The sequence below is a fragment of the Urocampus carinirostris genome, chromosome 7 (genome assembly GCF_059441175.1).
Source record: "Urocampus carinirostris isolate Australia breed hairy pipefish chromosome 7, RoL_Ucar_1.0, whole genome shotgun sequence".
NCBI classification, from domain to species: domain Eukaryota; kingdom Metazoa; phylum Chordata; class Actinopteri; order Syngnathiformes; family Syngnathidae; genus Urocampus; species Urocampus carinirostris.
Window position 1 is genome coordinate 11798327 of NC_142355.1, and position 276835 is coordinate 12075161.

Below are 276835 nucleotides of genomic sequence, written 5' to 3' on the forward strand. Positions count from 1 at the left end.
TGGGATCGTTCTGGACAAAACGGATGTTGTGAGTCACAGTCTTAATGGCACTTAGAAAACTCCGACGAAAGAATGGTTCCTAAGCGTGTCCTCGGAAACGCGAATGGCTTGGTTGACAGCAATGACGTCACATGTAAAACTGACACATTCTTGGTTGATTTGCATTGTTATGAAGCGTCATCTCGCCAGTGGTGGACCGTCAGGGCCCACAAGGCCTTTTTCTGCTGGCCTAAAAAATATATGAATCATGCAATGTTATATTTTGTACATGCGCTACATTCATATGTGTGCATTCATATTGAAGCTTTTCGCTCATCACATTTTAGCCATAACTTGTTTCAAGGGTCAGAAATCTACCCAAAGGCCTTCAAAATCAGTTCTGCGGTCCCAGTTAAGATCAGGGTTGGGTAGGGTTACTTTAACTGGATAACTTTCAATTACTTTTGGATTACTCCAATACCAAATATGCTAATAAAAGACGAAAGAAACTAAATATGAATAAAATTATGACTCACAACATGTGGTAAGCTTTCTCTCCTGGCTTTGATCTCTTTGATCTCCGGCAAAACTAACATAAAATGCGACAGAAACAAAATGAAAATAAATCCAAACAGCTTGCCAACATCAATTTTGCCGTTCCATGAATTCCGTCACTCCCCAAGCCTGCACAAAATTTAGTAATTTTATTCATATTTAGTTTATTTTGTCTTTTATTAGCATATTTGGCATTAGAGTAATCCAAAAGTAATTGAAAGTAATCCAGTTAAAGTAACCCTACCCAACCCTGGTTAAGATGTTGGTTCAGTCCTGCATCTCCCACACAGTTTGCTAATAAGTTGAAAATTCGTATCAACTGGGTTGGAGAAGAGAAACCTCCAAAACATGCAGGACATGCAGCTTTCGTGGACTGGGTAAGCCACCTCTGGTTTAGCCACGCAGATTCCAATTTGGTTGTCCAAGGCCTGCTAGCGGGTCTTCAGAAATGTCAACGGTTTCACAAACTATGACTGGCTATGGGTGGTAACGAAAGTATCACAAGAAAACATGAAGAAAGAAATCCCAATGTCCATTGCTTCTGCCTAACGGAAATTTTCAGCCTTAAATCAAATTAAGACTTGTGCTAAAAATACGACTGGATGAGCTGGACTTTCAGCATTAGCATCGATGGCTATAGAAAACAACTTCCTGATGGAACTGAAATGCACGGATAATCTATAAAACAGAATAATTTAAATCTTCTTGAGGAAAGAAAAGAAGCTTTTTGTGCACAAATAAAAAGGATTATTGGTGAGTAATGGCTATATTATGAAACAATACTGCAATTGTTAGAGGTTATTATTGATGTGTTTTATATGTGTCGCGGCTGTAGCTGCAGCAGGTGTTTCATAGGCATAAGATCATTATTAAGGGTTGGATTGCTTCAGACTAGGGCTGCAATTAACAATTAATTTCATAATCTGTGAATCGGTCGATTATCTTTTTGATTAATCGATGAATCAGATTTTTACTTTCCCTCCTAATTATTCAACTATTGACAAAGAAGTAGTTCTCAGCTTTAAAACAATATATTCTATGATATTAAACAATGGCAAAAAATTATAAGTGCATAGAAATGCATGCTATACACCTGCAAATATGTAAGATACTCTTTTCCTACCACCTTATCCACTGATCATATTAAATTTGGACTTATACAAATCAAAAAAGAAAAAAACAATGCATTTCAATTTGTGTGGCTTTTTATTATCGACAAAAAATTAATAAATACGGTAATCAAAAATGTAAACAAACCCACTTTTCAAAATGATGTCAACAAATTTGTTTTGGGGTTTTATTTTGGAATATGATAAACACTGCCAATATAAAAATGATGCATGCTCAAGAATTCTCCCATTGGGTAGAGTTAAACATGTCGTTATTTTTATTTTTATCTTTACTTTATTTATTTTATACTTATTTTTTGAATGTTTTTCTCTGTATGTCTGTTCCCTTGAAAAGTGTTAACTTTGTTTCAGGATGAAACTGTCAAACACTACAAAGTACATGTCAATTTCGTTTGTAGATGACGCAATGTTCACAATTTTGTATATAAAAAATGTTGCATAACTTTTTTATAAAAACTGTCTTGGCGCCCACTGCCGGACCAAAGCTGTACTACAATTTCCAGCGTCACAACAAGATGATGTGCACTCTAATTTGCTATGAAATTCCTTGGTAGCTCATAAATCACGTGACACAACGCATCGATGAGCTAATTAGTTACTAACGCTTTTAATCATCGATTTTAATCGTTGTTCTCGATTCATTGTTGCAGCACTAATTCAGACGTAGCAGTACTGAAGGCCTATGTGCGAAATTCACGGCCTGCCACTGCATCTTGTCAATAAGTTTTACTCGTGTACTGTACTGAAATTTTTACCTATTTTACAATACAGATACATTTTTTAATGAATAAAATATTGTAAAGACATGATATGATAAATATAATATTTATCTATTTGCTAAAAACGACACATTAAACTTACATTTATGTTTTTCGAGGATCTTTTAGATCCCCTGACAAAATACTCAAAGGGAGGCGTTTTGGTTATAGACATAAGCAGTCACTAATTGCCTGTCATCACTTTAAATGGTAAATGGTCTGCATTTATATAGATGAAGACCTCCCAAAGCGCTTTACAATGTGCTTCACACACACACTCACACACTTTACTTGACGCCTTCATGCAAAACCAGGTTCGCATTAAAATGTAGATGGATTTAAGTTGCCAGTCAAGTCATGTTTATTTAGGTGTGTCGATTATTCATTTGTTGATTGTTTATAACAATTTTATGATTTACTTGGGGCAAGGATGTCAAACTCATATTAGCTCAGGGGTCATATGGTGGGAAAAAAAAAATCAGCCTTACAGGGGCCGGTCTAGCAGATCAAAGAGAAAAAAGAGAGAGAGGGAAAAACAGAAAGAGAGAGAGAGAGAGAGAGAGAGAGAGAGAGAGAGAGAGGGAGGGAGAGAGAAAGATAGAAAGAAAAATAAGGAAAGAGAAAGAAAAATAAATAAAATGAGAAATGAAGACAGCAAAAGAGTGACAGAAAAAAGGAGAGATGAAGGCAGAGAAAGAAAAAAAATAAGAGAGAAAGATAGTAAGAAAAAGAGAAAGAAAGAGATAGCAAAGAATCCAGAGAATAAAGAGTGAAATAAATAGCAATAGAAAAAGAGGGAGAAACAGCATCGATTAAAGCATGGGCACCGAAACAAAATTATTTGTTCTACAGTGTTTTGTTTTTATTAAGCTGTTGTTGTCAGTGAGAGAAGTTTGGAAGTTACTGCTTGTCACGGGACCGGACCAGAACAGAGGCAGGAGGCAGGAAGGGAGAACTCATTCGCGTTAACGATCAGTCACTTTTATCAAGGAAATAAAAGTCGTCCAACACTCAGGGACAAAACAAAACAAAAACAGGCTTACAGGCAAACAGGAACTCAGACTAGGAATACTCACAAAACAGGCTTTTACTCAGAACGGGCAAACACGGGATTCCTCAAGTCAAACAGAACAGATTAATGCAGAACAGAAAACGCAATGAACCAGCAACCGGCAATCCCCAAAACCCACCTTTAAGAAGCACACACGCAGATTAGACGATCTGCTACAGCCGGTGCCCAAGGGGCGGGGCCAGCAGGTCACCACGGCGACCATGCTGGACATGACACTGCTGATCCTTTACTTGCACTTTCTTTGAGTATATCACTACACCCTCATTAGCATACCTTATTAGCATATGACCAAAACAAATACAGGCAAAGGTGACGTTTCGTAATTAAAGTAACACTTGTAAATTTTTGTATGGATAGGAAGTGCAGTTCGTGATCCGGTTTATCGTGTTTGTGAGGCTCGTAATGTAGCTTCCATATGTTCCTCAGAACGGGTGGAGATGGCAACACTCGTTTCGTGAATTTGATGTGCTGGGTCACTCATTTGTACAGTATATCTTCTATGTACCATTATCTCTCACAAATCTGAATCTATGTGTAGTTGGTACGGAGCTCCTGACTTCCTCATAGATCGCCAATATTTTGCATCCATCCTTAAATGGTTATTAGCGTCTTTAGACACCTTGATGTCATGAATATAACTGTATATAATGATTGAGACCCTTTTCTACTATCTTTTGAGATGTAGTTTATAATAAGGAAGAATTGGTCCGGCTATGTTATCAGGAATAGTGACTCAAGGGTCGCTTGCTGCTGTTTTGGCCGCTCCATTTGCTCCGTGTGTGATACATGGATACCGTAACTATGATGGACGCGGCTTAGTGCTCTCTGTCGGATCTCTTAATTAGGCCGCTATTCTCCGTGGAGTATATCAGCCAACTTCTTGCCATTGTTTCAACACTAACTAATGTTTTTTTTCTAATATTGGTGACGGCAATGTCTCCCATCACTCTAATTTCGACGGAAAACAATGACAGCTGGCAAGTCAGTGCATACCTGTCAACCTCCAGGGCTCCATGCCCTTACAAACTGTCATATTTTCTCTTACAAAATAAAAATAATCTTACACCATATTTTTTTTCAAACGTGTTTATTTATGTAGTTTAACATGTTATATTGTAGATGTGTTTCCTTATATCATATATATAGTTAATTAACATTTTGTTGTGAGACACTGAGTTGCTCGAGATGAATGAGGTTCATCATAAAAAAAGTTCAAAAATTAAGTAGGTTGGACGTTCACTGTAGAAGGAAAAAAATACATGCAAATATAATTAAGTAAAATAATAAATTTTCTTATTCAAATTATGAATTCATTTTCTGCATTAAATTATTGCTGGTAATATACTGATTAAAGGGATAACCACATACCTGTCTTTTTTAATTTTCTCCTTTTATACTTCCTTTTTTTATCTTTATACAACATAATAATTCGTAATATAATGCATTAAAGCGAGTGAGCCGTTTCAGAGCCGGCTCTCTTTAATGAGTTGAGCCGAAAAAGCCAGTTCTCTAAAAAGAGACGGACTTCCTTTCACTACATCAAACCGCTCGCTTCGTTTGCAACGAAAAAAACGATAACGAGATAGAGGCTACCGCGGCGAACTCGTTTGACTTGATTGATTTGCCGTTTCGTGATAGTCGCTGTATACCGCATGTTAACCCATAATTGACAAATTTGCGTTTTTCCATAAAGATTTTCTTGTACGTCGTACACGTCTTAAAATGCATAACAAACATTCTTTGTACGACAAAAATGTACAGGTTGACAGGTATGTTAGTGTGCCTAGCTCATTTCAAATCCTGTCAGTCAAAGGTGAGGGCCACCTAGCAGGGTCTGTAGACAGGGATCCTTAAGCAGTAGGAAGGGGTGGGCATTCAGCTCCATGTATTCTTATCAGTCGGTATAAGCAGCACATTAGATAGATAGATAGATAGATAGATAGATAGATAGATAGATAGATAGATAGATAGATAGATAGATAGATAGATAGATAGATAGATAGATAGATAGATAGATAGATAGATAGATAGATACTTTAGATAGATACTTTATTCATCCCCGTAGGGAAATTCACACTTCCAGCGGTATCCTTGTGTTGAAAATAAAACAATAATAAAGTAAAATGAATATGATACATAAATACCCAACGTAACGTGTTGATATAGAGTATTTAAACAGTGCTACATAAAATACACACTGTAATAAAAATAGGGTAATATGCAAATGTGGGTGTGTGGTTTAACGTGGGCTTTTACTCCCCCGGGTGGAGTTAAAGAGCCTCATAGCATGAGGAAGAAATGATCTCCTCAGTCTGCCCGTGGAACAAGACTGTGTCAGAGCACCAAACAGTGGAGCATAGGTAACTCATAGGCCTACGATGAAATGATCAAAAATTGTGAATTAAATTGCCACTTCTTTAAAAAATAGCCTGAACTCCCATTACAGTAAAAACTGATCCAGTAGAAAGCTTACATTTAAATTCTTCTCTAGGGTGGGGTTTTCATTCAAAATTGACCAATCAGTGTTGACTCGCTTGACTTGCAGGAAGTCACTGGCACCAGTGTATCTATATAAACTAACAGGCGAAGCAAGATTTTTGAAAAACTAGTCATTGAACCCAAAATATCGAATATTTACACATTTGGAAAATAAAAAGAGGATTTTAAAAAAAACTATGACTCTCTATCTCTTTTTCCCCGCCCTGTGCGACGTTACAAAGGTTTCAAACAAGTTAGACCCCGCCAACGGTATCAACCCGGAAGCTTTAGTAAATAAAACCATATCATTATTTTTTTTTTAAAAAAAAGCTTCACAACTTGATACAATTCAAAAATATATATTATTATAACTAAATATACGCAGTAAAATATTGCTTATGCCCGTATTTTACCGCAAGACCTTTCATTATGTGCGCTATTGTTTTATTTTTCTACCGGATGTTGCTTTTTTTGAATTACGTATATGAGAGTTAAAAGCTTGCTGAAGGTGGTTGCTTTATTACCTCCGTCTCACTCCTGGACGTTTTGCATCGTCCTGTCTACAAGACCTCTTAACAGGTAAATGTGCCTTTTAAACATCTTCGGATTTTTTATTGTTTATAAAGTATTTTGGGGTGGTAAATAGTGTGATAGAATACTGCGTTAAGAGGACGATGTACACTGCGTTGCCAGGCCTGTTTGTATTGGCGCCGATGGTTAGCTCGCAGGGCAGCTAAAGGCGAGCTACCGTCCCCTATGATGATAACGCCTTTCCCCCGAATGGCGGTTACTCGGTTGGCAAACCCCTAAACGCTTGAATATCATTTTTTACATATTTTGTTTACTAAATGTGGGGATGTTTAGCTTTCTTTTTCAGCGTTACATCTCTCGAATGAACGATATGCCGTGCTAGCTTGTTACTGTTTAGTGTGTGACGTTCAAAGACTAAAAAAAGCTCGAAACAGAAAGCTCTTGTATAATTTGTCCACCGGCAAAATTATTCAATTATGCTAATAATGTAAGCGTGTAGTGTAACAACTGGAATCTTTTTTACAATAATAGAGATATTGCATTATTATCAAGTTTAATTTTGGGTTCGTACAGGTTCTAGGAAAACTTAATTTTGGGAAAAGTGCTTGTAAATTCTTCAAATTGTTGCCATGTTTCACAACAAGTCTGCTTGAAAGATGATATCGACATTGCTCTCTAGTGGCTTCTTTTGGGCATTGCATATCATCCTTTTGGATTAACAAGTCAAGTCAAGTCATTTTTATTTGTATAGCCCTAAATCACGAAGAGTCTCAAAGGGCTTCATCATTTGACATTAGTTTTTGCATGGCACTGTCCTATTAAGTGGGTCGTGGACAGGTGCACGCTAAACATAAATAAGGCGCTATGAACTTTGTTTTAGTGTAAAGATTATATCAATTGTGGACATTAATTATGGGCCGTACAAAAAATGAAAGGAGCGTTTCCCCATCTCATCTCATTAGCTGCACCGCTTATCCTCAGTAGGGTCGCGGGGTGCTGGAGCTCATCCCAGTAGGCAGGGGACACCCTGAACGTGTTGCCAGCCAATCGCAGGGCACACAGGGACAGACAATTTGCTCGCTCATTCACACCTAGGCACAATTTGGACTGGCCAATCCACCTGAAATGCATGTCTTTGGAATGTGGGAGGAAACCGGAGTGCCCGGAGGAAACCCACGCAAGCACGGGGAGAACATACAAACTCCGCACAGGAAGTCCGGTAGCTGGATTTGAACCCACACAGGAGGTTCCCGAGACCTTAGAACTGTGCCGCACACGCGCTAACCACTGCACCGCCGTGCTGCATTGTAATGGGGAAAACCTGCCACTAAAATGTAAGCTTCATAATAACGTCACTTTATTCAACACCTATATGAAGAGAGATTTGTCTCAAACATATTTATTTTTATGCAGTGCTTTTGTATTATTTTCTGTCACGCCCGCCACGGAAGAAAAATCCAGTCGCCTATCTGCTTTTATCTTACAATAACAAAGCTGTGAGTGGTTAGCGTGTCCATGACATAGTTAAGAGATCATGGGTTCAAATCCAGCTATCAGCCTTCCTATGCGGAGTTTGCATGATCTCCCCGTGCTTGCGTGGGTTTCCTCCGGGAACTCCGGTTTTCTCCCACATTCAGAGTGTTCCCTGCCCGAAGATAGCTGGGATGGGCTCCAACACCCATGCCACTCTACTGAGGGAGGATAAGTGTTGCATATAATGGGTGGATAGATTGCAATGCTGTTCTGGGATGCAAAACACATTAGGAAGCAGGAAGGGGGCGGAGTGGAGGAGAGTTATTTAATGCTTTTCCCCGCGTTTTTGTTGTTTGTGTTACTAACAAACCCCCAAAACTGTGAAAAAAAGTTTATTTGACTGCGTCTAAGAAACTGAAGTACTCCTCACTAGGAGCTTGACAGAGGCAGCAATAATGACTTGAGCCAAAAGATGGTGTCACAGAGAAAAACATTTCGGCCTACACCTGTAAGCTATTTATTGGCGCAATGATTTGCTTAAGGGGTACACAACATTAAAATATTTGCAGTACAACAGTACACGTTGTATATGTCTAATACAGAAATGTAACACATTGTGAGTCAAAGAAAGAATAAAATGACTTTCAAATGCAAGACTCAATGTACTTAGTAAAGTTCAGGAGCCCGTAAAATCACAGCAGGCTCGACAAACCCTGAACCCGACAAATGCTTAGAATTTTTAACAAGTAGTGTCGGCCGATTGAATATTATAGCTTGTCGTCAAGGGAATAATTATCGTGCCTTTTTCTATCTGGCTGACAACTGGGACGTCATATTTGGTCTGATAACTATTGGTCTAAAATGATCGTGCATCCCTACTTTTTAACCTTTTGAAAACGTCTTCACTATGGACTTTAAACCCAAGTATTTTTCTGTAGCGCAATGTCATATTTTGTTACAAGTCGTATTAGCGCACAGAAATTTACCTTGTTTTTTGGTGCTGAAACTTCTCAATAACCCTATTGTGTAGGGTCGCAATTGAATATTAGACGCTGCCATACTTACTAACGGACAATGGTTCGTAAGTTGAATTTGTTGGGAAGTTGCTTCAGTGCTATATTTTGTATGTTTAAGGTTTATATAAGTATGTTTAAAGTTTTTATAAGTAACCTGTATATTGTGTGTGCTAAAAAAAAAAAAACATTTCATGAAATAATATGTTCTATAAAGTTGAGTTTAACTTACTTTTGATGCGCTTCAAGAGGTGCTCCTCTGTGGTAAAAAGTGGCTGTAAAAAGAGTTCTGACCATTTTCTCAACCGCATTAAGCTTTCTTATTCCACTTTCATTTCAAAAGAAACTCTTCTTCCTTACACTTCACACCAACCACATTGAATGGATGCACGAGGTATTAAACAATAAAACGGCAAAGTTCTTAGCACGCTGGAGATAGGATAGACATGGACTGTATGTAATGTTTACACACGAACTAGGAAATGGAAGCGGATTTCTTCTTTGGGGTGTATGCTGGGTGAGCTCTCACAGCGCCACTTCACGCCGGTAGCGGCGGAAAAAACCACTACAGTAATGTCCTGTACTCGGAAAAAGGTGCACACAATACAAAATCTAACTTACAGCAATGTCCGGATATTTTTCAACATCCCAAAAAAGATGTTCATATCTACTGTTTTATGTAATTCAAATGGTCGTAAGTATGGGGAGCGTCTATTTTAGTCATCGATGAACTGAACTGAAAAAAATATATATAAATATATATAATTTTTTTTTTAATGTTTTTATTTTTTTTGATGATTCGATGACATTTTTAATTTCCTCTATTCAAATATTCAAGTTTTGGACAAATTGGGAAATGGTGCAAAAGACAGAATGTTCTCTAATATGAAACAATAAAAAAATCTTAGTGTTTGTCAAATAACTTAAAAATAAACAGAAAATACACATGTATGCTATATACCTGCAACTATGTAAGATACTTTTTTCCCCCTCCCACCTTATCAAAAGCTCATATTACATTTGGATTTATAATACAAAAACAAAGGGAAAAACACAAAATTTGATTTTGAGTGGCGTATTTTTATCTGCCTCAATAAATAATTTGAAAATATTTAACCATAAAGTTTTTTTTTTGTCAAATCTTTTAATGATAAAGAATTCCAATGTGCAAATGATATAAAACATGCTTAAGAATCTGCCTCTTGTGTTGAGTCAAACATATTATTATTTTTTAATTCTATTTATTCATTTTTATAATATGTTTCCTGTAATTGTGCAGCACTTCCTGTTCACTTGAAAATGGTTAACTTGATAGTTTTTGACTGGTTCATTCAAGTCTTTCAAAGAAAAGGTAGGATTCTTCTATAAAAACGGGTTTAGGGCACCTTCTACTGGACCAAAGTGGTACTCATATCCCATACCTTCACAACTAAATGCAATGCACTTATTTGCATTGATTTAACGTGCTTAATGATGAGGTTACAAGTTGCCAACGCTTTTAATAAGCGATTCTATCAATTTGTCGTTGCAGCCTCACAATTGTGTGTAACCTATATTTAATGATCCCGATTTTGGGCAGAAAGAATTCTGCTTAAAATTATGGTTCATGTTTTCCAGCTGAGTGAGTACCTTTGCAAAAGCCTGCCGCTCCAAGTGGCAAAATGGGCGACGACAGTGAGTGGATGAAGCTTCCCGTCGACCAGAAATGCGAGCATAAGGTACTTCTAATGCAAGTCTCTATTCCATTAGACATCGTCTGACACCTGCAGGTACCAAGTAGCTTTTGAGATCTACATGTTTTAAATATATCTTGTATGAGATGTGGCATACTGATTTTCACGGAATGTTTCCATGGCCAATCACATGATAATTTGAAGACTGCCGATGTGTAACAACACATGGTTGAATATTGTTGTGTCCTAGCTAACATTTTGGGTGTTAAAATGGCTTTAAAAAACGGTGAAAGGAAAAAAAGGTAAGTATACATTTTTTGGCCTGGAGAGGGTTGGACGCCACCAGGCTGTACTTGCTCAAGACACACCACGGGAAATGTTGCCCCTATAACTCTAGTGGTTAAGGGAAACCCACACTTGTACTAGATATTGGGAGTAGACCTGATCCAGGTTTAATTGTTTTGACAAAATGACAAACTTGTATCTATTAAACCTTTTTTTTAAATTTATTTTTTATTTCTAGGTCTGGAAAGCCCGTCTAAACGGTTATGAGGAAGCTCTGCAATTGTTCAATAGGATCGACAATGAGAAGAGTCCAGAGTGGGGGAAATACCTTGGACTCATAAAGAAGTTTGTCACAGAATCAAATGCGGTGGCTCAGCTTAAAGGCCTGGAAGCAGCCCTGGCCTATGTTGAGAATGCCCACGTCGCTGTAAAGTAAGTCATTTATTGTTTAATTAATACTTCTTGAAGTAATTCACAAGAAAATGCCAGTAATTGTTTCTAGAGAAACGATACATTTTCTCAAATTAGTTTGATTCGTGCCCATATCTGAGTATTGACCTTTTAATCTAGCGAAGAATTGTATCTGAACAAAATATTTAATACAATTTCAACCTAAAGTCGGGTTGAAAGTGTAAAAGTTTTAGATGGAAAGCCAAGAACTTCCCCACTACAACTATGTCCGTCCTCTTGTTGTCATGACAACGGTAAAACAGTAGCTAAAAAAACAGATAGAAACAGCTAGGGGACTATGGTCGTGAAAATACGGTGGTATCTGTTGTGGAAGGTGGTGGAAAAATGTATATGGATTAAAAACGTATACTTTTATTATTTTTTTCTTATATTGGACACCTGCAAAATATTTTGCTTAGGATGCCAGTTCGTTATTTTGCACTGTTTAAATTATTGTCCCTATCGGCCAATCATGTATGTCGTTATTACCCTTAGGGTAGATCTGCTTTTGAAATCTAGGAGATTTAATATAAAAGAAGGGTTCAGGGGACTCATTTATAACTGGTTGGAATGTCTTATTTGAGCTTTTGGCTTCATACACAGTTCTTTACAATTTCAAATCCTTCAGTGTTTTATCTCCTTATACTAAACATAAAACTTATCACATAGTTTTTTTTAACTCGGGCATTTCATTCTTGTAAATTGAAGCAACTATTTTGTTATGTTAATTCTGAAATCTACAGTAGAACCTTTGGGCAGGAACACACACCTTTTAAACAATGATTCAGTTCAGTCTAGTGGATTCAGTTTACCCGGAAACAAAACTAGTTTCTTATTCTAGTTTATGAAATAATTACGTTTCAGGAGTGCTAGAATGGACTATTTTTTTATCTTTGCAGGACAACAGGTGATGTGGTATCAGGCGTGGTGACCAAAGTGTTTAACCAGCCAAAGGCTCGGGCGAAGGAACTGGGAACAGATATCTGTCTGATGTACATTGAGATAGAAAAGGCCGAGGTGGTGCAGGATGAGCTTCTGAAAGGGCTAGACAACAAGAACCCAAAGATAGTTGTGGCCTGTATTGAGACTCTCAGAAAGGCTCTAAGGTGAGTGCTGCGTTATTTAGAGATGTAATCTAAACGCATTTTCAGAAATCTGTTACTTTTAGTATTTGCAATAACAATTAGATGTAATTGTGAAGAGATCAAATTAACTGAACTTGAATATATTAAAAAATGTCCCAGTTTGTCATCATTTTAGAAGAAATGCACATCTCGCATGCTTAGAATGTTAATGCCGTTTTATTTTCCAGCGAGTTTGGGTCCAAGATTGTGACTTTAAAACCAGTGGTGAAGGTTTTACCCAAGCAGTTTGAGTCTCGAGAAAAGGCAGTGAGAGACGAAGCAAAGTTGCTTGCTGTCGAAATCTTCAGATGGATTCGCGATGCAATAAGACCTTCACTGCAGAATATAAACTCTGTGCTGGTAGGAAATGCCCATTTCTGGCAACGTGTAAACTGACTGAAACTGCAGCGTTCGGGGCATTCAATGAAGAAGTCTGTGTCTTCTGTAGCTGAAGGAGCTTGAAGAGGAGTGGGTAAAGCTGCCATCAGGTCCACCTAAACAAAGCAGGTTTCTACGCTCCCAACAAGACCTAAAAGCCAAGTTTCAACAACAACAAGAACAAGGAGAACAGTCAGGTATCAAAAAAAAAAAATCACTAACTTGGTTGATGTAATGCGCCCTATAACCTGATTGCTCTGATACCATAAAATACATCTATAAGATTGTAAATGCTCTCTCTGTTGTCCATATATTGTCAATCATTATGAGCAGGAATTGTATGGGCCCATGTGATAAATAGTGAAACAATCCCTGGAGACAGGTCATGTATGATGTGGGTCTCTAACAGTACCCAAATTAATTGCCCTTTTGACAATCAAGACTAATAATGAAATGTTCAAAGGATTCAATTATTGGGCAAAGATATCAAAAATGCTTCACAATATGCAATAATTATGCCTTGCCTGTCCTTTCTTGCCTGTGATTGGTCTGTTGCCACATGAGACATTTTCTTTTTTTAAATCACTTTCTAAAATGATAAATCAAGTTGGCTTACAATCTATTAAAACTGTAAACCTCCAGACTAAAAATAAGAGATTTTATTTTTGGGATATTTCATATACAAAAGCTACAAAATCCAAGGCTATTTTTATGGCATGGCCATGTCGTGCATCATTTTAATGTTTATAAGCTAATCAAATAAGTTTTCCCTTTTTTTTCAATCACCTGTTTTGTAGATGAAGAAGAGGGGGAAACGGTTGCCGCTGTGGATCCTTACGAACTATTGGAAGCTGTAGATATTCTTGCCAAGTTACCCAAAGACTTCTACGACAAAATTGTGAGTGTAATAATAGGTTTGAGGATGCATTATTGCAAAAACCACCCCCAAAAAGTATGTTTTGCATTGGTTTACTGTTTTACACTGAGATGTCAACGTTTTATTGAGCTGGCTGTGAGTGAACCTCCTTTTCTGTTTTTGTAGGAAGCAAAAAAGTGGCAGGAGAGGAAAGAGGCTCTGGAAGCTGTTGAATCACTTGTGAAGAACCCCAAACTGGAAAGCGGGGACTATGGAGATCTTGTTAGGGCACTTAAGAAGGTATTGGTGGATACCAGCCCCCTCTTTTCGATATATTTTTTTTTCTCCCCTATCATTAAGGATAGTCTTGCACTAGAGCCCAACCTGAAAACGTCTATTACATTTGAGTCGGGTGCAGACTTTTCTGTTGTGTGTTTTATTTTAAAATATTTTGTCACATGAAAGATGAGCGCTTGCTGGTTTTGTCTCTATTTTCATGAGCAATAGTCCCTAAACCTGAGTCCTTTTGTGCGACTAAGAATTTCAATGTTTGACCATAAGTTGCGCTGCGTTACCGTTCTTGACCATAAATCAACTTATTTCAACATAACAGCTGAAACCGTTAAATATATGCTAACAATTGGCTTGCACTGCTTCCGTTGTGAACTTGAAACATGACTCAAAATATAGCATTTTTCCTCTTTGGGAGGAGTTCCAGGATACAAATGAATTGCTTTTTGAAGCTATGCAGCAAACATTATACTGTCTTTCAATATCAAGTAAGTTAACCTTAAACTGTTAAAGCAAAAGTGAGAACTAAATAACATTTGCTTGAAAAACAGAAATAATGTTTACAAAACAAAGTTTTGTTAAGGGAAAGAAATAGTGATATGGCTTTTTACATATGTATAGTGAAACTGAAACTATGGAAAACTTGCCATAAAATAATTCAGATTTAACAGAAGGTGGCTGCATGGTAATTACTACATATCTACTCGACAAGATCCGCAGTCAGAGCATACCTTGTGCAAGTTTAATTTTATTATCCATATACATAAATTGCTGAATTGCGCCGCCCTATGGTAAACTTCAATGCCAGCCGCATGTCTCAAATTATAGAGCCGTTTGCCAGCCATTTTTAACCAATTTTACTGTTTTTTTGATGGCATGTAGAAAATGAAGTTCCGTAGCTATACGAGCATGGAGCTTATCGATCCTTTACCAGAAGAAAAAAAAAAACATTTACCACTTGGGAGTAAGTTTTAGGTGAATTGGGTTCCTTTTGTGAAAATGCTAGTTTCTAAAGAAAAAGCGATGATTTTTTTTGTGTTGGATTCATTTCACCCAGCATTTTGTATTGATTTTTCTTTTTTTCTTTACTTTATTATAAAAAAAAATCTTCATCTCTGAGATCTCAAATATCCACACCTAAAAAAATTGAGTTTACACATGAATAAATGCGGTGTAAGCAAAAAATAAGGCCACCTTTTTTTTTCTGTGCAGCCCGATACCAGTCTGTGACTGATACCAGGTTGCCGACCACTGCGAGTGACTATCGTACAAAAATCATAGCTGGATCCTTTAGACACTGGGCGAAGGGTTTTACTCCTTTTTAGAAAAAATAAATAAATTATTGGCTAATTCCTGACTGATTAGGGTTGTATTTTAACATTGTTATATGTATCTTTATGTGACTTTTCTGTCTGACCTGTGTAGGTTGTTGGGAAAGACACCAATGTCATGCTGGTTGCACTTGCAGCTAAATGTCTGGCAGGGCTGGCTGCCGGTCTCAGGAAGAAGTTTGGAACATACGCGGGACAGGTAATTTATTGATGAAAAATCTAATTTCAAAATTACCAGGAAGTTGCCATTGTACATATATTTATTGACCCACGATAATTAACTGAGTTTTATTGTAATACTCTAATACAGTACATGAAATAAAAAATTTGAATATTTACATATCAAAGAGAAATGCATTCCAGACATAATATACCTTAACTGCTTTAGATTATATAAATCTCAACATTGCTCTTTTTGATCAGTGATCTTTAAAAGAATAATAACAATTGTACACGTGGACTGATCTGGAAGTCAAGTAATGTTTAATTGTATAACCCTTAATCTTAAGAAGAAGGCACTGGTGTATATACATACACATACTTAGAATCCATTGCTTTACCAAGTATATTGTGAAAGAACTGACTATTTACACTCTGTACCATTTCTGAAGAACTTCAATCAACCTCCAGGATCTCAGACCGTGCATTGGCTGATGGGATGACCACAAACATTTCTTGTTTGAAATCTATTCCAATCAAGTGTCTTTTCCTTTTATTGTGTAGGCCAGCAGTGTCAAACTCAAACCACACCCTTGGTCACGGGCTGAAGAGTATAAATATTTATTGAATACACTAAAACGTGCCTTTTTAAAAAAAAAAAAAAAAACATAAATATGAATTTAAACTGGTCAGTATTATTCCAGAACAAAAACTGAAACTTTAAATACATTTTAAAAAGTTTCCCTCTATAAAAATATCTGTCATAACTATACAAAATAAACTATGAAAAAAAAACCTGAAATTTAACTCAAATTTGTGCTTTTCACTTTGGGATTTTGCTTTGGTGAATAACATCTAGTGGATCTAGATATTCTTTTTTTTTTTTTACCCTCCGACTTTCTGTATCTTCTGCTCTGCATTCAGGTTTTTCACCTTACTCTGATGTTTTGTCTCGTTCCCTTTTACATTAAATTTCTCAATTACTGCCACGTTAGGTCCACAAAGAAGACACACAGGTTTACCGGTAATGGCAGTAGACATATGTTCCACCTCCTATCGGTTCTGAAAGGTTCCGTTTTCAAAATCGACTTTTCTCTTGACCATTGTGAGGGTTTACCATCCATGTAATCCACAGAAATGTCACCCTGCTTTTCTCCGTTTAGCCTTCCGTTACATCGTGATAGACGCTGTAGGCCTGGGTAATTTTATATAGTTTCATGTTTGTAGGGATTTATCAGAGATCGTGCCACTCTCTTAAATTGTTATGTTACTGTTTTTTTTTTTTGTACCTTCCGAGAAAACTCGATAATCAAAATAGTTTCTGTACGAAAAGTTTTTGCATGCTAAAAATTCATCACAAGTAACAGCACCAAAAACTACTAATGAAAAAGCTCTTAAAGAGAGAACCCAACACTAATCAAATGTATTTTATTCAAAAGTTGGTCCTTTCTCAAAGGAGGTGCAAATAAATTGTATTATTTTGCAGGTTGTTCCCACAATCCTAGAAAAGTTCAAGGAGAAAAAACCTCAAGTTGTCCAGGCCTTGCAAGAGGCGATCGATGCCATTTTTCTTACAGTAAGTTTACACACATTCTCAGAAGAATAATGGTCTTTGTAGTAAAAGTAGTAGTTTTTTTTCAGCATAATTTCATACAAACAATACGCCTTAGCTAATTATAACCAGTTTTCTTGTTATATTGGTTGAACAATATTTATGTGACGGAACACCATTCAAACATCTGACTAAAGTAATCTTTAAAGAGTGCTTGAAAGCGTCAAATGTTGTGCTAGTTGGCTGAGTGTAACGATCAGTCATGAAAGTGACCTTTCATATTTAATACATTTATCACCCTTACATGTGATATCAGTGACTGGAATTTGCACATAGTTTGAGTTTTCTCTATCTACAATGCATTTACAAAAAAATCAGACTTTATGTACTCTGTAATTAAGTTTTTTTTTTTTTTTAGCGACTTTTACTCAAGAATAGCGCTACCTCAAAATATTTGAGTACAATTTTTGGCTCCTCTACTCACCTTTGTCCACAGCCAACGTAACTTTAAATGTGTGTTTTTAAAGAGCAGAATTGGCCGGTCAAATTGTCCCTAGGTGTGAATGAGCGAGTGAGTTGTCTGTCCCCGTGTGCCCTGCGATTGGCTGGCAACCAGTTCAGGGTGTCCCCTGCCCGATGATTGCTGGGATGGGCTCCATTACCCCCGCGGCCCTACTGAGGATAAGCGGTGCCGCTGATGAGATGAGACTTCATCTCCATTGGCTTTATAGTACAAAGGTGTTTTTATGAAATATTTATGTATTTTTTTTTTGTAACTCTCCTAGACTACACTGCAAAATCTTTCTGAGGACATCCTATCCGTGATGGATAATAAAAACCCCTCTATCAAGCAGCAAGCCTCTCTGTTTTTGGCCCGCTCCTTTCGACACTGTACTCAGGCCACACTACCCAAGAGTGTATTAAAAGTGTTCTGTGCTGCCCTTGTGAAGGTACTTGCATGCACTTTACATACACACATAGGGTTTACTTTTATACTACCGGAATCTGTCCTAAATTGTTCTTGTCTTTATGGAACACAGCAAGTGAATGACTCTGCCCCGGAAGTGCGTGATGCTGCTTTTGAAGCTTTGGGGACAGCCATGAAAGTTGTTGGCGAGAAGGCTGTGAACCCGTACCTAGCGGATTTGGATAAACTAAAACTTGACAGGGTAATGTATATAAATATCCCCTTGACTGATTGTGAACCCTGCTCAGTTCTATGGCTTCACAAGTCGTTTTATCCTGTACTTGTTGACAGATAAAAGAGTGTGCTGATAAAGTAGAACTTTCAGGAGGAAAAAAGAGTGCTGGAACAGCTACTGAAAAGAAGCCACCCTCTAAAGCAGTACCTGCTTCAGAACCCCAAACAAAGTCGTCTGGCATGCTTAAGAAGACCCCTGCCGCAGCCTCAAGCAAGGTATCATATGACCCCTTTTTGGGGTTTATTTTCTGGATTATGGAGTGGAGCCTGAACACTATCGGACATTGTGCATTAGCAGCTTTATAATAATGAGAGCTTCAGTATGTCCATGAAACTGACTGGAAAATGCACAGGCAGGTGACAGTTGACATCAAACAAAATGATTGCAACCTACTAATTTAGGCCCTTGCCTCAATGGGCCCAAACACATAAACTTGACTATAAATCTCAACATCTTTTTTCCAATCATTATGTCCGGTACCCACATTGTATAAATATTTTTTTTCAGGTAAAGAGTTTGGGTCTCCTTCCTCAACAGTACACTTTATTTTAATCACACATTTACAATTAAATACTTTCTGCATATCTTAATTTTTGTTAAATTAATCATCCCCGCCGAACCTTCTCCCCAAATTGCTGAGGTTCTTGTCCCTAGCCTTGTCACTTCTCGTTCAAATTACTGCAATTATTCTGTTTGTGCTTTCCCTTAAATCATTACAAAAATTAATAACTTCAGAACTTTAGTGTTTGCGTCATCACAAGGACTCCTCCGTGCACCACATAACTCCAGTTTTTCAACATCATTGGCTCCCTTTTTATTTCTATATTCAAAATGAAATTATCATCTAGACTTTTAAGGCCATAAATATTCTAACCCCTCCGACCTTCACACTTCCATACCACCACGTTCTCTATGATCGTCATCTGCACACAATCTTTCTTATTCTATTCTGACCAATTTGATTTGGATTGTTTTGCAGAACTTTATTTATAATCCCATTTCTTTGTCCAAAAATATACAATTCCTTCTTAAATGGGAGGTTCATATGTGAATAAATGTATCCCAATCAATCACTTCATGCTCCACACATCTTTCTAAACCTTGGCCTGCCACTACAGTTTAACTTTATTTAAAGGCTTGCTGTATTTTGTGAATCTCTTTCCTTAGCCATCAGCTGGGCCACCAAAGAAAGGAAAATCGGTCACTGTTGCCAGTGGGAAAACCAAAAAGACCACAGAAAGTAAAGAATTCATAGAAAGCGAACTCTCGGTAAGTCGGAATTCTTCAATTGCTTTGTGCCATTGTAACAAAAATTATTCTGACTATCAAAAATACTGCCGTATAATAAAAGTTCTTTGACAACCGAGCCACAATGGTATTAAAGTAGATGAGACTTTAAATTTCTTTAAATTGTTAATAAGATATAAACTGTGTTCATTCCTTCATTCAAATGTCTTTATGGTTTGAAGACATTTACTATACTGTATAGCGTTTTTGTAGTAATGATTTATAAACTTTATTTTTGAGACTATTGATATTTAGCTACCTGGTTTTGCATACTCAATTCATTTTCAGATTGAGGTTGCTGAAGAACGTGCCGCTCAAGTGCTTCCCTCATCCTGTATTGAACACTTGGACTCTGCTAATTGGAAGGAGAGACTTGCCAGTATGGAGGAATTTCAGAGGGTACGCTTTTTTTGTTTCGTTTAAGTAACCCAAATATTTAAAATATCTATGTACACTGATACTCTACCATAGCTTTGAATCTCATAAGTAGATTTCAAATTATTACACATTTTTTCTTTTATTCATTCTTAATTCGTTCTAGGCTGTCGAGACTATGGATAAGATGTCCATGCCATGTCAGTCTTTAGTCAAAATGTTAGCCAAAAAACCCGGCTGGAAGGAGACAAACTTTCAGGTAACATTTCTGTTATGGTGACCACAATTTGTTTAGACTGCAAGTTAAACTATCACGCAACATTATTTACTCTGTATTTGCTATTATTTAATCCCACTTTTGTTTCGTTTTTGTTTTTTAAAGGTCATGCAGATGAAGCTACACATTGTGGCCCTTATTGCTCAGACAGGGCAGTTTTCGAAGACATCAGCTTCTATAGTTTTGGATGGTTTGGTGGATAAAGTTGGAGACATAAAATCTGGTGGGAATGCGAAAGAGGGAATGACTGCAATTGCAGAGGCCTGCTCCCTACCATGGACTGCTGAACAGGTTTGGAAATTAAATCAAAATGTATTTGTATAGCACTTTTCAGAAACTGAAATGTAACTCAAAGTGCTGTATTAAAACAGTCAATACACAATAAGAAAAATCCACCCTTTCAGTGTACCTTAATACACTTCAATACTCTTTCACATGGTGTGATCAAGTACGAAAAATTACAATAGGGCTTTAGTGTTTTAATGGATTTAAATCGAGCAGGTATGGTGTGACCTCTACTCATAGTTTATTGAATAGCTTTGAGACTCTTAGACGTCTTTGTCCTATAATTTTTTGGAGATATCGGTCAACTGAAAAGTCACTTGATTCGCCACGATTTCCAATCACGAGGTCACAAGATTGATATTGTGAACCTACCTAATAAGAGTTGTGTTAAATTTTTCGATTAAAGAGCGTATACATCCAAAATGACAATGTTGCATTTTGAGTAAACAAATCTATTACCATCTTTAGTGTCGCTCTTGTTGCAATTCTCCCCTTGAGCACGCGCCCTTTAAATTATATTCTTCACTAAGCATATTAGCTGCAAATAACGGTGTACGCCACTCACGGCCAAGTTGTGTATTTGTTACATTTTTCTGTATTTTATGTTTTGTTTTAGATATTTTTTATCAAGGAAAGAACACACAAAAATATAATGTCAAGCAAAAGGACTATGTAATTGCATTTGAATTTTTCAGTGCATTTTATCCAAGTTTGTGCTTAAAATAAATAGGACATTTTTATTTTGCTTTCATTCATATTGTCTCCACTCCAATGTGATGCATTGTATCAGAATGAGATTCTGAATCCACAGATGCTTAAATCAAACAATGTTTTCTTTTTCCTCATGACCCGAGTCAAAAAGTTTGCCAACCCTGCATTTGACAGTTTGTCACCCAGCAATGATTCTTTTCATCTACTGAAGCCATAATTATCACTGTAAATCTGGGTTAATTTTTTCATTTTTCAAATCAAATTCAAATTTTCTTTTGCAGGTTGTTTCTTTAGCTTTTGCACAAAAGAACCCCAAGAACCAGGCAGAGACTCTCAACTGGCTCGCCAATGCCATGAAAGAGTTTGGCTTTGCTGGGTAATAAAACATATATTTTATTGGATATTAACTACTCAAACAAATCTGAATCACGGTCATTGTCCTGAAGAAAAATGAAGAGCCTTTTGCGATAATTGAGATTGAGGAAGAATTAATATTTCACATCTGCTCCTTCAGTATTAATGTGAAAGCCTTCATCAACAACGTGAAGACAGCCCTCGGCGCTACAAACCCTGTTGTTAGGACTTCAGCAATTACCCTCCTGAGTGTTATGTATCTCTACATGGGAGCTCCACTCCGCATGTTCTTCGAAGATGAAAAACCAGCTCTCTTGTCCCAAATAGATACAGCATTTGAGAAGGTATCAGGTTTTTGTAATGCCTATAAATGCCAACTTCACAAAACCAGTATATTTAATTTATCTTTCGTATTTCATCATAATAGATGCAAGGTCAATCTCATCCAGCACCAACCCGATTTACTAAGAAATCTGGACATGAAGATGAATGTGACAATGCAGAGGAACAAGACGATGATGATGTGGGAGGACAAGACATCATGGACTTACTCCCCAGAACAGCGATTGGGTAACTTTGAAAATATGCCTTTTGAAGTCGCTTGTTTTTAGCGGTTTGTTGTCGCATGTTGGTTGGCTTATACAAATGAGTTTAAAATTATTCAGCCCAAACAGAAGATACCTGCTGCAAGTTTTGGCTTTATTTTTGATTTTATGATATCATAAACTCATTCAATGCCATATAAATACATAAACTTGAATATGAAATTGTAAACTCAAAGTTGTTTTGCTTGGTGGGTTGTACAGCTTATCAAACTTGTAGAGCAGGTCTCCGAACGCTGGTTTGTCAATTGTATTGGACGACAGTATTTCAGTAGCATTGTGCCATTTTACACTGCCTTGTTTTTATGACTCATGTGTAAACCTCACGTATTTCCAATTGCCAAACTGCATCCTCTGGATTATTAGCCATTCTTACTTTTCAAACTAGCTCGGCTAATGCTATCAGGTTCCTGAACTCCAAATGCTGCTTGAGATTTGTTGTTTTGGCTCCTTTCACTAGCACTTTCTTGAGACAAAGTTTGCAAACTACTTCTTCAGTATTTTGGGACTTAACCACTGTTGCTCGGTGTAAACCCACACTGTGTCAAATAATGAAGTCAACTGTGGTTTTGAAAATTAAGATTGACCTGCCATGATGACCACACACAGATTGCCAGTATTGTCTGCTTCTGCGTGTGCATTGCTGCACATTGACATCCATTCATTTCATTCAGGGGTGGACACAAAAGGGGGGTGGAGAGGGGGGAAAAAAAGAGCTAATCGCAAATGAGAATTTTTCACGATTAGACGAATATGTCATAATTGCAAAAGCCCCACATGGAAGTTAAACGGTTCAGTTTGTCCGTAAGTTTAAAGTTGAAGGCACAGTGGGAGCGCTACCTGGGTGTGTGAGCAATACTTTACTGACCAACTTCTATGTAATATCTGAGGCAAAAGGTGGATAAATACCCTTGGGCGACACATAAGGAACTCTGAAGAAAGTGTCTAAGATATTAAGGTGTCATCCCAGATAATATGCTAAACACATTAAATGATGGCTTCCATATAAGACCTCCCAGGCACACCCCAATGCAGACTCATAAGTTGCGAGGGTTACCAGAGTTGATTTGTGTTCAAATGGTAGATCAGTTGTTGTTAATTCAGCATAAAGGCAGTGAAAAATATAGATACTGCAATCCAAGTTATCATAATCTTTTTTAAATACATTTTGTCCAGAAATTTTCAATTGTTATTTTGTAAACACTGCTGACATGAGTCAAGGTTAAAAAGTCCAATTTCTCTTTATCATATATTTAGTTCTATGTTCTCTGGAGTATTTTATATTGATCAAGTTGGTGTGTTTTGTCATTTTAAATGTATTTTGCACATTTGGATCCCAATTTTTATTCCAGGAGCATTTACTTTTTTAAAGAGGAAACTGAAAAGGGAGTAATCTCGAAAAAAGCATTGTCTAACCTAAGAAGTGCTTGAAACGTATCGCAACAGAATGCAAAAATCTACGTCATATGCAGATGGGGTAGATTCTAAGGTAGCAGATATTGCAACAAATTGACAATAAAAAATCTCAGTTTTACTTTCATCAATTTGATTCCATCTCTGGCAATTATTTCCTAGCTAACTATATTGTTTTTGTTTTCCCCATTTTTGTCGTTGGTTTAGATGGAAATGCCGGGGATTATTAAGGGAGAACATCAATGTATTTTAATTAGAAGTTGTTGACATAGAATCCTCCTTTTTTCCTCACCACCAGTGACAAAATCACTTCAGATCTGGTTTCCAAAATTGGAGATAAGAACTGGAAGACTAGAAAGGAGGGTCTAGATGAGGTTGCAGCCATCATCTCAGAAGCAAAATTCATCACCCCCAACATCGGAGACCTTCCACTTGCCTTGAAAGGACGACTCAGTGATTCTAACAAGCTCCTGGTAGGTTTATGGCAGGGATGTGCTCAAATTGAGTGGCCACTCATAAAGGACGTGGTCGAATTCATTGACAAGTCCAAATTTAGGGTTTTCCAGTTCAGCAATATGTTATGCCAGGGGTCGGGAACCTTTTTGACTCAAAGAGCCATAAAAGCAAAAAATATTAATTTTATTTTGGGAAAGAGCCACACCATATATTATGAGACAAATTTACAAAATTGCTAAACCCGCACCCCAGACAAAAGCTTAGTCTTCCGCACATTTATTTTTGATGATTTGATAAAAATTATGAAAAGAGAATAATGCCAGAGCCCCTGTCCCAAAATCAACAAACATACCACTTTAAAATTGTCTCTTTCTTGCAATTACTCAAGATCGGTTAAACTCCTTTTGACCCTTTTTTTCATACATATTGGTTTCAAAACCAGATGCAAGTTGTTATTGTGTAAAAACGTCACAACATTCTGCAAATAGGGAGCCTGATGAGCTCACTTTTGGCGCAGATGGCGTAGGGCGAGAGATGGGAGGGAGTGCTTGCGCTTTTTGCATGGCTCCACCCATCCCTCCCACTCACCCAATCAAAAGACTAAGTTCTCTTCCGGTGTTTTGGCGTATTTACAGTGTGTTCTGTGGATTCATCATAAGGTATCTGAACACTGAACACAGATTATATAGTGAACTTTTATATAAAGGATTCTTTAGCGTTGTACAGCCAAAACGAGTTTTTTTCCCCCCTTTTTTGTGTGACACCTTGACTGTAAATTGTAGTGAAAAACGTGCCCTATATATACTGCGAAGTAACGCCGTTATACTTAGCTCTGGATTGGCTTTGCGTGTACCTGAATAGGACGAACAACTCAAGTTTCGAATAGGATGGAGAAATTTTGCATGCAATCAAATTTGTCTCTGAGCCATAGATATTCATAGAAAGAGCCATATATGGCTCGCGAGCCATAGGTTCCCGACCCCTGTGTTATGCCATGCGATTTCATGAATGCATTCAAAGGGGGCACGCAATGCCAGTAGCAAAGTCGACCTTTGAACTTTTTATGAAAAGTGACTGTTTTTCCAGGTCCAACAAAGCTTAACTATCCTTCAGCAACTTGCCACATCTATGGGGCCTGGACTCAAACAGCATGTTAAAACACTTGGATTCCCCATCATCACTGTGCTTGGAGACAGTAAGGTATGGAAAAATATCGATCCACTTTTTTCTTTATTTTCATATCATGCTTGTGATTCCATATTATATGTTATCTGTGGTGCAACGTATAACTCTGATTACCAATCGAAATATAGATTTTTGTCATCTATTCTATTGTTGACATGGTAAAATAATCCTGTATGTTACACCTGGTTTTAATGAATGTGGACTGAATAGTTTTCTTCATGTAGCTGTTTCTTTCACTGGAACATTCTACTCATTTACCACCCACCAACTTAGATTTTTTATATTTGTAGCTGTCAATGGCACTGAATGCATTATTAAAAATGTTTGTTTGTAGGTCAATGTCAGGGCTTCTGCAATGACCACTCTACATGCGTGGGTGGAACAGACCGGGATGAAGGAATGGCTCGAAGGGGAAGAACTCTCTGAGGAGTTAAGGAAGGAAAATCCATTTTTACGCCAAGAGGTACAAAAAATATGACTGGCAGCGCAACATTAATTGACTATAATTGGGTATTTGGACTTTTCCTTGTGTGAATAGAGTAGTTCTTGATAGACACAATTATATAGCTGTAGTTATTACTAGTACGTTTTAACAGTTTCCTTTCCACAAAGTTGTTAGGCTGGTTAGCAGAAAAGTTACCCACCATGAGGTCCATACCAGGGGATTTGATGGGTTGCGTCCCCAGTCTCTATGCATGCCTTGAGGACCGAAATGGAGACGTGAGGAAAAAAGCCCAAGATGCTCTGCCCACTTTTATGATGCACATTGGTTATGACAAGATGAACAAGGCAACGAGCAAACTTAAGGTGCTTGCTAGTATTACTGAACTTTTGTATTACAAAATTAATGTTTTTTTTTTTTTTTTTTTTTAAACCATTTCTTACATAACTGCATTCCATTGCTTTTTATAATGTGTGTTTATGTTACCTTTCCAATAGCCATCTTCTAAAGATCAGGTCATGGCAATGTTGGAGAAGGCCAGGGCAGTGATGCCAGCTAAACCTGCTGCCCCCGCCAAGACTGGGGAAGGAAAAGGCTCGTCAGAGACAAGCGCAGGTTTGTATTAAATAAAAAGTTGTACAAGTGTACAAAATAACGTAGAGTAGTTTATATCAGCCATACGTGTCTTACTTCATCCAAGAGAAAATGCACTCTGTAGATTTTTAATATTTCTTTTAACATGTGTATTTCTTTAGGAAATATCCTTTCCAACTCAGGCTATAGCCACATCCACAAAGTCCTCTGTACGTCACAAATGATTTGTTGTTTTCTGTAGGCTCCAAGTCTCAGGCAATCAATGAAGATATGGCCGAGAATAAATCTGACATTAGAAAGGTCAGAGGAGGAGCACCTGCGAAGAAGGTATGTATTTTCTGGAGCAACATTTGTTTTGAACACCTTAGCAGTTAGATGACTGTCCACGTGGAATTTAAAATCTTAATATAGTTCTTGGCAACCTTGGTTTTTAATGGACATTTTTTTGTTTTGGTGCCTGAAGCTGAAAACCTCTTCTATGTGGGGATTAACTCAATTTTGCAAAGTCTCCATTACACAGTTAACACTTATGGCCTCTTTCCTATGATACTGCTTCTGCCAATTGTGCTAATTGTTGGACCTGGATACTACATTTCCCATTTCACTTTTCAGTCAAGTGGTCTAAAAGAACCCACAAACCATCTCTGATGCGGTTTTGCTTTTTCAGTTGTGTAGTGCAGTCTTGTAAATGCCTAAAAGAAGTGGGTGTTGCTTTTTAACTCAATGGCATCCCTTTGTTTTAATTGGATGTATAGCTAATACTGGTGCAAAAGCCAAGGCCAAAGAATTGGGCTTTGTTTTCAGTAATTCTGGTGTAAGTTTAAACTCTGTTAATATACTACTTTTTTTATTTAAGTAGTTTTGCCTGGAGGACAAAATCCAGCTGGAGCCACCCAAAATTGTGTAGCCGACATGGCTTCTTTCCCCCACGCACAAATGCTAGTTTCAATACGCCTATCTTTCTCTCAATCGGGATCACATTTAAGTAAACATTTTCTCATTTTAGGCCTGGTAGCTTGACAGAATTAAACAAAAAATCAAACCGCTCGCCCAATAGTGGGTGCTGTCGAGCAGTTTTGTGCTAAAGTGAATTGCAAATTCACCAAAAGCTGGATAATGCAGTTCAAAAAGGAATAAATAATACATCTAGATATTGTTTGCGTGAGATTTCCAGTGCAAATTTTATATTTTACAACAGTAAATATATTCACTCCATTGGTTTTAAGCATGGCCCATTCCCCACTGTTAAGCAAACTGCGCTTCATAATAAAGAATGGCAAGGTTATAAAATATGTAAAAGTTTAGAAACTGGTAATTAGATTGAACACAACCTCCCAATCTATGTTCAGGAAACTCTCCTCTCTTTGTCGCAAATGTTAAGTTGGTCCTTGTCCTCACTTGCATCAACCACTGGTAACTGTTTTTTCGTCAGCACAAATCTGCGAGGAACATTCTTTCGTCATAATCAGCCACAAAAAACGGTCAGAAAAACTTTGTTCAATAAAATCCTTGTCTGTTTCGGAGCTCGCATCACATGTTGCGTAAATGGGATTTGCCATTTTGAAAGTGTAGAGTTCCTTCAATACCGTCTCTAGAGGAAAACGAGCCAGATGGGTCAACTTTGAGATTACAGACACTCCCCTACTTACGATCATTCGAGTTACAAAAAACGGTAGATAGGAACATAGTTTTTCGGGATATCGAAAAATATCTGAACTTTGCTGTAATTTCCATTTTTGTATTGTGCTCCTTTTTTTGAGTACAGTATAGAAAAGTTCTATAGTGCCTCTTTCCGGCTCTACTGGCGTGGCGCTGTGAGAGCTCACCCAGTATCCAGCCCGAAGAAGGAATCCAGCTTCCTCATCTAGTTTTTTGTAAACACACTACTGTATCTCCAGCACGTTAACTTTGACATTTTCATTGTTTAATATCTTGTGCGTCAATTCAATATGGTAAAGTGTACAGAAGAGGCGAGCAGTTTCTGTTGAAAAAGTGGAATATGAAAGCTTGATGCGGTTGAAAAACTGGTTCGATCGCTTTTTTTTCGGCAACTTTCTACCATGGAGGAAGCTAATCTCCCAAAAGTAAGTTGAACTCTACTTCATTTTTATAGAACATATCATATTAAATATTTATTTTTAGGTTACTTATACAACCCAAAACATACTTATATAAACCTTAAACATACATTCCATACGAGATATAGCACTGAAGCAACTTATGAACAAATTAAACTTATGAACGATCATCCGAAACATATTTCGTTCGTAAGTAGGCCAGTGTCTGTACAATTCTTGAGTTTCGCGTTGTGTGAAATATTTTGCAACATATATGCATAATTGTGGGGAGGAACACTACACATTCTAATCCTAGTTAAAGAAAATATGGTTTAGAATGTTTTTTTTCTTGGAACTGAATATAACTGTCATAGAGCGGTTCTGTATAAAACACGGCCATCGTTTTTTCATGCATAAGCATCACACTTTCACACTCGGTCATTTCTTGAAGAATTAGGTAAACAGAGAGGATTCCAAAGCATTCTTGTCTCCTCACTTAATTCAGTAGAGCGAGTAAGGGTTCAAACTACATTCCTAACTCAATTTTTTTTTTCCCTTTTAGGTTGATGGTATGAAAATGGTCACGAATTAGCAAATAATTAGAATTGTTAAAGAATTTGGGAGTTAATCATAAAAAAAAAAAAAATCATGATTATTATTTTTCCATTCAGCCCAACCCATGGTTGTATGTTTCTGTGTCATTCATCGCCACTCGGTTCTTGACTGATTTTTGAACATTTGGTTTTTCTGTTGGTTCAGCAATTTTCTCCTTCTGAAGAACCCGACCCATTCCCTCCCTCAACGGACAAAGACTGTAATGCAAATAAAAAGCCCCTCAACAAAGGGAAGACTGCTGGTGGCAGTCAACAGGTAGATGTGGAACAGATGTGCTCCTGATGAGACAATTGTTGCACAACTACCACTACTTAAATGTTTCTGTGCTCTTCTGGTTTCAACAAGAAATAACATTTTCATAGACTAATAAGTGCACTTAGATCTAACATTCCTCACGATCTTTGTCCTGTTGTTTGCTCTGTCCACTTCTGAGACTCTTCACTAATAGCGGTGTTGCCGTTTACTTGTATGTCCTTGAAAATACTCCTCTCTTTGAAGTTTGTTAAGCTATCTACTCATAAGTTCTAAATGAAAAAAAAAATCTCATTCAGACAAAATGTTATTTAGCTTGCGTTACATGAAAGCTTTCAAAAATCACATGATCACTCTATGGCAGGGGTCAGCAACTTTTTCGGTGCGGAGTGCCACTTTCAAATTTCCTTGTAAATCAGTGTGCCGCACCATGATCAATGACTCGCACTAGATTTTTTAATATCCAACAGAGCTGTCATTTTACACCAGTTCAAATATACAACATGGATAGACATAACTCGGTGTTTTTCAACCCTTTTTGAACCAAGGTACACTTTTATTTTTAAAAAAGTTCCGTGGCACACCGTCCGTCGAATGGTTGAAAATGAAGTCATTTCAAATATTTCACTGTACTACCTCATAAGCAGATAATTAGTACATAAAAAGACAATAATACTTAATATATAAAAGAATGATGTGCTTTGTTTTTATTTTTTACAGTACAATCTTAAACTGCTTTGCTAAACAAATTGTTATCAAATGTACTGTGCTTGCTACCTCAAGAGCAAATAATTAGTACATAAAAAGTATATAAAAATCAACTGCCACCTACCGATATGGATGACTATTACAGTTCCTCATCTGAAGAGTGCCAAAATACTGAATACATTTCTGAAAAGATAACATTCTAGCGGCACACTGGTATAACTGACCTATTTGTCTTCATTATTCTTGTTCATCAATTAACTAAAATATGAATGTGAACAACATGTGGAAAGGCCTATAGCCATTCTGACTTCAAGTTATTACCACAAGAATTAACCAGAATCAACCATTTTTCATCACCTATAAACTACAATCAAAAAACCAAGTGCTATGGACAGCTAACATACCATTTATCATTGATATCTTGTTGCAGAAAATATCAAAATTTGAAATAACAGCAGCAATGCAGAAGCCGCGCGCACACACACACACACACACACAGACTTTAAAATATTCGCCGCCAGTAAATGGTTTTCCGTGCTTTGCTATTCAGTGAGCAATTTGTTAGATAGCTTCAGTGGTGGCGTACAACACTCTCGGGGCATAATGCACAAAACAGCACGGCCATTTTTTGCAAAAAGCCCCCAGTCATCTGTCCACGCTGGCTGGAGATAGTGCGATCTTTTCGCTCGAGGAGCCGTAATGATTCATTCATTTATCGCGCGCGTGTGTTTCGTTGGCTGGGTCTCGCTCTCTCTGGCGCCGTGCAAACTCACACTGAAAGCCCACGTAAATCCTTTACATAACATGACGCGCGACTGAATATGTCCAAATTTCAGGTAAATGCCCTTTAAAACTAAAAATAAAAATATTTGGCCGTGCACGCTCGTGACACTGGTTAATCCCTCGCGTGCCAGCAGTGGCAGGCATGCCATAGGTTGCCGACCCCTGCTATGGATTAGGTTTTGCATGCATTAAACTGATGATCATTATAATGACCTGCACGTTTCCTGTCAGTTTTCTTTACACTGTTATGTTTTACTAAGTAGCGAATAGTATTTTACTGATGATGGTACTAAAATTCTCTGACCTTTTAGGCCTTCTCTCTCTTTCAGAACGCAGCCACAAAAAAGCCAACGACCAAAGGACTGAAAGAGGATGATGATCGGTCTGGGGCTCTCTTTATTCTTGTTCCTAATGCTAAGGAGCAGAGGATCAAAGAAGAGAAGCAACTAAAGGTACATGATTGATTCCAATACCCTTTAAACGTACAAATGTAACTTCGGTTCTACGAGTACCGTATAAACGCCAAAGGCTGTGCTTTAAGCACTGAATGGTACCTTTTTGCCTACACAGCTTGAGAAATCAATATCTGCACCACTAATCCTTGGTAGGGTCGTGCGGGAACCCAGCCCGTCCCAGAGACAATTTGGTCTGGTCAATTAACCTGACAAGCATGTTTTTGGAATGTGGGAGAAAACTGTAGTGCCCAGAGGAAACCCACGCAGGTATGAGGGGAAGATGGAAACCCCACACCCTAAGGCTGGTAGCTGGATTTGAACCCATGACCTGAGAATTTTGCTGCAGACGCGCTAACCACTAAGCTGGCGTTCTGCCCCAGTTTGAGAAATGCTTACCAAAAATTGATTCACTTTATCGCACGTGTGGTCTACAAAAGTATAAATTCCATTCTCATCACAGGTACGTTTCCTTTAGAATCGTATTGCGTGCACACGGGGATTACGAGCTATGAGACGTTCCGACGGTCATTTGGGACTCTTAAAATGGCACGTTCATTCTCTCATCCCACCAGAGGTGGTGCTTTAAGCATTAAATGAGCGTAGTCACAACGAACCCTGGAAACAAATTTTGCCGACAAACTTCTGCTGGATTACAGATGATGCCAAGCGTTGTGGGGGAAGCCACATAAACGCTGTAGAACTTGGCAAAAGTGTGGAGCACACACGTTAACAATTCCCTTTCAGAAACTGCCAGTATGCTCTAACAAAATGCGGTTAGGCATTGTCATGAACGAGATGGTACCCAGGTCTCACCGGACCGGCATATGTTCTGACTATGGGCCTAAGGATTTTACCACATCACAACCCTTTATAGGAAATTCAAATTGTGGCTTTAAAAGAAAAATGCCCATAAATTTTTTATGACATGTAAACAATGAAAATGCATAGAGTGCATTGGGCCTGGCCAACGAAATATGATTTCAATTGAAACTGCTGACACGTTAATTACGTTCACAAAGCATTACCCACAAATGACTTCTCTGTTCGAAGTCACCATTTGGTCATTTGTGGTAACTTGCCTTTGAAATGTATTACACAAACTACTATTCTTGTGTGGAATGTGTGGCCCGGTGACATTTTTCCGAGAACAGACTAGAACGTGGGCCTTTTCTGGTAAAATCGAATAGCATTTCAAGGCCTGACTGATGGGAGTTTACCAAATAATAGTTTTTACAACAGGACACATTGAAATTCGCACTTATGAAATGTTTATCATTCAATTTTTTTTCTACAAAAATCAACAGATTTTGAAGTGGAACTTCATCACGCCTCGAGATGAATACTTGGAGCAGCTTAAAAGTCAGATGTCTACCTGCTTCGCTAAGTGGCTCCAGGATGAACTCTTCCATGTTGACTTTCAGAGGCATGTAAAGGCTATTGGTGTCATGATAGCGGTAAGAATGCTTGTGTTATGCTTTTTTCCCCCTGTTGAATATCAGTCATACAATTATGCAATTGTTTCTTTGCATGCACCTAGCACTGTCAATAATTTAACCAGTCACTTTACTTGCATTATTTGACAGAGGTTGGATAGTGAGAGTGATGCCACTATAAGTTGTCTGGACCTCATTCTCAAGTGGTTCACTCTGCGTTTTTTTGACACAAATACAACAGTCCTCATGAAGGTGATGGAGTATTTAAAGCTACTTTTCGCCATGCTCAGTAGAGAGAACTATCATCTCACAGAGTATGAGGCAAACTCCTTCGTCCCATACCTTCTACTTAAGGTCAGCAAATAGTACATTTGTCTAGTCAAATACTTTTTTATGCGAAAGATCTTCAAGTGTGGGTTCCTCTTTATTTAAGGTTGGCGAGTCAAAGGATGTTGTACGCAAAGATGTCAGGGCAATACTGGCCATGCTATGTAAGGTCTATCCTGCATCTAAGATCTTTCCTTACCTTATGGATGGTACCAAGTCCAAAAACTCAAAACAAAGAGCTGGTGAGTTACTGTAATTTGAATTGTGACTGCATTATCTTTTGTTGTGCACTACAGGTGTAAGATGTTGTCACATTTGATCTTTGTTTTTTTTTTTTCTTTTAAGAATGTCTGGAGGAGCTGGGTTGTTTGATAGAAGGCTATGGACTGAATGTATGCCAACCAACTCCAGCCAAGTCTCTAAAAGAGATAGCAGTTCACATTGGGGATAGAGACACTTCCGTCAGAAATGCTGCTTTAAACACAGTAGTGGCTGCATACAACGTCTGTGGAGACCAAGTTTATAAATTAATAGGAAATGTAAGTTCTTGGAATGCAATAATCAAGCTTTAAAAAAATAAGATAAAACATGTAATCTTTGTGCATCCATTTCCAGCTATCTGAAAAAGATATGAGCATGTTGGAAGAGAGGATTAAACGCTCTGCATCAAAGAAGACAGCTGTTGCTCCAGCTAAGCAAACCATGAACGATCGGTCCCATAAAGATCACCCGACAAATGGCACTTTTGCTCACAAGTCCTCTGAAGAAGACCCCAACAAAGTCAAGTAAGTTACAAGAGCATCTCGAGAGGATCATTTGCACCACGAGTTATTAAGTGAAAAGCAAAAGCTTTAATCCAAAAAACATTCTTGCATGATTATCTATCATAAAAAGAAAACATGAAATAATTTTCATCCATTGAGTAAATCTTGAATGAATGCAAATACTCGAGCAGTAATTGCATACTTGAGGCTCAGAAATATTTAATGTACTACTTGGTGTTCGTTTCGGACAGGTTGTCTCTTAAACTGGGCTCCTCATATCCAGAGGACGGGGGCTAATTATAATTGTGATTTTATTTTAATTATTTTTTACAAAAATTGTTATTGAATTTGCATTTTTTTAATGGTAATATATTACAATGACACAGCAGTGGTGTCAAAGTTGAACAAACAGAGGGCCAAATAAAATGTTGAAAATTTTTAAAACTACGCATATAGTCTAGTAAACCTTAATAAACCTACTGAAAAGCTAACAAACGTCTTCAAATATGATGAGATAAAAGTAACAGTATTTTAATGGCAGTCAGTAATATTGAACAGACAAATGTAAAAATCCCCATTACATCACCACAGTTTCGGCAATTTAAGGTGTAGAGGGTTATAAGGCACACCCTCAAAAAATGGTATTCTGTCATATTTTTTATATGTAAGGTGCACTGAACTATAAGGTTTATGAATTTAAACTACAGTAAGAGCTACTGTATTTTTTCCTCTATGGCTGTTGCATATTTAATACACTTACAGTATATAGTATATATATATATATATATATATTCAATGAATGACCAAAGTCGCAAAACATTGTATGCAACAAGAATCAAACCCTGGTCGGAGTGGTGAGAATGTAGAAATGCCTGACATTTGGGACTTTTAGCATGAATTATGCCATCCACCCACCCACCATAACTAATATTAATGACTCAACTATTTATTGGGAATAAATTGAGCTAAAACTAAACGACACTAACCAGGATCACTCGCTGCGTGTTGAGAGAGCTGCTAAAGGTCTTTTCATTCATCAGTTTTAAATATTGTGCTTGCAAAAAACCCAAAACATACTTTTGACTCGGCCTTAAAAAGTACAAGTATTTAGGATAAGGCAACTAGGTGTAAAAGCAAGCCCACTGGCTGCTAGTCACTCATTGCTGCTGCAGGTTATGATGGTCATTTTAGGTGATGGAAATCTCCAAACCTACGGCTAATAAGTCATATTTTTATCAATATATGAAAATGCTTGCCAGAATATGACAGTGAAAGCAAGCCTCATGCGTCTTTTTGTGAGGTGGGTCCTGCTGCATGTCTTAACTCCTCATTATTTTTTCCTGTGATTTCCTCCTTTCTGTATTCTTCCTGCCTTCCTCTTCGGAGCAGAATTATGTATCGCACTTATAGGATGTGAGTAAATCTTTCCCCTTTTGTGCTTGTGTCCCTTGCGAGGATCATCCTCTATAATTTTATCATCCTAATGAAAACGGACACCATGTTTTTGTATTTGCCTGGCTCATTCAATGGATGGGGCGGTCATTGTCAAACATCAGAACATGCCACGTTAGAATTTGATTTTTCAGTTCATTCACCCAGTTTGGCTGCGCAGCATCAAATATTCCGTTTTTTTTTTCCACATGAAAATCTGATGGCCACTGATACTTAACATTGTCTTTTTTTGTTCTCGATTTAAGTGGAAATAAAAATGGTCTTGTGTGGTAATTAGAGTAAAATTTGTTAAGTTGTAATAATGGCACAAATTTGAGCTATGTTTTTTTTCCACCACTAATTTGCTGTATTTGTTTTAGTCAAGTCATGTTTATTCGCATAGCCCTCAATAACAAGAAGTCCCAAAGGGCTGCACAGAGCTTTGCTCCTTCCTCCCACTTACACCCCCTCCTTAGACATTGTATTGCATGATGCAACAAATAATAATGTTAGTGTTTTGCCTCAGGGATATGCACAGCTTTCAAAATTTGTTTTGATTTTTTTTTTAAACACACAGTCCTAAATTTGGACCGGGGGTATTGACTAGTGGGCCTTGATTGGTAATTATGCGAAAAAATAACGATAATACAGAAATCATAAAGGGGCAGGTACTTTTTCCAGCACTGTATTTTTTGTTGAATAAAAAGTCCCTTGTAACAAAATGTTTTAAAAGAGCTTTATGGAATTTGTATCATTGTTACTCTCTGCTGCCGTCTTCTAGCTTTGGTCCTGCAAAGAGCGGAAAGACCGTCTTTACAAGTCCTTTTTATTTTTAAAAATTCTAGATATTGAACACTGCATCTTTACAAACAAATTGGAATGAACGTTTCAACTTTGTAGTGTTTAACTATTTCATCATTAAACAAAAGTTAAAGGTAACAGACAGTGCTGAAGAAAAAAAAACAAAATGGGGAAATAAAATAAAGTACCAACAATAATAATAATGACATGTTCAACACTAAGCATAGGGTAGATTCTTGACCATATATCACTTTTAGATTTGAAATGTTTATCATATTCCAAGATTTAACACAAAAGTGGGTTTGTTTACATTTGTGATCGTTTTTTTTTTTTTTTTTTTTTGTGGATTCAAAAATCGATTTGATTACTCAATTATGAAATTAATTGTTAATTGCAGTGTTAGTCAAGTCATTCATGATACGTGTGCAAGTACATGCATTTCTTAAACACACTTTTTCTTTCTATGTTTTAGGGTCTTGGGGTTGGTGTTTGTACTATACTTAAAAAAGCCCTCTTATCACCTTTGTAATTTTCATGCTACAATACCATTAGAAATATAATATTAAAAAATAAAAAAACGCAGGGACGAGCAAGACATCACACTCAGAACTTCCCTCAGCCCCAGTCCCTCAAACCCAATGCGTTCTGCCCTGAACAGCTCTGATGAAAGTAAAAAAAATAGCAGATAGGCCCAGTGGAAAAAAAGCATGAGATCTCTTTGAACTCAGTTTGGCATTGTTAAAACATACTTCAAAGAGAAAATATTCAACTTTTAAGAACACCTCAAACGACACACCCAACCTTTTAACAATAAAAAAATAAATAAATAAAAACCCGCCTTACTGCTGATTACCACACTGACACATGTTTCTCTTCCCCAGCCAAGCCCGTCAGAATTCCCAGCAGAGTGACTCCCCTCAAATGCCCATCAAGAGGTACCAGTTAGACCCTGATATGATTGGGATGGATTTGAACAGAGTCTCTGAACTACCAGACCTTGTCCACCATGAACTAGATGAGCTCCTGGAGCCTATTGCGATCCCTGAGCCCAAGTAAGTCTAATAGAGTCGCACCTCTTCATATAAGCACTTCTACACTCTAGGATTTCGAAACATTTGTTTAGACAAAATATTTTGCTTGCTGTACTCGTGACCGCTCACTACCATCAGCTCGGCGAAGTTTGCATATGCGCCTCCCACCATCAGGCACCTGATTCTGCACCCTTGTGTATACCTGTAGAGTACCTATATTCAGCAACTAGTTAGTTTTGATTGCATCTCTTTATTTACATTCCAATATATCTACCTCTTGTGACCTTAGCCATGAGTTCTGAAAAGGTAAACGGTAAGGTGTGTGAGAAAAAAAAAGATTTATATAAGTGGAACCAAGAAAGAAATAATGAAAAAACACGAGCACAGCTTGTGCGTAAGTGACCAAATCAAGGAGTACGATTGTTGTGCTTCACGATTAAGCTAGGAGTGCAGATCACAAATCCACGGAAGATTTTATGCATTTCTTCGCTGCAATGATTTCTGATTGAAGTTATATTCCTGTTGCAAAAAAAGGAGAAGATTAGAATGAACCAGAGAAGCTGGCGTCTACAAAGAGGTTTGGAGAGGTGTGGGCTAAGTGGGAGAACAATTCTACTTTCGTTGAAGACATTCAGATAAAGTGGCATCTGGTCGTGTGACAGCTCTCTTTAATGACACTTGCCCTTTGTTATGGTGACCCGTGTCCCTACATGATAATCCGGAACATAAGTTTTTTACCGATTTAGAGTTCAATTTGATCCTTTCGGCGGATCGGAAACCGGTCAATTAGTTTTAAATTATTCCTTCTGTGGAAAATTTGCTTGTTACACAAGCAATTTCAAATACTAGCACAATCCTGGAACGAATTAAGCTCATATGCGGCGGTACCACTGTATGTACACATCACCTTTTTTGCACATGTAACGAAATGTTCACTTAAACACTGCTGTTGATTTATTTCTCAAGGATGCGTACCATTTCTCCTCACTTTGATGACCTCCATAACAGCACTGCTTCCACTATCAACTTTGTCATCTCTCAGGTGGCCAGCGGGGACATTAGCACCAGCATACAGGCACTTGCACAGGTAACTGTCACTGCCTGCTTTTTAATGTGTGGACTGCAGAAAATTTCACGGATTTTAGTTGAAATTGAGTCTGATTTTGCCCAAATTATTCAGATAAGTTTTTTTGTTTTTTTTTGGGGCCAAGGCACATTTCTTTCATTTAAAAAAAAAACCATGCAGGACACTACCAGCTGAAAAATGTAGGGAAAAAGCTCATTTTAACAGTATAAATGCTTTTTAACTTTGAATTTGACGTTAGAATTATAACGTATTGAATAGGATTCAAACACAAATAATAAAGTATTTCATATTCATTCTCATTCACCGTGAAACCTGGGGCTTGTTTGGATGGACACAAATATTCTGGCTGGAATCAATGACTCACACGAAGCTCTTCTTCCACAGCTCTTTTTCTCACTCATTCGCTTGTCTCCAAGCACAAAGCATTAGTTACCTGCTGCTGCCGCTTATTGTATGGAAGAGTACTTCATAATTACTCTGCCAGGTGCTATAGCGTATAATTTCCCACGGCACATCTGACAATATCTCACCAGTGTGCCATGGCACAGCAGTTGAAAAAAATACTGTTGTCATTTATTCTGAATATGCGTTACAAGTACTGCAAGGCTTCCTGGTTATCTTTTAAACAGTTTATCAAAATAAAAACATATAAAATGAGGAAGCTACGTAAACCAGAAAAAAAAAGGAAGAGAAAACAAAATACATATTCAGAAAGAAGTGAGCAGAAGCGTAATGCATAACAGGAGCAAAACGGGAGATTGAACAGCACTTAATTCAAAATTTACAAAATACTCACGATATTTCAGCATCTTGACATTTAGCAAAGGTGAATCACACTTCCTAGCATACTTTGGTTTAATGTTGACAGTTTAGTAAAAAGCCAAAGTAAGAAAAGACATCAATAGATTTTGAATTTGCAAGAACGGGTGAGGGAGCCCAAACCTCAGAAAATAAATTCCCTCTTGTTCGAAAAGCCTTCCTCCGAGCCTTTTTTTATTAAATCTCCTTGGTTTCAAAGACTGATTTGCCCTGAAAGGTGTAGCAATCGAAGAACAGCAACGCGATTGGCTGATAGTTAGAATGATACAAATGGTGCGTAATATTCAAAACAACGAACAACAGTGAGGTGTAATCGTCGAAACAACAAACTAGTATGCTATGCAATATCCTTTGCAAATGTCCAATATCAACATCGAATAAACTTAATACCTTACACAGTAAATAGATGACTGTTATACTTTGGTTATTTTACAAGGACATTTTATGCTGAAGAATAATGAGCAACCCTTCACTTTTTTGCAGTAAGTAGCAAAATTATTGTGTTGGTGCAAAAAAGACAAGTGAACAAATAACAAAAAAAATCTCTTTTTTAGCTACTTTTTATTTTTGCTATGAAGTTGAACTGTTTGGATTGTGGTTTTCTCTTTTAATCTAAATTTGTTTCCACCCACTTATCTTTTGAAAATTGAGAAACGATTATATCAATGTAAGATGTATATTTTATAATGAAAATGTGTTTTGTCATCGCAGATTGATGAAGTATTGCGTCAGGAGAACAAGGCAGAGGTCATGTCAGGGCACATTGACCAGTTCCTCATTGCCACTATTATGCAGCTGCGGCTCATCGATAATACCCACTTGGCAGATGACAGGCTGGACAAAAAGCTGATATGTAAATTATATAGTTGCATCCTCGGCAACATGATAACTGTAAGTATCACCATCCCCATGAATTCTATTTCCGTCCTCAAACACTGTATAGTCCATTCACGCATGTATAGTTTGAGATGCATGAATAAAAGTTCACCTGTGACCCGAGGAGGTGTATAAACATCGTTAGCTCCAGAGGTTCATTTCCCTTTTTCTTGCATGGCGATTGCATACTGCTGTATTATGCATGGAGAAATTGTACCATTCTTTATTTGTTAAGGTTCCAAGAGGGCTCAAAAGCAAAACAGAAGCGCTCCCGCCTGCACACGAGATTGTTTTAAAACTAAAGCCCAGTATTACTAGTCCAACTTCAGGACACAGTTACTCATCCTACTTGGCTACTAAGTTGCGGCCCAAATTGAGAAAAACAAAATTTCAAATTTATTGGATGAAAGAATGTACGTATGAGAGATATATTTGCCTTTATAAAAAAAATAAAAATAAACAAAACAAACTACTTCAAGTAATATTCCCTTTTAAAGGGACAGTGTTTTTTTAAGCGCCTCCTAGTGGTAAAGAAAACACCATGTTTTCAAATACTTAGCAAAAAAAGATGCAATACATACAGATACTTATTTTAAAATACACATTAGTTTAGAAATTTGCTAAAAAAAAAAACCTAATCAGTCTTTTTCTGTGGTGTAAAATGGTGCGTGTCAACTTGCATTTGCAGGGCATTATCACCATCTACTTATATTTTTAGCTTTATTTTGCCCATTAACAAGCCCGCGACCTGCATTTGGGTCTCAAGCCACCAATTGAGAACCACTGCACTAGACCATCAGTTATCTAGATAACAAACGAAAAGGCATTTGGTATTGTCATTATCACACTATATTCATTCATCGCACTAGACACGATTGTTGGAGAAAAGAGAAAACAAAAATTTGTCCTGAAAGACCTTGATAAATGATAAAGAAAAAAAGCATGAGAAGGGTTATAACTCTTATGTGTATCTGTTGATAATTCGGACTTTGAAGGACATAAAATGAATATATTGTAAATTTGGTGTTGGTATTGTGCTGGGTTAATCAGTCAAGTCAAGTAATGTTTATTTGTATAGCCCTTAATCAGAATTTCTAAAGGCTGCAGAGACCACAGATTATTGCAAACCACTATTATTCCACCACTCCCTGATCTAAAACCTACAAGAGGGCAAGGAAAAACTCGACCTCAAAATGAGGAAAATGAAGAAAACTTGGGAATCAGGGTTTGTCACTTGCAATGCTTAGTTTGAGCTGAGAAAAAATGAATCGAATCAAAGTTTTATACAGATTTCTAATAAAAAAAAGGGGTGCACGATATACACAAAGAAATACACCCTATTAGGTCGTCCAGGGGTCACAGGTGACTGTTCTGATATACAAACTGCACATGCTTGAAAAAAGTATTCAGAGCTTAAAGCGCACTGCCTGTTGTGGTCGTCCGAGACTCATTGAACAGTAATTACATCAAAACTTGATGCATCCTCGATCTCCTTTTTCCTTTTCCTCAGTTGTTCTTCTTGGAATCCTTGGCGAGGGAAGCGTCCATGGGTGTATTAAAAGATCTGATGCACGGCCTGTTTACATTGATGCTGGACAGCAGGGTGAACGACATTGAGGAGGGCCAGCAGGTCATCAGATCTGTAAACCTGCTAAGTGTCAAAGTGTTGGAGAAGTCCGATCAGACCAACATTATTAGGTAATTCTAAAGCAATATTTTCCGCACTATAAGGCACGTCCCCCAAAATAGTCTATTTTTTGTATTTTTTATATGTAAGGCACACTGGACTACTATAAGGTGCATGCAATTAAAGCTAATGAAAGAGCTAGGGTTGCATAAACAATAAATACATTTAAATTACATTAATTTATTTCACAGACTAAATTAGCATTAAAACATGGGCCTGAGAAATTCTTGTTGTTTTCCAAGTGAAGTGCCTTTGTGACACCTCAAATATCTAAATGATTTCCATACAAACAAATGCAAAAAAAAAACACTGAAGTAACAGTTCTGCTAAAGATCCATCCTTTCACCAAAAGCTGTTTTCCTCGGTTTTCTGCAAACGGGTGTTTTCGAGAAACTTGGCAATGTTCAACTGTTGTTTAATAATTAATAATAAAAGACAAAAAATTCTAATGAAGGATAAGGGTTCAAGCTTTTGTGATGACCTAAACCAGGTGTGTCCTGATAAATTAACTGTCGGTTAAAGGTTTGCATGCTTAGTGTTCAGCGTCGCGACATTGTAGCTCACCTTTGTAGCATTTTTCATTTGACTCACTGGCTCTTGTGAAAAAGCCCTGCTGTGCCGATGAAACCACCTCCAGTTGCTTTACCTTTTCACAGCGGTCGTTTCCAGTAAGCGTTCTGTAATCCGCATGTTTTGACTAGTAGTGCCTCTTAATATTATTCTCTTTGAAAACAGTCTTGGCAAATTAGGCATACACTGTTGTTTGAGATTTCTGTTAAAATACTTCAATTTCCACTTGCCCTGGAAGCAGCGGCCCTCTATGTCAACTTTTTTTTCTTTTCTTTTCTTTTTTAAACGTTGCCAAGTCGGAAATGGGTGGGGCTAAAATGATCACAGAAAGCCAAGAGCAATTTGGCCAAAGGGCTAATATATATATTTTTGCGGGTAAAAAATATATATTTTTTACAGCGGTCAACATTACTGGTGGGCCAAATATGAGGAATTCTATGAGAATTTGATCATTAGCCCTAACCGGCCCCCAGGCTGGACTTTGGACATGCCTGCCCTAATCCCATATAGCTACAGAACAACATTTTCAAAATAAAAAAAACTTCCCATTCGAGAAAAACATCTGGCATTAAAATGAGTCACCGAAGTTAAATAAATGTGATGGATTGAATACTTTTTTTTTTTTTGCATTTGGTCTTTCTGCAGTGCCCTACTTGTAATGTTTCAAGACACTCTGGTCTCAGTAGCCGGATCGTCGAAGTTCTCCGAATTTGTGATGAAGGCAAGTCTCCCATAATGACACGAGCCTTCAAGTAGCGAAAAGTGGAAGTGTCGATGTTAACGTGATGCGTGTCGTTTCCTCAGTGCTTGTGGAGGCTCACCCGCCGCCTCCCTGAGACTATCAACAACATCAACCTTGATCGCATTTTATTGGACATCCACAACATCATGAAGGTTTTCCCCAAAGAAAAACTGAAGCAGCTCAAGAGTGACCTTCCACGTCGAACCCTTAAGACTCTGTTACACACTCTTTGCAAGCTTACTGGACCTGAGGTCAGCCATTAGAATCCCTCTTCTTATGCTTTCTTTTCCTTTTTTCCAACTGCTCTGTTAAAATTTGTGGCAATGGCATTAATCATCAATACTGATATCCATTAACAGTGAAAGAGCAATACTGTAGCATTGTCCTATGAAGCGTCATCGCCCCTTACACAAGGCAGGTGCATCCTACACTTAAAAGGGGCACTATGAAATGTGTATTAGTGCAAGGATTATATATCAATTATGGGCCATGCGAAAAAATGTAGGTGCCGTTTCCCAGTGGTAATTTGTAATGAGAAAGATTCGTTTATATTAAAATGCAAGGTAGATGTTACGGCCCTTTTTACTCAACACCTACATGGGGGAGAGATTTGTCTCCAAAACAAATATTCGCGATCTGAAAATATGTGTTAATACATACACGATTAAAAATGGCATCTATAAATTGCAGATATATTTGTGGTTTAATAGAGAAATTGGAAAATTGCCTTTCAGAGGTTTTATAAAAAAATCTTAAATAAAGCCATGAAAAAGGTATACATGCCTTGAAAAAAGTCTATTGATAATCAAAACCTGCGAAATAGAGACATTTATTTATTAGATATCAGTAACATAATATATACGACTGTAACAAAATAACAACTATAGATCTACAAATATAAACACAACACAGATTTGGAGTTGAATGAATGGTCTTTAGTGTAAGAAAGCGATGTACAGTATACAGCAGCCGTCTAGCTGCACACTAGTATTGTGGATCCTCCTGCTGAGTCAGGTCTCCGTAACGATTGAAATACAAGTGTCCCAAATTCGTGGTTTTCCACGGGATTTAGCTCCAGGTCATCTGTTTCATGGTTAATGGATCTGGTGTTGAGATACAGGTTTGACAGGGGTAGCTCGTGAGAGTTGCTACGTAACCTAGCAGTAGGCCAGGCCTGCAGCGTTGCGATTCTTATCCCCCGACACTGCCTTAGTTTCTTACCGGACTCAACATTTCTTTGCGCTCTTTTGTCTTTCCTCAGAGTCTGATTTAGTTGATAAGTTTATTTTTAATGTTACGAGCCGCTAAAATGCTTGCATTCGCCGTACTTGGCAATCTGTTATTAGGTGTACCCATTGACTTGTGCGCCCACCCCACTCTCAGGCTGGTGTATCCAGTCAGTCAATCACAGTAACACCCAGCCAACACACACACAAAGCCCTCGGCAACTTGCCCACGTAATAGCATCTGCTGTGTGTTGTTAGCTGCAGAATACAATGCATTGCATGATGAAACCGCGATGCGACAAAGGATTACTGTATGGAATTGTTTTCTTTGGTGAGTCTGTTTATCAAACGTACTTGTCTATTCTTTATCGGCAGATATTGGACCACCTCTCAATGATCGACAACCGGAATGAGTCTGAACTGGAGACTTATTTGAGGCGCTGCGTCAAGCAACCAGATAACCTTTTTGGTAGCAAGAGTGACCGGGGTAACGAGAAAGGGAATCCACTTGTGGTAAGTAACACTCAGGGTCTCTACGAGTGCTTGTAATCCTTCAAAATGCTTGAATTATGATGTTATGTTTTCCAGGATTTAAAAAGTGCTTGTGGTTGAAGTGCTTTTAAATGCTTGAAATTGTTGCCACGTTTCTTAACAAGTCTCCTTCAAAATGACGCAGACTGCTCTTTGGTGGCTTTGCTTTGCCATTGTTCTTCTTCCCTTATGGTTGGCTTTAGTTTGAATGGTATTGTCCTATGACTTATCCACTTCCCCTAGGGCCCAAATGGACAGATGCATGCTTCACCTTAATATAGCAGAATTAAATATATTAGTGCAAGAATTACGGAACAATTAGTTTTTTTGGGCCATGTAAAAAAATGAAGGTATTATTTACCAGTGGTAAATATTAATGTGAAGACTTTCCTTTAACTGAAAATGTAAGCGACATAATTCATTTTTACCCAACAATTATATGGCGAGAGATTTTGTCTCAAAAACATGTAATTGCTATTCACGCAAGATCTAAAAATCGTATTTCTTGTTAAATGCCCGGGCAAGATTAAAAATCACATATGAAAATTTGAAGATATATTTGTGGCCCTGCAAAAATCTGATTCACACTGGATGTTTTTTCTTTTAATGTTACTGGAGAATTGTCTTTGAAAATTCTTAAAAAGTGCTTGAATTTGGCCATATCAAAGGTTTACGAACCCTGTTAAAAGGATTCATTTTTTGTTTCCAGAAAGACGTTCTGATGGAAATCTTCAAGAAAATTGGTTCAAGGGAAAACACTCAAGAGGTCAGTTGGACGAGTGAGGCAGTTTTCCGGCTTGAAATATTGATTGGGCATGCCCATTTGAAGAATGATTTCCTCAATGTCCCCAGGGATTGAACGAGCTGTACGAGTACAAACAGAAGTGCACCGATTTGGACCTCGAGCCCTTCCTCAAAACCTCGACCCCGTTCTTCCAGAGTTACATAGAGCGGGGACTTCGGATGATCGAGTCGGATCGAGAGGGCAAAGCTCGGATACAAAACCCAGCAGGTAACAAATTCAACAGTCCCTCCCGAGCTCTCTGCGTGACGCTAACGTGTGGTCTTGCGTGATTGTGCAGTGATCGCTCAACACGCCGCCGACAACGGCCTGAGTAGCAACGACGAAGCACTGAAGCCGGCCGCCTACTACGAAAGACTCAAGATCCTTCGCCAGAGACAAGGCCTGGAAAACATTAAGGTGAGTTTCTCAAGGGAAGACGCTTTTAGATCTCCCCTGTTTTCTACCGGATTTTCTATCCATCTGTCTACCTTGGTCATATCCCTCAAGAGGGGTTACCAACAGCAAGTCAAACACATGCAATAACAAACAAAATAAAAAGGGGAAGAATAACGAAACGCACACAAACATTTTTGGACCATGGCCAACCCAAATGCCCAAACACACAAACAAGTTAGGCACCTCGGCACCCAAGTTGTTCATGCTTTCGTCCCTCCAGATGAAACGGAACACAAGAAAGCGGCCATGTCTCCCGGTCAGGGTGACACAACACACTTTTCTGCAACAGCAGGGCCCAACAGCTTTCACTGGTTTACCCCTGCTGCATCATACAGGTCCCCTGCCCATCCCTTAGAACACGTCCAAACATCCCATTATCCTTTAACACCTCTCCACTCATTCCTATCACCTGTGGTGAGGTGGCCTCTCCTTGTGAGAGGTAAGAGAATTCTCCCACCGTGGTCTTCTGCGTGTCGTAAAAGGCGACTAAAGTGGAGGGAGCGAGGGGATTGGGGGTCCTCTCCTCTCTATCTCTACTCCCTAAGAATCAGCAAGGCAAAGAAAGGTGGGCGGGAGACCGAAGGGTCTCGCAAACCCTAGTTGTAGGGTCACTAAATGTGAGAGGATGTGGAAGCAAAGCGACCGAGTGGAAGTAAGGGGAGATCGGAAGTATGATGACTACCGGATTTTAAGGCTGGTAAATGATCTTTTACAAAAAAATGGATCCCAAGTTGCATCACGCATGTTTATTTTCAGCTCTGATTTGAAATACGCCACGTAAATATGCATACATATTTGTTGGGGAATTTCATTGGCTAACCAATGTATCAAGCATTATCATACTGGCTGATGATAATTGGAGCCAAATTTACCTTACTCTTACTGTTTCAATACCTGTTGCACCTATTGTGGTAAGAGACTTTTCAACTAATCCATTATTCCAAAAATGTGCTAACAGATTTCCAAAAAGGCATAAAAGGTCAAGTTCCTGGGCAATTTTGGGATTTTTGTGTGTGCCTTTTTATATTACAAAAATTACAGTAAAAACATTCTGCATTGAATTTGATCTAGGATTGCTGTGTGCCATTAGAGCATCATTTACATCAAGACGCGAAAGCATTTTTGTTTGGCATTTCCCTTTTTTTGCCAGGATCATCCACCTTTTGAGTTACATACTTGATTGCTTGTAAAATACTGTGATCCTGGCCTAACTTGTTCGGGCCTGAGAGAGAAGAATGTTTTTGGAAAAACTGCTGAGTTAGCAAAACTAAAAATGTAGAGTCTGATTTTTTTTTGGGGGGGGGGGTAAGCTTTCACATCTGGGGTAACCTTTTTGCCCTGTAAAGTATGGTGTTGATATTTAATGTGGTCCTGGCCTGGGAGTGTGAAATACTTTCTGGAAAAAAATTCTGAATCAACATAACCTTAAAGTGTGGTATCAGTTTTTTGCCATTTTCACCTCTATAGAGACATACCTAATTGGTTGTGAAAGATTGTGATTCTGGCCTGGGAGGCTAGTTTGCAGAGTCTGCAAAATCGAAAAAAGGTCAAGAAGTCATGTTTATTTGTATAGCTCTTAATCACAGAAGGTCTCAGAGGCTTTACAGACTATTACCCCATCCCCTGATCTAAAGCTTTTTTGGGATATTTTTCACGTCTGGGGTAACTTACCCGGTTTCCTGTTGAAGATGATGGTGTTGATATTCAATATTGTTCTCACCTGGGAGAGTGGAATGTCTTTCTGGGAAAAAATGTTGAGTCAACCAAACCAGAAGTGGAGAATCTGCTTTTTTGGCATTTTTCACATCTAGGGTAATCTACCGGGCTGCCTGTAAAAAATGGTGGTCAAATCTAAACTCCCCCTTTCTCTGTTGGACTGTGGCACAAACACAATCCGATATAAATACTCTGTGATGCCAAACAATATCACTATCCTGTTTTTGATAATCTTTTCAGTAAATAGAAACAAAAATCCAGTGCTTGCTTTTTCACTTTTTACGTTCTACGTGCGTCTGTCTTCCAGGCCATCGGTAGCGGTGACGACGAACCGAAACAGCGAGCCCCCAACTCGTCCCTGCTGTTGTCCAAGCCTTCGGTGGCCTCCTCCACCGACATGCTGCAGAGCAAACTGTCGCAGCTCAAAGAGTCACGGGAACTCTACCAACAGGATCGCAGTGCCCAGCCCCGCTCGGCGTCGAGCGCGCACATCCGATCCTCCTCGCCCGCTGCCAACGTGGGCGACCTGAAGGAACGTCTGGAGCGCATCAAGAAGTCCAACAACCGAGAGTAAGAACTCTCTGGTTTCGTCATCTGTTGGTGCCATTTGGCGTCCTTTTCCCCGTTATCTTCCTGGTCTCATTCGCAGACCTTGTAAAACATTTGGTATTTTAACCTCATGTTCCCGTTTATTAAAATGTCTTCGTTATCAGGTAAATAATTCGGGGGGTTTCTCCATTGAGTTTGGTTGTATGCAGACTAATGCACACGACACGGGCCTTTTCCAAAATGTTTTTATTTTCATCCTTGAATCGTTGTCAGCCAAATATTGGTGTCATAAGGCTGCTTTAGCACTGCTTTTACTGGGCATGACTCGGTCTGCTCTATTGTGTCGCCAGTTCCAAATGTAAGTGTCGAAGTCGATTGTGCTGTGCTTGGACTTGATATGGAACGATGTGAAAATGTCGTCTCCCCATTATCAGTATTAAGATCCATTATTCTGTACCACACTCTGTGTTTGAAGATGTTCTGTAGCTGTATAACCAGATCTCGGTCAACGATGGCTAACATTGGCAGTATCTGAGTTGTCTTTTCGATGAGTTGCAAACTTCATCAGAAAAACCTGCTCTTCAGGGATATATTCTCCCAGTTTCCTGTATGCACAGGAGCACAGAATTTGTATGGTTTTCTCTGTTGAGCAACTTTCGTCATTTACGCCAAACATCTAATCCGCTTTTTGTCACTTGCTCAGCTCTCTCGTTAGCATAAAAACGCCGTGCACAACTAAGCACGTTAACGATGATAATTTAGTCTTGAAATTTGAATGTTTAGCAAGCTAATGTGTACAGTCTCCTTCATTACGTAGACACGGAGTCCCTGTAAATACTGTTTGTATGTACTAATAATTTGATGTCGTTTAAAAATGCTTGGGAACGGGTCGAGTCCACCGGTGTGACCAAGTGTTTCCAAGCATCTCCTAGTTCTGCGCTTCATGCCACTGAAATTTGCTCCCCAGGTTTGAAAGAGCTTGGCTTTTACATCAGTGATTTTTATTTTGTCGTGTAAATAAAATTGACATTGCATAATATGTTTATCACAAACTGTTTATTTACCCCCATGTGGTCACGTTTCGATGTTTATTTTGGCGGGGATGTTTTACTTATCTTGCCTTTCACGCACATGCAAAGGTGAGGGGAATGACCAGTCATGGTCTGAGGGATCATCTGCACAAACCAGGGCAACCTTGGCAACACCAACTCAGAAATGCAGCAATCTCTGATGGACATGAGGCAGCATACAAGGAGACAACATGGTGTCCGAAAACTGAACTTTACAGCACGAAAAAAATACTCTACTTCAGAAGGGCAAGCACAGACCAGAGTTCCCCTCGTAAATGGAGACGAAAGAGAATCACAACTCCGACGGCCAACGTATCATAAGTTATCTAACGATTAAATTTCAACTTTCTCCCTGCCACGATCCGGGTTCGATTCCTGTCGCATACAATGTTCCAGGCAGCTAAAAGCGCGACACCTATCAGGGCTGGAGGAGCAGTGGCATCAGGTGACATACACCCTAAACCTCTGCACAGCTGCAGGGGGTCACTAAGAGAAGATGCGCTAACCAGCAGGGTTGGGTAAGGGTTACTTTAACTTGATTACTTTCAATTACTTTTGGATTACTCCAATACCAAGTATGCTAATGAAAGACAAAAGAGTCTAAATATGAATAAAATGACTAAATTTTGTGCAGGCTTGGGGAGTAACGGAAAACATGGAACGGCAAAAATGATGTCGGCAAGCTGTTTGGATTTATTTTTATTTTGTTTCTGTCGCATTTTATGTTAGTTTTGTCGGAGATCAAAGCCAGGAGAGGAAGCTTACCACGTGTTGTGAGTCATCATTTGATTCATATTGAGTTTATTTTGTCTTTTTTTAGCATATTTGGTATTGGAGTAATTCGAAAGTAATCAAGTTAAAGTAACCCTACCCAACCCTGCTAACCAGCTAGTGTTCCAGGGCATCTTCAACCTATCCCTGCAGTTGTCCATGGTCCGTGTGTCTTAAGGCACGTCTGTTGTACTGGGATTATAGTGGAAAGCTTAATGATTACTAGCCTGTTGGTTAGACCACTGTAGTGTTTTTTTTCCAATTTATGTTAAATGTCAATTGTCTTGTTCATTGAATTGCCAGCTACTGTTCATATGTATTGACTCAACCACTCACCAGTAGCTTTTCTTACCTAATTTCCTAGTGCCTAATAGCAAGTCAAGTCAAATCATGTTTATTTGTATAGCCCTTAATCACAAAGAGTCTCAAAGGGCTCCACAGACTATTGCAAACCACAGACTATTATGACACCATTACCTGATCTAAAACCTACATGAGGGCAAGTAATACACAGATATTGTCAACATAAAATATGTTATTCATACGCTATAGAGTAGAAGTATGTTTTAAGCTTAGATTTAAACATTTACACTGAGGTCGCAGATTGAATAATAGTACTAGAAATGTTTTGACAGATGGCGAGAGAAGTGCTTTAAATACTTGCTCTCTGATTGAAGAGAGCAGTGTTTCTCAACTGGTAGGTTGGGACCCAAAAGTGGTTCGTGGACTGCTTTTCAGGTGGGTGTGAGCCTAAACATCAAAGGGCATATTATTAAATTTGTTTTGGTTTTACTGGTTATTTTTTTTCTTGCTTCATTTTCAAAATTGGAATATATTGTACTACCGCTGGTTTAAGTTGCACAATCCTTTCATTCAATAAATCTGACAAGTGGGAATGTTTTGCTGCTATGTGTCAAGGTTTGTAATTAGGGTGAGATGATTGTTCCTGAAATCAGACCAGTTGAAAACCACTGTACAGACACTGCCTGACTTATGAACGGACGATCCTTCGTAAGTTGAATTTGTAAGTTTCTTCATTGCTCTATTTTGTATGTTTAAGGCTTGTAGAAGTAACATGTATTGCTTTGTACTAAAATATAAACATTTAATAAAATAATGTGCTCTATAAAGTTAAGTTCAACTTACTTTTGGAAGATGGGCTTATAGAGTTAGGTGACTTCCTCCTCCGTGATAAAAAATTGACCGAAAAAAAAGTGATAGGACCATTTTCTCAATCGCATCACGCTTTCTTATTCCACTTTCATTTCAAAAGAAACTGCTTGCCACTTTACACCAGGGGTGTCAAACTCAATTATACAGAGGGCCAGAATTCAAACCACACCTTTCGTAGCGGGCCGAACAGGATGAATATTTATTGAATACACCAAAACTTGCCTTTAAAAAAACAAACAAAAAAAAAAACTTAAAAAATATGAATTTAAAAGAGTTAGGAATATTCCAGAATAAACAAACTTAAAAATTAAATGAATTAAAAATCGTTGCGCTCCATAAAAATATCTCCTGTCCTGAAAAAAACGGAAATATAAATAAAAATTGTACTTTTCACTTTGGGAATTTGCTTTGGTGAAAAACATCTTCATATTCTTTAACCGTTCAACTTTCCTTATCTTTTCTTTGGATTCAAGTTTTTCAGCTTACTCTGAAGTTTTGTCTTGTAGTGCCGTTTTACATTAAATTCCTTAATTACGGCCACAAAAGCTCCACAAATAAGACACACGGGTTTACCGCCAATGTCAGTTAGCATAATTTTCTCAGCCATTGTGGTTTTTAGCATCCGAGTATAGTTTGGAAGTTATCAGCGTTTCATAGACCCGGGCCATTATAGTAGATGTATATATATAAGGATAGCGCCCGCCCCGAGACTGGGAGGTTGTGGTTCAAGCCTTGGCCGAGTCATACCTAAGACTTAAAACATTGGTACCCGTTGCCTCCCTGCTTGGCGCTCAGCATTAGGGGTTGGAATTGGGGGGTTTGGTCACCTAATGACTCCAACACCTCAGTTGGGTTGAGGGAGGGGGCTGGGAATCCCCTCCTCTAAATCAATATCCCAAAAAGAGTCAGAAATGACTCTAGCCACCTCCCACTAGGGGGATATGGCTATGGTATATATATATATATATATATATAATGGCAGCACGGTGGAGCAGTGGTTAGCGCGAGGGCGGCACAGTTCTAAGGTCTTGGGAACCTCCTGAGTGGGTTCAAATCCTGCTACGGGACTTACTGTGCGGAGTTTGTATGTTAGTGCTTGCGTGGGTTTTCTCCGGGCTCTCCGGTTTCCTCCCACATTCCAAAGACATGCATTTCAGGTGGATTGGCTGGTCCAAATTGTCCCTAGGTGTGAATGAGCAAGCGAGTTGTCTGTCCCTGTGTGCCCTGCGACTGGCTGGCAACCAGTTCAAGGTGTCCCCTGCCCACTGCCTGATGATTGCTGGGATGGGCTCCAGCACCCCCGCGACCCTACTGAGAATAAGCGGTGCAGCTGATGAGATGAGATAATGTATAATGATTTTGACACGTGTGCTTTACACCGACTATATTGAATGGATGCACAAGATATTAAACAATAAAAATGTCAATGTTCTTAGCGTGCTGGAGATAGTATAGACATTGACAGTATAGAATGTTCACACACGAACTAAGTAGAGGAAGCGGATTTCTTCTTTGGGGTGGATGCCGGGTGATCTCTCACAGCGCCACCCGCAGGTAGCGGCGGGAAGAAGCACTACAGTAATGTCCTGTACTCGGAAAACGGTGCACACAATACAAAATCTAACTTGCAGCAATGTCCGGATATTTTTCGACATCCCTAAACAAATGTTCGTAGCTACCGTTTTTCGTAAGTCGAATGCCCGTTAGTAAGGGAGTGTCTGTATTAGAGAAGGGAAACAGAAAATTTGTTTGCTGATTTTTGTTTTGGGTAAAATAATTTGTGACATCATTGGGTTATATTCAGATTTATTTACAAATATAAAGACAACAAATCTGCTAAAAAAAGAGTTCTGTATCTTTAGTATTTAGAAATAAAGTAGTCTAAAAATAGTCAAACTAAAGTTGCTCAGTATACATTTTACCTTTTAAACCAAAGATAAAACGTCAGATGGAAAACTGTACATTAATGGAGGTTGGAAGTTGATGGAGCGTAAAAAGGCTCTTGTGGTTTCCAAGGCAATTCAAGTGCAAAGACAGAGTCCTTTTTAAGGCACGCTTCTATGAAACCGTGATTTCTTCACTTTCCGACTCCGATTGCTTACTGCACTCTGACGGAGAGGAAAGATGATGGTGGTGGTGATGATGAAGATGTGACTCCAGTTTTTCTGAGAGTCCTTGGCTAGAAACCGCAATCCTGTTCAGGCCGCTGTGGCCGTAGGCGCTGCCCACGTCTGTGAGGTCGGGGTGGGGATTAGTTTTTGTGGGGAGGGTCTGCTGACGGCAACCTCCTGTAGAAAGTAGCTCCCTTTCTTTGGAATTCCTCCATTTCATCCTCCGGTTCTGGAACCAGATCTTGACCTTAGGGAACAAGCACACCAGGGTTTGTACAGGTGAGAAGTGTCTTTTCTCAAATAGCTGCAAACTGCTAGCACTTCAAGTAAGGAGAGAAGACATCAATGGATTTTGAACGTGCAAGGAGAACAGGAGAGTGAGACCACACCTTATATAGGAAATTCCAACCTTCCCCTGAGCCTATTTTATTATAGCTCCTAGATTACAAAAGTAATCCAGACCCTTTAGAGTGGATTTATCAAAAAACAGCAACATGATATTTCAATAGACACAAATACCGCCTTTAATGGTATGATGTGCATTTTTTGTTATATCTAAAAAAATATTGAAAGTTTAGGTGCTCGTTGAGTTTTTAGCGATTGATCCATTGAAAAACATCGCTGACCATGATCGCAAAACATTGGACACAGCAGGTAATGGATCTAAATCCTTGAGATTAAAGTACCAATTCCTTGCCACTAGACCACCAGCAATATAGATGAATAATAAGACCTACAATGCATAGAATGGAATAGAAAAATGGAGTATAATTTATTGTCATCGTAACATGTGAAGCGCAAGACATAATTAACATTCCTTTCTGGTACCATGACCAAAATAATGTGATAATGAGATATAATCTGCTGCACTTTCATATGTCATTTATACCCCTGTTAGTATAGTGTTTAGGATTTGGCGCTCTCACGGCTGCTCCCCAGGTTCAATTCCCGTTGGATCCAATTGCAAATTTGAACTGAAAGTAAAACAAAATTTTATCTCGATTTTAATAATAAATTAGGAGTGCGTTTATTGCACGAATAAATACAGTATGCAAACCAGGGATGGTAAATTTAGTTTGGCTCTGGTTACATCTACTCAGACTTTCTGTTCTCAGTAAAATAATTTCAACTCCAAATTTTTAGCTTTGTTTTTCAGTATCATGCTTTATCATTCAGCTTGCATTCAAAACCTACACACTATGTATTATAATCACGGATGATAGAGAATGTTTTCTTAAGTCAAGTCATGTCATGTCTGAGCATTATTTGTATAGCCCTTTATCACAAAAAATCTCAAAGGGCTGCACAGACTATTATCAAACCGTCCCCTGATCTAAAACCTACATGAGGGCAAGGAAAAACTCAAAAAGCATGTTTTGGAATAAGGGAGCGTGGGACGACGTCTATATGACGAAGTTTCTTTCCGACACTGAGGAAGACGACTTTGATGGCTTCAGGAGGAAGATGAGGACGGTTTACCGTGATTTTTACAAGTACGGTGTGTTTTTTTTACTAGACCCGTTTACTGTGTTGCGAGCGTGTTTTGGAATACGGGAGCGTGGACGACGTCTATACTGTATGACAAAGTTGCTTTTCGATGGCTTCTAAGGAGGAAGATGAGGACGGTTTGCCGTGATTTTTACATTTATGGTATGTTGTTTTAACAGACCCGTTTACTGTGTTGCTCGCGTGTTGCTCGCGTGTTGCTACCTGTCACAGGCACCGTTTGGTATGAAAGTTATTATTAAAGCTTTGAAAACTCTCTCGGTGTACCGTCTTTCTTTGTAAATATGTGTAACCATGTATAATATGTATTTGCAACTGTATATTTTTGTAATGTCTTTATTTCAGACACTTATTCTGACATGTTTCCCATGGGCGAATAAAAAAAAAAGGGGGGCGAAAAAAACGCGGGCTGACGAGAAGTGGGGACCGGTAAAGGTGAGTGTTTGTGGACACGGCAGACAATAGTGGATATATATTCTTCCCACCCTTACCTTTGGAAATATACACTTTTTTCCTTGGATTACTTTCAACGGGACCCGGACTCTGCAGGTCTGCATCAAACCTTAAGTACCGGTATCATTTTCCGTTCATTTTGCCGGCTGTGATTTTTGGACTGTGTTCTTTAATGAAGGACATTTAGTTTCAATCGCGGGACTTGAAGTCGGGTTTGGGTTAATTTTGTGTTTGTGTACGTGGGCGCATGCGGCTTATATACAGGTGCGGCTTGTGTTAGTACAAAATCGGTTTTCCTCTTAAAATGTGGTGGGTGCGGCTTATAATCAGGTGCGCACTATACTCCGGAATTTAGTTCATATATATAAACAGTATATACTCATATATGTGTTGGGTAAAAATGACAGTAATATGTAGCTTGTATTTTCAGTTGCAGGAAGTTCCTTCCAGTACAATTTACCACTAGGAAATGCTACCTTAATTTTTTTGGATGACCCATAATAAATGTCCTTAATCGACACATAATCTGGGGGGCCACGGCAGCTGGGTGGTTAGCGCGCGGCCCCACGATGCGCAGGTTTACGGTTCAATTACAGCTACCGTAGCCATCCCACTTAGAGTTTGCATGTTCTCCCCTGTGCCTGCTTGTGAGGTTTATTGGCCTGTCCAAATCGTCCCTAGGTGGCAACCAGTTCAGGGTGTACATTTCCCACTGCCCGAAGATGACTGGGATGGGCTCCAGCACCCCGTGACCCTACTGAATATAAGCGGCGGAGAAAATGGATAAATATGTAATCCTTGCACTAATACACACTTCATAGTGCCCTGTCTAGGTGTAGCCTGCGCCCGTTACCTTGATCTTGACACATAGACAAAGCTATACAAACTAATGCCAGCTGCAGTTAATCAAGAGGCAAGAAGTAATCAAATGGCAAAGCAAAGCCACAATAGAGCAGTGTCAGCATCATTTTAAGCAGACTTGTTTGGAAACAAGGCAACAATTTACCGTAAATTCCGGACTATAAGCCGCTACTTTTTCCCCTAACTTTCAACCCTGCGGCTTATTCAGTGATGCGGCCAATTTATGTCATTTTTCTAACGGCCGCCAGTGGCACTCGAGTGTTGCTACCATTAACTGCCCTGTCACAGTCACGGTTTGGGATGAATGCTATAGTATTATTATTAAAGCTTTGAAAACTCTCTCGGTGTACCGTCTTTCTTTGTAAATATGTGTAACCCATGTATAATATGTATTCGCAACTGTATATTTTTGTAATGTATTTATTTGTATTTATTCTAGACACTTATTCTGATATGTTTTGCACGGGTGAACGAAAAATGAGGGGCGGAACCAACACAGGGTGCTGAGTTTAGGTGGGGACCGCGAAAGGTGAGGGACAGACAAGGAAAGAAGAGGGAGTAAAAAGTTGGTTAAAGAAAAAGGAGTTGCGTGAGTAAATGTGTTCATCTGATATATTTTTCCCACCCTTACCTTTGGAAATATACACTTTTTTCCTTGGAATACTTTCAACGGGACCCGGACTCTGCAGGTCTGCATCAAACCTTAAGTACCGGTATCATTTTCCGTTCATTTTGCCGACTGTGATTATTGGACTGTGGACTTTAATAAAGGACATTTAGTTTCAATTGCGGGACTTGAAGTCGGGTTTGGGTTAATTTTGCGTTTGTGTTACATGTTTAAATGTGGGCGCATGCGGCTTATATACAGGTGCGGCTTGTGTATGTACAAAATCGGTTTTCCTCTTAAAATGTGGGGGGTGCGGCTTATAATCAGGTGCGCTCTATAGTCCGGAATTTACGGTAATAATCATTTACAAGCACTTCACTCAAATCTCAAGCATTTTTCAATCTTTGAAAACACAACATTAAAATTTTAGAATTTAAGGATTTCAAGCACGTGTAAGAACCCTGTTTTTGAAATTTTCATAAATGTTGGGCAGGCTGGATTAAATCACCCAACAGGATAGATGCAACAACAGGCCCGAGGGCCAAAAACGGTCCCGCAAAGTGCCAAGCCAGATTATTAGCCAATCCATTTTTTGTTTAAATATTTGACTGGGGACATTTGCTACAATAGGGTATGTACCTGTGAGTCTTTGAGTGCAAGCTTACTGGCCAACTTCTTCCTTTCTGGCTTGCTGATGTACTTCTGCTTCTGGAACGTTCTCTCCAGGGCTTTCCTCTGAAGGTCCGAGAACACGGCGCGTCGTAGCATGCCCCGTCTGGGCTTCCCTCGGGGAACAAGTGGCCAGGAAAATGTTCCTGGGACAGGGACTGGAGACGAAGAGGAAGCTGAAGAGACGACACCGATATCGGTTAAAACACACAAAAACAAAATTCACAGTACGTGAAAGTATATGTCCCTCCAAGAGAGCTTTCTCAAATCTAGTCCACAGACTTGTAGATTTCAGATATTTCAATGTATCTCACGTACAGGGTTGAGTAGGGTTACTTTAACTGGATTACTTTCAATTACTTTTGGATTACTCCAATACCAAATATGCTAATAAAAGATAAAATAAACTAAATATGAATAAAATTACTACATTTTGGGGAGTAACGGAATACATGGAACGGCCAAAATGATGTTGGCAAGCTGTTTGGATTTATTTTCATTTTGTTTCTGTCGCATTTTATGTTCGTTTTGCCGGAGATCAAAGAGATCAAAGCCAGGAGAGAAAGCTCACCACGTGTTGTGAGTCATCATTTTATCCATATTTGGTTTATTTTGTCTTTAGCATATTTGGTATTGGAGTAATCCAAAAGTAATTGAAAGTAATCAAGTTAAAGTAACCCTACCCAACCCTGATAGATAGATAGCTAGATAGCAGGGTTGGGTAGGGTTACTTTAACTTGATTACTTTCAATTACTTTTGGATTACTCCAATACCAAATATGCTAATAAAAGAAAAAAGAAACTAAATATGAAAAAAATGACAAAATTTTGTGCAGATCAAAGAGATCAAAGCCAGGAGAGAAAGCTCACCACGTGTTGTGAGTCATCATTTTATCCATATTTGGTTTATTTTGTCTTTAGCATATTTGGTATTGGAGTAATCCAAAAGTAATTGAAAGTAATCAAGTTAAAGTAACCCTACCCAACCCTGCTATCTAGCTATCTATCTATCAGGGTTACTCCAATACCAAATATGCTAATAAAAGACAAAAGAAACTAAATGTGAATAAAATGACTACATTTTGTGCAGGCTTGGGGAGTAACGGAATACATGGAACGGCAAAAATGATGTCGGCAAGCTGTTTGGATTTCTTTTCATTTTGTTTCTGTCGCATTTTATGTTCGTTTTGCCGGAGATCAAAGAGATCAAAGCCAGGAGAGAAAGCTTACCACGTGTTGTGAGTCATCATTTTATTCATATTTAGTTTTTGCGGAATGGCGATTTGGCTTAATAGGCACAAAGTCATTTTGTGCACATTTACATAATATTTGGTCATGTAGGGATCAAAGAAGCAAAAACAACCTGAGCCGTTTGGGACCTGAAAGAGCCGGTTCTCTTTAGTGAGCCGAGCCGAAGAAGCGGGTTCTCGAAAAACTCCACTGACTTTACTCAACTTTGTTCTACTTCGACCTTGACTTCAAAATACCGCATTTAGAAAACAGCGTCAGGGGAACCCGTGTATTTTTACCTTTATGCACTGTAACTTTGACTTAATTCGCTTCTTAATTAGCAATTTCGAACCCTGATTTTTGTGAGCTGGCTCGATTTTCTTGTGCGCTGAGAATGGGCGGGCAGTGCGCGATTGCGCACACACGCAGCTTAGAGGGAACATTAGGGGGTTGGTCGAGTTGTGTCCCTGCTGTCAGTAGCATGAGCAAATCAGGACTTTCCCCGTCTTGACTCTGCCGGGAATAGAATCCTCTCCCCTAAAATGTGACGTTTAAAAGTCCAATTTGTCAAGTGGCGCAAACAGAGCCGATGCAAATGAGAGCGGCTCTCCAAAGCGCATCTCACTTTACCTCTAATGAAGCATGAAGGCCGATTGTATAGGCAGCAAATGCATTGAGAAAGCCGATTGTGTTGGGAAGAATTGAGTGGGGAAGGCTGTCGACATGTCAGTATATTACTGGCCCATTAAAGGCAGCTCAGTATAATGTGATACTGTTGCGAGCTTTCACGAGGTAATGCACTTGTTATACGCTTCTTGCCCCTTCAGTATCCATCGGGCCTTTTTTTCTCGATATACTTTTAGATGAAGTGATCATAAGCACAGAAATGCACACACAAAATGTCAAGCATTTGTGTGATCTCACCCTGCGAAGGAAATGCGAGTGTGCGTTTGGGTGCTGTGCAGTGTTCCCTCTAAGATGCGCGCGTGCTCGCACATTCTCAGCGCACAAGAAAATCTAGCCAGCGCACAAAAATGAGGGCTCAAAATTACTTATTAAGAAGCGACTTAAGTCAAAGTTACAGTGCATGAAGGTAAAAATACACGGGTTCCCCTGACGTTGAGTCCTAAATTTTGAAGTCGAACGAAGTTGAGTAAAGTTAGTAGAGTAAGTCGAGAACCGGCTTCTTCGGCTCGGCTCACTAAAAGGAACCGGCTCTTTCGGGCCCTAAACGGCTCTTCGGGTTGTTTTTGCTTCTTTAATCCCAACATTATTATTATTACATGACTAAATATTAAGTAAAATTATGCACAAAATGACTTAAAGGAAGGGGGTAATAGAACAAAAATGAAAAAAATACCAAAATGAAAAAGGAGTGAAAAGCTGAGAAAAAAAGAAGGAAAAATTTAGAAAAAAGCCAGAAAAAAAGAAAAGAAAGAAATGTAGGAAAAAAGTAATTAGAGAATAAAAAGAAAAAAGTAATAGCTCGGAAAAAAATAATACAATGAGATTTTTTTAAAGGAATTTTAAAAAAAGTAGAAATAAAACATGGAAAAAAGAAGAAAAAGTTTGTGTTGCATTCAAATAATTTCCAATTATATCAAGTGAATCTTGTTGCCAACATTGTACTTCCACTAAAAAATGTGATTAAGTACAGTTCTGTATCTTACAACCGACTAAATACGCCCCCAAAAATGTTAATATTATGCGACAAAATATATCAGGAAATAAAAAGAAATGGATATCTTGTGAAAGAATTGTAAGAACAAACGACAACCTTTGCAATAGTACATGAGTCAATTCATTCAAAAGAGAAAAAAAAATTGCATTGCCGGAAACTCAGCAAAATGTAACTTGATGTCAAGTTTTGAACATGTTTGATAATGAATTATCTTGCCACACTCGGGATTGCTGTTGCTCACTGTTGTTTCAAGCGTTGCTCACCGACTTTGTGTGAACGCTCACACCCGTGGAAAATTACAGGGAACATTGGTGCTGTGCCTCCTATTGGTCACGGTAGTGGGAGTTTTGCGAGGAGGCAAAAGTGCGCGGTGGGAAAACGACAGCGAGTAAAGAACGAGCTGGGAAGAATCACGTATGACAAACGGTGTTAAAAAATATGGAGCGTGACAAACTCGACTAATTTGTAGATAACAAGAACTGGTGCTGATGTCAGCTGTCGGAATGTCCCCTAAACGGCTCTTCGATTTTGCTTAGCTGATTTTGTGCTGCCCCGGGGGGGGTAAATGTTTGACAATGGAACCGGAAACTCGTAATTAACCAGACTGAAGTACCGTAAATCCCGGACTATAAGCCGCTACTTTTTCCCCAAACTTTCAACCCTGCGGCTTATTCAGTGATGCGGGCAATTTATGTCATTTTTCTAACGGCCGCTACCGGCGCTCGAGTGTTGCTACCATTAACTGCCCTGTCGAAGCTCTATTATTATTATGAAAGCTTTGAAAACTCTCTCGGTGTACTGTCTTTCTTCGTAAATATGTCTAACCCATGTATAATATGTATTTGCAACTGTATATTTTTGTAATGTATTTTTTTGTATTTATTTTACGCACTTACTCTGATACGGGTGAACAAAAAATGAGGGGCGGAACAAATGCGGGGTGCCGAGTTTAAGTGGGGACCGCTAAAGGTGAGGAACAGACAAGGAAAGAAAAGGGGGTAAAAAGTTTGTAAATGTGTTCATCTGATATATTTTTCCCACCCTTAGCTTTGGAAATATACACTTTTTTCCTTGGATTACTTTCAACGGGTCCCGGTCTCTGCAGGTCTGCATCAAACCTTAAGTACCGGTATCATTTTCCGTTCATTTTGGCTGTGATTTTTAGACTGTAGACTTTAATGAGAGACATTTAGTTTCAATCGCGGGACTTGAAGTCGGGTTTGGGTTAATTTTGTGTTTGTGTTACATGTTTAAATATGGGCGCATGCGGCTTATATACAGGTGCGGCTTGTGTATGTACAAAATCGGTTTTCCTCTTAAAATGTGGTGGGTGCGGCTTATAATCAGGTGCGCTCTATAGTCCGGAATTTACGGTACTAAACATTATTATATTATGTAGTTAATAAAAATAAATATAATGGGTGGGCTGCATCACGTAATAGATAATGTTTAGGGATATTGTGAGCTTGAGGAGTTTTGAAAAACTCTGTTATTACCTATATTTTACAATAGTAATAATAATAATAATATATTCTATTTCGAAGCGCCTTTCAGGACACCCAAGGTCGGTGTACATATGGATAGGACACAACAATAAGCGAAGAGTAAAAATAGCAAGTCATAAATAGCCAATAAAACACATTATAGTGTAAAGGGACAGTGTGTGAGGCATATGGTCAAGAATAGGTAAGTCTGAAGAGGTGGGTTTTGAGATTTGAAGGTGGACAGGGTCGCAGAATTTCTGAGGTCAAGCGACATTGAGTTCCAGAGCTGGGGGGCAGAGCGACTGAAAGCTCAATGTGAAGGCGGTCGGAGAGGTTGGGAGGAGCAAGGTTATGAATGGCCAGCTAGGTGTTGATAATGTCTGTGTTTTTCTGTACAGCCCTTTGAGACTTCTTGTGATTAAGGGCTGCACAAATTAAATAAGACTTGACTTGACTCTTTTATGTACGTGAGCATTTTAAACCGTTTCTGCCAGAAATGTTCCTCCAAAGGTTTTATCAATTTTAACGTGTGCCTTGGTAAAAAGCAGGGGTGTCAAACGGGCGGCCTGCGGGCCAGATCCGGCCCGCTAAGGGGATTAAATCCGGCCCGCGAGTCAACGCTCAGAGAAGTGCAAGAGAAAAACGAGCTGCAGGTTAAATATATCCACTTGATGTTGCCAAAGCAGGTGCCTCTCACAAACACTGTACTTGTATTTCTCTCTCTCTCATTTGGTCTTCTTTCCACTTTTTATTTCTCTTTCACTCTCTGTCTCTCTTTTTCTCTTTGTTTGCCCTCTTTGTCTCTGTATTTCTACCTTATTTCACTCTCTCTTCCCTATTCCCTCTCTCTCTATTGCTTTCCCATTTTCTCTTTCTCTCCTTCTCTTTTCTTTCCTTGTCTGTTTCTCTCTTTCTATTTCTCTCTGGATTTCATTCCCTCTCTTTCCCTCTCTTTCACTATTTCTCTTTTTATCTATTTTGTTTCTCACGCTCTCTCTCTCTCTTTCTTTTCTCTCTCCTTCTCTCTTTCTCCCTTTCTCTCCTTCTTTGTCCTACCCTTTCTACTTTTCTCTCCCTCTTTCTCTTATTTCCTTTTTTTTCGTTCTTTCTAATCTACTAGCGCGGCCCCCGAGAGAATGGTTGTTCTCTCGTGTGGCCCCCGGGTTAAAACGAGTTTGACACCCCTGGTTGAAAGTAAAGTCAAATATTCCAGCTATCGGTTACATCAATTAAAACTGTCTTGTGCCATACTGATAATTGCCGGTTACCACGTGGAGAACCAGTCCTAAATATTATCCCGACCTCTCAGGATGACACAAATGCAATCTCTTGCAAAAAAAACTAACATTTTCGTGTACAAATATAGATATATTTGAAGCACTAGAATATAATGACTTTTCTAGAGCTGTCCTTAGAATCTGAAAGTGAACCTACTGTTGTGATTTTTAGTTTTTTCTTGGTTGGGTTTTGGCGGTTTGCAAAAGTTGGCAGAAACATTCAATGCTCAAAAAAATCTCATCTCATCTCATCAGCTACACCGCTTATCCTCAGTAGGGTCGCGGGGGTGCTGGAGCCCATCTCAGCAATCATCGGGCAGTGGGCAGGGGACACCCTGAACTGGTTGCCATCCAATCGCAGGGCACACAGGGACAGACAATTCACTCGCTCATTCACACCTAGGGACAATTTGGACCGGCCAATTCACCTGAATCGCATGTCTTTGGAATGTGGGAGGAAACCCACGCAAGCACGGGGAGAACATACAAACTCCGCACAGGAAGTCTGGAGCTGGATTTGAACCCACGCAGGAGGTTCCCAAGACATGAACTGTGCCGCACATGCGCTAACCACTGCGCCGCCGTGCTGCCTGCTCAAAAAAAAATATAAACATATCTCATCTCATCTCATTAGCTGCACCACTTATCCTCACTAGGGTCGCGGGGGTGCTGGAGCCCATCCCAGCAATCATCGGGCAGTGGGCAGGGGACACCCTGAACTGGTTGCCAGCCAATCGCAGGGCACACAGGGACAGACAACTCACTCGCTCATTCACACCTAGGGTCAATTTGGACCGGCCAATTCACCTGAAACGCATGTCTTTGGAATGTGGGAGGAAACCCACGCAAGCACGGGGAGAACATACAAACTCCGCACAGGAAGTCTGGAGCTGGATTTGAACCCACGCAGGAGGTTCCCAAGACATGAACTGTGCCGCACATGCGCTAACCACTGCGCCGCCGTGCTGCCCGCTCAAAAAAAACATATCTCATCTCATCTCATCAGCTGCACCGCTTATCCTCAGTAGGGTCGCGGGGGTGCTGGAGCCCATCCCAGCAATCATCGGGCAGTGGGCAGGGGACACCCTGAACGGGTTGCCAGCCAATCGCAGGGCACACAGGGACAGACAACTCACTCGCTCAGTCACACCTAGGGACAATTTGGACCGGCCAATTCACCTGAAATGCATGTTTTTGGAATGTGGGAGGAAACCCACGCAAGCACGGGGAGAACATACAAACTCCGCACAGGAAGTCTGGAGTTGGATTTGAACCCACGCAGGAGGTTCCCAAGACATGAACTGTGCCGCACATGCCCTAACCACTGCGCCGCCGTGCTGCCCGTTCAAAAAAATATATAAACATATATGAATAGATAAATAACGTGCATTTGTATATGTTTGTTTTTGTCTCCGAGTGTCATGAAGGCCTCCCACCTGTGAAATAGGAAGCCCTGATAAAAGGATGGAGGCTGGCGTCCAAAAATGGTATCGGGAAAGATTTGGGTTGTATGCCATGAGTTGGAGGTGAACAGCAACCTGTAAAAAATGAAAATACACGGATGTCAACGTTAAAATTTTGCTTGTTACAGTTGAACATTAGCCCCTGCTTTATAGGTATAGTTTTCTCTGATAAATGTTGATACATGTATTTGTTAATTATGCACCCTTGGATGCATTACCTTCCGGTACATACTGTTCGGAAATAATATTAAAATATATCGTTTACCAAATTGTTCAAATTAGTTATCTGACTCCATTAACCAAACGCAACCTACGTTCACCTAACAATGCATGCTCTTTTTTGGGGGGAAAAGATGACCAAGAGACCGCCATTTCCGCACAATATAGGAAAAACGCATAAGTTGATAGGTATGCCACTAGAACCTCATACTGCCATCAGTTACCATTGCATATTGATAACAAACATACCTGTCGACCTAATAGGTTTTCATCATATTTTCAAGTTTTTGGATCGTTTTAAATTGTATACATCATATATTAATTTTTCTATAAGAGAAAAAAATGTTTATATACATATATATATATGTATATATATATATATATATATATATATATATATATATATATATATATATATATTAGTAAATAAACTTGTTTACAAAAATTATCTTTGTTTTTATTCATTGTCCATCTTGCTATGAGTAACTAGGTGCCATGTTGTGTTTGTAATGTTAAATATCGTTTACTAAGGATGATTAAAGTATCAATCTATCCATCTATCAAACTATCTATCAATCTATCTATCTATGCTATTTACAGTATCTATCTATCTATCTATCTATCTATCTATCTATCTATGCTATTTACAGTATCTATCTATCTATCCATGCTATTGACAGTATCTATGTATCTATCTATCTATCTATCTATCTATCTATCTATCTATCTATCTATGCTATTTACAGTATCTATCTATCTATCCATGCTATTGACAGTATCTATGTATCTATCTATCTATCTATCTATCTATCTATCTATCTATCTATCTATCTATCTATCTATGCTATTTACAGTATCTATCTATCTATCTATCTATCTATCTATCTATCTATGCTATTTACAGTATCTATCTATCTATCCATGCTATTGACAGTATCTATCTATCTATCTATCTATCTATCTATCTATCTATCTATCTATCTATCTATCTATCTATCTATGCTATTTACAGTATCTATCTATCTATCTATGCTATTTACAGTATCTATCTATCTATCCATGCTATTGACAATATCTATCTATCTATCTATCCATGCTATTGACAATATCTATCCATCTATCTATCTATCTATCTATCTATCTATCTATCTATCTATCTATCTATCTATCTATCTATCTATCTATCTATCTATCTATCTATCTATCTATCTATCTATCTATCAAACTATCTATCAATCTATCTATCTATGCTATTTACAGTATCTATCTATCTATCTATCTATCTATCTATCTATCTATCTATCTATCTATCTATCTATCTATCTATCTATCTATCTATCTATCTATCTATCTATCTATCTATCTATCTATCTATCTATCCATGCTATTTACAGTATCTATCTATCCATCTATCTATCTATCTATCTATCTATCTATCTATCTATCTATCTATCTATCTATCTATCTATCTATCTATCTATCTATGCTATTTACAGTATCTATCTATCTATCCATGCTATTGACAGTATCTATGTACCTATGCTATCTATCTATCTATCTATCTATCTATCTATCTATCTATCTATCTATCTATCTATCTATCTATCTATCTATCTATCTATCTATCTATCTATCTATCCATGCTATTTACAGTATCTATCTATCTATCTATCTATCTATCTATCTATCTATCTATCTATCTATCCATGCTATTTACAGTATCTATCTATCTATCTATCTATCTATCTATCTATCTATCTATCTATGCTATTTACAGTATCTATCTATCTATCCATGCTATTGACAGTATCTATGTATCTATGCTATCTATCCATCTATCTATCTATCTATCTATCTATCTATCTATCTATCTATCTATCTATCTATCTATCTATCTATCTATCTATCTATCTATCCATGCTATTTACAGTATCTATCTATCTATCTATCTATCTATCTATCTATCTATCTATCTATCTATCTATCTATCTATCTATCTATCTATCTATCTATCTATCTATGCTATTTACAGTATCTATCTATCCATGCTATTTACAGTATCTATCTATCCATCTATCTATCTATCTATCTATCTATCTATCTATCTATCTATCTATCTATCTATCTATCTATGCTATTTACAGTATCTATCTATCTATCCATGCTATTGACAGTATCTATGTACCTATGCTATCTATCTATCTATCTATCTATCTATCTATCTATCTATCTATCTATCTATCTATCTATCTATCTATCTATCTATCTATCTATCTATCTATCTATCTATCCATGCTATTTACAGTATCTATCTATCTATCTATCTATCTATCTATCTATCTATCTATCTATCTATCTATCTATCTATCTATCTATCCATGCTATTTACAGTATCTATCTATCTATCTATCTATCTATCTATCTATCTATCTATCTATCTATCTATCTATCTATCTATCTATCTATCTATCTATCTATCTATCTATCAAACTATCTATCAATCTATCTATCTATGCTATTTACAGTATCTATCTATCTATCTATCTATCTATCTATCTATCTATCTATCTATCTATCTATCTATCTATCTATCTATCTATCTATCCATGCTATTTACAGTATCTATCTATCCATCTATCTATCTATCTATCTATCTATCTATCTATCTATCTATCTATCTATCTATCTATCTATCTATCTATCTATCTATCTATCTATCTATCCATGCTATTTACAGTATCTATCTATCTATCTATCTATCTATCTATCTATCTATCTATCTATCTATCTATCTATCCATGCTATTTACAGTATCTATCTATCTATCTATCTATCTATCTATCTATCTATCTATGCTATTTACAGTATCTATCTATCTATCCATGCTATTGACAGTATCTATGTATCTATGCTATCTATCCATCTATCTATCTATCTATCTATCTATCTATCTATCTATCTATCTATCTATCTATCTATCCATGCTATTTACAGTATCTATCTATCTATCTATCTATCTATCTATCTATCTATCTATCTATCTATCTATCTATCTATCTATGCTATTTACAGTATCTATCTATCCATGCTATTTACAGTATCTATCTATCCATCTATCTATCTATCTATCTATCTATCTATCTATCTATCTATCTATCTATCTATCTATCTATCTATCTATCTATCTATGCTATTTACAGTATCTATCTATCTATCCATGCTATTGACAGTATCTATGTACCTATGCTATCTATCTATCTATCTATCTATCTATCTATCTATCTATCTATCTATCTATCTATCTATCTATCTATCTATCTATCCATGCTATTTACAGTATCTATCTATCTATCTATCTATCTATCTATCTATCTATCTATCTATCTATCTATCTATCTATCTATCTATCTATCTATCTATCTATCTATCTATCTATCTATCCATGCTATTTACAGTATCTATCTATCTATCTATCTATCTATCTATCTATCTATCTATCTATCTATCTATCTATCTATCTATCTATCTATCTATGCTATTTACAGTATCTATCTATCTATCCATGCTATTGACAGTATCTATGTATCTATGCTATCTATCCATCTATCTATCTATCTATCTATCTATCTATCTATCTATCTATCTATCTATCTATCTATCTATCTATCTATGCTATTTACAGTATCTATCTATCTATCTATCTATCTATCTATCTATCTATCTATCTATCTATCTATGCTATTTACAGTATCTATCTATCCATGCTATTTACAGTATCTATCTATCTATCTATCTATCTATCTATCTATCTATCTATCTATCTATCTATCTATCTATCCATGCTATTTACAGTATTTATCTATCTATCTATCTATCTATCTATCTATCTATCTATCTATCTATCTATCTATCTATCTATCTATCTATTTACAGTATCTATCTATCTATCTATGCTATTTACAGTATCTATCTATCTATCTATCCATCTATCTATCTAAAGGGAATTGCAATCATTAACAATGGGATCAATTAGCTGAGATTGACAGGGTACGACGACGTCTTCGAAGACTGCTAATATTGTTGCAGTATTATCCGTAGTCCGGCCTGATGTGAGTAAATAGGTGCCGCGTTGTGTCTGTAAGGTTAATTATCGCTTCATAAGGAGAATCGTATGAAAAATTATAATAATACTGGGTGTTTCAGAAAGTTGATATCCTTTTTATGTGAATATCACAGAAAGTACACGATTAAGGCAGATCAAATAAAATAAAAAGTAATGTTGAGGATCATAAGATTCATTCTTCCAAATCTGAAAACCAAATTCAAAAGCATGTGGATTATATAACAGTCTACAATATACCTATAATAGTCAAGTCATATTTATTTGTAAAACCCTTTATCACAAAAAGTCTCAAAGGGCTGAACAGAGCAAGCATTATTTTTTCTAGTCGAGTCAAGTCGAAACACCATCCCCTGATCTAAAACCTGCACGAGAGCATGGGAAAACTCAAAACTTCAGGATGAGGAAATTCTCTCCTTTTTCTTTCTGTATTGCTCCCTCTCTTATTGTGTTTCTCTCTTTCTTTCTCTTTCTTTACTCTTTCTTTTTATGTTTCTCTCTTACCTTCTCTTTCTCTCTTTATTTTTTTTCTTCCTCTTTCTTTCTTCCTCTCTTCCTTTTGCTATTTCTTTCTCCCTCCCTGTCACTACCTCTTGCTCTCTATTTTTCTTTCTTTCCACCTTTCTCCCTCTCTTTCTTTCTTTCTTTCTCTCTTTCTCTCACTTTCTATCACCCAATTGCCCTCTTTCTTTCTCCCTCTCTTTAATTTTCTCTCCTTATCTTACTTTTTTCTTTCTATTTTTCTGTTTTCTTTCTCTCTCACTTTCTCTCTCTCGCTTTCTCTCTCTTTCTCTGTAATCTACTAATCCGACCCCTGTCAAAATGGTTTTACAATGATATTTTAATTTTTTTCCAAAGAAAACCATTTAGAAATACTATTTTTTACGATATTTTTTTCTATGTAGTTCTAAAAAAATGTAGTGATACCATATTTTTGGGATGAATATATTAAAATCCGGAAAATGTTTAATGAATTATTATCATACCTGTACCTATCTCCGCATCGTTTTTTTCGTTGCAAAAGAAGCGAGCGGTTTGATGTAGTGAAAGGAAGTCCGTCTCTTTTTAGAGAACCGGCTTTTTCGGCTCAACTCATTGAAGAGAGCCATACGGCTCACTTGCTTTGACGCATTATATTACGAATCATTATGTTGTATAAAGAAGTTAAGAAAAAAATGAAGTATAAAAGGAAAAAAGGAAAAAAAAGACAGGTTTGTGGTTATCCCTTTAATCAGTATATTACCAACAATAATTGAATGCAGAAAATGAATTTATAATTTGAATAAGAAAATGTATTATTCTATTTAATTATATTTGCATGTATTTTTTCCCTTCTACAGTGAACGTCCAAGCGACTTCATTTTTGAACTTTTTTTTATAGTAAACCTCATTCACAACTCAGGATCTCACAACAAAATGTTAATAAACAATATATATGATATAACCAGGGTTGGGTAGGGTTACTTTAACTGGATTACTTTCAATTACTTTTGCATTACTTCAATACCAAATATGCTAATAAAAGACAAAAGAAACTAAATATGAATAAAATGACTTTATTTTGTGCAAGCTTGGGGAGTAATGGAATATATGGAACGGCAAAAATGATGTTTGGATTTATTTTAATTTTCTTTCTGTCGCATTTTATGTTTTGCCGGAGATCAAAGAGATCAAAGCCAGGAGGGAAAGCTTACCACGTGTTGTGAGTCATGATTTTATTCATATTTAGTTTCTTTTGTCTTTTATTAGCATATTTGGTATTGGAGTAATCCAAAAGTAATTGAAAGTAATCAAGTTAAAGTAACCCTACCCAACCCTGGATATAAGGAAACACATGTACAATATAACATGTTAAACCACATAAATAAACACGTTTGGAAAAAAATTGTGTAAGATTTTTTTGTGTTTGTAAGGGAAAATATGACATTTTGTAAGGGCATGGAGCCCTGGAGTGCGACAGGTATGTATTATTCTTTCATATCAAATTTTTGTATTTTAAATAAATTAAACTGAATTAATACCAACACATCAAATACTGTAGGACAATTTAATTAAAGCTCACCACTCCTGGTAGACGGCGCTAGAATGGCGCTGACGCCGAATTTAAGGCAGTTGGAAGCGGGACACCCGGGCTGAGAAGCTCCACCGCCGCCGCCATTGGAGAAGGCGGAGCGCGCGACACCCGCTCCCGACGCCCGGGGAAGGCCACCCCGCTCCGGGCTCAGCGAGACGACGTCACCGGCGTTAGCCCCCGAGAAGGTCCGCTGGATGAAGCCGCAAGCCGGTTGGCTGATCCGGAGGAGATCTTCCACGCGGTACCCCGAGGGCGGCAAGCCGGGGAGGGCGGAGCGCAGAGCGGGCGGAGGACGCAAAAGCTCCGGGAAGAGAGGATGCAGCGGCAAGGCGCTGCAGGGAAACATCATGGTTGGTCCTCCAACTCCGACTTTCTTCTTTTCTCAGGAACTTTTAGAAGCGCCTGAAACTTTTATACTTTGGCTCCCAAGTTGGGCGCCCTGCCCATCGTGGGGATGGACGCGGGTGGCGGATGCTTCATGACCGCGGATTGGTCAGCAAATGTCTGCTCCGGGCCTCATTGGACTTGCGGCCATTAAGTAGGGCCCCTACTTGTGGAGGAGCCTTATTCCCCCCACCCGGAACACACACCCTACCTGTTGCACTCCAGGGCTCCATGCCCTTACAAACTGTCGTATTTTCCATTACAAAATACAAAATAATCTTACACCATCCTTTTTTTTTCAAACGTGTTTATTTATGTAGTTTAACATGTTATATTGCACATGTGTTTCGTTGTATCATATATATTATTAATGAACATTTTGTTGTGAGATACTGAGTTGCCCGACATGAATGAGGTTTATTATAAAAAAAGCTCAAAAACGAAGTAGCTTGGACGTTCACTGTAGAAGGAAAAAATACATGCAAACATAATTAAGTAGAATAATACATTTTCTTATTCAAATTATGAATTCATTATCTGAATTAGATTATTGTTGGTAATATACTGATTAAAGGCAGAACCACAAACCTGTCTTTTTTTCATTTTCTCCTTTTATACTTCCTTTTTTCTTAACTTCTTTATACAAAATAATCATTCGTAATATAATGCATCAAAGCAAGTGAGCCGTATGGCTCTCTTTAATGAGTTGAGCCGAAAAAGCCGCTTCTCTAAAAAGAGACGGACTTCCTTTCACTACACAACTACCACATGATATCCGATGTTTTTTAAGACCACATGTATTTCAAATTTACTCAATTAACCCCGCCTGTTGTTTTCAGATCAGAATGACTTACGGTGTTTTAATAATAAAGTTTCTATCTATCTATCTATCTATCTATCTATCTATCTATCTATCTATCTATCTATGACCATAGCCATGACGACCGTGCAGGACATGACATACAGGTTGACAGGTATGCACACACACACACACACACACACACACACACACACACACACACACACACACACACACACACACACACACACACACACACACACACACACACACACACACATGAAACAGACAGTACTGGTTTCCGTGGATACCAGGATCAGAAGAAGCCTGCCGATCTGACTCAGATACCGCACCTTCATGGTCTGGTCGCCGTTGTTGTGCAGCGGTGGTTCTGAAATAGTGGGGCAGCAAGTGGGCTTCGATCGACTTCAGGGAACTTTTTTTTTGTAACTTTCCCAGAATAAAGTGCAGTTGCACATCCACTACACTAGGGGGCAGTGGCGTTCTCAGTGGCAGAGTGTTTGGTTTACATTTAGCCCCAACGCAATGTATTACTCATTTTACAACCAAGTGCTATTCAAATTACTGTAACTCCGTGACCGTTGGCCTAAAACTGAAAATTCAAACAGTTTCTGAAAGAAGAGAAGAGGGGCTTTGGATAAAACCCTTGAATTTAATGACATTATATAAAAATAGTTCTCCCAAACAACCACAAGATGACAGCAATGGATAATATCTCAGGCATTGGTAGTGGAGGGTTGGTTGAAGGAACACGTGTAAGGAGCAGATTGATCTCAACCAGAGTAATTAAATCCATTTTTGTTATCTTTAACTAAAATTAAAAAAAGGTATCCTTTGAGTATTACTTAATTAGTTTTGATTTTTAGTATATCACATCTCATTTCATCTCATCTCATTAGCTACACCGCTTATCCTCAGTAGGGTTGCGGGGGTGCTGGAGCCCATCCCAGCAATCATCGGGCAGTGGGCAGGGGACACCCTGAACTGGTTGCCAGCCAATGGCAGGGCAGTATTTCACATATTTGTTATTATTCTAGTATACATTTTTATTTTAATTTTTGTAACTATTTTGTACGTCATTATTGGTAATATTTAAAGGACCTAATTTTCCATTAGTTACCTTTCTTCGAAGACTAATACAAGCTTATTTTTTTGCACAACACTAAAACCTTTCTTTGATATTGATGGGTAGAGACTTGGGCAGCATGGCAGCTGAGTGGTTAGCGCGTCCGCGGCATGTCAGAACCAGAACAGGAGGAGGACCCAGATGCGTAACGTTTACTCACAAGTTTATTGAGATATAGAGGGAAAATAGATGGCAGCGATCCGGTGCTCGCTGGACGAGGGAAGCAAGCCGCTCATGGGATCGGAGCGTGTTCGGAACGCGGAAGTGGATCTTCCGGAGCGGGAGATCAAAGCTTGGTCAAACGGGAAAAACATGTCGATAGCCGGAGCGGGGGATCAGAGCGTGGTTGGTAGTCAAAAACAGGTCATTAGCTGGGACGGGAGATCAGAACATGGTCAGTGGTCAAAAACGGGTCGTAGCCGGAGACAAATGGGGAATCAGGAACAGACAAGTGGGATATGGATGAAAAAACGGGACCGACAGGAGTCGAGTGGCAAGTGAGAGCACTGAGCTTAAATAGGAGGGGGAACCAATCAAGTAACCAGCAGCAGCTGGCGCCAAACGAGCGGGCACGAGTGAGTGCAATGTTTAATCATGACATGGCACGTCAAGTCAAGTCAAGTCAAGTCATTTTTATTTGTATAGCCCTAAATCACGAAGAGTCTCAAAGGGCTTCACAGATTGTTACACTATATTACACAAACTATTTTCAACCGACAAGAGGAGTAGGTTATTCATATGCAATGGAGTAGAAGTGAGTTTTAAGTTTAGATTTAAACATTTCCACTGAGGTTGCAGATCGAATCTCAGGGGGAAGAGCATTCCACAGCACCGGTGCCCGGATGGAGAACGCTCTCGAACCAGCAGAAGACTTTTTTGCTCTCGGGATCATCAGAAGACCAGCACTCTCAGATCGTAGGCTTCGGACCGGGACATAGTGGCAGATCAGATCTGAAAGATAAGAGGGAGCAAGTCCATGTATGATTTTGTACAATACTAAGAGAACTTTGAAGTCACATCTTTGGCTAACTGGGAGCCAATGCAGGTTAGCCAAAATCGGTGTTATGTGATCGTACTTTTTTGTCCTGGTTAAGAGCCTCGCTGCGGCATTTTGTACTAGCTGAAGAGACTTGATTCTGGACTTCGGGAGACCGGAGAGTAGTGCATTGCAGTAATCGAGACGGGAGGTAACAAATGCATGAATTATTGTTTCCGCATCAGACTGAGACAGTGTTGAACGGATTTTAGCAATGTTGCGAAGATGGAAGAAGGCAGTTCTAGTAATTTGCTTTACATGCATCTCAAAGGATAGATCAGGGTCAAATATGACACCTAAATTTTTAACTGAGTCACTCTGCGTGATGTGACATTTGTCAATGTTCACAGCAGTTTTTGAGAATAAGTCCCGGCATTTAGAAGGACCAATGACTAACATTTCAGTCTTTTCAGAGTTAAGACGCAAGAAATTGAGTGACATCCACTCTTTTATCTCAGTGAGACAGGCCTCCAAATTTCCACAGTTTAGTGTGGAAGATTCCTCCAACGGAAGATATAGTTGAGTGTCGTCTGCATAGCAATGGAAGCTGATATTGTACTTGCGAATAATATCACCTAATGGAAGCATGTAAATGTTGAAAAGTAGGGGGCCGAGCACTGAACCCTGCGGAACACCGCAGGTAACATTAAAGGGCTCAGATGTCGTTTCACCATATTTAACACAGTGCGTCCTATCTGAGAGGTAGGATTTGAACCACGAGAGGACAGCTCCTGAGAGACCAATCCATTTTTCCAACCGTTCTAGTAGGATATTGTGGCGCACTGTGTCAAAAGCAGCACTAAGATCCAGCAGCAGCAAAAGTGATGAAGCGCCAGAATCCATTGACATTAGGAGATCATTTGTTACCTTGATCAGAGCTGTCTCAGTAGAGTGGTTAGCCCTGAATCCTGATTGCATGGATTCAAAAAGGTTATTCTCGGATATGAAAGCATTCAGCTGCTGTGCCACTACTCTTTCGAGTACTTTAGAGAGGAAAGGTAGGTTTGACACAGGTCTGTAATTACTTAATATTTCTGGATCAAGGTTGGGTCGTTTCAGTGTGGGTTTAATAACGGCGGACTTAAAAGCTGCTGGAACTACACCTGAGGAGAGTGATGTATTTATAATATTTAGAACTGAAGGCCCAAGGACGCTAAAAAGACTTTTAATAAGTGAACCTGGGAGCGGGTCGAACTGGCAAGTTGTCGGTTTGGCCGCATTCACCACTTGTTTGAGATCATCAAGTGACAGTTCACTAAAACCGGCCATTTTCCCAGGGCAGCCACCCTGTCGTGCATCTGTAAATTTCAGTCCTTTAATACGTGTGGTACTAACAATATCTTTTGCAATTTCTTCCTGTATGCATTGAATCTTCTTAGTGAAGAAGACCATTAACTCCTGAGCAGAGTGTGTCGAACTGTCTGCGATAGGCTGTTGCCTTGTAAGCGATGCTACAGTGTCAAAAAGGGCTTTGGGGTTGTTCTTTTGAGACGCAATCACCTTCGAAAGGTAGGCCGATTTTGCAGAGGCAAGGGCCGCTTTATACTTTAACAAGCTGTCACACCAGGTTTGATGGAAAACCTCAAGCTTGGTAGCGCGCCATTTTCTCTCCCATTTCCTGCATTCTTTTTTAAGGGTTCTAGTTTCATCAGTAAACCAAGGTGTGCGTCTTTTAGGACGTGATTTTAGTTTTATGGGCGCTATTGAATCCAGCACACTAGTCAGGGTGGTATTGAACTCATTCATGAGTGAGTCAATCGAGCCATTGTATTTAGGAAAGGACGCAACTGCTCCAGGAAGGAGTTCAAAGAGCTCAGAAACTGTGCCAGTGCTTATATTGCGTCCGCTAAATCCCTCATCTTTATTAACTCTACATTTGTTGTTGTTGTTGTTAACCTGACTGCCCATCTTGCACATCTGGTTAGCGTCTCTTCTTGCACTAACGGCACTATGGTAAATAACACAATACAGCTTTATTTATATCTGTACACTGAAGGACACTGAGGGAAACTGTGGGAGTCAGATCCATCGACATTTCGTTCTGTATACACGTGTACTAGAATGACAATAAAGTAGATCTGAATCTGAATCTGAATCTGAATTTAGTTAGCACCTCAAATGTCACTAAATAATGATCAGAGATAACAGTAGTACACGGTAGCACCATAATGTTTGAGGTTAAAACTCCTCGAGTCAGAATCAAGTCTAGCGTGTTCCCATTTTTATGGGTTGGCAAGTCAACCAGTTGAGTAAAACCAAATGCATCAATTAGAGAACTAAACGCAATAGTAAGTGAACTGTGTGGGGAGTTCATATGAATGTTAAAGTCTCCCATAATTATAATTTTGTCTGCATAGGTTACTAGTTCAGACAAAAGTTCAGCAAATTCGTCTAAGAAAGTTGTGTATGGCCCAGGTGCACGATAGATAGTTATTACATCAATTGACAATTGAGGGGACCGCATCACAAGAGCCTCAAACGTTTTGTAATTATTAGAGGTACGTGTATTAAATTTGAGCGATTTTTCAGAGATTAGCGCAACACCACCACCTCTTTTCAGCGTGCGTGCTATATGACTACTCTCGTAGTCTGGGGGAGAGGCATAATTTAGCGCTAAGTGCTCATCCGGGCGTAACCACGTTTCACAAAGACCCATACAGTTAAGTTTATAATCACGAATAATGTTATCAACAAGTAAAGCTTTTGGAGCAAGCGATCTAATATTTAACAGACCAAATTTCAGCTTTGCTGAATCATTTGACTTAGCTGAACTCTTTGTAGTCTTTGTCGAGATCTTCAAAAGCTCCCGGCGTTGTGGCCGTTCGTGAGCGCTGAGTTTAAAGCGTCGGTTGTCCGGCGAGGAATGAATGGTGGAATTAGTTACATCCTCGCGTCCATCCTCGCGTCCATCTTGCTGCTTGGACTTCACACGCTTCACACATCTACCTGCACGGCAACCACGTTTCTGTTTTCTTTCTTTACGGGGCCGCCGCCGTCGTTTATTAAGAGGAATAGCTGTCCACAAGGATGCCGGGTCTCTTTGAAGTTCGCTCGGTATATCATAGGCGTTATAAAAAGTGCCCGAAAAGTCGAAATTTAGACGCCCACCCAACCGAATAAGTTCGTCCCTACTGTAAGTGTTTTTGGCCACACATGTGTCCAAAAGTGAAAGCAAAAAAGACAAGAGAACGGCAATAAATAGAAGATTAGCTGGACGAGCCGCAAGCATGTATCCATGCGCCGCCATGTTGGATTACTTGGAGTTTGCATGTTCCCCTCGTGCCTGCGTGGGTTTGCTCTGGAACTCAGGTTTCCTCCCATATAACAAAAACATGCATGTCTGGTTGATTGGCTGGTCCAAATTGTCCCTAGGTGTGAATGAGCGAGTGAGTTGTCTGTCTCTGTGTGCCCTGCAACTGACTGGCAACCAGTTCAGGGTGTCCCCTGCCCACAGCCCGAAGAAGCCTGGGATGGGCTCCAGTACTCCCGCGACCCTACTGAGGATGGGCGGAGCAGATAATGGATGGAGGGTTGCCACCTCTAGAGTACATGATTTTTCAATCGACTTCAAGTACCGTACTGTATAAGCCTATGTTGCATCCAAGCGACCCCCCCAAACCGCTTTAAAATAGCCAAATACAAAAATGAATTCAAAGTATTTATCAAGCGTGTACCTAAACATTGATAATGTCTTCATTATGCTGTCAATAAAAATTAATATCCTGGTAAAAAGTTTAAAATATGACATTTTACCAACCAACCAATTCCTTTTCCTACCAGCAGTATTTGAATGGCAGACATTTTCTTATTTCGCAATTGTTCTTTGACTGGATCGTTCTTTTCACTGTTTTCCAATTTTCCTTCCCCTTACTATTATTATGGGCGGAAAAAGGAAATAAAACCCAGAAAGTGCGTGATAATGACGGCGACACGCCTGCTCTGGTGGCTTGTGATAATCGCGTCGTGTGGTGCGTTACCGCCCCCCTATGGTTGCACGCGAGAGGATAGCTCTATTTAGAAACCTGTCTTTTTCGGCTCGGATCGCTGAGAAGAGCATGTTCTCACGGCTCCCAAACGGCTTCTCCAATATCTATTTTTGAATGATATATTATCAAAAATATTAAAACAGATTATTTAGGAATGTGTAATTCAAAATGTTTTGCTGAGGATCCCTTAAAAAAACATGGATCATAAAATAAAATGTTTACAGATATAATATTCACAGATTTTCGTTTGTTTTAGATACAAGCAATTTGAGCTTTTTACACAATGAACAGATTTAAAATCATACAACAAAATAAAATCTCCCAAAAACTGAAAAACAATAAAATAAAAATTAAAAACACGAATTAACTAGTGTTACCTGTGGTGTTCATCAGGGTTCAGCACTTGGCCCCCTTCTTTTCAGCATTTACATACTTCCATTAGGTGATATTATTCGATTACTGTATTGTACTACTCTCCGGTCTCCCAAAGTCCAAAATCAAGAGCCTTAATGCTGGTACAAAATGCTGCAGCGAGGCTTTTAACTAAGACATGAAAGTTTGATCACATTACCCCGATTTTAGCTAACCTGCATTGGCTCCCTGTTAGATTCTGTTGGTATTATACAAAGTCATGCATGGAATTGCTCCCTCATATCTTTCGGATTTAATTTCTCCCTATGTTCCGGTCTGGATCCTTCGCTCGGAAAACGCTGGTCTACTAGTGATTCCAAGAACCAAGAAGAGATCCGCAACCTCAGTGGAACTGTTTAAATCTAGGCTTAAAACACACTTATATTCTATAGCATATGAATCACCTATATTTATGTTGACAATATCTGTGTATTATTTGTTATTGCAACATTCATTGCAGCCTGGTCATCCCGGAAGGGGGATTTCCTCATGTGCAGTCCCTTCTCAAGATTTCTTCATTTTCCTCATGTTGAGGTTTTTGAATCATTCCTTGCCCTCATGTAGGTTTTAGATCAGGGGATGGTGCAATAATAGTCTGTGGTTTGCAATAATCTGTGGTGTGTGCAGCCCTTTGAGACTATATAAATAAACATGACTTGACTTGACTCTTCAGTGCTATAAAAGAATTATAATTTGCCCCAAAAAAAAAAAAAATTTTACAATTCTATTTTAACCAATTTAGTCACAGATCCCCTATAAAAGTTTAGATCAGCTCTCACTAAGATTGAAAGATTGAATGCACTCTCAATCAAAATCCCTTAAATGAGTCCAAATTTGGCTCATTGTTCTGCTTTTATACATACAGTACTTTTTTCTTGTCTTACATATTTTCGAATTTCCCTTCGGGGATGAATAAAGTATCTATCTATCTATCTATCTATCTATTGAACTCCATTATTACCCAACAACAATAGAGCCCTTTCCGTGTTTGCAAACAAGTGTGATGTAGCCAAGCCGCACGGGCATTGTTGAAGCAGAGTTGCAGAATTTATGTCCGTTAATAGCAGCATATTGACACAAAAAGATTATAGATCATAGATAGGAAAAGCTCAAAATTGCACAAAGTATATGCTAGCAGAAATATAGCAACTTTATTTTAGTCATCAAAAAACACTTCTTTTGGTTGGTGCCGGATTTCTTCTTTTGAATGTACAATCACATAGCTAGACTTCTTAATAAGAACACAAAACAGACATGCCTGCATATCTCATAGTTAGGGCAGACAAGCGGGAGCTTGATGCTGGAGGCATCTCGCTCAGCCTTGTCTTTTTAATGCACAGATCAGACATGGATGGTCATGCTTCCAGGGGACAGACCCCCTGTAGCAGCAGGTCCAAAGATACCTGTATGATGGACAACCGGCACCACAATACAGTCAGTTCTCACCATGAGCACCCATGGAAATTATTGTTATTAAAATAGACACTCTTACGACATATTATGCTGAAAATTTATGGAAACAGCAGTAATGATGACGGTGAATATAGTGATGATAATGATAATCATGATGTGTCAGGACCAGAACGGAAACAGGACCCAATTGCGTTACGTTTCTCACAAGTTTGATTGGAGGAAAGAGAAGGGGCTGTGCCCACGATCTGGTGTTCGATGGACGCGGGAAGCAAGCCGCTCTCGTACTCGGATGGTGCTCCGAACGCGGAAGTGGTTCTTCTGTAGCGAGCGATGGCGGTGTCAGGGACGGAAAAAACGGTTCGGTCTGGGAGAGCAAGGCGTGGTCGGTGTCGGAAGCGATTCGTAAGCCAGAACGGGAGAGTAGACGTAGTCGGGGACAAAAAGAGGTCGTAAGCCGGGACAGGAGAGCAGACGTGGTCAGGATCAAAACGGGTTGAAGCCGGAGACAGACGGGAGCCAAAAACGGGACAGGTGGGAGTCAGGGTCGAAAAAGGCTTGTATTCACTGAGGTTCGCAGACGGACTGACCAAAGGAGAGTGACAGGATTGGGTTTAAATAGCAGGGAAGCCAATCCGTCAACGAGCCGCAGCTGGCGCCACACGGGCGGGGCCAATTGGGCGCCATGGTAACTGTGAGATGATGGTGTATGTATATTCATGAGATGTTTGTTACATGTTAATAAAGAAGAGACACACAATTATTAAGGAAGTATGGGGGTAAGATTAAATAAGCATAAGCTTCTTCCTATTCCTTTTCTTTTTCTAATTTGACTTCTTGTTTTGTTTTTATCATTTTCATAATAAGTTTCATTCATTCATTCATTCATTCATACCAGGAAAATTGAAAACTTGGCCTAGAAAATGCTTGACCAGGGTTGGGTTGAGTCATACCCAAGACTTACAACACTGGTACACATAGCCTGCTTGACGCTTAGCATTTGGGGTTGGATTTAGGGGTTTGGTCTCGTAAAAATCTGTAAAAAGACAATAAAAAAACAAAGTGCTTGAATTTGGTCATGAAAAATGTGTGCGAACCCTGAAACACACAATGTGTTTACATCCTTACTTTTACGATACTGTCATCTGTGGACTTCAACTTACTCATTAGGAAAAGTAACTCAGCCTTAATGCATTGGCATGAGATTTTATGGGAGTTTGCAGGTGTTCTGCAGCTTGGCACTCATAAGATAGGAACCTCAATAGACGAAAAGCTTTCAAATGTCTCTCCACCGGTGTTTAATTCGCTAACAGCTGTCACGTTGGTTAAAAATCTGTTCTTTTTTTCCATCCGGGGAGGAGAAATTAGTTCTGCTGATGTCCATGTTCCCTCCTAGAAGACCATCTGCTTCACTTCAATACAAAGGAGGGATTTTGCGAAGGAATAAAATGCTTTGAACATACTCCATTCTCGTTCTCTCCCTTTGAAAAAGAAAGGTTTGGGTTAAAGTGTCATGTTTCCCTGCAGTTCAACAAATCAGCTGCACATTTAATGATTGCCACTTGATCCTTCCATCATGACGCCCTCTTCGTGTAAAAACGTGGGTTCTTTTCCATTGTCGGTGTTAAATTGTGCTGCGCGGATTATTATTGCTTGTTACTTCTGTATTTTTTTTTAAATATTTTGATCAAAAACGCCCTTTTTAACCACGTGTAATTGAAAAGTAGTTATTGAAATACGGTATTTTTTCGCAGTATAAAAATTGTGTTTTGTGATAAGGCACTGGAATATAAGGCGCATAGATTTAAAGCTACAGTAAGAGCTAGGGTTGCATAATAAATAAATCATTTGGATCAAAATAATTCATTGAATAAAACAAACATTAACATTATAACCTCTAGTTTCGTCACTTAAATCCATTTCAGTAACAAGCAATTAACGTGTTAACCACAAGAGGTCACTCAAAGACTACTCTATAAGTTTCTCAAATGCAGAAAAGTTACCGTAACAAAGTTATCATTTTACTGTATCTGCTTTTCCAAATGTATCCACCATACTTTCTGGTATATACAACGCACCAAATTACAAGGCACTTTCTCAAATTTCTGGCCAATTTGGGGTTTTTAGGAGCGCCATATAGTCTGAGAAATACGGTAATTATTAGAAAAATGATTTTAATACTAAAGCATCTTATTAAGTGTATTCGAAAATATCATATATCTGTCATGATTGCTGATTGCTGATTGGCTCCCTGACTCTTTTTTAAACCCCCGTCTTCCAAGTGGAAGCTGTCAGACCGTCAGCGAACCTATGCTTTCGGCTAGGCAAGCTGTGTACTATGCGACATTCTCCTGCCCTGTTTTCTCCTGCCTGATACCTGTTGCCGACCTGTTTCTGGACACCTTTCTGCCCTGCTCTTCCGTCCCGGCCATCGACCTGTTTTGCCCCGTTGCCTGCCTGATACCTGTTGCCGACCTCTTTTCTGGACTTGTTACCGCCCTTGCTCTCCCGTCCCGGTTATTGAACAGTTTTCCCGCTGCCTACGACTATTCTCGCCACTTCCGCAATCCTGCCATCAGCTACCCGTGACCATCGATCATCGGATCGTGGAAGCAAGCACTCTTTTTCTCAATAAAACTGAGTAAAACAAACGCTATTGGGTCCTGTCTCCGTTTCTGGCTTAGTGTACAGTAATAGTATTGAAGACTATTCACATAGAACCCATTTGAGAATCACTGGCTATGCACCTAACCCTAACCCTAGAAGAAAAATCTTAAATGACATTCTGGTCAGGTGGGTCTTCTCTCTCACTGACTTTTTAAACGTATTTATTATCCGCCCTTTATTGTTTTTCTTTGTCTCTTCGTCCCCCTCTCTCTCTCTTAAAGCCTCGCACTAGATCTTAAGAACATACTGCTGCTGTGCTTTATGGTTGATTTTTCGACTTGACAAAATGACGCACGACTTTAGAATTTTTCCGCCAACTTTTTTATAAAATCCATCAATGAAAGAAAATTGTCATTTATTGTAACATCTGCAAACATAGCTATAAAAAAATGAAAATGTTTATACAGCCTTGTTTAGCTTAGATTTTGTTACAAAAGATAGGCTTTAACTTGTAATCATAAATCACCTTTCCTTCTCCCAAGTCCTCACAAATAAAATGTGAAATTTTGGGTCCTACAAATCAAGTTAGTTGATCGGGTTCGGGCTGGGTAGGGCTTCAATACCTCCGGGCCTAAGTCGGGTCAGGCTCATCATATCTTATATTTTTAACTATTTTTACCTCAATGTCTGAAAAAGGCATCCGTTTTCTTTCATCATTGTATTCCACTTTGTAGCAGGTGGACCCCACCTTTTTCTTTCTCTCTCTCTCTCTCTTTCTCTCTCTCTCTCTCTCTCTCTCTCTCTCTCTCTCTCTCTCTCTCTCTCTCTCTGTCTCTCTTCCTCTCTCTCTTCCTCTCTCTCTCTCCCTCTCTCTTTTACTCTCTTGCTGCCTCTCTCTCTTTCTCTCTCTGCCCCCTCTCTCTCTATTTACCCTTTTTTCTCTCTGTCTTGCTGTCTCTCTCTCTCTCTCTCTCTGCCCCCTCTCTCTCTATTTACCCTTTTTTCTCTCTGTCTTGCTGTCTCTCTCTCTCTCTCTCTCTCTCTCTCTCTCTCTCTCTCTCTTTCTATCTCTCTCAATTCATCAGTCCCTCTCTATTCATCTCTCTCTCTCTATCTCTCTCTATTCACCTCTCTCTCTATTCATTTCTCTCTCCATTCATCTCTCTCTCTTGCTGTCTCTTTCTCTATGTTTACCTATCACTGCAATACTGTCTCTCTGTCACTTTTTCTCTCTCTCTCTCTCTCTCTCTCTCTCTCTCTCTCTCTCTCTCTCTCTCTCTCTCTCTCTCTCTCTCTCTCTCTCTATCTCTCTCTCTCTCTCCCTCTCTCTCTCTCTCTCTCTCTCTCTTCCTCTCTCTCTTCCTCTCTCTTTTACTCTCTTGCTCCCTCTCTCTCTTTCTCTCTCTGCCCCCTCTCTCTCTATTTACCCTTTTTTCTCTCTGTCTTGCTGTCTCTCTCTCTCTCTGCCCCCTCTCTCTCTATTTACCCTTTTTTCTCTCTGTCTTGCTGTCTCTCTCTCTCTCTCTCTCTCTCTTTCTATCTCTCTCTTAATTCATCAGTCCCTCTCTATTCATCTCTCTCTCTCTCTAACTCTCTCTATTCACCTCTCTCTCTATTCATTTCTCTCTCCATTCATCTCTCTCTCTCTTGCTGTCTCTTTCTCTATGTTTACCTATCACTGCAATACTGTCTCTCTGTCACTTTTTCTCTCTCTCTCTCTCTCTCTCTCTCTCTCTCTCTCCCTCTCTTCATCTTTCCCCTGTTTCTCTATTCATCTCTCTCTGTATTTTGATCTCTCTCTCTCTTCATTGATCCCTCTCTTTCTCTCTCTCTATCTCTCTCTCACTGCATCACTGTCTCTCTGTCCCTCTCTTTGTTTCTCTCTCGCTCTCTCTCTCTCCTCTTCTTTTGAAACTGGAGTGCCAAGTCCAATTTCGTTGTCACAATATAGTCAACCCATTTTGTAAAAATGACAATAAAGGTATATTGTATTGTATTGTATTGTATTGTATTCTATTCTATTCTATTCTATTTTTTCTCTCCCTTCCCCTCGGTCTCTTTTCCTCTGGCTTTCTCTCTCTCTCTTTCCCCCTCTTCCTTTCCCTCTTTCTCCCCCTCCCTCTCTGCCTCTCTCCTCCTCAGTCTCTCTTGCTTCCTCTCTCTCTCTCTCTAAGCAGCTTCATAGGCAAGCTTGTCTCTCTCGCCCACGACACAGCGAGGTGATGTTTAATGGAAAGTTAATATGGTTTTAATGCTTGTCGCTGCTCTCGGACACAGGGCCTCACTAATCCACTCTGTTCCACACTGCCTGCAAACAGATGCTCTTGTCGAGAGCAAGACTGAGAGCGAGAAAACCTTAAGAAGAAGAATGCAATGATTAAAAAAAAAAAGCTGACTATGCGCCTTATAATCCGGTGCGCCTTATATATGGATCAATATTGAATTATAAGGTCTCGCAATTTACGGTAAGCAGCCACCGACTCCATTTTTCGCGTAGAAGAAGAAGTGCGCTGTGCATACTGGGAAATATTAAACAACGATTCTCTTTTATTTGTGCGTTTGTATAAAGACCCTGAAATGGCTCCTATTAAGAGACACGCTTACAACGCAGAGTTTAAACTCAAGGCGATCAGGCACGCAGTAGAACACGGGAATGGAGCAGCAGCGAGAGAGTTCAACATTAATGAATTGAACACGAGAGTGAATCGAGCCGGCAGAATTAAGAGTCCCCCTAGGAACTCGCTAACTGAACAATGGTTCCATGGGTGAATTATGTAAAACCCACTACAACGTTTTACATTTTACAGTTATTATGTTATTGCTTTTCTGTTATTGTTTTGCACTTGTTGTTTTTGCACATTACGAGTGTCACTATATTACAACTATATTGTTTAATTTACCATAACAGTATCAGACGTTTTTTGCGTGTTGACTAAATGGAGGAAAAGTAAAATGTTATGCCTTGCTGTTGTTCAAAGATGTTAAAGATGTGTCACGAAAATGCTTTACCTCAGAGAAAATAATAAAACGGCTGTTTATTCATTTTGGGAGTGAATGGAGTTGTGGAAAGCTTGTTTGTTATCTATTAATAAAGTTTGACCGACCTATCTGACTGTTTTGTTGACATTCCCTTTAGCGCGGCACCATCTAACGGTTGCATAACGTAACTACATCCTCTCCTGTAGCCAAGTCAAGTTAAGTCACATTTATTTATGACGGCCTTAATCACAAATATGTCTCGAAGGACTGCACAGGATTACAATTACAAAATTGCACAATTACCTGATCTTAAACCAGCATACACTTATAGCGCCTTATAATGGGGTGCGCCTTAAGTATGGAAAAAGTTTAAAAATATATCATTCATTGAAGGTGCGCCTTATAACACGGTGCGCCTTATAGTGCGGAAAATACGGTAGATCAAGGGTCTGTTACTCAGGGGCCGTGTTGGGATCTGAGAGAAGTTGGGCCAAGTCTCCCTCCCCTTTTTTTCCGCACTTTTTTTTATTTTGTTTTTTTATAGTGACAGTTTTTGTTAGTGTAGCATACAAATGGCAAAAGTAAGAAAAGGCCTGTTTCAGATACAGCACAAACGCCAAATCCAAACCCCCAAAAAGATGAAAAAATAAGTTTATTGGAGCGTGACAAAGAAATACAAAATGGCAGGAAAGTATTTCTTTAGGTGAGGCTCAGGTTATATAAAATATGCTATATGAAATTTTATTTCTCAACATACAAGCTTATTATTCCAACCAATTAGATTTTTTTCATGGATTATTATTTTTTTTACCACATATTGTCCTTTTAAATAGAGCAAAAATATCTGATATGGTAATGATGAATTATTCTGCGGTTTTGGTGAGTATGTTTTTACTACCGCACAAAAAAATGACACGATTCAATTTCAGTATAGCTATTTTTACCTTCAGAAAAACTAATTTATTTTGCAGCGAATAGCAATGTCATAAAATGTTTTAACAATGATTATTTATTTAATAATGATCATTTATGTACTAGGCATTTTTTTTACTCCCAAATAATTAAAGCATGTCTTCTTACAACTGAATCCCTACATTTTTTTGTCGACTGTGTACAGTTTACATCACAGGTGTCAAACAGGCGGCCCGTGGGCCAGATCAGGCCCGCTAAGGGATTGAATCCGGCCTGCGAGGCAACACTCAGAGAAGCGCAAGGGAAAAACAAGCTGCAGGTTGAATTATGTCAAGTTGATGTTGCCAAAGCCAGGTGCCTCTCACAAAGACACTGTACTTGTATTTATTTCTCTCTCTCTCTCCCTCTCTCTCTCTCTCTCTCTGTCTCTCTCTCTCTCTCTCTCTCTCTCTCTCTCTCTCTCTCTCTCTCTCTCTCTCTCTCTCTCACACACACACTTTCCCACCCCTTTTCTTCCACTCTGTCTCTTTCTCTTTCACGCTCTGTGTCTCTCTTTTTCTCTTCGTTTGTTGCTCTTTGTCTCTTTCTCTCTCTGTGTCTTTTAACCTCTTTTGTTCTAACTTCCTTTTTTCCTTTTCTCTCTTTTCTCTTTCTTTATAACCTTTGCGCTTTATTTTCTTTTTTCTCTCCTTCTGTCTTTCTATTTCTCTTTGGATTTCTTTCTTCCTCTTCCTTTTCCCCCCTCTCTCATGAATTTTTATCTTTTGTTTCTCACGCTCTGTCCCTCTCTCTCTTTTTCTTTCTTTGTCCCGCCCTCTCTTATTTTCCCTCCCTCTTTCTCTTATTTCTTTATTTCTCTTTTTCTTTCTCTTCAATCTGCTAGTCCGGCCCCCGACAGAATGTATGTTCTATCGTGTGGCCCCCGGGTTAAAATGAGTTTGACACCCATGGTTTACATATACTGTATATTACACAAATAAATCATTGCAAAATCATGCATTGTGATGATCTTTGTAATAGCAAACAGAGGCTACTGTACCAAATATTAACATTCATTTTTTTCAGGTGTTCAAATACTAATTAGCAACCATACTACACAAATAAATCGTTTAAAAAAAATAATATATTGTGATTTCTGGATTTTTCTTTTTAGTTTATCTCTCTCACAGTCGACATGCACCTATGATGACGATTTCAGACCTCTCCATGAATTCTGTCACGACGCGGAGCGGGTAACAGGAAAAAAGGACCCATTCGCGTAGACGTACTCACAATTTATTGGGGGAAGGATAAGGAGGGTGCGCACACTCGATCCGGGGATCGATGGTCGCGGAGTGGATTAGAAATCCAAACAAAAGACAAGTTGTCAAAAACAAACAAACGGATCAGACCAAAAACAAAACAGGATCAAATACGGGCAGATTCACAGAACTAGGCATTTAACAGGTTTTAACAAAAGTCTCACGGAGTTTAACCAGGTTTAACAAACGTTCCAGCAACGCACAGTACAAAGGAGCGCGCTTAAGTAATCCAAGAGCAATCAGTCCAATGCGTCTCAGCCGGTGTCAAGGGGCGGGGCCGGCTGGGCGCCATGACAACCGTGCAGGACATGACCATTTCTAAGTGGGAGAAATAGCAAAACAGCAGGGTGTTCAAATACTTTTTTTCTTCACTGTAATTGTACTTAATTATCTATTCTTCATATCCCTGACAAAAAATGCTTTGATCTGATTTGAGGTCGATATTTGAAAAAGTTTAAGATAAAATTTTGCTTAAGTTATATATCATCAAAAGCTGTAAATAGACTGAAATGATATGTTCTGCTACTATTCTTTACAATTTTGCTGAGGTTTCAAAAAAATACACTACTAATCATTGAGAACAACAAAAAAGTAGTGTAAAACATTCATATTTCAAACCGAACAATAGCTAGCTCATCTATTCATTGCTTCAATAATTCACGCCTCCAATAATAGACTATGAAATGCTCTTTAGCCAACCCCATGAAGTGTCAGATTGTGAGAACATCCCCGCTTCAATTCAGGTCTGCAATTAAAGTGATAATGCACCAAAGAATTTCGCAGCATCGTGGACAAATATGACGAGTAGAATGCCCCTGTGTTAGCATCATTGACATCAGTCACACATAGCATGCTCATTAGTAGCAGATTGGTCACGGGAGATAATAGATTCGCACCACCGTTGCACATTTTTGCTGCAGTAAGAGAAGCAGTTCCTTAATTTAAAGGCCATTTTGCTCTAATTTCTTTGGAGTCTCATCATGTTTGATGGCATTTTAGAGATGCTTTTTCCTTCAAGCAGGTTTTTGGAAGGGAACTTGTCACGAAACGGGTCGGGAAGCAAGAAGTTGGAACTCAATTGCGTAGACGATCTGTCACTTTAATTGAGAAAGAAAAGTTGTCCAACACACAAACGGACCAAAAACAAAACAAAGCAGGCTCAAATGCAGGCAAAACTACAGACTAGGCATTTAACGGGATTAAACAGAACTTGCAGGAATCTCTCAGAATGTTACACCGAAGTGCAACAAAGTCCAACAAGCACAACAAGAATAACGTTTAAGTACCCATAGGAGTAATCAGGAAAATGCAGGTCAGCCGGTGTCAAGGGGCGGGGCCAGCTGAGCGCCATGACAACCGTGCAGGTCATGACAGAACTTGTAAATAACTGTGGTTAAAATTGGTCATCGGGTACCAGTGGAGGCTCTTCAGGGCCCTGCAAGGCCTTCTCTGCTGGCCTAAAAAAATATCTAAATCATCTCATCTCATTAGCTGCACCGCTCATCCTCAGTAGGGTCGCGGGGGTGCTGGAGCCCATCCCAGCAATCATCGGGCAGTGGGCAGGGGACACCCTGAACTGGTTGCCAGCCAATCACAGGGCACACAGGGACAGACAACTCGCTCGCTCATTCACACCTATGGACAATTTGGACCGGCCAATCTACCTGAAATGCATGTCTTTGGGATGTGGGAGGAAACCGGAGTGCCCGGAGGAAACCCACGCAAGCACGGGGAGAACATACAAACTCCGCACAGTAAGTCCGGTAGCTGGATTTGAACCCACACATGAGGTTCCCAAGACCTTAGAACTGTGCCGCACACGCGCTAACTACTTCACCGCCGTGCTGCCCCAAATATCTAAATCATTTGATGTAATTATATTTTGTTCATGAATACTTATCAAATAATTACGAATTGTCTTTTAGCTACCTTTCATTCATTTCCCCCTGGTTGCTCTGCTTCCAGATGTATGCTTTAATATTTAAGCATTTAACCAATCACATTTCAGCCATTACTTGGTGCCACACTCAGGGATCTGCCCGGAGGCCTTCACAAACAATTCTGAAGGCCCTGTAGAAAAACATAAGTCTCTATAAGGCTGTTGGTTTAGCCAATTGTATTTCGAGTTGGCAAAGTAAAGGCCCTCTGAAAGGCCTTGGGAAATGTCAGCGATGGGCGGTAATGCACAAAAGTCTAAAATCCATTATTCTACTAAATTATGATAGCATTTCTTTTGCTCTATAGTAAACTTTTAACTGATTTAGACATTGAACTATTGAACTAAACATTATACCAAGCAACTTTAAGGTCTAGCAACTCAAGAATCTCTTGGAAACACAAAACACAATTTTAGTTGATATTGACTTTTCAGTGCAACAACAAATAAACTATCAACAAACAAACTATGAATAAATAAAGTTCATACAACACAAGAATAAACTTTACCTTTGTTATGCAAAACACTTTATCGCTGGAAAAACACAAGAAACATAAATCAAAATATTTAGAAATGTAGCAAAAAACATTAAGTATAAAATAATGTTGACCCTTTATTATCAAAACATTTAAAGTCTTAATCGGTGGGGAGCTCCTCTGTCATTCAATTCCAAGAGCCGGTTTGTTCGCAAACAACACATTGCTAAAGGTCATCACTGAAGGCCTAGGTGTGAAATGCACAACCCGTTCCTGTCGGGTTCAAATAAAAAACAGCAGCTGAACAATAAAAATGGAGGGTGGGGAGAAGAGCAACAATTTCTATTCTATTCAGTTCAAAATGATAGACATAGCCACCAATAGAAGCTCATCTATTCTACTCTATTCTCAGCTCATCTATTCTATTCTATTCTATTCTATTCCATTCAAAATGATAGACATGGCCACCCATAAAAAAATCATCTATTCTATTCTATTCTATTCTGTTCAAAATGATAGACATAGCCACCCATAAAAACATCTATTCTATTCTATTCTATTCTATTCTATTCTATTCTATTCTATTCTATGCTATAATATTATATTATATTACATTATATTATATTACACTCTAAGCTCATCTATTCTATTCTATTCTATTCTATTCTATTCTATTCTATTCTATGCTATAATATTATATTATATTACATTATATTATATTACACTCTAAGCTCATCTATTCTATTCTATTCTATTCTATTCTATTCTATTCTATTCTATTCTATTCTATTCTGTTCAAAATGATAGACATAGCCACCCATAAAAAACATCTATTCTATTCTATTCTATTCTATTCTATTCTATTCTATTCTATTCTATTCTATTCTATTCTATTCTATTCTATTCTGTTCAAAATGATAGACATAGCCACCCATAAAAACATCTATTCTATTCTATTCTATTCTATTCTATTCTATTCTATTCTATTACATTATATTATATTCTAAGCTCATCTATTGTATTCTATTCTATTCTATTCTGTTCTATTCAAAATGATAGACATAGCCACCCATAAAAACATCTATTCTATTCTATTCTATTCTATTCTATTCTATTCTATTCTATTCTATAATATTATATTATATTACATTATATTATATTCTAAGCTCATCTATTCTAATCTATTCTATTCTATTCTATTCTATTCAAAATGATAGACATAGCCACCCATAAAAGCTCATCTATTCTTTTCTATTCTATTCTATTCAAAATGATTGACACAGCCACCCATAAAAATCATCTATTCTATTCTATTCTATTCTATTCAAAATGAGAGACAATACAACCTTATCCTTTATCCGGAGGGGCATGCTACATAATTTATAAATCACAAATGCAAAATAAACACGTCAAAGTGAAAGTTCTTTTTGAAATGCATCCTTTTGCAAAAAGCCACTTTCTCAGGATTGAGCATTTTTAAGAAACTTAGCAACGTTCAACTGTTGTTTGCTAAACAACGGTAAAAGCTAGAAACACTTTTTTTTTTCGAATGAAAGATGAATGTTGAAGCTTTCTTTTGGTATGTGCTACGCCCAGGGTTGGGTAGGGTTACTTTAACTGGATTACTTTCAACTCCTTTTGGATTACTCCAATACCAAATATGCTAATAAAAGACAAAAGAAACTAAATATGAATAAAATGATGACTCACAACACGTGGTAAGCTTTCTCTCCTGGCTTTGATCTTTTTGATCTCCGGCAAAACGATCATAAAATGCCACAAAAACAAAATGAAAATAAATCCAAACAGCTTGCCAACATAATTATTCCCGTTACATGTGTTCCGTTACTCCCCAAGCCTGCACAAAATGTAGTCATTTTATTCATATTTAGTTTCTTTTATTAGCATATTTGGTATTGGAGTAATCCAAAAGTAATTGAAAGTAATCCAGTTAAAGTAACCCTACCCAACCCTGGCTACGCCTATAAATGAAGCTTCAGAACTACATTTTCTGTAGGCCTTCAAAAATGAGTCAAAATGGCAAAAAATGGCTGACTTTTTGAGAGAAACGCCTGGCATCGAAATGGTGAATGTAAATACTACTGGCCATTCATATTCCCGGCAGATCCTTTGATGACTTCGTTGGACTTTCTTTCCCTTTTCCGGAGTTTGCCTCCGCAGGGAAAGCAAACGATCTCCAAAAAGGCTTTTATTCGGCTGAGTGTTGAGGGCTCAGCTAGCCGAGGTGAGGCGACAGAAAGGTTAGCGAGAGGCTTGACGCTGAATTGAAAAAAATACAAAAAAAAAAAACAAAAACCCGCAGTCTCATTTCTCGGTGTGAATGCAAGGACGCCAGCACGGACTACCAGGTATTGAAGCGGACCAGGCCGCATAATTGGATTGAACGCTGGCTACGGTATTTATGTCACTTCTTGTCTTGTCAATCCCATAACAGGCATGGCAACGGCGTGGGGATCTCCCAGGGTGACGGAGCTTTGCCTCTTTCAGACAGAAAGGAGTGAAAAGAACCAAGCCTCATTTATTTCACGTTTAATTCTCACTCCGAAACATTTTAGGGGGTGAGCTGATTTGCATAACAGGGACAAGAGACTCTGCCTTTTCAGTGTCGCTGCGTGAGTGTGCGAGAGAGAGAACAGGAACCGTGTTGTAAGTGAGGGTGTATAGCAGGCTTATATATGCATACGCTGAGTGTACACGCTTTCTCACACGGATCAGCGAAGAGAGAGATTCGGTTGCCACGCATGCGTGCATGGCTGCTGTGGTGTGTGTGTTTTGGACATATTCACATCTTTGTTGTGATGGCATTTCCAGCAACGATTTCCCACCTACTAAGACTGAATCGCACTAAAGCTTTTGGCTGAAATGTGTCACACCAAATTTAATAAATCTTGCGGCATTGTTCCTAAAAAAATGATATATATTGTATAATATATACTGTAAATTCCGGACTATAGAGCGCACCTGATTATAAGCCGCACCCACCACATTTTAAGAAGAAAAAACGATTTTGTACATACACAAGCCGCACCTGTATATAAGCCGCAGGCGCCCACATTTAAACATGTAACACAAACGCAAAATTAACCCAAACCCGACTTCAAGTCCCGCGATTGAAACTAAATGTTCTTCATTAAAGTCCACAGTCCAAAAATCACAGCCGGCAAAATGAACGGAAAATGATACCGGTACTTAAGGTTTGATGCAGACCTGCAGAGTCCGGGTCCCGTTGAAAGTAATCCAAGGAAAAAAGTGTATATTTCCAAAGGTAAGGGTGGGAAAAATATATCAGATGAACACATTTACTCACGCAACTCCTTTTTCTTTAACCAACGTTTTACCCCCTCTTCTTTCCTTGTCCGTCCCTCACCTTTAGCGGTCCCCACTTAAACTCGGCACCCCGCGTTTGTTCCGCCCCTCACTTTTCGTTCATCCGTGCAAAACATATCAGAATAAGTGTCTAAAAATAATATAAATAAATACATTTCAAAAATATACAGTTGCAAATACATATTATACATGGGTTACACATATTTACAAAGAAAGACGGTACACCGAGAGAGTTTTCAAAGCTTTAATAATAATAATATAGCTTTGACATGGCAGTTAATGGTAGCAACACTCGAGCGCCGCTGGCGGCCGTTAGAAAAATTACATAAATTATAGTCCGGAATTTACAGTAATATATTTTGCTTCTCTGCGTCCATTCCTTGCAGACTCCAACAGATTTTCTCCTAGAATGGCTCCATCTATCTGTTAACGATCTTCCAAGTCACAGCTGAAGAAAAGAAGCCCCAGTGCATGATGCTGACACCACCATGTTTGACAGAGGGAAATGTGTTTTCAGGGTGGTGTGCAGTGTTACTCTTTAGCCAAACGTAACATTTTGCATTCAGCCCAAAAAGTTCAATTTTGGTCTCATCTGACCAGAACACCTTGGTCCACATGTACTTTGTGTCTCCCGTGTAGCTTCTTGCAAGCACCAAACGGGCCTTTTTTTGGTGTTCTTTCACAAAGGGCATACTTCTTGCCATTCTTCTATAAAGGTCAGACTTATGCAGACTACGACTAATAGATGTCTCATGCACAGATTGTATCACCTCAGTTGTGTATGCCTGGAGGTCATCCAATGTGATGATTGGCCTCTTGGTTGCCCCTTTGATTTCTTTTTTGTCAAAACTTTGAAAGGACTGTTAGGTGTTGGTAGGTTTGGAATGGTTGTATACTTTCTCCATTTTGATAACATTACTTACCCAGTGCCCTGGGCAATAAGCATATGTTGCGAAATGAGTCATTTAGGTCAACATTGGATCATTCAAAAGTCATCAGGGAACTTCTAGAGTCAGTTGGCTGAGCTGAGAGAACAGAGGAGCTTTATTTTTGCAACACCTCCTTTTCAGGTTTTTCGTTTTAAATATAATATTAAATGTTGAAATAATTTGGTTCCACTTCACAATTGTGTCTCACCGTCACGGTTGCCAGGGCGCCCGATTGGTCCCCGCCGCGTGGCGCCAGGTTCGGTCACGGTTGCCACGGCGCCCAATTGGCCCTGCCCATGGACACCAGCATAAACGCGTTGACAGATTGCTCCCTGACTACTTTAACGCTGTCTTGTGAGTCGCCTGGTCTCGGAGCGTCTGCGAAACTCCTTCTAAACTCTGTTGTGATACGTCAAGCCCTGTGAATCCCCGTTTTTGCCTGTATTTTTTGCTCTTGTTTTGCCAAGCCCTGTGAATCTCCGTTTTTGCCTGTGTTTTGCTCCTGTTTTGTTCTCGCCCCGATCTGTTTGATTTTTGACCACTTCCTCAATCCGATCAATCTACTTCCGCGACCAACGATCCCCGGATCGAGTGTGCGCTTATTCCTCTTCTCCCCAATAAACTGTGAGTAACGTTACGCGAGTGGGTTCTGCTTCCTGTTTCCTGTCGTGGTTTGTGACACTCACATGTTTTTTATTCTTAGAAAATATTTACAGTTTTTTAGCTTTAATTCAGAATCAGATTCAGATTCAGATCTACTTTATTGTCATTCTAGTACACGTGTATACAGAACGAAATGTCGATACATCTGACCCGCACAGTTTCCTTGAATGTACAGATATAAATAAAAGTTGTATTGTATTATGGCTACGTATAGTATTTTACCATAGTGCCGATAGTGCAAGAGGAGTAGCTAACCAGATGTGCAAAATGGGCAGTCAGGTTAACAAGTCAGGTAAACAGTAACATTAACACTGTAACAATAACGCTGTAAGTACAATAGTGCAGAGAGCAAATGTGCAAGGAGTGGCAAGCTATAAAGAACTGCCAGTAGTGCAAAAAGTCAGATTAGCAGCCGTTTAGATTTAGGTTAACTATATGTTAGATTGACCATTTAACAGTCTAATGGCCAGGGGGACTAGACTACTGCGGAACCTGGTGGTCCTGCACCGCACACTGCAGTACCTCTTCCCAGAGTCTAGCAGAGTGAACAGTCCACGATGGGGGTGAGAGGGGTCCCCGATAATGTTCTTAGCATGGGAAAGGCAGCGCTTCTGGCCAATGTCCTGAATGGAGGGAAGTGTAGTCCCGATTATTTTCTCTGCTGTCCTCGTTACCCTCCCCAGTCGGTAGCGCTGCAGCCTCCACACCACACAGAGATACAGCTGGTCAGGATACTCTCTATGGTGCCCCTGTAGAATGAAGTTTGAAACCTTAAGCGAAACCTGAAGTGTGGCATTATGACAAAAATTCTGGGTAGTGGAGGGTGAGGTGAGGCAGGGGGGTTATTTCTTAATACATTTGCTAGGCAATGTATTTTCTGACACTATAAATACAATTATATATTTATAGGGTGTCCCAAAAGTGTATATGTATTTAGTATCAATCCAGTGAGAGGTTTGCGTGTCCTTGCCGGGTTTTCCCAGTGTCCTGTCGTAAATTTCATCAGCTGTAAGGTAGAAACCAAAAATATGGTATTCTTTTTTGTTAGTGAGGCTTTCATTTTCATTCTTCTTTTAAAGTTAGAGCGGCATGTAAATATAGGGAAATAATTTAGAGAAATATAAGGTCTAGTGGAAGTGACGGTTGATTGTATATTAAAATTCAAACTAATCTTAAACTTTCCACTTGCAAAAATGCCCTTAGAAGATTTCCTTGCTTCAAGTGATAACAGTCCCGATCGCCGATTGGTTATAGTGTCATGTCCTGCACGGTTGTCATGGCATCCAGCTAGCCCTGCCCCTTGACACCGGCTGAGACGCATTGAACTGATTGTTTGTGGAGTACTCCTTTTGGGACTGCCGGTTGCCAGACCATTGCTTAACCTGTTCATGCCAGTTTGTTCTAAGTAATGCCTAGTTTGTAATTTTGCTTACCTTTGAACCTGTTTTTTTTTGTCCTTGGTCTGTTTGTGTGTTGGACAACTTTTATTTCTCAATTAAAGTGAAAGATTGGCTACGCAAATGAGTTCCGACTTCCTGCTTCCCGGTCCGTTTCCTGACATATAGTCATGCAACTCAAAAAGGGTAGCAATTCCTGTGCCCTCTTCGTATTTATTTACAATCGCAAGCTTCGTTTCCATGGTTATCATGTTTTTCATTCTCACTTTGGCATCACTAGTAGTCTTGGACACTACATATAGTGGAAAATATACAGTATTGTATCCAAGTCAAGTTAAGTCAAATTCATTTGTAAAGTCCTTAATCTCTAAACGCCTAGCAGAGTAGCATTTTACACGACGAAAAGCTTACAGATACAGTGAAGAAAATAAGTATTTAAACACCCTGCTATTTTGGTGAATCTCCCACTTAGAAATCATATAGAGGTCTGAAATGTTCATCATGTGTGCATGTCCACTGTGAGAGAGATAAACTAAAAAGAAAAATCAAGAAATCACAATGCTTGCATTTTTAACAATTTATTTCTGTGTTACAGCTGCAATCTACAATTCTGACCCTGAAAGACCTGTGCAAACCTGATGGAAAGTTACATGAAATGTTTGACCTCTGTAATGACAAACAGAGGCTACAGTACCAAATATCAATATTCATTTTTTTCAGTTGTTCAAATATTTATTTGTAACCATACCACACAAATAAATTGTTAAAAAAATCATGCATTGGGATTTCTGGATTTTTCTTTTTAGTTTATCTCTCTCACAGTGGACATGCACCTACCATGAAAATGTCAGACCCCTCCATGATTTCTAAGTGGGAGAAACAGCAAAATAGCAGGGTGTTCAAATACTTATTTTCTTCACTGTATCTTACAGTGTTCATTTTACCTCTGAAAAGTGATTAGTCCCGGGGACTCGCATGCTCAAAAATTTATGGGTCCCAACAGAGATCTATGGGTTCCCAAAATTTAGTGTGCTCCATGCCCTTACAAACTGTCGTATTTTCCCTTACAAAATACAAAAAAACTTTTTTTTTAAACATGTTTATTTATGTAGTTTAACATGTTATATTGTACATGTGTTTCCTTATATCATATATATTGTTAATGAACATTTTTTGCTCGACATGAATGAAGTTTATTATTAAAAAAAAGTACAAAAATGAAGTCTCTTGGACGTTCACTGTAGAAGGAAAAAATACATGCAAATATGATTAAGTAGAATAATAGATTTTCTTATTCAAATTATGAATTCATTTTCTGCATTAAATTATTGTTGATAATATACTGATTAAAAGGGATCACGACAAACCTGTCTTTTTTCATTTTCTCCTTTTATACTTCATTAATGTTTTTAACTTCTTTATACAACATAATTATTCGTAATATAATGCATCAAAGCAAGTGAGCCGTTTGAGAGCCGGCTCTCTTTAATGAGTTGAGCCGAAAAAGCCGTTTCTCTAAAAAGAAACGGACTTTCACTACACAACTCGAACTGGAGATCGGCGAGCAGACGAAAACTCGAACCGCGAGACCAAAACAACAATGGCGGATCTGCCTGACGAAAAGTTTGGAGTGCGGTAAATTATTGTTAAAAAATGATAATGACAATTTCGTGTCGAAAAAGTTACGTCCCGGGGACGCACGTTGATTTGACACGATGCGTCCCCAGCAAAAATAATGCGTCTAGGACGCAGGGACGCGGGCAAACGAGAACACTGATCTTAGAGACAACTTGTTCTTACAGTTTATCCGTATAGTTAAGTAAATGCTGTGAACCTTAAAAGTAAAACGTAGTAATGCAGGTATGCCGTTTCCAGGTAGTCTACTGTATTGCTTTTGCCTGTGACAGGCAGAAGGCTGTAGTGTGAAGTGCATTATTTTTGCATTGATAAGTATGTTCTGTTTTTAATATTGGGCACCTGCAAAGAAGGTTGCATAGGATTCATTCTGTTATTTTGACTATAAGTGTCAGGAGACCGGACCAGAACGGAGGCAGGAAGGGAGAACTCATTTGCGTTTACGATCAATACTTTTATTTAGCAAAATAAAAGTCGTCCAACACTCACAGACAAAACAAAAGAAAAACAGGCTTACACTCAGAACGGGCAAGTACAGGTTTCCTCCGACTCAAACAAAACAGGACAGAGCAAAACAGAACGGAAAATGCAATGAACCAACAACTCGCAGTACCCAAACCCCCCCTTAAGAAGCAAACACACAATTAGGCGATCTGCTTCAGCCGGTGCCCAGGGGGCGGGGCCAGCTGGTCGCCACGGCGACCATGCTGGCCATGACAATAAGTGTGTTATGTTGTTTGTTGTTTTGACTATTATAAGCTTGCTTACATAATTGTTACTATCGGCAAATCATGTTGCTGTTCTTTGATTTCCAAACCCTTCTGCTTTTGTAACTTTAAATAATTTAATAATTTTTGATTAATTTAATAAAACGAAAGAGCTCAGGGGATGCCCTTTAGAACAGGTTAGAATCTCTTATCTGTTGTCTGGGCTCTCTCTCCCTTGTTTTCCTTGCAAGTTCAAAATCCATTGATGTCTTCTCTCCTTATTTTGAGTGTCTACTAAACTTTAAATATATAGCACACGTTTAATTTTGCTCTCCGAAAGAGCACATTTCTCGATTCCGACCTTAGCAAATTGTTAAATAAAACAAAAAGAAAAGAGAGAGTGAGATGGGGAAAAAGACTTTATGAAGGGGAAGGGTTTTGATAAAAGGCAGAGGGGCAGCTCAAGTACCTCCGAGTGCAGGGGTGTCAAACTCAATTCCACAGAGGGCCGAAACTCAAACCACACCTTTGGTTGCGGGCTGAACAGTAGAAATATTTATTCAATAAACTAAAACTTGACTTTTTTTAACATGAATTTGAATTTAAAACAGACAGTAGTATTATTCCAGAATAAACAAACTTGAATATTAAATAACATAAAATACTTTGCTCTCCATAGAAATATCTACTGTCAAAACTATACAAATTTAAAATACGGGGGAAAAAAAATGGAAATATATGTCAAATTTGTGCTTTTCACTTTGGGATTTTGTTTGGTGAAAAACATCTGCCGGATCTTCATATTCATCTTATCCTGATATTTTGTCTTAATTACGGGCACATAAGCTCATAGGTTTCCGGCAATGTCAGCAAACATATATTCCATCTCCCATTGCTTTTGATAGGCTCCCTTTTCAGAATTGGAAGAAGAGCAACATTTTCTATTGTATTCTGTTCAAAATGATAGACATAGCCACCAATAGAATCTCATCTGATCTTTTCTATTCTATTCTATTCAAAATGATAGACATAGCCACCCATATAAACTCATCTATTCTATTCTATTCTCATCTCATTAGCTGCACCGCTTATCCTCAGTAGGGTCGCGGGATGCTGGAGCCCATCCCAGCAATCAACGGGCAGTGGGCAGGGGACACCCTGAACTGGTTGCCAGCCAATCGCAGGGCACACGGGGACAGACAACTCACTCGCTCATTCACACCTAGGGACAATTTGGACCGGCCAATTCACCTGAAATGCATGTCTTTGGAATGTGGGAGGAAACCGGAGTGCCCGGAGGAAACCCACGTAAGCACGGGGAGAACATACAAACTCCGCACAGGAAGTCTGGAGCTGGATTTGAACCCACGACAGGTTCCCATGACATGAACTGTGCCGCACAAGCGCTAACCGCTGCGCCGCCGTGCTGCCCCCTATTCTATTCTATTCTATTCTATTCTATTCTATTCTATTCTATTCTATTCTATTCTATTCTATTCTATTCTATTGAAAATGATAGACATAGCCACCCATATAAACTCATCTACTCTATTCTATTCTATTCTATTCTATTGAAAATGATAGACATAGCCACCCATATAAACTCATCTATTCTATTCTATTCTATTCTATTCTATTGAAAATGATAGACATAGCCACCCATATAAACTCATCTATTCTATTCTAATCTATTCAAAATGACAGACAATAAAATATCATCTTTTATCCGGAGGGGCATGCTACATAATTATTAAATACATATATTGTCACGGTTGCCATGGCGCCCAATCATGGGGAAAAAAACGGAAATATATATCACATTTGTGCTTTTCACTTTGGGATTTTGTTTGGTGAAAAACGTCTGCCGGATCTTCATATTCATCTTCAACTCTGCAACTTTCTGGATCTTCTGCTCTGCGTTCAGGTTTTTCATCTTATCATGAGCACATAGGTTTCCCGCAATGTCAGTAAACATAAATCCCGCCTCTCATCGCTTTTGATAGGCTCCCTTTTCAGAATTGATTTTTCTCTTGGCCATTGTGAGGGTTTACCATCCACGTAATACACATCCACAAAAACGTCACCCTGATTTTTTCCATTTAGACTTTTGTTACATCGTGATAGATAAAACCTAGATAAAATAGTCTGTCGGGTCATTATAGTAGAAGTATATAAAATTATTTCAAAGGCCAGATAGCATTATATGCCAGGCCGGATGTGCCCTGCAGGCCGTGAGTTTTACACCTATGCCCTAGAGCACAGGTGTCAAACAGGCGGCCCGCGGGACAGATCAGGCCCGCTAAGGGGTTGAATCCGGCCCGCGAGACAACACTCAGAGAAGCGCAAGAGAGCAACAAGCGGCAGGTTGAAATATGTCAACTTGACGTTGCCAAAGCCAGGTGCTTCTCACAAAGACACCGTACTTGTATTTGTTTCTCTCTCTCTCTCTCTCTCTCTCTCTCTCTCTCTCTCTCTCTCTCTCTCTCTCTCTCTCTCTCTCTCTCTCTTTCTCTCTCTCTCTCTCTCTCTCTCTCTCTTTTCCACCCTTTTCTCCCACTCTCTGTCTCTTTCACTCTCTGTGTCTCTATTTTTCTCTTCCTTTGTTGCTCTTTCTCTCTTTCTCTCTCCGTGTCTTTTCAACTTCATTTGCTCTAACTTCATTTTTTCCTTTTCTCTCTTTTCTCTTTCTCTCTTCCTACCCTTCGCGCTTTCTTCCCTATCCTTCTGTCTTTCTTTCTCTTTGGATTTCTTTCTTCCTCTCCCTTTCTTTTCCCCCTCTCTCACGACTTCTTATCTTTTATTTCTCACTCTCTCTCTCTCTCTCTCTCTCTCTTTCTCTCTCTCTTTTCCACCCTGTTCTCCCACTCTCTGTCTCTTTCACTCTCTTTGTCTCTATTTTTCTCTTCCTTTGTTGCTCTTTCTCTCTTTCTCTCTCCGTGTCTTTTTAACTTCATTTGTTCTAACTTCCTTTTTTCCTTTTCTCTTTCTCTCTTCCTACCCTTCGCGCTTTCTTTTCTCTTTTATCTCATTCTGTCTTTCTATTTCTCTTTGGATTTCTTTTTTCCTCTCCTCTCCCTTTCTTTCCCCCTCTCTCACGACTTCTCTTTTCATCTCTTTTGTTTCTCACGCGCTCTTCCTCTCTCCCTTTTTTTCTTTCTTTGTCCCGCCCTCTCTCCTTTTCCCTCCCTCTTTCTCTTATTTCTTTATCTATTTTTCTTTCTCTTTAATCTACTAGTCCGGCCCCCAACAGAATGTTTGTTCTACCGTGTGGCCCCCGAGAAAAATGATTTTGACACCCCTGCCCTAGAGTATCTGTGCATTTCAGGACACTAAATTGTCTTATGTCAACATGACCTTGTTTGTCTGTTATCTTTTTATTGTCCTTTCTATTGACAGCACTTCCGCAGCACAGTTCTGAGATCGTGGGTTAAAATTCAGCTACCAGCCTTCCTGGGCGGAGTTTGCATGTTCTCCCGCTGCTTGCATGGGTTTCCTCTGGGCACTCCGGTTTCCTCCCACATTCCAAAAAACATGCATGTCAGGTTGATTTGCCGGTCCAAATTTTTCTTATGTGTAAATGAGCAAGTGAGTTGTGTGTCTCTGTGTGCCCTGCGACTGACTGGAAACCAGTTCAGGGTGTCCTCTGCCCTCTGCCCGAAGATAGCTGGGATGGGCTCCAGCACCCCCGTGACGCTACTGAGGATAAGCGGTGCAGATTATGGATGGATGGATTGAATTATTTAGATATATACATTTGACCAGTTTCAACCACTACCATGTGAAAACTGTGCAAACTAATGATTTTCTAATAGACAAAACAGCACGGTCATTTTTTGCACAAAGCCCCAGTCATCTGTCCACGTTGGCTGGAGAGAGCGCGATCTTTTTGCTTGAGGAGCCATCATGATTCGTTCATTAGGCTGGGTCGGTCTCTCTCTCCTTCTCTCTCTCTCTCTCTCTCTCTCTCTCTCTCTCTCTCTCTCTCTCTCTCTCTCTCTCTCTCTCTCTCTCTCTCTCTCTCTATCTGTCTCTTTCTCTCTCTCTCTCTCTCTCTCTCTCTCTCCCAAACGAAACCAATATCACCACTCTTGCTTTGCTTGGAGGTGATAATCAGGATGTGTAATTGGTACAACTGCAAAATTCACAGGATTAGGAGGACCATAGGGCAGCACGGCGGCGCAGTTCGAAGGTCTTGGGAACCTCCTGTGTGGGTTCAAATCCAGCTACCGGGCTTCCTGTGCGGAGTTTGTATGTTCCAAAGACAGGCTGGTGGATTGGCCGTTCAAATTGTCCCTAGGTGTGAATGACCGAGCGAGTTGTCTGTCCCTGTGTGCCCTGCGATTGGATGGCAACCAGTTCAGGGTGTCCCCTGCCCACTGCCCGATGATTGCTGGGATGGGCTCCAGCACCCCCGCGACCCTACTGAGGATAAGCTAATGAGATGAGATGAGATGAGGAGGACCATATATGCAGTTATAGTGATCCAACCGTTTCATGACTTGTAATCATATAGGCAGAATATGAAGCGGCTTTTTTATTATCAATATTGGATTTAAGCTTTCTACATGAAGATTTTGGACGCATCAGTCAACATTCAGGCATGGTTCTCCAAGGAAAGTTCATTTTGATTTCTAGTTACACATAAGTGACATATATTGTTATTTTCTTTTCTTGAAAGAAAATCTTCTGGGACTCTCTTTAAACCCGAACCGCCCTTCGGATTCAGCCACCCCCACCAACCGAGGCTAATCCCCCGGTTTAGCCTTTGATTTTTCAACTTCAACTTTCTCCCTTCATCTCACCGTCTGCCCGGGCAAGGAGAGACGGCTGGGATAGAGTGCGACTAGTCGGCTTCCTGCTGCTCTTCTCTTCTTGATCTTTGCTGCCTTTCGGCCCTTTGGTCTGCCTCCTTGCACCCGGCCACGTTATATATGCAGACTCGACACATGTATTTCAGTGTGTGTGGTTTGATCTGGTTTCCTGGTGGACACTATTGTGTCGGGGCAGGAAACCGCTAATCCAGTCGGATCTGACCCCAGTCAGGGGCCCGATGCTCTTATTATCATCATCATCTTGGCTTTGACACAAATCTCTCCGAAGGGATAAATACAAATCCTATTTTTACACGGATTCTGTACCTGTTGAGTATAGAGTTGACATCACCCGATTTGATTAAGTTTGGAATAAAGGAATTTTTCCATTGGATTCAAGTATGGTCAAACGACCATTAAGATGAGTTAGGTTACTTAAAACACTCCACCTAATGTTTTATACTTAGAATCAAACAGTAAAGTATGCTTTTATGATGCACCCATTGTTAATTCTTGTCTATATTGTGCATGAATGTTGATTGATTTAAGATGGACAGGCTGCAGTTGTTGAGTTTTTAGTGTCTTAATCACAACACAATGTGAGCCTTTTCTTTCCCAGACATCTGCATAAAATTTAATGAAGATATTTGAATGTTATTTTTACTCCTTTGGCCAGTCATCACTGTTATAAATTTGCTTCACGTTTCGCGGTTTCCCTTGTATGCAGTAAAACATACCTGTCAACCTGTACGTTTTTGCCATTATTATGCATTTTAAGACGTGTACGATGTACAAGAAAATCTGTACGGAAAATGGCAAATTTGTCAATTATGGGTACCATCCGCTATACATCGACTATCACGAAACGGCAAATCAATCCATTCAAACGAGTTTGCCGCGGTAGCCTCTATCTCTGTATTGTTTTTTTCCCGATGCAAACAAAACGAGCGGTACTGTGCGCATGCATCTGCCGCCTCGGATTTCATGTGGTCGTTATGTAGTGAAAGGAAGCCCGTCTCTTTTTTAGAGAACCGGCTTTATCGGCTCAACTCATTAAAGAGAGCCGGTTCTCAAACGACTCACTTGCTTTGATGCATTATATTACGAATCATTATTGTTGTATAAAGAAGTTAAGAAAAAAAGGAAGTATAAAAGGAGAAAATGAAAAAAGACAGGTTTGTGGTTATCCCTTTAATCAGTGCATTACCAACAATAATTGAATGAAGAAAATGAATTAATAATTTGAATAAGAAAATGTTATATTCTACTTAATTATATTTGCATGTATTTTTTCCTTCTACGGTGAACGTCCAAGTTACTTATTTTTTGAACTTTTTTTTATAATAAACCTCATTCATGTCGAGCAACTCGGTATCTCACAACAAAATGTTCATTAACAATATATATGATATAACGAAACACATGTACAATATAACATGTTAAACTAAATAAATAAACACGTTTGAAAAAAAAAATATGGTGTAAGATTATTTTGTATTTTGTAAGGGAAAATACAACATTTTGTAAGGGCATGGAGCCCTGGAGGTTGACAGGTATGGTAACATTTGTACTAAGGAGATGGAGCACTTGTTTAGGGTTAAGTCTAGGGGATTATTGCAGCAACCTGCATGGAAACTTTATTTCTTTCAGGATACCAAAAATTTGGATTTTTTTTGCCTGGCAATCTTTTAAGCAAAGGTTGGCGAGATAGATTTTTCAAATTTTCTTAGGTGAGGGGGCGTAAGGTGACCAAATTTGGCCATGCTCACTCTCAGCATTAGTTTTGTGTCATGTTTTGATTAGTGTATCTAACAATACTTTCAATAAACATTACGCCAGATCAAAGCAGCGCTGCCACGAGCGGCTGCCTTTTCCAGCAGCAGCCCTATTGTTTTATTGTCTGCTCCTATCTTCTGTGTTTTTCTTCCCGTTTTGACAACTACACTATGGATTACTTCTATCCTATGGACATGGGTTTTAGCGCACTAAAATGTGTGTTATTCAAGGAATTAACTCCTTGCCCTGAAGAATTTTCGTGCCGGCGTGATGAAGGGGCCTATCGTGGAAGAAGAGCCGGAGCTAGCGAAGCGGCCAGCGGCGTTATAAGTCTTCGGTACCGTCCGTAATCATGGTAAATGCGAACTCACGACCAAATAAGATCATCGAGTGCTGGTGGAAAACATCGAAGCGCACAGGGAGCGTAGTTGCTGTGTTTTGCGGAAACGTGGCTCACGTTTAGCATTCCGGACGCTAACGTGTAGCCACCCGGAGCCACCCGGCTTCAACGCCGCTAGACAGAGACACGAAAGCCGGGGGGAATCGGAGAGGAGGCGGACTTGCTAACACGAGGTGGTGTATCCCTGGATTTTCACAAAGAAAAGATTTCCATCTGCCGCAGGGATGTCGAACTTTTGGACTAGCGTGACGTCATCCACCCCGCTACAAGCACCCCTAAGGCATCATGTTAATCTGTTAATAAACAATGGGGTAGACTGCTGGAAGTGTGAATTTCCCTACGGGGATGAATAAAGTATCTATCTATCTATCTATGCTATTTCCAGTATCTATCTATCTATCTATCTATCTATCTATCTATCTATCTATCTATCTATCTATCTATCTATCTATCTATCTATCTATCTATCTATCTATCTATCTATCTATCTATCTATCTATCTATCTATCTATCTATCTATCTATCTATCTATCTATCTATCTATCTATCTATCTATCTATCTATCTATCTATCTATCTATCTATCTATCTATCTATCTATCTATCTATCTATCTATCTATCTATCTATCTATCTATCTATCTATCTATCTATCCTTGTGAATCCTTGAAAAAACATGCGGAAGTGGCACGCAAGCGCACGCTAAATGCGGCGGGTCCTAAATGCCGTATTTCAAAGTCGAGTCGAAGTTTTTGTTTTGTTTTGCTCAATAATTGAACTGAGTTTTTGATTTATTCGATATGGCGCCTCGAAAGGCAGTCTCTAAACCATGTTTTTGCGGTGCGATGATTCAATGCAGCCACTGCAAGCACTACATCCATTACGAGTGCTCTGGATTGTCAGTTCAGGACCTAAGCCTCGCGATTCTATCTATCTATCTATCTATCTATCTATCTACCTTACATTAATAAGGGGAATGGCAATCATTAATAAGGGCAGCAATTGGCAGAGGTTGACAAGCTTGGGTTTCTCGAAAGGACGCCTACCGACGATAAATCGAAGAATATCCGACATTTTAATTTCCTGGTTAACCCTGTCAAGGCATTCTCTTGCAGCAAATAAGCACTGAGACCCAAACTCTCACACGCACAGACACACTCCTCATAATGTTATGGTTCTGGTGCCCAGCAGGCCTCCATTCATTTGACTTCCTACTTGAGCTTTTGTCCGATAATTTCACAAGCGCAAGAGTCAGCAGCCGACGGCAAACACAACATCGACTAACGCGCCCGAGGAGAAAGGAACAGCGAGGAAGGATATCCTCCTTTCTTCCATATCAGGGTTCCATTGAAAGCTTTGACTGGAAGATGAATAAGAGGTTTCACTCGGGGCATTCACCTCGATGATCTGCTCTGATCCACTCACAATCGCCCGTATCTGTCATACATGGCTAGGCCTTTCACAGCCAGTGACAACGGAACGGCACAAGGAGTAAGAAAGCGTAAAAAATAGGGGAAAAATGAAAGGAAAGAGGGGAGACTGGAGCTATTTTATTCACATGAAGCTATACATCTTTTACATATGCGGTAAATGAGAACAACAGCAAATAAGCGTGGATGCTTGCATTGTCAAACTAGTCAAATGGAATCTTTGCACTCACCTGGCTAGGGAGGCTTTAGTTAACACCAAAGACGTCCAGGTGCTATGGAAGATAATTTTCCTGACAATTTCGAAGTAACATCCCAGAGTACAACAAATAAAAGCGCTACACTTCATAAACTTTTTTTTAAAAATTCAGTACAGTACTAAGTGAATTTCCCTTCGGGGATGAATAAAGTATCTATCTATCTATCTATCTATCTATTGCACTACTGTTCCGAAAAGAGATCTATCTATCCATCTACCTTGGTCATTTCCTTTAAGAGGGGTGACCGACAGCAAGACAAACACATACAATAACAAAGAAAATAAAAGGGAAACAAAAATTAAAAAGCGGCCATGTCACTCGGGTCAGGGTGACACAACACACTCTTTTGTTCAACAGCAGGGCCCGACAGCTTTCACTGGTTTACCCCTGCCGCATCATACAGGTGTCCTGCCCATCCTTAAGAACGCGTCCACAATCCCACTATCCTTTCACAACACCTCTCCACTCCTTTCTATCACCAACAAGGGCTCTAGCTTCCACTTTATTTAGACCTCTTTCCTGCAGTGCACTCATAACACCATCCATCCACGTCAATTGCGGCCTTCCTCTTGGTCTCCTTCCATTGACTTCTGCTCTGTAGATCCTCTTCAACATTGGCTCCTCATCCATCTTCGCCATGTGTCCAAACCAACCGAGTACTCTCTTATCAACACGCTTGCTCAGTTCTACTACTACTCCAGTTCTGTCTCTCACAATTTCATTTCTCAATATATCCAATCTTGTCACTCTTAACATAGTCCTCAAACACTTCATCTCAAAAACATTCAATTTCCTTCGAAAAGTCATCAAAACAATTAATTCAGTACACCACTTCAGATGACATTTTGTTACCATCAGGTGGACAATATTGGAAAAATGTGGCATAAAAATACATTTACTTTCTTTTAGCGTGTTGAGAAGTCCGGGTTTGTTGGCGAAGGAAAGCATCTTCCCCTGCCTTCTTGCACTTTTGTGAGTCCAGATCATTTTGTTGACAATATGGCTTTCAGAAGACCCGAAATTGAAAAAGGACTGGGCGTATGTAACGTAGGTTCATCAAGCTTTTTTTAGGTAAGTGTACAACTTAAACCACAATGTTATTGACATTTTAGCCAATCAGAATACAGAACACAATATGCGAAGGAAGTCCGCAAAGTAGCAAAACCGCGAAAAATAAACCACGATACAGCGAGGGATTACTGTATAACCGTTCCCTTAGTTATCTATATTGTTCTTCAAAAATAGGGGTTGCAGACATGGAGCAGTGGGTGTGAACTGTTGATGAAATATTGTAATGGAGAGGACATAATTTCATTTTTTGCGTGTTTTGTGTTAAAAAAGAGAAAAAAACCCACAATGAAAATTAAGTTACAAAAAGAAAAGAATTAGATTACCGCACAATAAACATAAAACGAGGAGCACATATTGTGAAAAAAAAAACAAAGAATGAAGAAAATAAGGAAAAATATTCATTTACATTTTTCTTAAAAAACTGATCCAATGACGTCTGCTTTTGCCGGCTTTTGACAATTTGTCAGAAAAGCACAATAGTCTTGACAACACTTTTTCTGGGTGATTCCTTTCCACAGATTGCGGGACTTCATAGAATCTTTCTAAAATGTCTTTTATTTAGGCTGATTGAATGATAGCCGCATCCTTTTCCTTGCTATCATGCCAGAACCCTTCCTCCTCCTCGTCTCTAAACTCTGAACTGTGACGATGACACGAAGAGCATGCTGGGATACACGCAGCCTGCTTTTTTACGTTCGGGAAACCAGGACTGTATTTTTGACTTCATACCCTGAAACACCTTTGTAACTATAGGGAATATTTTACCGGTCAGCTACTTCGTAACCTTACAGCTTCATATGTAGAGACATTTGTAAGTAGAGGTACCACTTTACAGTCCAAATGCCAATCCAAACTCACAAAAAGATGAAAAAAGAAGAGTTTATTTGAGCGTGTCTAAAAAAGTCATGTACATGCATGCATCATACGAGAAGCTTGACAGAGGCTGCAATGATAATTTCAGCCAGAAGGTGGCGACATCAAGTAAAATATTTTGAAGTTATGGACACCAGCCTTAAAAACTGCGGCTAACTGCAGCTTATTCAAGGGCGCTAGGCGGGTGATGACACGATGTGAGGGTAAATCGGCAAGAAGCTCTCTTTCACAACGCATGCACTTTAACTGCAAAACACAAATTAGTCAATGTTTTTGCCAACATTATTCATATAATTAATAGCAAAAGCAAAAATGGAGGTTTAAAAGTATTTTATTCTATATTAACAACGTACTCACCTTGATTTAACTTTTTCACCCACAGATCAAGACCTCGATTTATAAATCCGAATTGAACAGCAGTGGAAGTTATTCATCAAAAAGGCTACACTTCTCTTTCCCGTATCTCTTCCAATGTCAGGTTACTGAAGTTTCCTTTAATCCTCGAGGAACGATATTAAGAGAATGCAAGTTTATCCATTACCGTGGCAACTGCCAGAGATAAAAACACAGGAAGACAACTTCCATGTCCGTGTAGCAATCTGGCACTATTCTCAGTATAGTTGCCCTGGAGCTGTCATCTAAAAATACATGACTTATCTCTTTCAATGTCAGGTTACTGAAGTTTCCTTTAATCCTCGAGGAACGATATTAAGAGAATGCAAGTTTATCCATTACCGTGGCAACTGCCAGAGATAAAAACACAGGAAGACAACTTCCAGGTCTGTGTAGCAATCTGGCACTATTCTCTGTATAGTTGCCCTGGAGCTGTCATCTAAAAATACAGGGCTTACATTTTACACGACGCATCCCTCATTCACGGTTTCTTTTGGTGCAGTAGTAAATATGTGCTTGCTTTTGTGATCTCCATCTCGAATGGTCACATGAGTCCAAAACACGGGACGTAAACAACTTGGAGCAGAACTGAAAACGCAGTGTGTTCTGCATCCATAAGTGTCAAATTTTCTATGCGGTTGGCGCCAAGTGTGCATCAGGCTTTAAATGTAAATAACTTGACGTGAATTAACTGAATTTCGTTCTTAAATTTGTGAAGGATTTTATACATTTGACTACAAAGGATTTTATACGATTAAATACAAATTACATTTAATGCAAAAGATATTCACTGGCTGGGCTGTGGTGCGATGTCAGGGCACCCTGGTGGAAAATGTTGTTTACAGGAACGGCGGGAACTGGACGTAAGGCTGATAAGATAATCAGCACATCCAGACGCAGAAAGGCCCTGATGACGTAGAAACACTCGGTGTTGTTTTGAGTACCCCAGACATCAGGACGCTCTTCTACGAGATGGTGAAGCCCATAGGGGGCTTCCTTGGCACGCCCATGGGAGGAGTCGGCACGCCATTATGCGGGGAGAAGATGGCCAATAGGAAAGAGCTAAAGGACTGGAGAAAAAGGCTTCCCAGAGACTCCAACGTCACTAATTCGTCCGTTTTCGATGGAGTACACTTAGTCAAATTGTTAATGAAATTAAATCTACCCCAGTGTGAAAATGTAAGCTTTCTTGTTCATCTTTTCCCTCAAGAAAAACAAGTGCGCATAAATTGTTGGGTGAATATAGGTTGTGTTTGGTTAATGGAGTCAGATAACTAATTCGAACAATTTGGTAAACGATACATTTTGATATTTAATTCCCAACATTTGAGCTTGTACCTTACGGTACTTGTTCTCCATGTTTTAAATCAAGGAAGTGAGGGAGCCAAGTGAGTGTGCACGTGTTTTTGTGTATGTGTGGTCTCTACTCCCAGGACCCTTAATCTCTTTAATTGAGTGGAGCTCATGAATCGTCCTCAAGTGTTGGAAGCTCGCTCCACTTCACCATATGTCGGCTAAATGCTGGCGCCCCGGATCATTTCTCCTTCTCGGTTCCTATCTAAGAACGTCAGACTCTCCTTAACTCTCAATTACCTCTTTTTGTATCAAATAATTGTATCTTTTCAGCGAGTAAACGTACGTGCGTGAGTACGTAGTAGTCTGCATTTGAGTCAAAGACTGACAATGGTGTGATACTCTTGCTAACAATCATGTTTAATCCCTGAGGGAGAGAAGTCTTGTGAAGAATGGACCTTCATGCATTTAACTGAACTTGGACATTTTTGCAAGTTACAGTAGTTAAAATGTATATAAGTGTTCTTTCTGATTTCTTTGTTTTTTTTGCATATGTATTGAAGGATTTTGTACATTTGACTATAAAGGATTTTATACGATTGAATACAAGTTACATTTATTGAGTGCAGTGAAGATTTTCACCGAGCAGGCTTAAGTTCAATGACAGGTCACGCCGGTCCAAATGCAGAATATTTTGACTAGGGAATTTTGATAACAGGCGATGTTTTGAGAACAAGGCCCTGATGACGTAGAAACGCTCGGTGTTGTTTTTGAGGTTTCCAGACATCGCGACGCCCAGGGGGGTTTTCAATGGCACGCCCATGGGAGGAGTCGGCACACCATCTTGCGGAAAGGCGTGGGCTGAGAGAAAAAAGCTAGAGGACTTCAGAGAAAGCTGGACAGAGACTCCAACGACACTAATTCGACTAATTCGGCCATTTTTGGATGGAGTACACTTAGTTAAATTGCTAATGAAATTAAATCTGCCCCCGTGTGAAAAAGTCGGCTTTTCTTGTTCATCTTTTCCATCAAGAAATGAGCGTGCATTGTTATGTGAATGTAGGTTGTGTTTGGTTAATGGAGTAAGATAACTAATTCGAACAATTTGGTAAACGATACATTTTAATATTTAAAATCTAACAGTATCAATCACAAAGCTTTCAGATTAGCAAACCAATTTTAATATGACACAGGGTCAATCCAAGGAAATACATAATACAGTTTTCTATTAAAGGCACAACAAAATCCAAACCTAAATGAAATGATCTGCATTTATATAGCGCTTTTCAAGTCAATGACTTCCCAAAGCGCTTTACAGTGTGCTTCACATTTCCCAATAGCGGCCTTGTATTGCACGCTAACCTGCTTATTGCGGGTATTAGGGGTTCAGTGTCTTACCCAAGGACACTTCGACATGTAACACGGAAGAGCTGGGAATCAAACCTGCGATCTCTTGATCCCAAGACGAGCTCTCTACCTCCTGAGCCACTGCCGCCTATCTAGCCCTGTGTGGATAAATCATTGCCACCTGAACTTAATAGCGAGTTGGGACACCATTGAAGAAATCAAACATTTAAGCATCTTGATTGGATTTAAACTTCTGACATTGATCCGGTCACTCCAGAACCTTTATTTTGTTTTGTTTTTTAAGCCATTCAGAGGTGGACTCGCTGGTGTGTTTCGGATTGTTGTCCTGTCTGTCCAAGAGTGCTTGAGTCTGAGGGCCCAAACAGATGGTGCTGTCCTTCAAGATCTTCTAGTAAACACCAGAATCCATTATTCTGTCAATCACAGCAAGTTGTCCTGGTCCTGAGGCAGCAAAGCAGCCCCGGGCCATCCCACTGCCACCACCTTGCTTTACTGTCGGCATCATGTGTCTTTTTGTCAAATGCTGAGCCATTTTTACACCAGATTTAACGGGTTGCACGACGTTGTTGGGAATTAAATATTAAAATGTTTTGTCGAATTAGTTATCTGACTCCATTAACCAAACACAACCTACATTCACGCAACAATGCGCGCTCGTTTCTTGATGGAAAAGATGAACAAGTGAAGCCGACATTTTCACACGGTGGCAGATTTAATTTCTTTAACAATTGAACTCCAAGTGAACTCCATCGAACATGGCCAAATTAGTCGAATTAGTGTCGTCGGAGTCTCTCGCAAGCCTTCTCTGAAGTCCTCTCGCTTCTCCTCTCGGCCCAAGTCGTTCCGCAAGATGGTGTGTCGGCTCCTCCCATGGGCGTGCCAATGAAGCCCCAACGTGAGCCCCACCACCTCGCCGCGGAAACTCAAAACAGCGGAGAGCGTTTCTCAAACAATGCCTGCCGTCCTCCGTCATCAGGGCCTTTCTGCGTTGTGGGATGTGCTGCTTATCTTATCAGCCTCACGTGCCGTTCCCGCCATTCCTGTAAACAATATTTTCTACCAGGGTGCCCTGAACTTTCACTGCTCATTGAACTTCAGCCAACACGGTGAAAATCTTCATTGCACTCAATAAATGTAACTTGTATTCAATCGTATAAAATCCTTTATAGTCAAATGTATTAAATCCTCCAACTTCCAAAAAGTTCAACTTTTGACTCATCAGTCCGCAGAATGTTTCTGTAAAAGTTTTAAGGATAATCAAGATGCTTTCTGGCAGATGTAAGGCGACTCTGTGTTATTTTGTGACAGCAGTGGTTTCTCCCATGGGTGCCATTTTTGGGCAGTGTCTTTCTCATGGTGAAGTCATAAACACTGACCTTGGATGTCATCGCATTCTTGGAGTAATATTAGTTTGTCGGGAAGGTTTGCCACAGTTCCCAGTTATCTCCATGTGTGTAGAGATAACAACATTGGAAATTGTTTATGACCTTTTTTGGACTGTTAAATTTCAATCTTTTTTTGGTTTAATTTCTTCTAGAATGTCATTGGATCGTAAATTTTGTCCTTGAGATTTTGTAGCCTACTCCACTTTGTCTAACAGACTCAATTTGAGTAAGGTGCCAATCAATTATGGGTGTGGCCTGTGGAATTGAACTTTTCCCAAAACTGTGGTTTGAAAAAGCTGAAGGACTTCAGTCCAAATTATTAAAATTAGATGATGTAGTAAAACTTTTTACTGCACAACTGCTATTTAAGGTCAACAAAAACATAGTGCCAGAAAACATCCGTAAATTATTCATTCGGAAAGAGGGAAATTATAATTTAAGGGGCTGTAGTGAATTCATAATCCCAAAGGTGAGAACCACCAGGAAAAGTATGTGTGTGTCTGTGTGTGGAGTCAAGCTTTGGAACGGTGGTGGTGGGGAAGATGACGGGCTAGGGAATATAAGCATTTTGCTTCTTACTACCCCTTTTCGAACATATTATGTAATGTTATTTTATTGTTGAGTTATTGTTTTTGTTCTGTTTTCATTTTGATGTTCGAATAAAGTTTTCATTCATTCATTCATAGTTAAAGTTTCTTTTTCACGGCACTGTATATAGCTACAGAACTAAATTTTCCGTAGGTTTTCTAAAACGAGTAAAAATGGCATAATTGGTTGGCAGCCAAACTTTTCATTAGAGAGAGACGTCTGGCATCGAATGAGTACGGATTTCTCTATATTCCTCTCCATCCTCTATGTTTACCTTTAAGTTGACTTCCGTTGTTTACTTCTTCATTTAGGTTTTGATTTCTTTTTCAATTTATTTTACCAGTTCTGCATATGCACCATGAAAGGAATCCATAAGATGACCTTATAAACAGGGTTGGGTAGGGTTACTTTAACTTGATTACTTTCAATTACTTTTGGATTACTTCAATACCGAATATGCTAATAAAAGACGAAAGAAACTAAATATGAATACAATTATGACTCACAACACGCGGTAAGCTTTCTCTCCTGGCTTTGATCTCTTTGATCTCTTGAAAAACTAACATAAAATGCGACAGAAAATAAAATAAATCATTTTTGCCGTTCCATGTGTTCCGTTACTCACTAAGCCTGCACAAAATGTAGTAATTTTATTCATATTTAGTTTATTTTTTCATTTATTAGCATAATTGGTATTGGAGTAATCCAAAAGTTATTGAAAGTAATCCAGTTAAAGTAACCCTACCCAACCCTGATTATACAATATATAATAGTGCGTCTAGTTAACTTTGTGTTATTGTTGCTATTCTTATACCATAACTGTTATTATTAATATTATTACTATTGTTGTTATATAATTGGTGTATTTAATAGGGAAGATGAAGGGGTTGGGTAGAGTTACTTTAACTGGATTACTTTCAATTACTTTTGGATTACTCCAATACCAAATATGCTAATAAAAGACGAAAGAAACTAAATATGAATACAATTTTGACTCACAACACGTGGTAAGCTTTCTCTCCTGGCTTTGATCTCTTTGATCTCCGGCAAAACTAAGATAAAATGCGACAGAAAATAAAATAAATCATTTTTGCCGTTCCATGTATTCCGTTACTCACTAAGCCTGCACAAAATGTAGTCATTTTATTCATATTTAGTTTATTTTTTCATTTATTAGCATAATTGGTATTGGAGTAATCCAAAAGTAATTGAAAGTAATCCAGTTAAAGTAACCCTACCCAACCCTGCTTACAAATCAAGGGTTTTTCCCATAAATGCCGGCTGATTCTTCTTTTCAAATGATACTATTTCAATCGTCCTTTTTTAGAGCAACATTGATCCTTGAATTGTCATTCTGCAGTGTTTGTGCCTTTCTTGAAAACGGCGTAAATAGAAAGGGGAAGAGGAGGTTTTAATGAAAACACCATGTCACACTCATTGCTTTGGTGCTTATTGTAAGAGGTGTCAGGCCACAAGGACCCTTGCAAGGAAGGATTGGGGCATTCCTTATGCCACTTCAGTGTAAGGACGAAGCAGAAAAGAAGTTGGGGTTGCGGGAGTGAAGCACTGGTAAGTCCTAGACTTGAATTAAAATCACCATAGAAATTCTCTTTTCTTTCTGTCTCCTTGAGTTCACAGCTTAATATACAGGCAAACTGGTTGGGGCCACAATGCAAGAGAAAGAGACATTGATGGAAGTAGTGTTTAGAGAGGAAGCCTTTGCAGTTGATCGTTAATCAAGTCACTTATTCAAGGCTAATGAAAAGTTGAATTAACCTTATTTTAAAAGCCAATTGGTTTGGGGGAGAAGGAGATAAGGCAGGTGCTGAATTAGAGATGTCCCTTGTAGACAGGGTTGGGTAGGGTTACTTTAACTTGATTACTTTCAATTACTTTTGGATTACTCCAATACCAAATATGCTAATAAAAGACAAAAAAAACAAATATGAATAAAATGATGACTCACAACACGTGGTAAGCTTTCTCTCCTGGCTTTGATCTCTTTGATCTCCGGCAAAACTAACATAAAATGCGACAGAAAATAAAATAAATCATTTTTGCCGTTCCATGTGTTCTGTTACTCCCCAAGACTGCACAAAATTTAGTAATTTTATTCATATTTAGTTTTTTTTGTCTCTTATTAGCATATTTGGTATTAGAGTAATCCAAAAGTAATTGAAAGTAATCAAGTTAAAGTAACCCTACCCAACCTCGGCTCATCTCACTAAAATGAACCGGCTCTTTCGGGTCCTAAACGGCTCTTCAGGTTGTTTTTGCTTCTTTCATCCCTATATGACCAAATATTATGTAAAACTATGCACAAAATGACTTAAAGGAAGGTCGAATAGAACAAAAAAGAAAAAAAATACCAAAATGAAAAAGCAGTGAAAAGCTGAGAAAAATAGAAACAAAAGGAAGAGAAAAAAGTAGGAAAAATTCAGAAAAAAACAGAAAAAAAGGCAAGAAAGAAACAAAGGAAAAAAGTAAGTAGAGAACACAAAGAAAAAAGTAACAGCAAGGAAAAAATAAACACAATGAGATTTTTTTTAGGGAATTAAAAAACATAGAAAAAAAACAGGGAAAAAGAAGAAAAAAATTGTGTTTCCAATCATACCAAGTCAATCTTGTTGCCAACATTGTACCTCCACAACAAATGTGATTAAATACAGTTCTGTATCGTGCAATCGACTAAATAAGCCCCCCAAAATGTTAGTATTATATGACAAAAGATGCCAGGAATAAAAGAAATGGAAATCTTGTGAAAGAATTGTAAAAACAGATGACGTTTGAAGGCCCTGCAACCTTTGCAATCGTACATTAGTCAATTCATTCAAAAGAGAAAAAAAAATTGCATTGCCGGAAACTCAGCAAAATGTAACTTGATATAGAGTTTTGAACATGTTTAATGACTTAGTTGCCACACTTGGTATTGCTGTTGCTCACTGTTGTTTCAAGCGTTGCTCACTGACTTTGTGTGAACGCTCAGACCTGTAGAAAATTAGAGGGAACATTGGTCTGGAACCACAAAAGTGCTAAAGGACAGAAGAAGATGCTTTCTATCGCCAACAAAGTTGAACTTCTCAACATGCTGAAAGAAAGTAAAAGTGTTTTTATGCCACATTTTTTCAATATTGTCCACCTGATGGCAACAAAATGTTATCTAAAGTAAAATAGTGGTGTACTGAAATAATTGTTTTCATCTTTTTTTCGGAACAGTAGTGCAATAGTACTGTATTCCATCCATCCATCCATTATCTGCAGCACTTATCCTCAGTAGGGTCGCGGGCGTGCTGGAGCCCATCCCAGCTATCTTCGGGCAGTGGGCAGGGGACACCCTGAACCGGTTGCCAGCCAATCGCAGGGCACATAGAGAGTATAGTGCTTTTATTTGTTGTTTGGGATATTCGATACATGTTAGATTTTTTACATCCACACCACAGCGATAATATATCATCCAACCAGTTCAGGGTGTCCCCTGCCCACTGCCCGATGATTGCTGGGATGGGCTCCAGCACCCCCGCGACCCTACTGAGGATAAGCGGTGCAGCTCATGAGATGAGATGAGATGCATCAAAGCAAGTGAGCCGTTTGAGAGCCGGCTCTCTTTAATGAGTTGAGCCGAAAAATCCGGTTCTCTAAAAAGAGACGGACCAACGAGATCTCGTTTGCCGAGATCCACGTGCAGACGACAACTCGAACCGCGAGACCAAAACAACAATGGCGGATCTGCCTGACCATAAGTTTGGAGTGCGGTAAATCTTTTGTTAAAAAAAAAAGGTAATCTGGTAATAATGACAATTTTGTGTCTAAAAAGTTGCGTCGCGGGGACGCACGTTGATTTGAGACGATGCGTCCCCAGCAAAAATGATGCGTCTAGGACGCAGGGACACGGGCAAACGAGAACACTGCTCTCTTTATCAATAAAACTGAGTAAACAAACGCTACTGGGTCCTGTCTCTGTTTCTGGCTTGTGACAAGAACAGCGTATTTAGCGAACACATTAACCGTATAATGCCAACATACGCTAGCTGGTGTTAGCGTGTTCAGAGCCACCACACAAGAACTGTGACGAAACGAGCAAAATACAGACGTTTTGCACACACGCATTGACGGTGTTGGGCGCACACAGAGCGTTTTTCAGCTCATTAGGCAGAGGGTTGCGTGTCCAATTGGCTTTTGTACAGGGGCTGCAGGCTCATTAGGAACTCATTTACCTTTAGTGGTTTTTCAGCTGAGCAGACCAGCAGAGGAAGGAAGGAGGAGGGAAAGGAAGCAAGAAAAGATGAGAGCGAAAGGTTAGGGGAGCAAAGATCAATTAGGATCAATCGCTCGAGTTTTCGGATTGACGGTGGAGATGGGACTGAACTGTGGCGCAGTTTGATTTAGTTTGCGATGAGTTTTTTTTTAAATCGGGCATAATGGGAAAGTGTTGCGCACTGCAAGGGGGACAGTGATAAGTCTGGTGTGCATTGGTTGAAAGTGTTTTATTCCTTTTCGTTTGCATCGACTTTCTAAACATTTGTCTCTTTCCCCTATGTTTCAGTCCTCATTTGTTTCTTCCTCTCTCTTTCAGGACCCCAGGGCTGCCCCGGTGCCTGATCACAAAAACATGACAACAAGTGCAAACATTTTGGAAAAGTGCCAAATTATTAAAGTGCAACAAAACGAGACAGCAATAGCAAACAAATATTAACATATAAATGAGATAACATGGCGGCACGGCGGCGCAGTGGTTAGCGCGTGCCTGGCACAGATCTGAGGTCATGGGTTCAAATCCAGCTACCAGCCTTACTGTGCGGAGTTTGCATGTTCTTCCCGTGCTTGCGTGGGTTTCCTCCGGGCACTCCGGTTTCCTCCCACATTCCAAAAACATGCTTGTCAGGTTAATTGGCCGGTCCAAATTGTCCCTAGGTGTGAATAAGCGAGTGAGTTGTCTGTCTCTGTGTGCCCTGTGACTGGCTGGCAACCAGTTCAGGGTGTCCCCTGCCCACTGCCCGATGATTGCTGGGATGGGCTCCAGCACCCCCGCGACACTACTGAGGATAAGCGGTGCAGCTAATGAGATGAGATGAGATTAAATAACATGGCGGCACGGCGACGCAGTGGTTAGCGCGTGCGTGGCACAGATCTGAGGTCTTGAGTTCAAATCCAGCTACCAGCCTTCCTGTGCGGAGTTTGCATGTTCTTCCCGTGCTTGCGTGGGTTTCCTCCGGGCACTCTGGTTTCCTCCCACATTCCAAAAACGTGCTTGTCATGTTAATTGGCCAGTCCAAATTGTCCCTAGGTGTGGATGAGTGAGTTGTCTGTCTCTGTGTCCCCTGCCCACTGCCCGGAGATAGCTGGGATGGGCTCCAGCACCCCCGCGACCCTACTGAGGATAAGCGGCGCAGCTAATGGATGGATGGGTGGATGAAATAACATTAAAATAAATGAATAATGTCAAGACGTGCCTGGGGCGGTGTTCCCTGTAACAAGCATCCATTCAACATTCATTCATTTACCTCATGCACTCAATTACATGGTATCACTAAAGCATTAACAGTAAAATAGATGTGCCTGTTTGCTTGTTTTGTATGTTTGGGGATTTTTATTTAGGCACAGCAGAAAAAACAACATCAGCCATTAATGAACAAAAGGAAACAACAAAATATTCGCCAAAAATAAATAAAAAAATCAGATGTACGATGTGGTAATATATTACGGTAGGCTGAAACCAAGAGTATGAGCATGGATGTTAAGAGGGGACTGTATGATAGTGTGATTGTGCTGACTGTGTTGTATGGTGCAGAGACTTGGAGCCTGAACGCAGATTTGAGAAGGAAATTAAATGTTTTTGAGATGAATTGTTTGAGGAGTATGTTTGGAGTGACAAGATTGGATAGATTGAGAAATGAAATTGTGAGAGACAGAACTGGAGTAGTATTGGAACTGAGCAAGCATGTGGATAAGAGAGTACTCGGTTGGTTTGGACACATGGAGAGGTTGGATGAGCGAATGTTGAAGAGGATCTACAGAGCAGAAGTCAATGGAAGGAGACCAAGACATTGACGTGGATGGATAGAGTTATGAGTGCACTGCAGGAAAGAACTCTTGTTGGTGATAGGAATGAGTGGAGAGGTGTTGTGAAAGGATAGTGGGATGTTTAGACGTGTTCTAAGGGATGGGCAGGACACCTGTATGATGCAGCAGGGGTAAACCAGTGAAAGCTGTCGGGCCCTGCTGTCAAACAGAAGAGTATGTAGCGTCACCCTGGCCTGAGTGGCATGGCTGTTTTCTTGTGTCCCGTTTCATCTGGAGGGACGAAAGCATGACCAACTTGGGTACCGAGGTGCTTAACTTGTTTGGGTGTTTGGGCATTTGGGTTGGCCATGGTCCAAACATGTTTGTGTGTGTTTTTTGCAACTTTTTCCCTTTTTCATTTTCTTTGTTTTTGTATGTGTTTGTCCTGCTGTCGGTCACCCCTCTCAAGAGATATGACCAGGGTAGATAGGTATTGAATTGATGTCATATATTTAAGTATTAAGTGATTTTTTTGTGTTTATTACACTTCATTTTGTTTTACAAGCACTTTTTATGGATCCATTTATTTCTACAAATGGCAGGATCGGTCCTCCATTTCACATGCCCATTTTTTGTTTCTGAGTTCTGCTTTGTAATAGAAAAAAAACTCAAATTAAAATGTCTCTCCTGTAGAAGCGCATGAGGATAAAGGATCGCAAACTAGAAGCACGGCAGTCAATTCCCAGCAGCAGCACTGCAGTTCCAAGGCCCCGCGCATGAATCTTTTGTAATAACGCCTTCCGGCTTTGGTTTGTTTACCTTATCAAACGCTCTAAGAAGTCATTGAGTGGCTGTCACAATGCAGGCCCGCTACAAATCACAGCTTCTTAATGACCCCGTTCTTTGGATTTGCAACGATTGGCGGAGTTTTCGCACACATTTGATTAGAAGATTAGAGAAACAGTAAATCGGCAGCGGGATGAAAGAGTAGAAGAAGAAACGCGGCGTTGCGAAGTCTTTATAGGTTTCAATTTTGCATAGGGACAGAGGGCAGGGTGTGTGGTCAAGGTCCTCAAGTGAGATTTTGCTTCTCGGGCAGGATTGGATTTGCGAGGAACAAGAGAGCCTCTCCGAAATCCACTATGAGGATTTCGTAACGCCTCATGGGTGAGCTCAAGGAACAGGAATTTCAATGGGTCAGAAAAAAAGCTATACTATCCGTGACAACTAGTCAAGTCAAGTCATGTTTTTTTGTATAGCCCTTAATCACAAGAAGTCTCAAAGGGTGTCACGAAACGGACCGGGAAGCAGGAAGTTGGAACTCATAGACGATCTGTCACTTTAATTGAGAAAGAAAAGTTGTCCAACACACAAACGGACCAAAAACAAAACAAAGCAGGCTCAAAGGCAGGCAAAATTACAATCTAGGCATTACTCAGATCAAACAGGCATGAACAGGTTTTCAACAAGGTTAAACAATGATCTCGCAACGGGCAGTTCCAAAAGGCGCGTTTAAGTACCCAAAGGAGTAATCTGGAAAATTCAGGTCAGCCGGTGTCAAGGGGCGGGGCCAGCTGGGCGCCATGACAACCATGCAGGACATGACAAAGGGCTGCACATACCTCAGATTATTACAGACTACAGACTAGTATTACACCATCCCCTGATCTTAAACCTACATGAGGGCAAGGAAAACTCAAAAACCTCAACATGAGGAAAATAAGAAACCTCGAGAAGGGACCGCACATGAGGAAATCCCCCTTCCAGAAGATCACAAGACGTTTCAAAGAGCTGTACAGACTATTACAGACTACAGACTATTATTACACTGCCCCCTTATCTAAAATCTTTATGAGGGCAAGGAAAAACTCAAAATCTTGAGGAAAATGAAGAAACCTTGTGAATATTTTAATTTATAATCAGCAATTGATTTTTGAAAGCTTTCCCTCACTAAAAACAGCCAGAATGGTGTTTTTCTTCAATCTATCTATCTATCCATCCATCCATCCATCCATCCATCCATCCATCCATCCATCCATCCATCCATCCATCCATCCATCCATCCATCCATCCATCCATCCATCCATCCATCCATCCATCCATCCATCCATCCATCCATCCATCCATCCATCCATCCATCTATCTATCTATCTATCTATCTATCTATCTATCTATCTATCTAAAAACGGCAACAACGTTGCGAATGTTTGAAACATTGGGAACTAAAAAAAGCTACAACTGGGTTATAGCAACATCCGTTGCAGCCTGGTCATCCTGGAAGGCGGATTACCTCATGTGCGGTCCCTTCTCAAGGTTTCTTCATTTTCCTCAAGTTTTGAGATTTCCCTTGCCCTCATGTGGGTTTTAGATCAGGGGATGCTGTAATAATAGTCTGTTGTCTGTACAAATAACCATGACTTGACTTGCCTTCACTTTGCAACAGGTTCTTCTGCACTGCCTTGTATAATGTCCCTAATTTTTTGTGTGTCTGCCTGGAGTGCTTCATTTTTCGGGTCAATCTTCAAAGCAGTTTGGTATTCTTGAAGTCCTGGGGGAAGAGGCAATGGAGTTCATGGTGGAGATTTAAAAAAAAAAAAACAGAAAAAAAACCCAACTACAGTAACAGAGTCTCGATGGTGAAAAGAGCAAAGACATTTTAATATTTTTTATGAATTCATATAATCAATTTTCTTCACCATTTTTGATAAAATCTTTCAAATTTATCCACCGTAAATTCCAGACTATAAGCCGCTACTTTTTTCCCAAACGTACAACACTGCGGCTTATTCAGTGATGCGGCCAATTTATGTAATTTTTCTAACAGCCGCTGGCGGCGCTCGAGTTCAAGGCACATGACGCAGCTTACAAGCTAAACGCAATCGAGCAAATTTTACCTTGCGAGCGTGTTGCTAGCGTGTTTTTGAATGAGGGAGCGTGGGACGACGTCCATATGACAAAGACTCCCACACTAAAGGAGGACAACTTTGATGACGTCAATTATAGGGAGGAATATGAGAACGGTTTACCATGGTTTCTACATGTATGGTATGTTTTTTTTTTTACAGACCCATTGACTGTATTGCGAGCGTGTTGTTAGTAGCGTTTTGCTACCCTTCACAGGCACGGATTGGGATGAAAGTTATGATATTATTATTAAAGCTTTGAAAACTCTCTCGGAGTACCGTCTTTCTTTGTAAATATGTGTAACCATGTGTAATATGTATTTGCAACTGTATATTTTTGTAATGTATTTATTTGTATGCATTTTGGACACTTATTCTGATAAGTCTTGCACTGACCAATTAAAAAGAAGGGGCGTAACAGACGCGGGGGATGACGGGAAGTGGGGACCGGTAAAGGTGAGTGTTTGTGGACACGGCAGACAATAGTGGATATATATTTTCCCGCCCTTACCTTTGGAAATATACACTTTTTTTCCTTGGATTACTTTAAACGGGACCCGGACTCTGCAGGTCTGCATCAAATCTTAAGCACCGGTATCATTTTTCGTTCACTTTGCCAGCTGTGATTTATAAACTGTGTACTTTATGTTCAGTTAAAATCGCGGCACTCAAAGCAGGGTTTGGGCTAAATTTGTGATTGTGTTACATGTTCTAATGTGGGCGCATGCGGCTTACATACAGGTGCGGCTTGTGTAAGAACAAAAGCGGATATTCTCTTAAAATGTGGTGGGTGCGGCTTATAATCAGGTGCGCTCTATAGTCCGGCGCTCTATAGTCCGGAATTTACGGTATTTTCATGTAATGACATACATGGTGACACATTGTTAAAGAAGTGAATATATCTATATATCCTGTGATTTGTGACGATTTCCCATTTCATTAATAACCTATTTTTAATCTCACTGAACGAAATAAAATCGAAGTAAGGTAGTGTCACTTTCTTGTTTTGTGACTTTTCTTAATTTCAGGGATCTCAAACTCAATTGAGTTAGAAGCTAAGACCTGTGTGAGGTTGGGCCGAATGAGGTTCACTACAAAAACAGCGCTTATAAAAACATTCCGCTGTTCTTAAAGGGACAGTGTTTTATAATTGTCCACTAGATGTCGCTGTTATGTGTAGCGCAACAGAAAATAAGTCCAAGGAAGACTACAAACTACAAAGACTGAAAGAGAGCAATTTTTATGCCGATTTCCTCAAAGAAAGACAAAGAAGAAGGGAAAAATATATATTTTTAAAAGGAATAGAAAATAGTGAAGCAGAAATAAAAATAAGGCAACAAAGGAAAACGGGAATAAAAAGTTGAGGAAAGAAAAAAATCGAGAAAAAGAAAGAAACATGAAAAGAAAGAAAATGAATTAAAGGAAAAAAGACAAAAACAGCAATTTTCTTTATTTCTTTTCATTTTTTTTCTTTTTTACTCTTTGTTTCTCTTTTTTTCATGTTTGTTTTCTTTTTTTCCGTATTTTTCTTCTTATCAAAGGTTTTGGTCACGTTGAGTGTCCGTATTCTGTCTTCTTCTGTTGTGCTTCGAGTACTCTGAGTAGCAGTAGAATCTAGTGGGAAAATAACACACACTGTCCCTTCAACTTTCATATTAAGGCAGGGGCCTCAAACTATCATCCCGGGAGCAGCAATTCTTCTGCATTTACTTCAGAAAACATCTATTGGAAATAGCACTCTGCCACCATCGTGTGGCCTTCTACCATAGTAACACCCTGAAGAGTTCTATTTAGAAATAAGTAGAATTTTGCTGCTCTCTTGTGGGATCTTTAGAAAATTGTATAAAATAATAAAGCTAGTAGCGTTTTTAAAGATGTAATAACGTGATTTGGTATAAATACCCCAAAACAGATGTAGTTACCGGTTTTTGGATGACGATTTTTGATTAGGTATTGCTGTTATTATAATAATAAGAATAATGAAAGTCAAAATAACAATAATTATAATAATACTCATGCTGGGGTTTTTGAGTTTTTCCTTGCCCTCATGTAGGTTTTAGATAAGGTGCAATAATAGTCTGTAGTTTGCAAAAATCTGTGGTCTGTGCAGCCCCTTGAGACTCCTTATGATTAATGGCGTCCAAAATAAACATGACTTGACTTAAAATAGGATCAAATGCTTTTTTCTGTGGTAAATATCTCACTCGGGGTCTAGTGGTTGGGACTCGGCGCTCTCACTGCTACAATCCAAGCTTGATTCCCGTTTTTCGACTGATCCGTACCTGTCAACCTGTACGTTTTTGCCTTACAAAGTACGTTTATTAGGCATTTTAAGACGTGTACGACTTACAAGAAAATCTGTGCGGAAAAACGCAAATTTGTCCAATATGGGTACCATCCGGTAGAAACACCGACTATCACGAAACGGCAAATCAATCAAGTCAAACGAGTTTGCCGCAGTAGCCTTTATCTCTGTATCGGTTTTTTCCCCCGCTGCAAACGAAACAGGCAGCTTGATGCTACTGTGTGGATGCGTCTACCGCCTGGGGATTTCCCATCATGCATCATTCCGTGGTAGTTGTGTAGCGCAAGGAAGTCCGTCTCTTTTTAGAGGCCCAGCTTATTCGGCTCAACTCATTAAAGAGAGACGGCTCTCAAACGGCTCACTTGCTTTGATGCATTATATTACGAATGATTATGTTGTATAAAGAAGTTATGAAAAAAAGGAAGTATAAAAGGAGAAAATGAAAAAAGACGGGTTTGTGGTTATCCCTTTTAATCAGTATATTACCAACAATAATTGAATGCAGAAAACGAATTCATAATTTGAATAAGAAAATGTATTATTCTACTTAATCATATTTGCATTTATTTTTTCCTTCTACAGTGAACGTCCAAGCGACTTCATTTTTGAACTTTTTTATAATAAACCTCATTCATGTCGAGCAACTCTCACAACAAAATGTTCATCCACAATATATATGATATAACGAAACACATGTACAATATAACATGTTAAACTACATAAAAAAACACATTTGGTGTAAGATTATTTTGTATTTTGTAAGGGAAAATACGACAGTTTGTAAGGGCATGGAGCCTTGGAGCTTCAATCATTGTTTGAATACGGTAATATACTAACGTAAAATTTCCTTTAGGACAGGCACCTACAATCTTTAGTTTATTTGCGCGTTATATAAGCTATAGGCAAAAAATAAAAATTAGGCATTTTTTATTTCTTTAAGTGCGGCCTGGTCCCTACCACTGACCACTAGACTACATCACATTCCTCCACTTTATGCCCTTTTCCTTTTTTTCATTCCAATGAGTCTCCGCCGTTTATCGAGCGGGTTAATTTATGTGCTTTGAAATATGAGTGCGTCGTCAAACCTTCGGCGTAGAGCTGCAGCTGGCAAAAAGCAGTGCCTCGACGCACGTGAGCTCTCCCCCGGGCAACCGCATTGGCTGGAACGGCAGGGGTCAGCAGCTCAAGGGCCTACAGAGGGAAATCGAATACATTTAAAAAAAAGAGGAATAAAATCAGTCTGAGATTGGTTATTTTTAATCTTATTAGGGAAAAGATTGGCATCTAACTATAAACACGGATATCTAATCAAGAGGTTTGTGTCTTTAGATTTTGTTGAATTATATCGTAGTACAGTGGAACCTCGGTTCTCGACCATAATCCGTTCCAGAACCCTGTTCGAAAACCGATTTGTTCGATCACCGAAATCATTTTTCCCATTAAAAATAATGTAAATCGTTTTAATCCGTTCCAACACCCTGAATGTTTACCTTGAATGTTTAACGTAAACATAAAGCTAACCCAGGCTAATCGTACGTTCGCGTTATCGTAATCTTCCGTACGAAAGATTACACTAACATGAACGTGTAAAAATTAAAAAATCAGGTCGTTTACAAGTCATTTAGCACCCGGGTCTCCACAACGGTTCATTGGAAATGGGGCTCCGTTTCAACACCCTGAATGTTTAACGTAAACTTAAAGCTAACCCCAGCTAATCGTACGTTCGCGTTATCGTAATCTTACGAATAGGATTTCTTACCTTTGTGGTGGTCAGCAGAAGGCGCTCGCACACCTCCTTCATATTTGGCTATTATTTCTTTCTTAAATGCAATAGTTGTACGCACTACTTTTCTTTTTTCACCTGTAGCAACTTTGCTGCTTGCACTGACTTTCTTCGGAGGCATAATTAGGGGCTAAAACACTTCGTACACCTATATTAAAAGCTCTCGAAATTTTTGGTCGGACTCCGATTTGTTCGAACTGAGAGGCGTTCGAAAACAGAGGTTCCACTGTATACGGCAGTGGATCTCAACCGGTCTTATTTACACTACCCAAATCAAGAAAACAAATTGAAATGATCAAATATATTGAATGAAAGGCAGTTTAAACCAGAGATAGTAATATGTACTCTTTTTTTTTCTTAAACAAATTGACCAGCAAAACCCCACTTCAAGTCATAATATCCCCTTCCATTCACAATAAACTACGTTTTTAATGAAATCCAAAATGCTTCTTTCGAGTAGATATTCAGACATTTTAAACAAATTCAACACGCACAAATATGAAATGGAAAAGTGCAAGATTTGTGTTGGGTCTGGTGGGTCTTCTGCCCTTTTGTCCACCCAAAATTAACTGTACTCTTGCGGCTGCAATCCATCATTTTTCATTGCATATTGCTGCGAGCAGGGAGCGGCAGAGAGCACTTTTGCCAGTCCTGGTTAGCTCTTTTTATTGCCGAAACTTTTCATTTCCATCTAAAATGAACTGGCCTGTTCGACTGCTATCCAGAGAGCAAAAACGTGATCGGGATAAAAAAAAAAAAACAGGTCGTAAGCCAGGACAGGAGAGCAAACGTGGTTGGGATCAAAATTAGGTCATAGCCGGAGACAAACGGGGAAATCAGGAACAGACGGGTGGAAAAATGGGTGCAAAAAGTGGAACCGATGGAAGTCAGAGTCAAAATGCTCTCCTTGTAATAACTGAGGTTTGCTGACGGACTGACAACCGGAGAGTAAAAGGACTGGGCTTAAAAAGGGACAGGGAACCAATCAGGTAGCCCGAAGCGGCTGGCGCCAAATGAGAGAGCAGTAATCATGACCTTGTGAAAGAGTTTTTTTCAAAAGCAGGTGAAACTCTGCAAAAAAGAAACCACTGGGGTCCAAAAATATTCTTTTTAAATAGAAATGTATTAGTACTTTAGAAGATATTCAAGTGGTTTAAATCCCAGAGACAAAATGGATATGCAGTGTCTCAGCTAAGTGTTTGTTTGCAAGCTCTCAAGATTGCAAAAGCCAAGAAAATTGAAAAAAGTTTTCTGCTTCCACAGGTTGGTTAACACGTTTTCTTCTTTTTTTTAATTATCTGGCTATTTTAAAGCAGTTTCAGGGGATCGAGTTCTATGCGAGTACATACGTAATCATTTCAGCGTGACAAGCTACTTTTGGGTGTCGATAATCTGGGCGTAACTGAATTACTTTTGAATGAAGTAACTAGTAATTGTAACTAGTTTTTGTCTTTCTGTTAAAAGCACAAGACCGTACATGAGATTTGGGGGTTCTGGTCTTTTATTGACTAACCTTAAAGCTACTAAAATCGTACCCAATTACCGTAAATTCTGGACTATAGAGCGCACCCGATTATAAGCCGCACCCACCACATTTTAAGGGGATAACCGCTTATGTACTTACACAAGCCGCACCAGTATATAGGCCGCATGCGCCCACGTTAAAACATATAACACAATCACAAAATGGACCCAAACCCTACTTTGAGTCCCGCGATTTTAACTGGTCATAAAGTACACAGTTCAAAAGCCACAGCCGGTAGAATAACGGAAAATGATACCGGTACTTAAGATTTGATGCAGACCTGCAAGTCCGGGTCCCGTTGAAAGTAATCCAAGGAAAAAAAGTGTATATTTCCAAAGGTAAGGGTGGGAAAAATATATATCCACTATTGTCTGCCGTGTCCACAAACATTCACCTTTACCGGTCCCCACTTCCCGTCATCCCCTGCGTCTGTTACGCCCCTTCTTTTGAATTGGTCAGTGCAAGACTTATCAGAATAAGTGTCCAAAATAAATACAAATAAATACATTACAAAAATATACAGTTGCAAATACATATTATACATGGTTACACATATTTACAAAGTAAGACGGTACACCGAGAGAGTTTTCAAAGCTTTAATAACAATAATATTATAACTTTCATCCCAAACCGTGCCTGTGAAGGGTAGCAAAACGCTACTAAGAACACGCTCTCAATACAGTTCACAGGCCTGTTAAGAAAACCATACCGTACTTTTAATAAGCACGGTGAACCATCCTCATCTTTCTCCTTATAACTGACGTCACCAAAGTTGTCCTCCTTTGGTGTGGGAAAGAGACTTTGTCATATATACTTCCTCCCACGCTCCCTTATTCAAAAACACGCTAGCAAGGAAAAGTTTGCGAGCAGTAGCTCTGTTTCCTTCTTTATTGGACTGCTCGATTGCGTTTAGCTTGTAAGCTGCGTCATGTGCCTTGAACTGGAGCGCCGCTGGCGGCTGTTAGAGAAATTACATAAATTGGCCACATAATAAGCCGCAGGGTTGAACGTTTGGGAAAAAAGTAGCGGCTTACAGTCCGGAATTTACGGTAGTCATCCTTATAACATTGCAAGAATTCTGACCTGAGAGGAGTCCTCAATGGCTTTGTGAAAGTTGCGTAACTTGAGATGACATGCAGCCCTGTTTGAAAACAAAGCTGGGATCTTTCTGTTGAGTCTGATGGCCAGATTGTAGGCATTCAGGGCACCCATGTAGTTTCCAGATGCAAAACATTTGCTTAAGGGGGAAAAGAGAACACATTGTTTTGTAGTTTCTCACTACAAGTCAGATTTAATGATGATATTAGACTCAACTTACTTCCCTTTCTCCTTCAACCAGTCGGGATTCCTCTCGTCCTCCCTCAAGTCGTTCAGCTCTTGAAAATCGGCATTGCGCACACGTCTTGCTTCCGCTTGTTTTTTCAGCCACTGTGATAAGCAGAGTAGCAAAAGGGCTGGGTGAAATTTTCCATTCTTTCTTTAGTGCATTTAAGACAAAAGTAAGATGCTGCGTTTAGACTTCAGATGTGCCGGCCGTTTAGCATTTCAACTACAAATTTCTCAATTGAATCATAAAGTCGTTGATTTTAATTTCATTGTAACCTTGTATTTGGATGATCAGAGTGAAAAAAATAGAAATGTCAATCAATCATTCAATTAATCAATCAATCAAACAAACAACAAACCAACCAAATAACCAATTAACGCAAATCACCCATTCATCCATCCCTCCATCCATCAATCAATCAAACAACTGAACAACCAACAAACCCAAATCATCCATCCATCCATCCATCCACCAATCAATCAATCAACCAGACAACAAACCAAACAAACAAACAACCGAACAACCAACTTACCCAAATCACCCATTCATCCTCCATTCCTCCATCACTCCATCCATCTATCCATCTATCCATCCATCCATCCATCAATCAATCAACCAAACAACTGAACAACCATCAAACCCAAAATCACCCATTCATCCTCCATTCCTCCATCACTCCATCCATCTATCCATCTATCCATCCATCCATCCATCAATCAATCAATCAATCAACCAAACAACTGAACAACCATCAAACCCAAATCATCATCCATCCATCCATCCATCCATCCATCCATCCATCAATCAATCAATCAATCAATCAACCAGACAACAAACCAACCAAACAAACAACCAAACAACCAACCTACCCAAATCACCCATTCATCCTCCATTCCTCTATCCATCTATCCATCCATCAATCAATCAATCGATCAACCAAACAACTGAACAACCAACGTACCCAAATCACCCATCCATCCCTCCATCCATCCATCCATCCATCCCTCCCTCCCTCCCTCCCTCCATCCATCCATCCATCAATCAATCAACCAGACAACAAACCAACCAAACAAACCGAACAACCAACTTACCCAAATCACCCATTCATCCCTCCATTCCTCCATCCATCTATCCATCCATCCATCAATCAATCAATCAAACAACTGAACAACCAACAAACCCAAATCATCCATCCATCCATCCATCCATCCATCAATCAACCAGACAACAAACCAACCAAACAAACAACCGAACAACCAACCTACCCAAATCACCCATTCCTCCTCCATTCCTCTATCCCTCCATCCATCTATCCATACATCAATCAATCAATCAACCAAACAACTGAACAACCAACAAACCCAAATCACCCATCCATCCCTCCATCCCTCCATCCATCCATCCATCCATCAATCCACCAGAACAACCTACACATGTAAAAAACATTGAACCAGCGATTTTGTAGAGATTGACACTCATAATACAGACCTAACATAAATGTAAAAAAAGTAAAAAAGGAAAAAATAAAATAAAAAACAATACAAATATAGAAAGGAAAGTAAAGGACCAAAGAAGAATAAGCAAGAAGAAAGAAGTAAAAAGCTAGGATTAAAGAGACAAAGACAGAAAAAAATAAAAAAATAAAGAATGAAGCAAAACAACTAACCAAAAAGAACAAAGAAAAACCTCAAGAGAAAAATTGGGGAAAAATTTGTTTTGGGAGCTCTTTAATTGGTATATCACCAATAATAATGTAATATTATGCACAAAATTAATTGATATTAAAAAAATAATCAATTATTCTACTAAATTATAATAGCATTGATTTCTCTCACTCTCCAGTTAACTTTTAACTCATTTAAACTTTCTATACTAAGCAACTTTATAGTCAATCAACTGGAATTCGAGCGTGACACAACAGTATGTCAGTGTAGAGCAAATAAGCCCAGCACAAAAATGACTTGCCCATTGTTTCAAATAACTCACTTTGGAATGGATAGAACAACTGCGTCCCCTTTTGGACAGTACCGGTCATACTAATTCACTATGCACCATGATGAAATATGATAACATGAAGTTTTTAATGTAATTAAAACATCTAAGGATTGTATTGATAAAATAATGTTCTTGCTGTTTGTCGAATGGAGGGACATTCTCAAGTACAGAACATTCCGCAAATTTCTCACTTCTTTGGCTTTCTAACAAGTTTAGCAATTTCAAACACCGTCACCTGATACTGCGAGTATCCGATATCTAAGGCTAGCCCATAGAGGCATGATTTGGTCGAGCATCACTGGTCCATATAAAGAGAATTGGCTGAGCGATAGCCGCTCTTTTTTTCTCCTACCTGGCTGACACGTTGCACGTCCACAACAACAAGTAAGAGGACTGTTTCAGATTTAAGACCATGTTTGCTGGTTCTTGAGAATGAGCGTTTTTTGTGCACAAGGGAATCTCCCAAAATCGACTAGCGTTATAACAGGAAACTTTCTTTTTGTGCTAGTAACTTTCAGCGGTCGTAAATTCCCAAATTCTCCGCCGCATTCGCCTTTCCTTTTTTTTTAAAATCCCTCGCTGAAATAAAATGATACCTCTTCTTCCTCCTCAACTCGTGACTCTCTTAGAGCTGTCGGGAAAACTCGAGGAGTGAACGAGACTTGAATGTTTCCCGGGACTCTTGGAGCAGGAAGCTCCATTCGCTTTTTCTTCTTCTCTGCTTCACGGAGACTCGTTTCATCTGAAAGAGAAAAAAAAACACGAGGGTACTATCTAGAACTACTTACTTAGATCAACAAAAACAATCACTCTCGGGAATGCCTTATTTTTTAGAAAAGACTTTCTCTTATTAGAAAAAAAGAACCTTTGCAATTTTGGGCAGGAAGGTTCAAACTAAATAATTTCATGGTTTCATTTGTTCATCTCATCTCATCTCTCATCTCATTAGCTGCACCGCTTATCCTCAGTAGGGTCGCGGGGGTGCTGGAGCCCATCCCGGCAATCATCGGGCAGTGGGCAGGGGACACCCTGAACTGGTTGCCAGCCAATCGCAGGGCACACAGAGACAGACAACTCGCTCGCTCATTCACACCTAGGGACAATTTGGACCAGCCAAACCACCTGAAATGCATGTCTTTGGAATGTGCCCGGAGGAAACCCACCCAAGCACGGGGAGAACATACAAACTCCGCACAGTAAGTCCGGTAGCTGGATTTGAACCCACACAGGAGGTTCCCAAGACCTAAGAACTGTACCGCACACGCGCTAACCACTGCGCAACCGTGCTGCCCCTTCATTTGTTCAACATTCAGGAAATTAATTTCACCATTGTTTTATTTTCATTGGGGTTTTGTTGGATATTGTTTTGCTCATTTGGTTTTTATTATGCATTTTAAGACGTATACGACGTACAAGAAAATCTGTACGGAAAAACGTAAATTTGTCAATTATGGGTACCATCCGGCATACACCAACTATCACGAAACGACAAATCAATCAAGTCAAACGAGTTCGAGTTGTGTAGTGTAAGGAAGTCCGTCTCTTGTTAGGACACCGGCTCAGGATCTCACAACCAAATGTTAATTAACAATATATATGATATAACGAAACACACGTACAATATAACATGTTAAACTACATAAATAAACACGTTTGAAAAAAATACGGTGTAAGATTATTTTTTATTTTGTAAGGGAAAATACGACAGTTTGTAAGGGCATGGAACCCTGGAGTGCGACAGGTATGTGAGTCCAAATGACAAAAATTGGCTGGCACCGGGTTTTACCATCGAAAAAAACCCATCTGGCATTTAATGAGTTCATATATTCTTTTTTATGTTTTTAATCTTTTGAATTTGTTTATACTTTGCACTGAATTGAATTGTGCGACTGTATGACGACAACAAGCCAGTTAAATTCCACGCCCTGTGTTGAGCGTCTGTAGATGCATGAGGCATGTAATTCTCTTGCCTCATGGCAGGGGGCGATAGTACGACCGACACTCGCTCCTTCACACGTAGGGACAATTTGGACCCGCCAATTACATTGAAATACAAACGGGGTGTGCTTTGCCCATTTTTTAAGACCACAATTACAAATACCCAAGGAAATAAGGTACTTTGACTTCACTCACCAAATATGGCCTTACTCCCACCAGCTCCCCATTTCTTCTCTGCATTGTGTTTGACACTTCTTAATGTATCGGAATGTTTGGTGTGACTTTGGAGTTTGATTCGCGCTTCTTCCTCGGCTTTCTTTTTCTCCTTTAGCTGCCACGCTTCCAGTTCCGCCGTGGTTCTTTCTCGCTCGGCATCTTTCATTTTCTGGATTCGTTCTCGTTCTTCACTTTCGATCTGGTAAAGAAAAGTGGATGTGCAACATCAACGCAATCATCGCTTGAAGTGAACACAAAATGCCCGCCAAATAATAATAATAATAATAATAATAATTTCCTTTGTATTGTCATTCTTTGTAACAATGTACACAGAACGAAATGTCGATACATCTGACCCGTTGTAGCGAGCCGATGCAGCCGCAGCCAACAGAGGGCGCCGCCATTTTTACCAATGTTATAAGTCTTAGGTATGACTCGGCCGAGGCGCGAACCAGCGACCTCCCAGTCTCAAAGCGGGCGCCCTACCATCTAGGTAACAGGTGGGTTTTGCTTATTAACTCATTATGTAGTCCGTGGGCCAAATGTGACCCGCGACATCATTTTATGAGGCCCACGAGACGATGCGGAGAGAAGCACAAGAGAAAAATAAACCTTAAGGAGCTGCAGTTTTAAATATGACCACTGGATGTTGCCGAAGCCAAGCACCGCCATTTATTGAGTGCAGTGAAGATTTTCACCGAGTAGGCTTAAGTTCAATGACAGGTCACGCTGTTCCAAATGCAGAATATTTTGACCAGGGAATTTTGATAACAGGACTCTGACGGAGGACAGCAGGCGATGTTTTGAGAACAAGGCCCTGATCACGAAGAAACGCTCGGTGTTGTTTTGAGTGTTCCAGACATCGCGGCGCTCTTCTCTGAGATGGTAAAGCCCAGGGGGCTTCATTGGCACGCCCATGGGAGGAGCCGAGACGCCATCTTGCAGAGAGACGTGGGCCAAGAAGAGAGAGCTAAAGGACTTCAGAGAGGGCTTCCCAGAGACTCCAATGACACCGTTTTCGATGGAGTACACTTAGTTAAATGATTAATGAAATTAAATCTGCCCCCGTGTGGAAATGTCGGCTTTCCTGTTCATCTCTTCCGTCAAGAGACGAGCGCGTATAAATTGTTGGGTGAATGTAGATTGTGTTTGGTTAATGGAGTCAGATAACTAATTCGGAGAATTTGGTAAACGGTACATTTTGATATTTAATTCCCAACAATTTACACTCTTTTTTCGCCATTGATATACAAGTACGTGGTGTTTAGACTAGTGGAAAATATGAACATGTTCTTTGAAGAATCCAAAAATTTCTTACACTCATCATTGTCTTCAGAGCATATTTCTTCTCATTATGCCTTTTCTCCGATTTTTCTTTGGCCTCGGCAGCAAGCTTCTCTTGCATTTTGGACAGGGCTCTCTGTCTGATTTCTTTTTTTGTTTCTTTATCATCTGAAAGACAAGAAAAGAAAACAAGGACAATGAACTGGAGTTGTGTTTTCCAACTTCTATTCTTCAATTACAGTACCGTAAGGAAGTATTAAGCGCCTTTGAACTTTCAACCTTGTTTTCGGCCAATCAGAACGTGAGGCACATTTATTCGATGTATTTTTGCTTAGTGTTTAAATCAATATGGCTGGGTTTTGATGAAAGAGTTTTTGAGTTTTTCCTTGCCCTCATGTAGGTTTTAGATCAGGGGTTTTTGTAATAAGAGTCTGTGCTTTGCAATAATCTGTGGTCTGTGCAGCCCTTTGAGACTCCTTGTGATAAAGGGCTATACAAATAAACATGACTTGACTTGTTTTGCAGGACCGGGCCAAGCCTTCATGGGGCCCTAAGCAAAATCCGATTTGGGGCCCCTATTACCGTATTTTCCGCACTATAAGGCGCACCTAAAAGCCTTTAATTTTTTCAAAAGCTGACCATGCGCCTTATAATACAGTGCGCCTTATATATGGATCAATATTAAGTCGCAAAGTCTTGCAACTAAGGCAAGCAGCCGCCGACTAGATTTTCGAAGTCGTCCGCGGTGTATGCTGGGATATGTATGGCGGCGTTTCATTTCCCAGCCAACGTGTCAATCATCATTTGAATCGATCACTATTGGCTAAAGTTATTCGGAGGTAAAGGAGGCGGATCCTTTTTATCATTTACAGGCTCGCATAGGCTAAAGGGGCAAAACAAAGCCTGCAATTGGCCGAAAAAGATGAATGAAGGAAGGAATAGATAAAACATGTTTTACTATTCTGTATTTGTAAATATTTTACTCTCTTGGATTTACTACTCTCACGGATATAAGAGGACCATGGTTGCACATTATTATTGAAAGCAATGACTTCGGTGAGGTACTCCGGCTATATATTTTCCCAGTATCTTGTTTCAGAGTGATATCGATGTTTCTGTGATGGGTCTTTTTAAAATTAAACTCAATTCCAAGTGTTTATTGTCTTATGCACAATAAAGTTGCAAGCGAAAAAGAAAATGGAAACTAAGGAATGGTTGGCATTTCTTGAATCCCAAGACTTTAACCTTCCGAATGATATTTGGAACGATGCATTTGAGTGACATTGTACGGACACCGCATCCGCACGTGTCTACGACGCGTATTTGCTTCTTTGCAAGCTTTGGGAATGTTAAGGGGGTAATAAGTTGGACTGAACTATCTGACTGTTTTGTCGACGTTCCCATTGTAGCGCCTTATAATCCGATGCGCCTTATGTATGGAAGATAAAGGACAAAAAACTATTTTTTGGGGGTGCGCCCTATAACCCGGTGCGCCCTATAGAGCGGGAATTACGGTACTTGTTAATTTGCATACCTACTAGAACTCATTCCATGTTCTCCTCCAGGAGTGGGCAACTATTTGGAGTCGGGGGCCGCAGGTGACATGTTATACTTCTTTTGAAATAGATTATTTTCATCAAATTGGTTTTGGAACAACCACAATTACAGCAAAATAGTACATTATGTTCCCTGTTTTAAGCAATTGTTAATTGTTGAATTGCAATTCTTATTTAGTTTTGAAGTATTACTGTAGGTTATTTTTGGTGTTTCTGAAGTCGGATTTTTATTAAAGTTCTGTAGTTTTTTTCTAGTGTTACTGTAGTTTTATTTTTGTACTATTTTTGTATTATTTCTGAAGTAATTTCTATGTCGTATTTACAAAGTAGTATTTCTTTAGTATTTCTCATCTCATCTCATTAGCCGTACCGCTTATCCTCATTAGGGTCGCGGGGGGGCTGGAGCCCATCCCAGCAATCTCCCGGCAGTGGGCAGGGGACACCCTGAACTGGTCGCCAGCCAATCGCAGGGCACACAGGGACAGACAACTCATTCGCTCATTCACACCTAGGGACAATTTGGACCGGCCAATTAACCCGAAATGCATGTTTTTGGAACGTGGGAGGAAACCCACGCAAGCACGGGGAGAACATACAAACTCCGCACAGGAAGTCTGGAGCTGGATTTAAACCCACGCAGGAGGTTCCCATGACATGAAATGTGCCGCACAAGCGCTAACCACTGCGCCGCCGTGCTGCCCCTTTAGTATTTCTGTAGTACTTTAATTGTATTTCGAAAGTAGATTTTTTGTTGTATATCTGTAGTATTTTTGTATTATAACAGTAGTTTTACGATGGTAGTAATTCTTATAGTATTACTGTAATATTCTTTTTTTAGTATCTCTGTTGTATTTTGTAGTATTTCCATATAAGAATGTTTGTTGTACATCTGTAGTATTTCTGTAGTATTTTTGTAGTACAGTTTTACTGTGGTTTTATTTTTGTAGTATATTTGTGATATTTCCATAGAATAACTTTTGTAGTATTCCTATAGGTGTAATTTGCAGTTGTTCTGTTGTAAACCTCTTGTAGTAGTATTTTTGTAGTAATATTCCTCTAGTAGTTTTTTTTACATTATTGTATTATGTATTGTTTTTTTGTAGTATTTCAGTAAAGTATATTTGATGTATTTCCAAAGCAGTATTTTAGTAGTATTTTTGTAGATTTTTGTCGTATTTCCATCGTGGTATTTTTGGAGTAAACAATTTTTTAGTATTGTTTATATCTGTAGTATTTCTGTAGGATTTTTGTAGTACAGTTTTACTGTAGTTTTATTTTTGTAGTATATTTGTGATATTTTCATAGAATAATTTTTGTAGTATTCCTATAGGTGTCATTTGCAGTTGTTCTGTTGTAAACCTCTTGCAGTAGTATTTTTGTAGTAATATTCCTTTAGTATTTTTTTTTTACATTATTGTATTATGTATTGGGGTTTTTTAGTATTTCAGTACAAGTATATTTGTAGATTTTTGTCGTATTTCTATCGTGGTATTTTTGGAGTAAACAATTCTTTAGTAGTTTTTTGCAACTCTGCAATTCTCGATCCAGTATACCAATTTTTTGAAACCTGTGTACTTTTCACATGTTCCTCGCCAGAGACTCGGAACAAATGGAAATTACACCACTCATTTCATAAATCTGAGATACTGGATCACTCATTGTATGTCCTTTATAAACCATTATCTCTCACAAATCTGACTATTTCTGTGTTCTTAGTTGGTTAGTGCGTTTGGATGGACCAATCAAGATACATGAAGAATTTTACACAAATATCGTCTAAAATATTTGATAACGATCACATTCGCAAATGCATACAGTTTTCATGTAACGAGTGATTTTTCTGCCTACTGTGAAGATTTCCCTGCTTTTAAACATGCTGTGACTTTAGGAGAATACATTGTGATGTCATCGCTGTTCCCTTGAACTCTCTCTTAAGGAAATTGTGACACAGTATATCAAAGACTCTCCGCTTTGACTATTTAATCTCATAATTCTGTGTGAATTAGTTAATATAAAACAATTATGTCTGCCTTTTACAAAAGTATACTGCGTCACTTAGGATTAGAGGTAAAATCGAACCTAAAAAAAACAGCTCGGGTATTAAAGCCAGAGCCGACCAATGAACTTGCTTTGAGGGACTGAGCCTGACGCAAACCCAACATTTCATATTTCATTTGCCAACACTCGGGAAGTGGAGAGTTAATTTTGGCCGACTCCGTCCCTTTTCTGCGCACTTGCTTCTCTAGGTCTGATGATCGGGCTGCGCGAGAGGGTGATGTAATCTATCGCACGGATCCTCCACAAAGTAAAAGAAACAGACTCCGATGACAGGTTGATATTTAAAAAATTAAAAGTCAGCGAACGACAAGCCCGGACCGAACCCGAACGTAATGATCCTACCTCTCATGTTCTCATTGTATCTATTATATTGTTATCTAGTTCTGCCATATTGTGCAGAAGTCTGCGGCAATAATTACAAAAGTTTACTACAGCCCCTTTTTATCCTCCAAAAACGTGCAATTAGAACCATACACAGGGTAGGATATCGAGACCATACTCATATTTTATTCCTGCAGTCCAAATTATTAAAATTAGATGATTTAGCAAACTTTTTCACTGCACAACTGCTATTTAAGGTCAACAAAAACATAGTTCCAGAAAACATCCGTAAACTATTCATTCGGAAAGAGGGAAATTATAATTCAAGGGGCTGTAGTGAATTCATAATCCCAAAGGTGAGAACCACCAGGAAAAGTATGTGTGTGTCTGTGTGTGGAGTCAAGCTTTGGAACGGTGGTGGTGGGGAAGATGAAGGGGTAGGGAATATAAGCATTTTGCTTCTTACTACCCCTTTTCGAACATATTATGTAACGTTATTTTGTTGTTGAGTTATTGTTTTTGTTCTGTTTTTATTTCGATGTTCGAATAAAGTTTTCATTCATTCATTCATTCATTGCTAAATCTCCTGCCCGCTGCTATCAATAAACAGCAGCTTGCACACCCCAACGGAGCTTTATCGTCGACGGCGACTTTCATCGGGCATGTTTATGGACTGTACTCCCAAATCCATTCAATTGTGGACTGAGCAATTCGGAAAAACACTGGACTATGCGTAATGTAAGATCAAACATTCCGGTTGTATCCGGCAACTCTGTTTGACTGCCACCACCCACCCCCCTCATCAAACCACACCCCACACCCCCCACGGAGGAAAACAAAGCCTACTTACAACAAAGTCAGTTAGTTCATTGTTCCTTTGTCTCTTTGTTTCCTTATCCTCACTGTAAATGTGGACCTGGAGTCGTCCAATTTCGTTGTCACAGCATATCCCATGTTGTAAAATGACAATAAAGGCATATTCTATTCTATTCTATTCATTCATACTTTGGATGTATTATTCAGTGCCCCCTTGTGAACATGCTGTGTCGGTAGTCTTTGAGGATATAATTTGGCCTACTCTATTTAGACATTTTTTTCCACAGGATTCAAAACTCAATCTTCTCCAAAAAAATGAAAATAAAAATCGGGGGCTAAAAACTATGACTTTTAGCTTAACCGTTGCGCATTTTAGTTACTCAAAGTTGACGGATATGAATGTTTATATTTTTGACTCTTCTGGCACACAAAGTCGTAGATTTCCTCCTTATTTTTCAATATAGAAAATTTCGTAAAAAAATGAAATTACAAGTGCTTCGTAACTTCATTTTCCATCACTGATTGCATCGTTTGTTGGTGTATTGGTTAAATGTCTGAGTTGGCTCGTTTGTATGGATAAGAATGATAAAAGGTCCAAAAGTATTGCTGGGATGGGCTCCAGCACCCCCGCGACCCTATTGAGGATAAGCGGTGTAGATAATGGATGGATGGAAGGTCCAAAAGTAAGGGGTCTCACATGTGTTTTTTGACAAATGCTCCCATTGTTTGTTGGACTGCTTGGCTAAAGTGATGACTGCCACGCCGTTTCCAATCTTTGCTGAGCTCTTGTCATCATCGATAAGCTCGGGAGGAAACACTTCCAACAGGAATGGAGGGAAATGAACCTGTTGGAAAAAACAAACACATTTATGTGAAATAGTTTTAGGTTTGAAGAAAGAAAGGTCCCTTCCTTCCTTCCTTCCTTCCTTCCTTCCTTCCTTCCTTCCTTTCTTCCTTCCTTCCTTCCTTCCTTTCTTTCTTTCTTTCTTTCTTTCTTCCTTCCTTCCTTCCTTCCTTCCTTCCTTCCTTCCTTCCTTCCTTCCTTCCTCCCTTCCTTCCTTCCTTCCTTCCTTCCTTCCTTCCTTCCTTCCTTCCTTCCTTCCTTCCTTCCTTCCTTCCTTCATTCCTTTCTTACTTCCTTTCTTACTTCCTTCCTTCCTTCCTTCTTTCCTTCTTTGCTTCCTTCCCTATTTCCTTCATTCCTTTACTCCTTCCTTCCATCCTTTCTTCCTTCCTTCCTTCCCACTTTCATCCTTTCTTCTTTCCTTCGTTCCATTCCTCTTTCCTTCCATCCTCCCGTCTCACTTGCTTCTTTCCTTCCTTCCTTCCTTCCGTCTGTCCTTCCTTCCTTCCTTACTTCCTTCTTTCTTTCTTTCATTCCTTCCTTCCTTCCTTCCTTCTTTCCCTCATTCATTTCCTTCTTCCTTCCTTCCTTCAACCTTCCCTTCCCACTTCATTCCTTCCTTCCTTCTTTCCCTCATTAATTTCCTTCTTCCTTCCTTCCTTCAACCCCCCCTTCCCACTTCCTTCTTTCCTTGCTGCCCTCCTTCCTTCCTTTTTTGCTTTCCCCTTATTCCTTCTTTCCTTTCCCTCTTCTTTCCTCCTTCCTTCCTTCCTTCCTTCTTTCCTTCATTCCTTTCCTTCTACATTCCTTCCTTCAACCCTCCCTTCCCACTTCCTTCCTTGCTGCCCTCCTTCCTTCCTTATTTGCTTTCACCCTTCTTCCTTCTTTGCTTTCCCTCTTCTTTCCTCTTTCCTTTCTTCCTATATTCCTTCCATCCTTCCTTCCTCCTTTCATTCTCCCTTACTCTCTTTCTGTCTCTGTATGTTTCTGTGTCTCTGTTTCTGCCTGGTCTGTGTCTTTCTCCTTCCTTCCTTCCTTCCTTCCTTCCTTCCTTCCTTCCTTCCTTCCTTCCTTCCTTCCTTCCTTCCTTCCTCCCATCTTTCCTCCTTTCATTCTCTCTTTCTGTCTCTGTCTGTGTCTGAGACTGTGTCTTTGTCTGTGTCTCTGTCTATGTTTCTGCCTTGTCTGTGTCTTTCTCTCTCTCTCTCTCTCTCTCTCTCTCTCTCTCTCTCTCTCTCTCTCTCTCTCTCTCTCTCTCTGTCCCTCTCTCTCTCATGTATCTCTCTCTCTCTCTCTTTTTACACAAAACTTTTGATATGGTTTAAAAAACATTAAAAAGAGGTAAAGGTACAAGTTAATAGGCATGGTACGATTTGGTATGAAGTGATCACATCACATTGGTGAGGACAAAACAATGACTTCACGATGTTGGTGGGGACACGTCCCCTTCGTCCATGCCAACACTACGCCCTTGCATGTAACGTTTTTGGTTCATCAAGTAACTGAGAAACTTCTTGAGCTCCATGCTACCTTCAGGTACTCGTCGGACGACACAATGTCCACCTTCGTGGCTCCTTTCAGGGGGACGCTGATAAAAACGGTGGACTCTGTTTGCGTCCATGAGTGGTCTGTCACGAGGAGCGGCATCTCATTCGGGGGCTTCATAAAATAAAGACAAATTCAACAAACACTTTTAAATACAAAACATTAAAATCTTGACTTTTGTTACCTTTGGATGACGTTCTTTCCTTCGATTTCTTGTGAATGTCTTTAATTCGTACGTACCTTCGATTATGTATCAGTGACTGTTGAATTAAACTCACTAAACACGTTTCATTTGTGTTTTCGGACGATTTTATTGCGACGAGTTACCAAAAAAGGCTAACGAAATACATGTGAAGAGTCTGGTCGCTATGGAGACCGTGAAGCGTAAATGCTGCGTTCAAGATATCGGATACGCGAGTGTTACTCACAACGCTGTGATCGATCGTTTTTGTCGTTCTCACGAATGGCAACATTCCTGTAATAGATACGGAGTATTGCAATGATTTTAGATGCATTTTAACTGCCGTTTTCTTATCCTTTTGCATTTAATATGACTGCACAGGATAAGTGGGTTCCAGTGATACGTGGAGGGATGTGTCTGGCGAGGGACAATCAGATTTTCAAATAAATAAAGCTAATTCTTATAAAATATATGATTGGAGCAAAAAAAAAAAAGAAAACAATATGTAAACCTGAGCATATAAAATAATACGTTTGATCGTCTTACCTTACAGTTCTAGTGTCAAACTCATGGCCCGCAATGACTTGCTGTTTTAAATATGTCCACCTGATGTCGCCAAAGTCAGACGCAACTCCCAAGCAACTGTAGCTGCATTTGCTGACGACCATTAATTAGATAGATAGATAGATAGATAGATAGATAGATAGATAGATAGATAGATAGATAGATAGATAGATAGATAGATAGATAGATAGATAGATAGATAGATAGATAGATAGATAGATACTTTATTCATCCCCGAAGGGAAATTCACATTTCCAGCAGCATCCCTGAGCTGAGAACAATACAATAATAAAGCAAAAAGAATACAATATACAAATACCCAGAGTGACGTGCAAATGCCCACTGTAGCGTGTCATATAGAATATCTAAATAGTGCTACACAGAATACATATTGCAATAAAATTCGGTAATATGCAATGTAGGGGGTGTGGTTTAATGTGGGCTTTTACTCTGCCGGGTAGAGTTAAAGAGCCTCATGGCATGAGGAAGAAAAGATCTCTTCAGTCTGTCCGTAGTACAAGACAGTGCCAGCAGTCTGTCGCTGAAACTGCTCTTCTGTCTGGAGATAATGCTGTGTAGTGGATGCGATGGATTGTCCATGATTGACCTCAGCTTTTTCAGTGCTCGTCTCTCAGCTACTGTTGTTAGGCTGTCCAGCTCTTTGCCCACAACAGAGCTCGCTTTCCTAGCCAGTTTATTGAGACGAGAGGCATCCTTCTTCTTGACGCTGCCTCCCCAACACGCTGCCGCATAGAAGAGGGCGCTTGCCACAACTGTCTCAGAATATTTTCAGGAGCTTTTTGCAGATTTTGAAGGAGGTCAGCCTTCTGAGGAAGTAAAGTCGGCTTTGCCCTTTCCTACATAGAGCTTCTGTGTTGGCAGTCCAGTCCAGTTTGTTGTCCAGCTGCACACCCAAGTATTTGTAGGTCAGGACAAATTCTACACATTCTCCTTTGATGGTTACAGGAACCGGGTGAGTTCTGGTTCTCCTGAAGTCCACCACCATCTCCCTGGTCTCGGTGGTGTTCAGGTGCAGGTGGTTTGCGTCGCTCCATCGGACAAAGTCCTGAATCAATTTCCTGTACTCCTCCTCCTGCCCATTTCTGACACATCCCACCATCGCGGTGTCGTCGGCAAACTTTTGCACATGGCAGGACTCAGAGTTGTACTGAAAGTCCGATGTATACAGAGTGAATAGGAACGGAGAGAGCACGGTCCCCTGCGGAGATCCTGTGCTGCAATTTGAATTAACCAGAGAACATTGAGGAAACCCAATCTGATATTATTTAACTTTGAATAAAAGTCACATCCATGATGTTGAGGCAATATGAAACATACAAATCAAAATAGAATAGTAACTAGTGTTTTTTGTGGAAATTTAAAGAAGCTTTAGCTCCTTCCTATGATAAATTTGTTCCCATATTCAGGTAAAAAATTTCATGAAAAGTAAAAATAATAAAAAGCAGATACCCTTTAAAATCATTAAATCAATCATTTGAATTCCTTTTTGTATGCTAGTTTCCCTGAAGTCAATTGCTATTATAATTTTCTTTTTTACAAATGCAGTTATAAACACTACAAGAAATTAAATCTTAGAGACGGAAAACATATATTGAGGAAAATAAAAACCTTAATTGTTATTTTATAATGTCATCTTCCATCACTGAATTACAATTTAACTGTGAGACACCCAAAAGACCCCCAACCCTCCAGCTAGGGCAAATTTCTATGCCATTAATTAGTTAGTCTGGCTCCTTGAGAAAATTGATTATCCACTTTCCCCTGAGCTAAATGAGTTTGACACACATGCCTTAGAGCATTTGAAGAGGAACTTTAACTTCTGTGCTTTTTTTAGTTGCATTTTTCATGCCTCCAGAATCTAAATAATGCTTTCTATACACCCAAGGGCACTTTGTTTGCAAAATAACATTTTATTGCGAGAACAATGAACCCTGCAAGAACTTTTCAGTGTTCGATATTTCTGGTGACGTGATTTTGGTCACTCGGGGGCTGCTAACACACTCTCAATCGCTGGATAGAGGAAGCAACACTAGGAAGTGGGGGTTTCATTTATGTGTGGACAAAGATCTGAGTCATTCCTGCCATTTAGTAGTGATTTCTCATACTGAGATTGTTCCCAGAGGCTTGATACTTGCTGATAAGCAGCGCCAAAGCCATTAGAATCTAAAAACAGTTTGACACTCAGGGACAGTGCTTCTGAAACCGTATTTCTACATTATGGCACTGATGACTGACTAATGATATACTGTATATAAGTCAAGTCGAGTCACATTTATTTGCATAGCCCTTAATCACAAAATGTCTCAAAGAACTGCACAGGTTACAATGACACCATCCCCTGATCTTAAGCCAACACGCGGAGAAGGAAAACCTCAAAACTTCAGCATGAGGAAAAGAAGAAACCTTGAGATGGGGTCTCACAAGTGGTAATCCGCCTCCCCGGATGGCCAGAGTGCAATAGATTTAGCATTAGGTAAGTACACAAAAAAATGTGAACATGTAGAAATAGGTAATATGTAGAAATGTGTCCATATAATAAAAATTCTATATATTTTCATTAAATATAATCAATCAATCCAATCAAGAAATGTTATTTGTCAAGAAAAACCTAGAAATGTAAAATAATTGTGGAATGCTGTCAAGCAATCCTGGAGTGAAAAAAACTACTGAAAGGCCACACGGATGTGAAGCAGTTTTAAAAACTGTGGTCATGCAACTAAAAATTAGGATTGCTAATTGCTTTTTTTTCAAAATACAAACTACTGGTATATTGTCTGGTATGTAACAATAAAAAAATATACTAAAAACCAGGGATATTCTGGTTAGTCACATTGCACTGCTATTAATTTGAAGAGCACTATATACAGACGCTCCCCTACTAACGACCATTCGACTTGTGGAAAAATATCTGGAAAGTTAGATTTTGTATTGTTGATCTTTTTCCGAATACAAGATATTATTGTAGTGCTTCTTTCCGCCTCTACCGGCGTGTGGTGGCGCTGTGAGAGGTCACCCAGCATCCACCCCGAAGAAGAAATACGCTTCCTCTTCCTAGTTCGTGTGTAAACATACTGTACTGTATCTTCAGCGCGCTAAGAACGTTGACATTTTTATTGTTTAATATCTCATGGAGCCATTTAATATGGTTGGTGTAAAGTGTAAAGCTGTTTCATTTGAAATGAAAGTGGCATAAGAAAGCTTGATGCGGTTGAGTAAATGGTTGGATCGCTTTTTAAGGCCACTTTATACCACAGAGGAGGAAGTCGCCTAACCGTTGAAGCGCAACTTCAAAAAGGAAGGTAAACTTAAGTTTATTTGCCTTTATAGAGCAATTTTTTTAAAATGAAATGTTTATTTTTTTGTCATGATCACCGATGGGAATCACCTGAGCCCGCTCCTTTGGTGGACTCTGATTGGCTCCCTGTCCCTATGTAAACCCACTCCTATCTATCTCCTTTTGTCAGTCCGTCTGCGAACCGCAGTTAACACTAGGCAAGCCTTTTTCGACCCTGACTCCCACCTGTTTTTTGCTCCTGTCTGTCACCCGAATTCAACCCGTTTTTGATCCTGACCATGTCCACTCTCCCGTCCCGGCTTTCGACCTCTTTTGTCCCCTTACCACATCTACTCTCTTTTCCCGGCTTACGACTCGCTTCCAACCACGACCACGTTTTTGCTCTCCTGTCCCGGCTACTGAACTGTTTCCCGCTCCTGACATTGCCATCGCTCGCCAAGGAAAATCCACTTCCGCGTTCAGAGCAACCTGCTTCTCGCGTCCAGCAATCACCGGATCGTGGGCGCAACCCTTTCTCTGTTACGGACCAGGACAGCAAACAGGAATGAGAACCCAATAGCGTAACGTACTCACAGTTGATTAGCGAGAGGAGGAATGCGCGCACACTCGATCCGGGGATCGATGGTCGTGGAAGTGGATCAAAATCCGAACAAAAGAGTGGTCAAAATCAAACAGATCGGGCCGAAAATAAAACGAGATCAAACACAGGCAAATTCACAGGACTTCAGGCATATCACACAGAGTCTAGCAGGAGTTTCGCAACTCGCAAGACTGCGTTTAAGTAGTCCGGCAGCAATCTGTCAATGCGTTTCAGCTGGTGTCAGTGGGCGGGGCCAATTGGGCGCTGTGGCAACCGTGACAGAACCTGGCGCCACACGGCGGGGACCAATTGGGCGACATGGCAACCATGAAAACTTGTGAGAAACGCAACTCAAGTGGGTCCTGTCTCCGTTCTGGTCCTGACAATTTTTTAGTACAAAACAATACAGGTTACTTATACCAGCCTTAAACATACTTATAGAAACCTTAAATATACAAAATATAGCACTGGAGCAACTTACAAACAAATTCAACTTACGAACGATCGTTCGAAACCTCGTTTTTAAGTAGGGCAGCGTCTGTAATGTAAAAAATCTGCAATTTTGAAAGATAAAATGAAAACGCTGGGAAGTCAAATAAGAAAGTACGTACTTTAATACTGATGGGACCATTTAAGTTATGCCAGCCAATTTTTTGCCATTGGGACTCTTTATATTGAAGGTCTACAGAAAATTGAGTTCTTTAGCTATATAGACAAAGGTGTCTTTTTTAGCATTGAGCATTGTTTAGTAAACAACAGCTGAACATTGCTAAGTTTCTTAAAAAGACTCTTTTCCAGGAAAACTTATGTGAAAGGATGCTGAACTTTAACTTCTGTGCTGTTTTTGGTTGCACTTTGTGATACCTTTAGAATTTAAACATTAGTTTCTATACACCTAAGTGGTAACCCCCCTCCACTTTGTAAGTAATAATAATAATAATTACCTTTGTATTGTCATTCTTTGTAACAATGTACACAGAACGAAATGTCGATACACCTGACCCGTTGTAGCGAGCCGATGCAGCCGCAGCCAACAGAGGCCGCCATTTTACCAATGTTATAAGTCTTAGGTATGACTCGGCCGAGGCGCGAACCAGCGACCTCCCAGTCTCAAAGCGGGCGCCCTACCATCTAGGCTACTGAGTAGGGCAGCGCTTGTAATGTAAAAAATCAGCGATTTTGAAAGATAAAATGAAAACGCTAGGAAGTCAAATAAGAAAGTACTTTAATACTGATGGATCCATTTAAGTTATGTTTGTCACGACCTACAGCGGAATCTCGGACTCAATTGCGTTCGTTTTGAAGGAATCTTTATTGGATTGAGCTGACAGAGCTGGCTTTGGAAACCGATGGTTGTCGGTCGCTAGCAGCGTTGGACGGAACGGCAGTTCCGTGACAGGTAGGCAGAATCAATACGTCTTAGCGGGCAGGTCGATGGCCAGGGCAGGAGAGTAGGTCGTAAATGCGGGGCAGAAACAGGTCGGAATCGAAGGCAAGAATCAAAAAAGGAGAGTAGTCTTTGGTACTTGGTAATCTGGCGAAACACACAGGATCACAGAAGTACGGTCTGTTGTCCTTCTCTGGGGGCGCTGACCGCTTAATAAGAGAACGTCAGCCAATCAGAGCGCGCTCCTTCGCGCCAAACGATTGCCACAGGTGTCTTCACTTTGGCAATCATGACAATGTTTGATGATGACAGGTGAGCCACTGCCTCCCCAGAATGGACGTCACTGGAAGGATCACTGTCTTAGGTCAGGTGACATTTTCTTCTTCCTTTTATTTGTAAATGACTAAACAACCGTATACACACGTTTCATTCACCGACTACAATCACCTCCTTACAGCTTACTATACGCCAACCTTTGAAATGATCCTCAAAGGCAGCTTCCTGTTATTCACTTTGACGGGGGGGTTATTATGGTCGTTTTATATCCATTCCAAGGTTGGGTTGCGCGTTCGAACCGGTTTCCATAAACCTTGCCGCGTGCGTAAACGAACAGAGATAAGTTTCGGAAAGTCGCTTGGCTTTCAAACATCGGCGTTATACGAGATGAAGTAAATGTTTCACTTCTACCGGGTTGTATCTTTATTGTCAGACGGGAACTGAAGATGACCTCTGTCTTCCTTTTACAGCTTGCGGGGGTGTAAAACAAAAAGATCCTTTTATGATCCGCTTCGCTGAAAAATCATTCACTTTCCCACCGATCTCATCCCGATTGTCGGTATGATAAGATGTAGAACGCGGGCCCCTTCATTTTGGATTTTTGTTTTACTTCTTCTCAAAGAAGTATTATAAGTTGCAAATGTTGTTGAATATGTGCAGCCGTGATTGGAATCATTTATCGACATTGTAAATCTTAAACACAATACCACCATAAAATCTACAACATATTTATTAAATGTCCTTCAAAGTCTCATTCATCGTCGGATACATCAAAGAGCTGTTTCCCTCCTGGTGCTGTTCTTTGGGGTTGTTGGCGGGTCATCTCTGAAAAGCAGGATGATGCCATACACCCGAAATAACGGCGACCTGAAGATGAAGGTGCTGTATCTAAGTCAGATCAGGAGGTTTCCCGTGTTACTGGTAACCAGGGAAAGCAGTACTGTTTTATCTCATCTCATTAGCTGCACCGCTTATCCTCAGTAGGGTCGCGGGGGTGCTGGAGCCCATCCCAGCAATCATCGGGCAGCGGGCAGGGGACACCCTGAACTGGTTGCCAGCCAATCGGAAGGCACACAGGGACAGACAACACGCTCGCTCATTCACACCTAGGGACAATTTGAACCGGCCAATTCACCTGAAATGCAAGTCTTTGCAAGCACGGGGAGAACATACAAACTCCGCACAGGAATTCCGGTAGCTGGATTTGAACCCACACAGGAGGTTCCCAAGACCTTAGAACCACTGCGCCGCCATGCTGCCCCAGTACTGTTTTATATAGGGGAGTAAACCCCTATCCAAAAGACTGCCTGGAAAGGGATGGGTACCGCCAGGCTGTACTTGCCCAAGACACACCACAGGAAGGGTGCACCTACCACCCTGGTGTTTAAGGGATCTGTGAACCCATATCATTCAGGAAGACTTTCTGTTTTGCAACCCCCATTGCAGCCTGCTCATCCTTCCAAAGTTTCCTCATTTTCCTTATGTTGAGGTTTTTGAGTTTTTCCTTGCCCTCATGTAGGTTGTAGATCAGGTGATGGTGTAGTAATAGTCTGTAGTCTGTGCAGCCCTTTGAAACTCCTTGTAATTAAGGGCTATACAAATAACCATGACTTGACTTGACTTCTCTATTCTAACATTTATCTCTGGTACCATTAATAAAAATAGTATTATATGAGATCATATCTAATCCATTTTTTATGTGATTTATATCGATGGTATTCCAGTGGATAGGATTTGGTGCTCTTATTGCTGCAGCGTGGGTTTCATTCCCAATGCATCCTGTCATGATTACTAACTCTGATCACCTGGAGCAATCATTTGGGCGCCTTCTGAATGGCTGGCACTTTGCTCTTAAGCGCGCTGCGCCCAGGTTTCCTCGTCAGAGTGTACATTTGTAACTCTGTGTGACTCTCCTGATTTCCCATTCGTCTAAGAACTCTGCTTACCTGTTCCTGCCTGTCTCCGATCCGACCTGTTTCCGTCCCACGCTTCGATCTCCTCTCCAGCCCCGGTAAGCTCGACCTGCCTGACTTCCGCACTCCGATTGGCCACTTGATCCGAAGCTATCTCTCCGGCTCCGCTGCTGACGTCTGACGACCATCACGTCTCCCGCAAGCCCTGAACGCTTCCTTATATAAAGAACTGAAACGAATGCTCTGGGGTTTCCTGGTCTGTTCTGGTCTCCTGATAGATCTATCAGAGAAGAATGCAGTCACTTCATGTAAGTGGAGTCAGCTGGCGGCATTTCTCCTATACAAAAACACAATCAGGTTCCCGGTTCTTTGTAGGTTCCCTCTATATCTATCACTGGTGGACTAGTGGTTGGGCTCCAATACTCTGATCTGGATTGTAGCACTAATCCAGTATTGATTTTTGTAACTGGGAGATGGAATAGGAGCTTGCCCTGTCCACTCCACGCATCGGCCCGGTATTGCAGTACCTCCGGGAACGGTGCATTCGCACTGATCGCTTCTTGGCCTTTTGGCTAGGATCTTGTCTTAGCCTCTTGGCTAGGAGCAAGTGTCTCGGCCTGTTGGCTTTGAAGTGTATCATGATTTGACTGATTATGGATAATGGATAATGAAAAATGGACAGTGAACTTATAAAAAATCCCCCCCCCCCTCTATAGCCATCACTCTCTCTCTCTCTCTCTCCTCTCACTTCTCCCCTATAAGTCTCGACTTTACTTTATTTGTTCACTCTTTTTCAAGGTTTCATTTTCCTCCTCATAACTGCAGTCAATTGTCTTGATTTCAGGTCAAGTCACAACTCCCCTTCAACGTTCTGTCTCCTTGGTTCTGTGCTAGTTTGTTTTCTTTCATGTCATGCCTAAACACTTTGGTCTCAGCGTCTTGTTATTCCAGTGTATCAAACCCTTGCCTGCCCTTCCTGGAACACGAGTAGCACTTGACAAACTCTTGGACTGTCGCCCTCACTGTTTGGATTTACTTGACCACCAACCCTACGCCTGCATTGTGATTGTTGCCTTGTTACCTGACTTCTTGTGTACTGAACCATGCCTGAATTTCTTTTGTTCCTATTCTATTTCCCTCTTCCTCTCAATCTCTCTTTATCTCTCATTTTTCTACATTTCTTAATTTCTCATTTTTCTACATTTCTTTTGCTTTGTCTTTCTCATGTTCTTTCTCTGTTTCTTGTTTTCTCTTTTTCCCTTTCGCTCTCTTTTCCTCACTCTCTCTTTTCCTCTCACTTTCTCTCTCTGTTATTAATCTTCCTCCCTTTCTCTTTCCCAAAAAAAGAATACAATGGAATGATATTTCAGAACAAATTGTGAAAAAAACAAGCGCACACGAACATAGCCATTTTTTTACCATGTTCCATATCTCAGAGACCCTCTGTATCGTGTCAAAACAAAATGTCCGGGACTGGGCTGTTTTACTGTCCCGAATAGGGATAAACAACAGTTAACTGACGGTGGGGACACAGAGTGGTGATAGTGTCTCCGATACCGCTGTGCAGTAATAAAACATCAAAAAGCCTTCCAGTGCGTTACACACCAAGGCCTTTTGTGATGTGTCGTTTGTGAACGAACTGGCTTTATAAGCCGGCTCTTGGAAGTGCTGCTAAATGGCTCCCTGCCAATTAGCGGCCGGTTACTTTCAAGATGCTTTTTTCTTCTTTCTTCTTTCTTGGTCGAAATGCATGTTTTTTTCTGCTTTGTTGACTTTAAATTTGTTGAGTCTGAAAAGCTTCAACTTGTCTGGCAATTTATCTTTTTTCTGGACATCCGTACACTGTTCAGAGATCCCTGGATTGTAGGGTCGCCACCAGGGTTGGGTAGGGTTACTTTAACTTGATTACTTTCAATTACCTTTGGATTACTGCAATACCAAATATGCTAATAAAAGACAAAAAAAACTAAATATGAATAAAATGATGACTCACAACACGTGGTAAGCTTTCTCTCCTGGCTTTGATCTCTTTGATCTCCGGCAAAACTAACGTAAAATGTGACAGAAACAAAATGAAAATAAATCCAAACAGCTTGCCAACATCATTTTTGCCGTTAAATGTATTCCGTTACTCCCCAAGCCTACAGAAATTGTAGTCATTTTATTCATATTTAGTTTCTTTTGTCTTTTATTAGCATATTTGGTATTGGAGTAATCCAAAAGTAATTGGAAGTAATCCAGTTAAAGTAATCCTACCCGACCCTGGTCGCCACTTTGGGTGTTGTGTCTTGGGAAAGTGCAGCCTGGCGGTGCCCATTCCTCTCCAGGTCGTTTTTGTATCATACATATAGTACTGGTTTCTATCGTTACCAGTAGCAGGAAAAGCCTCCTGATTTGACTCAGATGCAGCACCTTAATCTGGTCGCCGTTGCTCCGCTCTTCAGAGATGAGCCGAATCTTGGCATTGATGGAACCAAGTATGAATAATTTCAATATAGATACAAAAATATCTGAAACATAGTTTTTTGTCCGAGCCTTTAAACCTTTAATACAGGGATGTCAAACTCATTTCAACTCGGGGGGCCACAGGACAGAAAATCATTCTCTCGGGGGCTGGACTAGTAGATTAGAGAGAAGTAAATAAGAGAAGAAGAAAGAGAGAGAAAGAAATAGGAGAGAAAAAGAGAGAGGGAGAAATAGAGAGAGAGACAGAGAGAGAAAAAAATAGAAAGAGAGAGTGAAATAAGTTAAAAAAAGAGAGAGCGATAAAGAAATAGAGAAGGAATTAAAGAGAGAATAAGTGAGAGAGAATGAGAGAGAAAGAGAGAGAAATACAAGTACAGTGTTTGTGAGGGCCACCTGCCTTTGGCAACATCAAGTTTCAACCTGCAGCTCGTTTTTCTCTTGCGCTTCTCTGAGCGTTGTCTCGCTGGCCGGATTCAATCCCTGATCCGGCCCACGGGCCGCCTGTTTGACACGCCTGCTGTAATATGTCACAAAAGCCATGTCATCGCCAAAAAGTTTGCTTTTAAACATCATAGTTTATTTGTTGTTGCACTGAAAAGTCAATATCTTTAATTCCGATGCCCAGTTTTTCAAAGATTCCAAGTTGCTTGACATTAAGTCAGAAAGTCTAAATGGGTTAAAAGTTCACTAGAGAGCAAGAACATCAATGCGATTATCTCATCTCATCTTATCTCATTAGCTGCACCGCTTATCCTCAGTAGGGTCGCGGGGGTGCTGGAGCCCATCCCAGCAATCATCGGGCAGTGGACAGGGGACAACCCTGAACTGGTTGCCAGCCAATCGCAGGGCACACAGAGAGAGACAATTCGCTCGCTCATTCACACCAAGGGACAATTTGGACCGGCCAATCCACCTGAAATGCATGTCTTTGGAATGTGGGAGAAAACCGGAGTGCCCGGAGGAAACCCACGCAAGCACGGGGAGAACATACAAACTCCGCACAGTAAGTCCGGTAGCTCGATTTGAAACCACACATGAAGTTCCCAAGACCTTAGAACTGTGCTGCACACACGCTAACCACTGCACCGCCGTGCTGCCCATCAATGCGATTATAAGTTTGGGAAAAAAAAACAGATTTGAGACTTTGTGTTTTCTTATCCGTCTTTAAAAAGGATTACCATGTAACTTAACATCTGTTAACTTCCTGGTGTTCACAGTCACAACATAAACCACATGCGCTGATCAAATAAACCACCCTCAATGAAACTTCACTTTCCTTTGACAGACTTTGGTGCCCCAAGGCCTTCCAGAAGGCGCTCACAACTCGAAATCTGATTGGATAAACCAACAATTCCATCATTTGTGATGTCTCAGGAGCACCTGCCGATGTGAAGATTTCTGAGCCTGGCAACGACAATCAGGGTTGGGTAGGGTTACTTTAACTGGATTACTTTCAATTACTTTTGGATTACCCCAATACCAAATATGCTAATAAAAGACAAAAGAAACTAAATATGAATACAATGACTCAATTTTGTGCAGGCTTGGGGAGTAACGGAACACATGTAACGACAAAAATTATGTTGGCAAGCTGTTTGGATTTATTTTCATTTTGTTTCTGTCACATTTTATGTTAGTTTTGCCGGAGATCAAAGAGATCAAAGCCAGGAGAGAAAGCTTACCACGTGTTGTGAGTCATAATTTTATTCATATTTAGTTTTTTTTGTCTTTTATTAGCATATTTGGTATTGGAGTAATCCAAAAGTAATTGAAAGTAATCCAGTTCAAGTAACCCTACCCAACCCTGATGACAATGGCTGAAATATGATCGGTAAAATGCTTAAATATGAAAGCGCAGCCATGTTAAATGCAATGAAAATAAGCTGACAATTCGAAATGATTAATTAAGTATTCGTGGACAAAATATAATAACAATGCATTATTCAGATATTTTCAGGCCAGCAGAGAAAGCCTTGCAGGCCCTGATGGCCACTGATGCTTTCTCTTTGCTAATGTAACAAGTCGTTTCAACGTCGATCTGCCTGGCAGAATAATGCTTTTTGCCAACTTTTTTGTGATTTAGGAGTTTTTGGTCTTCAAAACTTGTGAAAAACAAATATAATTTGGTCTTTAGAGCAGGGGTGTCAAACTCATTTAATTCAGGGACCACACGGTAGAAATAACATTCTCACGGGGGAAAACTAATAAATGAATGACATAAAAAGTGTGCCACGGTTGGGGTCTTTTTGGAGGCTCACAATTAAATTATGATTCAGGTATGTAAGTTTTGATTATAAAACAAAGTATATGTAAATATATATATACTACAACAAGGATCGTCAGGCGATGCAAGAATGCTTTTAGGCAGATTTTTTTTTTTTTTTTTAGATCTGTCTGCATAGTGTTTATCGATTGTGTATTTGTAAAAATAGAAAGCAAAACAACAATTTTATTTCCACTACAGCTTATTTAACTATAGGGAAATTCATGCAGACTGGAAAGTGACAATAGCATACAAACACTACAATATATTTCTCTTTTTGGGGTCATTGCGTGTATAATGTTAAAAATACAAAGTGTTGTGTAATGATCTTCCCCCTGAGATCCAATCTGCAAACTCGGTGGAACTTTTCATATCCAGGCATAAAACTCACTTTTATTTAATAGCTTTTGAACTACAAAATCTCATGTTGACAATATCAGTGTATTATTTGTTATTGCAGCATTCATTGCAGCCTGGTCGGCCTGGAAGTGGGGTTACCTCATGTGCGGTCATTTCTCAAGGTTTCTTTATTTTCCCCATGCTGAGGTTTTTGAGTTTTCCCTTGCCCTCATGTATGTTCTAGATCAGGGAAAGGTGTAATAATAGTCTGTGGTCTGCAATAATCTGTGGTCTGTACAGCCTTTTGAGACTCCGTGTGATTAAAGGCTAAACAAATAAACATAACTTGACTTGACTCATCCTGAGGTTTTTGAGTTTTTCCTTGCCCTCATGTAGGTTTCAGATCAGGGGATGGTGTCATAATAGTCTGTAGTTTGCAATAATCTCTGGTCTCTGCAGCCCTTTGAGACTCCTTGTGATTAAGGGCATCACAAATACACATGACCTTGACTTGACTGTTTGGGAGCCGAAAGAGCCCCCTTTTCTAGTGAGCCGAGCCGAAAGAGCCTGTCTTCGAAAAAAGAGAAGGAATTCCCATCACTAGTAACGCATTAGTCCCAACACTGCTTGTGGGTTGAGTTAAATTTTACTCTTAATGCATCACACAGTAAAAAGGGAGGAGAAAGAATGAGCAGGGGCCACATATAAAAGGTGACCCTTTTCTCTATTGCATTTTTTACTGGTTCGGTCTCAGCCAAAGAAATGGGCAAAGGTTTCTACCTTAGTAAAGCTGTTGGTGTGGTCTGCATCATCTTAGGAGCTGGGGCGGTGGCCACTATAATAGCTCTGAGTGTTGTCTACTCCCAAGAAAAAGCCAAAAATGACAATCAAGTGGCCCCAACAAACGGAGGAACGACATCCCGGCCCCCGGCCACGACAGCGGCCCCGTCCAACGAACCTTGGGACAAATACCGACTGCCTAAGAATCTGATACCAGAACTTTATACCATCTCCCTATGGCCTCGGCTCACTCCAGATCTGGTGACGAAACTCTATATTTTCACAGGTAAAAATGTTATAATCGTTTTTTCTTAATAACTGGTAGAGGTGGGGGATCCTGGGAATTTTGGTATCGATCCGATACTAGGAAATACAGTGCAGTATCGATTGCAATATCGATTCATTTTGCTACGAAATGTAATCATCATTGAATATTTGAACCCCTCCTTCATTGAGTTAGCTTATAGTTACGATATACGCAACACAAAGATTAACAGGCACTAAACATGTTTTTGTTTTTTGTTGAATAACTACAATGCGAACTTTAAAGGGAAGGTAAGTATTGGAGTTAAAATAACGAATTGATAAAATCATGTACTAAAAGCAACAAATTTCATCATCAATTCATTGTGTCAAGCGCCATTCAACACGCTCATTTAAATTGAACTTCGTTGTGATGTTAAGGTAACATGCTTCCAGTCCCACTTTGATCCAGCAGAGGGCAGCTCGAGACCACATTTTGAATCGAATCGTCGTCATTTATATCAGCATTGTGAAACATTGTATGCGACGAGATTAAACATGGTTCGTTTTTAAATGAATTACGGTTTTTTACACCTAGGAGAAGCTAAATAATACACACTGGCCCTTTAAGTGTACATCATTGGGATAACAAATGTATAAAGCTTTGTAAAATTGAAAATAAATCAATAAATAAGTAACGTTTTTGAAAAGATTGACATTTTAAGTATGTCCATATGAAGGTGGGGTTGAGCCATTTTGCCTAGGTGAGAGATTGAAATGTAGTAACATGTATTAGCCCAGTTCAGGGGTCAGCAACAGGCGGCTCTAGAGCTGCATAGGGCTCTTTGCCGCTAGCCAGTGGCTCCAAGGCCCTTTTTCAAAAATGTTTGATAATGGAAAATTATACGGCTTCTAAAACTATTAATTTTTTGCAGGTCCAAACATGTTTTTTTTCTGTTTTTTCTCCAACATAACGTAGTGACTAGAATATTTGATTTATAATTCTTATTTTTTTTAAATTTTACCGTAATCCCTTGCTGGAGCGGTTTTTTTATCGCGGTCTCTCAACTTTGCAGATTTTTGTCGTACGTTGAGGCCGATAACACATCTAGGCAGGAGAGTATCATGTGAAATCGTAAATAGTTTCCCTAGTCTATTCAGTTTTGTAATAAAACAGAAAGATTATTTTTTAAATTATAATTTGACAGCAAGTTTTTTGAGAAAAAAAAATCTTTATAAAGTAAAGTTTCTATTTAAACATCATTTGGGTTCTGTCATGAACCAGAACAGGATCAAGACCCAAACGCGTGACGTTCTCACACAAGCCTTTTATTTTACGAGAAATGGAGAGTCATGCACGTTAGACAGCGGTCTGGCGTGGAAAGACAGGAAGCCAGAGACCGACGATATCGATTCCAATTGCCCGAGTTGATATCAGATTGATGGGGTCGATACCGGACAGGACCGGACAGACAGGATAATAATGAATCAGGATATCGAAAATAAACAGGACAAACTAGACAGGAACGGAAACTGGAGAAAATAACAAACAGGACAAAAATAGACGGAAACAAAACTGGAAACCGAAATTAAACTGGACAAAATTAACGGGAACAATACCGGACAGGAAAGACCAACATGAACGGGAGTCGAAACCCATGTCTTGTGGGGCAGAACTTCATTGACGGGCTGACAAAGGAAGCGTGAGAGGGCTGAGCTTAAAATAGACAGAAAGCCAATCTGTTAATGAGCAGCAGCTGGTGCCACACGGGCGGGGCCAATTGGGCGCCATGGCAAACATTACAGGTTTGTTCTTGTGTGATAAATAGATAATAAAATTAAGAAATAAGGGTTTCTACTTTTCTGGTTTTCATTATCGTGAGACATTTTTGGAACAAGGGATTACTGTACTGTGATTTTACAACGCATACTATATTTTGGTATCAAAAATACAAATTTTAAGGCCTTAACATTGTCTTTTTATTCCTCCTTTTCACCCCAAATATCTATTCCAGGTAACTCGAGTGTAGAATTCACATGTGCTGAGGAGACACATCTGATTCTCATCCATTCGAACAAACTCAACTACACAAAATATGACAACGGCCAAATGGCGATGCTGGTGGCGTTGGATGACGGCATCCCAGCACCTTCTATAATATCATCTTGGCTCCAGACAACAACTCAGTATCTGGTCCTCAAGCTGGATGCTAAACTGATGAAGAACCATCGATACAGGCTTGACACAAAGTTCACCGGAGAGCTGGCTGATGACCTTGGAGGCTTCTATAGAAGTGAATACATGGAAGATGGAGAGAAAAAGTAGGTGCGCTCTTTTCGTATAGTGGAAAAAGGCTTTAACCTTCATGTAGCATTGACAAGGAACAATCCACTTGCCTTTATCTTATCTATATGACATTTTATTGCTCTTGAAATCTCTCGAGCTTGTAAAACAACTTCCCGACTGAGGCAGTCATTATCAGGTGTAGAAAATGTCTTCCCTATTGGTTCTTGGGTGTAATGTGGGTAGAAATATACAGTAATTCCTCGTTTTACGCAGGGGTTGCGTTCTTAAAAGGGACGTGATAATCAAATCCGTGAAGTAGAAATAGTTATCAAATACTCTACCATACATAGAAGCCAACGAACAAACCTTATTTACAGGTTCAAGCATTTGTTAAGAAGTCAAAGTACTCTAAATTTAAACTAAATGGTCTGCCTTTATACAGTGCTTTTCAAGTCGCTTTACAATGGGAATGAATGAATGAATCAAAATAAAAACAGAACAAAAACAATAACTCCACAACAAAATAATAATAAATAATAATAAATAAAAAGTGCTTCTCATTTACCCATTCACACACACTCACACACTGATAGCAGCGATAGCTATGCAATGCAACTACCTGCATTAGGGGGCATTAGGGATTCAGTGTCTTGCCCAAGGATACTTACATCCTATATATGACATATAACACAGAGGAGCCGGGAATCAAACATGCAACCTCTTGATCCCAAGACGAGAACTCTACAGTACAAACTTTTTTTTCTGTCAAATTAGAATTATTAAAGAAATCTTGCTGCCAAACTGTATCTGGACACTATCAATACTAGGGCAGCACGGCGGCGCAGTGGTTAGCGCATGTGCGGCACAGTTCATGTCTTGGGAACCTCCTGTGTGGGTTCAAATCCAGCTCCAGACTTTCTGTGCGGAGTTTGTATGTTCTCCCCGTGCTTGCGTGGGTTTCCTCCGGGCACTCGGGTTTCCTCCCACATTCCAAAAACATGCATTTCAGGTGAATTGGCCGGTCCAAATTATCCCTAGGTGTGAATGAGCGAGTGAGTTGTCTGTCCCCGTGTGCCCTGCGATTGGCTTGCAACCAGTTCAAGGTGTCCCCTGCCCACTGCCCGATGATTGCTGGGATGGGCTCCAGCACCCCCGCGACCCTACTGAGGATAAACTGTGTAGCTGATGAGATGAGATGAGATGAGACTATCAATACTTCAGATTAAATTTTGTCGCCATCATGTGGACGTTATTGGGAAAACACAAATGTGACGTGTCGCGAAGTCCAACTCCTTCGCATTTTTGTGCTTTCGTGAGTCCAGTGCATTTTGTTAACATGATGGCTTTTAGAGAAACTTGAAATTGAAAAATATTTGTCCGTACGAAATGTAAGTCCGTCAAGACGTACCGGCAGACACAGGCAGAAAAGGGGCGTGGTGACTCTTTAGCCAATTAGAATGCAAAACACAATGCTAACACAGGCAGAAAAGGGGCGTGACGACTCTTTAGCCAATTAGAATGCAGAACACAATGCTAACTCTGTAAAGCAGCAAAACCGTGATACAGGGAGGGGTTACACTGTATTATTTTCCGAAAGAGCGAAAGGAAGAAAAAAAAAGGAAAAAAGCGATACATAAAAGTTTAGTTTTAGTATGTTTTTGATTCTATCTATCTATCTATCGATCGATCGATCGGGCATGTCACTCGGGTCAGGGTGACACAACACACTCTTTTGTTCAACAGCAGGGCCTGACAGCTTTTACTGGTTTACCCCTGCCGCATCATACGGGTGCCCAGCCCATCCTTAAGAACGCGTCCGCAATCCCACTATCCTTTCACAACACCTCTCCACTCCTTTCTTTGATTATATATATATTTTTTAATATAATACTTAATTATCTTATTTTAAAATATGGTATAACCTGAGAACTAATAACTTAAATTATAGCCCTTTCTATGGACAGGAGAGTGAAAAGTGACAAGAAAACCAGAGTAGGAAGGAAACGATGATGAATGTCTACTAAATCCAGTGTGACAGATGATTCACACACAATAGCTAAAGTAAATTAATGAAAATAGTAAATTAAACTTTCAAAGTATACAGTTCATTGGGGGATTTGGGGATGAACGGACTAAATGTCACACTCAAAGTATGTATTTACCGATTAAAATGACTCAACTGTCGTAAGCTAGCTCTGTGTTGTTAGCATGTAAATATTAGCCAAAGTTTTGCTAGTGGCTAACAAAAACGTGGGAGGAGAGGGAAACACAAACTTTTGAAAAAGCTGGTCGGAACTCCTGTTTCATAAGGATTTTCCGTCTCCTTCCTTTTTGTGTGCAAATTGAAAAATACGTAGCCGTGTCATAAATAAACTCACAGAAAGTCAAATACATCATCACAATATTGTTCTTTCAGAAGCCTTTTTTTCAGTTTTACTGTTCTTTCATCTGAAACTGAAAATGCATTAAGGGTATTGTCCGGCAGAAGGAAGATAGGACCGAAAATTAAGTGCATCGCTTTTTATCGTCCACTGATCTGAACATCACATGAGGGCAAGGGAAAACTCAAAAACCTTAGCATGAGAAAAATGGAGAAACTTTTCGAAATAGATAGATAGGTAGATAGATAGATATACTTTATTCATCCCCGAAGGGAAATTCACATTTCCAGCAGCATCCCTGAGCTGAGAACAATACAATAATAAAGCAAAAAGAATACAATATACAAATACCCAATGTGACGTACAAATGCCCACTGTAGCCTGTTATATAGAATATCTAAATAGTGCTACACAGAATACATATTGCAATAAAATTCGGTAATATGCAATGTAGGGGGTGTGGTTTAATGTGGGCTTTTACTCTGCCGGGTAGAGTTAAAGAGCCTCATGGCATGAGGAAGAAAAGATCTGTGAAATGTGATCCCTGCAAAAAACGAGGGATTATTGTGCTGGTTTTACCTCGCTTTTTAGCAATAAATGGGCTTTTTCCAGAGAGGGGACAATCTAAAAATGTTTTGTTTTTTTCAGGATTGTTGCAACAACCCAAATGCAGCCAACAGATGCCAGGAAGGCCTTTCCTTGTTTTGACGAGCCGGCCATGAAAGCAGTTTTCCACATCACTCTGCTACACGACAAAGGAACCGTCGCACTCTCTAATGGAGAGCAAAAAGGTTAGCCATGTGGGACAGTTTGATTTATGATGATTATTCTATCGATTTATTATTTTTGCGCTAATTGCTAATCGCTAATCACGCTGTTTTCTGCAGAAACAAGCACAGTCGTCATCGGCGATCAGACTCTGCAGAAGACAGTTTTTGAACCGACTGAGAAAATGTCCACCTATCTTTTGGCATTCATTGTCAGCGAGTTTGCGAATATCACTGACACCATTGACGACGTCACGGTAATTCATTGACCTAACAATACTAACGTTTTTTTTCATATTTATGTATTTATTGTTCAGCCTGCTAAATGTTAACCTAAATTCATATTTTCATTAGTGCACTGAAGGTAACAACCTTATAAACAGAGTTTTAAATCCCTTTAATTCATGAGTTAAAGTTGGTGTCAAAATATTCTACCTGCTGACGCCATCTTTTGAATTAAATTGTCAGGAACCAGAACGGGATCAGGACCCAAGCGCGTGACGTGACTCACACAAGCCTTTCATTTTACGGGAAATGGGGAGTCATGCATGATAGGCAGCAGTGAAATGATAGGAAGCCAGACGCCGACGAGATCGATACCAAATGCCCGAGTTGCTATCGAACATATGGGGTCGATACCGGACAGTACAGGACAGACAGGATAGATAATGAAACAGGATATCGAAAATAGACAGGACAAACTAGATGGGAACGAAAACTGGAGAGAATAATAAACGGGACAAAAATAGATGGGAACGAAACCGGAAACCGATATTAAACAGGACAAAAATAAACGGGAACAATACTGGACAGGAAATGCCAACAGGAAAACAGGACCGAGTCTGAACCCACGTCTTGCGGGGCTGAGGTTCGTTGACGGACTGACAAAGGAAGAATGAGAGCACTGAGCTTAAATAGACGGAAAGCCAATCTGTCAATGAGCCGCAGCTGGCACCACATGTGCGGGGCCATTTGGGCGCCATGGCAACCGTGACAGAAATCATCACTGCAGTCTCTGTAGGCGCTTGAACAACCTATTCCATTTTGATCTTTTGGGGGTTTAAGTTGGCATTTGCACTGTGCTTGAAATAGTTCAATTTCTTACTTTCACCATTTTCATCAACAAGCACACGCATGAAATCACTCTCCTACCCCCATCCTCCTCGCCTCCTTTCCTCCAAAACGATGATAAAGGTAAGATAAAAGCAGATAGGTGCGTTGAAAAAATTAAAATTCAGGGGACACATATTTAGAGCTTTAGAAATTTAAATATAAACAACGCCAGTTTTTAATGTATATGTCATGATGACCGATTAATTTTACCTGTGCCCACTTGTTTGGCGCCAGCCGCTGCTGGCTTCCTGATTGGTTCCCCATCCTACTTAAGCTCAGCCTGTTGTAAGTCCGTCAGCGAACCTCTGTTTCTACAAGCCAAGCACTTTGACTATGACTCCAGCCGCTTTTTGCACCCGTTTTCTACCCATCCGTTCCTGATTTTCCTGTTTGTCTCCGGCTGCGTCCTGTTTTTTGACCCCGACCACGTTTTGCTCTCCCGTCCCGGCTTACGACCCGTTTTTGACCCCGACCACGTTTTGCTCTCCCGTCCCGGCTTACGACCCGTTTTTGATCCCGACCACAATTTGCTCTCCTGTCCCAGCTATCGACCTGTTTTTTCCGTCTTCTCCACCACGATCTCCCGCTCCGGAAGATCCCCTTCCGCATTCGGAACACATTCCCATTCTGTGAGCGGCTTGCTTCCCGCGTCCAGTGAGCACCGGATCCCGGGCGCTGCCTTTCTTCTATATCTCAATAAACTTTGTGCTGGTCGTATATAATACATAGAGTATAATGTGTAATAGCAACAGCTTTTAAAGGCACATTGTATATTATTTAGTGCCTCCTAGTGTTAAAATAAAAGCTTTACCTGACCAGAATTAGCAATACTTATTATTAGAATGAAAACTACACAAATACAGAATGCAATCATGCCTTGAGTGTTGATATCCAAACGCATCTACAATCTTGATGCTGTGTTCGATTTCCACTCATGATCATTTATACATCAGATTCTGTTTTATGTTTTCCGGCGTAGATCCGGATTTTTGCCCGCAAGTCCGCCATTGATGCTGGCCAAGGACAATACGCTCTGAACAAAACTGGACCGATCCTGAAGTTTTTTGAAAAGTATTACAATTCCACTTACCCTCTGCCCAAGTCAGGTAATCCAAATGCACAGTTTTCACATTAACAGGAACTTCGACTGAAATTTATGGTGAACTTGTGTGTGAATTTGACTTTTTGATTAGCGCAGCAACTAATGACTATTTTGATAGTCAACTGATCAGCGACTATCGAAACGATTAGTCGAATAATAATAATTGTGTTTCTTTAATTTAGCATGAAGTTTCTTTAATTAGATAGATAGATAGATAGATAATTTATTCATCCCCGCAGAGAAATTCACATCTCCAGCAGCATCCCTTCGCTGAGAACAATACAATAATAAAGCAAAAGGAAAACAATAAACAAATACCCAATGTGACGTGCTAATACCCACTGTAGCGTGTTGTATAGAGTATTTAAATAGTGCTACATAAAATACACACTGCAATAAAAGAACGGTAATATGCAATGTAGGGGGTGTGGTTTAATGTGGGCCTTTACTCCGCCTAGTGGAGTTAAAGAGCCTCATGGCATGAGGAAGAAAAGATCTCTTCAGTCTGTCCGTGGTACAAGACAGTGACAGAAGTCTGTCGCTGAAGCTGCTCTTCTGTCTGGATATAATGCTGTGTAGTGAATGTGATGAATTGTCCATGATTGACCGCAGCTTTTTAAGTGCCCGTCTCTCAGCTACTGTTGTCAGTCTGTCCAGCTCTGTGCCCACAACAGAGCTCGCTTTCCTCGCCAGTTTATTGAGACGAGAGGCATCTTTCTTCATGACGCTGCCTCCCCAACACTGCCGCATAGAAGAGGGCGCTTGCCACAACTGTCTCATAGAATATTTTCAGGAGCTTTGATAGTCATGCAGCGAATGGTAAAAAACAATGTGTCTCATCTATTGGACACACTCCGGATTCGTACAAAAACTAAATACAAATGAAAATTGAAAATGAACTGGGCTCAGTGCTTGGTTAGTCGAGATAATAATCCATTAATCAGTCAATCTATAAGGACAGGCAAATAAATGATACATTAAAATCACATAAACATTGTTTTATCTCTGTAAACCCCAAAAATCAGACTTATTAACAGCATAAAAACAGTAAATGAAAAAAAAAAATGTGCATTTGGTGAAGTAGATTCAATGGTCAACAGTAAAGTGAGTAACAAAGAACTTAACAGTTTGAAATTCACAGGTCTTCACCATGGGTGGGTAGGGTTACTTTAACTGGATTACTTTCAATTACTTTTGGATTACTCCAATCCCAAATATGCTAATAAAAGACAAAAGAAACTAAATATGAATCAAATGACTCAATTTTGTGCAGGCTTGGGGAGTAACGGAATACATGGAACGGCAAAAATGATGTCGGCAAGCTGTTTGGATTTATTTTCATTTTGTTTGTCGCATTTTATGTTAGTTTTGCCGGAGATCAAAGAGATCAAAGCCAGGACAGAAATCTTACCACGTGTTGTGAGTCATCATTTTATTCATATTTAGTTTCTTTTGTCTTTTATTAGCATATTTGGTATTGGAGTAATCCAAAAGTAATTGAAAGTAATCCAGTTAAAGTAACCCTACCCAACCCTGGTCTTAACAACCGGCCTTTGACTTATTTCATATTTTACTAACGCTTGTTTTTTGGACTGCATGCATTTACCAGCTCAGTAGCCTAGATGGTAGTGTGCCCGCTTTGAGACTGGGAGGTCGCTGGTTCGCGCCTCGACCGAGACATACCTAATTGGTATAATGGCGGCGCCCTCTGGCTGCGGCTGCATCGACTCGCTACAACGGGTCAGGTGTATCGACATTTCGTTCTGTGTACATTGTTACAAAGAATGACAATACAAAGGAAATTATTATTATTATTGTTTAAGTTAAAATACATTTGCCAGATAAAATCAGCTATAAAGCTCAAGCTTTCTTGATAGCAAAAAAAAGCGTTTAAAACGCATGTCATCAAAGCCATATTGGCTTGAATGTTACCTGAATCTTACAGAGGCGAGTCAGACTCCATTTCGTTCAAGGGTTCGACTGTTCCCTTTAAATGTTCACGCATCACCGAGGGACTGCCATGATACTGCTCTGCTTTTCAAGTCATCTTTTTATTGGCTTAAATGCTCCTGAACTTTAGAAGTTTTGGTCCGTCATTTCTGTAATTTGCCACTAGAGACAGAGACCCTATTATTCATGGCCGACTCTCAGCAGAGATGGAAATAATGTAAGATGCCTCACTCTGTTGCAAAAACGATCCTGGCGACAATTATTGTCACTTTAATTCATTGTTGACTATTTTTTATATCGAAATAGGTCGATAACATTGACTATCCATTTTTATGGATCGCAAACTTCTATTAGCATATCATTACAGCAACTTTTTATCTCTTTGTGTTTGTATCATATAACGCAGCGGTGTCAAACTCATTTTAACTCGGGGGCCACACGATAGAACAAACATTCTATCGGGGGCCGGACAAGTAGATTAAAGAAAAAAAGAGATAAAGAAAAAAGAGAAAGAGGGAGGGAAAAGGAGAGAGGGCGGGACAAAGAAAGAGAGAGAGGGAGAAAGCCTGAGAAACAAGATATGAAAAGAGTCGTGAGAGAGGGGGAAAGAAAGGGAGAGGAAGAAAGAAATCCAAAGAAAAATAGAAAGACAGAAGGAGAGACACGAAAAAAGAAAGCGCGAAGGGTATGAAGAGAGAAAGAGAAGAGAGGGAAAAGGAAAAAAGGAAGTCAGAGCAAAAGAGGTTAGAAGACACAAAGAGAGAAAGAGACAAAGAGCAACAAAGGAAGAGAAAAAGAAAGACACAGAGAGTGAAAGAAACAGAGTGGGAGAAAAGGGGTGGAAAAGAAAGAGAGAGAGAGAAAGAGAGAGAGAGACAGAGTGGGAGAAAAGGGGTGGAAAATAAAGAGAGAGAGAGAGAGAGAGACAGAGTGGGAGAAAAGGGGTGGAAAAGAAAGAAAGAGAGAGAGAGAGAGAAATAAATACAAGTAGTGTCTTTGTGAGAGGCACCTGGCTTTGGCAACATCAAGTTGACATATTTCAACCTGCAGCTTGTTTTTCTCTTGCGCTTCTCTGAGTGTTGTCTCGCGGGCCGGATTCAATCCCTTAGCGGGCCGGATCTGGCCCGCGGGCCGCCTGTTTGACACCTGTGACACAACCCAATCGCAAACTTCTCAACTGGTCATCATTTACAACATTTAACATCTTAATCAAAGCCCGTCCATTGCCAAAATTTGAGCTGTTGTCCTCTTTCTGACTGCAGATCAGATCGCTCTGCCAGATTTTAATGCTGGAGCCATGGAGAACTGGGGTTTAATCACCTATAGAGAGACAGCTCTCCTCTATGATAAAGACTTCTCCTCCAATGGCAACAAGGAGAGGATTGCCTCCATCATCAGCCATGAACTGGCTCATATGGTTCGTTTGGATGAAATGAAATGATGAAACTAAATGATCTGCATTTATATAGCGCTTTTCAAGTCAATGCCTTCCCAAAGCGCTTTACAATGTGCTCCACATTTCCCAATAGCAGCCGTGCAGCCATGTAATGTGCTAACCTGCTTATTGGGGGTATTAGGGGTTCAGTGTCTTACCCAAGGACACTTCGACATGTAACGCGGACGAGCCGGGATTCAAACTGGGATCCCTTGATCCCAAGACGAGCGCTCTACCTCCTGAGCTACTGGTGCCTATTCTCATAATTTTTCATCCAGGAAGGCCTAAACTGGTGATTCTCACCTGGTTTGACTTCTGAACCTAGGATCCTATCCTAATTACAAGCCCAAATCTCATCTCTCATCTCATCTCATTAGCTGCACCGCTTATCCTCAAATAACTTTGCTAACCCATTTTGTAACAAAGACAGTAAAGGTATATTCTATTCCATTCTACTAAAAATTGTGCGTTGGAGAAAATTAAGTTACAAATTACTCACATGGTGTCCCAGCTCAAGCTGACTCAACTCAAATATGAATCAACAGACAATGCAATAACAGTATTCCGTTTTTGGGGGGCTTGTAGTGGTTCGGGAATCTGGTCACCCTAAGATGGTGGAACGACTTATGGCTGAATGAAGGCTTTGCGTCATACGTGGAGTACCTCGGAGCGCATGAAGCTGAGCCTGACTGGAATGTGGTGAGGGACGCTTTAAAATTCGCAGTTTTTAATGTTGGAGGAGAATGATTTGGATTTTTCCAAATGATTCTATCAACAGAAAGATCTCATCGTGCTGAGTGACATGCACAGAGTGTTTGCCATCGACGCTTTGGCTTCCTCTCACCCGTTGTCCGCCAAAGAAGAAGATATCCAGAAACCGGCGCAGATCAGCGAAGTGTTTGATGCCATTTCATACAGCAAGGTAACCTCAGATGAACTTTCACACGGAATCTTCAACTTTCATCATCTCACTCCCAACCAAAAATCGGAAAAAACACGATTGTTTTTATTCAAAAGTCATTATTACAGATAAGCAATTGATCTACGCCATTTTGATTCATTTTTAGGGAGCATCAGTACTGAGGATGTTGTCAGATTTTCTGTCTGAAGAAGTCTTCACAATGGGCCTCAGGGTAAGGTTTGCTTTCACTGATATTTACAAATTAAGATTACTCACATGCAATGTTCCCTCTAAGCCAGTTCACAAAAATCAGGGCTCGAAATTGCTAATTAAGAAGCCAATTAAGTGAAAGTTACAGTGCAAGAAGGTAAAAATAGAAGGGTTCCCCTGACGTTGTGTTCTAAATGCGATATTTTGAAGTCAAGGTCAAAGTAGAACGAAGTTGAGTAAAGTCAGTAGAGTTTTTCGAGAACCGGATTCTTCGGCTTGGCTCACTAAAAGGAATCGGCTCTTTCGGGTCCTAAACGGCTCTACGGGTTGTTTTTGCTTCTTTCATCCCTATATGACCAAATAATCTGTAAAATTATGCTCAAAATGACCTAAGATAAGGGGGAATAGAACAAAAAAAAAACACACTGAAAAAGTAGTGAGAAGCTGAGAAAAAAAGAAAAAAAGGAAGGGAAAAAAAGGAAAAATTCTGAAAAAAGACAGAAAAAAAGAAAAGAAAGAAACAAAGTAAAAAAGTAAATGGAGAACAAAAAGAAAAAAGTAACAGCTAGTAAAACATAATCACCATGAGATTTTTTTAAATGAATTAAAAAAAAATAGAAAAAAAAACAGGGAAAAAGAAGAAAAAGTTTGTGTTGCATTCAAATAATTTCCAATTATACCAAGTCAATCTTGTTGCCAACATTGTACTTCCACTAAAAATGTGATTAAATACAGTTGTGTATCGTGCAACCGACTAAATAAGCCCCCAAAAGACGTTAGTATTATGCGACAAAAGATACCAGGAAAAAAAAGAAATGGAAATCTTGTGAAAGAATTATTCTAAAAACAAATGACGTTTGTAGGCCGTACAACTTTTGCAATAATACATGAGTCAATTCATTCAAAAGTGAAAAATAATTTTGCACTGCCAGAAACTCAGCAAAATGTAAGTTTTGGACATGTTTGATAATGACTTAGTGCCACACTTGGGATTGCTGTTGCTCACTGTTGTTTCAAGCATTGCTCACCGACTTTGTGTGAACGCTCATACCCGTGGAAAATTACAGGGAACATTGCTCACATGGAAATCGTTTTGAAGTTTACATTAAAGCCACTCATTTCTTGAAAAATAGTGTATAATTAAGGCTTAGTAGCTTAAAGTAAATTCAAAGACATGTTTTAATTTGAAATCAAACTAGAGTAATACCACGTGTTTCGCATGGGTTGGTCTTTTTTGACATACTCTGAAATTTTGGCCGGATTTTTATTTATTCATGCGTATCTGTAAACATTAGGCACACTTAAATCATTGTTTTTGAGGTTGCAAATAAAAAAAAATAAGCTCTCTATATATTCAAACATCTCATCTCATCTCATTAGCTGCACCACTTATCCTCAGTAGGGTCGCGGGGGTGCTGGAGCCCATCCCAGCAATCATCGGGCAGTGGGCAGGGGACACCCTGAACTGGTTGCCAGCCGATCGCAGGGCACACGGGGACAGACAACTCACTCGCTCATTCACACCTAGGGACAATTTGGACTGGCCAATTAACCTGACAAGCATGTTTTTGGAATGTGGGAGGAAACCTGAGTGCCCGGAGGAAACCCACGCAGGCACGGGGAGAACATACAAACTCCGCACAGGAAGTCTGGAGCTGGATTTGAACCCACGCAGGAGGTTCCCAAGACATGAACTGTGCCGCACATGCGCTAACCACTGCGCCGCCGTGCTGCCCTATATTCAAACATTTTACAAAAAATATCAATTTTATTTAAAAAAAAAAAAACATTGTTATCTTCTATAATTTATACAGTTTATTTTCCTCTTTTGGTATTTAAAAGCTGTACAGCATATACATTTTTTGTATGACCTAGTAGTATTGGCATATCACTAATGGCCACTGGCTGTAGTCCCCTGTTCCACAACATTTTAATTAATATTTTTGTCAATTCACACGAGTATATTTAATTCAATCTTGTAATTTAGCCCTTTTTGCATGTATCTACAAACATGGCTGCATTTACACTGTTTATCTATTTTAAAGTTGATTTTTTTCCCCATGTGCTTTAGACCTACCTGGCTGAATTTGCATTCGGAAGTACAGTCTATACAGATCTCTGGGATCACCTTCAAACGGCAAGTATTTATTTTTTAGTAAGAATGAATTACTAAAACACAGCCTATCTTACTTGTATACTTGTATATAGTATTTTGTGTGAGTTGGTGATCGCAATTTTTATACGAAATCCTACCGTTGGTGTTTTTCTGTCTTTTTGCCCATTATTAAGCCAATTTTATGTTTTTTTTTACACACTTTTCATTCGTAAATTAAGGTGACATATATAAACACCGTACTCTCCAACATACCTAACCCTGAAGCTAGCTGTCGCTGAGCTTCTCAGTTTGATTCGGTGGCATATGGACTGGTGGTCCCGCCCCGCCGTTTGACTGAGAGCATACACCGGCCTATCAGTCGCGCACACAGTCACGCCCACCCGACACGCACACATACATCCCGCCCCTGCGGTAACATTTGCTATGTGCTGTCTGCTGTAGAACACAATGAATGATATGTTGATATCAATCACTATGAAGACAATTCGATTAAAAATCCACAAAGCAGTGTAAGTAGCGAGGGATTACTGTAAGGACATCCTTCAAGGCCTCCAGTAACTAACATGTGACATCACGGAAACAGAACATAACATGCAAATAAGTTGAAGAACAAACAATTGTGTCCCTGCAGGCTGTTGAAAAGGCTGGTCTTGATCTTCCTGATACTGTCCACAAAATCATGAACACTTGGGTGCTGCAGATGGGCTTTCCTGTGATTACAATCAATGCAACAAACGGAGCCATAACTCAGAAACATTTTCTCCTCGATCCTGATTCTGAAGTGACCGTTCCATCTCCCTACAAGTAGGAACTGTATTCAGGTTGAATGTAGTTTAGCAGAAGTGTCGACGTGTTGTTTTATTTAACTGTGAGTAGAATGATTTGATAAAGTTACAGTGATACCTTAGCTTACGAGATCAATTCAGTCTCGGATGATGTAACAAGCAAATTTTCCCGACATAAAATAACTAAAAACCAATTGATCGGTAAACGGCCTCTCAAAAGTTAACCATAAGTATCGATAAAACGCATCTTCCTGATCAGTAAAAACACATTAACGTTTTTATTGAACATAAAAACATAGCAATACTATAAATGAGATGATAATAAAATGAAGGTCTCGAGTCAACTCAAGTCAAGTCGTGTTTTTTTGTATAGCCCTTAATCACAAAGAGTCTCAAAGGGCTGCACAGACTACAGATTATTGCAAACAATAGACTATTATGACACCATCCCCTGATCTAAAACCTACATGAGGGCAAGGAAAAACTCAAAAACCTCAACACGAGAAAAATGAAGAAACCATGAAGGGATCGCACGAGGTAATCCCCCTTCCTGGATGGCCAGGCTGCAATGGATGTTGCAATAACAAATACCGTATTTTCCGCACTATAAGGCGCACCTAAAAGCCTTTTTTTTTTTTTTTTCAAAAGCTGACCATGCGCCTTATAATACAGTGCGCCTTATATATGGATCAATATTAAGTCGCAAAGTTTTGCAACTAAGGCAAGCAGCCGCAGACTAGATATTCCCCCGAAGGCGAAGTCGTCCGCGGTGTATGCTGGGATTTATATACCGGCGTTTCATTTCCTAACCAATGTGTCAATCATCATTTGAATCAGTCACTATTGGCTAAAGTTATTCGGAGGTAAAGGGGGCGGATCCTTTAGAGACTCGCATAGGCTAAAGGGGCGAAACAAAGCCTGCAATTGGCCGAAAAAGATGAATGTGAATCACACGTTGGGTTGCACTACGGCATAGAGAAAACATTTTTTACTATTCTGTATTTGTAAATATTTTACTCTCCTGGATTTACTACACTCACGGTTGTAAGAAGACCATGGTTACATATCATTATTGAACGTGATGGCTGCAAGAGAACTTAGGTGAGCTATGCGGCTTTATATTTTCCCGGTATCTTGTTTTACAACGATCTTGATGTTTCTGTGACGAGTCTACTTTTAAACTAAATTCAATTCAAAGTGTTTATGGTCTATGCACAGTAAAGAACCCTATTTCCCTGCACAATAAAATTCTTACTTTGCTGTCCACACAATTGCCAGCAAAAAATAAAATGGAAACTAAGAAATGTTTGGCATTTCTTGAATCCCAAGACTTTAACCTTCCGAATGATATTTGGAACGATGCGTTTGAGTGATTGGTAACATCGTACAGACACTGTTTCCGTATATGTCTGAGACACGTATTTGCTTCTTTGCAAGCTTTGGGAATGTTAAGGGGGTGATAGGTTTGACTGAACTATCTGACTGTTTTGTCCACGTTCCCATTGTAGCGCCTTATAATCCGCTGCGCCTTATGTATGGAAAATATAGGACCAAAAACTATTTTTTGGGTGTGCGCCCTATAACCCGGTGCGCCTTATAGTGCGGAAAATACGGTAATATACCGATATTGTCAACAGGAAATACAGGTCATTCATACGTTATAGAATAGATTTAATAGATTCAAACAGTTTCACTGAGGTTGCAGATCAAATCTCATGGAGAAGACCATTCCACAGGACTGGGGCCCGAATGGAGAACGCTCTCGAACCTGCGGATCTCTTCTTGGCTCTTGGGATCACCAATAGACCAGCGTTTTCCGAGCGAAGGCTCCGGACCGGGACATAGGGGGAAATTGTGGTCTCCTTGCGTGAACGCCAATAGCAGTAGCATCTCAAAATTCTCCTAACTTGGATTTTTTTCTCGTACGTCGGGCGAGATTTTTGGCTGGAAGAAATCTCTAATATCGAATTTCTTGTGTATCGATCAGCTTGTATGCAGAGGTATCACTGAATACCCACACTTGTCATAAATCAAATCAAGTCAAGACAAGTCATGTTAAGTTGTATAACCCTTTATTACAGGGAGTCTCTAAGGGCCACACAGACTGTTATTATACCATTCCCTGATCTAAAACCTAAACAACTACATTTTACATATGAAAGTCAATTTAAGATCTAAAATTCACAAATGTGGCCCCTAATGCAAATTACCACCCTTCAATTTTTGAACAGAGAACCTGTATGTCTTTTGCAGTTACGAATGGATTGTACCAATCAGGTGGATGAAGAATAGAGACCCCCAGAAACAAGAATGGTTAACGAAAAGAACAGGTAAATTGTAAAATAGTAAAAAAAAAAGGGTCAGTTTATACTGTGCATGTAACAATATCCGTATGTCACAGTATGATCCAGATCGAGATCACCGTCTCGATACGATATTTGGAATGATATTCAGGAGGTTTACACTCACATAAATTATTTCATTGTATTTTTTTACAATTATGACTGCAAAAAATAACTGGTGATTCAAAATTAGAGTTATGACAAGAACATAAACAAGTCAATGACAGCTAAAATAAACCGTTTTTAATTTTTCGGTTAACTGTTTCTGTCACGACCAAAACTAACAGGGGACCCAAATGCGTAACGTTCACACAACACTTTATTAAAGAATTGGGGGGATCCGGGAGAGAGGAGTTAACAGCGATCTGGTGCTCGCTGGGCAGGTAGAACAGGAAGCCCTCATGGTGGCGAGGCGGACAGCCGGGGCCGGAGAGGAGATCATGGATCGGAGCAAGTCAGATGGCTGGGACAGGAGAGCGAAGCATGGGCATGGATCAGAAGAAGTTGGCTAGCCGGTATGGGAGAACAAAGCGTGGTCGGGGATCGGAAGCAAGTCGGGAAGCCAGGGGCAGGGGATCGATAGCAGGAATCAGGGGAAGGAATCAGGCAGGAAGACGAGGTGGGCAGGACTTGCAGGAACAGGTGGGACTCCAAACGGGAGCCAGGGTCAAAAGTGCTTGCCTTACATGTGCTGAGGTTTGCTGATGGACTGACAAAGAGTGACCAGAAAGGAAGCGCTTAAATAGGGAGAGGGATAATTAGGAAGCGAGTGGCAGCTGAAGGAGTGAACGCAGGTGAGGGCAATCAGCAGGTAACTGACAGGATCGTAACACGTCCAATATCAAAATCTAAAACAACTATAAATCAATAAGTATCTCCAGTTTTGTGACCCTAAAAACATGCTAACAGCAACCAAAATGTTTACGATTTGCACTAAGCAACGCTAAATGTTCCCATCAGAGCCTATACGTTAGCTAATTGAACAGGCCAGGGACCGTCATCAATGGAAAAGGCTGTCCAGAGTTACGTCCTCATTGGTGCCCCGATTACCCAGGCGGTTAAGGGATCCGTAAACTGTTATTGTAAATGGTATTTGAATGTAGAGTACTAATCTTGGCATCCGTTGTCAGTACCAATTTACATAAATTCCTACATTTTTTTTGCTGTGAATGACATTTCTAAGCGCTTAACTGAAAAATAGAAATTAGTTATCATCACTAGTTACCTTATTTGAAAAGGTAACTCTGTTACGACCTAGATTCATCCAGTGGAACCTCGGTTCTCGACCATAATCCGTTCCAGAACCCTGTTCGAAAACCGCTTTGGTCGATCACCGAAAATCGTTTTTCCCATTAAAAGTAATGTAAAATCGTTTTAATCCGTTCCAACACCCTGAATGTTTACCAAGAACGTAAACATGAAGCTAACCCAGGCTAATCGTACGTTTGCGTTAGCGTAATCTTCCGTATGAAAGATTACGCTAACATGAACGTGTAAAAAAAAAAAAGGATTATGAATGAGGATTTCTTACCTTTGTGGTGGACGGTGGGGAGAGAAAAATCATCAAAAGTTTTTAAACCTCTTCCAAAACTTGCGGCAGTTGCTTGCTTTTAGCGCTAACTTCCTTAGCCGCATCACTCGATTTCACAGCCTCCTTATTCTTTACTATCGTACTAATAGTAGATTTAGCCATGCTGTATTCACTAGCAAGATCGGAAATTCGTACACCGACCTTCTTCGGAGGCATAATTAGGGGCTAAAACACCCGTACGCCGCTCAGCATCGCACCCTAGCGTACCGGCGTTTGAACTCCCATTTTTTGACCGAACAGCGAAGCAAGAATTTCTCGAAATTTTTGGTCGAACACCGATTTGTCCGAACTGATAGGCGTTCGAAAACCGAGGTTCCACTGTAGTTACAAATTACTGTAGTGTATATACAGTACTCTCATATAAGACGAACCCGTAAGACTGCGTTGAAATAAAAACAGGATTTAAAAAAAATAGAATAAAATATCTACATCAGCCTGTGGAAGCAGTGAACTCTTCATATTTCTTGGCTTGTGCTATGTTGCGAGCTCGCAAACTAACACTTAGTCAAGACACTCCATATCAATTTTGTCCGTGAATTTTAACACCTATTTCTTCATTTCTAGGTACTCCTCAAGATGTTTTTTGGGGGGGAATTTTATATTGTATGTATTTAACAAATACAGAAGAAAAAAAATCAGCACACTTTTACCGTAGATTTTATGCTTACTTTTGCCCAATTAATTTTCGCTTGGTTTCTTGTTCCGGTATAAGCCAGCCCCATTCCCCACGCGCTTCCTACCATTCATTACTGGTGAACCCCTTTTTAGGTATTTTGTTTTGAAGTTGCAAATTTGGATTGGATTAGAGCATATACCTTATGGAGAATATCCTAATGACGAAACATTTAGCGTCCACCTGTTCTTGAAACAGTGCAGCTGTATCTAGGTGTACTTTGTGTATAAATACAGTATGCACACGCCCACCCTTCAATTGAGGTTTCCGATGGATCGAGGGTAGTCATTGATGAAGGATTTTATACGATTGAATACAAGTTACATTTATGGAGCGCAATGAAGATTTTCACCGAGTAGGCTTAAGTTCAATGACAGGTCACGCTGGTCCAAATGCAGAATATTTTGACTAGGGAATTTTGATAACAGGACTCTGACGGAGGACGTCAGGCGATGTTTTGAGAACAAGGCCCTATGACGTAGAAACGCTCGGTGTTGTTTTTGAGTTTTCCAGACATCGCGACGCCCAGGTTTGGTTTCATTGCATTCCATGGGAGGAGTCGGCACACCATCTTGCGGAAAGGCGTAGGCCGAGAGAAAAAAGCTGGAGGACTTAAGAGAAGGCTGTGACACTAATTAGACTAATTTAACCATTTTCGATGGAGTACACTTAGTTAAATTGCTAATGAAATTAAATCTGCCCCCGAGTGAAAATGTCGGCTTTCCTTCTTCATCTTTTCCATCAAGAAACGAGCGCGCATTTTTGGGTGGATGTAGGTTGTGTTTGGTTAATGGAGTCAGATAACTAATTCGAACAATTTGGTAAACGATACATTTTAATATTTACAACCTAACAGTGACAACGTGAAGGATGCAGTAGTTTTTTAGCACTCAAAGGTTGTTGCATTACATGATCTTCATTTAATGAGTAATGGATCAACGCAGTAAATCGATGTGTTGAAAAACACAAAAAATTCAAAATGTTATCAACAAAGTGTTACAGTACTCGTTACCGGGACGAGTAATTGCATTACCGGAACATCCCAACACTGCTGCCTAACAAATGCACTATGTTCTTACTCTAGACACGGTGGAGTCAATGAAGTTAGCAGAATCTGATTGGCTTCTGGCCAATCACCGTGTGGTGGGTTACTACAGAGTTAACTACGACGAAGGCAACTGGAACAAGCTACTGGAGGTTCTCAGAAATAGTCATCAAGTAAGATATTTTGTGACACTGTGACATTTTTCTTCGGCTATGTTGCTATTAACATTGTGATCTATGTTTTCTCAAGAACATACCACCAATCAACAGAGCTCAGGTACAAAGGACAACTAGTTGACGGACTAACTAACTACTGCAAATGCATACATGTATACGAAATTCATATATGTTTCGAAGCAATGGATGTTTACAAGACAGCTAATGAGATCAGAGCTTGGCACTGTTAGGAATTAAATATATTACAAATGTATCGTTTACCAAATTGTTCGAATTAGTTATCTGACTCCAAACACAACTTACATTCGCCTAACAATGCATGCTCGTTTCTTTATGGAAAAATGAACAAGAGACCGGCATTTCCAAGTATTTAACTAAGTGAATTTCATCGAATTAGCCGAATTAGCCGATTTAGTGTCGCTCTTTGTCGAGCCTCTCTCTCGATTGTCCCTCTCGATCTTCTGAAGTTCCTCTGCCCACGTCTTTTCACAAACTGGCGGGCCGGCTCCTCCTCCCATGGGCGCGCCCGGTGCCAGCTTTACCACCTCCTCGCCGAAGGGCGTCGCAATGTTGGTCCTTGTGCTTCTGGCCTTCTCCCGTCAGCACTCACAGGAATTCCGTTATCAAAATATGTCTGATGCATTCCAGACAGCCTAACCTTCTAATGTACCTTGAAGAAAAAGAGTCAGTGAATCTCTCTACATGTAATTAGTTTGTAGTTAATTTTATAAGATCCTTTATAAAATGTATAAAATCCTTCAACACTGAGCAGTTGGTCACAACAGTGAATTATTCATTGGCACCCCTTTTGCCCCAGTTACAGCTTAAAAGAAGGAATTGTACCATTAAATTGCCACATGGCAAAGAAAAATCTAGCTTACATTAGGAATATTTTCTCCTATTTCAATTCATTTTAACTTTTCTAAATTAGTAAATTAATACTCAAACTGAAAAAAACTGTCTCATCAAACACAGTGGTCCTTACCTGGCCTGACTTGAGGACCCGCTGTCCCTCCCTAATTTCAACCTGTGAACCAAATCAAGTAAAAAAAAAACTAAACTTAAATATTTATTGAATGAAAGGATTGTGCAGTTTAAAGCAGAGTCAGTACAATATTTTTACCGTTTTTTAGAAAAACTTTGTGTAATAATATTCATCTAAATGCTTAAATAGCTGCATCTTGAATGAAATCCAAAACATTTGTCCTCAACACAATAAAATCGATAACTCATATAGTCTCGGAAGTCCCTTCATCATCGTCGGGGCAGAGAGCAGTGACACGATCGCCGTGGTGACCGGAATCATGTGATCACGTCACCGGAAACATTGGACGCTGCAAAATTAATGCATCGTTCATGTAGACTTTCAGTGTTCTTGCGACGAAATGTTATTTTGCGTGCAAAGTGCCCTTGTGTTTGTGGAAAGAATTGCTTAGATATTGGAGGTATCACAAATATAGAAAAAAAAAGTACCGAAGTGAAAGTCTTGCTTCGAATGCAGTAATCCCTCGGTTATCGCGGTTAATGGGGACCAGAACCACCCGCGAAAAGTAAAAATCCGCCAAGTAGCGACGCCCCTTCCAAAATGCTTAAAAAATATATATATATTATTTTTTTTATTTTTATTTTTTTCATCTCATCTCATTAGCTGTACCGCTTTATTTTTTTTTAGATTTAATTTTATTATTACTATTTTTTTAGACCCGGTTAATGGGGACCAGAAAAAAAAAAATCTCTCCCTTTCTCTTTCTCTTTCTCTTTCTCTTTCTCTCTTTCTCTTTCTCTTTCTCTTTCTCTTTCTCTTTCTCTCTCTCTTTCTCTCTCTCTCTTTTTAATATATATATATATTTATTATTATTATTAGAAGTAGCGACGCCCTTTCCAAAATGCTTGGGGAAAAATATAAATATATATATATATATATATTTTTTTTCTTAAAATTGTTTTATTTTATTTTATTATTACTATTTCTTAGACCCGGTTAATGGGTACCAAAACCACCCGCGAAAAGTGAAAATCCGCGAAGTAGCGACGCCCCTTCAAAAATGCTTTAAAAAAATAAATAAATAAATTGGGGGGGTAAGGTCCCCCCCCAATTTTTTTTTTTCAAATAATTTTATTTTATTATTAATATTTTTTAGACCCGCGAAGCTCTGAACCCGCGAACATGGAACCGCGGAGTAGTGAGGTCCCACGGTACATCCTCTCAGAAAAAGCTCTTTATCTCAGAAGCTTTCTTGGAAACGAGTATGTTTGCCAAACTTAGCCATGTTTAACTCTTGTTTACTAAACAAAGGTAAAATCTAAAAATACACATTTTTTCTAATAAATATGAAGCTTTCTTTTGATATGCCCTATGCCTACAACATGGGAGGTCGCTGGTTCATACCTAATTGGTATAATGGCGGCGCCCTCTGTTGGCTGCGGCTGCATCGGTTCGCTACAACGGGTCAGGTGTATCGACATTTCGTTCTGTGTACATTGTTACAAAGAATGACAATACAAAGGAAATTATTATTATTATTATTATATAGCTACAGTACTAAAATTTCAGTCGACCTTCAAAAATGAGTCAACATGGTGAAAATTGACTGGTACCCGCATTTCCTTTTGAGAGAAATGTGACTTGACATGAGAGAAACCAAATGGAATATCTTAAAATGAGCAATATTTTCTGCGAATGGAGTAAGATTTTTTTTTTTTTTTTGCAGTATACATACCTGTCAAGCTCCAGGGCTCCATGCCCTTACAAAATGTTGTATTTTCCCTTACAAAATACAAAATAATCTTTATATTTTTTTCAAACCTGTTTATATATGTAGTTTAACATGTTATATTGTACATGTGTTTCCTTATATCATATATATTGTTAATTAACATTTTGTTGTGAGATACTGAGTTGCTCGACATGAATGAGGTTTATTATAAAGGTTTAAAAGTTAAGTAGCTTGGAAAAAAATTCATGCAAATATAATTAAGTAGACTAAAACATTTTCTTATTCAAATTATGAAATTATTTTCTGCGTTAAATTATTGTTGGTAATATTCTAATTAAAGGGATAACCACAAACCTGTCTTTTTTCATTTTCTCCTTTTATACTTCCTTTTTTTTCTTAACTTCTTTATACAACATAATAATTCGTAATAAAATGCATCCAAGCAAGTGAGCCGTTTGAGAGCCCGGCTCTCTTTAATGAGTTGAGCCGAAAAAGCCAGTTCTCTAAAAAGAGACGGACTTCCTTTCACGACACAACTACCACGGAATGTTGCATGATGGGAAATTCCCAGGCAGCAGACGCATGCGCATAGTAGCATCAAACCGCTCGCTCCGTTTGCGACGAAAAAAACGATACCGAGATAGAGGCTACCGCGGCGAACTCGTTTGACTTGATTGATTTGCCGTTTCGTGATAGTCGGTGTATACCGGATGGTACCCATAATTGACTGATTTGCGTTTTTCCGTACAGATTTTCTTGTACACGTCTTAGAATGCATAATAAACATACTTTGTACGGCAAAAACGTACAGGTTGACAGGTATGAGTATAGAAAACACTATAATGACCACCTCCTCATTGATGTAGCCTTCCAATAAGACGGAGTTGAGATAAGATATGAAAAGCAAAATGGAACTGAATGTACTTATTCCTAATAGGGCAAAGATCATCCCTACGGTTCTGGCTCTTAGCACCACCAAGTATCTGGATAAGGAGACAGAGTACATGCCTTGGGAGGCAACTCTAAACAACCTGGACTTCTTCTACCTCATGTTCGACCGAAGTGAGGTTTACGGCATCATGCAGGTGGCTGTTTTTGCTTTCCCATGATTACATTGGTTCAAAAAAAAGCTTATTTAATCAGTCAGTGGCCATTTTGAACAGAATACTGTCTTTGAGCCTGTTGTCGAATATCTGTCAAGGACCCTCTTGGGGTGGTAGGACAGCACAGTGTAGAAACACACATTAGTATAGGTGTTCATTCAGAGATTGTTCAGGACACGGTAAGCCAGGTAACGAGGCAACAGCCGTGGTTCAAGATGTACGCAAGAGGTCGGGGGTTCAGTAAACATAATAAGTGAAAGCGACAGTCCAAGAGTCAGCTGGTACCCGAGATCCGGAAGAGCAGGCATGGGTTCGGTTCACTCGAATGACAAAAAGGCAGAGACAAGAGTGCTTAGGACTTGACAAGGAAGGCAACGAATAAGCACAGAGCTAAGGGGAAATAATGTTTAAAGGCACAAGGTAGAGTTGTGATAGGAGGGAAATCAGGACAAGTGACCGCAGCTGTGAGGAGAAAATTGTCACCTGGAAGTGAATGACTTAATAAGGTAGCAGATCTCAGGCCAACCGCGTGCGATGCAACTGGCAATTGCAATTTTTCTTTTGGAATCAGGTGTGTAGGGACACTTTTTTGAGGAAAATGCATGGTGCCAAATGGTGTACAGTATTAGACATGTCTGATGATTTTGGTGCTTCCTCATGTGTGTGCCGCACTGAAGAAAATGGCTAACTGCACTTTTCCACAACGCATGCGCTCTAAATACAAAACACCATAGTGACGTCTGAAAACATTTATGATGCCCTTCTAGAGAATAAATCAGTCTGTGTTTTTGCCAACCTTATTCATACACTGTATCACATAACAGGAACAAAATGGGAGACAATACTTGAAAAGCTATACTAGCCAACACCAGTAGTACTAAGCTTACAGACTCAGGTAGGCAGTGGTGGCAAACACAATTTCCTGACACTTATCCTGTCAGGAACAGGATCAGAACCCAAACGCATGACGTTCTCACACAAGCCTTTTATTTTACGGGAAATGGGGAGTCATGCACGTTAGGCAGCGGTCTGGCGTAGAAAGACTGGAAGCTAGAGACTGACGAGATCGATTCCAATTGCCCGAGCAGATACCGGACAGATGGGGTCGATACCGGACAGGACGGGACAGACAAGATTGCTAATGAACCAGAGTATCGAAATAAACCGGACAAACAAGACGGGGATGAAAACTGGAGGGAATAAACAGGACAAAGATAGACGGAACAAAACTGGAAACCGATATTTAACAGGACAAAATAAACGGAAACAATACCGGACATGAAATACCAACAGGAAAACAGGACCGAGTCAGAACCTACGTCAGTGCAGAGGTTCGTTGATGGACCGACAAAGGAAAAATGAGAGCACTGAGCTTAAAAAGACTTGAAGCCAATCCGTCAATGAGCCGCAGCTGGTGCCACACGGGCGGGGCCAATTGGGCGCCATGGCAACCGTGACATATCCTACTTAAACCTATTAAGGCAGTTGGCATTCAAGTAGATCCAAACCAGATAGCCACAATCACTTTACTAGATATGAAACGGGCACCGCAAAGACGAGCATTCCTAATGATGTCCTCGGTTGATTCAGATATTTTAATGGCTTTCAGCCATAAGCTCCTACGGTGGTTTGAAAAGGCCTATTTCCTCGGGGAATTGCAGAGATATTGTGTTTCCTAAAATTGCAATTGATACACCCCTACACAAAACAGCTGGTCTTGTTGTTTTTGTAAATCGCGACACTAAAAAGGCAACTCAACATACAAATCTTCCGTCCCTCTATTCACACTCGTACTCCTCCCACTGTTTGGGTCAACAATGCGGACATAAATGGGTTGTTACCAGTGTTCCCTCTAAGCCACGCGCGTGCGCAATTGCGCACTGCTCGCACATTCTCAGCGCACAAGAAAGTCTAGCCAGCGCACAAAAATGAGGGCTCAAAATTACTTATTAAGAAGCGACTTAAGTCAAAGTTACAGTGCATGAAGGTAAAAATACACGGGTTCCCCTGGCGCTGTGTTCTAAATGCGGTATTTTGAAGTCGAAGGAAGTTGAGTAAAGTTAGTAGAGTATGTTGAGAACCGGCTTCCTCGGCTCGGCTCACTAAAAAGGAACCTAAACGGCTCTTCAGGTTGTTTTTGCTTCTTTAATCCCAACATGACCAAATATTAAGTAAAATTATGCACAAATTGACTTAAAGGAAGGGGGGAATAGAACAAAAAAGAAAAAAATACCAAAATGAAAAAGTAGTGAAAAGCTGAGAAAAAAAGAAACAAAAGGAGGAGAAAAAAGAAGGAAAAATTTAGAAAAAAAGCCAGAAAAAAAGAAAAGAAAGAAATGTAGGAAAAAAGTAAATAGAGAACAAAAAGAAAAAAGTAACAGCTCGGAAAAAATAAACACAGTGAGATTTTTTTAAAGGAATTTTTAAAAAAAGTAGAAAAAAACCACCGAAAAAAGAATTAAAAGTTTGTGTTGCATTCAAATAATTTCCAAATACTGTATATCAAGTGAATCTTGTTGACAACATTGTATTTCCACTAAAAAATGTGATTAAGTACAGTTCTGTATCTTACAACTGACTAAATAAGCCCCCAAAAATGTTAATATTATGCGACCAGATATATCAGGAAATAAAAAGAAATGGATATCTTGTGAAAGAATTGTAAGAACAAACGACGTTTGTAGGCCGTACAACGTTTGCAATAGTACGTGAGTCAATTCATTCAAAAGAGAAAAATCATTTTGCATTGCCGGAAACTCAGCAAAATGTAACTTGATGTCAAGTTTTGGACATGTTTGATAATGGATTAGTTACCACACTTGGGATTGCTGTTGCTCACTGTTGTTTCAAGCGTTGCTCACCGACTTTGTGTGAACGCTCAGACCCGTGGAAAATTAGAGGGAACATTGGTTGTTACCATGGCAACCCCTACTGATAACATCACAAAAAGTGAACAGTCCAGATCAGTGATGCAATCTGGCACTATGTCATCCGTATGGTTGCCTTGGCCCTGCCTTCTAGAAATATTTTATGTGAGGCAGCCCTCAATTGCGTTTTCTATTCAATATAAGTACATTTTTGGATATTTTTACTCCCTTTTTTTATCATTGGCATACATTTGTACCTTTGTACTCATAAATTGCCAAATTTGGTATTGATTGACGATTTGATTAATAAAGTCAAGCTCTAGGCTCTTCTACACTACTTAATGTTAGTGTAACTCTAAAAAAAGACACACATAATGAATTTTGTGATTTTTAAATATAATTGAAGTTTAGGGTTGTTGGTAATCAGCATTTGAGTTTATCAGTTATTGGTATCATAATGAAATAAACTGTTATTATCTTATGCATCCCTACTTAAAAATTGCAAAAAAATTTAACCAATAGGGTAAGATTTATATTTTTTGTATGTATGAGTCTGTCCATTTTTCACAAACTAAAAGCTTATTGTTCTTATTTTCAGGAATATTTAAAGAAGCAGGTCATCCCACTGTTTAACTATTATAAGACACTAACTGAAGGTTGGACAAAGGTACCAGATGGCCACATGGACCAGTGAGTAAACCTTAAATGAGATATTTATTTGTGTTGGGGCTAATTATGTCATCTGTTACATTCTTTATTTGACCAAACTATCGTAAATTCTGGACTATGGAGCGCACCTGATTATAAGACGCACCCACCACATTTTAAGAGAAAAAACGATTTTGTACTTATACAAGACGCACCTGTATATAAGCCGCATGCGCCCACATTAAAAAAATGTAACACAAACACAAAATTAACCCAGACCCGCGATTGTAACTGACTATCCTTCATTAAAGTACACAGTCCAAAAATCACAGCCGGCAAATTGAACGGAAAATGATACCGGTACTTAAGGTTTGATGCAGGCCGGCAGAGTCCGGGTCTCGTTGAAAGTAATCCAAAGAAAAAAGTGTATATTTCCAAAGGTAAGGGTGGGAACACTATATATCCACTATTGTCCGCCGTGTCCACAAACACTCACCTTTACCGGTCCCCACTTCCCGTCAGCCCGCGTTTGTTTCGCCCCTTCTTTTTAATTCACCCGTACAAAACATATCAGAATAAGTGTCCAAAATAAATACAAATAAATACATTACAAAAATATACAGTTGCAAATTCATATTATACATGGTTACACATATTTACAAAGAAAGACGGTACACCGAGACAGTTTTCAAAGCTTTAATAATAATATAACTTTCATCCCAATTGGTTCCTGTGACAGGGCAGTTAATGGGAGCAACACGCTCGCAACACAGTAAACGGGTCTGTTAAAAAAACATACCGTACTTGTAAAAATCACGGTAAACCGTCCTCATCTTTCTCCTTAGAACTGAAGCCATCAAAGTCGTCTTCCTCAGTGTCGGGAAGAAACTTTGTCATATAAACTTCGTCCCACACTCCTGCAGCCGGACTCGCGCCGTCACTGACGCTGGAACTTTCATCCACTCCTGATTCTGTGCCCTCCTCTCCGTCACGCAGCAGACCGGCTTTTCAGAACCCGTTGATGATGGTGGATTTGTTGATGCTGCCCCACGCTATCAGGATTCACTGGCAGACTTGCGAAAAAGTTGCCTTTTGCGTGCGGCCAGTTTTAGTGAAAGATTTCTCGCCGCTAGTCAAGCCAAGAAGTTGCAGTCTTCCTCAGCGCATATATTCCACCGGTCTAAATCTTACCTTTTGTACTCGAGCGCCGCTGGCGGCCGTTAGAAAAATTACATATACTGTATTGGCCGCATCACTTAATAAGCCGCAGGGTTGAAAGTTTGGGGAAAAAGTAGCGGCTTATTGTCTGGAATTCACGGTAGTAACTAACAGAGTAACTCTACTACTGCTGGCCGCCTTGTGAACAATCATCATTTTGGCAGTTGTAACCTGAGTATTAGGAGTGGACAGATCCATCAAAATCAATATTATCGATATTAAGCAAGCAGGTTGGATTGATACTATTGTCCTGGGATCGATACTTCGCTCTTCCACTATTTATTTTCAAAGCTGCTTCTCTGTGTAGATAGCGGAGCCCCTCTGTCTCACCCAGCCCCCCTGTAACTCACTCAAGTATATGCATGCATGGATGACTGATGGCCAGACTTAAATGACTCCTTGACTAGACTCTGGGTTCGGGTCGTGAGGGGCAGCAGCCTCCACAAAGAAACCCAGACCTCTCTATTCCCAGTCACTTCATCCAGCTCATCCAACGGGATTCTGAAGTGTTCCCAGGCTAGCCTAGAGACGTAGTGTCTCCAGTGTGTCCTGGGTTGTCCCCCGGGCCTCCTGCCGAAGAGACATACCTGGAACACCTCACGTCCAGGAGGCATCCTTATGAGATGCCCTAGCCCCCTCAACTGGCTCCTCACAATGCGCAGGAGCAGTGGGTCTACTCTGAATTGTTCCTGGATGACAGAGCTTCTCACCTTATCTCCAAGGGAGAACCCAGCAACCCTGTGGAGGAAACTCATTTCAGCTACTTGTATGTGGGATCTTGTTCTTTCGGTCATGACCCACAGTTTTTTGGCCAAAGGTGAGGGTAGGAACGTAGGTCGATCGGTAAATCGAAAGCAGTGTTTTTGAGTTTAGCTCTTTCTTCACCACAACAAACCAGTACAGGGTCCACATAACGGCAGATGCTGCACCGATCCGTCTGTCAATCTCCTGTTTCTGGTGCAGTGTTTATTGTAATCATAATTATAAATATTCAAAGGGTAAAGGTTGTATTATTCAATGGTCATGACGTTTTCATGTGAAAAGTATCAGCATCCGATCAGTATCAATTGCCCTGTATGTACTTCGATTGGTTCCAATGTTCCCTCTAGGCTGCGTGTGTGTGCAATTGCGCACTACCCAGAGCTTTTCCGCGCACAAGAAAATCTAGCCAGCTCACAAAAATCAGGGCTCGAAATTGCTGATTAAAAAGCGAATTAAGTCAAAGTTACAGTGCATGAAGGTAAAAATACAAGGGTTACCCTGACGTAAGTTCTAAATGCGGTATTTGGAAGTCACGTTCGAAGTAGAACGAAGTTGAGTAAAGTCAGTAGAGTTTTTCGAGAACCGGCTTCTTCGGCTCGGCTCACTAAAAAGAACAGGCTCTTTCGGGTCCCAAACGGCTCTTCAGGTTGGTTTTGCTTCTTTAATCACTACACGACCAAGTATTATGTAAAATTGTGCACAAAATGACTTAAAGGAAGGGGGGAAATAGAACAAAAAAGAAAAAAATACCAAAATAAAAAAGTAGTGAAAAGCTAAGAAAAAAAACGAAAAAAAAGGAGAGAAAAAGAGAGGGAAAAATTCAGAAAAAAGACAGAACAAAAGAAAGAAGTAAATAAAAGGAAAAGGTAATAGAGAACAAAAAACAAGAAAAAAGTAGCAGCTGGGAAAAAATAAACACAATGAGATTTTTTAAAACAGAGAAAAAGAGGAAAAAGTTTGTATTGCATTGAAATAATTTCCAATCACATCAACATTGTACTTCCACAAAAAAATGTCATTAAATGCAGTTCTGTATCATGCAACTAACTAAATAAGCCCCCCAAAATGTTAGTATTATGCGACAAAAGATACCAGGAATAAAATAAATGGAAATCTTGTTGTAAAAACAAATGGCGCTTGTAGACCCTGCAACCTTTGCAATCGTACATGAGTCAATTCATTCAAAAGTGAAAAATAATTTAGCATTGCCGGAAACTCAGCAAAATGTAACGTGATGTCGAGTTCCGGACATGTTTGATAATTAGTTATCTTGCCACACTTGGGATTATGGTTGCTCACTGTTGTTTCAAGAGCTGCTTACAGACTTTGCGTGAACGCTCAGACCCGTGGAAAATTACAGGGAACATTGATTGGATCAATACCAAAAGTCCCAGTATCACCCACACCTATTGAATATAGAACAATCTGTATATTATTTTGCTAACTTTGGCTTGCCCTGGTAGGTACAATGAGGTGAATGCCATCAGTCTGGCTTGCAGGACAGGTCATCAGGAATGCCTCGACCAGATCAAGGCGTGGTTCAAGCAATGGATGGACGGGGGGAAAAACCCGTAAGTGAAGAACAAAATGAGTCTTCTTTGGATGGTACTGTGCTCATATCGTCATCATTAATTCCAGAATACACCCCAACCTACGATCCACTGTTTACTGCAATGCCATTGCAGCAGGGGGCGCCCAAGAGTGGAACTTTGCTTGGTCTGAGTTCCAAAACGCCACCATTGCCTCAGAAGCCGAAAAACTGCGTGCGGCCTTGGCCTGTACGAAGCAGCCTTGGCTACTTAATAGGTGCGTTCAGCCGACATCACCATGACAGTAGTTTCTCGTTTTTTTGCGAGGGTTGTGTTCCCAAAAGGGTCCTGGAATAGTGAAAACCCGAGAAGTAGAACCCTACATCCATTTATTTATTAAATACTCCTTTGTTGATTGAACCAAAGAAGAAACCCAGGGATAAGTCTCATCTCATCAGCTGTACCGCTTATCCTCAGTAGGGTTGCGGGGGTGCTGGAGCCCATCCCAGCAATCATCGGGCAGTGGGCAGGGGACACCCTGAACTGGTTGCCAGCCAATCGCAGGGCCCCAGGGATAAGTATTTTTGAATAAAAGTTAAATAATAGTAGTATAATTAACTTCTCTACTGTCGATTGATAATTAAAATAAATATTTTTTAGCCGTTTTATCTCACAATTGTATTGATAGGGCTGCATTAGCCTAGGATGTAGAGCACTCGTCTTGGGATCAAGAGATCGAAGGTTCGATTCCTGGCTCCTCCGTGTTATATGTCGAAGTGTCCTTGGGTAAGACACTGAATCCCTAATGCCCCCAATAAGCAGGTCGGTTCCTTCGCCGCTATTGGTGTGTGAGTGTGTGTGTAAATGGGTAAAGCACTTTGGGAGGTCGTCATTGACTTGAAAAGCGCTATATAAATGCAGACCATTTACCATTTAGGACATATTCCACTTAACTTCACATGATACTTTGTTGCTATCATGCGGTCGTTATGGAAAACTGCATTCACCATCTGGTCGGCAAACCAAAATGTAAAAGCCATATTGGACCAAAAAAAAAAACAACTAATAAAAAATATAATACTCTGGACCCACAAAAAAAATCAAGTGTTATATAAGCCTTATAAGGAAGGAAACACATACTTATCTATCTTTTTCATTGGAAAAGGTTAAGAATTGGTCCTGTTTGTCCTACAGAAACCACATATTTTTCCATTAACAAACAGGTTTAAAAAGCACATGGGAGCCATTAGGGAGCACTAAATCGACACATGTGGCTCCAGAGTAAGTTTAGCGGTTCGAGGAGTCCAGTTTTGTTGGTCATAGAAAGCATCTTCACCTGCCTTTTTGGCCCGGCTGCAGGTGCGATTGTCGGTCCATAGCATTTTGTTCACAGGATGGCTTTTAGAGAAACTTGAAAATTAAAAAGAATGTCATTAAGCTGTTTCACGCAAGTAGACACAAGCAGAAAAGGGGCGGGGCAATCGTAAGCCAATTAGAATGCAGAGCGCAATGCCAAGTAGCATAACAGCGATACAGCAAGGGGTTACTATGTTGGTTTTGACCTGCTGCCAATGAATGTGATGGTTTCTCCAGGTACCTGGAGTACACACTGAACTCCAGCTTGATCCGAAAGCAGGACGCAACCTCCACCATTGTCTACATTGCCAACAACGTGATTGGTCAATCTTTGGCTTGGGATTTCGTCCGCGCTCATTGGTCTTACATTTTCACCCAGTGAGTATAAAAAAAATGCTTTTAACGGTCCTTAAATTGTGAAATGCATACATCGTCGAAGTTCACAACTTGACAGTTTATAAAGTGCTCTAACGAAATGGATTTTACACCCCCGAGTAAAAAGTTGTTACTTATTGACATGCCACTGAAAGAACCCGAAGCTATAAAAGGGTCCAAATGTAACAAAAAAATGGATGGTCAATACAAAGTTTACAACAAGATTGTTGTAAAACATGCTGGAATTTAAACTCTGACACAATCAATCCGGTGCTTTAAAAGCAATGTGGTTTGCCAAAATTACAAATTGAAACAATAAAGGCAAAAATCCAAGAGATGATGACCTGCAGAGAAAACCAAAATGGCTATAAGGTAGAGATGGGCAACCCTAGCCGCATATCCTGCATATTTTTAGAAGGTTTCTCTTCTTCAACTTAGTTGATGCTTAGGTTATTTTCTGTTGCCATAAAGTTTGTGAGCGTTTCAACTTTACTTTCAAATCGATATATGCACAACATACAGCATAAATTACCGTAAATTCCGGACCATAGAGCGCACCTGATTATAAGCCGCACCCACCACATTCTAAGAGGATAACCGCTTTTGTACTTACACAAGCCGCACCTGTACATAAGCCACATGCACCCACATTAAAACATGGAACACAATCACAAAATTAACCCAAACCCGACTTTGAGTCCCGCAATTGTAACTGAATATAAAGTACTCAATCCAAATACCACAGCCGGCAAAATGAATGGAAAATTATACCGGTACTTAAGGTTTGATGCAGACCTGCAGAGTCCGGCTCCCGTTGAAAATAATCCAAGGAAAAATGTTTTCAAAGGTAAGGGTGGGAAAAATATATATCCACTATTGTCCGCTGCGTCCACAAACACGTCTCACCTTTACTCCACTTCCCGTCAGCCCCTGTTGTTTGCGCCCCTTCTTTTTGATTCGCCCGTGGAAAACATACCAGAAAAAGTCTCTAAAATAAATACATTACAAAAATATACAGTTGCAAATACATATTATACATGGTTACACATATTTACAAAGAAAGAAGGTACACCGAGAGATTTTTCAAAGCTTTAATAATAATATTATATTTTCCATCCCAAACGGTGCCTGTAAAGGGTAGCAAAACGCTACTAAAAACACGCTCGCAACACAGTAAACGGGTCTGTTAAAAAAATATTCGGTACTTGTAGAAATCACGGTAAACCGTCCTCATCTTCCTCCTTATAATTTACGTCATCGAAGTCGTCTTCCTTCAGTATGGGGAAAGAGACTTTGTCATATAGACGTCGTCCCACACTCCCTTATTCAAAAACACACTAGCAGCACACTCGCAAAGTAAAGTTTACGTGCAGTAGCTCTGTTTCCTTCTTTATCGTACTGCTCTATTGCTTTTAGCTTGAAAGCTGCGTCATGTGCCTTTCTTATTGCAATTTACATGGTGAGGATATGTCTACGCTAATTAAGATTGTGCACAAGCTAAGAAGTTGCAGTCTTCCTCTGCGCATATATTCCACCGATCTAAATCTTACCTTTTGTACTCGAGCACCGCTGGCAGCTGTTAGAAAAATTACATAAATAGGCCGCATCACCGAATAAGCCGCAGGGTTGAACGTTTGGGAAAAAAGTAGCGGCTTATAGTCCGGAATTTACGGAAAATTACTTACTGTTCCCCATGTGCGAACTTGCAATAAATAAGACAAAAATGCAAATAGCGAATAACAATGAGGTTAAAAAAAGGAGGCGTGGAAAAAATGAAAATTTGAAAGGTTTAAAATAAAAATTGTGAATAGTATATGCCAGAATCTAATGAAGCAGTTTTCATTGACTTGGGAGAGGGCAGAAGGTGAGAAGGGTAAGGGCAGAAAGAGAGTTCAGAGTCTTGACAGCCTGATGGAAGGAGCTGTCCTTGAGCCTGCTGGTTCTGGCGATGAGACTTCACAGGTTGAAGAGGCTGTGAGATAGGTGGGTGGGCTCACCTACAATCTCGGAGGCTGTGAGGGTGACCGAAGAAGATGTATATACCTAGGAAAAGAGAGAGAGGGATAAAAATGACCTATCACGTTTTTCTTAAGATACTCTGAAGGGTCTTTCGGGGGACACGGTGGAGGTCAGCAGCTAAGAAAGCTCTGTAGAATGAGAGCATGATGGGGGTCAAGGCAATTGCTCCACATTCAAGTTGAGATTTTTGTCCTCACACCACTGGGTCAGCCTGCTCACTTCACCCCTGAAGGTTGTCTCGTCGCCAATTTCGATGAGACACCCCACAGTTGCGTTGTCCGCAAACCTGGATGTTGGGGTGCAGTTGTGGGTCAGCAGCATGAAAAGAAAGAGGCTCAGTACGCAACCCTGTAGGATCCCGTGTTCGTTATGATGGTGCTGGAGGTGTTGCTGCCAAACCAAACTGCATGTGGTCTCCCTGTTTGGAAGTTGAGCATCGTGTCACACAGAGAGGTGTTCAGGCCTAGCCGATTCAGTTTGTAGATAAGCTGCTGGGTTATTTTAGAATAGAATAGAAATGGGGCGGCAGTGGCTCAGGAGGTGGAGCGCTCGTCTTGGGATCAAGAGATAGCAGTTCGAATCCCGGCTCCTCCGTTTTACATGTCAAAGTGTCCTTGGGTAAGACACTGAACCTTCAATACCCCCAATAAGCAGGTTAGCGCCTTACATGGCTGCACGGACACTATTGGGAAATGTGAAGCACACTGTAAAGAGCTTTGGGAAGTCTTGACTTGAAAAACGCTATACAAATGCAGATCATTTCATTCATTTCATTTCAATAGAATAGAATATACCTTTGTTGTCATTGTTACAACATGGGATATATTGTGACAACAGAATTGGACGTGGCACTCCAGTACCACATTTTACAGTGAGGATAAGGAAAACAGAGAAAAATAAACAAAGAAGATGTTTGTACTGTCCTTGTTGTATAGGCTTTGTTTTCCTCCGGAGGAGGGGTGTATGAGGGGGTGAGGGACAGACAGAAATGGGCGGATCCAACTAGATGTTTGATCTTATTGTACACACGGTCCAGTGTTTTTTTCCCTAATTGCTCAGTCCACGTATTGAATGAATTTGGGAAGTACAATCCTTAAACATGCCGGATTAAAGTCGCCGGCGGCGATAAAAACTCCATTGAGGTGTGGAAGCTGCTGTTTATTGATAGCAGCGGGCGGGAGATTTAGCGCTATGCTAATGTTCGTATCCGGTGGAACGTTAGCATCCGGTGGAACGTAAACAGCAACCACAATGACCACAGTTAGCTCTCTCGATAGATAGAAGGGTCTACACGATACTGCTAGAAACTCTATATCGGGTGAGCAGTGTGTGTCAATGATTCGGCTGTCATTGTAGCGCATAGTCCCCCACCCCAGTTTTTACCGGAGTCTCCGTCTCGTTCGTGGCGGTGAAGCGTGCGTCCTGCTAGTTGGACTGCGGCGTCGGGGAAGCCAAGACTCCGTGATGACAAAAATACTCCAATTTCGGACGAAGCTGTTGGTGGCGATCCGCAGCTCAAATTCACTCATTTTGTGGACGATCTGGCGTTGGTTAGGAACATGCTTGGGAGCGCTGGTCTGTGTGGTCGCCTTCTTAGCCCAGGCCCGACTGGCAGCCTTTTTCTTTTGCTCCGTTGTTGTCGGCAGGCAGATCACCCAGGGAGATCCGGTGGTCTCTGTATATCCCTCGGCATGTTGTGGATGTTATAAATGTTATTTTGATATTGAATGCTGAGCAGCTGAAGTCAGTGAATATCATCCTGTTAGTTGCAGTCAACTGAGTTTAAAGAATGGAAACCTCCAAAAACCAACAGGACCTGCAGCTTTCGAGGACTGGGTTGCCCACCAATGTAACAAGCCTAGGGTGCTCTGGTGATACACTAGACTAGAGCAAATAATACGTTTTTAAACTTATTTGACTCATGATGTCCTTTAAAGCAGAATACCACAATCAGGGAGGAACAGGAGGAAATAATTGGAAAGTTGAGTTGACGGCAATGCAACTGGCCTGCATTAATTGTTGACTTTCTGCACTTACAGGTACGGCGGCGGATCTTTTTCCTTTTCCAACCTCATCAACGGAATCACCAAACGTTTTTCCAGTGATTTTGAGCTTCAACAGGTTGGCTTTTCCAGATAATTTCTCAATTTATAATGGTTGTTTGACCTCCTGACAGGCATCATTCCCCACTGTATCCAGTGCTAGGTGCGTTATTGAAAAACAGTAATTAGTTACAGCTACTAGTTACTTTGTTTAAAAAGTAATTCTGTTCCCCACCAGATTACAGACACCCAAAAGTAGCTTGTTACTCTGAGAGTAAGTAAATAGTTACAAATTACTGGATATACTTGCATTAAAACCGACCCCCTAAAACTGCTTTAAAACAGCCACACATGAAAAGAAATTGAAGAAAACCTGTACAATACATCAACTTGTGGAAGTGGTCAACCCTTGTGCAATTTTTACTGCTTTCAAACGAACCCTTTTGTCTTTAGGCTTTAAAAATTAAAATATATATATTTTTTAACTATTTGGTCCCCTCAGGGAAATTAATTTGCCGTACCAGGGGTACAATCAGTGGTTCTCAAATAGTGGATCAGGCCTCCCTGGGTAGCACGAACCTATGCCATTCGGGGGAAATTCTTCTTTAACTTTCCTTGATTAAAGTGCAATGGCACCTCCACTATACTAGAGAGCAGTGGCGTTCTCATTGGCAGGGTGTTTTGTCTACATTCAGCATTAAGCACAGAGTAGAAGCATTGAGTATGAAGTGTTGTAACGGCAGTTAAGAAACAAAATGTTATTAGTAACACTTTACCTGAATTGTCACCAAGAAAATAAATTACATTTCGGTAAAGCGTAAGTTCCAACACTGACGGTAGCGTATTAAAATATGCATACACCAAGATTCAGAATTTAGCTCAGTACAAGAGATGATCTACTAATGAGTAAAAACCTGCACTTTGACAAATGAATAGAATAGAATAGAATCTCATCTCATCTCATCTCATCTCATCTCATTAGCCGTACCGCTTATCCTCATTAGGGTCGCGGGGGGGCTGGAGCCCATCCCAGTCATCTTCGGGCAGTGGGCAGGGGACACCCTGAACTGGTTGCCAGCCAATCGCAGGGCACACAGGGACAGACAACTCATTCGCTCATTCACACCTAGGGACAATATGGACCGGCCAATTCACCTGAAATGCATGTTTTTGGAACGTGGGAGGAAACCGGAGTGCCCGGAGGAAACCCACGCAAGCACGGGGAGAACATACAAACTCCGCACAGAAAGTCTGGAGTTGGATTTGAACCCACGACAGGTTCCCATGACATGAACTGTGCCGCACAAGCGCTAACCACTGTGCCGCCGTGCTGCCCCAGAATAGAATAGAATATACCTTTATTGTCAGTGTTACAAAATGGGTTGAACATATCGTGACAACGAAATTGGACGTGGCACTCCAGTTTCACATTTTAGTGAGGATAGAAGAAAACAAAGAAGATAAAAGAACAAAGAAGATGTTTGTATTGTCCTTGTTCCAGGCTTTGTTTTTCTCCGGAGGGGGTGCATGAGGGGGTGAGGGACAGACAGAAATGACCGGATCCAGCATGTTTGATGTTACTGTACACACGGTCCAGTGTTTTTCTCCCCCCATGGTTGCACAGTCCACGTATTGAATTAATTTGAGAAGTACAATCCTTGAGCATGCCTGATTAAAGTCGCCGCCGATGATAAAAGCTCTGTCGGGGTGTGCAAGCTGCTGCTTATTGATAGCAGCGAGCAGGAGATTTAGCGCTAGGCTAACTTTAGCATCCGGTGGAACGTAAACAGCAATCACAATGACCACAGTTAGCTCTCTCGGTAGATAGAAGGGTCTACACGATACTGCTAGAAACTCTATATCGGGTGAGCGGTGTGTGTCAATGATTCTGCTGTTATCTCGTGCAACAGCTTCACAATCATCATTTTTTAATAGGATGTTTACTTTCTTTCCCCTTGCAGCTCAAGCAATTCAAAGCAGATAATGCAGATGTTGGTTTCGGCTCCGGTACCCTGGCAGTGGACCAGTCCATCGAGAGGACAATCGCTAACATGAAGTGGATCGAAGAGAATAAGAAAAGTGTCGTAGATTGGTTCTGCAATGAAGTCAAGCTTTATGACGAGGTCACATGCCATCAAATGTAAAAAAAGTGCATTGTTTGAGAAGATTTATGTTCAAAATGATTGGTTCTTAGTGTGACACGCTAAGCAAATGTTCTGTTGATTTACCTCCTTAATTTAAATGCTTTGGATTAAAACAAGAAACTTATATATACTTTCTGGAAAGTTTTGTCATTTAAGGATGAAATGTCAAAAATAATTTTGTGAGGGGTACTTTGATGACTAGTTTACGTCCTGCAATTTTATTTATTGTTATGCTTTTATCAAACATGGAAACTTGTTGACGCCATCTACAGTTTTCAATAAATGTGTCTATACTTTGATGGTGATGATTTTTATTTGACTGTGACTGTGCAATTCATAGATTTCCCTATAATGTTTATTATTAAACACCTCCTATTACTAATGTTACACTATTGAAATAGGTCATGTATGTCATCATAACAGTTTTCCAGCTATATTAAGTATATTATTTAAAAATCAGAGCATAACCTCATTATTAACATTACTCCTTTAGTTGTTATAAATGCATTTATGTTCATCCACAATCTAAATGAATTATTTACTTGCTGTATCCTTTCATATCAGTACCTTCCCAGCAAAGGTCTTTTGATGCGTCAGTCTTATCTTATCAAACATCCTTTAAAATCCTGCTGGGGGCAGTTTTAACAATAGTCTCTTGTTCATTGACATCTTCTCCTCTAGCTTGTAATGTGAGTTCCAAAGAGAGCTAGTTAGAGTTCGATTTTTACGTTTTGCATGATCCACTCCTTTCTCCTACAAAAGAGGGGCCGGAACAAATTTCGATGCCTTTCCTGGTGGGAGACGCTGTTGGGAGAACTGTGGGAGAACTGTTCCAGATCGATTGGAACAGCGTGCACTCTCATTTTATTTTGAAACTTGATAATAAATGGCCTTACCTGCATTACTTCTCTCTACCTCTTTTTTTTCAAAGTCCTAATCCTCGGACAAGAACACACGGTGAGACACCAGAATTGTCTTTTGCCTTTTCTAATAAAAACCTTATCAATTAAAAAAACAGATCAATTTTAATAATAAGCAAAAATACATGAATTATAGAAGCAAGCATTTTTTTAGGACTCATTGGTAAAAATACTTTTAAATAAATTATTTCACATGATATGAAGCCCACCTCGAGGGAGCTGACACCATTTTCCGCCATCTTTCTACTAAGGGTACCCCAAGAAATCAAAAACATTTGAAAGGCTGGGGGAAAAAATTAAGAAAAATGGTTTGGTCAGTTTCAGGAGTTGTCTTTTACTTTGTATCACTCGTTTTCTGTTGCACTACACAATATTTCATAGAATTTATTGTCACTGTAACCTACAAGGGCCTTCCTGATGGTGTAAGAACAAGGTAGAGTCCATGGTGTAACATAATAAGTTAAGAGTATTAGCATAAAAATAAGTAATATTAAACAAATAAACAAAAAAATAAATAAATAAACTGAAACATCCCTGGTCATTATGGCACATTCTCTAAGCATGGAACCAGTGTTGTATTTTACAGCGTTGAGGGTGATTCTTGTCCTAGGGTAAAAACTGGTTTTAGCTGGGGGGCCACAAACGCTCTAAAAAAATCTCACGGGGAAATCTCTCTCTCTCTCTCTCTCTCTCTCACTCTCTCACTCTCTCACTCTCTCTCTCTTTCTTACTCTTTCTCTCATTCTCACTCTCACTCTCTTTCATTCTCTCTCTCTTGCACTCCTTCTCTCACTCTCTCTCTCTCTACATACTGTTTACCTTTAACATCTATTTTTATTTGTATTTTTTCTCTCTTTCTCACTCACACATTATCTCTCTAATATATATATATATATATATATATAATATATATTCTTCTCTCTCTCTCTATATCTCTCTCTCTCTTTCTCTCTCTCTCTCTCTCTCTCTCACTCTCTCTCTCACTCTCTCTTTCTTACTCTTTCTCTCATTCTCACTCTCACTCTCTTTCATTCTTTCTCTTGCACTCCTTCTCTCACTCTCTCTCTCTCTCTCTCTCTCTACATACTGTTTACCTTTAACATCTATTTTTATTTGTATTTCTTCTCTCTTTCTCACTCACACATTATCTCTCTCATATATATATATAATATATATTCCTCTCTCTCTCTCTCTCTCTCTCTCTCTCTCTGTCTCTCTCTCTCTCTCTCTCTCTCTCTCTCTCTCTCTCTCTCTCTTATAGTGGATAAGTCGTCAAGTGCGCCCCAAAGGTGGCGCGCCCACAAAAAAGAGGTGCAACACTACATTGCAAATTTTCATTTTCTGCAGGTTCCGGCCCAGATAAACCCCAAAAACAAAGAGATCTCTATATATTTCGTAATTGTGTAGACTCTGATAAAAGACGAGCTGAAACAAAACTTACGGCGCTGTTTTTTTTTTTTCAAATAGCTTTCGATGGGAACGATTTGAGCGAGTTATTACCGTGACAGTGGAAACACATGTTTCGGTTTTATTAGGTCGTGGGAACACAACATCGTTCAAGATAACATTGTGAACTGCTCTTATCACCCCGTCAAGTCAATTCTTATCGGTTGTTTAAACGATCCCCTGTCCAATCACGTCATCCGTTGCCATGCGAACAGTAAAAAGACGGAATTCGGAACCAACAAGTCAGTACGACTGCTGGCCTATATTTGTTTTGGTCATTTTTGGCTGTCTGGAACCAGACAGTAAAACTCTGAAAGAGCCTTTGAGCCAAGTTACATTGCCACAAGGAATCATTTGTACTGTGGATGTTGTGCTTGTGCTTTGAGGCGATGGAGAAAAGCCGTCGGATCAGCAACTTTTGCATTCTGTGTGTGCTCTCAGCCCTTGTGTCCCTAGCAACTATTATCACGCTGTGGACTATTGCCCTAGCGGGAGGAGATGAAGATGACGAGATTGTCGCTCCTTGGAACAGGTATGATTATTGACCTTGGGACAGGGCTCTCCAAACTTTAAGAGTCGGGGGCCACACTGCTTCGAAGAAATTTGCACAATATGATTCGAGAACAGTATGTAACTGATTGGGCAGCACGGCGGAGCAGTGGTTAGCACGTGTGCGGCACAGTTCTAAGGTCTTGGGAACCTCCTGTGTGGGTTCAAATCCAGCTACCGGGATTCCTGTGCGGAGTTTGTATGTTCTCCCCGTGCTTGCACTCCGGTTTCCTCCCACATTCCAAAGACATGCATTTCAGGTGGATTGGCCAGTCCAAATTGTCCCTAGGTGTGAATGAGCGAGCGAGTTGTCTGTTCCTGTGTGCCCTGCGATTGGCTGGCAACCAGTTCAGGGTGTCCCCTGCCCACTGCCCGATAATTGCTGGGATGGGCTCCAGCACCCCCGTGACCCTACTGAGGATAAGCGGTGCAGCTAATGAGATGAGATGTAACTGATTGATGTATGCATTTTTGTGTATTTTGATAGAGTCTTAATTCCAATCCCTCAGAAAATACATGAGAATAATAGATAACATAAGCCAATCCTTTTAGTCACGTTTGCATTAACCTTCACAAGTTGTATTTTATTGTCTATTTGTTTGTAAATGGACCATTTCTTTCAAATTGTTTTGAATGCACAAACCATACAAATAAATAGAATAGAATAGAAAAGAATATGCCTTTATTGTCATTGTTACAACATGGGATATATTGTAACAACGAAATTGGACGACTCCAGGTCCACATTTTACAGTGAGGATAAGGAACAAAGAGATAAAGGAACAAAGAACATGTTTTAACTGTCTTTGTTGTAATAGGCTCTGCTTCCTCCGGAGGGGGGGTGATGAGGGGGGTGAGAGACAAACAGAAATGGTGGATCCAACTGGATGTTTGATCTTACAGTACACACAGTCCAGTGTTTTTTTCCCGAATTGCTCAGTCCACGTATTGAATGGATTTGGAAAGTACAGTCCATAAACATGCCCGATTAAAGTCGCCGGCGACGATAAAAGCTCCGTTGGGGTGTGCAAGCTGCTGTTTATTGATAGCAGCGGGCAGGAGATTTAGCGCTATGCTAACGTTAGCATCCGGTTAAAGGTTAAACACAATGACCACAGTTAGCTCTCCCGGTAGATAGAAGTGTCTGCACGATACTGCTAGAAACTCCATATCGAGTGAGCAGTGTGTGTCAATGATTCGGCTGTTATTGTAGCGCGTAGTCTCCAACCCCTGTTTTTACCGGAGTATCCGTCTCGTTCGTGCGGGTGAAGCGTGCGTCCTGCTAGTTGTAATGCGGCGTCGGGAAAGCCAAGACTCCGTGATGACAAAAATACTCCAATTCCGGACGAAGCTGTTGGTGGCGATCCGCAGCTCAAATTCACTCATTGTGGACGATGGATCTGGCGTTGGTTAGAAACATGCTTGGGAGCGCTATATATATTCCTTTGCAGATGAAAACTTTAGTTATGAGTAAAAGAAAAGTAATATTTCCATTTTTATGCAATCAATTGGATCATCTGCATTGAAAAAGTATGCAATGGGTTTACTTCAGAGGTGTAAGTAATATCTTGATAAATAAGATTGATTGACAGAAACATTTGTTGGCCTGGAGAGGAATGGGCTCCATCAGGCTCTACTTGCCCAAGACACACCACAGGAACTAGTGCCTTTACAACTGTAGTAGTTAAGGAATATACACACCAACCCCACATACCAAAACATGTAGACAGCTTTTTAAATGTTGGCCATAAGTGGAATTGAAAATGTAGTTTTTATGGTGGTACACAGGGGCACCGGATAATAAATCCAGAGTGAAATCCAAATGCTTAAAACAAAGACTTCTGTATTAACTTAAAGCAGGGACGTCAAACTGAATTGCACAAGGGGCCAAAATTCAAAACACACTTAATGATAAACATTTATTGAACACACTTAAACTGAATGTTTTTGGAACATAAATATGAACAAAAACAGACAAGAATATTCAATTTAAACCTTAAATCATTTATACAGTATGTATTATTTTCCTCTAAATAAAAATATCTTAAACAACTTAACATTAAAATAATATTCAAATTCCTTTGCTCCTATGTCAATGTATATTTTAACTTAATTATTACTAAAAACCGGTTAAACTCATTTTAACCCTTTTTATTCATACATATTGGTTTCAAAACCAGATGCCAGCAGTTATTTTGTAAAAACGTCACAACATTTTGAGAACAGGGAGCCTGATGTGCTTACCTTTGGCGCAGACGGAGTAGGGCGAAAGATAGGAGGGAGTGCTTGCACTTTTTGCATAGCTCCACCCATCCCTCCCACTCACCCAATCAAATAACTTTAAGTTCTCTTCCGGTGTTTTGCTTGTTTTTATATTACTAAATATAAAAACAATGTTTCTCATACAAACACACTCATAAAGTAACGTTTCAACAATGAGTGTAATTATATCTCTTGTATTTTTATCAATCTTGTATTCTTTTATTTTGAAATCGTGTTCTTGTCTGTACTGATTCCTCTGACATTAATAAACACTCCCTCTCTCTGTTCGGGACCTCAGCCAAGAAGGACGTGAGTTCTTTGCTCCCACCATCATGTAGAATTAAACTATATACATGTATTTTATCTGTGCAAATATAGCCACTAAATAGTTTTAATAATGTCTATCCCTGACAAAATTCATCAAAAAGTATTTGAACACTGAACACAGATTGTATAGTGAACTTTTATATAAAGGATTCTTTAGCGTTGAACAGCCAAAACAAGGTTTTTTTTGTGTGACACCTTGACTGTAAATCGTAGTGAAAACGTGCCCTATATATTCTGAAAAGTACTGCTTTCGGATTCAGCTTTAGTTTGGCTTTGCGTATATCTGAACAGGATTAATGGCTTAAATTTTGAACGAGATGGAGAAAATTTGCATGCAATTAAATTTGTTTTGCAATTAAATTTGTCTCTATGCCATAGAAAGAGCCAAATATGACTCACGAGCATAGGTTCCCGACCCCCGTTATATACGTCATCTATGAAGGAATATGTACAGTGACTTAAACGTCAGAATATGATGTCCAGGGATGAGACGGCGTTGCTCATATTGACGGGCCATTATGATTACACGGATATGATTACATGGCGGGCCGGACGTGGCCCGCGGGCCGGGAGTTTGACACTTGTGACTTAAAGTAACATATGGATAGATGTTTGCACAAATGTCTCTGTATATGGTAGTCAGAATATACAGCCACAATGTGTGGAGTGGCATGTGACTTCGGCGACATCCAGTGGACGTGTTAAAAACTGCTGGTCATTGACTAGAAGCTCCTCATTTTCTTTTTTTCTTATGCTTCTCTCACTATCTTCTCACGGGCCGAATTAAATCCATTGACAGGCCTGATATGGCCCACAGGCCGTAGTTTGATGACCCCTGTCTTGAGAAATGGTTAATATTTTCATTATAATCATAGGAGGTATTTTTCCTCACTGCTTGCAATCCAGCTCCCATTTTAATAATATTGAATTATATAATAATTAGCGTGTTGTTTACTTTCTTGCTAACTTTACTTTAACACACAGAAACACACATGTTTTTCCTTTCTTTTACAAGAAACCCTTTATTTAAAAAAAAAAACAATAATATCAATAAATACATCATGCTTTGGGGCAGCACGGCGGCGCAGTGGTTAGCGCATGTGTGGCACAGTTCTAAGGTCTTGGGAACCTCCTGCGTAGGTTCAAATCCAGCTCTGCGGAGTTTGTATGTTCTCCCCATGCTTGCGTGGGTTTCCTCCGGGCACTCCGGTTTCCTCCCACATTCCAAAAAACATGCATTTTAGGTGAATTGGCCGGTCCAAATTGTCCCTAGATGTGAATGAGCGAGAGAGTTGTCTGTCCCTGTGTGCCCTGCGATTGGCTGGCAACCAGTTCAGGGTGTCCCCTGCCCACTGCCCGATGATTGCTGGGCTGGGCTCCAGCACCCCCGCGACCCTACTGAGGATAAGCGGTGCAGCTGATGAGATGAGATGAGACATCATGCCTTTGTGCTCATTAATTGGTTTTCTCACTATATTCTTGATTTTTCTCTTGGTAAAATAAGAAAATGAATACAGTACTTACACGGAAACCTTTTGACATAAAAAAACAGTAGATTTTATTGTGCATTCTATTATAAGCACAAACACATTCCATCTCCAGATGATCAAAACAAACCAAAAAACGAAATCTAATGCAACCGTAGGAGCAGTGTATGTATTTACGCACAAAGACTAGGTTACACTGCAGAGAAATTGGATCTTTTTCTCGGACACCACCTGAATCCGATTTGTTGAAGAGCATATCCAATTTTTTCACTTTCATATGCGGCCCTAAATCCGATGCATATCCGATCTTTTGACTTGAACGGTCGAAACGCATTCATGCGACCTGCACGTCACCAATAGGTGGTAAATGTTTTATTCTGCCTTTAATCAGGTGGGAGTAAGCGGAGAAATAAACAACCACGGCGGATGACAACATTGTGTGTCATTAAATGATGAACACTTGTTTATTTTGTAACTCACGGGACAGCAAACATCGCATCGCGGATTACAACGTCGTTCTAATACATTCTTAAAGCGATAGTATCCTTTAAGGCAGGGATGGCCAACCAAGTCCTCAAGAGCTGCATGCCTTTTATGTTTGTGGAGTTTCTCTGCTCCAATACAGAGGGATTTCCAATCACCTGGATCTTTATCAAGCCCCCACAGCTTGCTAACAAGTTAACATTTGCATGACCTTAGTTGGAGAAGAGAAACCTCCAAAACATGCAGGACATGCGCCCCTCAAGGACCGGCTTGGCCACCCCTGCTTTGGGGGAAGTTAACAATTTATTACATTCACAGTGTTCTCGTTTGCCCGCGTCCCTGCGTCCTAGACGCATTATTTTTGTTGGGGACGCATCGTGTCAAATCAACTTTTTTGACACGGAAATGTCATTATCATTTTTTACCAAAGATTTACCGCACTCCAAACTTTTCGTCAGCCATTGTTGTTTTGGTCTCGCGGTTTGAGTTTTCGTCTGCACGCCGATCTCGAGTTCGAGTTGTGTAGTCCATCTCTTTTTTAGAGAACCGGCTTTTTCGGCTCAACTCATTAAAGAGCCGGCTCTCAAACGACTCACTTGCTTTGATGCATTATATTACGAATGATTATGTTGTAAAAAGAAAAAAAGGAAGTATAAAAGGAGAAAATGAAAAAAGACAGGTTTGTGGTGATCCCTTTTAATCAGTACATTACCAACAATAATTTAATGCAGAAAATGAATTCATAATTTGAATAAGAAAATGTATTATACTACTTAATTATATTTGCATGTATTTTTTCCTTCTACGGTGAACGTCCAAGCGACTTCATTTTTTAACTTTTTTTATAATAAACCTCATTCATGTCGAGCAACTCGTGTCTCACAACAAAATGTTCATTAACAATATATAGGATATAAGGAAACACATGTACAATATAACATGTTCAACTACATGAATAAACATGTTTGAAAAAAAAAGATTTTTTTGTATTTTGTAAGGGTAAATTCGACAGTTTGTAAGGGCGTGGAGCACACTAAATTTTGGGGACCCATAGATCTCTGTTGGGACCCATAGATTTTTGAGCATGCGAGTCCCCGGGACCCATCACTTTTCAAAGATAAGAGCGAGATTTGGAATGTAACTAGTCAAGTCAAGTCATTTTTATTTGTATAGCCCTTAATCACAAAAAGTCTCAAAGGGCTGCATAGGTTATTGCACAGACTATTGTGGGGGGACAACGCTCTGCTGTTAACATCCATGAGTACTTCTGCAAACATGAGCACATTATGTGTGACTTCACGTATCCTTTTCTGCTCATGCGTGATGGTTGTGGCCTTCACACAAGAAGATCAAGTCGCATACAACTCGCATTTTGTTGAAAATGTGAACTATCTCACAAAAACATTGAATTTTAACACAAAAAACGGGATTGAGAATTAAACTCTGCAATATGAACCTAGCCAAAACCTCGCTTCAAAATAAATCAGCCGTAGACTAAAATACTTCTCTCAAGACAAGATATTTTGTCGTTTACATTTGAAAAAGCAGTTCATTAAAAAAAAAAAAAAATCAAAGACGCTTAAGGGGCGAAAAACGATAGTCTAATGTGTAACACATAGAATAAGCAATGAGTAAGAAGTGTAGATATAAAGTGGAGCAGACCTTCAGGTGACCCCATAAAAAACAATTAACCCGGATGAGGTGAGAGACTTCTTGCGGGGGCGGGGTGGATTTCTTTTTCTGAGGGTGGCCGTGATGGAATATCATTGAAAAACACTGATCTAATCGTATCAATAGGTATTTTCATTGACTCAAAAGTCTTAGTAAGTATCCAATTTGATAACTTGTAGCTATTGTGATGAAATTGAAGTTGTGTGCATAATAAGGTCTATTTAGCTTTGGTCGCCCCTATATTCTGCATGATTTTTTCATTATAGTTAAGTCAAGTCAAGTCTTGTTTAATTGTATAGCCCTTAATCACAAAGAGTCTCAAAGGGCTGCACAGACCGCAAATTATAGGAACACAGACTGTTATTATACCATCCCCTGATCAAAAACCTACGTGAGGGCAAGGAAAAACTCAAAAACCTCAACATGAGGAAAATGAAGAAACCTTAAGAAGAGCCGCACATGAGTTAATCCCCCTTCCACAATGACCATCCTGCAACGGATGTTGCAATAACAAATAATTCACGGACATTGTCAATATGAAATATAAGTCATTCATAAGCTATAGAATATAAGTGTGTTTTAGGCCTTGATTTAAACAGTTCCACTGAGGTTGCAGACCGAATCTCAGTGGGTAGAGCATTCCACAGCACCGGGGCCCGAATGGTGAACGCTCTCAAACCTGCGGATTTCTTCTTGGCTCTTGGGATCACTAGTAGACCAGCATTTTCAGAGTGAAGGCTCCGGACAGGTTCAAAGGGGGAATTTAAATCTGAAAGATATGAGGGGGCAAGTCCATGCATGATTTTGTATACCAACAGAACCTTAAAATCACATTTTAAGCTAACAGGGAGCCAATGCAGGTTAGCTAAAATCGGGGTAATGTGATCAAACTTTGTCTTTGTTAAAAGCCTCGCTGCAGCATTTTGTACCAGCTGAAGGCTCTTGATTTTGGACTTCGGGAGACCGGAGAGTAGTGCATTACAGTAATCGAGACGGGAAGTAACAAACGCATGAATTATAAACCCCGCATCCGACTGAGACGGCATAGGGCGAATTTTAGCAATGTTGCGAAGATGGAAAAATGCTGTTCTAGTAATATTCTTAACCTGTTTCCCTTTTATTTAACTATAAACAATGTTCTTCTCTTCAACCATCCTCTTGAAAAAGTTGTGTAAAAAAAGTATGTGTTATCTCCTCAGGTTCCGTCTCCCCACTTCTCTGGTCCCTCTCTCATACAATGTAACCCTTTGGCCTCAATTCAACCCGGACTCTGAATCTGGTCTTTATGTCTTCACAGGTGAGTCACTGCTATGCAGGATAAATCATATTTGCAATGTTCTTCCCAGCGTTCGCTATCCTTACCTTTACATTTTGTTATCGAAACCATAGGATTGTGCTTTGCGAAGAGAAATGCATTTATTACCTGTAGCACAATGTTGTTCAACCTGTGTGCAAGAGCACAGTGATGTGCCGTTAGAAGAGAAGAGAAGAGAGTGGAGGAGAGGAGAGTGGAGGAGAGAAGAGAAGAGAAGAGAAGAGAAGAGAAGAGAAGAGAAGAGAGGAGAGGAGAGGAGAGGAGAGGAGAGGAGAGGAGAGGAGAGGAGAGGAGAGGAGAGGAGAGGAGAGGAGAGGAGAGGAGAGGAGAGGAGAGGAGAGGAGAAGAGAGGAGAGGAGAGGAGAGGAGAGGAAAGGAGAGGAGCAGCACAGCGGTGCAGTGGTCAGCATGTTCACGGCATAGTTCTGAGGTCATGGGATCAAACCTCCCCATGTGGAGTTTGCATGTTCTCTCCGTTATTGCGTGGGTTTCCTCCGGGCACTCCGGTTTCCTCCCACATTCCAAAAACATGCATGTCGGGTTAATTGGCCGGTCCAAATTGTCCCGAGGTGTGAGTGAGTGAGTGATTTGTCTGTCTCTATGTGCCCTGCAACTGACTGGCAACCGGTTCAGGGTGTCCCCTACCCACTGCCCAAAGATAGCTGATATGGGTTCCAGCACCCCTGCGACCCTACTGAGGATAAGCGGTGCAGATAATGGATGGATGGATAGATGGATGGTTAGAGAATGGCTGAATTTATGATGGTAGTGCAACTTAAAGTAGTGCATCGTAACAATAGTGCAAAGAGAATTAGTGTAATGTAAATAGCAGTAACAAAAAAAAAACAAATAGTCACAAGATATACAGTTTATTTATAGTTTTGCACACTTGTTTAGGGTGGTGATGGCCCTAAACTCTCTCTCAGCCTGTTTGACTTTATTTAAGGGACATGTCCCTGTGTTGTTTTTTATTATCAGTGTAGCACAAAAATGGTGAAAGTAAGAAAAGGCCTGTTTAAAATACAATCCAAATGCCACATCATCACATGTCACTTTCCCTATTTGTTACGAACAATAGAGTCGAATTGGGGTCTGTACTGTACTGCAAAACACTACCACTTTTGCCTATATGGGACGACCATACCTTAATACTTCAAACGTTTTAATATGCAGAACTGAATTATCTTTCTTTCCTCTTTAGGGAGTTCTACCGTGACCTTTGAGTGCACAGCTCAAACCAATTTGATCCTGGTCCACTCCAACAAGCTCAACTATACTTTGCTGGAGAACAAGCAAATTGTGCTGCTTCTTGCTTCAGGTGCATTTCAATACAAAACAACAGATATTGACAAACAGGCTTTATAAAACCCTGGACGACAATAAACTGTTAAATGAATTTTGAGTTGGGGTTGGGGGGGTTCTAACTTTTTCATACCACCCCCTGGATATAAGGTTTGATGTAAACACATAGCTGAAATAAGTCTACTGTCCAATTCTTTTTGCTAGAATTCAGCGGGTGAACTTTGTTTTCTAGGTGAAGTTCATAGGAGATTTAATAAAATGAAAAGTGCCAGATGCCCTATTTCTCACCCTATGTTTATTGTAAAGCACTGAGCTTTGGGTAAGAAAAATGGGGGAAGATACTTGCTATCATGAACATGTCAGTGGTGCCCGTGGTGTACCTGCTAAATTTACAGGAATGTCAAACAAGGAGCAAGTCTTCCAAATTCCCAAGATATGTCGATCCCTGTTTATGGAGATGTTAAGAACAGGAAGTGTATGAAGGGACTGCCATGAAAATGTTCGCCTCCAAATCATGAACAATGGTTCTAAAGTGCGTCGTGATGTCTGTCCTTGTGCGTCTGGCCTTCTTTGTCAGAGTCCTGTTATCAAAATTCCCCAACCAAAACATTCCGCAGTGGGAACAGCATGACCTGAAGCTCACTCAGTGAAAATCTTCGTTGCACTTGATACATGTAACTTTCAATTAATAAAATCCTTTATCGTAAAATGTAAAATCCTTCAGGGCACCGAAGGGTAATACATTACAGTAATTGATTTGAAAAGTAACACACGCATGAATCTCAGTATCTGATTGCGACAACATTGGGCAAAGCTTCACAATATTAAAAACCGTATTTTCCGCACTATAAGGCGCACCTAAAAGTCTTATTTTTTTCAAAAGCTGACCATGCGCCTTATAATACAGTGCGACTTATATATGGATTAATATTAAGTCGCAAAGTCTTGCAACTAATAAAAGCAGCCACCGACTAGATTTTCCCCCGAACGCGAAGTGTGTGCTGGAATTTATATACCGGCGTTTTATTGGCTAACCAATGTGTCAATCATCATTTGAATCGATCACTATTGGCTAAAGTTATTCGGAGGTAGAGGGGGCGGATCTTTTTTATCATTTACAGGCTGGCATAGGCTAAAGGGGCAAAACAAACCCTGCAATTGGCCGAAAAAGATGTGTCAATCATCAGTTGAATCGATCTCCATTGGCTAAAGTTATTCGGAGGTAAAGGGGGCGGATCCTTTTTATCATTTACAGGCTCGCATAGGCTTAAGGGGCAAAACAAACCCGGCAATTGGCCGAAAAAGATGTGTCAATCATCGTTTGAATCGATCACTATTGGCTAAAGTTATTCGGAGGTAAAGGGGGCGGATCCTTTTTATCATTTACAGGCTCGCATAGGCTAAAGGTGCAAAACAAACCCTGCAATTGGCCGAAAAAGATGAATGTGAATAGCATGTTGGGTTGACGGCATAGAGAAAACAGTATTTTACTATTCTGTACTGTATTTGTAAATATTTTACTCTCCTGGATTTACTACACTCACGGATATAAGAGGAACATGGTTGCACATTATTATTGAACACAACGACTTCGGTGAGCTACTCCGGCTATATATTTTCCCAGTATCTTGTTTCAGAGTGATATCGATGTTTCTGTGATGGGTCTTTTTTTAAATTAAACTCAATTCCAAGTGTTTATTGTCATATGCACAGTAAAGTTGCGAGCAAAAAAGAAAATAGAAACTAAGGAATGGTTGGCATTTCTTGAATCCCAAGACTTTAACCTTTCGAATGATATTTGGAACGATGCATTTGAGTGACATCGTACGGACACCGCATCCGCACGTGTCTACGACACGTATTTGCTTCTTTGCAAGCTTTGGGAATGTTAAGGGGGTAATAAGTTTGACCGAACTATCTGACTGTTTTGTCGACGTTCCCATTGTAGCGCCTTATAATCCGGTGCGCCTTATGTATGGAAGATATAGGACCAAAAACTATTTTTTGGGGGTGCGCCCTATAACCCGGTGCGCCCTATAGTGCGGAAAATACGGTAATTAGAATGTGTGTGATTAAATTCAAGTACCAGTCCGGCACACAGTTTTGAGAACTTACAAGTATTGCCATGTCAAAAACGTGTATTTTCATGCACGCAGGTGGTGGTTTAGCTCCAAGTATTGCCTCGACCTGGTTTCAGCCAAAAACACAGTACCTGGTGATTCATCTAAATGGCTTTTTAACTCAAGGAGAAACATATCTTCTGCACACTGAGTTTATTGGAGAGCTGACTGATGACCTAGCTGGACTTTACAGAAGTGAGTATGAGGAGGATGGCAGCAGAAGGTACGATCTACTGGATATATATACTTTTTGTGTCACCTTGAGACATTTGTTTTTTTGATACTCAGAATTATAATGCTTCATACACAGGATTGTTGTTAGCTCACAGATGCATCCGACTCATACAAGGAAAACCTTTCCTTGTTTCGATGAACCATCTTTGAAGGCTATTTTCTACATAACTCTAATCCACCCGCCTGAAACTGTGGCCCTTTCCAATGGCAATCAAATTGGTAAGTTTTGTTCACTTCGTTTCAATAAGAGTTGTCTGTCCCTATTTGTTTGTACCGTATTTTCCGCACTATAAGGCGCACCTTAAATCTGTTTTTTTTTTAAAAGCTGACTATGCGCCTTATAATCCGGTGCGCCTTATAAATGGATCAATATTGAGCCGCGACAGGTCTCACAACTTACGGTAAGCAGCCACCGACTCCATTTTTCGCGTAGAAGAAGAAGTGTGCTGTGCATACTAGGAAATACTAAACCACGATTGTCTCTTATTTGTGCGTTTGTATAAAGACCCTGAAATGGCTCCTATTAAGAGACACGCTTACAACGCAGAGTTTAAACTCAAGGCGATCAGTCACGCAGTAGAACACGGAAATAGAGCAGCAGCGAGAGAGTTTAACATTAATGAATCGATGGTGCGGAAGTGGAGGAAGCATGAGGATGAGCTGCGCCAAGTAGAGAAGACTAAACAAAGTTTCCGTGGCAATAAAGCGAGATGGCCACAGTTAGAGGACACACTTGAACAGTGGGTTGTTGAATTGTCCCTGAACTGCCAGACAACAACAGCGACACTGACTCGATTAATGACGACCTTGATGGGACGGAGCCGGACGTGTTGGATGGCCCATTCACTGATATGGTCAATTCGAACACTGCAGAAGAAGAATTCGAGGGATTCGTAGATGAGGAGCTGAAAGAGTGAGCTTTATATTTTTCTTTTGTGTGTTTACGTTTTACATTTTACAATTATTATGTTATTGCTTTATTGTTATTGTTTTGCACTTGTTATTGTTTTTGCACATTACGAGTGTCACTATATTGCGATTGCACTAACCTTTAATTTACCATTACAGTATCAGTTTTTTTGGAGGAAAAGTAAAATGTTATGCCTTGCTGTTGTTCAAAGATGTTAAAGATGTGTCACGAAAATGCTTTACCTCAGAGAAAATAATAAAACAGCTGTTTATTCATTTTGGGAGTGAATGGAGTTGTGGAAAGCTTGTTTGTTATCTATTAATAAAGTTTGACTGACCTATCTGACTGTTTTGTTGACATTCCCTTTAGCGCGGCACCATCTAATGGTTGCATAACGTAACTACAGCCTCTACTGTAGCGCCTTATAATGCGGTGTGCCTTATGTATGGAAAAAGTTTTGAAATATATCATTCATTGAAGGTGCGCCTTATAACACGGTGCGCCTTATAGTGCGGAAAATACGGTACTTTAAACAAATGCCGGAGTGGCTAATCTGGAAGAACGGGAGATGTCCCGAAGGGCCGGCTGATGTCAAGGTGGAGTTTGGGTTGGCTGTATGAGAAAAATTATTAGCTATGTGGTCACTTATCAGTCATAACTGCAAAATGTTCAATTCTACTTTTTTTGAAACAACATAACGTTTGCAAGCATTTTCTATCATAGCTTAATTTAGAATGGCCATTTAATAATTACTGTAAATTCCAGACTATAAGCTGCTACTTTTTTCCCAAATGTTCAACCCTGCGGCTTATTCAGTGATTATGTAATTTTTCTAACAGCCGCCAGCGGCGCTCGAGTTCAAGGCACATGACGCAGCTTACAAGCTAAACGCAATCGAACAGTCCGATAAAGAAGGAAACAGAGCTACTGCACGCAACCTTTACCTTGCGAGCATGTTGCTAGTGTGTTTTTGAGTAAGGGAGCGTGGAACGACTTCTGTGTGACAAAGTCTCTTTCCCATACTAAAAGAGGACAACTTTGATGAAGTCAGTTATAAGAAGGAAGATGAAACCGGTTTACCGTGATTTCTATATGTACGGTATGTTTTTTTTAACAGACCCGTCACCTGAATTGCGAGCGTGTTGTTAGTAGCGTTTTGCTACCCTTCACAGGCATGGTTTGGGATGAAAGTTATAATATTATTATTAAAGCTTTGAAAACTCTCTCGGTGTACCGTCTTTCTTTGTAAATATGTGTAACCATGTATAATATGTATTTGCAACTGTATATTTTTGTAATGTATTTATTTATATTTATTTTGGACACTTATTCTGATAAGTCTTGCACTGGCCAATTAAAAAGAAGGGGCGTAACAGACGCGGGGGATGACGGGAAGTGGGCACCGGTAAAGGTGAGTGTTTGTGGACGCGGCAGACAATAGTGGATATATATTTTTCCCACCCTTACTTTTGGAAATATACACTTTTTTCCTTGGATTACTTTTAACGGGACCCGGACTCTGCAGGTCTGCAACAAATGTTAACTACCGGTATCATTTTCTGTTCAATTTGCCGGCTGTGGTTTTTTGAATTGTGTACTTTATGTTTAACTATACTCTTAAGTGTCCCGGCTCCTAGGCTTTGTAGCGTATTATGAACTGACCGATAACGGATAATGGATAATGAATAACGAAGATAGAATAATAACCCTTAAAAACCCCAAAAACCCCAACTATACTCTTAGGGATCATTTCTATAGCTTTTGACGGTAGTGTAGTACCACCTGGATCGATGCAGTTGCTGGCGGCTGTGATTTTCAGACTGTGTGCTTCAATGAAGGACATTTTAGTGGTTCCGGATTTGTGTACTAACCACTATCTATTTGACAATACAGCAATGCTATAAGTTTGATTTTTGCAATCTGGAGATGGAATAAGAGCTTGCTTTGTCCACTCCACGCATCGGCCCGGTATTGCAGTACCTCCGGGAACGGTGCATTCACACTGATCGCTGCATGGCTCTATGGCTAGGACCTTGACTCGGCCTCTTGGCTGAGAGCAAGTGTCTCGGCCCCTTGGCTTTGTAGCGTATTATGAACTGACCGATAACGGATAATGGATAATTGATAAAGAATATAGAACAATAAACCCTACAAAATCCCCCTCAATTAAAATCGCGGGACTCATAGTACGGTTTGGGTTAATTTTGTGGTAGTGTTTAATGTTGTAATGTGGGCGCATGCGGCTTATATACAGGTGCGGCTAGTGTAAGTACAAAAGCAGTGTTCCTCTTAAAATGTGGTGGGTGCGGCTTATAATCAGGTGCGCTCTATAGACCGGAATTTACGGTAGATAAATACCTTTGAATCTCAAAATATGATTTAACTTAATAATTTATATGTGTCATGATCTGGATTGGATCAGGACCCAAACGTGTGACGTACTCACGCAGGCCTTTTATTTTACTGGAAATAGGGAGTCCTGCACGTTAAGCAGCGGTCTGGCGTAGAAAGACAGGAAGCCAGAGATGACGAGATCGATACCAATTGCCCGAGTTGATATCGGACAGATGAGGTCAATACCAGACAGGACGTGACAGACAGGATAGATAATGGAACAGGATATCGAAAATAAACAGGACAAACTAGACGGGAACGAAAACTGGAGAAAATAATAAACAGGACAAAAGTAGACAGAAACAAAACTGGAATCCAAAATTAAACAGGACAAAATAAATGGGAACAATACCGGACAGGAAATACCAACAGGAACAGGACGGAGTCGAAACCCACGTCTTACGGGGCAGAAAGAACAGGACGGCTACACAGCTATCAAGTTGGCCGACAGAGGTGTTCCTATTTTCCTTTTTCAGAGTTTTAGCAATCCTAATTATAGTAAGCAATGCGGTATTACCACGGTTATCATGAAACGTGAACAACTAAGACGTAGCGACTCCCATTTATAGAAGCCGCCCGGGGTCAAACACACCTCAAGGCGACATCATTACCAACAGAGACTTCCAGAATAACAACTATAGATCTACAAATAAAAACACAGAACACAGAATTGCCCTTGAACAAATATTTGTTATTGACATTATGCAAAAGTACAATAAATTTGGAGAATTTCTTCTTTCAGTGTAAGAAAGCAATTTAGAGAGAGGCGGGCTAGCTTCACACTAGCATGGGGTATCCTCGAATTGGATCAGGTCTCTGTGATGGTTAAAATAATAACCTTTCGAATGTATCAGTGGGTAATGGATCCGGTGTTGGTGAGATACAGGCTGGGCAGGGGTTTCTTCCTATGCTGCTTCAGTCTCTTACCAGACCCAATAACAATCCGCTGAGCACCTGCTCGTGATTAGCATTTTCTCAGATTCCAATTAAATTAATGATTTTATTTTTCATGTAACTAGCTGCTGAAATACTCGCTGTAACTGAAGCTGTGCTTGGCAGTTTTTTTTGGGTGGACACATTGACTGGGGGGCTCCCCCCCCCCCCCCCCCCCCCCCCGGTTCTTGACTGACAGCACATACCAGCTTATTAGAGTCGTGCATAGAGAGGATCACATCCAACCAACCAAAACTGACTCCATGAATTTGCTGTGTTCTTGCCGCAGAACACAATGCACAAGACGTTGATATCAATGACAACAAAGACAATTCAATTAAAAATCCACAAAGTAGTGAACCAGAGATAACCGAAGCACCAAATAGTGAGGAGAGAGTAAAATAAAGTACAATATATGTCTGCCTGGAGGAATTTCAATCCCTCAATGTATTCAACCAAAAACATCATCATTGATTTTCACTCATTATTTGAACTATCTTTTGTGTTTATTCCAGATTCTATTATCACAACTATTAATGGCGTATCTGTGTCGAAGACTACATTCGAGCCAACTAAGAAAATGTCCACCTATCTATTAGCCATCGTCATCGCAGACTACTCACAACTCAATGCTACACAGGACAACATTTTGTTAATGTTGGATTCGTGGCATTTGATACATTCTTCAGAATTTTTTTATCACCATGTTAATACAGTGGCGGGCCATGAGGACCCGCAAGGTCTTCTTTGCTGGCCTGAAAATCAGAATTATGTGATGTCAATTATATTTTGTCCATCAATACTTAATCAGTAATACTAATTAAATAACTCTAAGCTGTTATTTTAGCTTTCTTTCAATTCTCCCCTGATTGGGCTACCTCCAAATGTGTGCTTTTATATTTAAGCATTTTGCCCAGAAATCTAACTGAAGGCCTTCACTACAAAATCTAACTGGAGGCCTTTACTGAAAACCCTGAGAGCCCTGTCCCGTGACATCAGTCTCCATGAAAGCTGTTGGTTTAGCCAATCAGATTCCAAGTTGGCGTATGACAGCCTGCTAGAGGGCCTTGAGAAGCATTATTGGTTTCACAAAGTATGATTGGCTGTGGGCGGTAATCCACCAAAGCGATTGAGTCAACAGCCAACTTGAAGAGCTATCTGAGGAGATATTTTGTGTCAATTTAAAAGTAAAATGTCGGACAACCTTCGCAAGCGTTTTGTTTGCCACTTTCAGCCTAGAGGTAAAATTTAAACCCCGAGCCTGATGCATATTTTGGACTGGGTCGAATTTCTCTCTTGCTGACTTTTATTACAACTTTTGTAAGCGTTTTGTTTGCCACTTTCAGCCTAGAGGTAAAATTTAAACCCGGAGCCTGATGCAAATTTTGGACAGGGTCGACTTTCTCTCTTGCAGACTTTTATTATCCACCTCTCCTTGTTCTTCTATGTCTCTGTTTACACAGTTTTGATTTCATGACAAAAGACAGGCTTTACATGTCATGCGCCTCATGTACCTCCCCTCCCCCTCTTGCGCAATGCCTATATCCAGCTTCCTCAGCAGCGTCAGCCACTTTCGGACCCATAAAACCGTGCGGGCTATGGGGGCCGGCCAAACATCACCTCTCTAACAGAAGTACTTACAAATGAAAAAGGAAATTTGACTTCTAAGAGCTGGCTCAAAGAGCCACTGATTAAGACCAGAGCGGAAGGCCTAGGAGTAAAATCCACAGCCCCCCACTCTGTAAATGCACTAGTACGAGACCACTATGTAAAAAATATGCCTTTAACCCTAAAGAACGCACAGTTCACAATTTTCCAAAGAAAAAAAAGGTTCAAATGACTTATTTGGAATAACTGTATATCAACCAATGTTCCCTGTAATTTTCCACGGGTGTGAGCGTTCACACAAAGTCGATGAGCAACGCTTGAAACAACAGTGAGCAACAGCAAAACCAAGTGTGGCAACTAAGTCATTATCAAACATGTCCAAAACTTGACATCAAGTTACATTTTGCTGAGTTTACGGCAATGCAAAATTACTTTTCACTTTTGAATGAATTGACTAATGTACGATTGCAAAGGTTGAACGGCCTACAAATGTAATTTCTTTTTACAATTTCCATTTCTTTTTTTTCCTGGTATCTTTTGTCGCATAATATTAACATTTTGGGGGCTTATTGAGTCGGTTGCACGATACACAACTGTATTTAATTACATATTTTTAGTGGAAGTTCAATGTTGGCAACAAGATTGACTTGATATGATTGGAAATTATTTAAATGCAACCCAAACTTTTTCTTCTTTTCCCTGTTTTTTTCTACTTTTTTTTTTAAATTCCTTTAAAATAAATCTTATTGTGTTTATTTTTTCCCAGCTGTTACTTTTTTCTTGCTTTTTTTGCTCTCTATTTCCTTTTTCTTTTTTTCTGCCTTTTTTCTGAAATTTTCCTGCTCTTCTTTTCTCTTTATCTCTCCTTTTGTTTCTTTTTTTCCCAGCTCTTCACTACTTTTTCATTTTGGTGTTTTTTTATTTTTTGTTCTATTGACCCCCCCCTTCCTTTAAGTCATTTTGTGCATCATTTTTGATAATATTTGGTTGTGTAAGGATTAAAGAAGCAAAAACAACCTGAGGAGCCGTTAGGGACCCAAAAGAGCCCGTTCTATTTAGTGAGCCGAGCCGAAGAAGCCGGTTCTCGAAAAACTCAACTGACTTTACTCAACTTCGTTCTACTTCGACCTTGACTTCAAAATACCGTATTTAGAACACAGCGTCAGGGGAACCCTTGTATTTTTACCTTCATGCACTGTAACTTTGACTTAATTTGCTTCTTAATTAGCAATTTCGAGCCCTGATTTTTGTGAGCTGGCTAGATTTTATTGTGCGCGGAAAAGCTCTGGGCAGTGCGCAATTGCGCACACACGCAGCTTAGAGGGAACATTGATATCAACACAATAATTTGCTGTTTGGAATTGAATCATATAGAAGTACTGTGTTTTTTTTCATTAATTTCATTCATACTCTGTTGTGTTTTTAGTTACGTGTCTGGGCTCGGAGGAAAGCCGTGGAGCAAGGACAAGCAAACTATGCCCTCAGTGTGACAGGACCCATATTGGAATTTTTGCAACACTATTATAACATCTCTTATCCTCTGAACAAATTAGGTGAAATCTGAATATCATAAGAAATACAGCACCCCTTGTTTTTCGCATAATACACAGATTTAATATATAGGTCCTTCATAAATTATAGAATAGAAGTGTGTTTTAAGCCTAAATTTAGAATCTCAGAGGGCAGGACATTCCACAGCACCAGAGCCTTCATGTAGAACGCTCTTGAATCTGCATATTTCTTCTTGGCTCTTGGGATCACTAGTAGACTTGCATTTTTAGAGCAAAGGCTCCGGACCGGAACAAAGGGGGGAATTTAATCTGAAAGAAATGAGGGAGCAAGTCCATGCATGATTTGGTATAATACCAACAGAACCTTAAAATCTCCTCTCCTCTCTTCTCTTCTCTTCTCTTCTCTTCTCTTCTCTTCTCTTCTCTTCTCTTCTCTTCTCTTCTCTTCTCTTCTCTTCTCTTCTCTTCTCTTCTCTTCTCTTCTCTTCTCTTCTCTTCTCCTCTCCTCTCCTCCCCTAACATAAAGCCTATGTGGGTTGGCTCAAATCTGGGTAATGTCATCAAACTTTCTTGCCTTAGTTAAAAGCCTCGCTGCAGCAGTTTGTACCCGCTGTAAGCTCTCTATTTTGGACTTCAGGAGGCCGGAGAGTAGTACATTACATTAATCGAGGTACTACAAGGACCTTACTACAAAAATCCTACTAGAGAAATACTACATAAAATACTACTACAGAAATTCTACACAAAATCCTACTACAGATATACTACAAAAATCCTACCACAAAAAAACATTTTACTGAAATACTACACAAAATCCTTCTACAGAAATACTACAAAGATCCTACTTCATAAATAGTACTATAGAAATACTACACAGATCTTACTACAGAAATACTACCAAAACCTACTACAAAAATCCTACTACAGAAATACTACACAAAATCCTACTACAGAAATACTACAAAAATCCTACTACAAAAATACTATAGAAATATGACACAAATCTTACTACAGAAATACTAAAAAACCCTACTACAAAAATCATAAAACAAAAATACTACAAAAATCCTACTACAAAAATAATACTATTGAAATATGAAACAAATCCTGCTACAAAAATACTACAAAAATCATACGACAGAAATACTATACAAAGTCCCACTACAGAAATACTACAAAAACCCTACTTCAAAAATAATACTATATAAATACTACACAAATCTTAATACAGAAATACTACAAAAACCTACTACAAAAATACTGCACAAAATCCCAATATAGAAATACTGCAAAAATCCCACTACAAAAATAATACTATAGAAATATGACATAAATCCTACGAGAAAAATCCTACAAAAATCCTACTACAAAAATCATACTAGATAAATTCTACACAAAATCCTACTACAGAAATACTACAATAATCCTACTACAAAAATCCTACTACAAAAATAATACTATAGAAATATGACACAAATCTTACTACAGAAATACTAAAAAAACCTACTACAAAAATCATTAAACAAAAATACTACAAAAATCCTACTACAAAAATAATACTATTGAAATATGAAACAAATCCTGCTACAAAAATACTACAAAAATCATACGACAGAAATACTATACAAAGTCCCACTACAGAAATACTACAAAAATCCTACTTCAAAAATAATACTATATAAATACTACACAAATCTTAATACAGAAATACTACAAAAACCTACTACAAAAATACTGCACAAAATCCCAATATAGAAATACTGCAAAAATCCCACTACAAAAATAATACTATAGAAATATGACATAAATCCTACGAGAAAAATCCTACAAAAATCCTACTACAAAAATCATACTAGATAAATACTACACAAAATCCTACTACAGAAATACTACAATAATCCTACTACAAAAATCCTACTACAAAAATAATACTATAGAAATATGACACAAATCTTACTACAGAAATACTAAAAAAACCTACTACAAAAATCATAAAACAAAAATACTACAAAAATCCTACTACAAAAATAATACTATTGAAATATGAAACAAATCCTGCTACAAAAATACTACAAAAATCATACGACAGAAATACTATACAAAATCCCACTACAGAAATACTACAAAAATCCTACTTCAAAAATAATACTATATAAATACTACACAAATCTTAATACAGAAATACTACAAAAACCTACTACAAAAATACTGCACAAAATCCCAATATAGAAATACTGCAAAAATCCCACTACAAAAATAATACTATAGAAATATGACATAAATCCTACTAGAAAAATCCTACAAAAATCCTACTACAAAAAATCATACTAGATAAATACTACACAAAATCCCACTACAGAAATACTACAATAATCCTACTACAAAAATCCTACTACAAAAATAATACTATAGAAATATGACATAAATCCTACTAGAAAAATCCTACAAAAATCATACAACAAAAAACATACGACAGAAATACTACACAAAATCCAACTACATACATACTCCAAAAATCCCACTACAAAAATAACAATAATAATAATAATAATTTCCTTGTATTGTCATTCTGTGTAACAATGTACACAGAACGAAATGTCGATTGCACCTGACCCGTTGTAGCGAGCCGATGCAGCCGCAGCCAACAGAGGGCGCCGCCGACCACTTTTTAAGTCTTAGGAATGACTCGGCCGGGGCGCGAACCACCGATCTCCCAGTCTCAAAGCGGGCGCCTTACCATCTAGGCTACTGAGCTGGTAGTAATACGATGGAAATATGACACAAAACCTACTACAAAAGTACTACAAAAACCCTACAACAAAAATCATACTACAGAAAAACTACACAAAATCCTACTACAGAAATACTACAATAATCCTACGACAAAAATCATACTACAAAAATAATACTATAGAAATATGACACAACTCCTACAACAAAAATCCTACAAAAATTATACTACAAAAATCCAACTACAGAAATACTCCAAAAATCCTAATACAAAAATACTACGATGGAAATATGACACAAATCCTACTACAAAAATATTACAAAAACCTGCAACAAAAATCATACTACAGAAAAACTACACAAAATCCTACTACAGAAATTCAACACAAATTCTTACTACAAAAATACTACAAGAATACAACTACAGTAATACGGAGAAACTACAGTAAATATAAAATGTAGTTCTTAATACAGGGACCTAATCTATTATTTAGCTTTAATTATGAGTATTTCAAAACCAATTCAATGAAACAAATCTAATTAAAACTAAATAGAAAAATAAATATAACTATATATACCTGTTTAATGAATACTGTAAAAACAAAAAAATGATGCTTTCAAAGACTAAAAAAATCAATATTTGTTCTTATCCCATAGATCAAATTGCCCTGCCAGATTTCTATTACGGGGCTATGGAGAATTGGGGTTTGGTGACGTACCGGGAAGGCAAACTACTCTTCAGTCCAACGATTTCCTCCAGTCAGGATCGACAGAGCACTGCCATCATCATTGCTCATGAACTAGCACACATGGTCAAGAGAGTACCGTAAATTCCGGACTATAGAACGCACCTGATTATAAGCCGCACCCACCACATTTTAAGAGGAAAAAACGTTTTTGTACTTACACAAGCCGCACCTGTATACAAGCCGCATGCGCCCACATTTAAACATGTAACACAAACACAAAATTAAGTCCCGCGATTGAAACTGAATGTCATTCATAACAGTCCAAAAATGACAGCCGGCAAAATGAACAGAAAATTATACCGGTACTTAAAGTTTGATGCAGACCTGCAGAGTCTGGGTCCCGTTGAAAGTAATCCAAGGAAAAAAGTGTATATTTCCAAAGGTAAAGGTGTGAAGAATATATATCCACTATTGTCCACCGCGTCCACAAACACTCACCTTTACCTGTCCCCACTTCCCGTCAGCCCGTGTTTTTTTCGCCCCTTCTTATTTTTGATCAGAATAAGTGTCTGAAATGAATACATTACAAAAATATACAGTTGCAAATACATATTATACATGGTTACACATACAGGGAATGCAGAATTATTAGGCAAATGAGTATTTTGACCACATCATCCTCTTTATGCATGTTGTCTTACTCCAAGCTGTATAGGCTCGAAAGCCTACTACCAATTAAGCATATCAGGTGATGTGCATCTCTGTAATGAGAAGGGGTGTGGTCTAATGACATCAACACCCTATATCAGGTGTGCATAATTATTAGGCAACTTCCTTTCCTTTGGCAAAATGGGTCAGAAGAGGGACTTGACAGGCTCTGAAAAGTCAAAAATAGTGAGATATCTTGCAGAGGGATGCAGCACTCTTAAAATTGCCAAGCTTCTGAAGCGTGATCATCGAACAATCAAGCGTTACATTCAAAATAGTCAACAGGGTCGAAAGAAGCGTGTAGAAAAACCAAGGCGCAAAATAACTGCCCGTGAACTGAGAAAAGTCAAGCGTACAACTGCCAAGATGCCACTTGCCACCAGTTTTGCCATATTTCAGAGCTGCAACATCACTGGAGTGCCCAAAAGCACAAGGTGTGCAATACTCAGAAACATGGCCAAGGTAAGAAAGGCTGAAAAACGACCACCACTGAACAAGACACACAAGCTGAAACGTCAAGACTGGGCCAAGAAAAATCTCAAGACGGATTTTTCTAAGGTTTTATGGACTGATGAAATGAGAGTGAGTCTTGATGGGCCAGATGGATGGGCCCGTGGCTGGATCGGTAAAGGGCAGAGAGCTCCAGTCCGCCTCAGACGCCAGCAAGGTGGAGGTGGGGTACTGGTATGGGCTGGTATCATCAAAGATGAGCTTGTGGGGCCTTTTCGGGTTGAGGATGGACTCAAGCTCAACTCCCAGTCCTACTGCCAGTTTCTGAAAGACACCTTCTTCAAGCAGTGGTACAGGAAGAAGTCCGCATCCTTCAAGAAAAACATGATTTTCATGCAGGACAACGCTCCATCACACGCATCCAAGTACTCCACAGCATGGCTGGCAAGAAAGGGTCTAAAAGAAGAAAAACTAATGACATGGCCTCCTTGTTCACCTGATCTGAACCCCATAGAGAACCTGTGGTCCCTCATCAAATGTGAGATTTACAAGGAGGGAAAACAGTACACCTCTCTGAACAGTGTCTGGGAGGCTGTGGTTGCTGCTGCACGCAATGTTGATCGTGAACAGATCAAAGCACTGACAGAATCCATGGATGGCAGGCTTTTGAGTGTCCTTGCAAAGAAAGGTGGCTATATTGGTCACTGATTTGTTTTTGTTTTGTTTTTGAATGTCAGAAATGTATATTTGTGAATGTTGAGCTGTTATATTGGTTTCCCTGATGAAAATAAATAATTGAAATGGGTATACATTTGTTTTTTGTTAAGTTGCCTAATAATTATGCACAGTAATAGTCACCTGCACACACAGATATCCTCCTAAAATAGCTAAAACTAAAAAAGCCCCACTCCAACTTCCAAAATATTCAACTTTGATATTAATGAGACTTTTGGGTTCATTAAGAACATGGTTGTTGTTCAATAATAAAATTAATCCTCAAAAATACAACTTGCCTAATAATTCTGCACTCCCTGTATTTACAAAGAAAGACGGTACACCAAGAGGGTTTTCAAAATTTAATAATAATAATATAACGTGCTTCGTTTTGCTTTCGCTTTTAGTATAGGTGTACGTGTAAGTCTTTTAGCCCTTTTTTTATTTTTACACGTTCATGTTAGCGTAATCTTTCGTACGGAAGATTACGATAACGCGAACATACGATTAGCCTGGGTTAGCTTTATGTTTACGTTAAACATTCAAGGTAAACATACAGGGTGTTGGAACAAATTAAAACGATTTACATTATTTTTAATGGGAAAAATGATTTCGGTGATCGAACAAATCGGTTTTCGAACAGGGTTCTGGAACGGATTTATTCGAGAACCGAGGTTCCACTGTATGCACAAGCCAAGAAATTGCAGTCTTCCTCGGCGCATATATTCCACCGGTCTAAATCTTACCTTTTGTACTCGAGCACCGCTGGCGGCCGTTAGAAAAATGACATAAATTGGCCGCATCACTGAATAAGCCGCAGGGTTGAACGTTTGGGAAAAAAGTAGCGGCTTATAGTCCGGAATTTACGGTATTCAAATTCCCGTGCTTCAAATGAGAAATGTGAGCGAATTACCCATGAGACGGCTTGTGTGATGTTATTCTTTGATGCAGTGGTTCGGCAACCTGGTGACCCTCAAGTGGTGGAACGAGGTATGGCTCAATGAGGGTTTTGCGTCCTACGTGGCTTATCTTGCAGCAGACTATTTGGAGCCCACGTGGGGCTTGGTGAGGACTTCTTACCTGTCTTTTGCATCTTCTGTGTTATTTTATCAGCCCTTTGTCCCAGTTCCCCGCTGTTCCTGTAAACATCATTCTTCACTAAGTTGCATTGACCTCGCTCCACAGCTCAGCCAGTGAATATCTTTTGGTATTTGATCGTACAAAATCCTTTATTATGAAATGAAATGAAATGATTTGCATTTATATATAACGCTTTTCAAGTCAAGACTTCCCAAAGCGCTTTACAGTGTGCTTCACATTTCCCAATAGCGGCCATGCAGCCATGTAAGGCGCTAACCTGCTTATTGGGGGCATTAGGGGTTCAGTGTCTTGTCCAAGGACACTTCGACATGTAACATGGAGGAGCTGGGATTCGAACTGCGATCTCTTGATCCCAAGACGAGCGCTCTACCTCCTGGGCCATTATATACCACAGCCATATCCCCTTAGTGGGAGGTGGGAGATTGATACAGAGGAGGGGATTCCCAGCCCCCTCGCTCAGTCATTAGGTGACCAAACCCCCCCAATTCCAACCCCTAATGCTAAAAGGGAGGCAACAGGTACCAATGTTTAAGTCTCAGGTATGACTCGGCCGAGGCTTGAACCACAACCTCCCAGTATCGGGGCGGGCGCCATACCCCCAAGGCCACCGAGCTTTATAGTCAAATGTATAAAATCCTTCAATATATAAGGCGCACCACATTATAAGGCGCATGGTCAGCTTTTGAAAAATTGAAGGCTTTTTAGGCATGGTATATCTTTCAGAACGACTTTCTGTTTTCGCCATTCGTTAACAGTTTATAGTGTGACGTCAAGAAAAATCTAATACCTTTTCATATGTCATCTACATCGCTAGTGGTCTAGTGATTATTTGTAATGTTATTATTGAGCCGCGAGAAAAAGGTCAGCCATCAAACCAATATTTGGAAGAGAAAAAGGTTGAGGACCCCTGCTTTCAAGCATGCTACATGCTGAACAGTTACTCATTTCACTGCTTATGCTTAGTTTTATTGCCTTCTTACACAATAATTTGTTTACACCTTGTTTTTTTTTTATACAGAATGAGCAAGTTGTTCTCAAAACGGTGCACAGAGCGTTTGCAGTTGATGCCTTGACCTCATCCCACCCTTTGTCTTCTAAAGAAGACAGCGTCGTACTGCCCGAGCAGATCAGTCAACAGTTCGATACCATCTCGTATAAAAAGGTTTAACTCATGCAAACACAAAAACACATACAAGGTTTTTATACATTTTACCATAAAGGATTTTACACGATCAAATACAAGTTACTTTTATCGAGTGCAATAAAGATTTTCACCGACTAAAGGTGAAGTTCAATGACAGGTCACGCTGATCCAAATTCGGAATGTTTTGTCTGGGGAATTTTTATAACAGGGCTCTGACGAAGGACGTCAGGCATTGTTTTGATAAACGCTTGGTGTTGTTTTGAGTTTCTTCAGACATCAAGGCGAGGGGGTTTTCCTGGCACATCCATGGGAGGAGCCGGCACACCAGCTTATGGAAAAAAGGCAGAAAATCGAGAGAGAAGGCTTGACGGACACCTGAGCGACACTAATTCGGCGAATTCGGCTAATTCGATGGAGTTCACTTAGTTAAATTATTTAAGAAATTAAATCTGCCCCTGTGTGGAAATGCCGGTTTCTTGTCCGTCTTTTCACATCAAGAAAGGAGCGCACATTGTTAGGAGAATGCAGGTTGTCTTTGGTTAATGGAGTCAGATAACTCATTTGAGGTACATTCTAATAATTTAATTCCTAACAACTGGTTTGTTATTGATTATGACAGTGAGCTTTTTTATTTTAGTAAACAATTTTGAAAAAGGCATTGTGTATTTTGGATACATATTCACCAAAAATGCCGTTTTGTGCGTTGAACCAGGGGTCTCCAACGTGGTGCTTGCCCGCACCAGGGTGCCCCCTAAGGACAGCTGACTTGTTCTGAAAAGAGCTGGCTAGTGCCGTTGTCTCTTATGAAAATGTGACTATTCACCCTTTGTCATAACATTTATATTTTGGTTTATGATAAAAAGTTGAGAATTTTTTTTTCAGGGTTCCTTTGCTGTTAGGAGAAAATGTTTTTTTACATACATAACAAGGAAACCTGACAATATTTGTATCTCGGGGTCCCGATATGATTGCGTATTTTCTATCCATTCTGATGCCGACTAAATGTAAACCTAATTATTACGGTACTGAAATTTAGCCAGCTGATCTGGGGCGGCAATAGCTCAGGAGGTAGAGCGCTCGTCTTGGGATCAAGGGATCCCAGTTCGAATCCCGGCTCGTCCGTGTTACATGTCGAAGTGTCCTTGGGTAAGACACTGAACCCCTAATAAGCAGGTTAGCGCCTTACATGGCTGCAAGGTCGCTATTGGGAAATGTGGAGCACATTGTAAAGCGCTTTGGGAAGTCATTGACTTGAAAAGCGCTATATAAAATGCAGATCATTTCATTTCATCTGATAAGGCAGATTATATTGCTCATTTTATCTTTTTTCTTGTACTAAAAACATTTTTTTTCAGTAAAAAAAGCTAATAAGGAAAAATTGCTAGGAAAGAGCTTTTTACTTATTCACGGTACTCATATGTGCTCAAGCAAAAACAAACCGGCGTCGCCGGGCAGATATAAGATTGGACTCGGCTGCTTGGAGTGGTCGGTGGTGGTTGCCCGCCAGGGGGTATTAGTGACCATACGAAAGCAGATGTTCATTGTTTTTTGGGTATTTATTGGGGGTGCCTTGACACAAAACCTAGTTAAGGACACAAGCCGATGCCTAAAATACTACTGCGTTCCTGTGTTTTACAAAAATCAGTTCAGCCGTTTCTAAGCCTATAAGTCACATTCAAACACACACATCAGGATATATAAAGTAATTTAGATGTTTTTATATACAGTAATGCCTTAACGGGGACCGAGACCACCCGCAAAAACTGAAAATCCGCGAAGTAGCGGCGCCCCTTCAAAAATGCTTAAAAAACGTATACAGGTATACAGTATACCCCCCGCCATTAAACCGAAGTGATCGCTGGCATGATGGCAAGGAGTTATTGGGTGACTCATCCAGAACTCTTCACACTGGAACTGATTGTACCAAAACATGACCCACAAGTGTAGCCATGTCTTACATAATCAATTTACACGGAATAGGACTGCGGCGAAACCACTACGAACCATTCAGTATGATTGTATTACCGCTCTCAACCACATGCAGCCATCGCAGTTTATTTTGCTTGTTAACACTACCGGTTACATATTGAAAATAAAAACTGTGAAAATGTGATATTTGATGAGTGTTTGTGAAGCGTTTTGGGAAACAACAGTTAAAAAAATGGTCTGTGTTCATTTTAATGAAAGTGAAAGAGCTACCTTCTGACAATAACAACATACTTTAGCTAGCGGCATCGAACGGCTTTTACAACAAATACACGAAACCACACACAATTAGCTGTGTTTAGGTAGTATACAACCGCTCGCTTTTGGTATAAAAAAGTCAAACTTGAGATGAAATGTGACAGAAGAGAATATACTTACATCGCGTCACCGATTTCTTCCTCGATAAACTGAGCGCCACATAAGAAGGGGGTGAGGTGGGAGGAGTTAAAGGAGCGGGGGGTGAGCAAAGCAGTAACTCACCATGACTAAGCATTGTGTCAGGGCCTCCCCCTCCCCTTCCCAATATGAGTGTTCACACTGTTTCCTCAGTTGACATAAGCTCGCGCTTGCTCAAGTCAATAAATGCTTTTATTGAGAAGGTAAGGTATATCTTTTAGACCCGCAAAAGTGGAACCGCGAACTAGCGAGGTTCCACTGTACCAATGTATGTATTCTTGCACAGTGATTCGGGAGTACCTTTGTAGTTCTTTATTGGTTTTCCTGTCTTTATCTTTTCCTTTAGGGTGCAGCAATCTTGAGAATGTTGTCTGGTTTCCTTTCCGAGCCCGTCTTTGTCCAAGGACTCAATGTAGGAGGGATTACATTTCTGTAGTAATAAGCAATATTGTCCTAAACCCCACAACTAATTGCAAATACTATGCGTGTTTTTTCTTCCAGAAATACCTGAGGCACTTTTCGTACAGTAACACAATTGGAAAAGACCTATGGGACGTTTTACAATTGGTATGACATTTAAATTGATGTTATTCAACTGAATTGACAGCAGTTACTTTGAATTTGATGCACCTTTTTATTATTGCAATCAGAATTCACTTTGGTTCAAAACCCAGGTACAGACGTTTTTACCCTATCTGCAACAAGCATAGAAAGAAACATGTACACCAACCAGCGCAATCATTGAAGCCTTGGCTTGTGCGATCTTGAATACTCAGCGGAGACACTCCATATCTGTTTTGGCTCTGGGATTCAAACCACTCGAAGATCTTGAAGGATTTTATACATTTGACTATAAAGGATTTTATACATTTGACTATGAAGGATTTTATACGATTGACTCATAATGCAATGAAGATTTTCACTGAGTAGGCTTTAGTTCAATGACAGGTCAGGCCGTTCCAAATGCAGAATATTTTGTCTAGTTCTGTTGATAACAGGACTCTGACGGAGGACGGCAGGCGTTGTTTTGAGAAACGCTCGCCGTTGTTTTGTGGAACCACAGACATCGGGACGCTGGTCTCTGAGATTGTGAAGCCCGTATTGGGCTTCCTTGGCACGCCCATGGGAGGAGCCAGCACACCATTGTGCGGGGAGAAGATGGCCAATAGGAAAGAGCTAAAGGAATTCAGAAGAGGGCTTCCCAGAGACTCCAACGACACTAATTCAATGGACTACACTTAGTTTAATTGTTAATGAGATTAATTATTTCCCCGTGTGGAAATGGCGGCTTTCCTGTTCATCTTTTCCATTAAGAAACGAGAGCGCATAAATTGTTTGGTGAATGTAGGTTGTGTTTGGTCAATCTGCTCCATGTCTGGGTTCTGTCCTTGTTTTGATCCACCGTTGGCACCTCAGGCCTTCGGTGTAATTTCCAGTGATGTATCCTTTTATGATTGTTTGACATTGTTGTCATCTACCAAAAACCTTCTTGCTGCTTCAGGTTGCTTGTTTCTTCAGTCGTCTTCATTACTTTTAGCTTGGATTTTTTTTGTGAAGAGCTAAGTCCTGCAGGTTTAATCTCTTTGTCCTATATACACTTGATTCATGTAAATAGATGATAATCAAGTTTGATAATCCTTATCTTTAGTATTTTTTGGAATGGAGAAAAAAAAAAAGCTCGAACTTACACTATTCTGGCCTTAAAGGACCAGCTAACTAAACCTGAGTGTGTCACATTTATCCACAGCAGGTAGAAGCCAACAGTATATATCTTCCCCATCAAGTTCAGGATATAATGAATCGGTGGATCCTCCAGATGGGCTTTCCTGTGCTTACTATAGATACCAGCACAGGACGAGTGACTCAGAAGCATTTCTTACTGGATGCTGAGTTCAACGTTGCTGTCGAATCACCGTATAAGTATGTTACCATACTTGTACGAATCGCATTTACTGTAAATTGTTTATAATCCGGGTTGGGTAGGGTTACTTTAACTTGATTACTTTCAATTACCGTAAATTCCGGACTATAAGCCGCTACTTTTTGCCCTAACTTTCAACCCTGCGGCTTATTCAATGATGCGGACAATTTATGTCATTTTTCTAACGGCTGCCAGCGGCGCTCGAGTGTTGCTACCATTAACTGCCATGTCAAAGCTATATTATTATTATTAAAGCTTTGAAAATTCTCTCGGTGTACCGTCTTTCTTTGTAAATATGTGTAACCCATAATATGTATTAGCAACTGTATATTTTTGTAATGTATTTATTTGTATTTATTTTAGACACTTATTCTGATATGTTTTGCACGTGTGAATGAAAAATGAGGGGCGGAACAAACGCGGGGTGCCGAGTTTAAGTGGGGACCGCTAAAGGTGAGGGACAGACAAGAAAAGAAGAAGGGGTAAAAAGTTGGTTGAAGAAAAAGGAGTTACGTCAGTAAATGTGTTCATCTGATATATTTTTCCCACCCTTACCTTTGGAAATATACACTTTTTTCCTTGGATTACTTTCTACGGGACCCGGACTCTGCAGGTCTGCATCACACCTTAAGTACCGGTATCATTTTCCGTTCATTTTGCCGGCTGTGATCTTTGGACTGTGGACTTTAATGAAGGACATATAGTTTCAAATCGCGGGACTTGAAGTCGGGTTTGGGTTAATTTTGTGTTTGTGTTACATGTTTAAATGTGGGCGCATGCGGCTTATATACAGGTGCGGCTTGTGTTTGTACAAAATCGGTTTGCCTCTTAAAATGTGGTGGGTGCGGCTTATAATCAGGTGCGCTCTATAATCAGGTGCGCTCCATAGTCCGGAATTTACGGTACTTTTGGATTACTCCAATACCAAATATACTAATAAAAGACAAAAGAAACTAAATATGAATAAAATGACTAAATTTTGTGCAAGCTTGGGAGGTAACAGAATACATGGAACGGCAAAAGAGCTGTTTGGATTTCTTTTCATTTTGTTTCCGTCGCATTTTATGTTAGTTTTGCCGGAGATCAAAGAGATCAAAGCCAGGAGAGAAAGCTTACCACGTGTTGTGAGTCATCATTTTATTCATATTTAGTTTCTTTTGTCTTTTATTAGCATATTTGGTATTGGAGTAGTCCAAAAGTAATTGAAAGTAATCCAATTCAAGTAACCCTACCCAACCCTGTTTACAATGTAATCTACTCTATTTTGCTACGTCACGAATTCTACAGCTATGAATGGATAGTTCCCGTGCAATGGATGAAGTCTGGCAAAGTCCAAAAGGATATCTGGTGGCTGATGAATAAAACAGGTAAAGAACAAAGAATTGAATGTTTCCATCTAGATACGGTGCTTAGCGATAGTATTGGCCCCCTAAGAACCTTTTGTTGTATTGCCATGGTTCAGGCTTCAAACCTAAAGTTGAAAAACTGAAGCATCAACAAGATGTGGGACACAATGGTGAAGTGGAACCAAATTATTTCAACATTTTATATTATATTTACAAAGAAAAAACATGAAAAGTAGGTGTTGCAAAAATATTGTCCCCTTTTCTGCACCGCCGGACATGGGAACATAAGGCACCTGAGCCCACTCTTTTGGCAGCAACTGCCTCGGTCTGCTGATTGGCTCCCTGTCAATTTTTAAACCCCCGTCTTCCTGTCACCGGTGGTCAGTCCGTCTGCGAACCTCAGCTTACGCGAGGCAAGCCTTTCGACCCTGACTCTCTCCTGTTCTGATTCCTGGCTCCAACCCCTTTTCTGATCTCGACCACGATTTTTGCTCCCCCGTCTCGCCTACTGATCTGTTTTTTTCCTCTCTCGACACCGCCATCGCTTGCCACGGAAATACCACTTCCGCGTCTGAGCAACTTGCTCCCCGCGACCTGCGATCTACGGATCGTGTGCACTATCCTTTCCCTTTTTCCAATAAAACTAAATAAAGAGAAACGCACGCAAGTGGGTCCTGTCTCCGTTCTGGTCCTGACACATAATCTGTGGCGCGAATCCTCCACCGCACAACGCTTAAAACCAAGACTCTATAAACATATTCAAAATGTACATGTCTGTGTCCGGTTACATTGACCAAACATTTTTCATCATTGACAGTTTTTTTTTAATAGTCGATGGGAACATTTAGGGCTGTCCATCATTTTGAAGGCTAGGAAATCGGACTCAAACCAATAGCAGTACGTCCTTAAGACAAATAAAAAGAAACAAAGAACAATGATGGGCTGGATTAAAAAGAGAAAAAAGGCAGCGAGAGAAGCCCAGCCCGAACCCGAACGTCAAGATTGACCGAACTTCAGGTCATGCTCTAGTTTAAGATTAGTTTACATCTAATCTCTTGTATATCCTTTCTCATTTTACCCGCTTGTAGCTACAAATTCAAAAATGAGGAGTGGCAACCAGTGGATTCTTGCAAACCTCAACGTCACAGGTTATTATCGGGTAAATTACGATCTAGGAAACTGGGAGCGACTTCTGGCGCAGCTTACCAGTGATCATCAGGTAGTCCAGATTCTGATTCAAACACTAGTCTGCTATTTTATGATTCAGTTGTGTTTTATCAATGTTTGCACATAGGGATAAACTCTGAAATCTCATTTGTAGGTAATACCGATCACGAACAGAGCCCAAATTCTGGATGATGCTTTCAATCTGGCCAGGTAAGATATTCTGTGTTTTTGCAAAAGAAATGTAATATTGTCACTGTCATGTGGAAAAAAATGTCTCTCCGCTTATACAGGTGCAGATATGCACATCCATCCATCCATCCAGCCACCCATTCATACATACATACATACAAAAGCATTTTATTCATTTTACTATAAAGGATTTTATACGATTGAATACAAGTTACACTTATTGAAAGCAATGGAGATTTTCACCGAGTAGGCTATGGTTAAATGACAGGTCACGCCGTTCCAAATGCAGAATATTTTGACTAGGGAATTTTGATGAAAGGACTCGGACGGAAGACGGCAGGTGATGTTTTGAGAACAAGGCCCTGAAGACGTAGAAACGCTCTGTGTTGTTTTGAGTTTTCCAAACATCGCGACGCCCATGGGGAGCTTCCTTGGCACGCCCATGGGAGGAGTCGAGACGCTATCTTGCGGGGAGACGTGGGCCGAAAGGAGAAAAGCTACAGGACTTCAGAGAAGGCTCGCCAGATACTCAAGCGACACTAATTCGGCTAATTCGGCCATTTTCGATGGAGTACACTCAGTTAAATTGATAATGAAATTAAATCTGCCCCCTCGTGAAAATGTCGGCTTTTCTTGTTAATCTTTTCCATCGTCGTGTTTGGTTAATGGAGTCAGATAACTAATTCGAACAATTTGGTAAACGATAGATTTTAATATTTAATTCCCAACAATTTCTATATACATACATACATACATACATACATACATACACACATGCAAACATACATGCATGCATGCATACATACATGCATACATGCATGAACACGTACGTACGTATAAAAAAAGAGCATATGCAGTAAATATTTCTAATTTTAACCATTATTTTTCTCCTTTTGCTATTATTTTCTCAAAACGTGTTTTTCCAAGGATAAAAAGACAAATACAGTAATACAATAAGCAACAATGTCTACCATGGCAGATGGTAGAAGATTCTGCTTAAATTTGTAGAATCAATTTACATTTGTACGAAATACATCTCAAAACAAGGATAAGTGACACAGGACTTACAATATTAAATATTAAATAGTTAATTTTGAGGGGAATTATTCTTGTTTTATCTGAAACAAAAAAATAAACATACGTATAGAATCATTCTACTTGCAGATTTTTATCAATTTGAACCTTTTTACAAGTACACCAATAGGTTATCTAATCACAGGGTTGGGTAGGGTTAATTTAACTGGATTACTTTCAATGACTTTTGGATTACTCCAATACCAAATATGCTAATAAAAGACAAAAGAAACTAAATATGAATAAAATGATGACTCACAACACGTGGTAAGCTTTCTCTCCTGGCTTTGATCTCTTTGATCTCCGGCAAAACGAACATAAAATGCGACAGAAACAAAATGAAAATAAATCTAAACAGCTTGCCAACATCATTTTTGCCGTTCCATGTATTCCGTTACTCCCCAAGCCTGCACAAAATTTAGTCATTTTATTCATATTTAGTTTCTTTTGTCTTTTATTAGCATATTTTGTATTGGAGTAATCCAAAAGTACTTGAAAGTAATCAAGTTAAAGTAACCCTACCCAACCCTGTCTAATCAAAAACGAAATAAATAGAAGTCATAATTTACTGTATTTTCCACACTATAAGCCGCACCTAAAAATCCAAAATTCGTGAGCATTTCCCAAGTGCGCCTTATAATCAGGTGCTCTTTCGAACTTCAAATAGGTAAATACATTTGGAAATAATTAGTGATGATGAAATGCTCCTCAATTTGTTTTAGTTGTTTATTTCTAGAAAAAAATATTTTTTTTCCTCAGGTTTTTTTGTTGGAACGGTAACTCTAACAGTAATTTTAATGTAATGTGGTCTATAGTCCGATGCGCCTTATATATAGAAATATTTAGCAAAAGTCCACTTTTGTAGTGGCGCCTTATAATCCAGTGCCCTTTCTATTCCAGTGCATCTTGTGTTCAGGCTTCCATTTGCATTCAAAAAAAATCAAAACCTCATCTAAAAAGAAAGTACCGTATTTTCCGCACTATAAGGCGCACCGGGTTATAGGGCGCACCCCGAAAAATAGTTTTTGGTCCTATATTTGACATACATAAGACGCACCGGATAATAAGGCGCTACAATGGGAACGTCGACAAAACAGTCGGATGGTTCAGTCCAACTTATTACCCCCTTAACATTCCGAAAGCTTGCAAAGAAGCAAATACGTGTCGAGAACACGTGCAGATGCGGTGTCCGTACGATGTCACTCAAATGCATCGTTCCAAATATCATTCGGAAGGTTAAAGTCTTGGGATTCAAGAAATGCCAACCATTCCTTAGTTTCTATTTTCTTATTCACTCGCAACTTTACTGTGCATATGACATTAAACACTTGGAATTGAGTTTAATTTAAAAATTGACACTCCATTCCATCCATTATCTGCACCGCTTATCACAGAAACATCGAGTTCAGTCTGAAACAAGATACAGGGAAAACATATAGCCGGAGTAGCTCACCGAAGTCGTTGTGTTCAAAAATAATGTGCAACCACGGTCCTCTTATATCCGTGAGTGTAGTAAATCCAGGAGAATAAAATATTTACAAATACAGAATAGTATAAAATGCTTTCTCTATGCCGTCAACTCAACGTGCTATTCACATTCATCTTTTTCGGCCAATTGTAGGCTTTGTTTCACCGCTTTAGCCTATGCCAGCCTGTAAATGATAAAAAGGATCCGCCCCCTTTACCTCCGAATAACTTTATCCAATAGTGATCGATTCAAATGATGATTGACACATTGGTTAGCCAATGAAACGCCGGTAAATAAATCCCAGCATACACCGCGGACTACTTGGCGTTCAGGGGAAAATCTAGTTAGTTGCAAGACTTTGCGACTTAATATTGATCCATATATAAGGCGCACTGTATTATAAGGCGCATGGTCAGCTTTTGAAAAAAATAAAGGCTTTTAGGTGCGCCTTATAGTGCGGAAAATACGGTACCCTTTCATGTAAAAAACACAAAATAGTTACTTTTCAACCTATTTATGCAATGTTTAATCCATAAACAAATCTAATTAAAGCATTTCTGTTTACCTTGCAGAGCTTGGCTTGCCTCACCCTCATTTGCATTGCGGACTACAACTTATTTACAAGCTGAAACCGAATATATTCCTTGGCAGACTGCTTTAAATAACTTTCACTATTACTACCTCATGTTGGACCAAACTGAGGTCTATCCTTCAATGCAGGTACAGTATGTTAAATATCTTTGAAGCAAAATCATCTGATGGTAGTATCATGCACAGTACCTAGCAAAAGTATTAACCCCCTCCTGATAGGTTGGTCGTTTTAGTTGTAACATTTCTCAGAATTCACTGTGTGAATATAACTTGTTTTTATATTCCTAAATATAAAAACAATCTTTCACACACAGACACACACACACACATGAAGTAACGTTTCAATAATCAGTCTAATTCCATCTCTTGTACGTTTATCAGTCTTTTATTTTGAAGTCGCATTAAATAAAGTTAACTAGACAAACGGCAGTGCTGCCGGGGCACTCGCCCGAGGTGGTGGCAATGGGCCACCGGACAGTGCTATTAAATTTATCTACCTTAATGCTTATTTTTATTTGAGTAATTCTGCCAACATAAAGTTTATATAAGTTTTAACTTTATCACTCCCCAAGAACGTTTTGTCATATTGCCACATTTCAGGCTTCAAACTAGCTAAAAAAATTGAAAATATTTTTAAGGAATTAACATCTGAAGCGCAATAGTGAAGTGGAATCAAATTATTTCAACATTTTATAATATTCTTACAATGAAAAAAATGAAATGTAGGTGTTGCAAAATGATTGCCCCCTGTTTTCTCAGCTGAGCTAACTTACTCCCAAAGTTTCCTAATGACTTCTGAATGATCCGATGTCAACCTAAATGGCAAATAATGACAGAGTGCACCTGTGTGTCATTAAGTCTCAGTTTAAATGCACCTGAACAGACTGCATTATGAAGCATTATGAGAGCATTATGAGGTCCGAAAAACACACTTGGCTGGTCTGGAATAAAGCTGTGGAAAGGTTCAAAGCAGGAATGGGACAGAATACCTTCGCAACATTCACACATCTACCAAGCACTGTGCGAGCAATAATATCAAAGAGAGAAAGAGCATATAACCACTGCAAACATACCAAGATATGGCTGTCCCACAAAACTTTACACCAAAACTATATTATATATATATTTTTTTTAAATTTACTAAAATGCCTATAATACATTGGTTGACCCGCAGGCGTACAAAGGTAATTGGTACAATCTGTTTGCAAAAACCTATTAGCTGTACTCTTCATAAATCTGCCATTTATGGAAGACGAGAAAAAAGCCATTTCTGAAAATATACCGTTTGGCCCATTTGCTGTTTGCAAGAAGCCCCATGGGAGACACAAATAACACGTGGAACAAAGTGCTCTGGACAAATGAGACCAAAATAGAACTCTTGGGCTGAATTTGGTGTAAGAGTAACAATGCACCTAACCCTAAATACACCATCCCCACTGTCAAACATGGTGGTGGCAGCATCATGCTCAGGGGTTGCTTTTCTTCAGATGGGACTGGGAAGATCGTTAGCGTTGATGGGAGATGGATTGAGCCAAATACAGGGCAAACCTATTAAATAATCTGTTGGGGTGAACAAGGGACCTGAAAATGGGGAGCGAATTCTTCTCTGAACATGATAACAACCCTAAACATAAAGATAAACATAAAGACTAATCTACAATGGAATGGTTTAAAATTAACAAAGTAAAAGTGTTGGATACTTTTGCACGGCACTGTGTGTTTTACTTGAAGCATTGAGAGATTGTACTTAATTTATAGTATCTCTGAAACACTTGAAGGATTACATGAAGAAGTTAGTCACACCCCTTTTCCTGCATTTTAAAAACATCACTTCCGACTGGGCTCAGGTTCCTCAGAGACACACCGACCAGTGAGTATTTTGCACTTTGGAGAGACACAACAAGATATCCTTGGTGTTTATCAGCTGTGCATTTGTATAGAATTGAATTATTTTCCATTACAGTTTGTTAAACCAGGGGAAACTCATGCAGACTGGAAATTGACTATAATAGAATACAAACACAAACTTAAATGATTGATTTAATGATTTAAAAGTTTTTTTATTTTTTTTTATTTTTTATTTTTTAATGAAAATGTTTACCTGGGAATGGGAACTTGCTGATTACATATATTCCGCGGAAAGGAGCTAGAGCTTCTTTAAACTTCTGCAAAGACAACCTGTGGTATTTTTTTACTCTTGTATTTTTCGTATTGCCTCAAGCAGCCCGTGAATTTGGCTTTTACTAAAATAACATCTATGTGGTTTTCCTCAATGTTCTCTGCTTGATTAATGAAAGTCAGTAAATACAGCTACAGTGGGTTATTTATTATTGGGGCCTGGTTTTGGCAACATCCAGTGGACATATTTAAAACTCCAAGTCATTGTTTAACGCGATGCAGCTCATTCTTCTCTTGTGCTTTCCTCAGCAGGCTACATACAATGATTTGGCAGACCAGATTTGGCCCACAGGCCATGAGTTTGACTCATAACACAATGTTTTGGGAGTCTTCTAAGTTGTGATAATAGTGGATCGAAACAATGTTGCAATAAAAAGTAGCGCAATAACATTTTACAGAAACAAAAACAAAAAAATCACAATATATATTTGTTTTTCACTGTTTGGTGCGCTTGTTTTGGATGGTGATGACCCTGGGGAAGACACTGTCTCTGAGAGGTAACGCAAACTGGCAATATCCTACAGAATGGGTAGAGAGCAGCCAATGATTTTCTGGACTTGCATAGCACAATATGACACCATACGCCAGAATTCTCTGCACTGTTGCTTTGTAGAAGGACAGTGGATAACAGACTAGGCTGTTGCTTTAAATTAGGGAAATCTTAATTATTTACTGATAAAGTTGAAAACATAATTCAGATTCAGATTCAGATTTTCTTTATTGTCATTCGTGTACACGTGTATACAGAACGAAATGTCGATACATCTGACCCGCACAGTTTCCTTGAGCGTCAGCCGGGATACATAAGATTAACCATGTCTTCGTCAGAATTTTAGCGCAGCAGTTCGTCATCTTGCGGTTCGATGCCACTTCCAGTTGTTAAATGCTCCAGTTTATTGTCCAGAGAGCGAACGTTGAGGAGGAAAATGGATGGGAGAGGCGTTTTGAAGGGTTTAGCCTTTAGCCTAGCTGTTAGCCCGGCCCGACAACCTCGCTTCCTCGTCCGGTCACGCCGCTGTCTTGCCACTCTGCTTCGCTGCTTTGTAGGCCGCTGGGTCTTGTTGACGTAGCAGTCCGTGGCTAATAAACACTCCCGAGTGGTCGTAGCACCGAGCGCTTGATGTCTGGATGATCGCATATCCAGCAAAAAAAACTGCGATCGTATATTAATCTGCAGTTCAAGCCGACTTTGTGCGCCGTCAAAACAGAGTCGAAGACTGGGTCTTATGGCCGAAGTGTAAAAAACTGTAGCGAGCCGATGTAGCCGCAGCCGAACCGGTGCGCCGCCATATTGAATATATGTAGTCATATGCAGACTGAATATATTTACAAGTGATCCTTCAAGCTGATGGCCGTGTTTTTGTCTTCCCTACAGATACAATCAAGTGAATGCCATCCAAATGGCCTGCATGACAGGCATCACAGAGTGCCAAAACCTGACCAGTACATGGTTCAATCAGTGGAGGCACAACCCTCAACAGAACTTGTTTGTTTAATTTATCAACCATATGCTGTATATTTCTAAGTAAACATAATATTTTAAAACAAACATAATATTTCTTCTGGCAGAATCCACCCACACCTTCGAGAGGCCGTTTACTGCAGTGCCATCACATCTGGTGGTGAGGCCGAGTGGGAGTTTGCCTGGGCTCAGTTTAAAAAGGCTTCTGTTACCAGTGAGGCAAATAAGCTCATGTATGCCCTGGCTTGCTCCACCAACACACAACTGCTGAAAAAGTGAGTGGCGATATTCATTCACACTTTGCATAAAAACAGTCTGGATTGTAATGGTTGTAATGCCTACCTTTATAGGTATCTGTCCTATACTTTAAAGTCTGACATGATTCGTAAGCAGGATGCCACGACAGTCATCGGGGCCGTGGCCAGGAACCGATTGGGTCAGGAATTAGCATGGAACTTTGTCAGGCTTCAATGGGACTACATGTTCACACAGTAAGTATTGCACAGCAATCCAGATAAATGTGAAAGGAATAGGAGTTATCTTGGTTCCTGGTTTTGTAAATGGGCAAAATTCCACATGAAGGATGGAACTTCCCAGAAAGAGAAAACATCTTTGAACCTAATTATTGAGTCCCAGCCATGCCAGTAGCAGTTCACATATAACATTTAAATCAAATGCCAGCACAAAGTCTTTGTGTTTTTTCTTGTGTATTTAAGTCAAGTCAAGTCATTTATCTGTATAGCCCTTAATCACAAAGAGTCTCCAAGGGCTGCACAGATCAAAGACTATTGCAAACTACAGACTATTATAACACCGTCCCCTTATATTGTCAACATAAAATACAGGTATTTCATATGCTATAGAATAGAAGTGTGTTTTAAGCTTAGATTTAAACATTTCCCTGAGGTTGCAGATCAAATCTCATGGGGAAGCGCATTCCACAGCAAACGGGCCCGAATGGAGAACGCTCTCGAACCTGCGGATCTCTTCTTGGCTCTTGGGATCACTAGTAGACCAGCATTTTCAATGCGAAGGCTCAGGAGTGGCCCTCATGCCTGCCTTACCTATTATGCATAAGTGTTTTAAACTCCTCTTGCTGACTTCAAAAGGAAGTCTTCTAGCATCTCTGCATTCACCTCTTCACCAGTGTTCCCTCTAAGCTGCGCGCGTGCGCAATTGCGCACTGCTCGCACATTCTCAGCGCACAAGAAAATCTAGCCAGCGCACAAAAATGAGGGCTCAAAATTACTAATTAAGAAGCGACTTAAGTCAAAGTTACAGTGCTTGAAGGTAAAAATACACGGGTTCTCCCGACGTTGTGTCCTAAATGCGGTATTTTGAAGTCAATGTCGAACGAAGTTGAAAAGTCAGTAGAGTTTGTCGAGAACCGGCTTCTTCGGCTCGGCTCACTAAAAGGAACCGGCTCTTTCGGGTCCTAAACGGCTCTTCTGGTTGTTTTTGCTTCTATAATTCCAACATGACCAAATATTATGTAAAATTATGCACAAAATGACTTAAAGGAATGGGGGAATAGAACAAAAAAGAAAAAAATACCAAAATGAAAAAGTAGTGAAAAGCTGAGAAAAAAAGAGAGAAAAGGAAGAAAAAAAAAGAAGGAAAATTTCAGAAAAAAGCCAAAAAAAAGAAAAGAAAGAAATATAGGAAAAAAGTAAATAGAACAAAAAGAAAAAGGTAACAGCTCGGAAAAAATAAACACAATAAGATTTTTTTAAAGGAATTTAAAAAAAAGTAGAAAAAAACACGGAAAAAAGAAGAAAAAGTTTGTGTTGCATTCAAATAATTTCCCATGATATCACGTGAATCTTGTTGCCAACATTGTACTTCCACTAAAAAATGTGATTAAGGACAGTTCTGTATCTTACAACCGACTAAATAAGCCCCCAAAAATGTTAATATTATGCGACAAAATATGTCAGGAAATAAAAAGAAATGGATATCTTGTGAAAGAATTGTAAGAACAAACGATGTTTGTAGCTTAGATCCACTTCCAGAGTAAATAAGAAAGAAGATTGTCTTAGTTCTCCAGCAGACAGCGACGTACACATGGCAAAGCAGGCCACTACGTTCTGTGTGCAACAGGAAGCTGATCAATGGATATCTTCCTGCGTGATCTTTGGATAAAATATTCTCTTCTGCAACATATCCTCCCACCCCTTCTATGATTGTATGTATCTTACTGACCTGCTCTCATTATGAGTCTTCTCTGTCTGTCAGCATCGTCTCAGGTGTGACTCAGGGAACTCTGTTTAAACGGTATACTAGCAGGGGCCACAGAGTTCAGAACAGGACCTACTTGAGGTAGTATTAGTTGGACCAGAGTACATTTCCCAACATCAGTCAAATTTCTCTTTTTTCTATAGATGATTTTGCAAAAACTACACCAATGGGATTCGTGACCATTCAACTGCAACATCCGATCATATCGGTGTCCTACAGGGCTCTGTCTGGATATAACATTGGTGTTATGTATAGTATTGTTGGGTTGGCTGGATCACTAGGCGTCGTAGGGGCACCATTTCCTGTGGTGTGTCTTGAGCAAATACAGCCTGGTAGCGCCCATACTGCTCCAGGCCAACATATGTTCCCGGTACATTTCTTAAATAATGGCATCATTAAATAATGGATGTTTGATAATATATTTATTTTGAATCTTACAGGTTGTCTTGGTCAAATAGGCTATATAATAAGAAAATATTGTAGACCTGACTCAAAGACTGGACTAAATTTATGTAGACCTGACCACCAGGTTTATGTCTGGGACAAAAAGTAGCTAAAATTACACCGAAGTGAGCCTCATCTTGAGGTAGTTTTTGGAAAAGGGTCTTATCTCTTAAAACAAAGATGACAGTCCAGTCAATGTAGTTATTTCTTATAAGAAACGCTTCGTGAAACTGCTAAAAATGCTTCCACCAAGTGATTATATCGTCTTTCTAGATACAGTGAGGGCTCCTTCAATTTTGCTTCGATAATTGATGACGTCACAGCAAGGTTTTCCACACCCAGTCACTTGCAGCAGGTCTGTCAATCTAAACAAACTGTGATGTAATTCAGTTTCCGAATGTGTCTGAACTGTTTCTTATGTTCCTTCCCGAAGCTGGAGGATTTTGTCAGCAAGCACCATGCCATTGGGTTTGGTTCGGCAGGTATGGCTGTGGAGCAGGCCGTGAAGAGGACAAAAACCAATATCAAGTGGCTACGGCAGAACAAACAAGAGATCCTAGACTGGTTCACTAGCCAGACAGACTTGTGAAGTTTCAACAAAACTTCGTTCAAATGTTTTTAAGAATTAATCCAACAAAAAATAAATTAAAAAAGTTCTCACCCGGGTTGCAAGAAATTTAATTTAACAGGAATGTACAGACAGATATGAGTTGTGCTCAGGCACTTGCACTTTTGCCCTGAATGAAATTCAAACTCTTTGCTGATGTTCATTATTTTTTCCTAATTAGTCATGCAAAACACTTCTAAATTCAAGTTTTCTGAGATTTGTCAGCATTTATAAGATCCTGCATGTCAAAATTAGATAATAACTGCACCCTTGCTAAAACTGATTTGTGTGGCACATTGAGTCAAAGCCCGAACACACGGTGGACCCAGAAGTTTTCACACAAGCTTTATTTTACGGGAAAAGGGGCAGTAATGCGCGGGAACACAAATGCCAGCGATTTGGTGATCGCTGGGCAGAAGAGATCGAAACCGGTCAGGACAGACAGGATCAATACCAGATACCGGATACACGAGCAGATACTGGACAGGACGGGACCGATACCTGATTCTGAATAAACGATCAAGATACCGGACGGGACAGACGGGATCGATACCGAATATTGGAGCAAGATACCGGACAGGAAGGATACTGGATACATAAGCAAGATACTGGACAAGGCAGGACAGACGAAATCGACAGGACGAGACAGGCGGGATTGATACCGGATACTGGATACAACCGCAAGATACCGGATAGGACTGGACAGATGGGATCGATACCGGATATTGGAGCAAGATACCGGACAGGAAGGATACTGGATACACAAGCAAGATACTGGACAAGGCAGGACAGACGAAATCGACAGGACGAGACAGGCGGGATTGATACCGGATACTGGATACAACCGCAAGATACCGGACAGGACTGGACAGATGGGATCGATACCGGATATTGGAGCAAGATACCGGACAGGAAAGATACTGGATACACAAGCAAGATACTGGACAAGGCAGGACAGACGAAATCGACAGGACGAGACTGGCGGGATTGATACCGGATACTGGAGGCTGGAGCAAGATACCAGACAGGACGAGACAGGCGGGATCGATACCGGATACTGAAGTCTGGACCAAGATACCGGACAGGACGAGACAGGCGGGATCGATACCGAAAACTGCATACACGAGCAGGATACCGGACAGAGTCCAAACACAAGTCTTGCAAATGCAGAGGTTTGTTGACGGACTGACCAGGAGTGAATGAGAGAACTGAATTTAAATAGGAGGGAAGCTAATCAGGCAACGAGCAGCAGCTGGCGCCAAACGGATGGGCCCAAGTGAGGGCAATGGGCAACCGTGACACATGGGACTTTTAATCCGGCACATATAATGCAGTCAGGATTTATATATTTTGAGCTTTGATAATTCTAAAAATAACTCATTTAAACCAGGGGTAGGCAAAATTTTTGACTAGAAGCTGCGTTTAATTGAAAAAGTTTGCATAGGTTATAGGGTTGCATAAAAAAAGGCAGATTGATGTATTGCGTATTTTTTATATGCCAATAGTCTTAAATCCGAAACCTCGGCAAAACATAGGGAAATCCTTTATTTATTTATTTTTGCATTTAACTGCACAAATTATGTCTATTTGTTTATAGAAAAAGCATTTGCTCCAATTGGTTTTGAAAAACTTAAAAATATATAAATCAATATATTCATTTACTAATATAAATTTTAATTAAAAAGAATAGTAAAGTCATATCTCCCTTTTTAAGCACTACATTTGATCCTTTGTATTAAAAAAATCAATGCAATATGGGAACTTTAGAAGTGTTTTATTTTTCATTAAATTTATTATATTGATGAGTAAAATTGTTTTTAAAAAGCAAATACAGAAAATGCAGTAAAACCTAGAGGATACAAGATAGGAAAGACACCAAAAATAACAACACATTTTATTAGTAGGACTTTTTAAAACTCATATGTTTTACTGATTCAAAACATTTTTTTACTTTCTAATATTTTTTTTTTAAATAAATGTTTACCTGAATTTTGGCACCTCGCTGTTAGATTTCACATCTATTATAGAAAGGAGCTGAAGCATCTTTAAACTTCTACAGACACTTTAGAACATTTTTTGTGTATTATTTTTAATCCAGGTGAGTGCAATCGTTTTATATTAAACTGTGTATCCATGACTTGTATTTTAAGTCAAATAATATTCAGATGGTTGTTTCTCTCAAATATTCTCTGGTTGATGAATGGTAGTCAGCAATTACAGATTTGGGAGTGGCGCTTAGCTTTGGGGACAGTGGACATAGTTAAAACTCCAGCTCATTGTTTGACATAAAGCGGCAAATTTTACTCTTGTGCTTCTCTCAGCTTTGTCTCGCGGGCTACATAAAATAATGTGGCAGGCCAGATTTGGCCCGCGGGCCATAAATCCGTCGGCAAGCCTGATTTAATAACGGATCTTTATTATTAATTAAAATGTTATGTGAAAATAAGCATTCATCAGTAAATTAATCAATCAATTTCAAAGACAGAAAAGCACATACAATTTTGCTTTAATGATCAGATTTGTCATTGTCACCAATACATAACAACACGTATTAAATGGATATTTTAAAACAAAACATGATCCATAAAAGAAATGAAAGACAACCATTTTAATTGACTTCAAAACAAAACATGGCCTTTGCCTAAATTTGTTCCAGACACAAATAATGAAATCGACATTAAAATAGCAATAAATATCTCGTGTACAATTTCATTGTCATGAGCAAGATGGTTATTTGTGTTATTGCATCAAAAATCAAAATACTCTAAACATTTGATGATTTTTTTCCAACATTGCCACAACAATTGAGGGTAAAAGCGATTGCAAACAACACAATCATGTAAAATGTGAAAATCAGATTCAAAATACACACAGGACTGAAATTGCTGAATTCAAAATTTGCATTTGAATAGTTCACTTTCTGTAAGGTACATTTACAGAATGTTTTCAGGGGAAAATAATTTACTGTTTGGGATACATTTTCAAAAATCCCTAACAAGAAAAAAACATACTTACAGAGCATTCCCCAAAACAAAATTTGGTGGGAAGAACAAGGAGATATACCATTAAAGGTTTGTCCTGGTTTAGGTTGTTTTCAGTGTAGAAGTTCCTTTTCAATGGTGGGGAATGTGCTCCTGATTCGTTTTTCATTTGTGTTGATTATGTTTTGCTGTGAGCATGCTTCAGTAGCCGAAGTCAAAAAGCAGAGGCCATTTTTGGCTAACTTGCCTTTTTTGGGGATTCCCAACAGCATCTTCTATATGCACACTTTTATTTGGTGAGTGCTAAGATCTGGTATGTTAAATTAAAGCTACATGTGCAGGGTTCATCTGAGGTCGTCCTATAAAACAGCTAAGCCCAAAAACAGACACACATTTTTCACAAGTTGGGCTCTACATGCAACAACATTGGGTTTAAAATTAAAGCTCTTGACCAGAATAGAAGCGCAGACTGTAACATGAGACTGAAACAAAAAGGATTGAATACCTTTTTAAGGATCTTGTGTTGTACCCTCTTTTCTCCGTTTTTATTCTTCTTCTCTTCTGGTACAGGTTTATCTTTTTCTCATCGGTCCATCAAACACTTTTCCTGAGTTGTTGAAGTGTTTTCTGGCAAAATCAAGTCTGGCCTGTCTTTTTTTGGGACTGGTGAATGACTTGCATCCTGTCATATATTTAAGGTTTACATGCTTTATTTATGTGTTCATTTAATAATTAATAATAATTTCCTTTGTATTGTCATTCTTTGTAAGAACGAAATGTCGATACACCTGACCCGTTGTAGCGAGCCGATGCAGCCGCAGCCAACAGAGGGCGCCGCCATTTTACCAATGTTATAAGTCTTAGGTATGACTCGGCCGAGGCGCGAACCAGCGACCTCCCAGTCTCAAAGCGGGCGCCTTACCATCTAGGCTACTGAGCTGGTAGTTATATAGTACAGTGGAACCTCGGTTCTCGACCATAATCCGTTCCAGAACCCTGTTTGAAAACCGATTTGTTCGATCACCGAAAATCGTTTTTCCCATAAAAGCAATGTAAAATCGTTTTAATCCGTTCCAACACCCTGAATGTTTACCATGAACGTAAACATGAAACTAACCCAGGCTAATCCTACGTTCGCGTTAGCGTAATCTTCCGTACGAAAGATTACGCTAACATGAACGTGTAAAAATAAAAAAATCAGGTTGTTTACTCGGCATTTAGCACCCGGATCTCCACAACAAGTGGCTAGCGCTTCATTGGAAAGGGGGCTCCGTTCCAACACCCTGAATGTTTTACGTAAACAAAGCTAACCCAGGCTAATCGTACATTCAAGTTATCGTAATCTTCCGTATAAAAGATTACGCTAACATGAACGTTTAAAAATAAACAAAGGATTATGAATAGGATTTCCTACCTTTGTGGTGGACGGTGGGGAGAGAAAAATCATCAAAAGTTTTTCAACCTCTTCCAAAACTTGCGGCAGTTGCTTGCTTATAGCGCTAACTTCCTTAGCCGCATCATTCGATTTCACAGCCTCCTTATTCTTTACTATCGTACTGACAGTAGATTTAGCCATGCTGTGTTCACTAACAAGATCGGAAATTCGTACACCTCTTTCATATTTAGCTATTATGTCTTTCTTAAAGGCAATAGTTGGACGAACAACTTGTTTTTTTTTTTTCACCTGTCCTGCTTGCACCGACCTTCTTCGGAGGCATAATTAGGGGCTAAAACACCCGTACGCCGCTCAGCATCACACCCTAGCGTACCGGCGTTCGAACTCCGATTTTTTGACCGAACAGCGAAGCAAGAATTTCGTGAAATTTTTGGTCGAACATCGATTTGTCCGAACTGAGAGGCGTACGAAAACCGAGGTTCCACTGTATATAGGTATTTGTTTATTTTTACATATGGCAGGATCTGTGCTCCATAGGACCCACATCTCTCTTCGATTTTTCCTCTGCTAACAATGTGATATTTCCATCTAAGTTTAAAACTGGCCAGGTGAACTAATATAAAAGCATTTAATTTTCAACATGTGCCATCAGTGGAGTGATAACTGCACTCTAAGAACTTCAACGAAGTAACAGCAAATCCTAGTTTCACCACATGTAAGTGTTCACTTTAATTGACACAGTGAAATATGAACTATATGCAGGAAGATTCCTGATTTTGACTTTTAAAAAAAAAGCACAGACCAGGTGAGAACATTTTTAAAGGTGCATTACTTGACAGACGTAGAAACACACACAAATAAAAAACGGAAATATCGACAGACATGCAGTTAGTCACTTATACAACCTGTTTTGTCACAGAACCACTTGCAATAAACACATTTACATGAAATTTGACAAAAACGTTTGCTCCGTCATCCTTGAGGGCCTTCGTGTGCGTCCATATTACTGTCCTGATGCTTTCATTGATTGCAGAAATAAAGATATGGAGTCACACTTTTCAATGTTTTTCCTGTCTCTTAGCCAATGAAATGCGCCAAAATACAAATTTGAGTCTGACGTCCGCCTTCTACCGTTGCCTCAATATTTTCACAAGTTATGGAAAAAATGATCATCAATGAGTAAGAGGACTTTTAAAACGAATGTTTGTAGATTTCAAAGGTTTGCATCCATAAAACCGAGAGGAGTGCCACTGCATCCTCAAGGTCACAACTGTGACCGGGTCACACAGCTGATGGTAAACCCGTATCTTTTTCGTTTGGAGTATTTGGTGACATTTTTTGAAAGAACTTTGCTCGCACCTTGTTTAGAAACCAAAAAATGAACATCAATGATCTTAACTGCGGGATGGAGACACATTTTGTTCATATGGCACACAGGCTCTGGCATTATTATTATTTAAATTTTGAGAAATCATCAAATGTCACACAGTAAAAAGAAATACCTTTTGTCTGGAGATGAGATTGATGCCGTTGTTTAATTTGGTCTTCACATTTATGATTCGGCTCTCACTGAAAATAACAAAACTTAATATTTTTCTATTTAAGTCAAAAAGGTTCCCAACCCCTGATCTAAACAATACTAAATCTATCATCACAGACTACCTGATCATCCTCTCAATACACACATCGTCCACATAAACAGTTGATTATCTTTTCATGATCTGAAAAGCATTTGTTTTTCAATCCTCGCTTTGGAAACGAAAGTGCAGTAAAAGTCCATCGTTGGTGCCGAGACTTCAACATCAAGCAAACTGAAAAACAGCCTCTAATGCTCCTTTTCATTCCTCAATCTCACATAACCTCACTGGAGAATTTTCTCACGCGTGTCAGGCAATCTCAGGGCAACCATGCCGCCGCAGACCAGCGCAGCGAATGACAGCAGAATGGGGATCGCTTTGGTGATGCCAACAAAACTGGCAAAGATCGAGCTGCCGAGAACCGCTGCCAGCTTACATAGAGCGTTCAGGACACCGAAGGCTGTTGCCCTGCAGCACAAATATGGAAATATAATTTTTTTTTCATTGTTTTGCTTTCGTTCATTGAAAAGATTTGTTCTAAACATGGCTTGACTTATGAATAAAAACCACAGTCATTTTCACATCCACAATCACAGCCAGAATCTCAAAGGGTGGCTGTACATCAGGGGTCGGGAACTTATGGCTCGCGAGCCATATATGGCTCTTTCTATGAGTACCTGTGGCTCAGAGACAAATTTGATTGCATGCAAATTTCTACATCTCGTCCAAAACGTAAGCTATTAATCCTGTTCAAAGACTCACAAAGCCAAACCAAAGCTGACACCAATGTCGTGCTTGGCAGTATATATAGGGCACGTTTTTCACTACAATTTACAGTCAAGGTGTTGCACGAAAAAAAAAAAAAAAAAAAAAACTCGTTCTGGCTGTACATCGCTAAAGAATCCGTTATATAAAACCTCACTATATTATCTGTCTTCAGTGTTCAGATATTTTATGATGAATCCACAGAATACACTGTAAATACGCCAAAACACTGGAAGAGAACTTAAAGTTATTTGATTGGGTGAGTGGGAGGGATGGGTGGAGCTATGCAAAAAGTGCAAGCACTCCCTCCCATCTCTCGCCCTACGCCGTCTGCGCCATAGATAAGCACATCAGGCTCCCTGTTTGCAGAATGTTGTGACGTTTTTACAAAATAACTGCTTACATCTGGTTTTGAAACCAATATGTGTGGAAAAAAAAGGGTCAAAATGAGTTTAACCGATCTTGAGTAATTGCAAGAAAGACACAAGTTTAAAGTGGTATGTTTGTTGATTTTGGGACACGCGCTCTGGCATTATTCTCTTTTCATAATTTTTATCAAATCATCAAAAATATATGTGCTGCAGACTAAGCTTTTGTCTGGGGCGCGGGTTTAGCAATTTAGTAAATTTGTCTCATAATATATGGTGTGGCTCTTTCCCAAAATAAAATTAATATATTTTGCTTTTATGGCTCTTTGAGTCAAAAAGGTTCCCGACCCCTGCTGTACATTATTAGGCTCAAATCGGACCAGGCCATGGAACTAGTGCCGGTGGGGACCGTTTATACTCCTTTTTCCCATATCTGATCCCTCTCTATCCACTCCAAACCCTATTTTTTCTTTTTTTTTCCTTTCATTGCAAACAAAAATCTATCATTTTACCGTAAATTCCGGACTATAAGCCGCTACCTTTTCCCCAAACTTTCAACCCTGTGGCTTATTCAGTGATGCGGCCAATTTATGTAATTTTTCTAACAGCAAGCGGCGCTTGAGTACAAAAGGTAAGATTTAGACCGGTGGAATATATGCGCCGAGTGTTGGAATTATATACATATATTTATCCTACAGTTGACATTAATATGTTATAAGTGTTCTCAGCCCTTTTTGTAGAGTTTTCAGCCGTAAGCTGTTCTTCAACGCCATGAGTCTGTCTCACATTGTGGGTGCACCCTGACCTGGAATATGCAATAACTCAAGTTGTTTTTTAAGAAGAAAGGAGGACAGAGGCCACCTGTCATCATCGGGTGGAAAGCAGGCCGTGCGAAAGAAGATTAATTAACTCCGCGTAGCAACAGTGCGAAACTTAAGAAGGGAGGGATCGGAGATTTCTTCAGAGTGAGTGAGTGAGCGAGGAGATTTGTAACAGCCCGGTCTCCGCCGCTCTCATTATAATGAGTAATAAAATAACCAATTCTCTATGACCGATTCTCTATGTCTTCATTTTCAGAGCGTTTTATCATAAATGTTGGGGACTTAAACCTAACACCGAGGAAGACTGCAACTTCACTAAAACTGGCCGCATGCGAAAGGCAACTTTTTCGCAAGTCTGCCAGTGGATCCTGACAGCGTGGGGCAGCATAAAAAAATCCACCATAAACAACAGGTTCCGAAAAGCCGGTCTGCTGCGTGCACAGAATCAGGAGTGGATGAAAGTTCCAGCGACAATGAGAGTGCGAGTCCGGCTGTGTTTCTTTCCGACACTGAGGAAGACGACTTTGATGGCTTCAGTTTTAAGGAGGAAGATGAGGACGGTTTACCGTGATTTTTACAAGTACGGTATGTTTTTTTAACAGACCCGTTTACTGTGTTGCGAGCGTGTTGCTAGCGTGTTGCTACCATGAACTGCCCAGATGAAAGTTATATTATTATTATTGAAGCTTTGAAAACTCTCTCAGTGTGCCGTCTTTCTTTGTAAATATGTGTAACCCATGTATAATATGTATTTGCAACTGTATATTTTTGTAATGTATTTATTTGAGACACTTATTCTGATATGTTTTGCGAATTAAAAAAGAGGGGCGGAGCAAACGCGGGCTGTGGGGTAAAGGTGAGTGAGACCGGTCGCGGCGGAAAATAGTGGATATATATTTTTCCCACCCTTACCTTTGGAAATATAGACTTTTTTTCCTTGGATTACTTTGAACGGGTACCCGGACTCTGCAGGTTTGCATCAAACCTTAAGTACCGGTATCATTTTCCGTTCATTTTGCCGGCTGTGATTTTTGGACTGTGTACTTCAATGAAGGGCATTTAGTTTCAACCGCGGGATTAAGATCAATTTTGTGTTTGTGTCACAATTTTTTAATGTGGGCACATGCGGCTTATATACAGGTGCGGCTTGTGTATGTACAAAATCGGTTTTCCTCTTAAAATGTGGTGGGTGCGGCCTATAATCAGGTGCGCTCTATAGTCCGGAATTTACGGTATGTTGATTCAAAGATTTATTTTCGAACCTTTTATCCTCACAACTGTCAGAGGATGCTGGAGCCTATCCCAGCTGACTGCGCAGTTGGCATGGGACACCCTGGACTGGTTGCCAGCCAATCGCAGGTACTCAATCCTAAGGAGAATTCAGAATCGCCAATCAACCTGCCTTATATGTTTTTGGGAAGTGAAAGAAAAACCCACTCGTGCACGAGAGAACATGCAAACATCTGACATGGAAGATGGTAGCAGGAATTAAATTTATAGAACCGTGCCTGTGAGGCAGTGTGCTATATATCTAAAGCTGAAATCCACCATTACAAAGCTCCATGTATCAGAAATTAAATAATGAGGTTGTGAAAAAAACAAGTACCTTTTTGAGGCCGGGTACAACTCAACTGTCACCACTTGAATGCCGTTCCATGCAGCCACACTGACGCCACAGAAGAGACATTGGAGGGCAATGATTGCAGACTGGCTGAAGCTCAAAAACAGGAAGAAGGTGCAGCCTGCTGAAATCAACATCGAGCCACCTGTGGAGATCGAAACATCATAATGCTACTTTTGTAGAGTTAACTGTCCATTGGGCAATCCATTTTTTCTTAAGCACTAACTGTACTATTTCTGTGTCCGACACTAATCTGGTTCAAATCCATATTATTCATTTTGCAAACAAGTGTAATGCGATGGGTCTGCGATGAGGGTGATCGACTGCGCTACTGAGGGTGTGTCACAGCCAGCTTATATTCCAGCAAATCAGGTTTTAGACTATGGATCATAAACTGTTTTGAAACTTATAGCCGCTGTATTTATTTTTTGCTGATTGATGCAAAGAGCTTATTGGTAAGATATTCATGTACAGTGGAACCTCAGTTTTCGAACGCCTCTCAGTTCGAACAAATCAGTTCTCGACCCAAAATTTCGAGAAATTCTTGCTTCGCTTTTCGTTCGAGTTCGAACGCCGGTACGCTAGGGGCGATGCTGAGCAGCGTACTAGTGTAGATTGCCCCCACCCCTTGTGAAGAACTGTTGTCACGGCAATGCGCACTCCTTCTCTGCTTTCGTTTTTCAAAAGCGGTGAAGGGAGTGTTTTAACTCCTAATTATGCCTCGGAAGAAGGTTGGTGCAAGCAGCAAAGTTGCTACAGGTGAAAAAAGAGGAGTAGTGCGCACAACTATTGCATTTAAGAAATAATTAATAGCGAAATATGAAGAAGGTGTGCGAGTTTCCCTTCTTTCAGGAATACAGCATGGCTTCTGCAGACAGCCGCCAAGGTAAGAAATCCTACTCATAATTATTTTCTTTATCCTTTAACCGCTCACCACTTGTTGTGGAGACCCGGGTGCTAAATGACGTGTAAACGACCTGATTTTTTTATTTTTACACGTTCATGTTAGCGTAATCTTTCGTACAGAAGATTACGATAACGCGAATGTACGATTAGCCTGGGCTAGCTTCATGTTTACTTTCGTGGTAAACATTTAGGGCGTTGGAACGGATTAAAACAATTTTATATTACTTTTAATGGGGAAAAAACGACTTCGGTGATCGTACAATTTGGTTTTCGTACAAAGAAATGGAACGGATTATGGTCGAGAACCGAGGTTCCACTGTACGCAATCGTATCGGTTATTACTATGTTGGGACGAACACTGTTCGCGGGACTGTGGGACTACTAGTGTTTCTAAAATCCAATTATTTTGTTACATAAAGTAGGGTACAGTATTTTTTCATAATATTTTGTAACACACAACTTCGATCTGCCAGCAACATTATGTGAAGGGTGAGCTTGTTTATATTGAACTACAAAGTATAACTGAATACAGTGGAACCTCGTTTTTCGAACGCCTCTCAGTTCGAACAAATCGGAGTCCGACCAAAAATTTCGAGAAATTCTTGCTTCGCTGTTTGGTCAAAAAATCGGAGTTCGACCACCGGTAATGCGTGAGTGCGTACGCTATGGTGCGATGCTGAGCGGCGTACGGGTGTAGGTCGCTCTTTTCGTGACCAACTGTTATCGCGTGCGGACGTGTTTCGTTTTGCTTTCGCTTTTAATATAGGTGTATGAAGTGTTTTAGCCCCTAATTATGCCTCCGAAGAAAGTCAGTGCAAGCAGTTTCTACAGATGAAAAAAGAAAAGTAGTGCTTACAACTATTGCATTTAAGAAAGAAATAATAGCAAAATATGAAGGAGGTGTCCGAGTGTCTGATCTTGCTAGGGAATACCCCACTGTCCACCTGCGCCTTCTGCTGACCACCACAAAGATAAGAAATCCTATTCATAATTCTTTTCTTTATCCTTTCTTTTATTTTTACACGTTCATATTAGCGTAATCTTTCATACGGAAGATTTCGATAACACGAACGTACGATTAGCCTGGGTTAGCTTCATGTTTACGTTAAACATTCAAGGTATACATTCAGGGTGTTGGAACGGAGCCCAACTTTCAGGGTGTTGGAACGGAGCCCCCTTTCCAATGAACCTCTCACCACTTGTTGTAGAGACCCGGGTGCTAAATGACTTGTAAACGACCTGATTTTTTTATTTTTACACGTTCATGTTAGCGTAATCTTTCGTACGGAAGATTACGATAACGCGGACGTACGATTAGCCTGGGTTAGCTTTATGTTTACGTTGAACATTCAAGGTAAACATTTAGGGTGTTGGAACGGATTAAAAAGATTTACATTATTTTTAATGGGAAAAATGATTTCGGTGATCGAACAAATTGGTTTTCGAACAGGGTTCTGGAACGGATTATGGTCGAGAACCGAAGTTCCACTTTACAGTCATGGTGGCACTGCCTCAAGCATAGCATATGAGGGGGCTGAATTTTCCTTCATGGAGCTATTCCCCTTGCCGTATATACTTGCACCCAAGCCAAATTTACATCTATACAATAAGATAATCAAATCAGGAGGTCAGCTCATTTGCACATATTTGGTTGTGTCCCAAAGGTGAGCAGCACATGGGGAAGGGGACATTGCTTACACAGAAACAACAAACTAAGCGAACATCAATAGGGCAAACGTAACTCTATTTTTATTTCTATTTTTTTTTGCAATTCACCATGCCTTGACAAAAAAAAGAATCTCACATCCTTAAAAGTACTCAAAAATGGTGAAGGAGATCTCCGAGTTGTTTGGTGCCCAGAGACAAAATGGACATGGTGCGACTCGGCTAAGTGTCTGTTTGCCGCACCAACTGACACATATGAAGGATTCATTGCTTTCACAGGATGATTTACACATTTTCATCAATGTATTTTATTATGTTGCTATTCTAAAGCTGCTTTAAAAGGTTGGCTGTGATTATATAGAGTAAATTGTAACTAGATAACTACTTTCAGAGGATGACAACACTTTTAGGAACTGTCAAGAGTGGAGAAACCTGTTCAGAGTTTCCTCCTCAGCAGTGCCTTAATGACGCAGATGGTTAATCTGTGGTTATTTGAGTTACTTCTAAAATAAAGTTACCGGTACTACCAACTAACATTGGGTGTGGGGCCAAAACCGGCCCCGTCAAGCACAAAACATTGTCCTTGAAAACTGGCAATGAGTGAGTTCATACATACAGGTAATTGTGTGTAAAGGCATTGATCATGTTAATGATTTCTTATGCTAGTCAGAAAACAGATCTTTTACCAGAAATACAAAAAAGATGTTTTCCATTGTTTACATTTAAAAAATGACCAGAAAATCACAATGATCCACTGGTGAACATATTGAGCCCTGCTTAAACACCAATTTCCAGTGTTGGGACTAACACTTTACAAAGGATCGTGTTCAAGGAATGCGTTTACTTTTCGCGGTAACAAGTACTTTTAACGCATTAATAAGATTTCGGAACGCTACTGTCGTTACTGCATTTTGCTTTACTGCGTTATTCTACGATCATGCATTACAACGTCCTCTGAGCGCTCGACACTCCTGCATCGCTCACAATGGTCACATACAAACCTCATTCCTGTTACGACAATTGGAGGGTGGACAAGTTTACTCACAATGTACAACTGAATACAGTAATAGTAGCGAGAATGAGGACGCTAATTTTCTTGTCATGGAGATATTCTCCCTACATTATATACTTGCATCTAAACTACATACCTGTCAACCTGTACGTTTTTGCCATACAAAGTACGTTTATTATGCATTTTAAGACGTGTACGACGGACAAGAAAATCTGTGCGGAAAAACGCAAATTTGTCAATTATGGGTAGCATCCGGTAAACACCGACTATCACGAAACGGCAAATCGATCAAGTCTAACGAGTTCGCCACGGAAGCCTCTATCTCGGTATCGTTTTTTTGTTGCAAACGAAGCGAGCGGTTTGATGCTACTGTGCGCATGCGTCTGCCGCCTGGGGATTTCCCATCATGCATCATTCCGAAAAACAAAGTATGGTGTACAATTATTTTGTATTTTGTACGGGAAAATACGACAGTTTGTACGGGCATGGAGCCGTGGATGTTGACAGGTATGCAACTATAAACTTAATACCTTTTTAAATGCAGTAACTAGTTAGTGTAACTAATTACTATTGTTCAGTAGCGCGTCCATCACTGCTAATTACTCTCTCGAATCCCAACATGACTAACAATGTAAAGCTTTAGAAATACAGTCTAGTGGGATCATTTAATAGTTGGGGCGGCAGTAGCTCAGGAGGCAGAGCGCTCGTCTTGGGATCAAGGGATCCCAGTTCGAATCCCGGCTCGTCCGTGTTACATGTCGAAGTGTCCTTGGGTAAGACACTGAACCCCTAATACCCCCAATAAGCAGGTTAGCGCCTTACATGGCTGAAAGGCCGCTATTGGGAAATGTGGAGCACATTGTAAAGCGCTTTGGGAAGTCATTGACATGAAAAGCGCTATATAAATGCAGTTCATTTCATTTCATAACCTAGAAAAACAAAAGATAATAATACAAAGAAGAAAAAGACAATGAAAAATAATCCATTCTATAAATTAATTTCCTTAACAATTTGTGAAATCTAACAAAACGTATATGAGTACAGTATAAAAGCCAGACACACAGGAGTCCTCATTACCTATAATCTTGACTCTGCCTATCTTCTGCATGAAAAGGGCAGAGATAATGTTTCCAGGCAACACAGCCAGGCTACCGAGGAAGCTGACCAGATATATGAGGACATCATTTTCTTCACCGGAGTCCAGGTGGCAGCCATGTTTGTCGAGCTCAAAGGTGTTGTTTTCCATTTTACAGTCTATGAACTTGTGCTTCAGATCTACAGAGTATTGCAAAGAGAATACAGATGAAGTCTTGTACCTCTGTGTGTTGTCACATCTGATGATTATAACTTTGTTTAGTTCTGTAAAAAACTTTATCCAAAAAAGATCAAGTTGCTAATGTGTCAAGCAATCTTCCCTCTAATTTTCCACGGGTCTGAGCGTTCACACAAAGTCGGTGAGCAACGCTTGAAACAACAGTGAGCAACAGCAATCCCAAGTGTGGCAAGATAATTCATTATCAAACATGTCCAAAACTTGACATCAAGTTACATTTTGTTTCCGGCAATGCAAAATAATTTTTGTCTTTTGAATGAATTGACTCACGTACTATTGCAAAGGTTGTACGGCCTACCAACGTCGTTTGTTCTTACAATTCTTTCACACGATATCCATTTCTTTTTATTTCCTGATATATTTTGTCGCATAATATTAACATTTTTGGGGGCTTAGTTAGTCGGTTGTAAGATACAGAACTGTACTTAATCACATTTTTTTAGAGGAAGTACAATGTTGGCAACACGATTCACTTGATATCATTGGAAATTATTTGAATGCAACACAAACTTTTTCTTCTTTTTTTCCGTGTTTTTTTTCTACTTTTTTAAAAATTCCTTTAAAAAAAAATCCCATTGTGTTTATTTTTTCCGAGCTGTTACTTTTTTCTTTTTGTTCTCTATTTACCCTTTTCCTACATTTCTTTCTTTTATTTTTTTCTGGCTTTTTTTCTAAATTTTTTCCTTCTTTTTTCTCTTCCTTTTGATTCTTTTTTTTTGTTACTTATTCATTTTGGTATTTTTTTCTTTTTTGTTCTATTCCCCCCTTCCTTTAAGTCATTTTGTGCATAATTTTACATAGTATTTGATCATGTCGGGATTAAAGAAGCAAAAACAACCCGAAGAGCCGTTTAGGACCCGAAAGAGCCGGTTCCTTTTAGTGAGCTGAGCCGAAGAAGCCGGTCCCCTTACTAACTTAACTCAACTTCGTTCTCCTTTGACTCGACTTCAAAATACCGCATTAAGGACACAACGTCAGGGGAGCCCGTGTATTTTTACCTTCATGCACTGTAACTTTGACTTGAGTCACTTCTTAATTAGTAATTTTGAGCCCTCATTTTTGTGCACCGGCTAGATTTTCTTGTACGCTGAGAATGTGCGAGCAGTGCGCAATTGCGCACGCGCGCAGCTTAGAGGGAACACTGGTGTCAAGTCAAGTCACGTTTTGTATAGCCCTTAATAACAAGGAGTCTCAAAGAGCTGTGTGCCGAATAACCCAGTGCGCCTTATATGCTAAAATATACGGTGGATAAACTAGGAAGTGCATGGTAACAATTAAAAATATACCTCATACAGTAACTGTTCTGCATTTGAGAAACATATAGAGTGGTCTTCGAGTCCTTTCTAGTAGTTAACATGCTAATTGTACCAACATACTTGTTACAGTTCAACCAATGATGAAAGGGTTCTTAAAATAACCAAGTCATTTTTATTTGTATAGCCTTTAAGTAGTTCAATAGCAGATTATAATCTACAAATTTGAATAAAGTAATTCCTCATCTTGCGGTAGTCAAACCCCGTGAAGTACAAACCTTTATTTTTTGTTTATTAAATATTCTATTATACATTTCAACCAGAAAACAAATCCATTTGGCAGGCTCAATCATTTGTTCAAAAAAATAAAAGTACTTATAAAGGTGGTTTTAAAACCAATAACCTCTGCACAGTCAAATTATAATTTTCAAAAAAATCTTGCTTGATCTATTGTCTGACTGTATTAATTCAGGACACAATCCAGTTTACTTCAGTTCATATTTTGATGAAAGTGCTATATTTTAAAATCGTTATTGTATTGTCAAATTATAATTGTAAAAATAATCTTTCTACTATATCGCACGCTTGATGATTATCCAGAATATAATTCTTTGACCGACTGGGCAGCCTATAGAAGATAAAGCAGCTTTCTATGGGAACTTCATTTTGGAAAAAAAACTTAATTTGGCCCCCAAAAATAAATTATATACTGTTATCAGTGGGATAATATTATCTTTTCATTTTTGCCAGTTTTGTTTAGCAGGGTGCTATAAAAATGAATTCAATATTTATTCTGAACATTTTCAAACTATTCACTTTACCTCGGATAATATTTTGACAACATCATGTGGACGTTATTGGGAAAACAAAATGGTTTCGAAAAAATGCTTTTTCCTTCCTTTAGCATGTGGAGAAGCCCAATTTTCCTGGAATTAAAAAACTTCTTCCTCTGCCTCTTGACTTTTGGTGAAACTCGAAATTTAAAAAGATTTCCATCTCAGACTGCAACGTTACTGACGCATGGCAGACAGAGGCAGAAAAGGGGCGGGGCAACTGTTTAGCCAATCAGATTGCAGAACGCAATGTACGATGAAAATTCATGAAGTATCGAAAAGTAAATCGCAAAACAGCGAGGGATTACTGTATGGAGTCCAGAAAATGGAAACCTCCGAAGTACCGTATTTTCCGCACTATAAGGCGCACGGTGTTATAAGGCGCACCTTCAATGAATGATATATTTTAAAACTTTTTCCATACATAAGGCGCACCGCATTATAAGGCGCTATGAGTGCATGCTCGTTTAAGATCAGGTAATTGTGCAATTTTGTAATTGTAATCCTGTGCAGTCCTTTGAGACATTTTTGTGATTAAGGGCTATATAAATAAATGTGACTTGACTTGACTTGGCTACAGTAGATGTAGTTACGTTATGCAACTGTTAGATGGTGCCGCGCTAAAGGGAATGTCAACAAAACCGTCAGATAGGTCAGTCAAACTTTATTAATAGATAACAAACAAGCTTTCCTCAACTCCAGTCACTCCCAAAATGAATAACCAGCTGTTTTATTATTTTCTCTGAGGTAAAGCATTTTCGTGACACATCTTTAACACCTTTGAACAACAGCAAGGCATAACATTTTACTTTTCCTCCATTTAGTCAACACGCAGAAAACTGTCAGATACTGTCATGGTAAATTAAACGTTAGTGCAATCGCAATATAGTGACACTCATAATGTGCAAAAACAACAAGTGCAAAACAATAACAATAAAGCAATAACATAATAACTAAAATGTAAAACGTAAGTTCCCGTGCCAGCGCTGTTGCCTTCATTCGAATAGTTATTGTACTGACACTTCTACTTGCTGCTCTTTGTTCAACAACCCACTGTTCAAGTGTGTCCTCTAACTGTGGCCATCTCGCTTTATTGCCACGGAAACTGTTTAGTCTTCCTTACTTGGCGCAGCTTATCCTCATGCTTCCTCCACTTCCGCACCATCGATTCATTAATGTTGAACTCTCTCGCTGCTGCTCTATTTCCGTGTTCTACTGCGTGACTGATCGCCTTGAGTTTAAACTCTGCGTTGTAAGCGTGTCTCTTAATAGGTGCCATTTCAGGGTCTTTATACAAACGCACAAATAAAAGAGAATCGTTGTTTAATATTTCCCAGTATGCACAGCGCACTTCTGCTACGTGAAAAATGGAGTCGGTGGCTGCTTCTTTTAGTTGCGAGACGTTGCAATTCAATATTGATCCATATATAAGGCGCACTGGATTATAAGGCGCATAGTCAGCTTTAAAAAAAAAAAAAAAAATCAGATTTTATGTGTGCCTTATAGTGCGGAAAATACGGTACTCCTATATCCTATTTACTTCCTACCTCGAATCATAACACCGAGTAATCCCAGCAGCCAAAGCACTGTGCTTCACCTGAACCTACCTGTATCAGTGAAGACAGTGTTGCGAATGGTGCAGTTCTCAAACACAGTGTCAGTGGACTTGATGTCCTCAAAGAGACAGTCTTCAAACAAAGAGTCCTCAAACTTCACAGACTTCAGTTCTATTTTGATGAACCTATGGGCATGGGATGGGACAAACAAACAAGCCGACGGACAAAGAAAACATGGACTTGGACTTCTATTGCCTCGGGATTGCAGAATGAGCAGAATGGTCTTCGAAAATCATAGCGGTCGATCACAACTGCTATGCGAACAAGCTTTGTGGCATGCGTTGAAATGACGCCATTCTGTGCTTCCGCGATGGCAGTGTCATATTTAGAGCAGAAACTTGTCTTAGCTTTAAAATACAGTCCCATTCTGTCTGTTGTCAATTCTGCAATAGCATAGAAGTCAAGTAATATACAGTAGTAGTAATCACTGTATACTGAAAACATTGTTTTATGTCATATAAGAACAGTGTTTCTCAACATGATTTGAGCTGAGGTACACTTATTTTCAGTGAACTAATCTCAAGACACATTGATTAACATTTTATAAAAGAGCTTAAATTGATTAGATTAAATTAAACGCATACATATACAGTGGGACCTCGCTGCTTAGCGCTTCGACGTTCGCTGGTTCAAAACTTCGTGGCATGTAATAGTTAAAAAAATAAAATAAAAAATAAAATTAAAATTAATAGTAAAGACAAATAGCAGCACGGCGACGCAGTGGTTAGCGCTTGTGCAGCACAGTTCATGTCATGCGAACCTCCTGCGTGTGTTCAAATCGAGCTCCAGACGTCCTGTGCGGAGTTTGTATGTTCTCCCCGTGCTTGCGTGGGTTTCCTCCGGGCACTCCGGTTTCCTCCCACATTCCAAAAACATACATTTCAGGTGAATTGGTCGGTCCAAATTGTCCCTAGGTGTGAATGAGCGAGTGAGTTGTCTGTCCCTGTGTGCCCTGCGATTGGCTGGCAACCAGTTCAGGGTGTCCCCTGCCCACTGCCCGGAGATGGCTGGGATGGGCTCCAGCCCCCCGCGACCCTAATGAGGATAAGCGGTACGGCTAATGAGATGAGATGAATGAAGACAAATATTACATTAAAACTAGAAATTACATTATTTTACAAAATTTGAAAACAAAATATGCAATTACATATAGTAATTGCATCATTTTACAAAATTTTAAAACACAAAGAAATGCACGCATACGCTAAGCGTCACGGCCATAAACGCAAGCTCATTGGCCAGCACTCGCTGAATACTCGACTTCCCATTGGCCCATTCACCACAGTATGCCACGCATATCTCGTACGTATACTGTACAGCACATTACAGTACGCTTCTCGCCATTACTGTAGCCTTTGTCTTTTAAAGTTTTGTGAAGTCCTCGTGATGGCTCCTAAACGCTCTTCATCCCTTGGTGCAGCTTGTGAACCGAAGCAAAAGCGATAGATGCTAATAATTACAGAAAAAGTGAGTTTATTGGACAAATTGAAAGCAGGAAATAGCTACGCTAGCGTAGCCCGACAACATCCATTTTGCCGCCTCCTGCAGCTTCTCCTGCATCATCTGCGCCGTCATCCGAGGAGCAGTAAAGCTCTTCCTGCCCCTGTGCAGTCATTCATCGTTATTACCTCATCGTACTGCACAGGTCTTTTTATCAACTACGCTTAAAAGAACTTATTGTAAGAGGTGAGTCAAATTTTGTTTTATTGTTTGATTCTTTAACAAGAATCTCTCTCTCTCTAACCGTATTCCTTATGGTGTACTGTATTGTCCTGCAAAGGTTTTTTTTTTTGAAGGGGCATCGCTACTTCTGAGATTTTCACTTTTTGCGGGTGGTTCTGGTCCCCATTAACCGGGTCTAAAAAATAATAATTAAAAAAAAAACGTATCGCTTATCACTTATCGCGGGTGGTTTTGGTCCCCATTAACCGCGATAACCGAGGTCCCACTGTATGTACATCTATTAATGATTTTCTATCATTTAAAGGAATTATAGCCAGGGATTACATACCTGCTAACCTCAACAAATGCTCCCTTTATAAATGAATGCACCTATTTACTCACAGCAAGACAGACTATGTAGAATAAAAAACACTATTTTTGGTTATCAATAGGCACGAAGAATACATTTTTGATCAAGGATAACATTTGCTAGTGTATCGCGCCATATTAGCAATCTAGATTGACGTTGTCTGCTAACAGTGGCCGAGGCGATCCGAATTAGATTCGAAATAGGCAAAACGAGATAAGTCTGACAAAAAAAGTTTTGTTTTTTTAAATTTTCACATACAAAAATTCATACACAGCGTGCACAATTTTATATGATCCAAAAAACAAATATATAAAACTAGGAAAACACATACATTGACAAGTCTGGGATTGTAGCCTATGTTGGAAACACTAAATACATAATGAATACAGTGGAACCTCGGTTTTCGAACGCCTCTCAGTTCGGACAAATCGGTGTTCGACCAAAAATTTCGAGAAATTCTTGCTTCGCTGTTCTGTCAAATTATCAGAGTTCGAACGCCGGTACGCTAGGGTGCGAAGCTGAGCGGCGTACGGGTGTTTTAGCCCTTAATTATGCCTCTGAAGAAGGTCGGTGCAAGCAGGACAGGTAAAAAAAACCAAGTTGTCCGTCCAACTATTGCCTTTAAGAAAGACATAATAGCTAAATATGAAGGAGGTGTGCGAATTTCCGATCTTGCTAGTGAATACAACATGGCTAAATCTACTGTACGATAGTAAAGCATAAGGAGGCTGTGAAATCGAGTGATGCGGCTAAGGAAGTTAGCGCTATAAGAAAGCAACTGCCGCAAGTTTTGGAAGAGGTTGAAAAACTTTTGATGATTTTTCTCTCCCCACCGTCCACCACAAGGGTAAGAAATCCTATTCATAATCCTTTTTTAATTTTTACACATTCATGTTAGCGCAATCTTTCGCACGGAAGATTACGCTAACGCGAACATACGATTAGCCTGGGTTAGCTTAATGTTTACGTTCTTGGTAAACATTCAGGGTGTTGGAACGGATTAAAACGATTTTACATTACTTTTAATGGGAAAAACGATTTTCGGTGATCGACCAAATCGGTTTTCGAACAGGGTTCTGTGAAAGGATTATGGTCAAGAACCGAGGTTCCACTGTACAATTATTTTTTTAAATGTGTTCTTTTTTTCTTCAAGAATAAGAAAAACATACTTAAATTGGCTAAATTATTACCCAGTTGAACATTTTTAGGGATGTAATCATAAAAAAATGTTTTACCTGTATGATCCAATCAACAGATATTTTCACATGACAATGCCACAGATTGTAATGATAATTCATCAAAGTGAGTTTATTTAAAGGATACTATTTTATTTTGCGACAATTTCACAAAGATATAAGAGTAAAATGTGACGATAAATTTTTGTTTATTTCGTTTACAAGCAACTCATGTTACAGGAATAAATTCATGGATTTTTGTAAAAAAATAAATAAATATGACTATGTAGACTTTTTTTTTTTGCACTATGATGACTATTTTTGCACCAAATGCATATTGCACAAACCCTTACGATACCAAACTGTATGTGACATCCTACATGTCGACATTTCTTGTTTAGATATTGTGTAAATTATAACTATAACCTTATCCTCCTTGTTTTATAACCTTATCTTCTCTGTTCCTTTATCTTTATCTTGTTTTTTTACCTCACTGTGAATGTGTGAAACTGGAGTGTCATGCCCAATTTCGTTGTCACAATATGTTAACCCATTTTGTAAAAATGACAATAAAGGTATATTTTATTCTATTCTATTCTATTGTTTTCTACCAAAAGCAACAATATTCAATTGATATTACTGGTAGCCTTGATTTCTTTTTTGTGTGTTTTGTAAGGATTTTTCAAATTTGTTTTTAACCCAAGATTCAATTTCAGAAATCTTGTAAATAGACTCCTTGTATGTTTCTTCCTATCCTTAAATAACACCGAATATGCCCAACTCATTGTAAAGAAGAAAAAAAAATGTACAAACACAAGGTTTGATATTTTCTGCTGCAATATCTATTTTCCAATCTAACCTTACAAGTTAATTACCTGTACAGACGCTCCCCTACTTACGATCATTCGACTTGCGCAAAACGGTAGATACGAACATTTTTGTCGGGATGTCGAAAAATATCCGGACATTGTTGTAAGTTAAACGTTGTATTGTGTGCCCCTTTTCCAGTGTACAGGACATTACTGTAGTGTTTTTTTGCGCCGCATCTACCGCAAAGAGGTAATCCGCTTCCTCTTCCTAGATCGTGTGTAAACATTCTATACTGTATCTCCAGCCCGCTAAGAACTTTGACATTTTATTGTTGTTTTTATTATATATCTTGTGCATCCATTCAATATGGTTGGTGCAAAGTGTAATGAAGAGGCGACCCGTTTCTTTTGAAATGAAAGTGGAATAACAGAGCGTGATGCGGTTTTTCGGCCATTCTTTACCACCGAAGAGGACTTCTTAAAGCCCATCTCCCAAAAGTAAGTTAAACTCAACTTTATTTATCTTTATAGAGCATATTATTTGATGAAATGTTTATTTTTTAGCACAAAACAATACAGGTTACTTATACAAGCCGTAAACATACTTATATAAACCATGAACATACAAAATGTAGCGCTGCAGCAACTTACCAACCAATTCAACTTACAAATGATCGACGGAACTTATCTCGTTCGTAGGTCGGGGAGCGTTTGTACTTGAATTGCATTATTAACTTTCTGTAAAGTAAGCAAATCTTCCAGCTCAGACGATCTGTACCGATTATCTGTCACTTCTAAGTTGACTATACAGGCATTTAAGTATCAAGCGATTACAGTGGCACCTCGCTAGTTCGTGGTTCCACTTTCGCGGGTTCAGAACTTCGCGGGTCTAAAAAATATACCTTAACTTCTCAATAAAAGCATTTACTGTATTGACTTGACGCCATTGAGCGTGAGCTTATGTCAATTGAGGACACGGTGTGGACACTCATATTGTGAAGGGGAGGGGGAGGCCCTGACACAATGCTTAGTCATGGTGAATTACCGCTTCGCTCACCCCCCCTCCTTTAACTCCTCCCACCTCACCCCCTTCTTATGTGGCGCTCAGTTTATCGAGGAGGAACTCGGCGACGTGGCGTAAGTATATTCTCTTCTGTCACATTTCATCTCAAGTTTGACTTTATTATACCAAAAGCGAGCGGTTGTTTGTACTACCTAAACAAGGCTAATTTTGTGTGGTTTCGTGTATTTGTTGTAAAAGCCGTTCGCTGCCGCTAGCTAAAGTATGTTGTTATTGTCAGAAGGTAGCTCTTTCACTTTCATTAAAATGAACACAGACCATTTTTTTAACTGTTGTTTTCCAAAACGCTTCACAAACACTCATCAAATATCACATTTTCACTGTTTTTATTTTCAATTGTTGGAGAAATATAGGTTCGAGAATTAATTAATTCTTCTCGTATGCATTCAAAGAAATGCAGGAATGCAGATGACGTCAGAGGGAGTTTCTTGCTTTATTGTTGCATCTTCAGCGTCACAAGAGAACTCGGAAAATCTTAGACATAACAAAGCTTTTATAGCTTCAAAGGAGTAAAACTGAAAGGGGGGTTCAGCCCCGTGAGAGGGCTTACGTAACTTCTTCGGAAATGTTTTTCCCTCAGTTTTCCCAGAAACGCTTCCCTTAAGGAGGATTGTTTGTACTAATTCATCTGCCAAGACTTTCCCGAAAGTCCGATGTCAGCACGACTCTTTTCCACAACACAATATGTAACCGGTAGTGTTAACAAGCGAAATAAACTGCAATGGCTGCATGTGGTTAGGATCGGTTAATACAATCATACTGAATGGTTCGTAGTGGTTTCGCCGCAGTCCTATTCCGTGTAAATTGATTATGTAAGACATGGCTACACTTGTGGGTCATGTATTGGTACATTCAGTTCCAGTGTGAAGAGTTCTGGATGAGTCACCCAATAACTCCTTGCCATCATGCCAGCGATCACTTCGGTTTAATGGCGAGGGGTATACTGTATACCTGTATACGTTTTTAAGCATTTTTGAAGGGGTGCTGCTACTTTGCGGATTTTCAGTTTTCGCGGGTGGTCTCGGTCCCCATTAACCGCGATAACCCAGGGATTACTGTATATGAAATTCAGGCAGAGGGCCCCGGGATGTTGATCGAAAATCACACTGTCACCATTTGGCCTATTAGGATATTTAAAAGCATAATGATTCACCCTAACAAAATTGATGTCACTAATATCTCACACACAGCACATCATGCAATTTGTGGTAACAACACATGAAATGGTTGATATGCTTTGGAAATTGGAAGGTGACATTAATAATGCAAACGCGTTGACCTTCCCAAAGAGGAAGTTTAAAATGTTATGACATAATGATATCCTATAACTTCATCTAAACGTCAATCGATCATTTTAAAGGAGGTTAAAGTTGACACCTACTTGTCATGCAGGTACTCCCCTTCTTTATGGACCTGGTTCTCCAAAGAAAAGTTGAAATGGAAGTTCTCCACTCTCTCTTTATGGAATACCTGAGACAAGACAGCAATAACTTCAGCCAAACACAAAAACTGGATAGCTGGTTCAAAGAAAATACAGTGATCCATTAGCTAGTACGCGGTTCAACTTTCACGGTGTCGCTGCTTAATGTTCTTGAATAGCGCATAGTGTTCTGCATTCTCACTCAAAAGTCTTCAAGAGATTAGTTTTTTTTAAAATAATATATCATAAACCGGGCAGCACGGCGACGCAGTGGTTAGCGCTTGTGCGGCACAGTTCATGTCATGGGAACCTCCTGCGTGGGTTCAAATCCAGCTCCAGACTTCCTGTGCGGAGTTTGTATATTCTCCCCGTGCTTGCGTGGGTTTCCTCCGGGCACTCCGGTTTCCTCCCACGTTCCAAAAACATGCATTTCAGGTGAATTGGCCGGTCCAAATTGTCCCCAGGGGTGAATGAGCGAATGAGTTGTCTGTCCCTGTGTGCCCTGTGATTGGCTGGCAACCAGTTCAGGGTGTCCCCTGCCTACTGCCCGGAGATAGCTGGGATAGGCTCCAGGCCCCCCGTGACCCTAATGAGGATAAGGGGTACGGCTAATGAGATGAGGTGAGATATCATAAACGATACTTGTAGTGAACAAAGTATTGAGCCAGTAAAAATGGTTTTATTCTCCCAACAAATAAAGGACCCTAGTTAACATACTCAAGTGAAGCATTACAAGTTGACAATTAAATAGACCAAATTTTGCTAATGCAAGATTGATTGTTGTACAGGCGCCGAGAACCGTCTCAAAGACTCTCATGATACAGGTGCCGAGAACCTTCTCAAAGACGCTTATGCCACATTGGCCGAGAAATGTCTCAAAGACGCTCATGGAACATGCGCCGGGAGTTGTCTGAAAGACGATCATGGAACGTGTGCTGAGACCCGTCTCAAAGACGCTCATGTTACAGGCACCAAGACCCGTCTCAAAGACGCTCATGATACAGGCGCCGAGAACCGTCTCAAAGATGCTCATGATACAGGCGCCAAGAACCGTCTCAAAGACTGTCATGATACGGGTGCCGAGAACTGTCTCGAAGACTCATGATACAGGTGCTGAGAACCGTCTCAAAGACGCTTATGCCACATTGGCCGAGAAATGTCTCAAAGACGCTCATGGAACATGCGTCAAGACCCGTCTCAAAGACGCTCATGATACAGGCGCCAAGAACCGTCTCAAAGATGCTCATGATACAGGCGCCGAGAACTGTCTCAAAGACTCTCATGATACAGGCGCCGAAAACTGTCTCAAAGACTCTCATGATACAGGTGGCAAGAACCGTCTCAAAGACGCTTATGCCACATTTGCCGAGAAACGTCGCAAAGACGATCATGGAACGTGTGCTGAGACCCGTCTCAAAGACGCTCATGTTACAGGCGCCAAGACCCGTCTCAAAGACACTCATGATACAGGCGCCAAGAACCGTCTCAAAGATGCTCATGATACAGGCGCCGAGAACTGTCTCAAAGACTCTCATGATACAGGCGCCGAGAACTGTCTCAAAGACTCTCATGATACAGGTGGCAAGAACCGTCTCAAAGACGCTTATGCCACATTTGCCGAGAAACGTCGCAAAGACGCTCATGGAACATGCGCCGGGAATCGTCTGAAAGACGATCATGGAACGTGTGCTGAGACCCGTCTCAAAGACGCTCATGTTACAGGCGCCGAGACCCGTCTCAAAGACGCTCATGATACAGGCGTCGAGAACTGTCTCAAAGACTCTCATGATACAGGTGCCAAGAATCGTCTCAAAGACGCTTATGCCACATTTGCCGAGAAACGTCTCAAAGACGCTTATGCCACATTGGCCGAGAAATGTCTCAAAGACGCTCATGGAACATGCGCCGGGAGTTGTCTGAAAGACGATCATGGAACGTGTGCTGAGACCCGTCTCAAAGACGCTCATGTTACAGGCGCCAAGACCCGTCTCAAAGACCCTCATGATACAGGCGCCGAGAACCGTCTCAAAGATGCTCATGATACAGGCGCCAAGAACCGTCTCAAAGACTGTCAGGATACGGGTGCCGAGAACTGTCTCGAAGACTCATGATACAGGTGCTGAGAACCGTCTCAAAGACGCTTATGCCACATTGGCCGAGAAATGTCTCAAAGACGCTCATGGAACATGCGTCAAGACCCGTCTCAAAGACGCTCATGATACAGGCGCCAAGAACCGTCTCAAAGATGCTCATGATACAGGCGCCGAGAACTGTCTCAAAGACTCTCATGATACAGGCGCCGAAAACTGTCTCAAAGACTCTCATGATACAGGTGGCAAGAACCGTCTCAAAGACGCTTATGCCACATTTGCCGAGAAACGTCGCAAAGACGATCATGGAACGTGTGCTGAGACCCGTCTCAAAGACGCTCATGTTACAGGCGCCAAGACCCGTCTCAAAGACGCTCATGATACAGGCGCCAAGAACCGTCTCAAAGATGCTCATGATACAGGCGCCGAGAACTGTCTCAAAGACTCTCATGATACAGGCGCCGAGAACTGTCTCAAAGACTCTCATGATACAGGTGGCAAGAACCGTCTCAAAGACGCTTATGCCACATTTGCCGAGAAACGTCGCAAAGACGCTCATGGAACATGCGCCGGGAATCGTCTGAAAGACGATCATGGAACGTGTGCTGAGACCCGTCTCAAAGACGCTCATGTTACAGGCGCCGAGACCCGTCTCAAAGACGCTCATGATACAGGCGTCGAGAACTGTCTCAAAGACTCTCATGATACAGGTGCCAAGAACCGTCTCAAAGACGCTTATGCCACATTTGCCGAGAAACGTCTCAAAGACGCTCATGGAACATGCGCCAGGAATCGTCTCAAAGACAATCATGGAACATGTGCTGAGACCCGTCTCAAAGGCGCTCATGATACAGGCGCCGAGAACCGTCTCAAAGACGCTCATGATACAGGCGTCGAGAACTGTCTCAAAGACTCTCATGATACAGGTGCCAAGAACCGTCTCAAAGACGCTTATGCCACATTTGCCGAGAAACATCTCAAAGACGCTCATGGAACATGCGCCAGGAATCGTCTCAAAGACAATCATGGAACGTGTGCTGAGACCCGTCTCAAAGGCGCTCATGATACAGGCGCTGAGAACTGTCTCAAAGACTCTCATGATCCAGGTGCCGAGAACCGTCTCAAAGACACTTATGCCACATTGGCCGAAAAACGTCTTAAAGACGCTCAAGAAACATGCGCCGAGAATCGTCTGAAAGACGATCATGGAACGTGTGCTGAGACCCGTCTCAAAGACGCTCATGTTACAGGCGCCGAGACCCGTCTCAAAGACGCTCATGATACAGGCACCGAGAACCGTCTCAAAGATGCTCATGATACAGGCGCCAAGAACCGTCTCAAAGACTGTCATGATACGGGTGCCGAGAACTGTCTCAAAGACTCATGATACAGGTGCTGAGAAACGTCTCAAAGACACTTATGCCACATTGGCCGAGAAACGTCTTAAAGACACTCATGGAACATGCGCCGGGAATCGTCTGAAAGACGATCATGGAACGTGTGCTGAGACCTGTCTCAAAGACGCTCATGATACAGGCGCCGAGAACCGTCTCAAAGACGCTCATGATACAGGCGCTGAGAACTGTCTCAAAGACTCTCATGATACAGGCGCCGAGAACTGTCTCAAAGACTCTTATGATACAGGTGCCAAGAACCGTCTCAAAGACGCTTATGCCACATTGGCCGAGAAACGTCTCAAAGACGCTCATGGAACATGCGCCGGGAATCGTCTGAAAGACGATCATGGATCGTGTGCTGAGACCCGTCTCAAAGACGCTCATGTTACAGGCGCCGAGACCCGTCTCAAAGACGCCCATGATACAGGCGCCGAGAACTGTCTCAAAGACTCTCATGATACAGGCGCCGAGAACTGTCTAAAAGACTCTCATGATACAGGTGCCAAGAACTGTCTCAAAGACGCTTATGCCACATTGGCCGAGAAACATCTCAAAGACGCTCATGGAACATGCGCCAGGAATCGTCTGAAAGACGCTCATGGAACGTGTGCCGAGAACCGTCTCAAAGACGCTTATGCCACAGGGACTGAGAACCGTCTTAAAGATGCTCATGCCACAAGTGCCGAGAACCATCTCAAAGACGAGTCCTCTTGAGAAAAGCACAACAAAGCAACTCCCTCTCCCTCCCTCTTTTCCTTACTCTCTCCCACTCTCTCTCTCTCTCTCTTTCCTTTTATATCCCCCCTTTCTTTTTCCACCTTCTCTCTCCCCCTTTGCTCTCTCCTGGTCTCTCTCCCCCTTCGCCCTCTCTTGCTCTCTTTCCCCCTTTGCTCTCTCTTGCTCTCCCTCCCACTTCGCCCTCTCTTCCTCTCTTTCTCTCTCTCTCTCTCTCTCTTTCTTACACTCTTTCTACCTCCCCTCTCTCCTCTCTCTGTCTCTTACTCTCTCTCTCTCCCCTCTTTCCTCTCTCCCTCTCTCTCTGTCTCTTACTTTCTCTCTCTCCACATCTCTCTCTTCCTCTTACTCCCCCCATCTCCATCTCTTTCTCTCTCCCTCTCTCTCTCTCTCTACAAACGGGATGACCAAAGAAATTACGACTCTCTTTCTCACTCTCTCTGTCTCTCTCGCTCTGCTGATATGAGTTTTTTAGACATCATGACGCCGAGGAGGTGGTGAAGCTGGCACCTGACGCGCCCATGGGAGGAGTCGGCACGCCCATGGGAGGAGTCAGCACGCCAGGTTGTGAAAAGACGTGGGCAGAAGAACTTGAGAAGATCGAAGGAGAACGAGAGAAAAGGCTCGACGAAGACTAATTCGGCTTATTCGGCTAATTCGATGGAATTCACTTAGTTAATTTGTATAAGAAATTAAATCTGCCCCCGTGTTCATTTTTCCATAAAGAAACGAGCATGCATTGTCAGGCGAATGCAAATTGTGTTTGGTCAATGGAGTCAGATAACTAATTCGAACAATTTGGTAAACGATACATTTTAATGTATTAATTCCTAACAGGTAACACAATAAAACGTTTTATTTTTCAATGCTAACGTTTATAAATGGCTCTCTTGCTTAGCTAATCAAATAATAATCGAGATTTCAATTCATTTATCTCAAAATCTCACTAGACCCCATCCCTACCCATGTCAAAACTAAATTTGGGGTGAAGAAAAATGTATTTTATTACTGTGTAAAAATGTCAGACTGGAGATTGCCATTTACATTACCTTGACTCTGGATTCGTACTCCTCATTTTGAAGGTGCTTGATCATGTCAGGGAACCACACCGACAGGCCGTAGTAGCTGTAGCCCCAAATAAAAAGCGTTTATTTCAAATCTAATTAAGCAACTGCATTCAATTGGGAGAAAAGTTAGCCAAACCTAAATGCCATGCAGAACCAAATGATGGCCATGAAAAGAGTAGCAAACCTCAGCTCAGCAGAAAAGAGAGATATTACGTTCTTCAGTACCTGAGGACAAATTAAACCCGAAATAATATGATAAAAATACAAAACTAAAATGTTATTTTGCATCCAGGCATTGTCTTTATATGTCATGCAAGAATGAAAAATATACAGATATGTAAATATATAAATCTTTAACTTGCTCTAGATCAGGGGTGTCAAACTCATTTTACCTCAGGGGCCACACGATAGAACAAACATTCTCTCGGGGGCCGGACAAGTAGATTAGAGAGAAGGAAAAAGAGAGAAAGAAATAAGACAAAGCGAAGGAGAAAAGAGAGAGGGTGGGACAATGAAAGAGAGGAAGGGAGAAAGAGAGAGAGAGAGAAGAGAGAGGGAGAGAGAATGTGAGAAACAAAAAAGATATAAAGACAAATAGTGAGAGAGGGGGAAAGAAATAGAGAGAAAGAATGATATCCAAAGAGAAATAGAAAGAGAGAAAGGGGGAAGGAGAGAAAAGAGAAGGAGAGAAGGGGAAAGCAGGAGAAAACAAAAGAGAGAAAAGGAAAAATGGAAGAGAGAGCAAAAGAAGGTAAAGAGAAACAGAGAGAGAAAGAGACAAAGAGAAACAAAGAAAGAGAGAGAGACACAGAAAGTGAAAGAGAGAGACACGGAGAGTGAGAGAAAAAGGGAGGAAGAGAAAGAGAGAAAGAGAGAGAGAGAGAGAGAAGAAATACAAGTACACCGTCTTTGTGAGAGGCACCTGGCTTTGGCAACATCAAGTGGACATATTTAGACCTGCAGCTCGTTTTTCTCTTGCGCTTCTCTGAGCGTTGTCTGTCTCGCGGGCCGGATTCAATCCCTTAGCGGGCCTGATCTGGCCCCCGGGCCGCATGTTTGACACCCCTGCTCTAGATGTTAGGTTGGTTAATTTAATGGATGCAGGACTGTGTGCTAGGGGATAGATGTGAATGGCGAAGGATAGTTAAGAATGACTGATATTGACTCATATGATGCGGAGGGGGTAAACCAGTGTATGCTGTCGGACCTCTGTGCTGATGAAGGTTGCATGGCACAGCAATTCACTCCTTGCTGTGCTGTGGGCTTAATGTTTAGTGTCAGGTTGGGAAGAGCGAAGGGGAATGAATGGTTGGAGAATGTGAGTGTGTTCTTGAGTCTAGCCACTTCCCACTAGGGGTACATGGCTTCGGAATAAAGAAAAATAGATGGAGCGAAAGAGAGATGGGGGAGAAGGGAAGAGAGAGAAAGGGGAGGAAGATAGAGAGAGAGAGAAAGAGAGAGAAAGAGAGAGAGAGAAAGTGGGGAGAGATGTAGAGAGAGAGGAAGAGAGTGTAAAGGGTGAGAAAGTGGGAGAGGGAAGAGAGTTAGAGAGAGTGAGAAAGAGAGAGTGAGAAAGAGAGAGAGAGAGAAAGTGAGAGAGGGGGAAATAGGTGGAGAGAAAGAAGGTGTAGAAAGAGAGAAAGGGGATAGGGAGCGGGAGATATATGGAAGGTTAAGAGAAAGAGAGAGAAAGGGAAGAGAGAGTGTGAGAGAGAGAAAGAGAAAGTGGAGAGAGATGGACAGAGATAAGGTGTAGGGAGAGAGACAGAGAGAGGGAAGAGAGAGTGAGAGAGAGATAGAATAAAACAGAGAAGAGAAGCAAAGAGAAAAAAGAAAGTGGCGAGAGATGCGAGACTGAAGGTGTAGAGTGAGAGAGAGAAAGGGGAGAGATGGAAAGAGAGAACATTGAGAGAGAAAGAGAGAGAGAGAAGGAGAGAGTGAAGGTGTAGAGAGAAAGATAAAGAGGAGAGATGGAGAGAGAACAGTGAGAGAGAAAGAGCGAGAGAGAGAGAGAGAGAGAAGGAGAGAGTGAAGGTGTAGAGAGAGAGAGAAAGGGGAGAGATGGAGAGAGAACAGTGAGAGAGAAAGAGGGAGAGAAGGAGAGAGTGAAGGTGTAGAGAGAGAGAGAAAGGGAGAGATGGAGAGAAAACAGTGAGAAAGAAAGAGAGAGAGAAGGAGAGACAGAGGGAGAGAGAGAACAGTGAGAGAGAAAAAGAGAGAGAGAATGAGAGAGTGAAGGTGTAGAGAGAGAGAAAGAAAGGGGAGACATGGAGAGAGAACAGTAAGAGAGAAAGAGAGAGAAGGAGAGACAGAGGGAGAGAGAGAGAACAGTGAGAGATGGAGAGAGAGAGAGAACCATGAGAGAGAAAGAGAGAGAGTAGGAGAGACAGAGGGAGAGAGACAGAAAGGAAAGAGACAGAATGAGAGGGAGGAAGAAATAAATCATAAAAGAGCATCAGAACATGAAACAACAAATACATGACGATCTTCCCGGACCAGGAATCTCACAAGGATCTGATTCTTCATAGAGCTCCACATCAAGGTTGCGGTAGGAATTGGATTATCCCTTTGGTCCTTAATGTTGAGTACTAAACTTTGAGAATTAACATGTCCTTTTAGTACATACCCTTGAATTTGGGATACCCTAAATTGGAGAACGTCTAAGTGGTTTTTTGGGTTTTTTTTTTTGCTTATTTGCTGAACCCTTTTGTCATTCATCTGAATTGTATTGGTGATTGAGGGTGAAACAAATAACCAGGACTTGACCAGAAATGAAATGAAATGAAATGAAATGAAATGATCTGCATTTATATAGCGCTTTTCAAGTCAATGACTTCCCAAAGCGCTTTACAATGTGCTCCACATTTCCCAATAGCGGCCTTGCAGCCATGTGAGGCGCTAACCTGCTTATTGGGGGTATTAGGGGTTCAGTGTCTTACCCAAGGACACTTCGACATGTAACACGGACAAGCCGGGATTCGAACTGGGATCCCTTGATCCCAAGACGAGCGCTCTACCTCCTGAGCCACTGCCGCCCCAGACTCCGATTAAAAATACTTACATTTGTAATAATAAAATGTAATGGTACCAGTTTGCAGAGTGTAAGTGAGCGGACAGCCCAGCGTTGTACAGCAGTTCCGGTGGCACTTTGAATCTCAATTAACTCGTCTTCTGCTGTCTTTGGAGCTTTGATGTGAGTCACCTGAAGAAAGAAAAAGGCAAACTGGATCAAAACTGGATCAGAACTGGATCAAAACCGGATCAAAACCGGATCACAACTGGATCAAAACTGGATCAAAACTGGATCAAAAGTTTTGATCCAGTTTCTCTGCCTCTCTATCTCTATCTTTAACTTCTTCCTGTCCTTTTGTCTTTCTCTTTGTCTTTATTTCTGTCTCCCTCTCAGTCTTTCCCTCTTTTTCTCTTTCTCAACTGGATCAAAAGTGGATCAAAAGTGGATCAAAAGTGGATCAAAAGTGGATCAAAACTGGATCTGTACTGGATCTGTACTGGATCAAAACTGGATCTCTGCCTCTCTATCTCTCTAACTTCTTTCTGTCCTTTTGTCTTTCTCTTTGTCTTTATTTCTGTCTCCCTCTCAGTCTTTCCCTCTTTTTCTCTTTCTCAACTGGATCAAAAGTGGATCAAAAGTGGATCAAAAGTGGATCAAAAGTGGATCAAAACTGGATCAAAATTTTTGATCCAGTTTCTCTGCCTCTCTATCTCTCTAACTTCTTTCTGTCCTTTTGTCTTTCTCTTTGTCTTTATTTCTGTCTCCCTCTCAGTCTTTCCCTCTTTTTCTCTTTCTCAACTGGATCAAAAGTGGATCAAAAGTGGATCAAAAGTGGATCAAAACTGGATCTGAACTGGATCAAAACTGGATCAAAACTGGATCCGAACTGGATCATCGTCCCAAGACCGATGACATTTCTTCCGCTCTTCAATATAGTTATATCTAAATTTCTTCACTTGAAGTCATTTTC

At 39.9% G+C, this 276835-nt stretch overlaps 7 protein-coding genes and 2 pseudogenes across 10 annotated transcripts in view; 5 read left to right on the forward strand and 4 right to left on the reverse strand.

Annotated features, from left to right (window-relative positions):
* The window catches only part of cstpp1 (centriolar satellite-associated tubulin polyglutamylase complex regulator 1), an 18977-nt gene extending 18944 nt beyond the window's left edge, over window positions 1-33 (reverse strand). The window contains exon 1 of the mRNA XM_088339235.1: window positions 1-33. This exon is cut by the window's left edge and continues 205 nt beyond it. The gene's annotated coding sequence lies outside the window, so the exon portion shown is untranslated.
* A 6429-nt stretch (window positions 34-6462) lies between these two features.
* On the forward strand, window positions 6463-49010 carry ckap5 (cytoskeleton associated protein 5). 3 transcript variants are annotated; one of them, XM_088339758.1, is made up of 45 exons: window positions 6463-6551; window positions 10607-10707; window positions 11186-11379; window positions 12297-12503; window positions 12710-12881; window positions 12970-13096; window positions 13697-13797; window positions 13942-14055; window positions 15472-15576; window positions 17023-17112; window positions 17874-18038; window positions 18129-18257; window positions 18347-18505; window positions 19458-19559; window positions 19866-19976; window positions 20119-20211; window positions 20335-20520; window positions 21507-21601; window positions 21740-21923; window positions 22007-22149; window positions 23893-24067; window positions 25137-25250; window positions 25570-25698; window positions 25848-26042; window positions 26175-26292; window positions 26513-26598; window positions 29088-29198; window positions 31016-31138; window positions 32446-32595; window positions 32725-32928; window positions 33008-33143; window positions 33247-33440; window positions 33517-33686; window positions 35055-35078; window positions 36779-36949; window positions 37895-38015; window positions 39546-39725; window positions 41221-41408; window positions 42613-42688; window positions 42772-42960; window positions 44311-44448; window positions 45176-45232; window positions 45319-45478; window positions 45549-45667; window positions 47730-49010. In XM_088339758.1, exons 2-45 carry the CDS (start codon window positions 10651-10653, stop codon window positions 47994-47996), a joined length of 6129 nt encoding a protein of 2042 aa, XP_088195884.1. In that variant the 5' UTR covers window positions 6463-6551; window positions 10607-10650; the 3' UTR covers window positions 47997-49010. The 3 variants fall into 3 exon arrangements, with proteins under 3 accessions (XP_088195884.1, XP_088195885.1, XP_088195886.1); XM_088339759.1 differs by lacking the exon at window positions 35055-35078; XM_088339760.1 differs by lacking the exon at window positions 29088-29198.
* A 3885-nt stretch (window positions 49011-52895) lies between these two features.
* Window positions 52896-71102, reverse strand: LOC148362353 (homeobox protein DBX1-B-like). The gene is made up of 4 exons (XM_088339236.1): window positions 70729-71102; window positions 64301-64402; window positions 57163-57368; window positions 52896-53343 (listed from the first exon to the last, which is right to left on the reverse strand). The coding sequence occupies exons 1-4, from the start codon at window positions 71087-71089 to the stop codon at window positions 53044-53046; spliced, it is 969 nt and encodes a 322-aa protein (XP_088195362.1). The 5' UTR covers window positions 71090-71102; the 3' UTR covers window positions 52896-53043.
* Window positions 71103-120967: 49865 nt separating this feature from the next.
* Window positions 120968-142973, reverse strand: dnaaf4 (dynein axonemal assembly factor 4). Of its 2 annotated transcripts, XM_088339237.1 has the most exons (9): window positions 142848-142973; window positions 141171-141318; window positions 135757-135890; window positions 134418-134637; window positions 132881-133026; window positions 130281-130390; window positions 130046-130199; window positions 126740-126845; window positions 120968-122994 (listed from the first exon to the last, which is right to left on the reverse strand). In XM_088339237.1, exons 1-9 carry the CDS (start codon window positions 142962-142964, stop codon window positions 122876-122878), a joined length of 1254 nt encoding a protein of 417 aa, XP_088195363.1. In that variant the 5' UTR covers window positions 142965-142973; the 3' UTR covers window positions 120968-122875. The 2 variants fall into 2 exon arrangements, with proteins under 2 accessions (XP_088195363.1, XP_088195364.1); XM_088339238.1 differs by lacking the exon at window positions 126740-126845 and having other exon boundaries at window positions 122824-122994.
* An 8490-nt stretch (window positions 142974-151463) lies between these two features.
* On the forward strand, window positions 151464-151628 carry LOC148362355 (U2 spliceosomal RNA; annotated as a pseudogene).
* A 5281-nt stretch (window positions 151629-156909) lies between these two features.
* anpepb.1 (alanyl aminopeptidase, membrane b, tandem duplicate 1) lies at window positions 156910-197123 on the forward strand. Its single transcript, XM_088340264.1, has 22 exons — window positions 156910-157213; window positions 159186-159492; window positions 162487-162629; window positions 162726-162862; window positions 164698-164824; window positions 168033-168187; window positions 168791-168904; window positions 168984-169127; window positions 169273-169338; window positions 171388-171453; window positions 172064-172236; window positions 174471-174547; window positions 177908-178041; window positions 178118-178144; window positions 181573-181580; window positions 181699-181846; window positions 185330-185421; window positions 188823-188930; window positions 188998-189165; window positions 190482-190622; window positions 194678-194759; window positions 196642-197123. Exons 1-22 carry the CDS (start codon window positions 156910-156912, stop codon window positions 196822-196824), a joined length of 2904 nt encoding a protein of 967 aa, XP_088196390.1. The 3' UTR covers window positions 196825-197123.
* Window positions 197124-199451: 2328 nt separating this feature from the next.
* Window positions 199452-242906, forward strand: LOC148362357 (aminopeptidase N-like). The gene is made up of 24 exons (XM_088339761.1): window positions 199452-199722; window positions 207169-207266; window positions 208486-208602; window positions 210743-210929; window positions 211017-211159; window positions 215693-215828; window position 216571; window positions 218212-218338; window positions 221684-221838; window positions 224539-224652; window positions 225707-225850; window positions 228561-228626; window positions 228716-228781; window positions 229962-230134; window positions 231423-231502; window positions 232570-232700; window positions 232803-232858; window positions 235952-236099; window positions 237749-237840; window positions 239524-239634; window positions 239718-239885; window positions 239961-240101; window positions 242566-242647; window positions 242726-242906. Exons 1-24 carry the CDS (start codon window positions 199556-199558, stop codon window positions 242879-242881), a joined length of 2859 nt encoding a protein of 952 aa, XP_088195887.1. The 5' UTR covers window positions 199452-199555; the 3' UTR covers window positions 242882-242906.
* LOC148362358 (U2 spliceosomal RNA) lies at window positions 213690-213852 on the forward strand (annotated as a pseudogene).
* Window positions 242907-247980: 5074 nt separating the features above from the next.
* The window catches only part of LOC148362359 (synaptic vesicle glycoprotein 2B-like), an 85997-nt gene continuing 57142 nt past the window's right edge, over window positions 247981-276835 (reverse strand). Inside the window, exons 8-15 of the mRNA XM_088339778.1 lie at window positions 275941-276054; window positions 272989-273077; window positions 272835-272910; window positions 267525-267613; window positions 261038-261171; window positions 257089-257286; window positions 252414-252573; window positions 247981-249321 (exon numbers count right to left, since the gene is read on the reverse strand). Of these exons, the coding sequence (XP_088195904.1) occupies window positions 249138-249321; window positions 252414-252573; window positions 257089-257286; window positions 261038-261171; window positions 267525-267613; window positions 272835-272910; window positions 272989-273077; window positions 275941-276054 (1044 nt within the window). The 3' untranslated portion in view covers window positions 247981-249137. The remainder of the gene's footprint in view (window positions 249322-252413; window positions 252574-257088; window positions 257287-261037; window positions 261172-267524; window positions 267614-272834; window positions 272911-272988; window positions 273078-275940; window positions 276055-276835) is intronic.

What these genes read in the sequence shown, in the direction of transcription:
- dnaaf4 (XM_088339237.1), bottom strand. Translation starts at nt 142,964, where the DNA reads ATGCCGCTCCTCGTGACAGACCACTCATGGACGCAAACAGAGTCCACC. An exon ending in CCATTGAGGACTCCTCTCAG is followed by an intron (nt 126,846 to 130,045) that starts GTCAGAATTCTT and finishes TTCCCTCTGTAG; the next exon opens with GCCCTTGAGCTGCTGACCCC. An exon ending in GCTGCAGCTCTACGCCGAAG is followed by an intron (nt 122,995 to 126,739) that starts GTTTGACGACGC and finishes CTCTTCCCCCAG; the next exon opens with GACTTCAAGAATACCAAACT.
- LOC148362353 (XM_088339236.1), bottom strand. Translation starts at nt 71,089, where the DNA reads ATGATGTTTCCCTGCAGCGCCTTGCCGCTGCATCCTCTCTTCCCGGAG. An exon ending in CAGGGCTTCCTATTTCACAG is followed by an intron (nt 57,369 to 64,300) that starts GTGGGAGGCCTT and finishes TCGTCTCTTCAG; the next exon opens with CTTCCTCTTCGTCTCCAGTC. An exon ending in TTGCACTCAAAGACTCACAG is followed by an intron (nt 53,344 to 57,162) that starts GTACATACCCTA and finishes TTGTTCCCTAAG; the next exon opens with GTCAAGATCTGGTTCCAGAA.
- ckap5 (XM_088339758.1), top strand. Translation starts at nt 10,651, where the DNA reads ATGGGCGACGACAGTGAGTGGATGAAGCTTCCCGTCGACCAGAAATGC. An exon ending in GTGATTCTAACAAGCTCCTG is followed by an intron (nt 24,068 to 25,136) that starts GTAGGTTTATGG and finishes CTGTTTTTCCAG; the next exon opens with GTCCAACAAAGCTTAACTAT. An exon ending in CTATTGGTGTCATGATAGCG is followed by an intron (nt 32,596 to 32,724) that starts GTAAGAATGCTT and finishes ATTATTTGACAG; the next exon opens with AGGTTGGATAGTGAGAGTGA.
- anpepb.1 (XM_088340264.1), top strand. Translation starts at nt 156,910, where the DNA reads ATGGGCAAAGGTTTCTACCTTAGTAAAGCTGTTGGTGTGGTCTGCATC. An exon ending in GCCATGAACTGGCTCATATG is followed by an intron (nt 168,188 to 168,790) that starts GTTCGTTTGGAT and finishes GGGGGCTTGTAG; the next exon opens with TGGTTCGGGAATCTGGTCAC. An exon ending in GTGATTTTGAGCTTCAACAG is followed by an intron (nt 194,760 to 196,641) that starts GTTGGCTTTTCC and finishes TTCCCCTTGCAG; the next exon opens with CTCAAGCAATTCAAAGCAGA.
- LOC148362357 (XM_088339761.1), top strand. Translation starts at nt 199,556, where the DNA reads ATGTTGTGCTTGTGCTTTGAGGCGATGGAGAAAAGCCGTCGGATCAGC. An exon ending in ATACCATCTCGTATAAAAAG is followed by an intron (nt 225,851 to 228,560) that starts GTTTAACTCATG and finishes CTTTTCCTTTAG; the next exon opens with GGTGCAGCAATCTTGAGAAT. An exon ending in TATGGGACGTTTTACAATTG is followed by an intron (nt 228,782 to 229,961) that starts GTATGACATTTA and finishes ATTTATCCACAG; the next exon opens with CAGGTAGAAGCCAACAGTAT.